At 39.1% G+C, this 288358-nt stretch overlaps 2 protein-coding genes across 8 annotated transcripts; one reads left to right on the top strand and one right to left on the bottom strand.

Moving 5' to 3' along the window:
* The first annotated feature begins 26081 nt into the window (after nt 1-26081).
* CBLB (Cbl proto-oncogene B) lies at nt 26082-151914 on the top strand. 3 transcript variants are annotated; one of them, XM_040055775.1, is made up of 19 exons: nt 26082-26224; nt 27149-27307; nt 37122-37372; nt 92333-92479; nt 103612-103768; nt 107282-107403; nt 109510-109647; nt 111177-111264; nt 113554-113685; nt 117452-117655; nt 125324-125509; nt 128017-128385; nt 130175-130269; nt 133846-133989; nt 137882-137961; nt 138062-138193; nt 139489-139635; nt 142107-142217; nt 148123-151914. In XM_040055775.1, exons 2-19 carry the CDS (start codon nt 27161-27163, stop codon nt 148383-148385), a joined length of 2913 nt encoding a protein of 970 aa, XP_039911709.1. In that variant the 5' UTR covers nt 26082-26224; nt 27149-27160; the 3' UTR covers nt 148386-151914. The 3 variants fall into 3 exon arrangements, with proteins under 3 accessions (XP_039911709.1, XP_039911710.1, XP_039911711.1); XM_040055776.1 differs by lacking the exon at nt 138062-138193 and having other exon boundaries at nt 26107-26224; XM_040055777.2 differs by lacking the exons at nt 26082-26224; nt 27149-27307 and adding an exon at nt 95190-95280 and having other exon boundaries at nt 37233-37372.
* A 23039-nt stretch (nt 151915-174953) lies between these two features.
* ALCAM (activated leukocyte cell adhesion molecule) lies at nt 174954-288071 on the bottom strand. Of its 5 annotated transcripts, XM_040056163.2 has the most exons (17): nt 287949-288070; nt 210247-210347; nt 207342-207561; nt 203335-203399; nt 202871-202958; nt 201861-202043; nt 197002-197129; nt 195261-195390; nt 189756-189868; nt 188742-188877; nt 188532-188665; nt 186927-187059; nt 186200-186238; nt 185812-185929; nt 183850-183906; nt 178898-179011; nt 174954-177276 (listed from the first exon to the last, which is right to left on the bottom strand). In XM_040056163.2, exons 1-16 carry the CDS (start codon nt 288046-288048, stop codon nt 178924-178926), a joined length of 1833 nt encoding a protein of 610 aa, XP_039912097.1. In that variant the 5' UTR covers nt 288049-288070; the 3' UTR covers nt 174954-177276; nt 178898-178923. The 5 variants fall into 5 exon arrangements, with proteins under 5 accessions (XP_039912097.1, XP_058275394.1, XP_039912095.1 ...); XM_058419411.1 differs by lacking the exon at nt 183850-183906 and having other exon boundaries at nt 186927-187055; nt 188528-188665; XM_040056161.2 differs by lacking the exon at nt 183850-183906 and having other exon boundaries at nt 287949-288069.
* Between the last annotated feature and the right edge of the window lie 287 nt (nt 288072-288358).

Here is a 288358-nt window from a genome sequence, read left to right on the forward strand (position 1 = left end):
ATTGTGTATCACATCTGACTAAACAAGGATCCCTCCCCTGGGCTCCTTCAAGAAAGGAAAGTCAGGTTTTGGCCTGAAGCAATTGTTTATAGAGACAGGCTGGGAATGAGTTCTTTTTAGCCCAGAGTCCATTTAAACGACTTTAAAGCTAAAGAAATGGTTGACTGCTCTGCTGAATCACATTCCATGAGGAAAAACCATTGTTCATATCAACATAGAAAGGATGTAAAAAATGAGTAAATAAAAACCTACAAACTTTATAATATCTCCTTTTAATGGAGAAAGGGAGTGAGAGAGCCCATGAGGCTGCAGATACATGCGCATGATAACCTCCAAAAATTCACTGAATTACTACAAAATTACTTTATATGGGGTAGTCCTGTCAAAGCAAACTGGTTTGAAACCACCACAAACTAGACATGCAGAGCTATGAAGCATGGAAGCTGTCATTTAGCATGTTTTTGCAGGCTTCTAACGTGGTGAGCCAGCCATGCTGAGAGCAGAGTTTGAGACCCAGACTGTGGCTTAGGATATGATGTGCATCACAGAACTTCTGCCCTGTAAGGTACCTTGCTTAGGAAATATGGGCTCTGTACCCACCTGACTCTTAAAGTCTCTAAGTTCCCGCCTCAACCTCTATATTGGGTTAATTTCTTTGTTTCAGAACAGACATTCCAACGCAGCCCTAGGCAACTCAACTATCACAGATTTTTGGTTGAAGCTGCCTTTTTAAATAATCAGTTTCAAGAATGAACTGGCTCCTCAGAGCAAAGGTAACTACATCAGGCATTAAAAAAGCATGTAATAAAATTAGGAGAGAAAATGCTGCTCCATGTATAAGTGGGCAAGAATCTACTTTTTTTTTCTTTTTTTTTCTTTTTTTTTTTTCTTTTTTTTTTTTTCTTTTTTTTTTCTTTTTTTCCCCAAGTCACACGGGATTCCCTACCCTGAGAAAATGTGGTATGACTCCTACTAAGTAAGACAGAATGCTTCATAGGTTGCTATTTCCTTCCTCTTACCACAAAAATTAGCCATGGTTTCTGAAAGTGCAGCAGTGTCCTTTGCAATGGACAGTATGATATGGTCCTTAGTAATTTTTAAATGGGAAAAACCAGAACTATGGAGTCACTGTCCAACAAAGGATGATTCAGGGGGATTTTTTTTAAAAAAATATTTTTAATATATTTTTTAAAATCTTTTGAGTTTGGGGCAAAGAACAAATATTACAAGGCTGGAGAGACAAAAAGGATTTCAGAACCTCCCCAGAATGAAATATATTTACAGGGATGTTGCTCAAAAACTGCTGTACTAAAGGACGGAATGGAATTTCAGTAAATAAAATCTTTAATATATTATTTTTATTACATAGATGGAACAGATTCTGACAGAAAACTTTCATTTTCAAAACATTTTTGTTATCAATACTGTTTGAAATACACTTTAAAAATAAAGTCAAACTTGAAAAACTGAAAACACTGAATTAGAATTGAAGTGGCAGTCTAACAAAATGTATCTATGCAAGTTTAGTAGAGTAAATAACTACTGATAAATAAGTGGCAATGTAAGTCACTAGGTTCTTTCACTAATTAAAACCTAACTGCTTTAGAAATGAACATTTTAAACTCTGTCTCGGCTTGACAGTTTTGTTTTATAGAGGCAATAATAAAATACTCTTGTTGTTTGATTTGCTTCCTATTCTGCTACAGTTTGATCCATAAATTTTCAAATTAAGAGCAGCCTAACATCTCTAGATACACAGAAGTGCTGTGAAAAATGTTTAAAGTTGTTAAATTTGCATGTTCCAGGAGATAGGAATAACAGTCCCTATTAGCAAAAACTTGTTGCTCAACCAGAAAGAACTCATTTCCTTATAGGGTGCTGCAAGTAGCTCCTTTTTCAAGGAGGTAAAGCTTTTCATATTGCCAAATGAAATACTCACTCCCAAGGTTAGGAATTCTGCCGGGAACAAAACAAAAATCCAGGCTCAGAGTACTAACAGCATTGTTGCTTCCTGTTCCTGTAAATGTTACAGAGGAACCAAAGCATACTCATTCACCAAAAAAAAAAATAAAGGGAATAGAAATACACATCACATGGAAATTCACCACACTGGTAGACAATTCCAAACCCTTAAAAGTTTCAGAAATTACTCAGTTGTCTACATAAATGGAAGTTTTATTTTTTATGTTCCGAATGAGTCATTAAGAGCTGGAATACATAAAAGGATACTTATGATAGACTAATATAGATAATAATGAAAGGGCTCAAGAAGGAACAGGACTACTGTAAAACCTTAATTTCTCCTTTCTTCACCTATTATCCCCAGGAGCTCTTAAATCCATAAATATTGGTAAAATGGGTTCAATTGAATTTTTTATTAAATAAATGAAACATTTGCATAGTACCATAAGCATAAATAGCTGTACACTATCTATTTAAGATCAAAATTTAAGAACCCGCGCTAAAACAAAAGTGGAATTATTAGGTCTAAAGTGTATAAAAATATGCTGATATATACACCTATATTTAAAGGTCTCCCAGTCCTCATAAGCTGCACATCTACTTACTGTAAAGGAGTTAAAGTGCTGACAGGTATGTAAGTATAGATAGGTACTTGGTAACTTGTTCATGCTCTAGCTTTACTCACAATCACTAGAGACTTGTACAGTGCACATATTTAAGAAGATTCATATATTTTTTACTTGTTTATTGCAATTCAAAAAACTAACTTAATGAGCCCAACTCCCACACTTACTCAAGAGAAACAGGCACCTAACTTCACTGTCAAAATTAAGCATGAAATTACCTTCCTAGACTGCTGCCACCAATTATATTCTAATAAAATTAGCTTTTAGATAAGTACGTCAATACTTGCATAAAAATCATTCCTACCCACAGGTCACTAGTCCCAATCTGAAAGAAAAAGCTGCTGTATGTAAAACTGGTGGTCAGTGAGTGGTGGCTGCTATGACAATGCAGCCAGGAGATTTTGCATAACCTTAGAAAACAGTTCAAGGATTGTGTCAATACTGACACCAAGTTCTTCACATTCCTCAGTAAGCGGTCCCCAAAGGTCTGGGAGAAGTATAGCTTCTGGAACACTCTCAAGAAAATGCAACTGCAGCTGTCTGTTATTTCTGCTCTGTGAATAACCAGAGGTTGAATTTCAGCAACTAAGTCTGTCCGCAGCATTAAAATTACACTGCAGCAAAACAAAAAGAAGCCCTTTGTTAGCAGCTTCATAAGAGCACTAAAGACTGAACACAGATTCCAAATCACCCTGATATTTGTCTTGTTAACATACAAAGGACATGCACGAATGCCTTAAATTCCCATTCTCTTTTTGTTGTCATTTTGATGCCAGCTACAGAGTTAAAAAAAACAAAAGGAGGGAAGAGAGGAAAGGAAGGTTCGCAGTTAATTCCATCCTTGTATACAAACTTGTACTTCTCTTCCTGCTTAAATATGGAAGTCCTTTTATACACAGAATACTTCCTTACGACATTCCCAAAGAAGAGACAAAGGGACATTTTTATTGGAAAAGGATCAGTTGTGGATTCCAGGCCCTATTATGCTTAAGATAACAGGGACAGCACGTAGTCCTTGAAAGAAGCAAAGACTTTAGCACTGAAATTACTTGCCATGTTGCAGTTTTGGGTTTGGTGGTATGGCCTGCAACACTCCTTCACTCATCTCTGTCATACAGACACGTACATGCTTTGTTTTACTGGATGACCAGGAGAGATTGGCAACATTCAATTCACTGTAAATCACGCTGACATATTAATTTTTACAAGAAAAATCTAGCAAAGTGCTAGAGCTATGTTTACCACACGTTTCCAATTTTCTTGTTTCCCCTAGATGTCAATCCTGCAAATGCATCAGTGATTTCCTGCGTCAAAGTAGCCCATTCTAAGTTTATGAACATAGTTGGAGTACATTAAAGTTGTTTTACACCTTGTTAGCTTGTAACACCCAAACATGACTTTCTATAAACAGCGTACCTGTACAGGGAACCTGGGGTCCCCTTGAGAACTTACCACAGGCATCTTTCAAAATAAGTCAAGACCCTCATGAAGCCACATTACCAGACTGGTGAATATTTTTAGAACATGAGTATACAATGACTATAATCTCTAACAAGCAATATGGACCAACATATGTGGTTAAAGAAACCCTAAGATTTCCACAGCTGTCAGATATTTTAAGGTTCTCTGAGTTTCCAAAATACCACATATATATAATTTATCAATGTTTTAAAATATGACCTACACTTATTTTCAGTAGATTACTGTTACCAACTTCTATCATTCAAGATCATAACTCACAATTACAGAGAGTAGATTTCCAAAAGCAATTAAGAGTTTTAAAATATTTTAAATATTTGTTTGCTAATTTGTAAATATCTATCCTGAAAATTATGCATTCATTATGAAATAGTTTCTAGCAGGAAGCAGTTTGACCCAAGTACTTAGTGGCTCAGTTCATGGAGAAAACTATGCACAAGCTAATTTCAAAAGCACATAAATAAATTATAGAAATCAAAATACAAACAGGAAAACATACTTGGGCATTGAAAGCATGCTTTGAATCTCTAGTAGAGTAAAAATATATTCCTACGCAGCTGCTACTATTTTCTGCTTCTGAAAAGAAATCTTCCATTCATTAATGGTCTATGTAATGTGGATTACAGATCCTGGGGGGCTTATTTGAAAGTCTACTGGCCAAAAGGCCAGGACTTCTATCTGAGGTGCTTGCCAAACTTAGTTTATGGTGGTAAATGTCCAAAAATTATAAGAGAGAGAATGGGTTATCAATCTCACTCCTGCTGCTGGTTGATGCAGACTCTCACTCAGTGTACCACAGAGGCTATGAGCTCAGGTGTAGAGACAGTCTGTTAATAATACAAACAGCAATAACATAGAAGATAAGCTATTACAAATAGGCCACTAAAGGAATTTAATCTGCTAAATTAATATATTTATAAATACTCAAGTAAAATGTATGCTTTTATACAATATACCTCCTTTTAACTGAACCATGTTTATGGGTTATGCTGCACTTAGCACACTTCTTGCAAACTCATTACTCACTTGACAGAAAAAGTTCTTTGGAAGAGTGTATAGATCATAATGATTTGATACTTGTTGGGGGTTGACCCAGGCCAGATGCCAGGTACCCATGAAAGCCACTCACTCACCCCCTCTGCAGCTGGGCAGAGGAGAAAAAAATTAACAAAGGGTCCACATGTTGAGGTAAGGACCAGGAGACATCACTTATTAAACACCATCATGGGCAAAACAGGCTCAGCTTAGAGATGTAAAGTGAATTTATCGCTAACAAAATCAGAGCAGGATAATGAGAAATAAAATAAGCCCTTAAAAACACCATCCCCTCACCCCTTCCTCCTTCCCAGCTTGGTTTCCTACCCCAGCAGGAGACATGGAGTGGGGTTATGGTCAGTTCATCACCCAAGGCTTCTCCCACTGCTCAGGGAGAGGAGTTGTTCCTCTGCTACTTCATGGAATCTCTCCCATGGGAAGACAGCTCTCCATGAACTTGTCTTCTTCCATCTCACGAGCAACAGCTCTTTGCAAACTGCTGCAGCCAGAGTCCATCCCACAGGCAACATTCCTCCCCAGACTGCTGCTGCATGGATCACTCGTCCATGGGGTCCAGTCCTTCAAGGACAGGCTGCTCCAGCATGGGAGCAGGGCTCCCTCTCTCCACGGGGGTCGCAGCCTCTCTCAGGCATCTACCTGCTCTGGCCTGGGTCTCCTCCCGGGCTGCAGGTGGATCTCTGCATCCCCGGTGGATCCCCATAGGCTGCAGGGGCACAGCTGCCTCACCATGGGCTGCACCACAGCCTACAGAGGAATCTCGGCTCTGGCACCTGGAACGCTTCTTGCCCCTGCATCTGCACTGACCTTGGTGTCTGCACAGTTGTTTGTCTCACATGTTCTCACTCTGCTCTTCTCTGTCTGGAATTAAAACCGTACCCCAACCTTTGCTTTGATTTCTTCTTAAATCTGTTATCACAGAGGCATTACCACCGTCTCTAATTGGCCCAGCCTTGGCCAGCAGCACTTTGGAGCCATTGGGAATTGCCTCTGCTGGACACAGTGAAAGCCTCCAGCAACTTCTCACAGAAGCCACCTGTGTGGCCCCCTCTCTACCAAAAACCTAGCCATCCTAACCCAAGGGAGCGCTAATGAACTTCATGTCTGTTGCCCTCAGTGTTTTCACCTGCACTTGGAGATTCTGTATGCTAGCCTTTAAATGAAACACAACTTGAAAAAAATACCCCAAAAACAAAACCCAAAAATCCACAAGATAAAAATAATGTAATGATCACTGCTGCTTCATGTGAGTTTAGTCGTCTCACACTTTTTGAGTAGTTATCCTTGCAGATTTTTACGCCTTATGGAAAAAGAAAAAACAAAAATCAAGAAAAAACAAACCAAAATGAAGCACTTTTAACTGTAGGTAAGACTAAGTGCTTAAGAAAAGATATCCTGCAAATGCTACTAGTCTCTCAGAAATGCCCATTTTGATGTAACTGGAGACACAAAAAATGCACACACATGTATAAAATAAATACAAAAGTGAGTCTCACATCCAAAAAGAGGAAATTAGACAAACATCTGGTAGAGGACTTTAACAGAGTAAAGATCAAAACTCTGCCCCAAGATGGAAATACAGCAAATTATACATAAGAGAGATTACTGACCAATGCATTTTTTTTTAGTGCAGTGCATAGATACTACACTGAAAGCCTCTTACCATTATCGAAAGTGCTGATGTTTTGTTAGCAATTAGATTAAGAGGCTTTTATGAAAGCTTTCATTAAATGTCATACAGATGTGACTTGTATCCAGCTGATAGAGCACTTAATGAGTAGACCTTCTGTTGTAGTACAGAAGCTACTTTTGCTCCAGAATTCCTAATAGCTAAACCTTTTGGTCCTTCTACCTTGAAAACCTAGTAGCTTTGCTCTGTTTCTCTTGAGTGTCTCCAGAGTGTGCCATTGGTGAATGGGCAATTACTTGCTGCAAAATTTCTTGCATGCTGCTGATGATGCCAAGTAAGCAAAGACTCTACCAACTGCTCAGGAAGGTAGGTTTTTGGAGGTGATGAGTCCTGAATGAGTACCTAATCCAGGCTGTCTCTGAACCTAAGCAGAACACCCCAAAGGACTGTTTGCTGAGCAATACTAAGATTTTCAACACACTACTAGGAGTTAAATATCTCCAAAAAAAATCGAAGTTGTGGGTTCTTTTGCTAAATGTTTGCAGAGATGCTCCAACAGATTAAAAAGATAAAGAACAGTTCTATACAGTGAGTTCATAATACTATGTGAATTTAAACAAAATCACAAATTTAAACAGGACATTTTTAAGTGCAAAAGTTAATGTGCAGTGAAACATCCACACAGGGTAAAAGCCCTGGCATGTGGGGTAAAGAAGAAATAATGACTCTGCTTATCAAATATGAATAAACCATTTAATATGAAAAACATGCCACTGATGCACTCTCTTAATCTGTATTTTCAACAACCAAACTCAGTCCTGAAACAGGACTAGAGCTGTCTCAGATCAGCCAGGGCCAAGCTCTTGGACTGTCATTTCTAGATTTTGGGTTAGATTATAAAATTAATGGGGTTTGTGTTTTTATAAACTTTCTGCTCTCTTCATCTGACTCACAATCAGATCCATAAGACATTCCTCTTTTAGTCTGGTTTCACCTCAAATTTAACTGTCTGTGTATAACTTGGAATTGAAACCATGCTGAATTCTAAGGAACCAAAACTTGCCTAGAATTCTCTGATTCTGGCCCACTATTCTCATAAAGTAAAAGGTGCTTAGCATTTTAACAGTTATTTCTTGTTCCAGCATTCCCCAGCCTGACACAGGTTGTGCTTAATAAATAGGATACCAAAAGACAATTTCTGCACAAGGTTTTCTAGTTATGTTACTTATGCTGCATTTTATTACAGAATATTTTAAATGAAAATTTAAATCTGTAAGAAGTTTCAGGAGCTGTGCTTTCGAACATTTAGTTTGACTGTCCTTGCTCAAACAAAACAGTCTTTCATATTTCCATTTTGTGAGCAGAGAAATTGCAGGACCGGAATAAACACTGGCAAAGGAGAATGATTAGCAGTGGATGTTCCTGCTGCTATTGCTTAGGGGTTGTCCCCGTCACATCTGACTAAGTCTTTGAAAACTTGATGGTTGCCCTTTTGTAGCAAAGGAAGTGATTGAATTAACCACAGACCATTTGTTTCTCCTGTTGTTAACACATTTAATTTCTTACTGATGTCTAAATATACTGCAGGGTGGACTTTTTTTTTTCACTTATTAGAGACTATTGTCTGCATGTTTAATTAGGTATTCTACCATTACAATAATCAATGCAAAGATGCAATTCTTCTGCAACTATCTCTTATCTCTTGAAATATCTCTGCAAAATAGGTAATTCAGCTCTTGTTTCAGACCCTCCAGAGGATCTAAGACAGACAACCAAAAAAGGAAAGAGTCAAAATCGTTGGCTCATTTGAAAATAATAAGCTGAGAGTCTGTGCTTTTTAGAGGGCATTAAAAATCAACAGCAAATTATGTTCTGAAAAGTAAAACTCTAATGCAACAACAGAGGCCCCATGAAGGACACAACTGTCTGTGAAATCATAAGAAAGAAACCTAATTTAAATAAACCACATTACTATCCTTCAGCAAAACAGCTTGTGTAAGAATCTCCACTGCATTTAAGAAACATCATGACCTTTGATTTTCTTCAGTCCAGTTCCTGCTTATGTAGCTTATGACCTGCTTACTTACCAGTTCAGAGAAAAAGAGAGTCCTTTTATGATTTACTGTCTACCCAAATGTTGTGCCCAAGTACAGAGGAACAGAGTAGTTTTCTGACTGGTTGCCCTCTTTTCAGAATAGCTGGGTTGGAAGAGGACAGTAAGAGACAGCTTAGTTTCACTTCCGCTGTCTGCTCACATTAAGAGAGACAAAGCAGAGGTTGAGAACAGCCGGAAAGGTTACAGGTAAAGTAAGAGGCAAATTACTATCACCGGGCTGCAGCAAGCTACAAGAATTCTGACTCACAGATGTGTCTGAGGCAGTTTTTGTTGTGACAGCAGCTAGGAGAGGTGGTAAAACTATGCATTTCCCTTTGTTTGGGCTATGATTTCAGAACACAACCAGTTGTGTTAATCAGCATTATGACATCTCTCTTCCAGCTGCAGCAGGAAAACTTGCAAGCACCAGAACTGAATTCCAAACTTTTAAATACATATAGGATAAGGGAAAAAACAACCTCCCTTCTCCAAGCTGGATAGTTATAATTTAAAATTCAGTGAAAGTAATACTTGATGTTAATAGTATTTGTGAACAATACTTTCCAATTGTATAAAGACCCATCCTATTTTCACTGCTTTTGCACCCCAAATGACTTCCCAATTATTACCTCACACCAAACATTGCTCTTAAATACTAAATTTCATTCACAAGACTGTGTGCTTCTTTCACTGAAATAATTACCACGTGCATTGCAGTGTGATTCCCTCTGAAGTCAACCATCAATGCACTTGGGAACCTGCTGAACTGCGTCATTTCCACTTTTGCTGTGCAATACATGGAGCACAGCCTTATTTTCTGGCTGTAGCTGAAAGCAGATTTTTAAATGTTACTGTGTGGGATTCTTGTAATCTCTCCTAAAGGACAGGAATGCATGAGAGAACAAAAATGTTGGGCCATTCATTACAAAGGACTTCCATCATCAAAGGAGCATGAGTCTGTCTTGAACAACAAATCCACCTTTAACTGACAGGTAGGCAAGAACACTCTCAAATACTTAGTGACAATCAAGCAGAACAATTTTGTCCTTCACCTTTTCTTCTGTACCAAACAACGTAAGTATTGTCATGCTCTCTCAAGGCAGGGAACTGCCTCTTAAAAGTTACTGGAAGAAAAGTCTTCTTTTCTCTTTTTTTTAAAGGAGAGTCACATGAACACACAGGAAGTACATCTGCATCGAATGAAAATGTCTGCTCCTGGATCTGGGCCTGATGCCAGAACAAAGCATCAGAACTTGGTCTGAGAATCTGAAACCAAAGCAGAAGAAGCAGAGATGTCCACTAACACTGGTATTGCATGTCCTGTCAAGGAACAGCACTTCACTCTTAAAAATAATGCTACTTTCATACTGAAGAATAACAGCTACCCAAAACAGTCAAGACCAATTTTTCTCTCCTATATGTCATGCAGTCTGACCAAAAAAAATTCAGAATCTCATGAACCATCCGGTACATACAGTAGCACATTAACCAGCGCTACCATAAAAATAATGAAACTAATGTGGAAAAGAATTCCATGGACAAGGAAGTAGCAAAAACTGATGAGCTGAGCTTTACCCACAAGTATTAGTGATTTATTACAAAACAGCTGCACTGGGACATTTAAACCACTTCTCCAACCCCCTCCCCCTTCACTTCTAGCTGTCTGTTACTAGTTGGAAAGATTCTCTCCATTCTACTTCCCTGCTTGGCATTTAGCACCATTCTCCACCCACACAGCCTACCCAAAATGGCACCCACACTGGAAATTTTGCACTTTTCAACTCCTATTTTCCATCTGTATCAAATTCCACAACATTATAGCTGCAATTCCAGAAGTCAGCTAAATTTATTGTCTTCATGCCTGCTCTGCTGTTCAAGCTCATTCTCTTCTTTCTTCTTTTCCCCTCCTATTAAGCAAGCTGGGCCGTTTAAACACCAGTATACCCCATGGAGGTTAAAAGTTAAACAGCATCCAAAATGCAACATTTGAAGGAACAAATAAACAGAGCAAAAACAACTGAAAAAAGGAATGCTGAGTAGTTCCTGCATTCAACTTTTACTGAAGTTCAGATTTCACAAGGCAAGTGGCCCAAAGCTTTTAAGAAACTTTATAGCTCTGGAACATACACTGCAGAATTCCTCTAATATGGGAATGTGCCTTATCCTTTATCTACAGGTATCATTAAAAACAAAAAAAGATAATTGAAATCAGAGATAGCAGTTCAGTTTGGTATGCAAACTGCAAGAAAAAGCAGCTCTCAGGAGCATCTTTTGCTCTACTCCTGCACCAACTAGGAGACACCATGCTGCTGAACTACAAAACCGAGCAGCTCTCTCATTCCCCACCGCCTGCCCGTGTATGGTGCCAACTCCTGTCAGGGATAATGTGTCCCACAAATGCCTTCCAGGAGCATCCAGCTGAAAGTACATGCATGTAATTAACTTACCAGGGGCTGCTTCCCTCCTCACAAAAGCCAGCTGCTGGTGTACCTTCTCAGCAGAGCAGCAGTGCTAAGGGCAGTAACCTGGGAGACCTCTTGCCAGCCAGCGGGAAGTGAGGAAGTTCTCTTGGAAGCGTACTTTGCCACAGCTAAGTGAATAGAAGAAGCTCATGTCTTTCAAAAGTTTAGGAACAGATATGCGGCAAACTATCAGGATGATGCTAAGTATTCAGGCTTTCTATATTTTTCTTATCAGCTGTGGTCTGTTTGAAGATCTGTCACCCATTAAATAAATGGATTAGTCTTGAAAGGAGCTGAGAAGTTTTGTTCCAAGAAATATTTAACTCATGCTGGTGGAAGACTGCAGAGTTTTAGAGGAACAGTTCTCAATGGACAGGGCTGTGTTGGCCTTAGAGGGGGCCAGAGTGAAGAACTGCAGACATAAACAGATGTAAGAGTTCTTTTTTTGTTCCTGTTTTTTAAAAAAACCACAGGGTTACAACTGAACAGATGAATGAAAGTGGCAAGTGAGAGAAAAAGACAAGCACCAGGCAACCTATTCTTTCAAAGTCATGCAGTCAGGAAATGGAGACAGACTTATTTGAAATTATCTTAGAAATAACCCAATTATACAATCCACTTTTATTAATAACTAAATGTTAATATGGTTAGACTATATGAATTTCAATAGGCCTTGACTTCAACACAAAGGAAATTTGTTTCTAACTTTATTTTCTGGACTCCAACACTCACTTTGCTGTGACAGCTTGCATTCATGTTTATAGCATTTCTCTCCAATACCTCAAGTGCCCAGTAAACAGGCTCAGTCCAGGAAAACAGTGGTACATCCAGTCTCACACAATAGCAAGGAACTGTTTTACCACCATCCACAGTGGACATGCTCCATTATCTGCTCCAGCAGAATTCTGTGGATCTGGAGGCTTCTGTGTGACACAACACCTCAGCTTTGCATATTCAGTTGTATGAAAATGTCATCCGCAAGGGTGAAAAAGGCCCTTCAGTGCCTCTGCTGCTGAAGGACTCACAGCAGCACCAGGAAATACTGAATAGAAGTATATGACCACTTTATTGTGCACAAAAAGAAACCTTTAAGTGTTGGGCATTGAGAAGGTTCTCAGGATGCTACAGTGAACACCTGAAGAGCCTGTTGCCTTATCCCAAATTCATCTGAAATAATCAGAGCCAGCAGGTTTTGCACAGTGAAGCTCTCACCCCATGGCTGACACCATTGCTTGCCACTCTGCTACTAGCATGGATTCCAGCAGCTGCAAGCCCACAGCAGTGTTGCAGCCAAGAAAGGGACTCCAGACCATTCTACAAATGCTATGTAGAAATGTGAGCTCAATTCTCCTGCCTATTCCTTTTTATTAGACACGTGGGTAGTAAATTCAAAGCCCTGTGAAAACACAGAGCCAAGCCCATCCACAGAAATGCCCTCAGTCATAGTTAAATCCCTTGTTTCCTATTCAAAATTATCAGTACAATATCTCCTATCATCAGGGGGACATTTTCATAATCTAGTTCAGAGAGCTCAGCACTTCTGCCTACAACTGACATGGGAGGCTAGACAGGAAGACAACAGACAATGTAGAAGTAAAATCCTCCTCAGAACATTTCTCCAGAAAACATCAGTTGGAATCAGGTAAGGACCATTTAAACTCTGGTTTTTGCGGGTAAAATATTTTTGTCGGCTTTGAAAAAGAAGGATCAACTGAAGCCCAGTATGGTGCAGAACTTCCTTTTCTCTCTTATTTGTCCTTCCAAGCTTTCCAGTTACCAATATGCAAGGTTAAAGGAAGAGAGCTCATGAATCTGGTGTGGGCAATAGGAGCTAAGATTACAACTGAACCACTGTATTTGCTTTTCTGTGATGCACACAATGTCACCATCACACTGTAAGCAAAGGCCTCAGGGGAGCCGAGAAGAAAAGGGCATAGAAGAAAAAAACCAACAGTGACAGAAACAAAGGGCAGACCTTACTTCTATGCCTTTCTCAATACGTCAAAGTGGATTTAGATTTTTATTGAAGTTCTCTTCCAAACAGTTTAATTCTTATTGCTGTGTCTACCATCCATTATTTTGAAAAAGTTTTCTTCAATGGGCAATTATTTCCCTCTTGTCCCTTGCATAGTCATGTAAAATAGGTTTTATTAAAAAAACGAACAAGACAAACTAAGAATGCCAGTGAGAATCTGGCAGACTCAAGATCTTAGTTAACTGTGTGGTTTAAAAGAAAAGTTTCTTCTCCTATAAGAACATGAGATGCACTTTAAACAAGGTATTTTCTGCAAAAATTAGACATGATCCTATGATTATCTGAAATCATTATGGAGAAGACTGAACATAGTCATGAGTTCTCATGCCAGTGTAACGTAGAGCAAGGATACACTATCAATGAGTTTTATAGATACATGGCTTTCATTTCATGGTTTATGACACTACTAGTCACTGTTGGTCTAGACTTGTTCCCACTTAGTTTCTTTTATTTTCCTGCCCCACTCACCCTTTTGTAATAACTGTGACTGTCAAGACTATTTAAAAAAGACCATTTCTTTCTGGTGCATCAGAGGTACATGGAAAAGATGAAACTGACTCATTTGGATGGATGGGTAAACTTCATGCAAAAAAAGAGAAATTTGACCAGTTTTATTTTTAGGCATTCCCCAGTGTCCACTTTAAAAACAAAATCCACTGAGAACTACAACCAAGTTGCATTTATGCAAGCTAATCCATGGAAAAAATTGTGAAACCAAAGGTATCCACTTTAACAGGACAAAGTTCTGCCTGTATGAATAAGATTTGAGAATTTGCCTAAATTTGCTTTTCTGGGCCTCACACACACACACACTCACACACACACCCCCCCCAACAATTTCCTGCAAAGTCATGAACATTTTGCAAACACACACTCTTACATTTGTGCTGCTAACCACTCTTGAAAAATTACCCTTATTTTAGCAAAGATAAAACTTCAGCCTATATAAAATGAGGCTCATTAAAAATGAGAGAATGAATATGGCACTAAACAGAGAAAGTGATTAAGCACAACTGAAAGATACAAATCCACAAACCCAAGTAAACGTAACTGTTTAGAAGACAATCTGGAGAGATATTTCACACTTTGGTTTAAACCAAGACAGTCCCAGTGATGCCACTTTACTCTGATTTTAAACTTCTCCTGAAAAAGGCTCAATATACTTTAAAAATAAGATTATCATTAAACAAACAAACAAACAAACAAAACCCCCACCAACTTTGAGAACATGTAAAATTCAATATCTTAGACTACATGGTGTTTAAATGCTTAATGCAATACAGTGAGACATTAGTCATAATTAGTGCCAATGGTTTTCCAGTTGACTCTACAAGCTTATTATTCTGAAAAATATAATAATCTGAGTGAAAATCAAATCTACCTAATGTTACTTGTCCTTCTACAAGCCTGTAGTAACATCACCTAAAAGAACACTACTGCATTTTTCTACTGGTTTTTGGGCTAATCTGACCTTATTATTTCCAAGATTATATTAAAATCCCACTAAAATACAGTAAAATTGCACAAGTGAGATCCAAACAAGGTTTCACATAACTGTGTGTGTGGAAACACCACTTAATAGAAGAGCTGTAACTGCAGCTAATTGATTAGATTCTAAATCATTGCCAAAATTATGACTAATTCTTATCCAGCTTCTTATTCATAAGCAGCTTATAGAGAGTTTTTTAATATTTTAAATTTTGTCTGTCAGGCCCAATTAAAAAAAAAAAAAAAAAAAAAAAAAAAGGCGCCTCCAAGTCCCATGACATTTTTGTGTTCTACTCAGTGGAAGAAGGAATTACAGTCAATTATTCAAAAAGAATATCAAAGATTTTGAGCTCAAAACTCCCTTCCCAGGCACTGCTTCCAGTATTCAGTCAAGCTTCACTATTTCAGCAAATAAGCATTCTTTCAAAGGAAGCTGCAACTTCTGCAACGCCAAGCAGAGCAGCCGATCAAATTGAAAATGCAGAAAGCTTGAGTGAGCATCAACGCACTATATCTTGTAAGGGAAGCTGAACAGACTGACAGATAAGCTATGCAAGTAATTGGGAATAGATCAAGTGCTACTTGCACAGGCAGTGAAGAACACACCTTTCTTTCTTACAAAAATAAATACCTTTGTAAACTAACACCTTAGTAAATATCGCTTAGTTTTAGCTGTGGTACCTACCAGGAAGAGTTTATAAACTCTAGAAAGTGTGATAAACAAATGTGTTTCATTTAACCATCAAGTCTGAAGTCTCAGCTCTTCCAAAATCATGAACATAAGAGCCCTTTAAATAAAATCCCAGTGTGACGTTTGCATAATGTCAGTGAAACCAAAGCATTTAACTACAGCCACAAGCCTGTATTTTTAAACAGATTTCACTCTCAATTTACTGCTTACAGAATATTTTCTCTGATTTCTCTTTCTCATTATTTTACCTCATCTTTGATTCCTTTCTTCCTCCTTCAGAGGTCATTGATACAACTATGTATGAAGATAATAGCATTCTGCTATTTCTGCCCTTATACAGTAACACAAGAGGACCTACAATTGAACACATTTACCGTTTATATAATCCCTACATTCTTTGAAGATTTTTTAAAGGTTTTATTTACTGTCCAAATTGTCTTATTTCTGAGTAGGTTACCTGCTGTGTTTCTGCTTTTTGGCTCCACCAGCTACACTCTTCACAGGCTTTGTGGCTCAGTAATCAGGTTAAAGAGAGTTAAAATCCAACTGGCATAATTTAGCCAAGTGGAAGGAAAAAATAAATATAGAAGGCCAATGAGTAAAAGGAAGTAACTCCACGAGAAAATATTTTCAGCTTTGACCAAAGGAAAAAAAAAAAATATATAGGAGACAGATGCACATTATGATTTTTTTCCTTTTAAAAAGTGTTCCACATTTTTAAAATATTTGAACTGGCATGCACTCTGTCACACACACCACAGTACCTACCATGCACTGCTTTTTAAAAGTGCAGATCTTCCTGTTTCCATAAGAGTTACAACCACCTGTAATTTCAGTGCCTGTAAGTTAAAGTAGATATTCCACATGGCCAGGAGATATTGCACTAGTACAGGAAAGACACTCCACTGAACTGTAGACTTTATTATGTCATGAGGCTGTGCAAGAATATGAAATTGGGTTGAAAAGCTCTGCAAGTGAGGTCTCTTTGAGCTTAAGAGTGGCAGAACATACCTTTATTCAGGGTCTACAAAGTGAATTACTCCTGCCATTACACTGCTCTAGCTGACCACAGAGTTAAGAAGAAGAAAGGCAGTAAGAATTCCCACACATCCCTAGAAGTTGCATAGAGACAGTACAAAAAAAAAAAAAGGGACAAAATTACTACACTTTGCTTCTGTTTGTCACCAAAAGGAAAAAGCTCTCTGAATATATTAGCTTGTCTGCTTTAAAGAACTCATCTCCTTCAGAAGATGACTTTTAAGATGAATGAAAAGATGAGTCTTTTGGATGTGCTGATTCAAGCTTCAGCCAATCCTTCCAGCATATGGACATTTTTCCCTAGAAGCAGTACAGTCTCTTCAGATGTATTAGATAGTGAGGCCAGACAGCAAAGTGGTAATTATGTCATACCCACACAAACAGTGTGTGGATAGTCTTGCTGAGGCTCTGACAGAAGAAATCTAAAGCCAATTTATATAGCAGCAAAGAACTGAGGAATTAATGAATCTATACTATGCTCCTTCAATCTGACTATATTTAAGTATGCTACACATGAAAAATACACATCCCAAGGCAGGTACTTATGGAAAAAGTGAAGTATTTGTTTAAAACCAACTTCCAAAAACCAGGCACAAGCGCAGGAGAGTATTCAAGGGTTTTAGAATTGGCAGGCAACTCTGCACCTCAATGTGTCTTCTTATCAAATATCTACCTTTTTGAGATCAGCCTGCCTTTTCAAGGACTCTTGAATAGACACTTATTCAGATCAATACTCTCCTTTCGAAATTCTGGATCCATTGCCTATAGGTAAAAGGAAAACACATTCAAAAAAATTTCCAAGGCACAGGGCTATCCTACTTCCTCCAAAATTTCTTTGCAAGTTTTGGACAAAACCACTGAATATTAAAAACTCAGTTTCTGATATTCCTTTCTATCAGGACTGAATAAAGAATTATACACTGTGCACACCACTGACATATAAGAATATTAACAATATTTCTTGTGAAAAATTGCATTTAGACTCTCTTCTCTTAAAGAGAAAGGCACAAAAAAGGGCAAACTTGAAAATTAGGGACAATATAGGTAATATTATCAACTCTGCCTTTTATTCCTATTTACACAGAAAAACGGAAGCAAATTTTTCACTTGATGTGGCAGACTGAGTACCAAGCATGTAGTGTAGCTGGTGCCAAAATTATACAGCTGCTGAGAGATACAGGGCCTTAATGATAAATATTTAATTCCTTAAAAAGTGAGCACTGTGACAGAGTCTGGCTAATTAGCAGAAAAGCACGATAAAACCTATGAGCAGCACATATTATCGTGGGTATGTAGAAAAACTGTACTGGAGTGTTCATCGCCAGTTCTGATGAAGTAAGAGTTTGAGAAGAACTGAACTACATAAGAAGACATTTTTTGATATCTCCTATAGTACTACACTATTTCAAGAAAGGCTGTAACATACCAGACCTTTTTAAAAAGCCAAGAATAACAGAAAGGAGAGAGGAAAATACTGGCACAACAGGCTTGTAAGCCAGAATAGCTGGTTTTCATTTACCAGCAAGTGAATGGTAACCGAACAAAATAAAAACCCAGGGAAATAAACCTGCAGAGTGAAAAAAACGAAACCCAAACCGAAATAAAATCACATTCCTAGTAATTAAAGCTACTTTTGTGCAACTTGATACAAGGGTCACAATGTTCTGCTGGACAACTGCTGACTGTCTAAACAATGGGGGCATCCATGTGGAACTGGATACATTGAAAACTTGATAGGAAAATGAAAGAAAATCAGCAAAAGAAGTTAATTCAAACTTCACTTCATTATTAGTTTTACATTGACCTCTTTATATTTCCTTGGACACAACATTCCTTAATCTGAAATTTAATGGAAACAAATGTTATACTCTCCCACACAACAGAATTAATAGACTAAAGTAAAAGCACATTTCAATGTAGTGTTCACTGTTGTTCAAAATAGGACTTATTGATGCAATAAAATTAATATTTTCAAAAGGCAAAAATCACTTAATGCTCTCTCCAGAAGTCTGATTCACTGGCTTTCATTTTCCTCTGGGAAAAGGGAAAAAAAAAGAAAATTAAAAAGAAAAAGAGAAAAATAGAATTGTGACAAAGTAGAAAAAAATAGTCACCAATTGCATACTGAAGATGCAAAAATCTCATCAGCTCCATCTGAGAATAACTGAATGCTCTGAAGTATACAGCAAATAATCACAAATACCAAATGCAGCTTGTGTTACAAAACGGCCCATGCAAAAGGTCAAAAATTACTCAGTTCTATTAAAATAGTGACTTGCCTTATAAAACACATGGTTCACTTTTCAGTGTGGAAAAATTAACTTATTTTAAATTAAGGTAAGTAAGCAGAGGAAAAAAAAAAATCCCCACTTGTTTATTCTACCAATCAAAGACAAAAGGTTCCTGTCCTTGCTCACAAACAAAATATCAGCAGAACTTGGAGCATACAGGAAACACAAGATAGACCATAAATTTACATTCAAGAAGTCAAGCAGATTATAGTACAAAAAGTTGTCTTGTTTTAGAAGGATGAACAAGAATATTGGAAGCAACAATGAAGAAGAAGAAATTTAAGCAAATAAATCATCGTGCTTAAGCTATGAATTACTAGCACTGCATAATTCCCATTTAAGACCATATCTTACTCAACTGAAAACACAGTTTTCTGAAGGAAAAGCCTCTATGACAGTGTCTCATCTGACTATTTCAATTAAAGCTGCTAGCAATAGGGTTCAAATCTCCACTAACTGAGCTTATTTCGACTTGCAGAAGCACAGAATAGACACAGGCTTGTTTCCCATCAAAGTGCAACTTGTATTCCAGAGAAAGATGGAAATGAAAAGTCCCTGGGAGTATTTTAAAACCTCTTATCACAAGCTGAAGATCTTCAAAATGTTGACAAAAAGAAAAAAAAAAAAAAAAAAAAAAAAAAAAAAAAAAAAAAAAAAAAAAAAAAGGAGCTATTTGAATGGAAAAGAACAAAACCTCCTAATCGTCAAGTCAAAAAAGAAAACCCAGTTGTACTTTGGCAAGACATTAAAAAAGATGTTGGAGTTAAAGATCATTTTGTCAGACCAAGATTGGGAAGAACTAAGATCATGGCACTCAAAAGTAATGGGGATAAGGAGAGGGAGGAAAAAAAAAAAAAAAAGAAAAGAAAAGAGAGAGATAGACTTTGATTTTTTTTTTTTTTTTTTTTATGCTATTGCACAGATGGAGCAAATTCAAGAGATAGTACTAAAATGACAGGACTTAGTTAAAGCCTTTGCACCTGCTCTGGCAGATGGATGCAATTAATAACAGAAAAGAAACAGAAGAACATTCCCTGAGGGGTAGGTTGTTTTAAAATTAAGTTGACACACTTTTTAAATACAATATATTAAGGCAGAGACGTGTTTTGAAGTGGGCTGTCTAGTTTACAGCAAACGAACTCATTAGTGAGGTGTGTAAACAAACACAGGCCTGGCCCTACAATTAGTTTTCAAACTCATTCTGCAAACAGAGAACACATTTTTTAATTACTCATAGTCAGGCAAATGGATGTGCTGTATTTTGCAAGGGAAACAATACCATACTTAAGTAGATTTGCTCCCAGTGTAAAGGAAAGACCTGAAAACATGAGCACAAGAGCCTCAGTTAGTTAAATCCTCGCCCTTTAAAGACTTCACTCCTCGAGCAGCCAGTTGAAAACAATCTCATTATTGGCAGCCCAACCGAAATTAACAAAGATGAAGCATCTCCTTTTACACTGTGTGTATATATTTCTGTGCATACAAACTCCCACAATATCTGTCCAGTTTCTGCAGCCACAATGACCTCTGCACACCATCAAGTGTGGTAGTAGATTATTAGGATACTGCTGAGTAGTTTTGGCCCATGTCAGCTGGTGCTTTCCCAAACAAACCCCAGGGAGATTCAGGGCCAGCACAGGTCAGGAGTCACTACTTGGATGTGGGGTGTGATGGGATGACGAGGCTGGTGTAATTTCAGGAAGGAAGGTGGTGACCACCCCTGTGTCAGCCTACCTGGCCTCAGAGCCCAAGAACAGTGCCTGGCTCCCTTTATTTACAGGTACAGAACTAAATTTAGCTTGTCTTTCCACATCAAGGATAAAAAGCGGATTTAATTACTCAGTAGAGCAACACTGTATTATCAGTTGTACTGCGACAGCCTCCTGGAGCAATTATGGATCTTTACACTGTACAGAAACTTGGAAAGGCAGTCCTTTGTGGTTTTTTTTTTTTTTTCCCCTTTCTTGCAGTACTTCAACAGCAAAGTCGGTTAAACTATTACGCTATTCGCATTTCACATGGGAAAAGAACATATTTTCGCTTCTAGAAAGCAGTAACAAAAGTTTTTAAAAATAAAGCCTGAATACTTGATGACTATGAAAAGTAAATAGAGGAAAAAGTAACAGTAGCCAAACTAAGTAGATAATAACCTGACAACAAACTGCCACTCTCATCACTAATTTTCTCTAAGTAATACCCACTAATGCAGGAAAAGCATCTATTATTATTATTATACCAGTTTAAATGATCAGTAAGAGAATATTGAGTGTCACAGGTCAGTTTTGCTTTCTGTCTCTCAGTTTGCTACAATGAAACCCAGGTAAGTACATTGCAATCTATTTTAAAATTAGATTTATAAGCTGCAAGCCATGATGCTGGCTTGCAGTTTATAAATTCTGGTTTTGTTCAGATCTAAAGATCCTAGCATTCTTGAGGGCACTACAAAAGAATAACATGGAAGCATTTTTCATTTATTCCACTTTAATGTTCTTAACAACTCTTACAGGTGATTATGCAGTAATTGGATGTGGGAGAAGAAGGACAAGACATTGTATGTATCTAGTATGGGTTAGCCAAAATGTGTTTAAGCAAATAGTCCTAGAACTTAGGAGTTATCTGTTGTTACAATAATTATCTTTTCTCTTTTCTGGTTGCTTTGTTTTTTCAGGTTGTAGTGTGGGGATTTCTTGTTTGTTGGTTTTGTTTGTTTGATGTTTTTACAGAACAGTTAAAGGTCGGGCACCAAAATAGCAGTAGGGTCCAGTGGCCCTTAAAGCTTCAGCTTCCCTGCAAAGAGGGACCAGCTGCATTTTGCTGGGGCACTGCACATGCTGAGAAGGGGATGACCTTGTCAGAGCTCAGCCATTAAACCTCTGCCTGACCCTGCACCACAGAACACTATACCCCCATGAACAGCCTTTTCATCACATCATACATATCCAGTCAAAACACCAAGAGATAAATTTGAAAGTTTAAGGATGCTGGGATACCCAGGGTATTGTTTTACAATTAGTAAGAAGTCACTTCACATTCAATTTTTGAAACTGATGACTTAAGCTTTACAAGCATTGCTACCATATCCCTTAACTCAGCATATTATGTACTATATTAACCTTATTTATGCTGTTATAAATAGAACCTACATCTGTCTTCATTTTTCTTGTTTCAGTGTATTCAGGCACAAAACCACTTGTACCACAGCAAAAAAACCCCTTACAAATGACAAAAGCTCCCAAACCACATTAATTGACCGACTTCAGAAAATCAGTAATATTTTAATAGCTGGTGAACAAAGAAAACCAAACCAAAACATCTCTCTTGTTCCAATGCTTGTCAATTGCTCTTTGATGGAATGGAATTCATTCAAGAGCACCAACATAAGTTTTCATTCATGAGGCTGTCTAATAACTCCAGAAGAATGAGAGTCATCAAGAAAGTAAAAACAAACAAACAAACAAACAAAACCAAAAACAAACAAAAAACCCCACAACACCTCCAAAAAAAACCCCCCCAAAGCTTCAACAAACCCCAAAAGTTAACAGATAGGAAAATACTACAATGGACAAACGTAACTGTTAGCTTCATCTTTTGTATCTGTTTTCTGCCTACCAAGCAGCTGGGCTTTTCAAGAAGTCATGATTTTGCTGTTCAGTAAAATGCTGAGACCTAAACCCCCTATTTTACAAAGGGACTTAAAAGAGTTCAATTCAAGGATTCTCTTACACTGTCTTGATTCCTTCATGATATCCTGACTCCCAACCACCTTCACTCCACCATTTTCACTACAGAATTTTACCAAAACCTGGATGGCATCCTACTGTTGTCATCATTACGTGACCGATAAGTACCTTGACTAGGCTGAGGATCAGTCTCGAGTAATGTACAAATCTCAACGTCTGATGCCTCAGATTTACCTTGCTTTCTTCTGTAGTATTTTCATAGAGTGATTAAATCACAGATGAAAACTGTCATATTCCTTAGTATAATAACAAGTAAAATAAACATTCAGCTGGAGAGCTTGTAAAGAGTAAGTAAAAGAGATCTGTAGAGCCATTTTAACTGTATATACAACATTTTTTGACCTTAGATATCAAACTTACATTGAGTCATTGAAAACCGATATAGTCACGGACAAAGACCCTCTAACTAATGAAAGTTAGACAGTGGTATGTTTATTCACCGGCGGGCGGCACGGGAGTCATCTCTGGAAGGTGTGGCCACCCCGAACAAGGCTCTTTGCTCTCTATTTATTTTCCAAGCTCTTACACACAATACATATGCATAAACCCAGCTCTTACACACAATACATATGCATAACCCCAGCACCTCCCATCCCCACTCTGTATTAAAATGAGGCTATCAATCCTTCACACGTGCGCAGTTCTTCTCTTGAATTGGGTCGGTGGTCTCCAATTGGGTCAGTGGTCTCAAAGGATGAAGTCAGGAGAGTCTTCATCAGGTCTCTGTGACCCTCTGGCACGATCCAAAATCCCCTGCTTCGTGATTGATTGATACGAAGTCCAGATGCTGGCCATTGTTCTTACTGGTTTCAATCTGTTCTTATGATGGTTCACTTACTCCACTTTTTCTATAAACAAGCTCATAATATAACAGTTAGCACTAGCTTGGGCATCTAGTAATCATTAACCTACCATTTACTAATCTAACTTACATCTTGATCAATATAAATTGCTTCTAACCCTTAGCTAAAATCTTAACTCTTTAAAGTCATGTCTCAACGTATGTACCTTACATATAGCCCAAACAGAAAGATGCTCTTTCCTACAGATTTAAAGTACCTGACCTAGGTATCTGCATTGAAACACCCTACGGTCTCTCAGTGAATCTACGTAGCAGTTTAGCCTATTAGAGAGCCTGAAGCTGGGCAGTAGAAATACCTGGACATTAACACGGTACTGCTGGCCTGTATTAAAATATTCCAGGTGGCCAGCGCCTTCAGCGACCACCATTAATCCTAATGGACCCCACAGATCCAGCAGGCAAGCTAAGTCCTTATGTGCTAACCGCTAACAAGACGTGCCCTGAACTTCAAACACAGCAGCTGCTTGCTCCACTCCTCTCAGCCTCACTTCTCAGCTGTCTTCTGTCAAACAGCCTTGTCACTCTGTGTGCTTGAAACCACATCAGCAGTGCCGTGTCTTCTCGTCCTTCCACAGCACAGCCCGCAGAATCCTGACCCGTCTTTAACAGCCTTGATGCTGGAGCCATGGGTATCTCTTCCACCTGCTCTCCCAGCTGGCTTGCCTCCAATGTACGCACATGACCCTCTGAGGACAGCAATTCCCAGAATATCCGTACTTACTGTACAGCACAGGCTATGAGAGAGCACTGCCTGAAACCCCTCACTTTCCCCATGGAGCTGGCTACTCCTTTAACAACGCAGCACAGATGCAGAGGGATGCAGGGAAGCAAGCCGCTGGCTCCTGCTGGCCCTGCACTCGGATGAACTGCAAGGCACCATGACTCAGCCCCAGACGCGACCAAGAGCTCACAGATCACAGCTCCTGGCAGAGTGTGGGATGTGAAGGGAATGACATAACAACAATGAAAACAAAGCAATCGAGAACAGGAACCAAGGACTTTACAAGTTCCAAAAAAGCGTAAGCTCCTCTGCTTTTTTCACAACCAAATGACAGCAACAGAGTGAGCAGTCACTATCAACTTAATCTTACGAAAGCCGAGCTCCAAAATAAAAAGGGATAGGGACATCAGCCAGAGAGAAGTTTTAAACCAAGACAGGGAAGAAGGCAATTTACAGAGACTACAATAAAAAGATAAGCTTCCAACCCACTAAAGGCAAGTAACTGCCAATTCATATTTAAAAGCTATAGAAGAACAACCTTTGAGAAAGATGTTATTGATATGATTTTATTGTTTTGTGTGTTCAAAAGAATAACATGGCACATTTGAAATCAACAGGAAGATACCTGCACTAAAAAATACCTATAAATTACAATATGAATAAAAGCAACACTGAAATACTCCATGAGTTTTTCTGTTTTTCCTGACTCCTATTTTATTAAAAGTCAAATCCAAGAAAAAGTAGGGAAAAAAAAGAAAAAAAAAAAAAAAAGCAAGCTCTTAAAAAAGAAAATCTTTGGAAAGAAAACTACTACCAAAACGACTTTTGCAGATATTTTAAAACCCAAAACTTAAAAATACTCCTCTAATACAATTGAAGGTAGAAAATAAAAACTTTGATACTAAGCGTTGCATTTTTGTTTCCTTTTCTGACAGCTCATTAGAAGATTAACCCTTGCAAAGTATAATTACTCCCTGGACAATCTTCAAAAGGATCTGAAGTCAAGCGTCTCATACCCTAGGCAGGTAAGTCTTACTCTTTGCAGCGTTCAGGCATAACATAACAATCAGTTGAGTTTTATTTACCATATCCCCAGGGGAAGTGCTCGTATCAAAATAATCGCACCTAAAAGGGCTTTTTAAACTAGAAAGTGCTTACATTTTCCCTCACCACCTTTAGAAGCTCTCCAGCCCATTCCCAGCATGGAAATACGAAAATCTCAGCACTTGTTTAACAGCAAAACTCCCCGACCCTTAAAAAAAAAAAAAAAAAAAAGCAAGAAAAGAAACCAGACAGGGAGGAAAAAAAACCCCCAATTTCTCCGTGGCCCCTAAAAAACCCCCAGCAAACTCCCAAAAGCGCAAAGGGGAAGCGCAAAGCAGCGCACTCAAAGAGGCGGCAGAGCTATCAGTCGTTAACGCACTCCAAACGCTCCAGCAGGCAGGGGTCCCACAGCCTCACCAGGGGAGGGAGGGAGGGAGGGATACCCTACCACAGCCCCTGGAGCCCACTGCCAGGGAAAACGTCAGCGTCCCCACGAACGCAACCACCACCCAGCCCCCAAAGGCCTGAGGCTGTTCCTGAGCCGGCGGGACCAGGTGGGACCGCAGCCCCACCTCCCCCAGCCCGACCCCGGCCGGCCCCGCGGCCGCTACCGCTCCCACCCCATCCCAGCCGGCCGCTCCTTCCCGGCCCCCTCCCCAGCCCGAGCCCGCTCCCGGCCGCTTCCCCGCCCCGTGCCTACGCCCACGCCTATTTGCTGGAAGCCGCGTCAGTCAAACAGTCCTGCCGCTGGATTGGCTATCGCGGGGCAGCGTTCCCGCCCCCGGGCAGAGGGCCGGGCTGGCGGCGCGGCGCGCAGGCGCGCACGGAGTGTTGTCCCGGGGGTGGGCATGTTCCGAGGAGAGGAGCGGCCGCCAGCGCGCCGCGGGGAGGGGGCGGGCGCGGCAGAAGGAGCGGGGCCGTCGCCGCCGGGGAGCCAGCCTCACTTCCTAGGAGTGCGGGGAGACCACAGCCTGCCGGGGGCTGCGAGCGGTGCCACAGACAGACCTGTGCGTGTGCATCTCTCTCTCTTTCTCTCTCTCTTTTGCATGTGCCTGTAGGACTCCCCACACACGCGCGCACGTTCCCACCCGCCCGCCGGGCGGGCTGTGCCGGGGTACGGGCGGGCGACGCGGGCGGCGGGGCAGTGGCTCTCCACGCTTCCCCGCGGGGCAGCGCTCGCTCGCTCGCCGCCAGCAGCAGCCTCACGGGGCAGAGTCCTGCGGGGCGGCCGGCGCGGAGCGGGACGGGCGCGGGCGGCGGGGCGGGATGCGCTCCGCCTGCCTCCCGCGGCACTGGAGCCGCCGCGGCCGGAGGGAGGAGAGCTTCGTCCGCAGAGACGCCTTCGCTTGCGCTCCGCTCCGCCGCCGGGGCTGAGGAGCCTCCCTGCCGCCGCCTGCTCCCGGCTCTCCCGGCGGCCGCTCTCGCCCTTGGCACACGGCCGCGCGGTGCCGGTCCGCGCGTATGCGTGCGCCGGGAGCCAGGTCCGTGTGCGTGTCGCTGCCCCCGCCTGCCCTGCGGGTTCCTGCCTGCCTGCCTGCTGCCCGCGCTGCCTTGCTCTGCTCCCTCCTCCCGCTCCTGCCCCCGCTCCGCCGCGGCCTCTTTTGTTGTGCGGTGCCGGGCATGTGCCCGCGGCCGGCGGGCGCAGGGACGGGCAGGGGCGCGGCGCGGAGCCCGGCGCGGGTGTGTTCCCCCCTCCCGACTGTCGGTGTTGACAATAAATCCGGGATCGCTTCTGCCAATGTAAACCCGGGCCGGGTGGGTTTACGCTGTTGGTCATGAAAAGTTAAGCTTGTTCCTAAACATGCCCTGATCTTGCCCTTTCCTGCCCGTGGAGAAGGAAGCGTTGCCTCGCAGGCTGCGGCGGGTTCTGTGACAAGATGTTTTCGGAGCACCTTGTGAGCCTTGTGTTTCTTCTGTGTCGTTGCGGCCAGCTTGGCTCCCAGATGGCCAATTCCCTCAACGGCCGGAACCCGCGCAAGGGACGGATCCTGGGCTTCATCGATGCCATTCAGGATGCTGTGGGCCCCCCCAAGCAGGCGGCTGCCGACCGCAGGACCGTGGAGAAGACCTGGAAGCTTATGGACAAAGTGGTGGGTGTCTCTGTGCGTCCGTGTATACGCACAGTAAAGAATGGGGCTATTTAAATAGGTACACTAGGACAAACAGCTTCTTCCTGCGGCTCTGTGTGCTGTGCTGCATGTGCCTCGGAAAGTTAGGGGACTTATGTTTTAGGTCATTTAAGCATCATTTATCTTTTCTATTTATTTTTTTTTTCCTTTCCTTTCCAGTGGCTTCTGGCTATGTTTTTCTTAATCTTGGTTTGTGGAAGGAAAACAAATGTGTGTGTTTGCCTTAGGCTATTGTTATTTTCAGATCCTTTAAAATGACTCAAAGTTGAAGAGCTGTCCTAACCAAAAGCTGCTTAACTTAGACTAGTAATCACATATTCTGCGTGTTTCTTGTTGTATCACACTGTTAGTCTGCAAACAAGACCTCTGAAGTATTAAACTTTAGTTAAGCTAATTGTCCTGTGAGATATGTTGGTGATGACAACGTAGATGTGTTTGTGCTTTTAGGAATGTGCATGGGGACTGGGGGATGTCACTCTTGTCAGTTTAGTAAACAGATTAGTATGGCATGCCTAACTTTTTAAGTATGTGTTCTGCATTTTAATGACTTATAAGTACATCTACTATTAATTTTGAAACTAGAAATACACTGTACTGAAACTCATTTTTCAGGAAGTAAGGGGATAGACTGTAGCTTTTTAGCTCTTACACTTCCCCTCACCAGCCTGATAACATTTTGTTTAGTAGTCTTTGACAAGCCAGTCTGCATCACCATAGATTATCCAGGAGAGTGCCTTACCAGTAGTAGGAAGAGTTTGATTGTGACGTGGCTTGCTGTTCAGGAGCTGCAGGCACTGCGCTTTGCACACGGGGTGATACTTAAATGCTTCCTCTTGAAACTGCTGAGCAGGGAGGATCACTACCTGTTGACCTTAGGTCTGCATGGCAATACAACTGCCACTTTTTAACTCTGTGATTTAGTGCAGCTCTTTGGTTTCCCTGTGGCTCTTGTGAAATAAGATGTTCAACGTTTCTTAACATTCATAATTAGTTTCACTGTCTGGGTGGAGACTATTTCATGTAATGTGCCTTCACAGGTGTTATTTTTTAAAGTCCTGGAAGGCTCTTTTTTGATGCTCCAAGAACAGTATCTGTATTTCCACTGTATTTGCTGGCAGCAATTATAAACTGAAACCCCAGCTTTAGTAAAAAGTGGGTATTATCACAAAGGGTTTGTTGACATTTTCCTGTCAATGGTCAGGGTGCTGTTAACAGTGAGTTACTTTTACTAAGAACTGCGAGTGTAAGTATTCAAAAGCAGGTACTCTTCTTCAGTAGGAGGAAGTTTTCAGCTTGGAAACTAGGAATCTGGTTTGTTGTTGAAACCACGTGGGGAATGCAGAGGTCTGATTTCCTTGTGTCAGGTCTTTTACAGATCTATGTGTGGTAAGGTTATACCCTGATTCATTTGTATAATCACAGTTACCAGAAAGACTTTATTCCACTGATTAGACTTCTGGATTGCTTTCACTCATCCAATACAGAGTAACTGTATTTGTCACAGCCCATCAGGACAGCCAGGAAGGCCTGTTTGGTAGAGATCACTGGAAAAGCTGGACATTGTGCTGTGCTTCCTTTTTCGTTTTACTGGATAAGTGTCCTCAATTTGGATCTTTAATGTATCCTCTTTAAGCTGCTCTCAGTTAATCAAATTTTATTTCCAAATCGTATTAAAGTATACCAGACAGGATGATGTCATAGTGTGGGAATGCTCTAGCTTGTTGGTTGAGTTTTTAGCATTTGGTACTTGTAGTGAGAGGATGTGTTTGAGCAAATTTAATATTCTGCCAAACAAATTTAAATCTCATAGCCTTGTGTGGCAGTAGGCACAGGAAGGTCATTTTTTCCTCCGCCTAGATCAAACCCAGGGATTAAAATCAGAAATAGAAACCTGCTCGATCAACTGTTGTTTTAAATCCCATTTCTGGAGTGTGTCCTGTGACTGATTTCTGTGGTGGGTCAGTGATCAAATTAATACCTACTGAGGGCAGTAGCTCTGCCAAGTCAGTGGGGTGCTGCCCATAGTAAGGTTGTGGCTTGGAGGCCTATTTTACTTGTAATAACAGTTATTATGCTCGTTTATTCTTTAACTACAGTAGCTATGATAACCATCTTATTGCTATAGTAAGGTAGCTGAAGTTTTCCCCCGTTCTAATGGTGTTAAGAAAATGAATAATGCAAACAGAGCAAAGCTTTTATCTTGACCAAACACTGAAAAAAGAGCAGCCTTAAAACTAGTGGTGGAGCTTATAATTTCTGGTTTGCATTTTTTTCCTTTTTAAAATTGCCATCTTCTACCTTTCCTTCATTTCTTTCTGTAATTTTGTCCTCTGGCAGATGAGGTTTTCTGTATGAATTACCTGTTTGCAACAATAAGGGATTAATCAATGCTACAAACATTCTTACCCTATAAGAACTGTACTATGACTATGAGGGTAGTTTTGTGGTATATGCGAAAATTCTGGCTACCTAGACACCATGCAAACTTCTTTGTGTAGAATTGGTTATGTGTCCTGCTTTCAAATCGTTCAGATTCCGTGATAATGTCCGTTTTCCATTGGCTGATACTTTAGGTTGGAATAGGCAGAATATTGCTGTTCTGTTTGGGTGCTTTCTCTTTAAACTTTTATTATCAGTCTGAAAATAATCATGGATTTTGAAAAAGAGTTCTTTAACAGGACAGAATGTTGGAATAGTGCTCTTATGAACAAGAGCTTTGTTCATGAAAGTTACCATAAGCAATATTCTCTTGCAGGGAATAAAAAAAAAAAATCTGCATGAAGATAATCAGTGGATGTAAATTGCCTTCTGTCTATATATCTTTCCTTTTTATACTTCGTACACTGGGATCTATACTTTTTGTGGTTTATTGGTATATCTTATGTGAATTTACAATACTAACTGCATTATTAAAGGGAAAGCAACTGTTAGCATCAACATCAGGTTTCTCTGCTGTTTTTCTCATGGGTAAGCAGTAGCTTTATCATTAAGAACCAAAAATACTGTAATTCCTGTGCAATGCAAAAGATAATATTTCTTTTATGGTTTAGAAGGCTAGCCTGCCTTTTCAATGCTTGCATTGTGTAAGAAAGTTGACCATGTATCTCTGGACTTGTAGGAAACAAATTACTGTTTTTAAAACACAATCTGTATTTTAGAAAGTTTGTATCCTGTAAGTAAATGAAAAATGAATATTGTTAGCAAATAACTCAGGTCTCCTGTTAAACTATGTATAAATTACATGAGGTTTTCTTTCTGAGATTGTAAACCTAATGGCTTTTAAAACCTAGACCCTAGCCATGTATTACTGTTAGAGAGTAATGGTATGTTGAAACCAACTTTTGGAGAGAATTACTACTATGTAAACATTGGAGTAGTTAGGTCTATTTACTGCTTGGGCTATTTAGAGTTGTCAGTAGTGGTTTTATCACACTTCACTCTTGTGGGATTCAAGCTGATAAAATCATGATACATTCTGAATGAGATTTTTTTAAAACAGGAATATTTCATCAACTTTCAATCACTTTTCATTCCCCCTATGCATTGGGCCTGAAAATAATTAAATTTTCTACTGTGAAGATTAACAATATTACCTAAACTGTTTGGGTGCACTGCCTACCAGTTGCTTGACTCTGTATAAATGCATGTAGCATTGATTTGCTATTTGGTAATTATTTGAGAGCAAACTGGAGTGCTTCTCCAAAGCTTATACTATCAGCGTAGTGAGTAAAAGCTGTGTTACCTCTGCAGCTTAGTATTGTGGTTTTCTTTAAATTTACATCTGTCAGCATCTGAGTATAAAGAGACTGGTAGCTGAAACTATGTGTGCGTTGGTTATCCTTTGCAAAACTTCATGTAATTGATTCTGTGGTCAAAGTTGGTAGGAAATCTTATGTCCTGTGTATGCTGCTTATGGAAAAAGAATATAAAATTAAACAGAGAAACAGAAGCTTCTCTTTTTCTAATGGGAAGAAAGTAAAATTTCCCTCCAAAGTCAACTGTCCTTGTGTGTCTGTGGCATCAGCATTCTTTTTGTTTATTCTTCCACTGTGGAAACATATGGCTCAGTTGCAGTGTGGTAGCTGTTGAACAAGCACTTACTGTATTCTCAGGCAAAAAGATTGGTGTTTGGGACACCTCTGCTTATATTCTGACGAGAGCTTTTTTTTTTCTATGGAAAGTGAAATGCATTTCAATGAAGGTAACTTCAGGCAGGAAGAAATCTGTGTCCAAGAACCATAATGTTCAAACTTGGACAATTTTCCTTATTAGCCCCTCCTGATTAAGTTTTTCAGAGTTCATTGTTGTTTGCATTGTATGCTGTGGATTGCTGGAGAATTGTTATGGTATCTTAACTGCAGAGCTACCTTTATGGTATTTGTGGTGTGTCAAGGCATTTTCTAATTATTTGTGTTTTCTAATTATTCTAATATTTTGTGCAGTATGGCAGAAGAGACTGGTTCACTTGGGCAGTTTGGGAGTGTAGTTTTGGAAGTGTGTGAGCACTAATGCTCCAGTTGTTCTGACCCATTCACTGCAGCTGAGGACAGTCTTGCTCCAGTTGTTCTGACCCATTCACTGCAGCTGAGAACAGTCTTTAGCGGATGTCCTACTCATTAGATACTTATTTTGTTTTAGATGAGTTACTTTCCTTGTATTGTCTTTGACTAGCCTTAGGTGTTTAAACTGATTTTGTTAGGGCTGCTATACTTTGCTTGAACCAGGATCCTTTTGTCAAATGAGTCAAGGGCTTTCAGCTTTGCTTTAAAAAGTAAGAAGATAGTTTTTAGTAAGAAATTAATTGTCTGTGTACAGTAGGCATCCATTACTCTCATCTCCGATGATGCTGTGAAATAATGCTTTATAATTTAGGTCAACTGTCTTCAAAAGTGTTATGAGTAGCGGCATTTATTTTGGTTAGGAGTGGGAAAGGAAGGGAGAGGAGGTTAATGTTTTTTCTGCAAAGGAACTATAGTTAACTTGTCTGGAAGTTCCAGAGGTAACTGTTTCAAAATTAGTTACTGCTAGATTAAGGTAATGCCTCAGTTTTCACAGAGTTGCACTCTTCTTCTTTCTGTTTTTCTGAATTAAGTACTTGGATTTTTCCCTGCATGTGAGCTAGTGAAAAGAGCTTAATTTTGTCTCAGTTTGCCTCAATAAGAAAGCTATTTCTTACTAACTTGCTTACTGCTTTTCATTTTTTACCACTGAGTGCTTGCTAAATATATACATGCTTACTTCCAGTCATAACAATACAAAAATCACACAGTGATATGATTCATGTCCGCTCCTAATGTGCTGGTGAGAGTTGCCTTGTAAAGGGCAATATAGAGCGCTTTATTTTAGGGGTGTTGGGGTTTTTTTGTGTTTGTTTGTTTTGAGTTCTGTTTTCTTTTGAAGAAAGGTCTTGGCAAGTCTTTTGCGTCAGCAGGTGTCATTTCTTATTGCTTACTTTTAATTGTGAACTGCTGTGGTATGTGTCAGGATATCCTGACTGGAAACCATATGGTTTACCAACCATCTCCTTACAGACTTACTTCCTTTGAAGCCTTGTGTACTCTGTGAAGTGAAGGAAACCTTATACTTCTTCAGTGGATCACTGATTTGACCATGAGTGCATTTTTCAATTACAGTGCATAAAAATAATGAAGGTGTTGCAGAATTTTTGTGTGCCTTTCTTAAAAGCTTGTTCTAAAATGGAAGGCTCTGGTAATGTGCTGCATTTATCTCTCCAACTTCAGCAGAAAGTGAAGCCTTGTAAAATATCTTGCATGTAATGATGTGAAACTGAAGAAAACTTTCTAGAACTTCTGAAAGACAAAATAGTTCTTCCTTATAACTGGATATTCTTTTTGTATAGCTGAATGGACTATTCAGCAACCAACATAAGCAAATTGCTTTTTCTTGTTTTAATATTTTAATGGTATTTCTAATATATATATATGAAATCACTTATATTCTGCTTGTTGGCACATCTGGTAAAAAAGATAGACTTCAGAAAGATTATTAATTCTTTGTTCATGAGGTTCAAATTAGGGTAAATAACTAATACAGAATGATTGCTGCCTTCTCTGCTTGTGGTCTGCTCTCATTGCTGACTTCTTTTTCCGAATAAACATTTTGATCTTTCAGACTTTTTTTTCCCTTGTGCTTGTTAACTTCAGGGAGTTGTAAGGCCTGATCAGTGACAGATTTGTGTCTCCTGTAGTTGATCTTGTGAAGAATGTACCAGTCTGGTTTTGAGTTTTCACTAAACCAGAAATCACAGTGAACTGTAGGTTCTGAGAAAAAAAAATCTGGTTTTCATAAAGATTTTCACTTCTGTATTTGGGATTCCAGTTCTTCTTACCCTTGTACTAAAAGAAATTCATGTATGTTTCTGCATGGATGATTTTTCGGTCTGGCTACACATGTAAGATTCTTTGGCTGTGTTTGTGACATCTCCTTAGAGAGGTCTATCTGTCAGCCAATTCAGTGCTATTTTTTTTGTGAGCTTGAAAGAATGCTATCAGAGCCAACCTTTATTCTTTGAGAATCCTGCTTTAGACATCTTCTAACCTACAGCATGGGCCCTGTTGTCCCTTTTTTTTTTATCCTGATGACCTTATCTTTATCACATAAAATATAAACAAGTTATTTTCAGTTTCAAAGTTCTTGCAGTTGTGGATTGCTGTTTCAGACTTCATTGCTGGTCAAGAGATGATCAAATATGCTTTACTTTTTTTTTTTTTTTTTTCCTTCCAGCTAATTCTCAGCTTTGAGTTCCTTTATAAGCCTTTAAATTATTTGAGAGCTTGCTGTGGAACTTAGCAGTTTATGTCTAGAAATACCAAACTGCTAGTGTTCAGTCTGAACCACTCTTCAGCATGTTGAACAGCTCATGTATCTCATGTATTCATATTTTCTTGCTTCTGTGGTGGTTTTTTTTTTGTTTGTTTTGTGGGGTTTTTTTTTGTTTGTTTGTTTTGTTTTGTTTTTCTACTGAGATGTAAATTTCTCTGGGATCAGGACTACAACACATCAGGAGGCTTCCTGATATTATTACTTGATCTGAAAGTTGAAGGAATAATAGAAATTACTAAAATAACAATCAGTGAAATGAGGAGAGCGATTGCAAATGTCATGTTTTGAATGGTGCTAGACTTTTAAAAAACTTCTTAGTGCTTGACTTTTGTCCACTCTATCTCTACTTTGCTAACTATGACCCCCTGTTACCTCAGAATAATTGCCTGGTTGTGTTCTTGCATTGTATGTTTCAGACACAAACTATTACCTGTTTTCTTTCCTTTTTGGGGTGCATGAAGGTCTGTTAGTGGCAGCAATCTTAAGGCAGTGAATTTCTTAATGGTGTAGATGCAGAAATTACAGGAAAGGTCAGCAATAGTGATAGAGCTTTGCTTAGTGATAGAGTTTAGAGAGGTGAGCAGGATACAGGTTTGTTCCCCTCTCACCCAGAAAAGCTCAAGGATGTGTTTTTTTTCAAGTTGATAGTAGCAGACTAGGAATCTACTTTCAGCAGTATTAAGATATTTTTATAAACTCATTAGTTACCTCAAAAGAATGTCAAAGTCACTAATATATAATGTGGCAATCTCCAAATGATGCCTATAAAATTTTTAGACCACATGGTCTTAATTTTTTCATAAGCATTTGCATATGTGCAGCTGCACACACATTTAGAATGTGTCCCTATGCAATGTTTTAGCTCTGCCTGAATAGCTCAGTGCAACAGCAGTCAAAAAGTACCTGTTAGTTTCAGTGTCTTTTCTTTCTAGAACAGAACATTACAGAGCAAACTATTAGAAAATTTAGATAGCCAGGAGATAGTTCTAATCTTGTTATGTTAAGGATGTGTAAGAAACAAAGAGTACCTTTCTCTTCCAGTAACATTTCCGGTGGAAACTAGATTCAAATAAAGGTATTCTATTAGTTTGAACTTACTCTTTGAGTAATAGGTATTCAATTAATATTTGTGCATTTGGGATCACAATAATTCCAAGTCCATTGAGATGCTTTCTTCTGTTTGGTTTAAGTGGCAAAGTTTTAGCAATGAAGGGACTACAGGGGTAGTTTTGTTGAGGCACTGCCAGAAGCATCATCCCTGTCCGATAGAGCAGCTGGCTGCAAAATGAACCTGCTGCTGGCCAAGGCTGATCCCACTGGCAACAGTGGTGCCTCTGGGGTAATGTCTTAAAGAAGAGAGGAGAAAAGCTACTGTGCAGAAGCAAATCACAGCTGAGGAAGAGGGGAGTGAGAATATGTGCGAGAAACTCTGCAGCCACGCAGTTCAGTGAAGGAGGGGAAGGTGTTCCACATGCTGGAGCAGCGATTCCCCTGCAGCCCACGGTGGCAGGTCCACAGTGGAGCTGACATTCACTGTAAGCCATGGAGCCACGTAAGCCATGGAGCCCATGCAGGCTAATGCTTGAAGGAGGCTGAGATACCAGAAGGAACCTGTGCTAGAACAGGCTCCTGGCAGGACCTGTGGTCCCATGGAGAGAGGAGCCCACACTGGAGCGTGTTTCCTGGCAGGACTTGTGACCCTTCAGAGGACCCATGCTGGAGCAGTCTGTTCCTGAAGGACTGCACCCTCCCCTATGGAGGGGATATGTTCTAGGGGAGTTCACGAAGAACTGTGGTCCATGAGAAAGACCACAGACTCACGTTGGGGAAGTCCAAAGATGACTGTCTCCTATGGGAGGGAACGCTGTCTGGGGCAAGGGAAGAGTGTGAGGAGCAAGAGGAGTTCTCCTACTGAGGAGTTCTGGAGGAGTGATGGAGACGAGGTGTGATGAACCGACCACAGCTCCCATTCACCATCTCCCTGTGCTACTGCTGGGGAGGAGGTAGACTGGAAAATAAAATTAGGCCCAGGAAGGAGGGAATGGGGGGTGGAATGTGTTTTTAAGGTTTGGTTATATTTTCTTGTTACCCTACCTACTTGATACCCTACCCTACCTATTTGACTGGTAGTTAAATGAATTAAATTCCCCAAGCCGAGGCTAAGTACCTTAATATTAAGTACCTGTGACAGTATTTGGTGAATGATCTCTCCCTGTCCTTGTCTTGACCTGTGGGTCTTTCATTATGAGTAGGGGAATGAGAAAAAAGCTTTGGTGGGCACTTCCTCATCCAGCCAGAAGCGAAGCATTGAACTTCTATTCTAGCCAGGACCTGGAAAACAATGAGTTTATGATATTTTTGTTTCCTGGTTTACAATATCTGGTTTTGAGTATCTGTCTGTTGTAGGTAATAACTTTTGAACCACTGTCACAGTTCAGACTGTTTCCTTATGTGCAGAGCTTTCAAAACTAAATTTCCCTAGGGTCTAAGAGGCTATATTGTTGGATAAAGAGAGCCAGCAGATGACAAAGCAATTTATGTCAGTTCTTAGTAGATAAACACCTGTAGCTAAGTGAACCTGCGGCAAACACATCTGTATGAAAGTACTGCTCTTGGCACTTGTTGTAGACTGTGTTTTGATGTGCTACTTAGCATACATTAGACAGGAAAAGACATACTTTAAGGGCAAACCCACAAAATATGTAGGTAAGCCTGTTTGCTCTTTTTAAGTGTGACAAGATTAGGTCAAATTTTGCCTCTTTTGACATTAGAGACTATGTTGGAATTCCACAGAATATAAATGAAGTAGGATTTAATTCTTTGGCATTGGAGGTTAGAGGAGTATGTTATACCAGATAAATTTGAAAATATCAGATCAGTTTTTGTCTCAATGGACTTCTTGTCTTTTACATTCTCTTGTTTTTGCTTATAGGTAAGATTGTGCCAAAACCCAAAGCTTCAACTTAAAAACAGCCCACCTTATATACTTGACATTCTACCTGATACTTACCAACATTTGCGACTTATACTGAGCAAGTATGATGACAACCAGAAACTCGCACAACTCAGTGAGAATGAGTATTTTAAAATCTACATTGACAGTCTTATGAAAAAATCAAAACGGGCCATAAGACTCTTTAAGGAAGGAAAGGAAAGAATGTATGAAGAGCAGTCACAGGACAGGTAAGTGAAATACTTAAATATGAAGCAGATCATCTGGTCTGTCTGCATTCTTAACACTGTTTTCTGCAGCCATTGTGTTTTAACATTCTCAATTATTCAAAGAGCAGAAATATTTATTGCTTGGATTCATTGACCCTGTCGGTCAATCAGTAATTTGCTGGATTTGTTTCACTCTATGCTCTCATCTGTCACTTTGTGACCTTTAAAATCAAGTGCATTTCCTTCATAAAACATTCATTTTGTTGTAATGACTTATTCACAGGGCTTACAGTGCGTAGTTTTTCCTATGGTAGAGAGAGTGACTGTTAACTTGGATTGAGCTTGGCCTGCCTCCCTACCCTGGATCCTTAGACTTTGGGAGCCATGATGGATATTGACTTAGAATTTTCACAAGTGATAGAATGAAGCAAAAAATATTCACACTTTTCAGACATCACGTGATTTTATGGTAAGGTAATAATAATGTTGGTTTCGTGCTGGGAAGCCTTTTCAGAAACCTAATGGATTCTTGATTTGCAATGGTTCAGTTTTAATAAAAGGAATTAACTTAATTCCTTAACTGAAGAGGTTTTTAATATTTGATTAGATATAAATCTAATACTAATATTTTAAAAATAATATTTAAAAATAATATTTCAGGAAACTCTGTGCAAGATCTGCAGTCTTGTTTTGGGAAGAGGGGGATACAACGTTGTGGCCATTAGTCTTTGCCTTGTGTGGTATTACTGTAAATCTCGACAGTGCTCTTTCTGAAGTCTCCTCTTTTTGAAGGAGATAGTGGGGAGTGAGATGTCAGATGAATGGAGGATTGAATTCCTTCTCTTCTGTCTGTCTGCACTTGAGCTCTGAGGCAGGCATGGTGGCAGTATAGCTTTACAGCTGGTGAAGTTGTTGGTAGAAGCAGTGAAATGTCTACATTCTTGTAAATGTCACTGCTGTTATGTTTGAATTATACATATGTTCCTTCCAGACCTTTGGCAATGATTATAGCTATTCAGTCTACTGTGGTAGTCTTCTGGGCTTGGTGGGGTGTCTGAAATTTGCTTGACTTTTAAGGACTCTTTTCTTAAAGAACATCAAGACTGTTGAAGCGTGAATATGCTTAGGCAAAAAAAACTCCAAGAGGAGCAAAATACACTATTTAAGGTGTTTTAGTGATCAGTAAAGATTTTGATGAATGCATGTTACTTTGTGTTTGAATTTGTGAGTGTGTAAAGGCAATGTTTTCACTGTAGATGCATTCTTACCAGAACTCCTGTGAGAGCTGTTCATCACTGAGCCTATGGCTACCTGTGTTAGGCATCCCATTTGGTGTATGGACAGAAATAATTGCGTTTCAAAGGAAATATGAATTTGTTATGACAAGGGAAATTTGACAGAAGTAGTTGGATTGTATAAGCACATTCTATTTTGATTTAGCTGTGCTGTATGAAACCCTAATCTAGTTATAGGTTTGCTTAAAGTTAACGAATATTAAGCCAAATTTCAGTGTCACTTTGTCAAAATACTTGCTAAAAGCTGTGTACAGTCATTCTGGCAGTATGTTAGTAACTCCATCTAGTTACTAGAGTTGCTTCTTTCCAGTTACCCATTTCATTTCCCGCATTAGGATAACAGTGGTGATAGAAGAACATCTTTTGTGAAGCACAGAATTTTTGAAGAAGGTGTAGTTCATATTTATTGTCTATTTGGGCCATTCTTATGAGATGGTTGGAGAGGAGGGATTTTAAAACAAATCACACTAGTGAAGCATACTGAATCACAATACCTATTTCAAGCTTTTAAAATCAGTATTTCAAAAGGTGACAGCTATCTTATTTTGCTTAGCTGATACAGTTCAGAGCTTGAGAAAAGGAGCATAATAGAAATGTTTTTCTTGTGTTCAAATTGTTAGTTGTGTTTCCTATACAAATTGCATTCTGACTCTATGTCAGAATGCTTAAATGAAAAAAATTGTAACCATTACTTCATTGACCCAGATCATGACCCATGTCATTCCTAGAAAAAGTCTCTGATTTCAGGGCATTTCTTTCATCTACTGGTGATGCTTAATCTGTATGTGTGTCCTAGTTTTAAGTTGAAAGTGTGCTTGTTTGCTGAGCCATATGATTATGTATCTGAGCACTGCTAAGCAGTGCTTCCATTTACTTGATCATTCTTATTCTTGGGAACTTAGCAAAAGAAGTTTTTAATGTTTAGCTCCTTTGCTTCCAAATATGCTTGCAATAGCCTTATTTTTTAACATTCCAATATAATTGTAGCAGTGATCATTTAAAGATTGTATTTTTGAAGATGCTTCTAAATGATTGTCAGATTGAAGTAGTCAATTTGTAGTAGAAATATTGGGAAATAGTCCCACTAAAATAATTTTAAAATAATAATTTAAAAAAAAAGATGATGGAAACATTGGCACCTTGACAGTTTCTGTGGTTTTTTTTATTCTTATTCTCTTTTGGCTTCTGGGTAAGACAGCATCATGGAAAAGAGAAATGCTTCATTCTTCATAAATTTGATTTGTGTCATTTTAACTTACTAGCATTATTGACTAAGCTTCATTTTTATAGTGTTGGTACATTTAGGAACCAGTGCTGAATGGTTCCTATGCAATACATGTGATTTTATTTGTGTGATCACACAAAAGTTGCTCTATTGTGAATAATGTATCGTAAATTTTAGTTTTCAAAGATCCTGTGAATGAATTTTAGTTTTCAAAGAGGATGAAAAAAGTTAGAGAAACAGCGCTCATGCAGTGTAAGGCTTTGTGTTAGCCATTTGTACAAAATCTGACTGTCACAGTACCTTGTTTCCATATCAAACACATATGATAGCCATTTAAGAGTAGTTGATCCTGTCATTCTGTACTCTGTTAGATAAGTCTTGCTAAAAAGGTAAGACAGGGTTTGGAAGTTTGTTTTTTGTGCTTAACTGCATCTATTTTCTGAGTATTGAGGTGCCTTCTACAAAATTATGTCCTTTCAGTCTTCTTGCTTAATGAAGCTAATGTCCAGTAAGTTCTGTAAGCTGTACTAGATATAGGCTGCATGGAAGTCTTTCTATGAACTAAGTAATTTTACCTTTTTGTCATAGATTTTACTTTTTAAAAGGTTATTAATGCAAGCTTATTAGAATTACTGGTTCAGGCTCATCTACTCTTAAAAGGCTTTCTCTGTCTTTGAGGGTTTTGGGGTTGTCATTGCTTCTTTTCATTGCTTTTCTTAGCGCCCTTTGTTTATTGGGAAGTAAACTAAAGCTGGAAAGCATCATTTCTGTGAAGTTCAAACTTCCTTCCCTTTTGCTGTATTCTAGAATTAAGCGTTTAGAAAAAACCTATAGTATGGCGGTTTTTGAGACAAATGTGTTATCCAGGTGTGGAAATCAAGCACATAAGTTATAGTACTAAGACTATAGGAGGAATAAAGTGGCAGGGGAGATTACATTTGGATTCATTCGAGGACATAGTCTTCCACTTCTTACTAATGGAGACAAGTGGGAGGTTTCCTGTGATTTTTGTTAAATCGTATCCTCAGAGGAGTGTCTTGAAATGGAACTTATTTTCTGACTTCTAATATTTCTTGCCTTCTGGTATAGGCCTTTTATATGAGGAGAGGCAGAAAAGTATAAAACCAGGGTTTCTAATCTCTTAAAATGATCCATAGTTCAGCCAAAGTTGGTTGGCTGTTTGTTTGAAAGTGGTATTCCAGAAGTGGAAGATGGATATTTCTTAAGTAGCGAATGGTACAGATGGAGATGTCAAGAGAAGACCTGTGGTGGTTTTGTGGTCTGTGTAGGAAGGTATGCATGAATGAAATGTCAGAGTCAAAGAAGTCCTTCAAGGTGATCACAAAACTACTTCTGTTTCTGTCCTAGAAAGTCTTGTTAAATTCTCTTGTGCATCTGGCCATTTGGAGTCTTGATTCAAATTACATGTTGCTATATGGTACAGCTTGTTTAAATGTTGGTGTGTAATTCTTATAGTCTCTTAAGTCTTCTAAGGAGGTCTTGTTTCGCCAATTCAAATGCTGGATCAAGTTCTCCTTTGTTACTGTTTGCGTTGGTGACTGGGTTTATGGAGTGTTCCGTTTCTCTTCCTTAAGCCCATGTTGACAACTGGGATCAGTTATGGTGCTTGCATCAAGTCGAACTGGTACATTAAAGTACACAATGTTCTTTTTGACACAGAAACTTCTCACCTATTTCTCCTTATCCTGAAAATACAGACTCGATGAGAGGTTAAAATAGTATCAGGATGGGTGTCAGATGTTCCAGCTCTAATCCAGTAGCCCTTTGTGTACTTCTGTCCTGTGGTGGGTGGTAACTTATGCTGCTTCCTTGAATTACCTCTGCTTATATCACAGCCTTGCTGGTTTATTTATAGGAATTTAGGAAATTTATAACTTAGCTAGCCTCACAACTTGTTTGTATCTCCAGGCAGAGGAAGTTTTGTTGATTGGGGGAAGGATCAGGAAGAGTAAAGTTGTAATTCAGGATGATTTTGTTTGGAGAAGTTAAGATTGTTTTGGCTGATGTTTTTTTGTTTGACAAACAGAATGTACAGATTCAGAAAAGGGATGCTAATGGCCCTTTTCATAGAGCCAGTTTTGGCTTTTGGTTGACATCACATAGATAACTTGGTAATTGTCAAATAAACGTTATGGGCTCCTTCGTATCCTGTGATTTGTTCCATTTTCCAAGCACATTGTGTAGTTTTTGGTCTCCAGTAAAATTTGAGCTAAGCTATCTATACCGTCAGTCTGTTGCTTGACATGATACGTAAACCCCTAAACTTAAACTGTCTCAACACATTTTAGAGATACAATATGTTGACTATCTTACTCTAATCTTGCTGAAGCTGAGAGAAAGGAATGTAGTATTTGTTTTTCCCCTTCGTGTATTTATTTACCTGTATTTTGAGATTATTCCTTCACTAGATTTTTTAGTAAAAATTGCTTTGCTCTGCTTGAAAGACTCCTGGAGTGTTGGCCCATTGCTCCTGTGTGTCCCTAGAAAAAGGAGGGCACTTTCTCTTTCAGTGTATAATGTATGATAACGTAATTCGGAATGGAACTTGGCTACAATAAATAACCTCTAACAAAGAGGCTTCTTCCATGGAAAAGTGAATGCATGACTGATTAGACAGGGTTGCATGGAAGGAGGAAATACAATGAATTTTTTTTTTTAAGCTTTTATGTTATGGTGAGAACTTCCACCCACTTCTCCCCTCCTGTTCTTAGATGTGATGTAAAACCAGATGTAAACCAAGCAGTTTTAATAAACCCTTTGGTGTACCTGACCTGCATGAGTAGTTGAGCTTTGGGGCAGATTTGATGGAGCACTAGCTGTTTGCTATTTTTGGTTATAGTTTAAATTAAAAGAGGAATGTTACACAAACACGCTTTTCAGACAAAGAGACTCTTGTTGCAGAGGGCAGGTGAGAATGCGTGGAAGTTACAAATGGTAGAGCAGTATTGTGACAGCTTGTTCTCAGCATAAATGCAAACAGCCCGTGTGACTGCAGTTGTTGCAAGGCAGTATTTAAATTCTAGCTTGGTTTTTTTTATCATCTTCAGTGCTTGGGGATGGGTATTGTCAAGTGAGAACAAAGGAAGTATTAGTACCAGAGTTACTTAGAGGCAGCTATTTATTCAGATTGCACAGAAAGACAAGGATTTTAAAACCACAAAAGATCCTAATGAAAAAATAATGGCTTGTAAATTCTTCTAATTGGTTTAGATCCTTGATTCATATCTAGTTGTGTAGAGGAGAGAGACGTGCACTTTGTCTTTTACTTTTTGCTCTTATAAAATAAAACAGCATTTTGTGTGTTAGTGAAAGGTCTCTTTCAAACATTATTTTACACGTAATGTGGTGTTGACAGTCACGTCTGAGTGGAGTTCGGCTGGTTGTAAGGGGATATATACACAGTTGGATATTTTCCTTGTTGTCTTTTGTATATAACTATTTATGCCTTATGAAAGTGTGCATGATGCTGTTGCCAAATTTTAAGGTGCCATACCAATTATACCCATTTTGGGCAGGTGTGAAAGCTCACAAAAAAGCACAAATAGGGAAATCAGTCTCGTAGGCTTTCCATATATTAGTTTCCTTTATGATAAAGCTAACGATAGTTCTGCTGCTAGGATTATACAAAATGACTGTGGCAATGTCTAAACTGACATAATTTTCCCTATGATTTCAATTCATCTTTTGAGCAGGACATAGGATGGCACAATGAACTGGGGGAAGTAGGTGCTTTTCTGACCATACAGTACTTTTGGTCAGAGATGTCTGGAAATACTCTATTGCAGTGGAGACACCAGCACCCATTTCTGGTCTGCAGCAGCTCTGTGTCTCAGTACTTGCCTGCAGGGTCTGTACAGGGAGCATCTGTGCTTGTGGGGGCGGACCCTGGTCACCAACTATAAACAGAGCGGTGTTATCAGGTATGATAAAGCCCAGTTAGCAACTTTGGGAACTTTCTGAGGAGTAGACAGTGCTGACTCCTGAATTTAGTATGTGGAAAGGAAGGCTCCTGTAATGGACCCGAATACATCTTTTGTCAATCACTTTTCTATGTGCATTTGACTTTTAGAAAACTTGGTCTATGCTTCTCTATCTCCAGAAGTACTCTATATTCAGTGATAAAGTATTTGTTTTAGGATGCCTTCAACTAGCCTGCATGATGGAAGCTGCTTGCCATGCAAGCAGGAACACAGAGAAAGATTATAGAAGAAAGGATCCATTTTTATGAAATCTATGCCTAAACTTATAAGCACATATAATTTTATTTTTAGGCTATAAAAAGAAATGGTTTCCTTTTTCTAATGGTCTGTGGCATGGTTTTCCATTAAAAATTAGAAACATGAAAGAATAAAAGTCTGCTTTTATTCTATAAAGAGATGAAAAAAAAGCTGGGAGTAATCACTTTCAAGTGCTACACTTGCTGTTTAGTCAATAGAAGCTCTTTGAAAGTAAAGTGAAGCCAGTTTATAAAAACAAACATGCTGTAGTGGTAATCCTTTGTCCAAGGAATGCTTGATCAAAAAATTAGCCTAGAAGACATGTTTGCTATGTATCAAACCTACGGTCGAGACAGTTTCACTAACCTCTAAAGAGTAAGAAATAACCTTCATCTGAAAAAGTGGCTGTATAGGTTTAGATTGACACAGTTGAAGTTTTAGTTCAAAACAAACGTGACAGAGTGGGATATTGATGGAAAAGCTGATGGATGGAACTGCTGTATTTCATTCATTAAAATCTGGCATGCTAGGGAGTACTTTGATAATGTCATGGAATTTTAAAAATACTTCATGATCATTTCACTTAAGTATTTTTTCTTCCTATTGTTCTTTGCTTCAGTATTAATAATTTGCTTGAATCATACTAAAAGTAACTTCATTATTATAATTATTTAGCAAGTCTTTTTATCAGTGGCTGCACATTTGCAAGCTTTGTCTTTACAGGAGGTTCAATGATACTGTGCATGCTCTAGAACAAGGCAAAACTTGAATATGGTTGATTTGTATTGGAGGAACAAGGAATTGTTTATGGTTAAAAATGTAGGTTTGCTGTTGTTTGCACAAAATGCTTGCAAGATGAATGTTGGGATGTTCCATTCTTTTATACCGAGCAATTCCAAATGATTAAAAAGTATATTCTCTTGAGATCCAGTTTAGGAATATAATTTTGCCTGATTTGAAAGAAAATGTGATATTTACACAAAAGACTGTGCATTGAATAAAACTGTTTAAAAATCCAAATAAATGGGAGGAAGTAATACATGGAAAGGACCAAGAATAAACTCATAAAAGAAGCACATCTTAACCCATAGTACAAATGGAAAAAGAAGTCAGTAAGTGAATTTATGTGAAGGATAAAACTTCCTGAGTAAGCAACCAGTGACTGTCATCAGTATCTTGTTAGTAATGTAGATGACTAAAAACATTTTTAATCTTTCTGATTTGAGTGCAGCCAAGGTGTTCATTATTGAAATGTTTTTATGTTTGTCTCTAGCATATGATAAAACATTGAGTACTTTCACCATCATTTGTTCAGATTTCATGTTGGAATTTAAGAGCTATTTTGTCTCATAATGGAAGATTTTTTCCCCCATAATCTAGTTTTTAACATTGTGTGGATTGAAATACATATTGAATATTGACTTTATTGTATTTATATCCTGCAAATATCTTGTCAGATCAGAAAATTGGTGAAGAAGTAATTGTTTGTTCATTTTAATATATTTGGTCGTAATAATGATTACTTCTTCTAGTGTATCCAATGTAGAGGTAGATTTAACTGTATTTCTTCCTACTATAAGACAATAAAGGGGAAACATAGAAGTAGCAAATGTCTAAGAAACACATTTATGGGGTATACAATGAAAGATTATAGTACATGGTAGCATATGGATTGGACTGAATTTAGTTTCTGTATGGGTAAGGTTGCTGTGATCTCTTTGTAAGAGGACTTTAAATTATAGTACTTAAATGGTCAAACAGTGGAGATGTAATTTTAGTATGGTACCTGATGCGTGGTATAGATCAGAACTCCACTGAGTACCAGGACAGCCCACCTGATAAGCTAGTCTTTCACTGTTATTAGCTGATTTCTGGCAAGCTGTGACTCTGCAGTGGGAGAAAAATTTTGGGGAAAATAATGAAATTTAATTTTTTTCTTCTATTTGTTACCACCTGTGGGAGAGTTCACAAAGCACGTCCTTGCTTTCCCCTAAGATAAAACAGTGAAACTACATGACTTTGAAATTTGAAGCAACAATAGAAGAGGAAATGATTACTATCATCCATACTAAAAATGTGTCAAGATTACTTTATTTATTCCACAACTCTTACTCAGAGGTATCACTAATAGTAGTTTGAGCCTTACTTTTTTTTTGTCTGTGATACTGAACAGATGTGTCTTTAGAAATAAAATCCACAACCGTATCTCATTTTAATTATTAGCCCCAGTTTTGCATGTACCTTGCACAATGCAAATGTATCCTGGTGGGGAGGAATACTGAATAATAAGGTATGGAAGTCTTATCAGCTCCTGGTTAGCTGCTATCTCTCTCTTGAGCTCCAATCCAAAGTGTTGAACTGTGTCTGTTTATGTTGATGTGACCAACAGTGGAGAGTATCAAGACTCAAGACAATATTGCAGGACCGGATTAGACATGGGGTACTGATGGCAGAAAGAGAAGGATCCATGCACTTGTTTAAAAGCGAGTAAAAGAAGGGTCTCTTGCAAATGCTGATTAATTATATCTGGGACTTAGTGTTCACCTTTTTTTCCTAGTATCTGTTGACTAGCTTATGTTCTTGGTTTAGGAAAGATATTCCCCAGTTTAGTGTTCCCACAAACCCCAAACCACTCGCTGCCACTCGCTCCCCTCCTTTTCTTCTCCCCCTTCCTGCTGCAGCAGGTTGGAGAGGAGAATTGGAGTCACAAAAGGCACAGATAGAACAATTTACTGGAAGCAGCAATGCAATGAGATAAGAAAAGGAGCAGGAGCAGTAACAATGCTACCAATGAAAGTTTACAGAAGGGAGAGTGCGGAGCTTGGCCTGACCACAGCCGTGTTGTTCCCTGTGGCTCAGGGCCAGCGTTCCCACCACTCTGACCATAAGGAAATCACCTGAGGTGCAATGCAATAACATCAAGGTCCCGGCCATGGCCCCTGTCCCAGCTACTGCAAAAATTTACTCTGCCCTGGCTGGAACCAGGAGATGCATTCCAAGAGGTGAAACCTATATACTTACTAGAAAATCTGTCATCATTCCCTAGCTTGTGTAGAGGATTATTGTGTGACAAATTCTAATCTTGATTACAGTAAGAATAAAGACACATTTTAATCATCTTGTTTCTTGCGTGTGTGCTAGGCCTCAGTAATGTTCTGAAGGCTTTTGCTAACTTCTTTATTTGTCCTTAAAAGGACCCAAACACCTTCATTGGCTCCATATCAGAAATCTTGCTACTTTTTAAAGTTCATTTGTTAGTTATCCCTCTTAAAATAGGACATTTTGGGCAATACAGTATTGTTTAAGAAATGACTGCATGTGAAAAAAATTTGCCTCCCGTTACATGTTAAAGGGCATTAATTAATGTAAGACAGACAAATGGATTAGCATCTGTTTTCAGATTGTTCCAATGGAAGATGGTCCTTAGCCAACAGAATATTTTGTGAACTCGTTTCAGAGTTGATTCTGAGTCATGAATGTCTGTCATGGGAAGTATGAAATGCAGGGTCAGTAATAAAACGTCTTGTACCCAAGAACATTTATTAGAACAATGTTCAGGGGTTATTTTTGAAGTAGTCATTAATTGGTGAGACCTGACAGGTGTATATCCTAGAGCAGGCCTTTAATTCTAACAGCTCTCCAGTGGGAGTATGTGAAAAAACAAAGAGAAACACCTTCAGATGTTTTTCATGTCAGCATTTTCAACATTTTATGAGGCTGTAGAGAATTAGTCATTGTGTAACTTGTAAAAAATTAAGTTATTGCGTTACCAGATTACTTTAAGGTTTAGTATCAAAATCCCTGAGCACCATTCTTATTTTTTGAGAACACAGTTTTGACAGAAGAAAAATGATTTCTTTAAAGTCAAAGTTAAAGGTTTCAGCAAATATGGTATGTAAGCCTTCCATCAGTACACTTGGGCTAGAGCTGTATAAGTTGTATTTAATACTCTATGATGTCATGCATGTTGAAGGAAGATACAATGCAACAAATAGAGCCTGAAAATATTTGTTTGTTTAGATATACAGCCTGTTGTGAAAATCCTGAAGTGGAGAACCTGTGTTCCAACTGTTGTTTGTCATTAAAAATGATGACAGTCTCTGTTAAGAACATCTGCTTGCCTAATGTGCCAGCAATAAAGGAGATGTCTATGCTGTGTTAACTTAGAACTGAAGAGACAAAACCAAGCTAAGTGTGTAGTTTTAAAATACTAGGAAAAAGCCTAATCTTTTTGTAATGAAATATTGTTCTAGCTTTCAGCTCTGTAGTAGGAAAAGCAAATACTGAGTTGGTCACAATGAATAGTTTGTGTCTGTATTTTTTGTTCTGGGTTTGAACAGCTAGGCTTTATTTCTAGTGAGGTTATTTTTTACTGGTTGTCTGAGTCATAGTAGGTCACTTAGATGTGTGTATTATGCCATTTAATTTCCAGTACAGCAGTTCCAGGTTTTTCTAGAATTAAGAGTAGTATTTACAGTTACATGCTTTTTGGTTACAGCAGCAGAGTAGTGGTGTGCTGATAAAGGCTTGTGTCTGTTCTAACTTCAGAAGAATTTTTAATCGACTTCATTAGTTCAACTTACTGACAGCTCGTTCCCAGTGGCTAATGCTCCAGTAGTTTTACAGCTTAATGATACATATGCTGTGCTGAAATTGGTAAAATACAGAAAATGTGGCATATATAGCCAGTTTTTTTTTTCTTCCTTAGAAAGTCATACATCAGCAGGCTGAAATCCTCTTCCTCCAGTGTTTTTTTTTTTTTTTTTTTTTCTTTCTTTTTTTTTTTTTTTTTCTTCCTTTAATGGGCTTCTTTAATATGGCAGACTGGAAGACTATATTGTACTATTTTGTTCAGATCTCTGCACATCTTTTTTACTCCTTAATTCGTAGCTGCAGCAAATACGCAAAGATTAAAAGCAAGAAAGCCCCAAATTCCCAACTTATGTAGCATCCTGTTCATGTGTTTCCTTTTACTGTTAATCCCTATAATTAATGCCCTGTGAGGAATGGGGCTCTAATCACTTACAGAGCACAGTCATGTCAGAAGACAGTGCTCGTCACAGGGGTGTTCAGCAGGAGGGAGCAGGGGTGACCCAGTCAGTGCCCAGCTGTTCTCCAGTCTGTGCTTATGTGGGTTCATTAACTACACCCATGTATGACTGACAGGCTTGTCATGATTGTCTGAAAGGAATCTTGCCTTATGAAGTTGTCTTAAGTGCCACTGAGAAAGACTTGCTTATTTTCTCTCATTTTCCCCCTTCCATCGGGAGGAAGAAAAGAGTGGGGGAGGGAAGCTGTTCTGTGAGGATCATGGATCTTGGCAGTCGCTTTGAAATAATCTTTAATTAATCCCAACACCCAGAAGAGACGTGTTTGAACACCACATACCATTTTTTTAGTGGCTCAAGAGGAATATGAATACAAAATGCTTTTCTGAAAGCACAAAAGGTTTTTTTCTGGGTTTTCATTTGTTTGAACTGCATGAATTTAGTGTTATTAATGCGAAACTGTCATGGGCAACCTAAAAGATAGACAAAGTTTTTTAGAATCCTCCAATATATCTTTAAATGGTCTCGGAGGACAGATTTTTGGATATTTGTTTTAAAAAATCAGTCCTTTATTTAATGATTTCTGAGAATCAGTTTGTTACTGGAGTGGATGACTGAAAGGACTTTTGATGTACCTTCTCCAAACCTATAAGCCCAGTGCACCCAGTCTACTGGAAGGGGTAATAGCTAGGGAAATATTAGCGAAATAAACTAGCTTATGTTTACTCAGTGTAAACAAAGCGACAAAAAAAGAGTAAGACCCATCTCTTAGTATCTATTTTAACATGGTAAAAGTGTTTAGTGGCTAAATCCTTTGACCATAATAGAACAGAAGAGTCCTACCTGTTACGTGAGTTTGAGGCACCTGTTGGGGAAAAAAGGACATGTGAATGTACTGTTCCATTGTTTATTTGCACTATGTTTTCGAGTGATGTAGTACTGTGCAAAAAGTGTTTCCAAGACAGTTTTTTCCTTGGGCGGTTATTTGTTCACACTTGTTTTAAGCCTGTTAAGGAGTTCTTTTTGCCTTGTGCTTGATGTCCCTAAATAAACTGGGAGGGAACAAGCAAACTTTAGAGTAAAATCAACTGAAATCTGTGAAGACATTTAAGTTGCAGATATTCATGGATATACGGTTTAAGATACCTGTCATATGCTGCTGTACCCTTGTGGAACACCAGTTCCATGAATGCCAGCCATTTGCTGTATTAACAGAAGGAAGAGTGTTTGTCACTGTAAAATTGGTGTATGGGTTAGAGTTGCCAAGAAAAGGAAAACATGTCTCAAAGGATGTTTCATGTTCTTTTTTTACCTTTATGTATACTTGTCTCTTACAGCTTCCCTGTGTGGTAGCCTTTCGTGTTTGTTTTGTTTTTAAAAGCTTAGCTAAGAATCTGGGAGTAAAAGCAAATGAAAAGGTAGTGCTGATTTTAGTACAGCTCCCATATATTCTATTCCTGGATTTTCAATTTGCTTTGTGTAACAGCAGATGGTCCATCTATTGTTTCATTATTCTTTTGGGAGTCTGACCCTCTATAGTGGGTGTGTGCTTTAGTGGAAAAAGAATAACTGAAGTAGGTCTGTTTGTAATGGATGTAACTCACTTTATTAAACTGTTGATGACCTCTGCAATTCTAACTCTTAATTCTTTTTTTTTTTTAATTTGAATGCTTGATATTGTGTGTAAATTCTGTCATCAAGGTGTTTTTTTCTTTGTTGAAATGTCAAGAGTAGTTTAGATTCAAAAGGATTGTTCACTGCCATAAGTGCTGTTTTGTGAAATGACATAATTTTACCATATGCCTTGAGTTTTGTTTGGGATACTATGAATAAGCAGTGTGAGTGCTTTCAAAGAGGCATTCCTGCTGTCCCACATCAACCATGTGGGCTTTCAGCTAAGCTTCCCAGGAAGACAGCAACATATGTGTACACAATGTGTGTATTATATTGGCGCCCACTCACAGTGTTAAAGATGTGTCAGCATTTCCAGAGTAGTTCCCTATTTTAAGAGCCTTGTTTTAGCCTGTATGTGAAAGTTGTGATGGAACTTTACACAGAGTCTCAACTATTGTAATTTTCGAGTGTGACTTTTTGCCAGGTGAATATAAGCTGAATTAAATTAATGTAGGCAAACTGAATGGAATGCATCTAGAGGCGTGGTGTCACAATAGACTCTTAACTCTAAAGCAGTACCTTAATCATTATGTGTACTGAAGCTATAGCGTATACCACTATTTTTGAAGAATTTTAAGAGATTTGTGGTGAAAGAAGATGGTCTTGGGCTTGTGGTTGTTGTCTAGGCTGAAAAGGGATTATGTTTTTCTAGTAATCATCTCTGAACGTAGGGAACTTCCAGTTTCACTGAATTTCTTTCAGCTGATTGAGGTTCTGTCATTGTAATAGTCTAGAATTAATTGGCATCTCCCTTATTTGTCAAATCAGTCTTTTTTTTTTATATACTGAAAAATAGGGTGAGTCTGTGGCATATTTTTTTGCATTTAAACTCTGTTCCCCCAAGATACAGTGTTTTCTTGCTAGAAGCCTTTGCCTAGTTAGGAAACCGCCTTGTTTCATACACGCAGCAGAGCAAACCATGGGAGAGGACATGCTGATTCTGTAGTGTGTGGGTGGCTGCGTAGGAGCGGAGTTCAGATTGGATGTTGAAACAGGCGGACTTCAAACATTTCAGTTTGTGTGAAGGAACAATAACTTGCTACTATAGTTTCAAAAGCTACATGCCGTAAACAAAATGTTGTTGTATTACCGCTTGGGATTTACTTATGTGTGGTTATATTTGCTGGACAGGAGTTCCATTTTAAATGAATGTGTTTTGAGCCCTCTTAAGCTGAATGCCATCTACAAACCTCCATATAAATGGCAAATGGTTTCATTTGAGTAACAGCAGGCCAACAAAACAAGCCTGCAGTTTGAAGATAAGCAAATCAATGCTCTTCCACATTTTGTAATCCAAATTGAGAACCGACACCCCTGGAAAGAGCTCCTCTGTGCATCCCTGATAGGAAAGGTGAGTGGGTGGGATATTGCTGTAAAAACTCTTCTCTTGTGCAGCTGTACTGATCACATTGGGACATCCAGCAGTTTCTGCAGTGGTAGATTATTCGAATTATTGTTTTATATGGAATGAATCCTGTTCGTGGTTTACTTGAACCTTTTGAGAGGGACTAGATGTGCAATACGTCAGGTAGCGTGCATAGTGACAGCAAGTACGCAAAGTGCTGGCCTTAGTTTTTGTGCCTCCCTTAGGAAATAGAAATTAATATTGATAAAATATTAATTGAATATTGAATTGACAGAAACCTGAGATTTTCTGTTTCTGTTCTGAAGCCCTGTTGGTGCACTCCAGCCAACTAGCCATAACCCCTCCCCAAACATTGAAGTATCTTCTGGAACCCGAAACTTTGACTGCAAAGGACAATGAGCCCAGATGTTGCAAGAGCTTATCCTCTGTGAGCCTGAGAGGTTAAACCCTGAAGCAAACAGTACTGTAACCTTTTGTCCCTTTTTGGGAGTGGGTGGAATTTGCAGGGCAAGGAATGATCCAGGTGATGACCTAGTCTTGGATGTAATCAGGTAGCTAGCAGGGCTCATAACACATTAATGTGTTGGGTATGCAATCCAACTGCCCTTCTGATTAGATGAATCACTGTAGTCTGAGTTCCTTTTAATGTTAGTCCAAGAGAATTGCGTGTCTATAATGAAGTCTACAGGTCACTAAGGCATTAAATCTTATGTAAAGATCTAATTCAGAGTGCAGTAAATATGCATAGATGGTCAGCCACTGCTGTGTCTTGTAGTAAATATCTTTGCAGGATGATAGCCATAATTTGTGATTAGAAGGTCTGTGTCCTGTTTTCTCCATCTTCAAAATGTGATTGTTTACTTAATTTTTTTAGGCTTCTAAGTGCTTCTGTCTTTTTAGCATCAGACTGCACTGATGCCGAGTTAAATTTCTATGGCTGATGCTTAAGCTCCTATTTACATGTTTCCTCTGAATGGTTGGTCCACAAAGACAGAAGTTGCGCAAACCTCAGACAAAATCAAAATTTCTTTAGGCCTTTGCTTTTTAAGATACTATCTAATAATACTTGAAACAGTGATGGGTGCATATGCAAGTCTGAGTGTTTGATGATATTCTGGAAGTTTGAGAGTGATTTAAGTTGCATATAGATTTGATTCTGCTTAATAAAATGTACTTGATGGCATACTAGTTCTATGTGTCCTTTTGGAGTTATTCATAAAAACCATACACTTTCTGGGTTTAATATTAAAAAAAATTAATTTTCATTTATAACAGCATACTCCTTTCAAGAGTAACTAGATGGATGATAAAATGCACACCGATCATGATAACAAAAAAAAGGTGTTTGAATAGCCTTGGATTAGTCATATTTCTTATTTTGCAACTACTTTCATTTCTGTCTAAGTCCTACATACCCTGGAGCTCCCACTGTAATGGTTCTGTCTCATTTTCATAATTAGCCTTCCCTCCCCACTGCAGTGTTGCTAAAATGTCCCCAGGGTTCCTTCTTCTGCAAGGCTTGATTCCCCTGTGAATCTAGGATGAATGTATGGCCCCCTGGGGAGAAAAAATAATATAGTCAGCAAATACAGCTGTCCATGACTGCAGTGTTATAACACAATTTTACACTGACAGCTGAGATTTTATATACTCTTTAGCTTATAATGGAGAGAACTAAGTAGTAATAATGCTGTCCCATCAAGGACTATTCAAACAATCACATGCACTTAAATAGGTGCTCTTTCATCTTTGAATAATTAGAGAACATTTCTATTTTGCCAGTCCAGCAAATGTTCACCAGACCTTCACAATGCTTTATTTTTGATGTTGTTAATACTTGAGTGGCAGTTTTATTTGTACAGTACTTTAACTCTTCAAAGTGGTGTTACAAAGGGTAGTTAGATTTTTATGTTCAGAGAGATTTGTTTTTAAAGAACCATACTTTAGCGTTTCAGCTGAGATACTTGATTACGCTGAGTTTTGCTTTACTTCACTATTCCATGTACCGTGTCTAGTATAATTTGTTTAAAGAAATCTGCAGATAAACCATTAGAGGATAAGTACTTGATATAGCCTGAGTTTGTGCTTTCCAAATTAAGTATTGCAAACCTTTTCTCACTGTTCTGTTCCCAACAAAATATTAATAAGATTTTATCTGCAAACTGATTTGAAATTTGGTTTCCAAAGTGTGGGGCAAAGCAATGCAACAGAGATGAATGTTAAAAAAAGACCAATTTACTTCTACTTCTCATTAAGGGGACTGAATTTGGTGCCATGAGAATTGGGTTATATTACACTGGGCTTTGTGTTGCTCTTGTAACAGTCTTAAAAGGTGTTAGGTATGGCCAGAGAGGGTCAGAAGAGAAAAGCTTGCAGAGGAAGAGTGGAGGAGGGGTGAGATACATGAAGTTCTGACTGACCCGTGCTCGAACCTGGTGTCTTTGTGGTCTGTGACTTTTTGGCAAATCAGTAAGCATGACATGAATAGCATTATTTTTTTTTTTCTGTTATAACTTTTAGTAGCTCATGATCAGTTGCTTAGTTCATGCGAATGACCCCTCATATTTCCTTCTCTGTGAATCTCTTTTTATGGATAGAGGCATAGTCTTAGAATAGTTAGTCAAATTTATTGAGTTCATGAGAAAAACACACAAAACGCACATGTCTTAGTTTCCCCTAGCTATATATGACCTCAGTGTTTTGTTCCTGAAAAAACATTTAGTCAGTAGCTCCCTCCAAGGAGTGCTTCAAATGTGTAATTTAATTTGATTCCATTTTGTTTATGGTACCTACTTAATCTGCGATTTGTGGCTAAATTGAAGAATGAACTAAGTTTATGTACCTCTTTTAAGTCAAAGCTAGGTGGAGGGTTTTAGTGTTCTTTGCAGTGAAGAATGAAGTAAGATTTATTAGACAGCTGAATGTCTATTCAAATCTAATTTACCCACCAGTAAGTTCTAATTTGTTGTGTGTTCATTTTAACTTAAAGTGATCTAATTAAAATGCTTTGGTTTCATTTTTTCTGTCCCATACCATAAGTTTTGAAGGAAATACTGGACAATGGCTGCTGTCCAGAAATCTTCTGAATTGTGAGACCCAAAACTGCTGATTCTGCTACTCCTGCCACCATTCCTTCCAAAAACTGCTTGTTGTTAGTGCATGGTTTTGGATGTCAGCGTGTCTTCCGGTTTGCAGGATAAAATGTGCTCGTCTTCAGGGCAAAGGCTGCCTCAGCAACATATCTGAAGAAAACAGTGCATCAGTTTGTCAATGCACGTTTTTGTTCCTGTGAAAGGTGGTATTATCCCAATGTGTTTGAGTTAGTGAAGTCATACTCTGTGTAATACTGACGGAGGGATCAAGTTAAGGATGAAAGAAGTCGAGCTTTTGCTTTTCTCATATGGATCTGCTTCGAATTGGTGTGCATGGGGATATAACCCCAGCTGACTCAAAATACATCATAACAGAGAGCTGCATTCTATGGTTTTTATTATGTTACTTATCTCACTGTTGGAGATGCAACTGCTCTAAATTTTAGTATCTGACTGAGCAACATAGTTTTATCATACTAAGGGGTTTTTTTGTCAAAGAAACCCCTTCTGTTTAAATTTTCCGTTGTTATTTTAATAAGCTTGTATGGTGAGTTAGTTTATATCAAAGTTAATATATGTTTTCATGTCTGTGTAAAACTTGACAAAAGATAAATGCAATTTAAGATTTTTTTTTAAAACATTGTTTTAAAATAATTGCTGCACCAAGTTGATTCAGAATCATATCTAGTAATGTTCAATGTGTAGATAAAGACTGGGAAGCATGATCCCCACCCTCACATGCCAGTGGTTTATATAATTTACACAGACCGACCTGTTAGTGTTATGTGTGAAATAAGTACAAATGGGATTTTGGTCGTATTCCTGACTATTATATGGTATTTAGTTCTTAATACAAAAGTGCTTTTAGATTTTTCTTTAACTAGAAATTGTGGAAATTGAGATACGGAGAGGTGTGAAAGTAATTTTCCTAGGATTATGTAGCTTGTTCAGAGCAGTGCCAAGAAGAGTGTTTCCGGCTCTTCAAGCTCTTGCTTTGATTTCTGTATTATATCATGCTGAAGACTGTTCTGTTTCCATATTTTTATTAAAAAGGGGATGATACATAAGAGGATATTTGCCTTTGTTAAACCCCTTTCTGATCTAGGGATTTGCTGTAAGACCAGGACGATCTTTCCTGCAGAAACTAGCACACTGGATGCAGAGTTATTAGGACGAATTTGCTTTTCATATGGATGGTTACCAAGCTGGATTAAAAACTCTTTAGACATTGCGTGGCATCAAGCATATATGCAGTGGATATAATGAATAATAGTAGAACCACATGGCGTAAGTAAATTTCCATGAAACATTAGATTTTTCTGATTTCGTTTATTGAGCAAAGCAGAAGTGAACTTTATCAGTTATAACCACTTCTTTTTAACTGCTTGAAAACAGGAGGGTGGACTTAGTTTCTGCTATATTAACAGGAAATAGACCATTTTGGAGTTAGTTATATGTAGTACAGGTAAGATGCAATGCAGTGGTTTGTAACAGCATGTGAAAAAAGGTGTCAAGTTGAGCAATAGGCATCAATGACTCACTCATGATTAAACCTACATTCATATCACCGCTCTTGTATCGAAGTATTCAGAAGTCTGTGAAGAGGAAGTGAAGGTTTTAAACCTAAATTGAACAGTTTTTATTTCCAAAGGTCATGCTGATTTTTGTCTTCAGCTGCACTGAATGAAGAAATGCTGTTCTCAAAAGGATCTTGTCCTTAGAACAGAAATGGTTCTCCTGGAGCTGGCTGTTGTTGCTGTGCCTGCCTTGAGTGTAGGGAATACTTCAGTGTCTTATGTCAATGGTTTCCATTTTCAGTGCAGAGATGCTCCCAGCTGAACTGCAGCTCTTGAACAGATAGTATTCCAGGACATAGCTGGGGACACACAGAAACTAGTTTTAAACTTCAATTCACACAGCTTGGGAATTGGGTCTCGTGGGAATCTTCTCTCTTACTCCTTCTTTGTGTTAATATTTATTTAGTTAGCTTTCTATAATGGACATTCAGTCTTTTTCTGAGAAAGTGATGTTGTTAGCATTCAGCAGTCAACTCCTCAATTTTACTTCTTGTCAGACTAGCATTTCCAAGTGGATGTGCTGATCTTAGGATTTGCTGAATAACTGAAGTTGGAAAGGACCTCTGGTGATCATATGGTTCAACCCCTCTGCTCAAGCAGGGCCACCTGCAGCCAGTTTCCCAGGGACAAGGCGTGGAGGGGGGAGAGAAATAATTAATTTTCTTTGCAAGTTCAAGGGAAGGTCTATGTCTTGTCTTTTACTTTGGTTCTTGCAGGGAACAGTCATAGCTATGTATAAATAACTGTCCTAAAACATTATTTATTTTAATGTAGTGGCAACTCGCATCAGATAGATTTTTTTTGTAGTAGTAGTAGACTCTGGTTTCAGTTTAACACTTACTGAGTATGTATCACATAGACTCATGTGAATGAAGTTAACAGGATGTTGTCTGTTGTTAACAGAGATTTCCTGTCCCTTTCTCCCCCTGCCACTTTTTTTTTTTTTTTTTTTTTCCCTTCTGTGGGGAGCTTGGGGGTACGGATACATCTGATGCTGCCTTTGTTGAGCTATGATCTATTGCATGTGTTTAATGGATACCAGCTGGATGACAGTAGCCCTGAAAGCAGACTCACAGAAAGGTGAAGCTCACAGAGCCACACAGAGAAATTTGGTTTTAAATGGCTGGAGAGGAGAACCCCCCTGCACACTTAATTTAGGTAAGGTGACATGAGAATGGAGCGATGGTGGCACAGAGGAGGAACGTAGTGTGAGAGGAAGTCCATTGAAAAAGATGTTCACTGGTGATGAGGAAGTGGCTAAGGCACCTTGAGTTCTATTCAGTCTTTTAGGCTGTAAAAATTGTTGAACTAACAAAATTCCATTTTGGAGGGAAGACGACAGCTAGCATGATGCAAAGTTAATTGATTTTGTTTGCTAATTTATATAAATGTTTTAAAAAGAAGAGTGTGTACAGTTGTTTTAAACAGAAGAGTGTGTACAGTTGAACCACAAGGAAGCAGATTGCAGATGGAGGACCAAAGCCTTACCAAAATTGTGTAAATAGGTAAAAAAAAATAATATAATTTTCTTTTTTTTTTTCTTTTTCAGCTGTGCAATAAGCATAGGCTGTTGGGCCTGTTTAATCTAAAATTAGCATATGACTTTCAAAATAAAAGAGCACACAGCAAGATTTTTGAGATGGAGCCACATGGCTTTCTCACTCCTAGTTTGAATAGGGAAGAACCATGGATGCAACCTGTGGTCTAGGTGTGTTTCAAAGAGAGGGCATTGTTACTGGCATTTAGATGTATGTAAGAAAAGGTGGTGTTGCAGGAAGTCTGGAGAAATCCTCTGGCACTTCATGGAAGGGTATGTCTGAAGATGGGAGACTAGTGCCTGGAAGTCCTTCGTTGAAAGTGGCCTGTCCATGTTGAAGGTGAATGTGGCCCTACTAAGGCTATACCTGAAAACTCATCAGCAGTGGAGATTTATAAGCTGCAGGGTTTAAAGTTATGCTTAGAAGAGCAGCATATTAATTTGCTAGACTGTAAATATAACACAGTGAGAGACTGTTATTTTAAAGCTCAGGATGTATTCTGATATGTAAGACATGCTTAGTTATTTCCTTGAAGAGCTGTTAATGAACTCAGATCTCCAATTCACGTGCACTTCTACTAGTTGGAAATAACCCCAAAGATATTCTTGACCAGTCCCTTGTTTTGGCTCCCTGGGGTTTAGTTTCTCCCATGGTGTTCTGAAGGGAAGTATATAATGCAAACAAGTCATCCAGGAAAGGTAACTGAGCTGCTCCGTTATGCCTGCTGACCTAAGAAGAGGTTTCAATCCACTAGATTACAAATAATGAGATTGTAGCCTCAGTGGCACAATTTACATGCACTAGTTTGTTAGTAAAATGTGTATTTGTCAGCAAAACACAGAAAGCTGTTTTTAAAATTTGACAGGCACAAAGAAATTTAAATTTCTGAGATACTTCTCTTCCACTCTGCGTATTATTTTGTGTTTCTTTTTAATATGGCAAGTATTGTAACTCCTTGGGGTTTTACTCCTCTGTTGAATCATTTCTTTGTATTTGATAGAAGGTTCATAATTTCTGGCCAACATTTGGAGATACTGCTCCTTGTGCTTAGGCAATTGCCAGATGTGTGTATAGTTAAGTTCTTTGCATGCATGCGCATTATTACCATGCCTGCCCATGGTGGGGATTCTATATGCTTAGTTGTCTGTCAAATTACCACATTTAGAATTTGAAAGCAAAAGCATTAGCTTGTCTTTGGACAAGTAATATGTGTGTAGAAGGAACTAAGTTTTCTTATAAAGAAGAATGTATAATTTTAAATCAGGTTCCTCTTCATGTATTTTTGTGTTTGGGCATTGTGAAAATGAATATAATGCTTCCGGACCACCTTAAAAGTTACTTGTAGACACCATGTGTGAAGTTTTTCTAGGACTATATAAGAATAAAATATTAGATTGCCTTCTGTTAAAATATATATATATATGCAGAACATCAGCTTTTGAAGATAGTTAAAATCTCAAATGTAAATGTTCTGTTTATTTTATATCCATAAAATATGTTTTCAGTCACATTGAATAATTTTTGCCAATGAAAAGCTCTATTATTTTGAAAATCATTATTCCTGATCTGATGCTGCTGTTAAATTAAATTTCATATTCCAATCTTTAAAATTATTTATGTCTATGTTCCTTCTTGTCATAGCACTATATTTTCTGGTTTTTACTGTAAATGTTATGTCTGTGGTATTCAAAGTAAGCTGTTCTGTAGGGTTAAATAATTTTAAATGCCCTATGATGAAACATAACTCTTCTAGAAATAGTGTGCAGTTCTAGTTTTATGCTGTTTAAGCTTGGAGACTTCAATATATGAAACTTTAATATATTGAGACTTTTCATGACTCCTTTAATACAGCTATTTCTTTTTTGAAATTTCTTGTGGTTCAGTGAGTAGAGAATTTTGTTAACACCGCACCTACCAGAACGCTTCTTTAAAATTTCAATGTATCCTTCGCTGAATTTGCTTGCTCTCAGAACCATACCACTAACCACCGTGTTTGTTGGTAAAGCAGGCTTCTGAAAGGGCTTTCCATGTGGGCTGCAGTAAGCAGAGCAGTCTTGTAAGCAGGCTGTGAGGGAATCTGTGCCTTAAAACATAAGGTAAATTAAACCGGCGATGACTGATCTGTGTGTGCCCGTGCTGTCCCCCACAGTGCGGTGAGAGGCTGGGGTGCAGCCCCTGCTCCAGCACCCCCAGCTGCAGGAAAGCTGTGCCTCCTTCAGGTGGTTTTGTGTGTCGTCCTAACACTGTCCACAGCATCTTCTCCACAACTGCTTACCTTCCGTTCACATTTTTTGCATTTTCTGTGTATTGCATTTCAGCAAACAGTTTTTCATTAACGTTCTGGGCTCTGGAAGGCGCACAGTCAGTGTACAGAATCTGGAACAGTTGTGCCCTTCAGTGCAGAGTGAAGGCCAGCTTTCATGAAACTGGGAAGTCTGCTCTCTAGGTGCCAAAGTTGTGCCAAGCAGCAGCACAGAGCACGTCAGTTCAACGTCGCCTGCTGCCAGAGAGCTCAAAGAATGACTGTCCTCCTGCTTTTGCTGAAAATAGCAGGCAGGTTTATACTTCACTGTAACAGCTGTTCATCTCTATGTATAGTGCCAGTAAAAAGAAATATTTGTCATGGTCTGCTTCCTCCCTGTGAGATGTTTGGACGAATTCTGCTAGCACAGCAGTCTGAACTACATTTCTAACACTGGTGATTAAATCTTGCCTTGACAGGGGCAGCCCCTTATTGAGCTGTTACTGACTATGTGCTGAACAGGAGCCTGTCCACAGTTCCAAACTTCCTCTCCCCTTGCCGGCCTGCAAGACAAAAGTCAATGGACTGCAGTGTAAGGGTGGATTCAGGGTACTGTTGCACTACAGAAGTCTCACACAGGGAGGAATTTTGTAGGTTTCTAACTGTTTTAAAAGAGATATTTAAGCTTAAATTAGTGAAACTTTGTAGGACTTGCGGTTTCTTTTACCCATGCCAAATGTAGGATGAAACTTTGTAAACTGTGGAAGTTTAACCTTTTGCTCCCCTTTTCGCTTTTCTGTCTGTTAAGCTGATTAGTTTTTCTCTGTGTCTATAAGGAAAGGTTATTGGAACTCTGAGACTGTATGCTGAGTACGGTTCAGTCAGAATATTTTTGTCCTTGCTTGACTACCGTGTTTTTCTGAACATCAGGCATGCAAGTAACTAGCTGAGTCTTTATAAACACCATTGGTCGCTTCCAAAAGGGATGCTTCCATTTTGTTTCAAAGTTAAGGATATGATTTGCTAAATCTGGTGGTTAAAACAAGTAACATATTCTGAAAATTGAGATACCCATCATATGACATGTACTGATGAAGACTGAGCAATTAATTTGAGTGTACTCAGGCGTGAGTTTGTTTATAATAGTAAATGACAATCAAAGTGAACTGAGGGTATTTGTTATAATTAATTTTCCATATATAAACATTGTTTAAAGTTTCCTACATGACCTTCCTTGGCTCTGGTATTCTTCTATGCTGCTGTAAAAATTACAGATTTTTACTGTAAATGAATATGTATATTTTGCAACTTCTGGGTCTTTCACAGACTGACCTGGGGATCAGGATCAAGAGAGGAAGGGTCACTGGATGGTAGCACTCATCCTAATGCAAGACAGCATGGCGTTGACCCTCTTGGCTCCAAGGGCATGTTCCTGGCTTGCATTCAACCCAGTGTCCAGCAGGACCTCACATCCTTTTCTGAAAGCTGCCTTCCAGCTGCGTGGCCCCCAGCATGTGCCGACTTCTACATGGGGTAGTGTCTTCTCAGCTGCAGGGCTTGGCATTTCTCATGTTGTCCTGAGCTTCCTGACAGCCCATTTTTGAGGTGCTCTGGATGGAAGCACAACCCTCTGGTGTATCGGCCGCTTCTGCCGGTTTTTGTGTTGTCTGCAGACTTGTGTGCTGATTTGAAAGCCTTTAGGCTTTCCTGTTCTGTTTTGTACAGTGCCTGACAAACAAAGGCCTCGGTTTTGTTTGGGGCCTCTCTGTGCTAAATTAACAGGAATAATAATGTCTTCATAAGACAGAAGCGATGATAAGCACACAAATTGATGTTCAGTGCAATCTCCTTCTAATGATTGTGCTAGTGACGGGAACTGGCCAGCGGAAGAAATTCTTTTTGCTGAAGCAGGCTAATGAAGTGAAACTTGTGGTGCTATAGAAGCAGAAGTTGAGTTGCAAAGTGGTCTGAGGTGTTTACCAAAGTATTTCCAGTTTATTCTGGGAAACTTTTGGCCATGAGATTTTTTTTTTTGCTGGGGTCCTTTGGGAGCACTCCTCTGCTGTTCTGTGCCTGCTGAGTTACTTCATGATGGGTGAAATTTTTTGTAAGCATTTGATTTTGATTCAGCTTTCTAGACTGTATTGTTGTCTTATAAATCTTTTAAGAAACATTTGTATTTGTAATAGAAAACTACAGCTACTTGCAATTTCTGTAATTTTTTGTGGCTAGTCAAACACAAACATCAGACAATTAAAATGAGAATTGTTTTTTAAACAACCAGGAAGGGATTTTTCACCCAGGGGGTGTCTGGGGAACAGGCTCCCTGGGGAAGTCCACAGCACTCGCCTGACAGAGTTCAGGAAGCATTTGGACAATGCTCTCAGACATAGGGTGTGACTCTTGGAGTGTCCTGTGCAGGACCAGAAGTTAGCCTCAATGACCCTGATGGGTCCCTCCCAACTCAGCATTTTCTACGATTCTGTATGCTAAACTAAAGGTGTACTGTTATGTGAGGAATATGAGTTACGCCCGTGACTTGAAGCACATGCACTAAACTGAAGAGCAAAGTTGGATCTCTTAAGTATAGTGGTCTGCCTCATTAGGCTTTCTTCAATATTATACTAATATTTCAAATTACTAAAGACACTAATGTTGAAAAGAGAAAAAATGTGTTATTTTTGTCTCTCTCTGTAGGAAGGACAATTTCAAGATCAATATTTATACAACCTCCTGACTGAGTTTTAAGTAAAGAAGTAGACTTGAGCTCAACACACTGAAGTGACATTCAAGGCAATGGCAGTAATTTTTTTCATTTTTGGTGCAATATTTTATCCTTTGGTTGATTATAGTATAACCAGTAATGTATTTGAAATACTTCTCTATTCTATTTATGTTCTGATTCCACAAATACAGTCCAGTAAAGTCTGTTACTGCTCTTTGCTTTTATAGACTCTGCTAGAATAATGAGAACTTTGAAAAGTGTTAGAACCACTGAAGTTGTGATACCAAGTATTTAAACTTTAAGAAAAGCAAGCATAACTACTTTAGGTGTCCTTATGAATTTGGTACAAAAGATGGGAAATATGTCCCACTTCTTTCAGGAGGTGAGACTTTTATTCCGAGGTTCTGCATGATAAAATACCTCAGGACCCCTTTTGTATACGTGCATTTGGTTACGGTTTTCATTTATATCATAATCAGGATTATATGTTAATGCACACTATTTACATAACTCAAATGTTTCCTAATAAATTCAGAATAATTAGGCATTTTTTATTTCACTTAATACGTTGTGAAATCTGAAATGTCTTTCTGCCTTCTTGCCTCGTTCATGACTGAATATTAAACTAAATTTCTACTGTGGCATTGGTGAAACCGATCACAGTGGTGTCCGAGTGCTTTGCACTAATAATTTTTATTCAGGGTATTTGCTGGAAGATAGCTCTTAGTGGGAAAAGCAAAAGAATAATGCTGAAGTTAGGTAGCCATTGATTTTGTTAGTCTGATTGAGACATCTCTCATTAACATTTCCACATTAACATCGGTTCGGTCGCGGGTTTGATCGTCACAAAGAGCTTCATGAATGCCAGGCGAGTTTCAGAGGCCACCTTTTTTGTGTCCTGAAAGAGCAGGAATCTGGTCAGATCTGCTGTGTTACACTGTTTCACAATTGAAATAGCTTTCCTTAGTCTCAGTTTTAGATTAGTAACTTCAGAAGTGGCTGAAAAATTGTGTCCTTTCTTTAGCCCATCTTTAATTTAGAGCGACTTTTTGTTTTATGATAGAGCCTTGTTAGAAAGGGAAAAATGACCTTAATTTACACAAAGCTTCTATAAAAGTCTTGTTTAACTTAAGTAGAGCACTATTGTAATCTAAATAGAGCTGGGCAGGTGCTTTTGGGAGCGTCTTTAAAGTTCATCTTGCGTTTGAAAAAGTGAAATTGTTTATCGACCTCTGAGATATAGTCCAAAGAACAGCTTTGTCTCATTAATTGGTAAGCCAAATGGCAGAAAAACGTGAGTATCAGTGTGTGTCTTTTATTTGGAGATTCCTCAGGAGTACCAGGTGAGGAAGTAGCAGAAACAGAAAGTACTCCAACTGCTAGGAGGTACATTTTTTTTAATACAGTTGTCTGCAATTGTACAGTATGTTCTGAAATGCAGTTGTTGTGATGCCTGAGCGCAGGACTGGATCTTTGGCTGCGGGGGGATGTAACGCTGGTTTTATAAAAGCTGTCTCTGCTGGAGTCCACTTTCTGTATTGCAGCTCACAGACAGCTTTGCTGCTGTTGCTGGCTGTTGAGGAGTCTTTCATTTCTCTCCCCTTTCAGGCAGTGCCTTGAAATTCAGTTTTTCAACTGATTTTTCTCCAACAGTGATTTTTTTGCTTCCGGAAGGGAAGTCTCAAGCTCCCTGAAGAGTTGAACTTTGTGGTACTTAAGATACTACTCTCTGTGTTTATACAGTCATGGACAACTGCTACGTATTATTTCTACAAGTACTACTGGGAGAGTTCTCATGAAGTATTTAATCTTTTTAACACAAAAGGGGAAGATCAATCTGCAAAATTAGTCTAAAATAGTGTGCCTAAATATGGGCAGGAAAACCTTTTCTGATATTACTGACAAATGTGGTACATTAAGAGGGCGAAAGCTTTCAGTATTTCAGAGAAGTGCATCTGCTCACATATATCATGACCATTCACTAAAAATCTTCCTACTAAATTCACTTACTACCCTCTAAAGAAATGCATTTAAAGTGTGTTTGTGTAGGAGGGTCTATTTTTATATCCTCTGGGTTTTTAATTTTCTAGGCAACGGTATCATCAGTGTATGTCTTCTGTATGTGCTTACTGGTCACAACGCAGATGATTTTAAGCTTTTAGTGGAGCAAGTAACAGATTAATAATTCTTGAAAATTCTTAGAATGAGGAGGAAAAAATATCTCATTTGGATTAATATAAAAATTAATCTAATTAACTACTAGAAAGAATCGCTTAAAAATCCCCAGATTGTCATGATTAAAAAATCAAATAACCTACCTTCCATCTTTCCACCAGATTAATACTAAAATAGGCTGCATTATATTAATCATAATCATCATAAACAAAAAGATTAGACCTATTTGTTAGACAGCCTTTGCCTTCTCTGTTTTCTGTCTTGCAAAAATTCTGAACTAGTTTATTACAAGGATGAAATTTTGAAGTACTGATAGGTGGTTTTTTAATCACAGTTAAAATCCCTTGATATTTAATTATTTTTCAAAAATGAATTGCAGCCAAAAGTGAGATGAAGCTGACATCTTTCTGTGTCTAGAGGTGTAATTTGGAATAAAAACGAAACCCCATCTCAAGGTACCAAAATGTCAAACGCCGTATTAGAAGCAGGCAAAATAGAATTCCAGACCTTGTATTTGTCCATTTGAGAAAATGCTTGCTACTGGTGCCATAAATAATGGACTTGAGAGTTTTAGGGAAAGTAAGGATTCAGAAAGAAATTCCATTTTCTTTGCATGCAGCAAATAAATTAATGAATGAAGGAACTGGTGGATGATGTTTCTGAGGGACTCCCAGGAACAGATGGGGTAGAGCAGCACTGTGAACTTCTGAGATGTATAATCATGAGCAAAAAAGGGGGGAGGGGAGCAGCAAGTTATTTGTGGGAAAGAAAATTGTATCTATTAAAATAACCCTGTGAAGTACCCAAGAAATGTCATAATGATCTTGACATATTGTGAAATAGCCATACAGTTACAAAAATGGTTTTGGATTTGTCAGACTTTCCACGTCATGGCAAAAGCTGCTGCTGTGATGTTTCTGTGGCCAACTTGCAGTACTTGTTATCATTGGAGAGATGCAGTTCAGATCCAAGGAGCATCCTATGCTTGATGTAGTGCAAAGTTCCAAATGCAAGTGGCATTGGAGATGTACAGTAGCAAAAGAAATAAAAGGATTAGTGTTAGAAACTGCTATCAGAAAAGGGTGAAAATCATTGCTTTACTTGGTATTACCTTATTATTCTGATAAATGTTTATCAGGATTTTCCTGAAAGTTTGCATATTAATCAAATTTAACCAACCTTTAGTAGGTTTCAATGCAAAGAAATACACAATTATTTTATACTTTGGATGTTGGTAGTTTTCACATACTTACTACTAGGCACTGGAGTAAGAGGTTTTCATTGTTTTCTCTGTTCGTGGATTATTATTCCTGGAGCTGTTGCCAGTAGCCTGAGGTTTTTACTGTCTCATCTTATTTGTAGAAGTACTATGATGTGAAGAAACTTACTGAAAGAAAGTATTACAATTAATGCATAAAAAAACCATTTTAAGAGTAATGGTATTCTTTTCTTATCTTCAGTGTTTAAAGCTGTCAAGTATTAGTTTTTTAAAAATTGTGTCAAGTGATGAATCTTCTGACCCTCAGAATATTGCTTCAGGAAATGTGATAGTACAGTTCAAAATCCGATTCTGAATTTGGTCTTGTCCTTCCTACAGTCATGTATCCCATACTTCTATTTATCATTTGGAAGAAAAAAAAAAAAAATGAACACGAACTTTACAAAGTATTTTTAGGAATCCCCTTGTCCAGAAAAGCTTCCTTATTAACTGAAACAAGAATTCATTCATGTCAGCCAAATTTCAGCTACTTAGTTAGGGAAAAAACCAAAACAAACAAACAAACAAAACCCCAAACAAAAACAAACAAACAAAAAACCAACAACAAAAAAGACCCAATGCTCTTACCCATATAGGAAGCTTTCTAATGCTAATAAAAAGTTTAGTGCTCTAGGTAAAAATTAATTCTCTGTTTATGGTATAATTTTAGTGTTTGGGGTGTGGTTGATTTTATGAAACAGTTTATGTGCCAACACCAAAATATGCCAAAACGGATGCAGGCAAGGCACAAGTTGTGCCAAGACACCATTTCTGAAAAGCAGTGATAGTAGTAATCAATTAAGCATTTTCAGTGGTGTGTTTAAGCCCATGACTGTGTTGACTTTTCTTCTGCCGTGCCTTTCCTCCTCTAGTCATAAAAATACCTGAACCGTGAGCTGATGTTATGTCTCAGCAAAAAGGGTAAAGTTCCATTTTGGTATTATTTGGCAGGTTTTTGCTACAGTATTTTTAACCTGTTTTTAAGCAGTTGCAGTAGTCCTTGGTAGCTTTGGTTGAGTTTTGAAAGTGACTAACCTAACTTGGATTAATTGTTTTACAGATTTAATGAGATGAGTATGCTGTGGCATTATATGCTCTGTACAGTCTTTTTAAATTTTCCGTTTAATTTAGCTAAAATGAAAGCAAAGATCTTCAACCTGAAACATTTTACATAGGAAAAAAAAAAAAAAAGTAGAAATTTTAAGGTATTTTTAACCATTTAATTTTTCCTTGGAATAAAACTGTATTTGTAGAGAGAGACATAGCTAGAAGTTAAGGTCTTAATGTTGATAAATTTACACTGGGAAAAGTAAAATTGCTTTTTAGCAGTGTTTGTAAGTATGTACTTAATGAATAGGAAACAAAAACATGCTTGAAAATTGTTCAGGCAGAAATCACTGAGGCTCAGATGTTCTGGGTAAGAACTGTGAGATTTGGATGTGGACTAATTCAGGAGATCATCTTTGATACTTTGTTAACTACAATATGTATTCAGCTCCAAAGAAATACTGTAATGTACAGTTTTAATCATGTCTAATATAGTGCAACTTCTGTGGAAGACTTTTCAAAGGCATTCTAAAACTTGGACTATGGCTAAATATTCCCTTCACTTTTTTTTTTCTCCCAAATGAATGGTCATCCTCAGAGCTCTGAAGAGCTCTTTAAAAAAAAAAAAAAGTGTATGTTTTGTACATGATTTTATTTGCTCACTCAATGAGTAGTGTGCTCTTTCTGATTACACGCTGTCTACTGTTTCACAATAGAGCTAAATGGTCATTGTTTTGAAAGCAAAACTAAGTGGTGCTCATTCATGTGTTAAGAGAGACTTTGCTGTTGTGTGACTGAAGTTGTTGACATTTCTGACAGTGAAGTCTGACTTCTTGGTCATTGCACTGGAACGAAAAAATAAACTTAGGGCAAAATAATTTGATAAAAGATTATAACTAGTTAACGAAACAGAGGCACAGAGAGACTAAAAAGACTGAGATGTTACCCTTTTGATGGCAGAGATGATGGAAAGAAATAAATAATAAAATAATTGGAAAATGTTACTTTTAAAAAAAGTCAGAACGTTGGCACAGATAGATATTGTCTCCTTACAAAGGTGTTTGAACAAAAAAAAAATTAATTCAACTGATCAGCTGGTTTTTTTTGTCTTATGAGTGCGTAACTTCTCTCAGTGCCCTTCCTGGTGTGTGTTATCGCCTCATCTGTTTGCCCAGCCTACTCTGCCAGACTGTGTAATCCTTCCACATGCCAGTGAGCGAACCTTCATTCCTGAGACATCTATGAAGTAATTCCATCATTAGCTCCTTCTTAGTTGCAGAATACAGTCCTTAATTTTTCACAATACTTTCCCTGCTTTTCTCTTTCCCCTTACTCATTGACTGTCAAGCTGCACAGCAGAGTAGCAAAAAATAACCATGTAATTTATGTGGCTTTTTAATTAATTGGCTCTTACTCTGCTAGTTTGCACTTCAGCCAAGTGGAAGGATAATTATTCTTTTGAAGGGGACCTCTGTGGTGTTTTGATTTAACTTTTTTTACATAAGGTCTGTGGTCATTGTCAATAAATGAGAAAAAAATCTGTCAGTGTATCTGCAGATGCGGTGGCTAACCTGCCTTGCTTAGGAGAGTCTGGGCACCGATCCACCACACCTGTTGTAGAGGTTATTTTTTTGCTGAGGCCACTGTAGGAGATAGAGCAGCTTGGGTATCTTATGTTCTGTCATCCCTATTGTTCAATTTTAGGGTGGTAGACATTGGGGAGGACAGAATGGTCTGGGCCTTATCTTTGGGGTCTCTGTAGGGAAACTGGGTGCACAGAGCGGCTTGAGAGCTGGTTTTGTAGCGGTCCTGACTTGAAAAGGTGGGTTTCATCGCCTTCGGATTTTCTTACTGCTTTCTGTTTGAACTCAAGCCAAGCCACAAAACCATGCTTGGGCTCTCTGCCCGTTCCAGGCTTTACCTTAATAATGTTAAATTTAAAGAAAATTTTGTAGATGCCAAACAGATTGTGCTTTTATAAGTAGAATGGGAAAATGAAAATTTATGAAACATGTTTGAAATACCTGAAATCAGAAATTAAATTTTTATCTAAAATGACAGGTGAAGATATCAAGACTGGGCTCAGCTGATTAAGCAAATAGGTGGGGAAGGATCTAAGTTATGTGAATAAAATAACTGTGCTGGTGTCAGACCAAGAGTAGTTGCTTCACTTACTGCAGGGTCTTTGGCAAATAGGTGAGCATTTACTTCTCCCATGGCAAAAATAGTTTAGATGAAGTTATGAGTTAGGAGGTGGCAAAAACCCTTTTGCAGGCTATCAGAGCTTCAGCTGCTGTTCTTAAACTGCTATTGCAAATACCAGCGCTGTGGTCTGGCTCAAACAGCAGAGCAGGTGCCTTTTTCTTTCTTAGCCAGTGATTTTTAATGTGTAGAGGAAGGGCTTGGAACCCTGGTTTTCAGCTCCATCTAGTTTCTCCTTGGACCACCTTTGGTGTACTTGCACTGACTTCCTGTTGGTCCTTTTCTTGTTTGTAAAACAGGCATCCTTGGTGGGGCAGGGCTACATTTCTTAATTCTGTGGAGGAATTCTGAAAGAAAGAACTGGCTTTTCATCCTAAGAATTTTCATTTGTTGACTATGAATATGTTATAGATAACAGTGGAACACAGCATGCAGCATGCTAATTGATTTTTATCTAGAGAGTGTGGTTTCCAGTCGCTTAATTTGCTATATGCAATTCACAATAGTGACTTATTTTTAAAGCAGTTAAATGTGATGCATCTTTTTAGGATTGGATGGAACTCGAAAGGCCTTCACAGGCTTGTTTGTACAGATCACATTCAGTAATAGTTTGCTACTGTGTTTTTATTAATGAATGAGGACCTACAAAATACACACTTCTATACGTGTTTCATCTCCTGTTGGGAACTGAAAGCACATTCGGAATTGTTTATCAGCTCCAGAGGTGAAATGTCTGCTTAGTAAAGTAAACATGAGTAGGCTGCTTTCTGTACCATGTGGTGGGGGATAACCTTCTCCTGCTTTCACAAAATGATCCTTCTCCTGATGATGATAGTTTCATTCCTGTTCGTGGATGAGGAAATCAGAAAAAGATTTGTAAACTAATGCTCAAGTGAAGGGAGTGAGCTGAAACAGTGTTGAACCTTTTGGTTTTGCTGTTCTTTTTTTTTTTTTTTTTTTTCCTAGGAGGGGGGTGTTTCCAGACAGGAAGGGAAGAGAGTGGGAAAATATATTTGGGTGGGGAATATGTATTTTCAGTACCTCTGTTCCAGTGGTAAGATAAAACTTCCAAGCAGTTTTCCATTTGTTGTGTGTTTGTATAATCAGAATTTCAGTTTGATTAATGTTCTTACTCGCTTTGTCTCCACTTTCTGTTCTTTATGAAAGGGAAAATCAGGAATTAAACCCCTCATCATTCTCATCCTATTTGCTGCTTAGTGAAGGTGAACTCTGGAGCTTTTCTATTTACTGCATAGCTACACTGGTCATTTTTGTAGAGGGAAGTGCTTTCCTTACCCAGAGTGTAACTGATCCACCTTAAGATGCACAAGAATACGTAATGTAGCATTAGAGGAACACAGTCTCGATTTGTGAAAGTTGAAAAGGCAACTAGGTATTCTTTGTTTTGATGTTAATGATCCAGAGAGGGGGAAAAAAAAGTAAAATTACAGTTTTCTACAATACAAATCTATATTTATTTGTTACAAAAGTGAATTATAGTCAAATATTATAGTGTTAGTGCAAGAGTCAGTGGGAAGTCAGGAAAGTAACCAATTTTTTTTCCACTGGAATATAAGCAAAAAGACTTTTTAACTCTCCCAAAACATTTAAAACACTAATTTTGGCACCAAAGTATCTACATAGGTCTATATATCATATGGCTTTAGGCTGATCAATTAACCCAGCAAGCCTTTTTTCTCTGTTACTTCAACTTTATATATACAAAGCTGTTGCTGCTTTCTATTTTCACTTCTCACCTTAACTTAGCAAAGTTTGACATGTACTGGATGCTAAGTAGTTAAGTGATAGACATCTGACTTTTCTTGGCCCTTAGAGAATGTATTAATTTTTCTTCCCCCTGAGAGAGAAAAAAAAATACAACCTCTGTAAGGCAAGAGCAACTCAGTGATTTTAAATTATGAGGAAAACCCATCCCAAATATAGAATTTTACAGGAAAATCATAAGTGAAAAAGTAAAATCCTTTTAAACTGAACTTGCAGAGACCAGTACTGACTAGAGTGGCTCCAGTGTGTCAGAATTTCCATTAGATAGCTCTGTTTGGAGGGATTTTGCAACTTGCTAATAAAATTGTAGAGGAAAACAATTTGCTCATATTTGTTGCTGAAAAAACATGTAAAAATGAAAAATTAATGTGGTGTTCCGAGTATTGTGCTGGAAAATAAGTACCCCAACATCAGCCACCCAAACCAGCCCCTGCTTCCCAACAGAGAAGGAGCCCCAAAGCAACCAACCTAAAATCTAGACCTTTATTCCCAGTAAGATCTGTGATTGGGCTGTTACACTGGAACAAAATCCCTTTTACATTAGCTGAGGAGCTCAATTACAGAACTGCACCCTGAAGTATAATGGCATTAAATGATTCCTGTGTGGCATGTGCAAAAAAAAAAAAAAGCTTCAGCCAGATGTAAATATTGTTTTGAAACTTTAATACCGCCTGATAAATCCTATGTGGAAGAATAGTCATATAGAGTTTTGATGCATTTTTTTTCTGGTGGCTTTGTGAAGTTTCTCCATGCAGATGAGTCTGGCAATAGTGTGCTTACTTTTAGTAGAGGATGTGTTGTTCCTTGCCCCATTGAATTCTTACCCTCTTGAATTGGGTAGAAATTGCTGTGTGTTCATTGGGGTGACTATTTATCAGTATTCATCAGTGGCTATTTATCAAATCAACTGCTGCTGATTTTGAAACAGGAAAATTTGGAACAGGCTGTTCACAAGAAAAGGGGATTCAACATAAATCTCACTTTTGGGAAGTTAAATGGTTTTGCCCTTTCTGGAGGACAGACTCTTCCCCATAATTTCATTTGAGTGAATGTCTAATCTTAGTCATGGGTGAGTTCAGCTGAACAAAATAAATGCAAAAATTCCACACTTTAAAATAGGAAGAGGATCTTCAAGCAGTCTCAACAAGTGTTGGATATCAGTAGAATAAAGAAATATTAGTTCTTCATAAGGTTATTTTCATCTTAGAGGTAATCTGAGAATATGCAGCATTGTTCTTTAGCTCTTTAGATTTGGGTTATGTTTTGTTTTAAGAATACTATGGTCCACTTCAAACAAAATTTGCAACTTTGTTTCTATATGCAAAGTAGAAATTCTTTCATGCAAACTGGTGGTTTTATATTTGACTTCTTTCCTGTAAAAAGGAATGCTGGAAGTTCCAGTGGACTTCATGCTTTACAGTTCTTCCTTTCAAGGATCTACCTCTTTTTAGAGCATAATTTAATGCCATATAAACTCTAGAATATCTCAAGCTTTATCAAAATCTGATGTTTTCCTTCTGGATTTGATAATGTCATGCATAACATCTTTACATACTTTACTTTAGATAAAAGCTACAGATGTAATTGTATTTATAGTTCTGTATATTTGTGTCATAGTTACCTTCTGAGATAATGCAGTGTTTTCAACAGATGCTGAAATGGCTTTGTGCTTTTGAGTGAATATTCAGGTTTTTACTTTGTAAAACTTCTGGTACATTTTTATTAGAAAAAGTGCATGCTTTATTGTTTCTTGCCTTCTGTTTAAAAACCTCAGTCTGTTCTTCCTTTGCTCTTTTTCTTGGGTACATATGCTGGTATTCACAATTGACAGAAATGAATGTTACAGAAGTTTGAGTTGAATTGCCATTAACTTTTTCTTGCAGGTTAACTCTGGTATTTTTAGGCTTCCTTTTTAATTGGTCAGGTGCTTGTGCATTTGCTGAGTTTCACTGTGAGCCTCAAGAGTGTTCCTGAGTTAGATCCCTGGTGACAAATTGTCTCTAGATTTGCATTCTGACTGAAACATTATTTTAAAGAGTTAAGATTTTAGCTAAGGGTTAGAAGCAATTTCTATTGATCAAGATGTAAGTTAGATTAGTAAATGGTAGGTTAATGATTATTAGATGCCCAAGCTGGAGCTAACTGTTATATTATGAGCTTGTTTATAGAAAAAGTGGAGTAAGTGAACCGTCATAAGAACAGATTGAAACCAGTAAGAACAATGGCCAGCACCTGGACTTGGTATCAATCAATCATGAAGCAGGGGACCTTGGATCGTGCCAGAGGGTCACAGAGACCTGATGAAGACTCTCCTGACTTCATCCTTTGAGACCACTGACCCAATTGGAGACCACCGACCCAATTCAAGAGAAGAACTGCGCACGTGTGAAGGACTGATAGCCTCATTTTAATACAGAGCGGGGATGGGAGGTGCTGGGGTTATGCATATGTATTGTGTGTAAGATCTTGGAAAATAAATAGAGAGCAAAGAGCCTTGTTCAGGGTGGCCACACCTTTCGGAGATGACTCCCGTGCCGCCCGCCGGTGAATAAACATACCACTGTCTAACTTTCATTAGTTAGAGGGTCTTTGTCCGTGACTGTATCGGTTTTCAATGACTCATAACACTGATGGCCATTTTTGTGTTCAGTAACAAAAAGGGCCCATGCTCCTTGTATGATCCCCAGGACTCAGGGTGTGGTATGGAGTGTGTCTAAGGCGTGCCTTCCTCTAGAGACAGGGAGAGCTGATCCACTGGGCCTGCTGGGGATGCTCTCCCGTGGGAGCTGTCACCCGAATGGTGCCTGAGTTGTGGGGCTGGGACAATCATGGCAAGGCACCTGCCTGCAGCTAGAGATGCTCATGCCCTGGCCCTGTTTTATTTCCTGTTACAAGAAAATGCACACAAGTCAGTGCAGTCAGGGCTTTTGAACTCTTGTTAAAAACTTACCTTAGCCTTCCCTTTCTCTTACAATCAGGAGAGCAAACATCGGCCACGTATTTGCTGTAGAATATAGCGAAGACTGTTCAAACTGTTCATTTTAACACGTAGTTAAAACAAATTTTTACTGTCTTGCAACATGCTGCAGCACAGAGGTTCATGAACCCCTTAGATAAGTTATTTACATAATAAAGGTATTTTGTGAAAGAAGCAGCAAAGACTGTGTGGAGTTGGGGGCTTAGCTGGAGTGGGCTGTGCTCCTCTCCTGTGAAGAGCGCTGCCCAAGCTGGGACCCTGCTTGTGGCAGGCATAGCAGCAATGGATCTGCTGCCTGGTCCTGCCTTTTCTTTGGGGTGCTTTGGTTGCCCAGAGCATGAGAATAATTTGTGGTGCAAGGGAAAGCTTTTCATTCCTGAGGGGACAAAATGTGTAATCTGATGCAAGGTATGTAAATGTATTATTGGGGTCTGATTGTGATATGTCATGCATCTAGGAAGTCTTTAATTGCAACTGAGAGTATGAAAGGAACTGTGTGGGAGCAACACTGAAAATGTGTCTGGAGTCTGAGAGTCTTAACAAATGAATATCCATTTCAGTTTGGTTTAGGGTGTTGGAGAGGAAGTGGCCTGCTGCTGTTGTCTCATAGAAACAGAATGGTTTAGGTTGCAAAAGACCTCTAAGGTCATTGAGTTCAACCTTTAACCCAGCACCATCTTTTTAAGCTAACAGCCAATTACATACAAATATAAATATATTTCCACATGTGTGTGTATCTCAATGCCCTCTGGTACCAAAAGGCATACAGGACAGAACCTAGTTTATGAGTTATATAGAAAGCTGATACTTACCTCGCTCCTACTTGTACCTGAATAATAACTTTCAAGTCAGCTGAATAAATGTTAAAATTAATGCAAGTAATCTAAAGAAAATACTAAAGGGCAGAGGTGAATGTATTAGACTAGGTAGATAATATAAAGTTAGGAATAGAAGAAAATGTTATTTTTGTTACGTAATGTGCTAATGTGACATTTACCATGCAGAAACAGCACGCTGTTTTTATGGCATGAGTTTCAGGTAAATCCCACCGTATATTGCATACATTCTTGGTATTATGGTTTGTATGAATTTTGTAATAAAAGGATCACCTTGTCCTGTGTAATGAAGGATAACTAATACCATATCTTTTGTTCTCTGTTGAAGAGATGTTTTGCCAAGCTGCACTGTATCCAGAGGGTGAACGATGACGCGCAAGGGGCGGTAAGTGCCCCAAGGGTATTCCAGAACAAACACAGTTGTTCTGAAGGGGTTTCAGGAGGCCATACCTCTCCCCTCACCACATGCTGAAACTTTTTCAGACATGGAGAAAACTATTCCCAGCAAACCTATATGAATAGGGAAGCTTTGAATGAGGAATTCTTAAATATTTTTGGTCTTGGTTTTCAGCTTTCCTGTCACTATCTTTAGAGGGACCTTGTTGTACTTTCAGTGTGTTATAATGGAAGCTAATCATTATAAAGGTCAGTAGTTAAGGATTAATAATTAGGAAAAGGATTTATTAGTTGTTGTCAGAAGACAGATAATAAATTGTGGAGTAATACTTGTTGTAACCTCTCTCTTTTTAATCCTTGTTATGCAACAGGGGCAAGATCTCAGTTGGTAATGCAGGCTGCTGCAGGCTGTAGCCCTCTGTGAAAAGAGGGTTTCTGCTTTTTGTTTGAATCTACATAGATGGCTTTGCTGTTGAGAGAAATGATGGGGGATGCTAATGAATTGATGGAAAGTTATCGTGAGATACTTGCTCACTTAAAACTCTGGTAGAGGCAGGGTACCTGAAACAAAGTTCTTTATCAGACAACATCAGCATAGCCCTTGCCTCATAGTTCAGCTCATTACAATTAGAGATCTCTGTTTGGATCAGGAATTAATAATAAAGTAACTAATGCAAATTAACTCATGGATACAGGACACATTCTCTTAATACTGAAGATGAGGTGTTTGTCCCTTTACACTTAACCTGGTGAACTTAGAGGTCTTGTGGCTCCTATTAAAGTAGTGTCACTTTAAGTTCTGGACCTGGGAGTAAATCCTTGAAGTCTGAGAAATGCTGAGTGATTGCCTTTGGACTAATACTTCAATGACACGTATTGGTGTTTGTAAGCCCTATAACAGCAAGTCATATGATGATTTATCTTCTGGGCCTTTCCATTATCTCAGGATTTTCCTGAATTTGCAGATTGAAAGGGTCTCAACTTTATGGTGTCACAGAATGTTGTCAGCTGTAAGTCAGGTTTTGTAAAAGCTTCTTTCTGGTGTTTACCTGACAAATATTTGATCCAAGGCTTTTTCAAATCTTCAATTTTTAGACAAAAATTATAAAAGAGAAGGTTGTTGAGCAAGCAGAGGGAAATTTCTGGCTTATCCTAAGTGGATATATTTGCAGTCCTGTAGGTTTGTGAGATAGTATACATCTAAGTAGTAAAAAGTGAGAGACTGTTAAAAGAATGTTCTCTGATATAGTAATTCTTGAAACAAAGCATAAATGTATATGATTTTATTATATTTTAAGTCAAGGTAAGTCTTTTTCTATGAGAATCTTATTACCTGGGGGAAAACCATAATTTTAGATGCATTTAGTGCTGGGTGGTTTTTATTTGTTGTTGTTGTTGGGTTTTTTGGTTGGTTGGTTGGTTGGTTGGTTTTTTTTAGTGTTGTTGTAGCTTCTCAGTGGGCCTTCCTTTCAGGAATTTTCAAATATAAGCACTCAAAAAGCTAGGCAGAATTTAGGCCACCTATTCTGAGTGTAGATTTGTAGTGTGATGAACACTGTTCTCAGCCAAGACTTGTTTACAGCCGGATCTGCTGAGTTCTTGTGGATTGACTGTGAAATTACTTCGGTACAGCTTGAAAGCTCGGGTTTCCCATGTACGAGTGGGGTGGATGTTTCTATTGAATGCCTCCAGGATCTCCTGCTCTGGCTCCCTCCTCGCCCAGCCTTGATAATAAAAATAATGTTGTGTTTAAATACCCATTGTAGAGGAGTTGACTGTGAGCTGTGTGAGGATGAAATGGCGTAGGATCATGGCATTGAACACGTTGGCCCTGGGCCACAGGGAAGCAGCACCCATATACTTACTTGCAGCTGTACAGAGGTGGAGTTGATGTTTTACACTTGTTGGTGGTTAATTTGCATGGACACAAGTGTGGAAAGCTAAAACAACACATGACAGGTTCAAATGCCCAGCCTGCAGCACCATGTCTGTGACCTCCCAGCACCTGCCCAGGGGGTCATGCCTGTTTCAGAGGTCCTCTGCAGTGTTAATATTCTCTATTTTGACTGATTAAACTTTGTAGTTAAGGGCTCAAGTGTGGTCTGCAGGAAAAACAATCCCCCCTCTTGAACCCATTCCTATTAATTCATTGTCATTCACATTTACCATTAAGTGAGCTGAGAGTTTAGGTAAGAAGTTATTTATTTAGCATTGCACTTTCTTCCAAAAGAAGCTGTGTTGTCCATGTAGTATTTTCTTTAAACATGCTATTAAAAACATTTAAGGGAAGCTAAAGCAGGCTCCTCAAAATTTAGTACTTTAAAAACATTTTCTTATTTCCACAACTGTGATTCTTTGTGTAATGTTACAAATTGAAACTGCCGTCTAGCACAGTCTGAATTCAAAATTATCTACATTGTTCCTACCATATACATATAACATATAAGGGCTTGCTTTTGCAAAGAAATAGCTTTCATATTCTCCTAAGAGAGTCATGTACAGCTAGTGTGAGATGTTGATGGAACTGCTCAGTGTTAGTACATTGTTGCTGTTATTACTACACTCTTTGCAGCCAGAACGTAGAAAAAGCAAGAAATGGAAAAATCAAATTGAAAGTTATTCATCACATACTTGTGCATTTTGACTGAAATAATTTTTTCAGCTATACTGAGGTGTTAGCTATTGAAATCAAAACTTACTGTGCCTTCTTAATCATGAATCTTCTGTTACTAGCAAGTGAGCCTGCTGTGAATCATATGTGCAATTAAGGTGGCTAAACCTAGAGGAAAATATGAACTATAAAGTTCTGAGGAAAGAATTAGAGACATAAATTTTGCAATTTCATTTCTACCTTTTCATCCTTTTCTCATTTTCAGCTTTTAAAAGGTTTTATTTTATCTTCCTTTAATCCCCACATTTTTTAAAAAGATATTTTTTAATGTCCTGCTCATTTCCTCCTTCTGCGGTTTTTCTCTCGATACCTTCTCTAGATCTCTTGACCTTTTAATTACCATCACTTACGGCAAAAGCAAAGTTTCTTCTGGCTAGCCGATCTTTTAATATTGTAGATTTAAGTAATGAGTCACTATGACTTACTAGCCAGGCCTTTTAATCCTCAGGCTCTCAGGAGAAGTCTTTGGGAATTTTTGTGTTCAGGATATTAACACAGAGTAAGGTTTTTTCTCTTCCTAAATGTTTACCGGCGGGCTTTAGACTGGTATGAGCGCACGAATGTGACACGCTGGATATTTCATGTTTTGCGTCAGTCTTTTCTGTGGATGCACATTCTGTAAGAGAATGCTCCATGTCAGATGCAGCTTTATCTTCTGTGCTAAGAGGGGTCTCTCCCTTGTGGGGCTGTGGAATGTGGCTGGGTGGGTGGGAAGCAAGAGGCTCCAGGATAGCTATTCGGCCTTTGCCTTCTCTGGTTCCCCTTCACTGTCTGTCTCTCACAGTCTTTCCTTTCTCTTCTCTGGGAGCCAGATGAAAAATTTACTTTTAGCCATTAGGGAATAGGAGGAGTGAAGGAGTACTGTGGGACTTCTGGTGGAAACTGGTGTACAGGACATTGCTTTTTCTGGGAAGCTGTCCAGGGACAGGGCAGGCTGTGTGGGGACTTGGGGCACGAAAGTTTTCACAAACTCTTTCTTTTTGCTAATACAGATTGAGATGTTTTTCAAGTTGGCTGCACAAACTTCTCCAGTATTCTCTCTTTTAGTTAGCTGTAATAAGTTATTTTTTTGGCAATGATCCTTTTTCAGTCACTAGAATAGAGGCTTTGTGATTTGTTTGACTGTAAGAGCCAACAATAGCTATTGATCACAAGTATCTTGTAGTCACTCCTATATGGCTTACTACAGCAATAGTGTTTTTCATCCACTTCACGTCAGATGTCTTATGTGGGATGAAAGCTGCGAATGTGGGTGGAAGGGTTTCCAACACCAAATATGCCCCACCGAGTGAAGCTCTTTGTCAAGCGTATTTCAAACGGTGCCAAACCTCAGCAGGCTACCTGCCGTGGTAGCTGGTGCTCTGAGCTTCCCAGAGATGGAAGGAATGCACTTTTATTTTTCCAGTTCTGTTTCCCTTCAGATCTAAACAGTTGTCTCATTATTCATAATATCAAAGGGTGACTAAATACATGGTATGCTTTGGTAGTTAATGTTCCTTTCCTATCCCGGGACGGCTGCTCTGAAAAAAAGAGAAGCGGGAATATGTTTCTGGCTGTTGGATATTTTAGCCCGATGGCTCTTAAGAGTATATTTATATATTTAATTTAGTTACAGCGTTCAAATAACTAGAGAAATTGAAGTGTTGGGTCCAAAACCGAAATAAAGATAGTATAATTTCATATCATCTTTATTTTCAGTGGTGAGGATATTTAGTGCAGTGATTTTAAGGATGATTCATGAAAAAAAGTGATCAGAAATTTGCAGCTGCATGCCTTAGTATCCTGAGATTTTTGTTTGCTTCCATTTCTGTCTCCTGTTCTTACTTGTTTTGGTAGCAGGAGCTGGAATACTTCAGTATTTGAGAGAAGAACAGTATTGTCTTTAGGTTTACATTCCTGTTTCAAAGCAATTAGTTTTCAGAGACTGATGGATTGTTCCAGGAATCCATAATCTCATAAAGTGTTCACTTTTGCAAGTAGCAAAGTGACCTGTCTTGCTAGGCAAAACTGCACAAGTGTTGTCTCAGGGGAATAAACTTTTAGGGTGTGACTCCTGGAACCTTCATGCCTTAAAAACTATTTTTACCAGAAGGAATTTTAGTGTAATTTGTGTCAGTTGTGATTATCTTCGTGTCTGTTGTTTTAATGGCCTGCATGTTATAAAATTTAGCTGTAAGGAAAACATACAGATTTTCACATTGGTGCTCAGAATTTGGAAGTTTCCACTGCAGCTGTGGTGTAGTAACCTTTTCTCTTTGGACACTTGCCCTTTATGAGCCTCTTCATCTAATTTTAGGAATGCTGTCTTACTTGGCTTTTGCTGTTGAAACTGATTATCTTGGAAGACATCTGTGATTCAATTTCACCACTAGCCCTCTTAACACTACTCACGTTTCCAGTGTTGGCAAGTACCCTTCTAAGTTCTTGTTGCAGCTATCATTTTAAAGCACAGAGCAGGGCTCTGCTCCTGATCTACCCTGATACATCTCTCAATCTTTGCCTCATGCAGTTCTGCTCCTCCACGTGCCCTTTCGTGCTGTCAGATATTGCCAGGCCACTCTCCTGGTGAAACCCTCATGATACAGGCTGTGATTTGGGCAACTTCAACTTTTTAACCTCAATTATGGGGGTGAAAAAGAATGGTTGTCAATAGTAGGATGCTTCCATTTACCAAGGCATCCAAAATTAATTCATGAGCGATCAGGTATTAGAAGTTCTGTGCAATCAAATCGTATGAGTGAAATAAATGAACTTAAGAGCTTTGGGAGTAACCCATGAACCATGTGCTTTAAGTTTTAAGTACTGCATCTTGTTTTTAAGACAGAATCTGATCTGAATCATTATGGTCATTCTTGTTTTCAGCAGTGAGCATAAGGAGATACCTAAGGAAGAATAAATGGGGCACACACATATAATTTAGTATGTTTCCCTAGTATTCTCTCAGCCTTTGGCCATTTTTAGCTAAGGGATTTCCTGAACCTGTTGTGCTTTGTTACTTCAGTAACCTTCAGTGAAGCAGCTCTTCCTGGTGTTTTCCCAGCTTCCCCTCAAACCTATTTAAACTTGCCTCCTCAGTATCCTTAGGCAAGAACTTCTGTGGATCAGGGATTTTTTGAGCTTGCTTCCTGTCACCGTCACTAAATGTTCCTAGTTACTGTCAGTCCTCATCCATCTTTCTTATGTCACTTGCAATTTGTAGATCTCTATCAGAGTTCCTCTGTGGTTACTCATCCAACATGAAGAATCCCACCACACTTAATTCTGCCTCAGTTTGTAGCCATTTCTTACCTTTGGTAACCTCACTTGTCTTTCAGGATATCTCTTACATCTCTATTTCTTGTATAGTTGGTTTGATAACAGGTGATTGTGTTTCGACATGGTGACATAATTATGTTTTCTGGGTTTTGTCCTCTCTTCTTTTGCTAATAATTCATAATATTTGATCTGGGTTTTTATTGCTGTTGAGCACTGAGCAAATAATTTCATGGAATTAAAATTTTGAAAATTTTGCTTCTGAGTGACAATGGACAGCTCCAGAGCCTGCTGTTTTCTATATCAAGTCAAGATTTTTTGTTCCAATACATTATTCCTTCACATATATTGAACTTTATTTGCTGTTTTTGTTGTGCAGTCACTCTGCAGCTATTTGCAGTTACCTGTCAGCCTTATAGCCTTTGAATAGCTTCATGTAGAAAAAATTAATAAGCAGATCAGGGTATAAACTTCTTCATTGGTTACTATACTTTAGACCAAAAAAAGGAAAGTAATTTTTTGCAAATAGCTTCTCAATCTTGTTCATTCTGTTCTCTTCCTTTGCTTTTCATGGGAGATAAGGAGTGAAGAAGCAAAATGCTCTGGTTTTTTTTTTTTTGTATGGACAGCTTCTGTTTGGAGATTTGACATCAGTACTTCCTGAAGGCAAATATTCTGCCTCTTTTTACATGAAAAACACACCGGTCTGTCTAGCTATATCCTTGTGGGTTTTATTGCCTGCTTTTACTGTCCAAATTACTGATGAAAATATTTCAGCCGGTTCTACTGTTTTCTAATTGGTGTGAAATCACACATCTTGCTATAAAATCTGTTAGACTTTGACCAAGGTCTGTGCTGTATCCTGTTGATGCCAGATTATTCCTAACTGTCCTGTTGGATACGCACTGGCCCGTTCCTCAAGGGCCCTAAGTATGCATAGCATCATTTCAAGTGGCATTTTGGAACCAAGAACTTGATCCTGCTATTCTGTACAGATAAAGTTCCTAATGCAATGTGGCAGCAGTGTATCTGGATTTAAATGGTTTAGATGTGCTCCTCATATGCAGGAGGACAGGCGACTGAGTGCTTCAGGGTATATGGGAAAGGGAATAGGGTAGGTTGTTTACTGTTTTGGCCAGAGATGCTGGTTTTCTTCTTTCAATGAAAGTCACTTTACAGTCTCTTGGTAAATAAAACCCCAGTGATTATTCTGAGACCCACGTACAGTTTCATATATCTTCATATATCTTATTTTTGTGTATTTTTGTGCCATATGCATTTGTGTGACACTGCTTAGCTATGGGACGCAGATCTCTGTTACCTGAATGTTGCAAACAAGCTGCATCTCAGCTCTAAGTAATGTTTAAATCATTTTCAGTGAGTGATTTCAGGTGGATTTGATTAGAGTGCATCTGAGGAAATGGAAATTTTTATTACGTTTGATAGGAATTCAATACCTTGAGATGTGTTTCGAAGGCTGATTATTATATTTTGATGGGTTATGTAGCTCTCACTTGGGTTTCCATTTCGACTAAATAACATGTTTTCATGTGGTCTTAAATGCTCTTAGAATGCTTTAGTGACAACACTTAGAATGCTGTAATGAGAGCTTCTGCCTACATGAAATCTGATTTCAGGGCTTAGGGTCAATATTCTTAGATATTTGAACATCTGTGAAAAAAAAAAAAATTTGTTGAAGTGTAGAGTTGAGGGTTTCTCTGCTCATTTAATGATGATACTTTTGACAGGAAGCTACGTGGGATCAGTTGTTTGCTGCTCAGATGGGAGGCAGACCTGCACAGGAAGAGGATTGCTCGGGGTGCTGCATGGCACACGTGCTTTGTTGGTATTAGCACCTCAGAACCACTGAGTTTCCTGAGTTTTTGCATGACAGCAAACTAGATGAAGCATGACACAGAGCTAAACTACTTTCCTTTGCTCATGTTCAATTGCTGTCAGGGGGATGATAAGGGTTTAGCCACATCAGTACCTCCTTGTGCCATCCCTGGCCGTTGGCTGCGGCAGGATTTGTGCCAAATTCAGCCTCTTATGCCTCCTGGAGCCACTTGAATTGGTCCATGTAGAAGGGTCCCTTTTTGCACACAGCTTTGCTTGGCCCGCCACAGATGTGTTCTGTCTGCAAATAGTCTTCAAACTGAGTGATCCTTACAAGAATTACGAGGAAGATGGTTATATGGGGAAATATTAACACCTTTGGTAGTATCAGTTACACTTCCAGTAGATGGACAGTATGAATGATAGCAGTGACCTCACTTTGCAGTGCAATTCAAGGTGTTTACTGGCCTAATCAGGTACTAAAAAATTATACCAACCACACCTCGGTCTTTAGGACTGCTTATTTTGGCCGAGTGTTGTTTTGAACACTCCTGCCACTTGAAGAAGGTTTTGGGAGATGGTGAAAGGATGCTAATTCGGTCTTCCATGTTTCATATTAGTTCATTCATGTTTTTAACAAGTTTTATGTATTTGTGTGTTCAGTGAATTAATTCAGCTTTTCAAAGTTTTACTACTGAGTTTACTCAGCAGTAAAAAAGCAGAAGAACTTTTCAAAGTTTTTACTGGGTTTACTGCAGTTCCTGGGGGATTCTATGACAACTTCAGTTTCATTTGTACATGCAGATATTAGGCTTTAGATTGAAGTCAGTGTTCTGTGAAATAATATTGGACCATTGTAGACAAAGATGTCTATGGGAGGAGGTTGAAGGAAGCAAACACGTTGTTACTGATGAGTGGAACCGTAGTGCAAAAGCAACGGACTGTTAAAAAATGGCAAGTAAAAATAAAGAGCCAGTGTCAAGCTCTGTTCTTATATCTCCACATGTATTAGATTAAGGATGTTAAATCATGTATTTTGTAAGGATGATCTAGTAGGTCCATTGAAAGTCTTGGTAGTAAAATCAATAAGTCTGATAGCTCTTAGTTTGTGTTGCTACTTAAAATGCTATAGGATTGACTATCCTTCGCAAAGTATTTGTACTTGTAAATATTCAGATCAATTTTGTGCAAACTTCTTTCAGAGTAGCATTCTCTAGAGGGGTTTTTTTTGTTTGTTTGTTTGTTTTTGTTTTGTTTTGTTGGTTTTTTTTGTGTAACCTCTATCCTTCTGCATAAGTAATTAAAGATAATAATTATGTGTAAAATTATTAAGTCTTCAGCTTGTCAACACACCTCTTTAGTGCTGATGACTCACATTTTGCTTTATGCAGACTGTTTCCTTTGTTACTTCTCACTCCTTCCAGCACCCCTTGGGTTTTCATTTCATGGTTGTATTTTTTACCTCATATACCAGAGGACTAGGGAGGAAGGAAATGAAAATTGTTTAGGAGTACCTTGAGACATTTATCTGTGTGGATAAATGCCCCTTGGACAGAACTGGAGGTAATGAAATTTTCAAAGCTTGGACTATAAAGCCTGAAGCCCAGCTGACAAGAGCTGTTCTTGGTTGCTGCTGTATGAAGTATTTGTTTAGCAAAAAGCAAAGATAATCCTTGGATAGAACTTTGCTTGAGAGATGTTGGTGGCACAATGGCTTGACAGTTCACAAATTAAAGAGCAGCGAGCAGACAGACTCATCAGTTTGTAGAGTGTCATAGATTGGCAAAACTCTTGGCCTTCTTCCTTCCTCTGTGTTTGTATTCCACTTTCTTTGCTAATCTGTTGTATATTAAGTTAATTCTTGGTTTTTGTATAAATTGGGCAGTAAATACCTGCTCTAAAAACAATGACAGCTGATAAGCAGTTTCACAAAATGAAATTAAATTTTGAATTCTTCAAGCATTGCCTTCTCCCATTTTAATATCTTTTTTAAAATATGAGAACAAAAAGAACCAGGCTGCTGGTGAAAGTTGGTGTATCAATGTAAAATGATTTCTAAGCAAAGGAAAAGGTGGAGGAAAATTGAAGGTGACATTGGACTCAGCTTTTTGTTTTCCCAAACATACTTGTCCAATCCTTACCCAAAGTCTGCTGTTTCCTCCTTTCAGTATCCATTGTGAATAGCACAGACTTGTACCATATTCCTTGTATCTGTCACAAAGAGGCTGATGAAGAGGCATTCGATGAAGGATGCTGCTTTCCAACCCATAATAAACCCAGCTCCTCCAAGATTCAAAGAAAATTACTACTTGTCTCCAGTTAGTTTCTTACAATTTTATGTTTGTTTTTTTATACTTAATATATGATAAATTTGGTTATTGGCTGAATCTTGCTGTCTTTAAGGCAGGTTTTTGGGTTTTGTTCGTGGGGCAGCTTACAGATAAAGAATACTAAAGCACAGCAAAGTTTGGTTGTATGTGTTCCTTCCATGAGTCAGCAGCACAAGTTGGAAACAGAGCTGATGATTATTCTTAGTCCCAGGGACATTTCATCCCAAGAACAGGCTTATATACTTTGGTCCCTGAACAATACCCTGTCCTTATGTAGCTTTTAAAAATAATCATTGTACAGAAGCAGAGTTGATCTGATTGCCAAATATGATGGTAGGTCTTTTTTTTTCTCTGCAAGCATATTGACAGGAACCTTTGGTTTCCTTTGCTTCCTCTGAAGTGTTAAGGAATGCTCCATTGTTAAGATTGTCTGACTGCATTCTACACCTGTAGATTTCTAAAAAAAGAAGTATTGGGGGGAGGACATTTTCGTTGTTTTTTTTTTTTTTTTTTGGTCTTTTTTTTTGTTTGGGTGGTTGGTTTTTGTGGGAGTATTACTGTTTTTGGGGGTGGGGGGATTTTTTGTTGTGGGTTTTTTTGGTAATTCTTTTTCCTACATTTTCTGTCTCTGAGAAGGGAAGTTCTGTAAGAGGAAGGGGGAAGAATGAGTCAGGGTTATACTGGATTATCAATAGTGAACCACTATCAGCATGCATAATTTTTAGTCTTGTTCCTATGTCTTCTGGAGATCTCCAAAAATTCACATAGTTCTTCTTTTTTTTTTTCTCTTCTGTATTTTTGTCCTAAACTTAGTGCATTCCTCTTTGAGTCACTTATTAGTAGCAAATGGCAGAAGTACTATGTATCAAGGGGTTTTATGAGCAGCTATGATTGTCCTGATGGTGGCAAAATAAAAGTGGGAAATAATTTGTAAAGAGCTTTTTTTCATACAATGGAAATCTGAGTCACAAAATGTAAATTCTGAACTCTGGGTGATTGGAGTGGACAGAGCTCAGAACATGGCTCTTCACTTCCCTCTTTTGTACCTGAATCACAAGACTCTATTCTGTTCCTTTGGATTAGTAACATGTATTTTGTAGAATCCTTGAGTTTTACCACAGTTGAGCATATGGATCAGAAATCTGTTTTGAATAGAACTAATTAAGTGAAATGAGCTCTGTACATATGCTTTGAATTTTGAGGCTTTAATATTTGGGGGGAATGGATTTTTAGAAGTCAAAATAAACAATTCACCTTATGAAATTCATACTTCAAACTTTCTTTCATCTTAGCTCATATGCAGTTATGATTTGCAGTTTTGCCAGCTAAGAGAGCTGTCTTTGTATGATTATTCTATATAATGATTATGGAGGAATTACCTGTTATTTAGGAAGTAGTTTGGTGTACTTTTGTGAAAGATGTATCTGAAAATATTCCAGCTGCCAACTCTAAAGTCTGTGTTTCTGTGCCAGGTGATTGAGTTATATATTATGAGCTTGGAAAGTTGGTGTATTGCTTATTACAGCGGGTGATTGTTTATCAAAGAGTATCTATGTGGATGCAGAGAGATTAAACATTTACTAGATGCAATGAAGAAGGAAATCCAGCAATAACCTAATTCTTGGAATGACATAAATAACTGCAGAGATATGCATTCAGACTTCTCTTCCAGACTGCTGGTTTTTTGGTGTTGTGGTTTGGTTTTTTTTTTCCCCAAGAAATATTTGTAGATGTAAAATGAAAATAATTTTTTAATGGGCATAGCAAAAAATAGGCATAAAAGTAGAAATTATATATCCATGTAGTTTGTAGGTGGGTTTAGGGGTTTTTAAGTTGTTGCAGGAGAAAGAAGTACATTTTGTTAAAATGCCTTTGTCTTGGTTATTGTCTGTGACATCCAGTAATTATGAAGGATCAGGGCGCAGATGGATGCTTTGCGTTGTGTATTTATGCACAGGCTAGATCTGCCCCGTGTTTTTGTTCTCCGAGTTTGGAGCTCTCTGAGCATTTTGCTCTGTTCATCCGTGTACACAGGTAGTAAATGCAGGACTCAGGTGTTCCTTCCACCTCATAATTCAGGTCAGTGGCAGAAAGGAACTGACACTGCCTAATTCCCTGTCCAGTCCTGTTTGCTGGACCATACTGCCTTCCAGCAAGTAAAAATAGCTTCGTACAGTGATTACAAAGTTGACACAGACAAAACCTATCTGTTTTATTGCACGCTGATCATGCTGCACTTCATTTTTCAGTAGATCCAGGAAAGTAGGACTGCTTCAGACCTCCTACTAAGCTGCTGCTGCTGTTTTGGTTTGGCTGGGATGTTGTAGTATCTCCATTATCAAGCCCTGTTTTCACATTGCATATGACTGGTATTTGAAAAGCGCTTCAGTTATTAACTCTTTGCAGTATCCTCTAGCCTGACCCCACTCCTGACGAAAGTTGAAGAGAAAATTAATTCAGAATATAGTATTTGCTGAGAAGTGAAGAAACACAAAATTCTTGTATTCAGGCTTTTCTCTCTCTAAATGACAGATTTTTTTTAAAATTAAAAAAACATGTCTTTCTGATTAACCAAAAGGTGCTTACTGATTCAGTAGATCTTCACAAGTTTATACAAAATAAAAATTCAGTTTTTAATATTTGTATCTTAGGTATAAGATTCTGGGGTTGATTCAAACCATGTTGGTTCTTCAGTAGATTTATCACGTGCTGGTAACAAATCATAGACTATGACTGACAAAATAGTACTTCAGAAATCAAGTTCTACAAGGGATTTGACCTGTATGACATTAGTTTGACTTGATGAAAGGAAAGTAGCAAAATCTAGGCTAGAATCATAGGAACAACATCAGCTAGGAGGTGTTGATGTGTTGCAAATAATATGGATGAGATCTATACTGTGTATTACATAAAATGCAGTTGATAGAACATCCTTTAGTGTTAAAATATTGTTATATTTTACCACAGTAGCTATTACATAATGGAGAATGATCATCTTGGTTCACTCTTATATAAAGCAGTGTTGTTTGATTTTAATTTCAGAAAGGTGAGGTTTTTCTCATCAGCGTGAAATCCCTTCTCTGCAGAGATAAAGATGTCTGTGCTCTTTTCCACACCTAAGGAAAGAAGTTCCACCTCTAGCTGGCCCCAGGTTGCCAGCCAAAGTATATTATGATATTAAACCCTGAAGACTGGCTGCTGAGGCATTAAAACCACTTTTTCTGTATAATTTGGATTGCAACGAGACCTAAAATATGTGCTCAGATTGAACAGTTCTTTGGCTTCCATTAGAGCTATTCACCAAATTGCCAAACCTAGATGGTTATAGTTGTTGCTTTTCAAATGATTAAGACTTAAATACCTTGTCTTAAACTTATGAATGGAAAGTAAGATGGAAAAATTTTGACACTGATCCTTGCTTTATATGGGGGTAAAGAAAGGAATCATCCTCAGTTGAAAAACACAGGTCTGATAAAGTGGCGTATGTGCTTCTTGAGGTGTCCTGGGAAAGCCCTCCCCAAGACAGGAAAAGTACATTGCTGAAATGGATAGATATCTTCAGGCAAGTGAAATGCCCAGAGAGGAAGAGTCATTTAGTTCACCCCAGTGCCATCATCCCTGCACCATAACTGTTGAAAACTGTTTCTGGAATCAGTGAGCTTTGTATCTCTGCCCAAGAAGGTACTGAGATCTGGTATCACGTAAGCATATCTGAGCAAAAATGGTGCAATATGTGCTTTGCTGTTCTAAAGAAAAAAATATGTAAGTGAAATATTGAGACATGATTTATCATGGCTTTTTGATACCAAAGAAGGACTTGAGACAATGATCTCATAGAGTAAGAATCAAAATTAAAGAGAAAAAAACCAGATATCCTGCATATAAATTGACAAGAGTTTGCCGTCTCTTGCTGTTTGTACATGCTGTGATATATGTTCAAGCACAGACAAGCTTTGCTGTCAGATAAAAAGAAGCTGTCTCAGATGTTAATATAATTTTTCACGTTTATATAAATGCAAGCAAAAAATAATTTTACTTTTTTCCTTTCCTTTTGATTTTGTATATTAGAGCAAAACTGTCGGGATGCACTTAGGTGCTGTTCTAAGAGGAAAGGGAGAGGCTTTGTCGTTTAGACAGAGCCATTTGGGTGCGTGTCTCTACCGTGCGCCTACTGCCCACATCCGAGCAGCTGCTGCTTCTGGCCGTGTCCTGTGCAGCTGTGCCCAGCGGGCAGTGCCTCTGCAGGGACAGACACACGCTGCCCTCCGGGCAAGGAGGTGCCCCAGATGGCACCTCTGTGTGACTTCATCCGTAATTCACTGCAGGGCTCAAGCCTCACGGATCCAGCAAGCTCACTAGGTGTATTTGTACCTGAAAAGAGCCCCTGCAGCACAGCACATGAATGTGGGACGCTGATTGTGCCAGGCAAGGCAGAGCTCTGCTCAAACTTGCCCTGAGTCATGTTCCCATCTGTCCCAAGTACAGAAAGCTTCTTGTTTAATCTTGGGTCTAGGGCAGACCGAGGAAGCCACATGAAAAAAGCTGTTGCTTGCTCCTCTGCATCAGGCTTGAGTTCTGAGGGGTAAAGTAATAAAGAACACATGTGTGTAATTAAAATACAAAGGAAATAGGAAGGGGGATAGCAAGGAACTATTGAGCATCATAATTATAGCCATCTGATTTTACTGAAGGAATTAGAGGACTCTGAATGACTTAGCCCCATAGCCATTCTTAATCTTGAGGGAAGGGAGAGTGTATTTATTGGGGGTTGCTTTGTTTGCTTTAAATTACCTACGTTTTCACAACAACTTTGTCATCATTTTCTTGGTAGTAAAACCTATAGTAAATCTGCAGCACAGTTTCCACAGAAATCTCTATTATGAAGTTCACAAATGTAGTTGAAGTAATTGCAACCTCAATGCTAAATTGACCGTTCTTTTAGGGAGATCCCAGGAAATATGTTCAACTAAAATAAATATCTATCTTAATATTTCCATGGGGCAAAGAAATTAGCAGTAAGTTTGAGTTTATTTAAAATACTGTCTTTAAACATTCTATAAATTATGTGATCGATAAGCATTTTAGTGTGGTTTTCGTTAAATTGCTTGATTCATTTTTAAGCAGTACCTGAGATGGTTAAAGCTGAATGGACTTGACATATGTAGGACACTTCTAACACATTAAAATACTCCGGTAGAATTCAGAAGAATACAAATCCTTTATCAGAAACTGATTGGTCTCCTCTATTTTGTATATTAGCTTGGGAAATGGCCTTTTTTTACTGCAAGGAGCATCAAGGAATCTTGAGGCATGAGCTCTTATAAAGTTCACTTTTTCTTTCTGTTCTCCTCTCCTCACCATTTCCCACAGATTTTTCCATGCCAAAGGATTATTTGCATTTAAGGATTCTTTGTTCTTTGCGCTATATTAGATGGAATTTCTGTGCCAGAAGCGAAGTAATTTTTGATTAACTGATACAAACCTGGAAAAATGTATGGAAATGAGATGATGGCAGATAAGCTTTTTATGTTTTGTTTACAATAAGTTAGGTTTTTGTTTATAACATGAAAGTAAGTTTTAACTAGAGAGCATTTGAAAGGAGAATAAGAAGTAAGTACAGTAAGAAAAAGTTTTATTCTTTTAATTCTTTTCAGCTATCATAGGAGAAAAAAGTAAATCTAGTTCTATGCCATGTTTATATTTCCAGAAACCTGGGCTGACACAGGTTTGTTGTCACATACAAAACTATAATTTTAGAATTTTGAGTGTGGGGTAGATTTTCAGTTTCCTTTGTTGGTTGGATTTTTTTTTTTTATTTTTTTTTTTTTTAATGTATAAGCTGTGTAATTAGCATAAATTCTTGCTTCTGCAATGAGTAAATGAAATAGAAACACACAAGCATAACGTACAAGAAATGTATCTGAATATGAAGTTGAGAATTCAAATTTGTTCTGTTGCCAAAAAGTGGTTTTGCCTTCATGGAGATTTATGATAAATATATCCTCAGAAATCCATGGAAACACAAACCACTGATTTGTATTTCTTTGTGTTTTCAGTTGAAAGCTCAGTGTTTTTCTTGTGTCACACAGTGATGATTACAGAAATACACAGGATATGTGAAATACTGAAAGATTGATTAAGCTTATTAAATTCGAAGGATTTTGATGCGATTTATTTTTCCTTATTATATCTGCAGGAGAAACCTTACAAAGCTGTCTCTCATCTTCAGCCACATGTTAGCAGAAATCAAGGCCATTTTTCCAAATGGACAGTTCCAGGGTGATAACTTTCGCATCACCAAAGCCGATGCTGCAGATTTCTGGAGAAAATTCTTTGGAGATAAGTAAGTAACTTTTGTAAAATCTTCCATTCTTTCTAATTATAAGCATAAAAAATTAACTTTTCACAAGTTCAAGTAAGGGTTGGTGGGTGTTTTGAAGATAATTTCTCATCTAAGTCTTTAAGTTGGAAATTGCTGAGTTCATTGTTAGCGTGGTGGTTTTGCTTTGTGGGGTTTTTTTGGTTTTTTTTGTTTTTTTTTTTTTTCCTGATGCTGTAATTTTCCAGTGCTCAAAGGTAGTTCTGTCAAGGGTTCAGTCTTATTGCAAGAAGTTTATTTGTCCCATTATAGGGTGAAGATAGTACATTGCTTTCACAAAGTGTATGGCAAATTATGTCCTTTCATATTAAAAAAATATATATATATTCTACAAATGAAAACTCTAAATTAGGAATTTGATATTAGTTTCATGGACAGTATGTTTCCTTATCTCACATTTAACTTTCTAACTCTACTACAGTATTTGACGGAATGAAGTGTGCGAAGTGTAGACATGTGATTTAATGCATATAGGAAATGAAATAGTGAAAATGTAAAAATTGGCATATGTGGGATTTTTGGTTTGTTTCTTGGAAAAAAAAAAATCCATTTTGAATACACGTGTAATCTAATAGATGTGCGGCTTGTTCACTTTCTCATGTGGAATGTTTACAAGTGTAACAGTGACATAAGAGGAATGCCAGAGGCAATAGGTTGGTGTATTTTTCATTATAACAGAGCAGTCATTGTGGTCATCAGCTCTGGTATCTTGCACAATATAGGCAGAACAATTTCTGCAACAATCTGTTGCCTCTTCTGAGCATAAACAGCTCTTTAAAATAAGTAATTTTTTATTTAGAATACCAGCGTAGTAGGTTGTCACTTTTGCAAATCAGTTCTGTTCAGTGTGAATTTACAAGTTTCACTTCCATGGTTTTTTTGTTAGTCTAAACACACTCTCTGTCAGCTTCCCTCTTTCTGGGTTCATGGTAATGTTTTCTGGTAATTTCTTTCCCATGTAAGTAATGTTAGAGTGTGACGAAGTTGCTCTATTAGTCCTTTGTTTTGTTAGAGAAGTGGAATTTAACTGTGTTCCGTGTTACCCATTTTAATGTGAATATAATTTTCAAAGTAACTTCAAAAGTTCAGCTAAAGTTTTCTGAAGGATTAACTTAAGTGACATGTAGGGTTCTCTATCAGACAAGGCTTGTAAAAAACATGTCAGTCAAGAAAAGAAAAACAGGATCTTTGATAAAATGACTAATGATTATGTTTGTTCAGTGTTGCTATTTTTTCTTCCTCTCTTTTTCCCCTTTGCTTAGGAGCTCTCGGAATTTAAATTTCCTTGTGGTACTTCTCTTTTCCTGTTGAGCTCTATCCTTGAATGACCTTTAGCAGATGTCTTGATCAGAAATTGCATTTCTGTCACTGGGATTTGCAGATCTCCTCCTCTGCAAGCTGCTGTTCCTTTCTGTCATTTCATCTGAACCAGTTTCCTCAGCTCCCCTGTTCCCTGTGCTGCTCCTCTTTGGGGTTCTCGACTGACTTCTACTCTCTGTGTGAGATTCAAGAGATTTCCTTCAAGTTTCCTTCCTGTGGTCTGGTCCTGCCAATTTCCATTGGGAGGTGACACAATAGATAGGTGTTTGAGGTGTCAGACAGTGGGACACTGTAACACATTAATAAGTTTTTATCAGAACAAGGTTGGTAAGGAGAATCTTTCAACTGCATTGCTTCGTCTGAACAACTCAGCTCTACCCTTGTCCTTTTCTTGGGCACACTTAACTCTTATCTCTTCTAACTTATCCCCTGCAGCTCTTATGTCTAAAACCTCTTCATGGCCCCAGAGCTCTTGCCTTGACTTTTCTAGGCTTTGTTTTTTTCCTGCTTATGCAAATTTCTGCATAGAATGCAGCTTTAAATATGAACCTTCAGTACAAACCCTCTGACCTTCTCTGCTCTCCCCTGTGTAGTTTGATAGGGGGTTTTTGTTTGTTTGTTTGTTTTTTTAGGGAGGGTGACTGGGTGTTCGGGTCTTGTTGGCTTCTTGCCTAAAACATCAATGCACCAAAAATGTCTAGGAATCAAGGCAGTTTGGTGACATCCAGTTAAACATACATAACTTTGGTTTTTTAGTATAGCCTGAAAAATTATTAAGAGTTATGGTCAGGTTCTTTACTTTCAGGCCAAGAAAATAAGCACTATTACTGGTGTTCCCAGCTCTGCTCCAATAAAGTGAAACTGGTTTCATTGTCTGTCTTCTAAGCAAGGAGCAGTAGATCTGTGCTTGGCAGCCTTGCCATTATCTCAGGTTTAGTTAATCGTGCTTAAGTAACTATAAAACATGTAACGGCATATATGCCAAACAAACAGACGAGCAAAAAGTTTATTTGGCATTATGTTTAATCGCTTTGTTAAACAAAATGCCTGAAGCTTTTTAAACATTAATTATTTTCTAATCCTTTTAGAAATATATGGCAGATATGCCTCTAAGCCACATCCTTTACAATGGGCCTGTTGTGACAAATTAATTTGCAAATATGCTGGTATCACTTCCCTAAAAGCAAAGCCTGCATAAAGGTTTTGCAAACAACCCTTAATAACTTTCTCTTACCTGGCCACCTAAAGGTAGGCCCCTAGGAGTTTGTAAAACCCCCAGCTCTTAGGCAGTGCAGTGAAGGAGGACAGGGAAGAACTTGATTGTGTGTTCCCTGGCTGCATCTCTGTTTTACAGGGCAAGCCTGGACCCCTCATTTGTTTCTGAACAGCAGCCCTTACTTTGGGTCACTGAATAACGCTGCTCAAGATTACAGCATAAATAAAAAGTAAGTTGTGCTGGATCTTGGATTATGATGGTAAACTGTAGTACAAAAAATGTTTCTATTGCAGTTTGATCTGATTGGAAGGAGGGCATTTGAAGTATTAGAGTAACGATTTTTTCAGCATAATATTAAAAAAACCTTCCTGTTTCTGGACATAATGAACTGGATGCTTTCTTATATAATCAACTTTTTGCACTCATTTCTTTCTGAAATAATATGGGTTTTATTTTTTAATTTGACATATTTTAAATAGCAAGAAGGTCACCAGTAGTAATTTATATTTTTAGTTGAATGTTTGGCTTTGTTTTTGAAAATGTGACCTGCACTTCCTTTTACAGAAAGCAGCATGTTACAGTTTGCTAAGGTTTGAAATCCAAAATATACAGTTTTCATGAGTCCAGTTTGTACTTAAAAAAAAAATCGAACAAAGAATGATTTTTTTCCACTGCTCTTTTCCAGTGAATGGGGAACTTTTAATTTTGTTGGTTACATTTGTCTGTCTGAACACTTGCTGCAAAATTGTGCAGCTGCAGCTGAGTTTATTTATCTTGTTACTAATAAGTGTCATAGTCTGCTGTCTTTTTTTGTGTTTAGAGCTAGTCAGGTGTAAATTCACGTGGCTTCAAACTTAGGAGAAAAATAAATGGCTAGGCTCTTTTTAGCCTTGGCTCACACACCTGGCTGTTTTTTGGGTTTCTGTTGAAAACACTGTGTAGAACTCAGTAAGCAATTTGAATGGCTCCCTCAGAGCAAAGTGCTCTGAGATAACCACTTATTCTTGGCCTTCGAATACTTTCTCAGCTTTCACATTTCTGGTACACCCCTAAAAAACTCAGTTGTTTGAGAAGCTTATCTGGGAGAGAAGGCTGCGTGAGAGCAGCAGATGTAGCAATGGTGGAAATCATCAGCTCTCGCGCAGGCAGAAAGCGTAAAAGGAGCCCACAGTCAGAGCCTTTACAATTGCCGGGGTTTTCCAGTATTGCACGTTTCAGAGGAGAATGGGAAACCTTGGAAGTTATAGCATGTTTGGGAGGGATCTGGAGACAACTAATGTGGGGTTTAGGAGTGTGTAGGGAAGATTGATAAATCAAGGTGGGAGAGAATGAGATTTTGATTGGGTGGAAGGAGAGGGGTGCTAATAGCCGTAGGAAGAAGGAAGAAGTAGAGGTATTGATTCCTCTGCAAGGATGAAGTAAAATATGTATCCAAATTAGGGGGTAGGTGAGGGGGTCAGCAGTGTTCAGTAAAAGGCCCAAGATTATTTTAGTGTATGGATTTTGTCAAGAAAGCTGAAAGAGAAAAGATATCAGGGAGATGGGGAATAGGCTGTTTGGATTTGCTTTCTGAAAAACAAAAATCAGGAATGAGGGAGAACGTTCCAAAGGCTGAATGCCTGAAATAGGTTGTCTCTGGTATTTTCACAGGCCATGTGGAAAAAGCCTCTTGAAGAATATAAAAGAGCTGACTTAAAAAGAACTGAGAAATAAATTGACACAAGCTTTACCTATACCAAGAAAGGACTTGATAATGTCAAAGGCAGGACAGTGGTGAAGTTGAGAAGATGTGATTTTTCTGAATCCATAGTGATTGCTAGAGTGCAATGATTGGAGCAAGTGGTTTTAGTGGAGGGAATCTTCACCTCTGGTTCGCTGTTATAGTTGTGCTGAAGCAAGTTGTAGCTACTTGTACAGCTAAACAGTAATGTTCAGTGAAACTGTGAAATTGTTAGTTACATTTGTTTACAGATACTTTAGTAAACCCTCCCAGCGGGTTGGAAATATGCATATCAAACACAATCTGATAGCATCTTCATTACCAACATTTTATTACTGTATAGTGCTTGATGAGAACTTCCCTTGATTTCTCGCTCATTTTAATAGCACCTTACATCTTTTACTGTTTGTGGTTTGGTTTTTTTGTTTTTTTGGTGTGGTGGGTTTTTTTTGTTGTTGTTGTTGGTTTGGTTTGGTTTTGTTTGGTTGGGTTGGGTTTTTTTGTTTTGGTTTGGCTTGGTTTTTTCTGAGTAGAAATGTGCAAAATGCCACAGGGAGTAATCCTGAACTGAGAAGGAGAGTAGACATATTGACCTAAAAGTTCTTTCAGCTTCTGATTTTGAAAACTCCTGAAGTCATGCAGGGCTTGGTAACTATTGAAATTTGCTACACAAGTTTGTGATCTGGGGCTGTCTTCATGTTGTAGAATGAGTCATCAGCAAAATGTCAATATTCTTAGATTTTCATTTTTTCCGTAGTTCTGCTATTTATTTAACTTTTAAGCTTTTTATTCTTGTGGAACTTTAAAAAAATTAAAGCATTTCTGTTATTGTTTTCAGGTAAATTGAATTCTCTCCGCCTTTTATTTGCTGAGGAAATAGAAATTCTTTCACTGTTCAGATCAAAGACATTATCATTTTAATGCTCCTGTGCTTTTTTCCATATGAGGCCTGAAATTTATTTATTTTTATTGGAATTTATGAAAAAAATGTGGCTATTGATTTCTCTGTAAGAGTTAAATCGTGCATTTCAAATTGATATTCTAAACTTTGAGTAGCTGTGGTTCTGCTGTGGTCAGTGCTTTTTGGCTCAGGATAGAGCAGACTCAGCCTCAGTGGTTTGGGTTCACAGAAGCAGCAGTAAAACAGGCAGACCACAGTGCACAACTTATCTGACAGTTAAATGTTTCCAAGTTCAAGAGACCTCAGATAAACTAAGTTTTAACACCTTGTTAATCCCCTTAATTTATTACTTGATTTTCTGTTCTTGCTGCTGATAGTGCCCAAGAGCCCTATTACTGCCTGAACAGTGTAAAAATACAGACTGAGGAGTTGGTCCTGGCCCAAAGAGCTTCAAATCTGAGTATGAACTGAAGTGTAAAGGGAAGCCAAGGACGGAGATGAAAGTTGGAGAGGCAGTGATCCAAATGCCATTGCTCCATCAATGTCACGAGAGGTGTTTTAGCAACAGGAACTTTTAAAGAGGAGATGAACAGGAACAGGGCTTTTGGAGTGTGGTTCCTTCCTCAGCTGATCAGTAGCACAGGCTTATTGATAAACTTGTTTAAACTTGAGCTAGAAACATAAGGTTCTGTTCTCTGGGTGCTAGTGAGATGGGAATCTCTCTAAACCTCTTTCCTACAAATGCAAGATGAGAAAGTTTGAATAAGGCAACAGCAATGTTGCAGAGAAGAGCAAGTCAGTAGAAAGTTGCAGGACAGGATTAGAAAATGGAAAAGAAGAGTCTTCACAGCTGTTCTGGGTAGCTAAGAATAAGGTAAAATTTCATGTGCAAAAGATAGAAGAAAGTTCTGATACTTTGCACATGAGACTGTGAGATGGGAACACATTCGCCGTGGATAGGCAGGAGAGGCAATGTTTTAAGTATAAAAGGATATGAAAAAGCATGAGTGTGCTTTCAGTTTGTTGAGTTGAAAATATAGAGAAGTGTATCCCTTTGGAGACACTTGGGGAAGTACAGAGTTCCTGTATCTCTTAAGAAGTTTGCTGTCTCTCCAGCAATGTCCAGTTACACAGCTTTGGAAGTGGCTTTTTTTGGTGGTGTATTTTCTCCTTTTCATAAGACTGATTTTACCTCTTTTACCTTCTCTGTTCTCATTAGATTCATCTGTATTTGTTTGGAATGATGTCACTGTTTAGCAGTTGTACTGGCATGGTATGACAGAATTCCTTTTTTCCCTTAGGACTGAATTTCTCGAGCCTTCTGTGTGTCAATTATTTGCTTTGCAGCTCAGAAGCAGTGGACACGTGGCCTCTCACTTAAAACTGAAGCAGCAGTCTTAAGAAAATGCTCTTTTCAGTGGTGGTAAATCAAAATCCACATTGCTCACTGCAGATTTACAAAGAATGTAGTTTCTATCTGGGTCACTATTTGCTTGAATATTTTTGAGATCGCTCTGGAAACATTAATGGCCTTTTCATGGTGTGTTTTTTGGCAACATTTGAGAGAGCTTCTTGCAGACAGAAATGTTCCCTGTGAGTGTAAGTTATACAGGTACATGTTTACCTCTCTAGACATTCTTGTGGTCTGCTCTTGATTCAAATGGAAGCAGTGTCACTTGACATTCCAGGATAGCTGCCTCTCTGCAGTTTTACACAAGTGCTGTACTCTTTGTGCTCAGGAAGTACATTCTTCATCTCCAGGTTTATTTTAATGTCTTTTGCTTTTTAATAATGAAGTAACATTTGGGGAGTTTAGAAAATCCCATGTACACGTGATCAGGGCAGGAGGGAAAAGAGGACCTAAATTCCTCTGCTAAATTGCTTGAAAATCACATGCTAGACACTAATCCTTTTCCTTTAAGCATATGGAAGTTGCGTGGATGGTGTTTAAAACGCTTTATTTGAGATTTATGGAGTCATGCTTCTCTTTGATGTGTGCCCATAATAGTAAATAGATACCATCCTATATAACAGTGTTTTTAAAATCTTATGATTCAGTTAGAACACTTTTGAATTTATGATTTTTCAAATACGCTTACTAGATTTACTATTGCAGGAGAAAGGGAGAGAAGTAGTGTTGTGTAGAGAGGCCTGTGGAGAAATGGCTTGGTTTGGGGTTTTTGACAGGACTCTTTAAGAAAACAAGCCAAGGGTAAATACTGAGATCCAGATAGTTTTGTTGATTTGAGAGATGCACAGAAAACCTCTTCAGGAAATATTTTCCAGGATCGTTTGTTTTATTTTGTTTTCTTTCCTTGAATTGGCATAAGCTCGCTTCTGCTCTAATGATGAGGAAAGGCGGTACAAGGACATGTTGTGTATAAATCCTTTCCTAAAAGATGGGCAGGTAGATATTAGGATTTCCATATAAAAGGTCCTTCTATTCTTTTACTGCTGTACATCATGGACACTGTGACTTTCTCCATATTTTTGTTTCCTTCTAATATTATCCCTCTGAAGGTTTTTGAACTCATAGGGGGTTGCAATAAATTAACGTGTAGCACAGTAACGGTATGTACGTGTAATTTAGCCAGATTTTTTTCGTTCCCCCCTCCCCAAAAATTGTATTATAAAAAAAAGAAATTGTTACCAAAGCTCTGGGTATATCTGTTTGTAATGTGTCCATATGCAGTAGTGCTGTAAACTTTGGGCATCAAACCTTTGAGGGAAGTGATTGTTTAGTAGCATCCTCTCATGTGAGAGACTCCCCAGAAGATTGTCTCAGCTGGAGTCGGTCGTGGGCACTTCTTCTACAAGGGGTAGCTTATGTAACTACCATTAAATACCTGAAATACTGAGGCCTGCTCTTCCTCAGCCTGATTGTGTAGACAACTAATGTTTCCAAGGCATCAAATCACATTTTTCTGATGAGCTGAGGCAGAGCTGACTGACTCATCTCTTAGACAAGTGTCCACAGGTTCAGCCTAATAGCATGAGGCATGTGCAGAGTATCTGCCAGCCTCTAGTGCAAGGTATCATTAGGACATGATGCAACAAATACTACAAAGACAAAGATCCCCGAAAATATTTATAGGAGATGCCTGCTTTGAATGTGGCAAGCAATGATTTCATTGCAAACAGGATTTTATTTTTTTCTTTCTATAAGGACAGGTGGTTTACATATGTAAACATATGTATATATTTAAGTAACAGTCTAAATGTGCTATTAACTAGGACAGTGCTCCGGTTCTCTTTTCCATTCCACTGCCTCTGCCACCAACCAAAATCCAGATTAAAATAACTCTTTAGACTTGAGTCATGAGCCGGTGCCTTCAAAGGCGGTGTATCCCCTAAAACACAAGAAAGCAAGAGCAGTGAAATGTTAATTCAAACAGAAACTCAACTTGCCAGCCATCTCTGAAAGCTTCTTTCGTGCTGTGTGAGCCCTTCCAGATTTCTCCCAGAGGATGTGTTTCTCAGGGTGCCTGGAAGGTCACTGGGGTTTTGGAGGTGTAGGAGCAGGAGGAGAGGACACTGCAGAAATTTTTACCTTGTGAACACTCAGTAACACCTGCATTTAGTGGGTGTGTGCTGTCTGCAAGGTCTCAAAAGAGCTCATCGTATGTGTGGATAAACTGGAGAGAGAGACTTGGGGATAAATGATCCCTGGCTGTTTCTGCTTCAAACTATTTAGGAATGAAAACTGCAAAGTAGCTGCTGAGAAATAGGAGTTAATAGGTTTCAACAACCAATTCTCACTTTTATTTAAAGAAAACAGAATATAAAAGACCTATTCCACGAAGCTGCATAGAAAAAAAAAAAAAACAACTGCTGAATATAATGTATTTTAAATTTGGGCCACTACTATTCCAAAAACGTGTTCTTGGAGAAATCCCAAAAAATAACTTCGGATGTCATTAGCTAATCACTCAATTTCCATCATCTGGTTTCTGTCTTAGGCAAAGTACTAGCCAACAGAGCTCTAAAAACATACTCTCCTGAAGACTTTTGTTTTCTGTGTTGCTGGTGGAGTTTTGGGGGGTGCAGGGTGTTAGTGAATAGGTCGCCAAAGATCCTACTTATTAATTGTATCTAGGAAACATGCCTTGTGAAAGGCATGGAAAACCAGTTGTTTAGATGTACTGTGGCTGTGATAATATCTGATAAATGCTCTTTTTTTTTTTTTTTTTGAGTTATTGTCTTAGGCTTTTAAAAACTCAAAGCAATAAAATTAATACACACACCCCCGCAAAAAAACCCCACCAAAAAACCAAAAAAACAACAACCAAACAAAAAACTCACAAAACCCACAGTCAACCCTGAAACTTTTCTAACCCCATTTCAGTATGATCACAGTGCTATAACCATTTAGGGTGGTTTATAAAGAGAAATCAGAAAACATTTTGGAGCCATGTTTACAGGAGATAAATTAGCAGCAGGCACTTGAACTAAGACATCTTTGACACCACAAAAGCACTGAGTTTTCTAGTTTTTAGGGTTTTGTTTGGTTGTTTTTTTTTGTCTGAATTTAATGCAATGTTTTATTCTCTCTTTGCCCTAATGAAAATTTGATGTGCATTCTTTTGTAAATGGCATCTGATGTGGTATCTCTCTTCAGCTCTTTGTGTTTTCCTGTTTTTCATATACAGATGAAAGTATCTGCTGAGATCTATTAAACTTCCCATTTTGTCACTTATGACTTTCTCAATATAATCCTGCATGTAACAAGTGGATTTCTTTGCACTTAGAAACATAATGAGTATCTCAGGCAATAGAAATACAGGAGTGTATCTTTAGTGTTGTACTTCAAATTACTGCTTGTTTTCATTTAGAATAACTGCATAGTATTTGTTACACAGGGCCAACTTAATACAGTTGGTTCACCACCCCTCTCCCCCCAATACTAAGTAATTTACATTTGTGCATGAGAAAATAGTTAGAAAAACTAAGGCAGTTTGAAAAAGTAAAATTTACAGGAAATATTACTGAGTTTGTGATGCCTATGTCTTTTGTTGATTTAGCAGTTATTAACAGAATATCACTATGATTGTGTGAGATCTTGTCCTGAATAATTACACATTGGCTATATTTTGGTTAATTAAAATGTTTTTAAAACATCGTATAATCTGATCTCAATGTGCAGCTGAACATCTTTAAGAGGTGTTATGGCTTGGCAAATTTTGGGTTTGACCCTAATGATGCAAGAAGAATTGCTGTCATTGAGAGTGATAAGATGGAGCACATTCAAGTGATCAGCCTCATCCCAGTTTCCAAATACAAGTATTCGGTTCGTAAAATAACCAACCTGTGTTATCTTCAACTGTGCAAAGAGAAACTGAATATGACAGATTATGGCTTTGTGTGTTAGAAAGGATAATTCTAATTTCCTGTCTGTGAAAGTTAATGTAACTGTCCTGGTTTTATGATAGGACTTGGACCACTCTTGGTGGTATCTGGTTGATTGCTGTCATGTTACTTGACCAATGTTCATGAACTTTAGCTATAGCAAAAATCACATAATTGTAGATATTAAATTGATGCTTATCATTCTGGGAAAGGGAAGCTGTGAAGAAAGGAGTTCTTTAACAAGCATAGAGCGGGTCATTTACATTATCTCTGAAAGGATGTGAGATTGTTTGCAACACCTGCTTGGTAAGGTATTTTGGTTTCTGCAGTGTTCTTTGTTGTACTCCTGAGGAAGCTTGAATATCTATTATTGTGAAATAAACAACACTTCAGCTGTGTTTAAAGGAAGGTAAGCCATTCTTGTATTTGCTTAGGCTGCTTTCAGAAAACTTAATTTGTATGGTTTTTTTCCCCTCTGCAGAGAAACAAAATTATACTTCACTCCTCTGAAAGTTCAGTTTTGATGTCTAAATGAGGTATGAAGTCTTAAATATGTTATTTCACTGAATGTATTCTTTCTACTCGTTTAACAGAACCATAGTGCCATGGAAAGTGTTCAGGCAGTGCCTTCATGAAGTTCATCAGATTAGCTCTGGTTTGGAAGCAATGGCTCTTAAATCAACTATTGACTTGACCTGCAATGACTACATTTCAATTTTTGAGTTTGATATCTTCACTAGATTATTTCAGGTAAGATTTGAAAAATTTAGAAACTCCTATGAATTTGAGAAGCCTAGTGCCCTAAGGCAAGGAAGCAGATATTTTTTAAAAACTGAAAGAACTAAATTATTATGATTTAGAAATAAATTGTTCATTTCTTTTAGTCCTTCAGAGGTGTTTGAGCCAGGAACACACACATCTGAAAAACTGAAAGTATCCAGCAACACCTGCTTCATTTCTGCACGCATCTATTGTTATTACAATAGCTTTGTGTTTGCTGCTTACTTATTTTTCACTATTTTTAAATACATTCCTAGAAATGTAGACCTCCCGATAATCAGAGTTTTAGTTGTGTTTTGGTTTGCATCCATATTAGATGTACTGTTTCTGAATTTGTCACTTTGGATATTTCTTTTGTATATAGAAACCATTGAGATATACAATCATTTATTTGATCATTTATGTTCTTTACATGTACAGTGGTAAACTAGTGCAGAGCTAAAAGTTACACTAGGGAGGGTTTAGACTGGATATTAGGAGAAATGTCTTCACTGAAAGGATTATCAAGCACTTAAGGACACGATTTAGTGGGCGACCTGGCAGTGCTGGGTTAAAAGTTGTACTCAGTGATCTTAGACGTCTTTTTTCAACCTGAATATGTCATTATTCTTTAGCCTGATGGAGATATGTTCAAAATACCAAGTTTACATCAGACCTTGGGCTGATGTTTGTTCTGTTTTCCACATTGTCCTGTGCTAATTCTTGCTTAGATGTCCTAGTTTTGCTGTTGTGGGCAAGGGTGCCATTATGAAGTTGATAGTAAAATCGGGCAGGAGGGGGATTAATGATTTTAGTATATAGAGTTTTGATTTTGATTATCTCTTCTCCATTCTGAGTCAAAACAATGTCACAGTTGCAAATGTTAGATGTGTCAGTAATCTCTTTCTAATGGAACCACAAATATTGGTCACTTATTTTCTTTGTGAGGCTGCTGCTGGTTTGATTCATTACCGTGGCTTGTGCTAGAAGAAGGGGATCAGCAGTATTGATACGTGTAAAGAGAGGTGACTGGTAAGGGTTAACTTTTAATTCAGCAAAGAAGCAGAGAGCTATGTTTTGCCAAACAGATTAGGTGCAAAAGCTGCGTAACTGTTGAACTGAACTTGCACTGAACCTGGTCTGAGAACTTCTCCCAGGAGGTTACATTTTATTTCTCTAGTTTTTAAACAGCTTCTGTAACTATGTGTGCATACACCCACAGAGAGCAAATCCCAATTAAGTAATCAAATACTGTTTTGCCAACTGTGGGTTATGTTACAGAAAAGCTGCATTTCTAATGGTGTTTATTCACAGAAGAAAGTAAGACTTGGCTTGTGGAGATCCTGTGAAAGTGAAGTTGCTCCCCCTGCCTCCCCATTGTATATATGCACAGTTTTAAGTGCTGTGTTCCCTGACCAGGGAGAAGCTTAGGACAGCAGAATATATGGATGCTTTGCAGGAGCTTCAGTCTGTTGCTGTTAACATGTCCTTTGTTGTGAAAATACTTCCACTGAAGAGAGAGGGAACAAATCTTGTCCCATTTAGCCCTTCTGCTCTGATAAGACTCTGTGTACACAAGGCAAGCTATGGGTTCTTGCCTTTGAATGGTTTGGGTTGGAAGAGACCCTAAAGATCATCTAGTTCCAACCCCCCTGCCGTGGGTAGGAACACACTTCCACTAGACCAGGTTGTTTAGAGCTCCATCCAACTTGGGCACTTTCAGGGATTGGGCATCAACTGAAATGTTGTGGATCAACTTCCCTGGGCAATCTGTTCCAGTGCCTTCATTACACTTAGACTGAAGAATTTCTTCCAAATATCCAGTCTAAATCTATAGTCTTTCACTTCAAAACTATGCCTTTTTCTATCACTCCAAGCCCTTTTAAAGTCCCTCTCCAGCTCTCTAGTAGACCCCTTTAGGTACTGGGATGCTGCTTCAGGTTTCTTTAGAGGCTTCTCTTCTCCATGCTGAATAATCCCAACTCTCTCAGCCTGTCTTTGTAGCACCTGATCACCTTGCTGTTCCTCCTCTGGACTTGCTCCAGCAGGTCTGTGTCACTCCTGTGCTGGAGACCCAAGAGCTGGGTGCAGTTCTCCAGGTGGGATCTCATGAGAGCTGAGGAGGGTGAGAATCCCCTCCCGTGCCCTGCTGGCCACACTGCTTTGGGTGCAGCCCAGGACGCATTGGGCTTTCTGGGCTGTCAGTGCAACCTTGCTGGTTGTGTCCAGCCTCTCATCCAGCAGCACCCAGGTCCTGCTCATCAGAGCTGCTCTCAATCCCTTCTCCACTCAGCCTATACTTGTGCTTGGGATTGCCCCGACCCTGTGCAGGACCTTGTACTTGGCCTTGTTGAACTTGTTGAAGGAGCTGGCAGGATGCAGAATCTAGGACTGAGATTTTTTTTTTTTTTCCCCTCCTTGCTTTTGGACAAATTTAAACACTTCAGGTTTCTTACGGTCTCTGTGCTGAAACCTGTCTTCTATTCCATGTGTCCAACTTGATGAGTTATTAATTTTAAAACAAGCAGGTGTTCATCTGTGGTAAAGTAGTGGCTAGGGTTTGCCTGGGAAATGTAACTCTCTCAATCTAGACAGGGATATCTAGAATCTCGGTTTTAGGATAATCTGCTCAAGTATGTCGCACAGGCATTTCATCTCTGCCTGATTAGCCCTTAGAAGTTCTTTTAAAGGGAGTTTGCAGGGCACATAAGAACATCACTTAACTTCACCTGCCTTGATCTTTTGAGAAAGAGATCAAAAATCTGCAAACCATTCAGAGGCAGTTTCTTGACTTCCCAAATGCTGGCAATGGACATTTATGTATATATATCTGTATTAGTCCACTACTTAAAAAAATCGTTCTTCATTTACAGTAATGGACTGTTCCGTGTTAAGTGCTAGCATATCAGGCATGTTTCACTGAGTTTGCTGAAGCATTTGCTCTTCAGGTTATCAAACACTCAGGTGAAGTGCTGTCCATATTTGTTATGTTTTCTGGCTTTAATACCACTATGGTGACTGAAGAAATCAAGAAGTAGAGAATAAAAAAAAAAGGAATGACAGCTCAAATTAGCAGCTTTATTGTGATTCATTTGTTAGTGTTACTTGTCATTTACTAAGAAAGTGCTTCAGGACCTCTCAGGTTTAATTGTGTTTTTATTAAACCATCATGGGGCCATACTTTCCAGGTTCTAACTAAATATGATGTTTAATATTTTATGTAACTATGAATAGAAGGTCTCTTCAATTCTGGGTCTTCAGAATCTTTATCCAAAATGTTGTGCTTGGTTTTCTTGGCATAATTCTTCTGAAGGAACACTTGTAGCAAAGTTGGGTGTGTTGGACAGTCCTTTGTACCATTTAGACCTAAAGAAAAAGTGTGGATTTTTCAGCTGCAGTTAAAACACTTCAGGTGTCCCTGACATACAGACTTGAGTTTTATCAGAAATACAGAATTACCTGGGTGTGGTTTCATCTCTTTACTTGTTTGTCTTCTCTTTGTAGCCGTGGGGCTCAATCTTAAGGAATTGGAACTTCTTAGCTGTGACACATCCTGGATATATGGCGTTCCTGACATATGATGAAGTGAAAGCAAGGCTGCAGAAATACAGCACTAAACCTGGGAGGTGAGAGGTTTCACTGCATATTGGTTTCCAAATAAACTTGCTGTCTCAGAACCTACATCGTTCTGCTAGGTTCATACTTCTATTTTGCATATTTTTGCATATTTATTTAAAACTCACTGAGGATGTGAAGCAAAAAAATATCATATTAGCACACTGAAGTCTAAATATGTAAAAATAAACAGAAAGAAAATGAAAATAAATTGCTTTTTCTTTCTTCTTCTGAATCAAACAATGCATTCTTGAAAAACATATTTTAAAATATAATTTGATTTTCAAAATTTACACTGAATTTTTACTTAGTAGAGCAAAAACCATCTTAACACCTTTCATGGCAACATTCAAGCTATAAATTTAGTCTGTTCTTTTGTGTTTCATGTCTTTCTTTTCTCTTTGCCTGTATCATTCTGTATCATAAACTCTTCACCTAGAAAAGCAATCAGTCAGATTAAAGATCGTGGCATGTGAAATTTTTAAATACTTTTTATGTGGTGCTCTGCATAGTAAATGATTTAAACTGAGCTTTTACCAGTATGTCACTGTTGTCCTGTTTTTTTTTTTCCTTCACTGGGAAGAAAGAAAAAATCAATAATGGAATTAATCCTTTATTACTTACCATTTATTTTACTAGTTTTATCTTACAGTTATGAAGCTGTTTCCCTAAGATCTCCTTGTTGAAACTTATGCAGAAGCACTTGTTTAACACATAATTAAGAGTGCATTGTTTTGCAACTTGTTAGTGAAGTCTACCAACAGTTATAACCATATTCTATTCTTGGTTACTTTTGATTTTTAGCAAATAGTGTACTGTATCTTAAGTTACCCTGGTAGTCGTGTGTTTATGCAAAAATCTTGTGGTTCCAAGAGAAAACTGCTGATTTTTAGCTTGATACTCATGGGCACTACTACATAAGTCAAATAACTAGGCTGATTTTGAGAGCATCTGATGTATTTAGTATTTTCTCTATTATTGATCTTGATGGTGTTATGGCGAAATTACCCCATGTAGCTTTTATATTCCTTGTAAATAGAAAGTCAGTTTTAAGATAATTTTCTATTGCATATTAGAGAATTACTTTCTGAGTTGCTTAGGAGAAATGCTGGAGTGTAAAAGAGGGGAAATTAAGTGAAATTTCTTCTTTAATCCGACTAAAACATCCTGAAAATTACAAGATTCTGTTCAGATGATAGTACTTCAATGTAATGTGGGCCCTACTGAAGTTTGTAAGAGCTCTGTCAAACTTCAGAGAGGCTTAGATTTCTCATTTTAGTTTGGAACAAAATAAAATATTGACAGGTAATTAAGAAAAGCTGCTCTATTATGCAGAATTGAGTTTGTGGTCTTGCGCTGTGAGATGCTTTTCTCAGTGAGGTTTTTGCATGTGAAGTGTTGTCTGACATGAAAGGGAGTAGAGTTTTTTGTAAGAAGCTCTATACATGCCAAATCCTGCTGCCTGTAATCTTCCTTTTCTCCTGGTTGTGCTCTCTGTCTACATAATATATACTCCCAGCTATCACCTGTAACACAGAGAGTTATTTAAATCTAAGTCCAGCTGTGTAGTTAATGTTTGATTTTTCTGAAACAGAAGGGATATTTCTTTCACTCATCTCCACAGGCTCACATGACACTGCCATTTTCTAGTAGAGCAGGTTTTATCATTCCTCTTTCCTGTTTCTGTTGCATCTAAAGATGCTTTATATTTTTCCTTCCACTTGTTCAGGTTATTGGCCTGCACGTGCACAAAAGGTGTCTGTTGCAGCTATGGAGACCAGATTATATACACTCTTCTTGAAGAGGTTTATGGACATGTCTTGAGTGAAACTGTTGATGTTGAATGTGCAGCTTTCACTCTGAGAGCTGAAACACAAGCAGGTGAAATGCAGGGGGTAGGCAGCTACTCTTACTTTATTTCTGCCCATGAGAAACCGACAGTGTAGAGGAAGCAGGCTTATTTAAGGTTATACAAAGAACGTGACAGAATTGGGAATCTGACCCAAATGTTCAGGGACCTAATTCAGTGTCTGAACCAGGGGCTGTAGTTGCTGTCTTCACTTCTTTTGCTGAACTCTGAATTACACTGACTTCTCATTCATGCTCTTTTCCTCAAGCTACATTTTCAGACTGAGTTGCACTCGCCTGGGCCAGTGGGCCATCGGCTATGTGACTGGCGACGGGAACATACTGCAGACCATACCTCACAATAAGCCTCTGTTTCAGGCTTTGATCGATGGCAGCCGGGAAGGATTGTAAGTACAAATTCTTACAGCCACCAGGGCTATGAAATCCTCATTTCCCTGTTCCCTTAATGCTTGTAGGGGTAGTTAAAGATGTTTGAAACAGAGAATCTGCATATGGTGGTTAGCATTCTTTCAGAGTTTAAGAAGCATGCGTTTAATTCATTTAAAAACCACTTGTTTCTAGTTAATTCCATTAACCAGATTTACTGAAAGTTAACCAAAGTCATATCTCATAGCAAATAAATTTCATGAGAAAATAAAATGAGACAGCTGTTGCATTGATCCCTCCTTCCCTCCACAGCCCCCGAAGAGTCCCAAATGCACTTAGACTTATTGAACAGTCACTGCTTCCAGTTACTCATGTGTCTAACTGTGGACAATGATTTGAAAGCTATGTAATTGCTTTTTTATATATTGTGCAGCCTGAACATTTTCCACATTCTAATAGTTTACTGAAAAGATTTATAATTATTAGGGAATGTAAGTTTATAGGGAGAAGTAGTACATTTTTGCTAGGTTGGCTGAAGTAACAGACAAATATTTGGTGTCAGAATCTTTTCCCTGGGACACATGTTTTAGTATACCCAATATAAATATATATAATATGAAAGAAAAAGGAATGGCAGTTGATAAATCCTCAAAAAAAAAAAAAAAACACCAAAGAAAAAGATAAATCTTTTGCAGTCTTGTAATTTTTCTCAGTCCTACACAGTCTAGTATTTTTTTTTTTTCAAGTATGATGATTTCATACCTGTAATAAAAACACACTTATATTGGTAGTGTTTCTCTCTGACAAATACTGAGCAAACAAAAACTGGAGCTGAGAATATTTTATGCATATAACTTTTTCATTATTTGACTTAAAAATATATGAACTATAAGAAACTATTTCCAAGTTGCAAGTAACATAAACCTGAATATAGAACAACTTAGGGTTGCTGTAATGTTATTTAACATATTATTAATTTCCCACATGATTGAAATGCTTCCATTGGTTCTTGCCTAACATCCAGTCTGCATCTCAGTGTAGCTTCTTGTCATAATATACACAGATATGCATGTATATAATGTTGTGACATATATATTAAATATCTCATAATACAGTTACACACAAATGTGTTACCTTCTTTTCTGCAGCTTTACTTGAAATAGCCTAAAGAGTCCTGAGCAAGATGTTCTCAGTGGGAAATCACTAGGAAGTATGAGCTCACTGTGAAACAAAGATCTGAAATAATACTCTCTTGAGCTACCCCTAGAAGGTTATCTGCTGTTCAAAGCTCAGATGCATTCTGGTGGTAGCTGTAAAGTGATGTCAAAATCTTTCCTCTTGCTTTTATAAATATGCTTGAGCATGTGTCAAAATGAATATGTTGCAATTCAGTTGCACTCAAAAGATAAAATAGATGGCCGAGGAAAGACGATTTAGTTTAGTTAATGTCTACCATAACTTATTCTGTCCCCTTCACATTTTATAACTATGATTTAGCTGATAAAGCCAAAGAAATGTGCATATTTATAACAGTCTTCTTGTCATGCAGTTATCTGTTCCCAGATGGACGAAGTTATAATCCCGATTTGACAGGATTATGTGAGCCCACACCACATGATCACATAAAAGTGACTCAGGTATGCTGGCAGAGTTTTGAGTTACTTTGTAGTCATCACTTCCCTTAGTAGCTCACCTAGCAGTAATAAGTTCTTATTAAAATGTGGGTAATAAGTTCATAAGAGTGAAAATGTGTTGTTGATAGAAGGGCTTAGGTGAAGAACAGGATAATAATCATTTAAACTGTAGAGCCGATGGTGAAGCAGACAGCATGTCTTGGAATGTTTTGTTTATTGTGAGCCTTTTCCAAGTGAGAAGTGTTTCATACAGCTATTAAAGTCTTTTCTGATATTTATGTAACAGATTTATGTAGCTTGTTTTTTCTTGCTAATAACAAAGGGGAATGCAGAAACAAAATGAGGACCAAATAATAGTTTGGATGCCTGAATAGGCATGGTACAGTTGGTTGGCAAGTCCAGGAGGAAGAGCTCATACATCACAAAAATACTGGTTCTGGGGTATCCAGTTCTCTCCTTTCTCCTTTGTCTATGGTGCAAATTGGAAGAGAGATCACAGAAAACAGCAGAAGTAATTAAATGCCTAAACAAAGTCACTTTGCAGAGATTTGCAGAGAAAATTAGAATATGTAGTTGCGTTTATAGTCTTACTAAGTGATGATGTGATTAATTGTGCAGATGTTTGATAATCAAGTAGTAGGATGTAGCCACCCCAAGAAAAATGCTTGATTAAAAATTGTGCTGAAATTAGCACTAGAAGGTTAAGGAATACTGTGTAGAACGTTTTTCCTGATGAAAACATATGGAACGCTTGAGGATATGTTGAAAGAAAGACCTCAGACTAGATCAAGCCATGCTGTTCCAGATGGTCTTCTGTTTCTTCAAATCAGACTGGATGACCTGCGGAATCTTCTGTACTTCTGGGTGCTCTGTGTGCATTCCACCTCCAGAAGTATTTTAGAAAAGAAGTATTCTTTACTATCTGTGGTATTATCAGAAATACCATTACAAATAGATCTGTTTTGTAAGAGAATTCCTAAAAACAATTACCTGAAGAAAACCTGAATACTTCTCTGACTTCCATCTTTTCCCTCCAGTCTTAAGATAATAATGAAGGAATAATGGAGATTCATCAGGTATTTGTGTTGCATGGAGACACGCTCCAGCCCATCTATTTGCTTTTTCTAAAAGAAAGGAGAAGCAGCACATGGCCAACGACCACCTTGTTCTTCACAAGCCAATCGTATATTATTTTGGATTTGAATTGAATGAATCAAGTTATTTCTGCACATGTAGTTATGAGGACATTATTAGCTAATTCTGATGCTAATTCAACAGATTCTGAATTATATGAGTCTGCCTTAAATAATATATAACTGAGGAGGTTTAAAGTTGTCACTATATCTGCTTAAACTATGAAAAGATGGTATGGAAGTGGCTGCAGGGCTAGATTGCTGCAGATGGATTCTTTGCTAGAGCTCCACTTTAAGCATCTTTAGTACACTTGACTACAGCTGCAGATACAAGCTCCCTCTTTTGTTTTCACTTTTTCTTAGCCTCATGTCCCCTCACTTTACTTAACTGTAGCTGCTTATTTTCCCATGATCTGGATTGTACTTACTTTAGGCTTTCAAAATTTGGTTTTTCAAGGCTAAAAAAGCTTATTTCAATGCAAATACATTTAACTGTCAGTCCCTCAACAATAACTAATTCTAGAAAACTGTTCTAGACTTGAGTTTTGTCTGCTATTTATTCCTTCTAACGGTAGTGTTCTACCTTCCTGTCAGTCTTGTAAGGATGCAAAGTACTGAACAATCTGTGCCTGACTGTTGCCAAGTTATCCTGCAGGGTGTTCTTGCCATGCTTCCTTTGCAAGGATTGTGTACTTGAACATACTGCTATACAACGTCCTTGCTATAGCCCTCTTGCTTTTCAGTTTTCAATCCAATAATATTCTTAGTCCTAAACTCAAACCTAGAAATGAAAATCCCAGTTTTGTCCCTATTTGTCACTTAATTTTTCACTTAGAACCTAAGTTCATTTTCTTCCTTCTGGCTGCAACCAAAGCAAAGCAGGATGTGTGCCTTGCATGGCAGTTACGTACGACAAGTCTGTACAAAATCTAATAGGCACAAATATTTCTCACACTTTTTGGCATGAATTGTAGTATATCACAAGTTGGAAGAAGCAAAAATTTAAACTGTTTCAGTGACCTTCGTGTGGGTTTTAGATCAGTAGAGTTTCCTTGATTAATAAGAAAAGCAGATTGGAAAACAGGGCATTTGGAGAAGTATATTCTTCGTGAACAGTTCATTGGAAAGGAATAATCGCTTGACTTTCTTTTGTTTACAGGAGCAGTATGAATTGTACTGTGAAATGGGTTCCACTTTTCAGCTGTGTAAAATCTGTGCAGAGAATGACAAGGACGTGAAGATAGAGCCTTGTGGACACCTTATGTGCACATCTTGTCTTACAGCGTGGCAGGTACTGTCGTGGTTTAGTTGGTGGGGAAGAGGACAGATTTCTGTTGCATTCCTGTTCGCAATGTGGATATATGTTTACTTTTCCAGGTACAAGGATGTATATGTTTAAGACTATAAACATCCTCATATTTCAAACCAGAAATCCGTGAAAAACAAAGCTCCAGGAGTCGTTGCAGTCTGGACTTGTAGTCCTGCCAAGGCCATTTGCTGACTGCTGCTGAGTGGAAACTATTTCCTGAGTGCAGTACCTACTCACACAGTACAAGCTGGGCATTTGGTGCCAATTCAGTCACTTAGGTCATTTCATGAGGTATTTAAAAGACACAGAGAGGACACGTAGCTGCTGGGAATGGATAACTGACTAGACAGCATTTTATATGGAGAAGGGATGTCTTTGAGAGAAGGATTCACTCAGTGGTAGAGGTCATGAATTGACCTGTGGAAAATGAAGATTTTAGGTTGCCTGTGTTTCACATTAGTAACATGCAAAGCACTGAAACACCTAGATGGCTTTAGATTGTTGTTGGACTAAGAGATTTGAATGGAGGGGAAACTCCCTTTTCTTAAAGTCATTTATGGAACATCAAAAAAAACCCAGAGACTTTCTGGTGACACAGCTTGGTGAGTTTTGTCCATCTTGTTCATGGATGCACCAGTCTGTGGAAAAAGGGAGAATGGGTACCTTTAATTCAGGGCAGTTGACCTAAAAAGTAGCATCTAAAGCTGAGGTCATTCCTCTTCACAATTGTGTGTTATCCCTGCCCCTTCTTTTGCATCTATATTTTAAGGGGAGAAGTAAGGTTCATCCAGTTTTCAGACAGGACTTTGATTCACGTTTAATAATCAGTCTTTGCTTATAAATGTAGCGTGAAGAGTAAAAAGAATCCTTGAGTCTATTCCATTTTGGGCCTGTTTTTAAATTAATTCACCTCCTTCAGTGTGTCTTCACTCTTATATTTGTGGCATGTCTTCAAGTACTATCATTTTCCTTTTCTAGTTAGGACATTTTCTACCTAATTAAGAAAGCCTCAGTGGCAAATCAACATGAAACGTCAGAAGTATCATTTGAGTTTTTCTTCCATTAGCAGTAAAGGTTTCTTGAAAAAGAAGTACTCTCTGTTTCCAATTTTGTGAAATTCAAGTTTGATGTTCCAAACAGAAATCTTTCTAATTGGCCCTGGATCAGAAATTCTGAGGAAATTCCATTTGAGGCATACCCACGAAAGGATATTTATTTTACTACTAAGCAGCTGCTGAGCTGGAACAATGTTTCTCATTTCAGGAGTACCCTTTCTGTGTTCATTCAAGTTTCATTCTGAATGACAGATATAGGGGTCTGATTACATTGTCTTAAAAAAATCTGAAAAATACTGAGAGGTCGGTAGTTTTGTTGGTTCTGTTGGCCTGTTCATTTCTTTTTTTTGGCTCAGCTGACAGGGCTAAGTAGCAGGACTGAAATCTTTGTACTTCTGATTGTGTGGTAGAAGCATTTTGCAGTCTTGGGCCAGTGATGTGCTCTGATTCTGGAGACTTTAGAAGCTGAGGTCTCCAGTACTTGGCTATGGGATAGGGACTCAGGAAGACAATGACAAAATATTTTAGGCTCAGAAAACCAACATGTTGAATGCACCAGGTTTCATCAGAACACAGCTACCAGCTGTAATTGGTCAGGTACATTTCAGACTTCATTACAAATTTAACTTTTGTATAATTAGTGAGGCAATGAAGAAATATTACGCTGCAACAGCATCAGCTGTTGTGAGCTGCTGGTGGGTTGTTTAATTGGCAGCATAATGGCTCGTTAGGCATGCCTCAAGAGATCCAATACAGATGTTTTCACTAAGCAAAAAAAAATTGAGTAAGCAGCATCAGGTCTGCATAGAATACTAAGGATGATTGAGCTGTTCAGCTTTACGAGGCTCAGTCTCAAACAGGACTTTGGTTTACTTGTTTCCTTTTTGTATTATGCAACAGGAGTAAAATATCATTTTATACCACAGACATCTATTGTCTGAAAAGTACATGTTTTCTAAATGCATATGGGCATATAGGCTGTATTGTAAGGTTGATGATGTTCTAAATGACCTTTCTGAGGGCAGGGACAAGTATGTGTATTAATAAAGACATCCCAGATATGTATTCATACTATTGAATTCGAGTCTGCTGATGTGTTTGGTTACTAAGGCTTTTTAAAAGAAGGGATGGAAATTGCTAGTGCAGAGCACAGGTACAAGAAAGCCTTGAAAACGAAAAGCTCTGTGCCTCATTGATAAGGTATTTTTTAGAAAATGAAGCTGTAAGGAGTTGTATAGAGTGAGGGAGGACTCCCGTTCACTTGACCGTGGCTGCTTCAGTAGGACCATATAATTTGAAGAGGTTTTTTGAGGTAGTAAAGTTGACCAGCTAGTTGTACTTATGGTGCTGAAAGTAGAGTGGATGTGTCTTTCTATACAAAATGAAAGTCCGGTACTAATCCTGCAATTGATGTCAGAAGGGACCATTTATGCTTATCTGACCTTGTGATACAGCTCATCCCAAAACTGTAAAATCATCTGTCAGTTTAGTAAGACTGGCAAATGTCAAGATAAAAATAATGCTAGAAAAAAGTTAAAGTTGTTTTTTCATCTGAGTAATCAAAAACCTGTGCTTGCTTAGTTATATTTCAGTATAAGTAGGTTGTTTAGAATTAATTTTGGTGTTCATATCTCTTTAGCTGTCTGTCTGCCTGCCTGGCTGCAAATATAACACATATATTTCTGATTTCACTTGGAATTATCTTGAACTCTCATGAGTTCTTCTGGGTGTAGGTTTGTGGTTTTATTTGTTTTGTGGTGGTGTGGGTTTTTTGGTGGGGTTTTTTTTGTTTTTGTTTTTGTTTTGGTTTTTTGTTTGTTTTTTGGGTTTTTTTTAATAATTCAAATCTATGTTGTGCTTCTTGATGGAAATATAAGTGCTTGAAAGACTTCTCTGATTTTTTTTTGTTCATTAGTAGTCTGAATCTAAAGGCTTTTTGTTTAGTTCTGATAAGAAAAAATACATTTCTGAAATAAGTAAAAGGAATGGAATATGACTGCTTGAAAATCATCGAACAGATACAACTTAAAAATTTAAATTCAAGTCATTCTTGTTTCAAATAATATGTGAAAATAACTCCTTGTCCTATATAATTTATTGAAAATGTAGTTAAGTCCTGATTTTTTTATGTAAATGTGAAGAAAGCTGTTTCTAACTTCAGGTGTTCTGAATGCTGGTAAGGCTGTGATGGACTGAATATGTTTTTCCAAGAAGAGCTGCATGCCATAAAGCTTGCCTGCATTTCCTAATGTCAAACGAAAAATAAATACTTTTATGGTTAATATAAAAGGTATATAATAAAATGCATTATCTCTGTGTACACACCTCACCTTCTTTCTCCTGAAGAAATAGCAAAATTGCAAGCCTTAAAGGAAATGTGTTGCATCCTGACCTGTAATACTAAGCCTGTTTAATGCTTTGTAGACATAATAGTTACATTTTGATTAGTAATTCTTAAGTGAAGCTTAATCTGTTAAAGAGAGACAGCTTTAAATGTGCAGTCATTTTAAGATTTACTAGTTAAACCTTTGTTGATCTATTTCCTGTTTACTCCAGTCCTTCTTTACAAGCTTTTAGAGACCAGTTGAGGGTGTTTCTGTGTAAAAGGTGTAAGTCCTACTTTAAAAATTATTGCTGGCTTTATTTGTTTATTTATTTATTTTTAATTTATCTACCTTTTTGTCTTGCTGTAGGAATCAGATGGCCAAGGCTGCCCTTTCTGCCGCTGTGAAATCAAAGGAACAGAACCAATCATTGTGGATCCCTTTGATCCCAGGGATGAGAGCTCCAGGTGCTGCAGTATTATGGATAGCTTTAGTATGCCCATGTTGGACTTGGATGACGATGACGATAGAGAGGAGTCTCTAGTGATGAATCGTTTGGCTTCAGTCCGAAAGGTAACTTTTCCAAACACTGCTCAACGCCTAAAACCAGCCATTTGTAAACAAAGCTGCCTGTAACTCCAAACAGTGAGATGTTGCACTTCATGCTTTAGCTCACAGCATCTCACTGAACATTTTTTGGGTTGAAAAAAAAAAAAGTCTCAATACAAAGGCATTAAAACTCGAGTTGGAAAAAAAAAATACTCCAGTTTCTCAGCGGATGTGAACTGAGATAATTTAGTTTATAATGGACAAAGCATGAGTTTGCACCAGCTGAAACTCTTATCCAGACTATGCTGTATGGACAATTCCCTGAGCTTTTATTTGGGAAGAACAAAAAATTTCCTGTATGTATTTGTTTTCTGCACGTGTGTGTACATGTGCACAGAATGTGGACATGTGCATTTAGGATTAAAGTTGAGTTTCTAAACCATTTTCAATATTACTACTTTATAAAAGTGACTTGATGCCTAGTTCATATTGCACACAAGTAGCTTTTAGTTATGTTTCATGTGAGTTGTCTATGATTTTTTTTTTCTGTAATTTTTAGTATTAGTTATTCTTAGTGGGAAAAGTAATTTTGAGATTATTCATAGTGACTTTGTGTTTTGGGATGTTTTCTGTCCTGAAAGTGCTCTATGTTAAATTCTGAGATCTTTGTTGTAGATTTTCATTACTGATATATTTATATATAGCAGTATCATTGAAAAAGTTTATTTTATGATGATAGTTTTTGCTACTGTATTTTAGCCTGGAATAGATATTGTCAGAGGCCAGGCAACACTGATTTTTCAGAGCATTTACTAGATTTTACCTTATACTAAGGTCATTTAGATTGAATTGTTGCCTTGGAATTAATTTCGCAGCATCTTACTTTTCCATTTCCTTATCATTGCATTTATTAAAAAAAAAAGTGTTCTTCACCCTCATATCTGAGAGTATCTGTCAGTTAATATACAAGCTTCTGATATCCTTCCTGACCTCTTAAGGCTTATGAATCAATCTTCTGTTGTGTACGTAATACAACATGCTCTTCCCTTGGGAACAGTTTATCCTTCCTGCCTGGACTTAAATTGCAGTCTGCAGCATGACCTCTGTGAGATAGCCTTGAATTGATGGGCTTTTATAACACTATCACTTCCATGATAAGGCAAAAATGCATTATGCCTTTATCAAAAGAAGGAACAATAGGTTTACTATAGGAAGTCTTCTTTTAGGTGTCCACCTAGTGCTTGAGTGCTTTGGTGCCTTGCTACTTTTTTTCATTGATTTCATTGTTCAGTGAAAGAAATCGTCACTCTGCCAGCCTCTTGAAGTCTATTTAAAATTGTTGAATTATTGCATCATTTGGTGATTTTTAGACGCTATTTTCTTAAAATTGTTACCCTTGGTTGTGCAGTGATGGTCTTAACCATACCACCTGTGTGTGATATAGCGTGATTTATATACACTTTTTGTTACCAATGTCTTCATCAGACTTGCCTGTTTCTTTAGCCATTGTTTATTTTTCCTGCTAATCAGTGTATCTTTGGAGCCTGCTGAGTGAAATTATATTTTTCTCTGTGATGTTATGTGGAACTTTACTCTTTGTGAAATTTTCTCTCTTTTTTTTGTCATTAATGCTGTTCATATGGACAGGGTGCTGTGTAATGACTGTGTAACATAATCTGTTGAAATGATGGAAGTTAGGTGGCAAAGACAATAATTTAGCTCTTGCAGCCAACCTGTGGGTACTTTGTAATCTCAGTGAACAAATTTTTTAATTCTTACTTTATTGGACTGTGGTAAGCTTCCTCAACATAAATCTGTTAATCTTTGAAAATCGAATGGGCTGTATTTGTGTCAAATCACCTGGGTGACCCTTCTAATATCTGGCGAGTAGTGAGCTGGGATGTGAAACTCATTAGAAGAGGAGAGTTTCAGACACATGAAGTTCTGAAGGTGACTGTAGGGCTTCACAATATGTTGTGCAAATAATCAGATATCAGAAAAATACCAGTTCTGCAGTTTGTCACTCTTACCCCTGAACTGTACTCGGAAACTCTTAAGAGGTGTCGGAATTAAGTCTCTGAAAATTGCTTTAAGGAAAAGAACAGTTGTGAAGCTCCTTAGTCATTCTTTAAAGGAATTAGTGCACACACATTAAGAAAAATGAATAATTCTTGCTAGCTGTTGTGTATGAGTCAGCATTAGCAGCAGATCAGCTCTAACAGAGGCTTTGGAGAAATCCACTGCAGTTAGGCAGTTTATCTGCTTCATCAGCAGCTTATTTTTTTTATTTCCAAATTGTCTTCAGATATTTTTTTAATGAAGGAAAGAGAAAGAATGGTGCCAAAAGCCTCTGTTAATTGTTTCCTCTCTGAGAAATTTCCAGCCCCATGGTATCAGATTAGCTAATGCAGTTATTGCCCAAAATGTTCCTCTTCTCAGATTTTGTTCTAGCAAAGCACAACATTATGAAATGCACAATAAAAAAAGTGAAGATTACAGGATATTACAGTAAATATTGAACATAGCTGCTTTTTTTTTTAGTTTTTAAAGAGGGCATTTGAATCTCTAGTAGAGTATGTTACTTATTCTATAATGTTTAATATTTAATTGTACTAATGAATGAGGAGTTCTCTGTCACTTTACCTTGGTAGAAGACATAATTTGATACACTTCTTTTAAAAAGAAAGAGGGAAAATAAGGAGAACGGATAGTGCAGGGGTTCTTGCTATGAGCAAATAACTTTTAATTCATAAGTGCTTAAGGTAATTCTTGGATCCAAATAATATCCCATGAAAACATAGAGGAGAGCTCTACCAGTATAGGAGACTATGAGGTTTTCAGTACTTTAAAGTGAATTTACACTTTTGTCTAAAAGTAGATGAAGTTACCCTGTCTGGGGTGTTACTGTCTTTTCTGAAATTAATTTCCTAGATATTTGAATGCACAAAACCCTGATTGATTGATTCAAGCTGTACATTAAAATGATCATAGGGAATTGTCAAGGCTGAAAGACAGTTTGCCATGACTAGGCTTCTTCCAGCAGGTGAGTTAGGTCAAATTTGGTAAATCATGATGAAAGACCTTGGCTCTCAAAAGGGGAGGAGGCTGTTTTCACTTATTTCCATATTATTAAGCTGACTATTTTCTGGTAATGGTAGAAGATGTGTTACATAGTAATAATGTTTTTAATTTCATTATATAAATTATAAAAACATGTAGAATAAGACTTGAATTATATATCTGGATATTCCCTTCGTCAGTGCCTCAGCTCATATATGCACATCACTTCCTACGTAGTGGTACACCTGGTTGGTGGGAATGTATTTAGATCATGTTACTCAGCAGGAGTGACTTACTTAACTGATTACTTACTAGTATTTGAAGGGTATAAATACTGGGAGGCAGTGTACCTCCCCTAATTCCTGATTCCCTTGGCAGTGTGCTGCTCACTCTCAGACCTAACTCCCTCTCCCTCCTTCACATGCGTTTTCTTGGGTCAGCAAACATAAAGGGAATAAATCTGTCTTCTTAAAAACATGTTAACAGTCATCAGTGTTAAATGATGTAAATTTATATCCTCATGTAAGTTTTTAAGCCTAGATAATACAGCTCTGCCTAGGTCACAGCTTATCTTAAGAAGAAATAACAAATATGTGAGTTACTCTTACCTGATTATAAATAAAGAAGCTTCAGAGAACTACTTCTGGTGTAGGTCTGCTTGGACCCTCTTAGGTGTCTCCTGCAGGTTGAGTTTGCACCAAGGAGATGAACAGGCAGGATAGTATTCCTCAGTGAGTCAATCATTAGCATTTATGTTCAGCATGCTTTTCATATGTGCCTATCTGGCATAAAAGTATTTGAAAACTCTTGATTCAATAGCATGGCTGTTATTATCTCCATCAGAAGAGAAATCTTGACTAGAAATTGTAATCAGCATTGGAAGCAGGCTTTTTCTTAAATTCACAACTGCTAGGGGCAAACTGAGCCGAGTACATCCCAGTGACAAATGCATCTGATGGAATCACACAAGTGTGGTCCCTTCTGCAGCACAACTGCAAAGTAAGTCACAGCTGCTTTCCCCTTGGCAGCAGTCACGCCAACCAGATGAAGTCCATGTTGTTACAAAGGAGTCTGTGTTCTTCTCCTTAATTACATCTTTATTGCACAGGTCTCTGTGTGGTGCAGCAGAACCCCTTTGTACACTGAAGGTCTGTCTTCTGTCACTGCCAGTTCATTTGAGTTCGTTTGTGTCTTAATCACTCGCTTGTTTTAGTTGTTTGTCACTCTTCTCTCTCGCTGCAAATTTTTTTTCCCGGCGTATAGAAAACACACAGAAATCTCCAGCAGGTGACAAACAGAGAAATTTTAGGAGAGTGTGCCCAAAAGAGCAGATATTAGTACATTTGTTAATGCCTTGGTATCCACACGAGATGCAGCCATCTTGTTGGCCTAGCTGTCAGCACACATCAAATGATGCAGCTAGACAAATTGGATGAGGGTGGACTGAAAAATACGGGATTTTCATAATGAGGATATGATGGAAATCTGATACTGAATGCTGAAGAAAACCTGTTTGTTGCTGTGGAATATTTGCCTTTGTTTTATTTTTAGTATTGGTGGATCCAAACAAGAAATTTTAAGTTTTTCCCAGCAAAGCTTTTGCTCTTACTTCAGCACCAAGTGGTGATATGGATTAAGCTTCCTTGTAGGGAGAGAAAAGCTGCTTTTGCTCGCTGCTATTTAACTTCTTTTATTTTTTAATTGTGCCTGATAAGTTACTCTTTAACTTGTTGGCCATAATAATTCCCTTTTTGAAATCTCTGGGGTCAGCATGTTCTGTTAGCATTGTGGCTGTAGTATAGCATAGTAGTCCAAGGGAATGAAAAATTATTTTGCTGTTTTGAAACATGACATAACAAGGCACAGATGTGCCTAAATTCAGCTCCTCTCACACACTTACTACTTCAAAAATTTTCCATTTCATTTTGTTAGTTGTGCTTTACTGTCCATGGAATGTGATTGAGGTAGCCAAATACCGAGCATATATGGAACTAGAAGTCTATCACAAAAATGTAATTGCTTGCTTCATTGGGTGTAAAAGCATGTCAGGGTTTAAGAATCTTGAACTTTTAAATGAATGGGTTTTAAATGGGAATATTCTTTGATTTTTGTCTCTGCAAAAGCTAGGCTCTTACTGCAGTAGGAGAAGTCTGACATGGAACCAGTAAGCACACTGAGGGAAGATGGCATAATTTTGCCTAATGATTCTTTAGAGTAGAACTGTGTAAGAAACATTTGCCAGATAGAAACAGGGATGGATATTCTTAAAATGGTATCACTACAGTGCTGTTCACTTAGCTGGGTTTTGTACAACTCCATATAGTCTCCCATTTGAGACTCTCAGATTGATCTCTCAGGAAATTGTGTTAATTAGTTTGATGATGTGACAGTTAGAACATTCTAAATTCCAAACAAATGTTTCCTGTCCAATAATTGGTTTTCAGGTATTTCCTAAATTTCTTACTCTTTGTTTCCCACTCCTATCACGTATGTGATTGCTCTTCTGGAACAGTTCCCTGCTGACTGAAATGCATTATGTTGTGCAACGCCATAAAATGCTGTGACTTAACTACATTGCTTTCATTTATTATAAATAATTGAATCTTTTTGGAGGTGTGACCTGCTTATTTGGTTCTGTTTCAGATAATTTGGGAAATAAATTCATTTTGTGTCTGCTGAAGTCAATCCTTTGAGTATATTGTATTGCATGGTTCTTGGCTTTCAGGAATGCTTTATGGAGTTCTAACTAAACTTTGAAAACTAATGCTATTAAATGATACAGTGTTTATTATGCTGTTTAACTGATAGATGCCTTCTGATAAGGAAAATGAATTGACATTCGGTTTATAGTAATTCTATAATTACTGTTGCTCAGGCATGCTTGCAAGATACCTATCTTGCTTAGTTATTCAGCTTTCCTTAATGTTGAGAGGCTAAATGCTTTGGTAATTCATGTGCTTATCTTTATGGTCTTCCAGTCAAGGACAGGGTCATTCACCAATTAAAGGAAACAAAGAAAATTTAAAGACTTTATTCAAGGAATTTAATATGAATATTGAGACCACCTCTTCATTGAAGAAAGAAACTGAGAAACTTCTGGTAGCCATGAAGACCACAAATCTTAAACTGCTCTGTCTCTTGAATTTGAATGTTTAGTTGTGAAATGGAGCTTGCACATGCAGACAAAGTGGGGAAGACTCTAAATAGCAACAAAAAAACATCCTGATGATGGAGTTGCACATTACCCTTCTAGCTTTCAACATCTTCTCACTCCTTTCGTGCATTTTTGTGCACTGTTGACAGCAATACTGTGGTGGCTCCTATTTTTGAAGGAAATATGGTAGCAATCCCTGTTGTATAGAACAGGATATTAAACTAAGCTGTAGTACAGAGCGTTGATAAGGAGTCAGTGGTCTAGATCCTTTTCTGCAATCTACTTTTGAATTTATGAAGTTTCCAGTTTCTTTAATATAATGATTGAGTGTAAAGAAAGGTAATGTTGCTTGCTCATTTACCTTGTTAAAGAACTTTCTGCTCTCATCCCAGTTATCACTATGGGATGCTCAGCATTCATGAGAAAAAGGTTATGAAGACAAGGGGAAGGTTTTATCAAAGGGGTTTAGCCTAAAGATGGGTGCATTTTTGCATCTCTAGGCAAGCTGTGATATGAGAGCAGTGGAGTGCCTCAGTGCAAAGGTGGCCCAAAGCCGATCCTTGGTGGGAATGTCTTCCAGCTACTTGTGTCTACTCTCAGGGAAGGCACAGACATTCAGGTTTATACAGTACGCTGAAACTCATACAGTGAGTTCATAGAAATAACTTGAACTGATCTATGCAAACACCTGAGCTGTGTTTGTTAAAAGTGAGCCAGATGAGGGGTGGGGACTGGTTGCAAAATTGGGTGGGGCCCTGTATTGAGAGTTGAAATGTTTGATTCTGATGAATTTGAAAGGATAGGTCAAGGAAAAAAGAAATCATAGTTTGAGGGAATGTTAAATGTTTGTGTTATTTGTTCAGTATTTGCTTAAATGATAAAATTATTGTAAAATTATTTTTGTAATCACTTCATTTTTTGCTGTTTTCACCTCTTTCCCTAATGTCTTTCCCTAATGTCACCACCTAATACTGGTGATTTTGATTGGTAAATTTTCACGAGACATACATTCTATTTTGTATGGAAGTAAGATTTGAAAATGGGCGGTCGGCAATAATAGGCAATATCATGGATGTTCAGCTTTAATTTCTAGAATTAAAGTGATTTGTAGAACTTAGATTGAGTACTCTCTATTAATAAAAAGGCTATCAAGGATATCAGTGCTATGGTAGAATTTATGAATTTTTTTCCCTCATTTTTGCCGTGATCATTAGGTTTTTATACAAATTGCTAGAATATGTATTTTTTATTTTCATCACAAGTTAACACGGGTCTTAATTTTGAGGTAGAATGACTTACAGACTTCTTTTTCAGTAACTGTAAGATGAGCTCTACTATCCAGATGTCCATTATGAAAAATGAGTATTATAATTGACTCTTAGTAAGTATCTGATAAATTTCAAGCGTGTTAATTGTGGAATGGAAGTTGTATACTTGATCATCAGGTAAAAGGTAATTTCATTTTTTCTCTCCTGAAGTGCAACGAGAGGCAGAATTCACCAGTGACTTCCCCAGGATCTTCCCCTCTTGCTCAAAGAAGAAAACCACTTCCAGACCCCCTGCAAATCCCACACCTTAGCCTTCCACCTGTACCTCCCCGTCTGGATCTGATTCAGAAGGGAGTAGCACGGTCACCGTGTGCCAGCCCAACCGGGTCGCCAAAGGTAAGTGTTACTGAACCATTATTTCTGAATATAAGAATTGTGAGAAATTGCATTTGCAATTTTCTGAGGTGAGCTTCTTGTTTGTTTTGTATAGTGGACTGTTTCAAACCTTCCCATGGATTTTGCCTTTTCAGGATTTTGCTTTGCCCCAAAGAGTCTTAATTACTTGTAGCTTAAAGAAACTTTAGATTAGATCCATACAGATGAAGTCTCCTGTTTCCACAGTACCTTATGTAGTTAAATGTTTCTGGCTGCTTGTGTTGCTCAAATATGACTTCAGTTTGCCTGATGATTATATTGTATTTGGTTATGGACAAAATTTTAAAGATGTTGCAGTAATGGATCAGTTCTGTAACAAACTCTGATTAATGAAAATAAATAGAAGCTAAAGTTTCCTGAAAATAGATTTAAAGGTCATTATCTCATTAAAATTATATGTTTTCCTTTCATGATGATTTATGTTCAATTTCCACAGTGTCCTTACAAGAAAAAAATGTGCAGATACACTGCTTTCAAAACCTTAAATGGGATATAATGGGACTTAGTTTTCAAGGGAAATAATAACAACTCTATAGCTAATATGATTGTATGCTATGTTTTGTAAAACTAGTGATGCTAAAGATTCAATGATTTTTTTGAGTGGATAAGCATGAAAGAGAACAAATACTGTTCGTTGCTCTCTATAACAAGTTGCTTGTTTTATTGTAATTGCTGTATAAAGAGAGGGAGTTAGATTAAAATTTTTCATTTTGAAATGATAAATTCAAGTTCAGGACATGACTTGAAACCTGTGTGCTCATAATAATCCAGTTTGAAGTACCTTGTTTCTTTTGTCAGGTTTTTACCTTACGGTTGAAAATAAATATAAGATTTAAATGGTTTATAATTTAGAAGAAAAAATAGAAGTTTGAATAGTTTCTTTAATTTTCTTTCTGAACTTCCTATATTATGCAAAGGAATTTATAACACATTGAGGATATACACAAAACTTAATGCTACATCCATTAAAAATTAGTTTTACAGTAGGGTTTTTTGCAGAGTTCATGACTTAAAAAAAAAGGTAAACCAGGAATAGTTTTAATGCTGCTTTAATTTTTTGAAAATGCTTCTTTTATGTGCAACTTGTCCTAGAAAAAAAAAAAAATTTGTGGGGTGCAAGGGAAACGGGATGGGGGCAAAAAAGAATAATCTAATACATTAAAAAAAACTATATTAAAAAGAAAAATATTATATAGTCCTGCCAAAACTACTCTTTCAGGAAAAAAGCCCACAACTTTTCTGTTTTGCTCAAGTTGAAAACTATAATTTATAACTATCAGGTATAACAAAAAGTCTGGATTGGAGTATTATTTTCCTGTGTTGACAGTGAAAATAACTATTTTACTTGACTAGCAAGTGAGTTAAACACTTCTTTTTTTAGTTTACTTCCTTCTAGTATGCATAGGCCTGTAGATAGAATAATTTTATTTTTAATTCCAGTCACATGTTGAGGTACTGCTTGAAGAATAGTACTGGGCTAGCTGGTGAAGTGAGAGCAAATGCTGTTCTTACTGTAAAAGTTCAATGACCTCCATTTCTTTCCATTTAAGTGGTAATAATATGCAGGCTAAGCAAAGTCCAAGAAAATTATACATTCCCAGGGAAATAATCTTACCTGTATTTCTTATGGTAGATAAAACATTTGTAAAGACCTGGTCGTACTGTTACTTCGTAGATTTCCATTAGTAATTCAGTCATAGTGCAAATGTTTTGGTTTTGTCATATTTGTGCAGCTATGCGTTTTTTTCCCTGATAACCTGGATTTCAGCTTTTTAGTACTAGCATACATAGTTTTAGACCACGTTTAACCATTTATGATATAATTCGACTCTTAGAAAACAAGGATTCTGACAAATGTTGCTTGCAGATAAGCTAATTGCAAGTAAAACTACCAACTAATTAGGTTGCTACCTGAAAAACTGAACTGCAATTCAAACAGATTTGGCACTCTAATGCAGTGCATGTCATGTAAAGATTGGAATCATTCCTAGGTATATCATTAAAAATGAAATAATGGTTCTTTCTTCCCCTTGCTCTCTAATCATTTCTTTTTGTGCTCGTTTGCTGTCAGTGAGTTACTCCTCTGGTTTTTTGGGGGGTTTTTTTTGTGTAGGATTTTGGGTTTCTTTTCCACATCAGGAAGCCTGTTTTTTTCAAACACTCCACAGAATTCATTTCAGCAGATGAATAAGTGGTTCAAATGATCAAAGCAAAGGATACTGGAAAAAAACATGGGTCAAATAAATCTGCCTGAATTAGTTGTCCTTTCTGCTCCTTGCTTGGGTTACTCATGCAACATCAGCAATGCTTTCTGAAGAAGGGCCGGGTTGTCTGCCGAATGTCGGCAAGACCTGCATTGAACCTCCTGGCAAGTACTGCCATGGTGCCAAGAAAATACCTCAGTCAGAAATGATAAAACGATATGTTTTTCTCTCTTTTTTTTTTTTGTAACCTCCTGTGCTGTCCAGTCTTCTCCCTGCATGGCGAGGAAACAGGACAAACCCTTGCCGGCACCGCCGCCTCCCCTGCGAGACCCTCCGCCGCCGCCGCCGGAGCGGCCTCCGCCCATGCTGCCGGAGAGCAGGGCGGGCAGGCACCCGCACCACCCCGAGAGCCTGCCCGCCAGGGAGCAGCCGCTGCCCCTCGAGGCCTGGGCGCCCAGGGACCTCTTCGGGACGGGCCAGCAGCTGGTGGGCTGCCGAGGCGGGGGCGACGCTTCCCCCAAGGCGGGACTGACCGCCGTCGCCAACGTGAACGGGAGGCACAGCCGTGTCGGTTCCGAGCAGGGGTTTATGAGGAAACACAGACGCCACGAGCTGCCCGCAGAAGGCGCCAAGGTATTTCTGCTGAGCTGGGCGCGGAATCCTAAATTCGCGGCCTACTGCAGCGTCGTCGTGCGCCGGCTAAACGCGCCGTTTATATTGGCCAGCGTTGATTTGGGGTTTCTGAATCGTTTGCGTTGAGAGTTAATAGTAAGCTGCTCATAAAGAAATAATTTCGTTAAATGCTGTAATTTGTGGAGCAATAGTACGTGAGAGTCTGAGTTACGATTTCCACATAAAACTTTCGGGAAATTTCTTTGAGAGAATATTCTAGAACTCCTATATTCTTCTAGCGAATTATCCGTGATAACTATCAGTTATCCCTATATGCTGTAATAATGTAGCATCTCAAGTCCACTTTGAAACGGTGCTAAAACTGTGTACGCATTTTCTGATGGAATAGTAGATGTTCCAGTTAGCTCTCTTGTAGGTGACTTGAATTCTGGCATTTAGCAGCTTCAAGCACTTGCAAAGCCATTTAAAGCTGGTCAGGCTTAACTTTGAAAAGAGATCAAATGCTAATGTCTTAAGAAAAAATTCCTAGTTCTGCTCTAATCAGTTTTATCAAAGCAGCTCTAGTTTATTCATAGAGGTTATTAACTCAAAGCTGCTCTCTTTGTTCGCTTGAAGACTCTGTAGCTTGGGCAAGACTACGTAGCTCTTGCTTAGATGGATGGATTTGTGGTTAAGTCATGGTAGTTAGAAATAATTTTTTTCATCTATTTGCTTTTCCCAAGACCACAAGCTATTTAACCTTTCTGTCTCCAGTTAATTTTTTGTGTGTGTGTGTATATAGCAAGTATATGCCATATATATAAATATATGAGGGTTTTGGTTATTTTGAAAGTACATTACTGAAATTAAATTAGTATTGATAAGGGTTGTTGACATATGTGATGAAAGGTACTTAAGTAATCTATGATGTTATATATCATTAAATTACTATTATATAATGCTTTTCTCATTTTGAGGCAAAGCACCAAAATTTTACTTAGAACTAGGCTGTTTAAAATGCAGCACGTTTTCTTCTGATTCTAAAAGGATAGATACTGGGTATATATCTTCAACTGTACCTTCGTGTAGCATTCTTATTGTGGTCTGGCACAGTACTGAAGCTGATGGAATAAATACTTCTCAGAATGCCAAGTCAGAGTGGAAGTGTAAATCTGGAGAAGTTACATATACACCCCTTTAACCAAGTACTGCTTGAGCTGTCATTTTCAGGTTGTAGATCTAAACCATTTGATTAGAGGAAGAAATGCTGAATTACCATTTCTGCCTGTATTTACATTCATGAAGGAAACATGAATTTCCTTCCCTGATTCATATATCAATTTTAATATAAACTTCTTGCTATTGGTAGAAGCCAAGGATTGGGAAGACAATCTTGTGGGTAGAGGATGGATTCTGGCAGGCGCTGTATCAGAGTTTTAATAATTAATATGTTCAGCATGATGTACCCGTTGCTTTGCCATTACACTTCATCTCTCTCACTCTGCAATCTTGAAATTTTGCCCCAAGCAGTTCAGCTGTAACTGAGTGTCTGTCTAGTGAGTGTCATATGAAAGTTCTTCTCCTGGTGAAGTTTTAAACTAACATGATCTACAGCTCCAAAATGGGGTGAGCTGAAACAGGTCACTTCAGAGACAGGTTTTTGGTGTTAACTCCTGGGAAAGCCTTTACCCACAGGCTTCTCAAGGCCTGTTGTGTAATACCTAGTTGATGAATACCCATATTCATTCATTCATTCATCATTCTCCATGATAGAAGGCGATACCCATTGTAACACTTGTGTGATTTTTAGGTTTTTTCAAATGGTCATCTGATAAATGAGGAATATGATGTCCCTCCACGGCTTTCACCCCCTCTTCCAGCTGGCTCCGTCATCCCTAGTATAAAGTAAGTTTATCTGCAAAAGAAAAGTGCTGGTTAATGTTAGATGACAGCACCGACTCTCTGGTGGTAAAAGGAAAAAATGGGAAAAAGAAAGAAGTTAGCTAATATAAGTTGATATGCTTTCCATGAATTTTAATGTGCCTTTACAAAGGAAACATAAATGATATTGATTAAGTGGGAGCTGTCCTAATGTTAATTGAACACAGCTTGTTTGTATAGGGAGATAGGATAAATTGTGGCAGATCTTGCTCACAGGCATTTGGCAGTGAGAGCAGATACTGTCTGGTTTGGCTTCTATTACTACAGGAGAAGTGTGGTCAGAGCTGTTTATCACAGGAGATGACAGATTCTATGGGAAGTGCTAGGGCTAAAAAATGTGTTCTGTCACTGTTCTTGCCCCTAATCTAGTCAGGCTTTCTGGGTTTTCAGTATGTGGAGTTATATCCAGGGTTCACACTATCATCTCATATTTGTTGTGGCTAAAAAACAAGCAACCAAAACATTTTTATATAATTTTAAATGTGATCAACTTTCCTGAGTTCCAGGATATGGGAAGATTTGTCTTTTCAAGTGTAGACTACTGTTAGTCCTCCAATAAAACGACTGTGGTTTGTTTTCTAAATAAAGATGTTGCTGTCATAATAAGTATCTTCAGACTCTGGATGACACAAGATTTTGTACAGAACAAGATATATTTAAAGTTGAAAGCTTGGAGGTCCTGTAATATCCTTTTCTGTGTTTCTGTAAGGAAATTGGAGCATATCACAATAATGCTATCCTACAGCTTGTTTCCAATGTTCTGCTTGTGATTCTTGCTGTTAAATAATATAATTGGACAGTCAGTTCATATTAGTCATGAGAACTTTCTCATTCCATTTTTGTATTCAGTTAGCTTTAATACAGAAGACAAATATATTTCAGCATTTTATTAATATGCTGGGTTTTTTCTTCCTGAGCACTACAATAAAGGTGCAGTGGAGCATTGACTTTTTTACATAGAAGCCTGTTTTTAGGTGGAGCAATTGGCTGAGGTGAAGTTTTCCATGCATACTTTCAGTTCAGAAGAAAATTTCAGAATATTATCCAGACATACCTGTAATTAAATGTCGGGGTGTAACCTGATGGAGGTAGGGTCTCAGAAGAGTCCCAGTGGGAATACCTCACGTAATCAGTGCCCTTCTAGTCTACTTATTTCATAACACAATGCAAATGTAGATAGGGGAATGTTCTTGTTTTTGTGTTTCATAGCATGGAGAAAACCTTCTGCTTGACGAGAATCCCATTTTTTAACTCAGATATTTGCAGATGAGGCCTAGAACCAAGATACAGTGTATACACAGAGCATTGGAAAAGCCACACAATATTGTAACAATTTGTACAGCTACAAAATCCATGTCAGGCCAACCCAAAGCTAGAATGTGAGAATTCAGCTTTGTCAAAAGAAATTCTTTCATTAACCGAAGACTTCTGAATAGAAAACTGATGAATTCCAGGAAGAAGGAGAAACCTTCATTCATGAAAACCAAACTTCATTGATTTTTGAGGAAGAAATTAACTTTCATTTCTGTTTTGGCTTTGTACTTGCACCTTTTAAAAATTACACAGGGAATTTTAGATTTTGATTTTTAAAATGTAAAATTATCAATACATAATGTTAGGAGTAAGAAGTTAAAATTATCTAATTACTAAAATTTCACATGAAATGAGCGTTAAAAATTGGTCATTGTATGTTCTTTCTTTAAACACTAATATGTCTGGTTTATGGGGGGAATTTTGTTGGTTTTTTTTTTTTTTTTAAATTGAGTTTTTGTCAACACTAGGAAATATGCCAGTAATCTATAATATTGTGTGACAATATGTAGGTGGAAAAACTGGGGAGGAAGGGAAAAAAATACTAAAACCAGCAATTTCCATCAACCACGGTGATTGCTTTTACAAAAAGTAACTCAAATAATATATATCATGATTTATTTGGAAATGTCAGAGAGAATATTTTTGCAGTCTGTTTTTCCTCCTATTGAATTGACTGTGCTTAGCACTCATAAATGTTGAGCTGTACTTGGTTCAAAATACTCTGCTTTTCACAACTGTGCTGTTCCAATTAATCTCAGCAAGTTGCTCATTTTTTTTGTGCTCTCCAATCTGTGCCGTGTGGTGGATTGAGAGCTGGTTTGCTTCATATAGCTCCAAGGCATTCTGTTCTTTCTAGTTGTTATAATCAGTCTGTAATTCCAAACAGTTGACTGAAGGATACATTGATGATACATATGAAATGTCTTATTCTAAATAACAAGGAGGCAAAATGACTCTTACTTCAAACTTCACAATTCTGAAATGTTCCTACTTAAATTGTTTGATCAGCTTTTACTGAATATATTGTTAAAAATATTGCTTTTTTTTTTCCCCTTAAAAAGTTACATTAATAGAAGAGTGCTGGAGGTTTTTTTTTTCTTTTTTTTCCTGGAAACAGTGCTGATTTATTTTTGTTTTACTAAAGCAATTATTATAAAATGTACTTCAATAATGAAATATTGGACTCTTGCTAGCTGAACATCTGATTTTTATTTTCCACTCAGCCCCTATGTTTTTGACTGGACATGTGAAAATAGTTACTTTTAATTGGACTTCTGTAATTATGTCAGACTTTTTTAGCAGTTTTGATCAAATTGCTGGTTTATTATTGAAAAGATACCTAAAACTCTTATGTCAGAGCTACAGAGTGATTCTTCCCCAAAACGTCAAAATTTTCAAATTGAATTGTGTTTGTTTCATTCTGGTGAGTAGCTCCCATTTTGCTACATCAGTAACAGACTTTTTATCTCAAAAGTCCTATAAGCCACGGCGATATTTTGCATGAGAGAGCACCTGTTTCTCAGTACGTAATGAAGCATCCGATTCCAAGCGCCTTTTGTAGTCTGTAAAGAAATTAGGAGTATTTACTTGCCTTGAGGTAGCTGAGGCAAAAGTAGCACCAAAAAAAGGTGTTTCTCCTCTTGCTGTCTGTCCCATCTTGCTAACAAAATTTTGAGGGTGAAATCTTAGTTCCGTTAGGGCAAGCTGTGGCTTGGAACTCCTGTCTCCCTTGAGATCAGCCTTTGGCACGGCACTAATCGGTGACAGAAGGAGCAGGGCTGATGTGCATGTTCCAGACACGTGAGAGGACACAGCGTGTCCTCGCTCACAGCTTGACAGGCCAGTGAAAGGGTGAATGCCCTCTGCATCACTAAGCCCTGCTAAACACCCTTTGTCCTGAATTAACTTTTATTTAGTGCTTTTGATAAGTGCAAACAGGCTGTCCTGCGAGTGCCTGTTTAGTTCTGATTCCTCGCAATTCTCTGCTATGTTGTGCTTGCTTAAAGTAGCTGTTTAACTCTTAGAAGGGCAGCTGCCCTTTGCCCTATGCGTTCTCAGGGACAAAAGGTCAGTAACTTTACACGTTTGTTTGTCATGGTGCTTTTGTCTCCCGATATGTAGCAGATGTATTCAGCATCTTGGGGCTAAAGAAGAGTATTTTTGGAATTGTGTGAGGTCAGGTACCTAACAGCCCAAGATAAACCAATGTTTTTCTCATCTCCTTAGGTGCCCTGGTCCTTCAGCAAATTCCTTATCTGATAAATCAAGGGAACACCCGGATGATGATGATGAATACAAAATTCCTTCTTCACATCCTGTAATACTTAGCTCACAACCACCTCACGGTCATAATATCAAACCTCTTGCTCGGTAAGGTAATTCAGCAGCCTTGAAAAAATTTTTTTACAAAACCTCTGCTTATTCCAAAGTTAACTGGATTCAATGTCTGTAATGATGGTTAAGCTTGCCTGCCTTCTAAGCTTCTATGCTTCTGTTACACTTGGCCACCACCACAGATATAAACCTATGAAGTTTACGTCATTGTATCTCTCTTGTGTCAGAACTGGGTATTTTTTGCCTTTGGATACCATTTCTGCAGTTGGGGTCTATTTTTTTTTCATCTTGCATTGAGGTTTTCAAAACTGACCGGGAGATTTCACCCCTAAAACACTTTCAAATTTAATTTTAAGGCAAATTGTGTGACTGAAATTCCCAGTCAGCTTTGAAATTCTTAGCCTTTCACATTTTATATAATTCAATTTAAAAGCAATGCAGTACTGAAAAGTTTGTGAACTGTCAGCTGTATGTACATACTTTGATTCCCTTTTTGTCCAATGTATAGTGTGCCTTTTTAGCTTTCTGAGCCTGTTTGGCAGTATATTTTCTTTGTGCTTCTCAGGAACAGAACCTTTTTTAAAATACAGATGGAATATGTCTCCTTAGCTTTAAATATGTTCTGAAACAATGCCTCCAAACTTTCACTGTTCAGAATTACTGATGGATTATGACAAGGAGACTTGGAGCAAGGGACGTGGCAACTGAAGGCTGTGACATTCCTCTTGAACTTTGCTCCTTAAAAAGATATGAATGGTTGGAATTAAGACAAGAAGTCTGGAGTCAGAGGCGGGGAAAGAGCAAATTTTTACTGGTCTTGTAGGTCACAAGTATGATATTAAAATCAAGTATTGATCTAAAAAATTTAGACCTTCCTGTGATTAAGAAAATTCGGTGACATATTGCCATTTTTCACTCTCTGTCAGAATGTGATGTTGAGGGCCCACCATCAATAAAGCTCAATGTGTCCCTCACCCCAAAATTAGCCAGTAATAATTTTTAGACCTTTTAAGTCAGAATTTAAAACATGTAGAGAAAAAGCTCATAATATGATCATTCTTTGCATGCAGGCTAAAAATTCTGTCTTAGAAATCCTGATCCAGTCTTCACAGCAAAGATATGAATATTGTGCAGTTGCCAAAGCTTAATGAACTTAAGTACTTAAATTTTTATCTACTATATGAGACTTAAAAAAAAAAAAAAAATCAATGATAAATGAAACTGTTGGCTGAGCAAAAAGATGGGAAGTAAGAAGAAAAAAATTCCAAGGTCCTAGTCCTTTTTACCTATCCAATTTTTATGGGATTGTGTTGTGCTTCTGTTTGGGAATGAGGCAAATAGATTCAAACTGAAAGGTTCTTGAGAAAATAAGCAGCTGGAGAAGTGGAATCTTACAATTTTTATTTTATAGAAAAAAACAATTGAGTGCCTTCAGTTGGCTGGTACAGTATTTTACCAGATCCTTAGAATTATTAATAGAGGCTACAGATATACAGAAAGATGATTTCCAAGTTTTCTCCGGTTTTTACTGTGCATATGGTGGGATTTTTTACATGAATTCAGGACTTGCTACAGATAAAATACCTCAGTTTGGTATTCGGGTTGCTCCATGATTAAAGCCACCAACTCTTCTTAGGCATTCTCATAAAAAAATTAACTCAAACCATTCTCCTAGACATTAAAGAAAAAAAAAAATAGTCTGGTGTTCCACATACTTCAAATGTCTTCTTTTAGCTAATGTCACTGCTTAGATGTGAAAGCAGCGATAAAGTTTTCAAGAAAGAATCTGCCTCCTGGTTGATGTGTTCTCTTAATGCATTTCATTGAGTAACATGAGAGGGATGTTTTGTTTCAATGAAACTTAACTTCTCATTATTGCTATCAACTTTTTTTTTTTAATGTTAGAAATTTTTAGCACATTTCAGCTCTTTCCCCCAGTGTCACTTTCTCTTTCCAAAGTGTTAGTCCCTCACTTCTTGTATCATACTTGGAGTTTTCAAGAGGCTTAAAAATTTTGTCAGAACGTTTTGTCGTTTAGAATTATGTCATTGTTCCATCCTGCTCCCAAATTTGTGTTGCCTTTTCTTTCTTTTACCTGTAGACGTGACAGCACTAAAAACAATTTCAAGAATAATACAAAAAATGATTCACATTCTTACTTTCTGGCAGATTATTTGTCTGGTTTGTTACTGCAGAACATGAGTTCTGGAATAAGAAATAAAAGGAAAGCATTTCAGCATTACTAATGAGGCTATTATTAGAACGTTACATTATTACCTTAGCTGTCTTTTCCTAATAAAGCTTTTTCCAAAAGGGGAAAGGACAGAAGGCTTGCTTGTTAGTACTCTTTGGGTGCCCTTTTTTTGTGGTGTTTACTGTTAATGTAAAGAGGTATTTCAGCATTGTTCGTAAACTGAACGCTTAGCTGGGCTCATCATGGACTGTATACTTCTGAAGTGGTGCCATGTTAAGTTACCTTGCCGCCTCTGGCTGGTTACATTATTGAAAATGAAGAACTGATTACAACTAGAGTAGAAAATTATTCTTAATTACTTAGTGTATATGGTGAGGAGTCAAAGGAAGTGTGGCATCCACTGCATTTGAAAGATTGAATCAATCTAATGTCAAAGAAAGAAACAACACTTCCTCTACCACTTCTCTAGGGGAATTAATTTATAGTAAAAGATCTCTCTACCATTAGGGGCTTTTGTTTGTTTGTTTGATTTTAAATCTTGCAATTATTCCTATATTTATTTCATTACTCCAAGTTGTAACTCTTGGGACCACAAATGCAATTCACTTCCTCTTTCCTGTTTATATATTTTAAATGATTCCAGACCTTTATTCATTCCTTCTTTCCATTTGGTCAAAGCTGATAGGTTTATTAATACTGTTGGTAAAAACCCCAAATCTGAAATTTTAGCTGTATATAACTCTAGTAAATTTCCCACTGTTTAATCATAGTGGTGCATGGTGAAATGGGATTTTTATCTTTAAGCTGGAATTGCTTAGCATGGTGGCCTTTTTCCAAGGAAAGTCTCTGGTTCTTTCTGAATATACAGGGTCCACAGTTCCAGTGACAGGAGAATTTTCCTGGTTCTTTCATATTTTTTAACAATATTTAATATATTTAAAAGGCTTGTTCAGTATTTTTCCCTGCCATATTTGAACAAAGTCTTCTTACAAAAATAATCTCAAATATTTTCATCAAGATTGTAGGCACTCTTCACTGTTTGTTTGGGTGCTTTTCATGTGAATTTGGTACTGTTGTTAAGTTTTGAGGGCAGAATATGCTTCCATTTAAGAAAAAAAAATCAGTAAACTGTGGTGGAAGTATCAGCAAGGCTCAGTTTTTTGATAAAGAAATGAATAGGTTCCTACAAAACTCCTTTGACTAGTTTAATTTTAGGGTTTTCACTGGGGTTTTTTAATGCTTGGCAAAGTTGAGTTGAAATTTGTTATTAGTGTGTATTGTGGTGTTTTGTTTGGATTTTTTTGTTGTTCATGATGGTTTTTCTGTGTGCTTTGGTGTGGATAATTACCAAAATCCACATTTCCCTTTTTTTCATGATTCTTCTAGAGAAAATTCAGCATCTGGGAAGGTGAATAAAATTGAGCCTGTGATGTAACTGTGTGAATTAAGTAATGACTTGAGCTCTAAAGTGAGGACTGTGTTTAATCTTAGTTCTTCCTCCAACTTGTATTGCAGCCTGTGTCATTTTAAGCCATATCAGTACATCACCAAGAAAGCAGCGTAATCCTTCAAAGCAGTTTTAATGAGGGTTAACCGGGATCTGCTCTCAATATCTAAAAATGTACATTTTAAAATTGATTTGTTTCCACATAGTGAACTGCCTGGTACTGCTCATTCAGGGAATCAGTGCTTGGCTAAATGGTTGATTGTTTCCTGCTTGATGTCTGTCTGCAGGGTGTGTGAGAATGGTCAGTGTGCGAATGGAACGCACGGTGCCACTTCCGAGATAAAGAAATCTAAACATCCAGAGCCGGGTACGTTTCTGCCGTTTCGTTGTTTGCCAAGAAGATTTACTCTGTGCTGCCCTAGGGGTGCAGCAGGAAAACATTCACTTCTTGTGGTTGTGTCATTCAGGAGATGTCTATGATGCACCTACTGTTCCGGTACCTTTGCCTCCTGCACGGCCTCCTGCCAGAGACAGCCCCAAACACAGCTCTTTGCTCAACAGGACACCCTCCGATTATGATCTTCTGGTGCCCCCTTTAGGTTGCAGACTTTTTGCTGATTACACGTAATGGTTAACGCTGCCCAGATGAACTAAATGCCGTGTTTACCGAAAAACAGCCAGTGTTGAGTATGTTAGGGGTACTAAGCAGTCTATGAGCTAGATACTACAGCTGTCAGGCAATATTTGTGTCATTTGGAGTCTGTGAAACCTCACTTGGGACAGGCAAAAAGGTATACTAAATCTGTATCCCAGCTATACAGAAAAGGAAAAAAAAACATTTTCCCTAAAATAAATTTTAATTGTCCCTTACTGAGAAGTTTGAGCATTGCAACTGAATGCACTAGTGGAGCATTTTTCCTACTGTAGCTTAAATAATTCCATTTGTTTTATTAAATACAAAGAAGAATGCCAAAAAGATGGTATTTGAGTAAAAAAACCCAAACCACTAAATTAAATTAATAAGTTAATTTCTGGGATTTTTTTTCCCCCATCAGGGGACAGTTCAAAAGTCGCTGCTGTCTACAGTCACCAAAAGCTCTTTTTTCCAACCCTGATTTCTGTTATGTTCTCCTACCCAAAAAAATCAGTGATCTCTGCATATATATTGGTGCTGTGCTTGGGGCCCACCCACACCTTCATTGACAAACTCAGCTGCATGGTTGTGTCTGTGTGTATGTGTCAGCATCCAAATTTCTGATTCCATAAAACCTTTTGAACGTTTGCCTTATTCCTGCACTATGCTCCCTCTGGCCCCTGAGGTGTTCCTGAGATGCAGGAGAAACGAAGGGAAAAGAACACGTAGAAATCACAGTGCTTGGTAACTCTAGTCCTGCTTGCACCACCTTTGTATAAGAGGTGCATTCTTCTGCCAAGCTCTAGAAAATTCAGTTTATATCTGGAGTCAGAGCTTCTGAACAGCAGATAGCAATAATACACAGTATAAATGTAGCAGATTCAGTGCAGTCAGCATTGTTGTTTGTATATAAATACACTTGCTTAGCCACTGAAATGCAGCTGTTATTCTACTGTGATACTCAGTGAAGCTTTCACTGTAGTTCACTCTTGGCAATTGAGTCACTAAAAGCAATCTCTCCTTCCATCCCAGAAAAGAAACTGAGCACTGCCAAAGGTCATTCAGAGCATTTTTTAGAAGGGGGTTGTGGATATTAACAGTCAGGTTTACAGTTTCATTACTGGAGTCACTGTGCTGCTTAGATGAACCATAAGAGTAAAAGACTCAGCAGCCAGAGAAAAATAAGTTTTAAGCTTTTTTCTTTATTCTGCAGTTCTTAATGAAGTTTTGCCCATCTAATAATTCATTTCTAAACTGCAGGTGAAGATGTATTTGATAATTCGCCCCCCTCGCTCCCACCACCACCACCACCACCACCCCCTGCTCGGCACAGCATGATTGAGCACACAAAACCTGCTGGCTCAGGGAGCCGACCCTCTTCAGGACATGAACTGTTCCTTCATTCTGGTAAGAATACAGAGGAAACAGCATATTTTATTTTATTTTCCCTTACTTCAGAAGCTTATCTGTTCAGTGATAAAGTTGTCACTAGGACTCAGAACTTATTATACAAAATATTAAAAGATCAAATTTTTAAATGGTGGAGGTGAAGTACTCAGAAGATAGAAAGACTTCACTTCTCATTATCACAAAGTAATAAAATTAGGTCAATATTTCGATACCAGGCTAGAAATTTTGTAAATTGTAGTTTTCTGTTGTATTCTGTAACATTAGTCTGTATCCTTTTGCCAACTCCATTGTTTTCAATAGTAAAGCATAATTCATAGGGGTTATTTTCAAGTTGAAACTTTGAAAAGTTGTAAAATAAGGGAAAAGAGTATTCTGCTGTGTTAGAACTGTTGCAAAATTTTGCTACAAAACTATATTTTTAATAGAGTTGCTAGGTTCTGGGGTTTGTAACTTTTTTGCTAAAGTCAGTTTCTCACCTATCTCTCCCTGTTAATCACTGTGGTATATTCAGTCTGATATTTTGCTTATAAAAGGTATGAAAACTGTTTTTACAATTAATGGTTTTTGTCTTTGAGTTGAAAGGAGTTTGATTTTCAGGTTAATGAGGTTGAATACATTTGCTGATTATGATACAGATTACAGCAGGATTTTTGTCGGTTATAGAGCACATCTGTTGAGTGATTTCTTTTATTGTTGTTGTTTTTCTCTGTGAAAGCTCTCGAAGGATGTTAGTGTCTTAAGTTTACCTTTTCTGTGAATATTTTCAGGGCTGATCTGCCTTGTGGGGGGGTTAGATGTTGTCTTCCCCTTCTCGGTTTTTCTTAGAAGCTCTGTGGAGAGGGAGAAAATGAAACGCTTCGGTGATAGTTTCACAGGAAGGCCAGAATGTGGATGACAAGCAGTCATGTGCAGCTGCATGATGGCCTGACAGGTTCTCTGGTGTTTGGCTGACCTGTGTGAGTGGAACTCGCTGTGGAGTGAAAGGGACCTACTTTAGGTCGAAGTGCGGTGACCTTTTATGGAATGTTTTTTATTATGTACGTTTTGCTATCAGTCAAGGCCTGACATTGAGTAATTTGCGAAAGCTTTGTGTATTTTGTGATGCAAATTCAACTCAGTGTGTTACTTTCTCGTCTAAGTTGCTAAATGCATCCAGGTGAAAAGACTTGGCACGTTACAGAATTTAAAGGCTGATGTACGTAAATACAGAGTAGTTTTATCTTCTACACTTCAAAATAAAAAGAATGTAATGTTCAGAAGTCTGGTCTGAATGGGTGCCTCACTTGTATCATCTGATGCAGAAATACACCTACACTGTTCAGTTCTGATGGGAATGGAGAGGAAAAATAGGAGCCCTCACGCACAGGTGCACACAAGCTCCATCTGCCTGTGCCCAGTTCCCAGAAACATGCAGAGTTTTAAATGTTTAAGTGTAATTTCCAAATAATCTAAGAACGTCACTGATAGTGTTAAAAAACATTTAATGGCTTTAAAATAAATATCTGGGATATGTATCTACAGCCATGTATTGTTCTTCATATTTGCATAAGGAATACAATCGTACAGCAGCAGTTCTCATTAATCTTAGCAGTGTATTGCATCTACTTAGGCATGCATGGTTGTGTGAATTGGTCTTTTTTTATTCATATGGTATTTCTAAAGCCGTATTACTCACTTTGCATCTTGTCACATAATCTGTTGTAGAAGATTTATGATGAGTTTTTGATGATTGGTTTCCATACAAGTCTTGAGGGTGATTTCTCAGCTATCCATCAGAGCCTGTCAGATTAGAATAATAATCTCATCATCAACACCAGCCAAAAGTTGCACTCACGTACAAAACAAACACTCTGCAAGCACTGAGTCTAGAACAGAAGCCAGATGTAGGATGATGTTGCACTTGCTCAGCAGCATCTTTGGTAGCCATAGAAAAAAGAAAAGGAGGGGACAATGCACCGAGATGGTTTATTTCTCTCATTTTTTAAATTCTGTCCCTGTAATATTTGCCCATAGCTGGGACTGTATGACTGGGAAATCAGCCCTGCAGTCTGTGTGAACTGCAAAGCATAGAAGTGTAATGAAGCTTTAAGTAAACTGAAAAGCTGGGATGTTTCTAATTGTGCTGCTTTAGGCACTGCAACCTCTTCCATGCTTTGCCAGGCACAATTCCAGCAGTGTCAGCGTTGGGTGGTTGAAAAGCACCTTGTGGATATGAAGAGACCACAGTCAGTGCAGGACAGACCACCTTTAAGCTGTATTCCTGTGTTTCACTTCAAATCATACTTACATGTGTACTATGAGCACTGAATGTGGAGGTTTATGTGCATATGCTGTCGGGGGACGCCTCTGGTTTCATGGCTCCTCTGCATGATGAGAGGCTATTTTAATCCTACCTTCTATGCATCAGCCCTCCCTCACATAGTAATCCTGATTATTCTAAGACTCTTTTTTTTATTCTGGTATCACAGATCCCCATTTTGACCCAATAACTGGTCACGTTCCTTTGCCACCTGCTCGGAGAGCACCTGGAGAAAATGTCAAAACATCTCAAGACTACGATCAACTCCCTCCATCTTCAGGTAAGGCAGAAAACTGTTCTTGTAGAAAATTACAATTGAATGAAGAAAATTACTTGCATCCATAAGGTCCAATGAGTTTTTTGTCATTCTGAGCAACAAATGGCAATGGTAATAACTGCTTTACGAAAGTATTAAATCATCAAAGGATAACAGAGACTGAAGTTGTGCAATCGAGGCTACTTGTTTTTGTGCATAGGTGTGTATACTATGGCATCTATTTTACTAGCTGCCAAACCGAATGCTTATGTGAGTTACAGTGTTCCTTATGTTTTGAGAAAAACACATTTCTTGACACATTTCAAGCTCATGAGAGATCAGAAGTACGGAATGGCGCACAAGCATTTGATTTCTATCTTTATTTCAATTCTCCTAAACAAAAAAATAGTAGCTTAACTCTCTAAAGTGTTCTTACTTTCTGTCTTTTTTGCTAATATGTTTGTCTGAATTTCTAAGAAACTTTTAAGATATTTCTTAATAAAACAGCAAGAATCAAAACCACCTAAAATTTAATCTTCCTTTTCAATGGAACAGGTAGAGTAGAAACAATTCCTCTGCCAAAGAAATTTTGGTTATAGTTTTCAGGCAAAAATTGTAAACTTAAAGGAAATCTACTGAGTGAATAAAAATAATAACATTATTGCATGTATTTCGAAGTACCTGCACCAGTTTTCAGAAAAATTTTCTTTCCCATGGTACTTGGGAAGGGGGAGGATTGGCCCAACCACATTATTTTGCTATGTGAAGAAACCACACAAAGAAAAAGCCAAGTGATATTTTGTACCATTAATCATTCTCCAGATAAAGTTGTGTGTAAAGACTTCTTATGCATAAAGTAAAGGACTTTAATCTTTCAGTTGTAGTAGTCACCATTGTTCAATTGCAGCATTCCAAAGTGGAAAAAAAAAAACCCAACATATTTTTTTAGTAAGCACTCCTCAGAGTTTCATGCTGCTGGGGTATAGGTGAAAAAAAAAAAAAAAATTCCAACATAAATGATGGGAAATTTCTATAGCTCTCTTCAGGCTTACTTATTTTTTAATGTATAGCATAATTGTGAATTGATGTGATGCCTTTGGTAAATATATTCTCTTTTGGGAGGGTATCTTTAATATAGCTGTTTCTCTTTTAGTTTCCAATTGTTCGAAGGAAATAGTTTATAACACATGTTTTATATGTGGCATTGGTTGGGGTCAATTTGTCATAAAATGCTCACTCAATTTATTCAGGGTGTTTTGAGCTCTCTTATAATGCAAATTATGACAATGGTGTAACTACTTTTAAACCTGTGACGTTTTCCTGCAATTCTTGTACTTCTGGCATTGAACAATTCTTAATTTCTTAAATTACTGCAAGATACTTGGTAGTTAAGAACTTGGAGCTTTCTGGTGGTACTTAATACTTTTTGATCTGTGTTTCTCACAGCCATCTTCTAAAACACTCACGTGTCTGCTTTTGCTATAAATATCATTCTAAATCAGCATGATATGCAGCAAGATATTCCATTTAATTTCAATTAGATGAAAACCATGTGATAGATCATGTCATCCTCTTAATTGGAAAGTTGTTTTTACAGTGGCAGTAATTCCGAAGGACAGAACTGATGAGCTGCAGGATGAACTGGTTCACCTTCATCTATGGTGTTAAAAGACAATGTAGAGAGTGTAACTGTATTCAGAACTTTGGTTTTGCATTTATTCTGAGTTAATCAGCTCACTTAAGAAATTCTTCATTTCAGTGCTTTTGTGAGGTGGTTCTTTGAACTAGCTGAAAAAGAAATGGAGTTCACTCTAAAATCTAATTATAATTTAGCCATGGGGTTCCTAGAGTAGCATGGGCAGTGCTTTATAACTTCTCTGCTTCACTTTCACTGTTTTTAAGATTGCTGTCGTGGTGTTTAACTGAATCCTTAGCATCTACCAAGTAATTAATTCAGGTATCCAGTATTGGGCCCTTCAGAAATAGTACTCAGCCATGCAACCCACTCCCCCAAAGGCATGGCTTCTCAAACTTCTTATAAACAACTGTGTAAAGTTATTACAAAAAGAGCAAGAAAAGGAGATGGGACTTGGGGGTGCTGTGGGTGAGAGGCTGGACACGAGCAGGCAGCGTGTGCTCAGAGGCCAGAAAAGCAAACAAGTCCTGGGCTGCATCCAAAGCAGTGTGCCAGCAGGGCAAAGGAGGGAATTCAGCACCTCTGCTCTGTCACGGGACCCCATCTGGAGAAATGCATCCAGCATAAGAACGACACGGACCTGCTGGAGTCAGCCCAGAGGAGACCACCAAGCTGATTAGAGGGATGGAGCACCTCTCCTGTGAGAAAAGCCTGAGACAGTTTGGATTGATCATCCTGGAGAAGGGAAGGCTTTGGCGTGACCTAATTGTGGCCTTCCAGTACATGAAGGGGGCCTAAAACAAAGCAGGAGAGGGACTTTTTACAAGAGCAGGTAGGGACGGGACAAGGGAGAGCTGAAAGAGATTAGATGAGGTATCAGGAAGAAGTCCTTTACTGTGAGGATGGTGAGGCCCTGGCACAGGCTGTCCAGAGAAGCTGTGGATGCCTCATCCCTGGGAGTGTTCAAGGTCAGTTTGGATGGAGCTCGGAGCAATCTGATCTAGTGGCAGGTGTCACTGACGAAGGCAGGGGGGTTGGAATTAAATTATCTTTAAGGTCCTTTTCAACCCAACCCATTCTGTTATTCTATGATATTGCTAATAATTAGAATATTTTACCTAAGCACAGCCAATAATAAGAGGGAAAGGAAGAAGAAAATTAAGCTTCTAATAGATTTCCACTCTATCTTGCTGAACCTAGCTATTCTGAAAGATATACATTCAAGTGATTGGTTAACTGTATTTGCCTGCTGCCTGTTCATTCACTCAGCTGGCCTTATGAAAACGTTTGCTTGCAAATTTGGGTTCCTTTTACAAAAATATTATTCCAGGGTGTATTTCAGTTAACACTAGAGGAGATAATATAATCCACAGTGTAGCAAAATACAAAGATAGTGCCTAATGCTTGATCAAGCAGTGTGTGCAGTGGGTCCTTCCCTCACCTTCTCCCTGCTGCCTGAGTTCCTTAGAGCACGTGTGCCCTGGGTGTGCTTTGTTCCTGTACCCCTGTAGGTGAGGTGGAGCTGCTTGCCACTGTTCCACAGAGGGCCTTGCACAGCAAGCCTTTGTCACCTGCTCCTCAGTCTGTCTTGGTGAAAGACTGAGGAATCCAGGAGAAGCAGCGAGGGAAGAAAAGAAGGGCATTTCACAGCAGCGAGGAACAGACAGTTGGCATCATTACAAGCAGCCTCTCCCACTGTGCCATAGAGCTCTCACCACTTTTCCTGTGCTTTTTAAACACTTATTAAATGAGCCTGTGTCTGCCTTTGTACTAACCCCTTACCTAAGGGTTCAATCTAGTGCTGAATTACAGAAATGTGAGCGGTGGTGGAAGCTGCACGTGGTAGAAACTGTTAATTGAATTGCACAGTTAGAAAGCCTGTTTGAATTTTTAGTTAGACATTTATGGTGGCTGAAACATCAGAGGATGGGAGGTAAGGAAGGAAAGTCCTGCTTAATACCTCTATCTCAGTGTCCAGATGGACATGCAGCTTAGGCTTAGTATCTTTAAGCTCAGGATCCAGTATGATACCCAGCTTTAGCTGAAATTTTATATGGATGTGAAGATATTGAAGGAGATGTCAGCGTTTAAAAAAATAATAATGGGAATTGAGAGAGAGAGCTGAAGATCTCAGAGTATCTGTGCTATAGAGCAATGTCACTGTAGTGAGAATAAAATGCCAAATCTGCTGACAGAATTAAAAATGACCTTTCTAAATTATGTGATTGCTTAACAAAGCTTGTTTGAAAGCTTTAGCGAAGTGAAGGTTTTAAACAAGAAATAACTTCAGTTTTAAGCCTGTATTAGGCTGAGTCAAGCAAAAATATTCTTGTAACACAAGCACTGGAAAGGATCTGATTTATGCATAAGGAATTTTTTCTGTACTTCAAGCCCAGGGGAAAATGTAAAGTTTGTAAATTAATTTTGTTTCATACTGTATAGAAAGGAAGTCCATAATGGAATGTACATATTAGAACAGTTTGAATGTTTGTGAAAGAAAAATTATTGGTTTTAAATGATGTGCCATTATTATAAAGCTAAAGAATATTATTCTTTTGCAGTCTTGAGTTTCTTAAAATAAGTGAAGTGGGAAATTTGGACTTGTTTCTGATTCAGTTTTTAGTGAATAAATGCATTTCCTGAGCTGTAGTTAATTTCTCAGACAAGTGTTTCATGGATCTTCCACACCTTCATAGCAGGTTTGGATCTGCTACAGAATGTTTATCATCTACATCATTCTTTTTATCTTCAGACAGAAAAAAATTGAAACAGATATGAAATAGTCTTTAGTACCTGTGGGTCTTAGCCCCTTACCCTAAATCTTTATCAGATTTCTTTCATCCACATGTTATATGAATATCACCATCTTGCTAATGCTGCTATTAACTCTCTGAATTAAGAAGTAGGATTAAATTTTGTAGCAACACGCATCCAAATTGATGGAAAAACTAACTTGAAAGAAATGTGCACCTACATTAGACGTGCTCTTGTGTGAACTGCTTTCATTTATCTGAGGTGTTTAATGCACTTGGTTGAATTATAGTTCTCTCTATCCAGTGTTGTGATAAGGTTACAATAAGAATACTGGGAATATAACGTTTCTACCATGCCTAAAGAACTATCTCTGAAGTACTTAACACTGGAAAATGCCATTTCTCTCAGTGTAAGTAAACAGGAAGTATCAGCCAGAAATTCCTCTAATTTATCTATCAAAGTCACTGTTGATAGGACTTGTTAAAACCCTTTTTGAGGGATTAAAGACTTTTTAATTTTTTAAATACTTTGCTCTTGAAAGTGTTTTCTGCGCTGTGCCTGCTTGTATTTAAGCTTCTTATTGTAGAATCAGTAAGGATAAAGGCGTTTCAGTAAAGTACCAAGTTTACTTGAGTACAAAACTCTTGACTCTGAGAAGATTAGTAAGTTTGAATATTAGCTTTTTTTCACCAGCACATCATGATTCTTAGTCACCAGCATTGACTGTGAAGGTAACCTTTCTGTAGAAGATAAGGGACGGGGAGATGTGTCCAAAGGGGGACTGGAGAGGAAGTGTTCTGTTCTCATCATGGGAGTAATTGGGCTGGAGGCGTTTTTGAGAAACCACTTATTTAGGTCCTTATGTGTAGCTGCTGTGCATGAGATGAATAGCAATTGAATGAACAGAATTGAATCTTGCCAACAGAATTGGCAAGATGGACCAATAATTTAAGGATTTTTCTCCTTTACGTGTATTTGTCTGGATTCCTCTTCTACAGAACTTACAGCCCTCAATAAAATTGTGATCAAATTTGTGTTTGGGTTTTGCTTATTTGTTTATTTCTCTAGGGTTTTTTTTGTTGTTGTTTGTTTGTTTGGTGGGTTTTTTTTTTTTTTTTTTTTTTTTTTTTTTTTTTTTGGTGGGTTTTTTGTTAGTTTGTTTTGTTGTTTTGAGTTTTTTTAACTCAGAAGTTTTCAAACTGTGGATTGAAAGCCTTTAAGAGTTTGACTGGCTATTTTCACTGTCTTTGCTGTTCCAGCGTAATTTATTTTTCTTTCAAGTTTAGATAATCCAGATTGTAAATTGCATGTTCCTACCGTATTATTAAAGTAGTATATTGCTACATTATTCCCATTTAGGATGTTCTTGAGGACTTCAGTTTCTATCAGATTTATAAAATGAGCTTTATTGGTTGACTAAAATATTTCTTCATGTTCCTTTAGAATTTTACTTTTAGAACAGCTTCATGGGGTTTGACCAACCTATAACACGGTCTTAGGCTAATTTATAATGATTTTTATCTCTTTTATTTGAAACAGATGGTTCACAAGCACCAGCCAGGCCCCCTAAACCGCTTCCTCGGAGAACTGCACCAGAAATACATCACAGGAAAGCATACAGCTCTGACAGTTCCATGGAAAATGTGGATGCAAAAATTGCAAAACTTATGGGAGAGGGCTATTCCTTTGAAGAAGTCAAGAGGGCACTTGAAATTGCCCAGAATAACGTTGACGTGGCCCGTAGTATTTTAAGAGAGTTTGTCTGTTTTCCTCCACCAGTCTCCCCACGTCTCAATCTATAGCAGCATCAAGATTTTCTTGGAGCGTATGAATTCTACAGATACACGTGTGGATTGGGGAATGAGAGGAAGAACAGAATGGAATATTTTTCTTCCATCCTTAGCAGAAGGGTGTTTGTTTCCAGCCGTTTATCAAAGGCTCCTGGCTGCTCTGATCAAGACTTATAAATATGCTGAGGCTTATGTATTTTTGCTAGCCATACTTTTTTAAATCAGGGTTGAACTTACAAAGTAATTTAAAAAAAAGTTTACTTCCCTAGAACTTTTAATCTGTGAAATGCTTTTTTCTTGTTTACAAGTTACAGTTTTCTAGTTTGTGCCTGTACTATGTCCTGTTCATATTCCCTTGTACTTGTGGTCAGTTCTGCTGTAGCATTCCCAACAGTTTCCATGCTGACCACTCCATCAACTAAATCATCACTTTTCAGAAGTTCAGAAGTTCTGTGTTTCTTTTGGTCTTTTTTTTTTCCTTTACAAGATGCTTTAATTGTTTTTTTGCATTTCAGCTCATAAAATGCAAAAAGTATGTGGCCTTCACTACTGATTTTTTTTTCTTCTGAGATTCCTTTGCTTTTGAAAGAGGAAGTATCTGAATGTAAAACACATTATTCTGTGAACTGCCTTGTTAAAGGTATTTTGACATTAATGTTGGGCAGCTTTCTGTCAAACAAGAATTCCATGACCTGTAGTCTCAAGGTCTTTTATATAGTCTCAAAAATAGAAAATCCCAACAAATAAAACACTTCATGCAGCAGTGATAGTGAGTTCTCACATGTAAAATCTCTTTCAAATTTGAGTATCTGATTGCAGATGTTCAAAAAAGCCAAATGCATGTGATAATACTGTGTTTCAATTCCACACTAATGGCGCCACTTCTTCATGGCAAGACTAAAAGGAATCTTTTTCAATTTTATTAAAGGTATTCAGGTAAATTCCAGTTCTAGAATCAGTAAATTAGAATGCAGTTAATGTTTTGTTTGAGTGATTATCCTGTGGTTCATTGTGGCTTGGATCAGTTTGTATTAACTTGGAAACTTTAAATCGTTGATGCACTGTTAATTCCTAATGCTACTGTAGCAAAATTTTTTGCAAAGTTCTTCAGTAACCTACTCCCTCCCCTGTACAGTTTATAATCCTCAAGGATGTGTTTAACACCCAAATTCCTTCACTCACTTTCCAGATGCTTAGTTGGAAATATATTTTTGCTTTGCTTTGCTTAGTTAGTGATACTCCAAACTTTGACATTTTATTTTTGAGCCCAAATTGATGCAAGCCAATTTAAAAATCTTCCTGATTTAAAAAAAAAGAGAGAGGAGACAACTTTATGCTGAGTACTTTCAAAGTTGAGTCCAAATACTTTCAGAACAATTCTTAAGAATGCTGCTTTCTTGGGTTTTTTTTAAGAAACTTGGAATTTTTTTTTGAAAAAAAAACAAACCATGTGGTAGTTAGAATATTTTTCTCATTTTGAGATGTGACGAGTATATGAAAATTTTCAGTGTGCCAGGCTGGGTGTGAAGTATATATTCATTATTCCCTTTCAGCTGTTAGTGTTCTCTTTCACTCTGAGCAAGTGCTAGAATTTATATCAGTTACAGGATCACATCTCGTCAACCAGTGTGTTTGTTGTAAAGATGTTTTTAAAGGCAGCACATGGCTGAACTGCAGGATTTGAGGTAACTGAGAACACCCACTGGAAATTACTGTGCTATCTCTAAATCCCGTTGTTTCATCAAAAAACTGATTCTTAAAACTAAAATTATTTTGTGGCATCACGAAGCATAGTATGGATATCATTAATCTGCTTCAGTGATAAAAGCTGATCAGGAGAAAACAGGGTATAGGGGAGAGCTGCTGATCCATTTGGATTTGAGCAAATGCTTCTGAGTTTATGTTCCAGGAAAAGACATTTGCATCTTCCTGTAATTGTTCATTCCTCAAGTATAGTTTAGGAAAAGTTTTGGTGTAAGTTACATTCTGTGCTTTTGTCTCAAGTTAATCTCTTTCCTCTCTTACGGGAGAATGTTTTGTATAGTATTGAACCCTCTCGTTCATTTGGTTTGTTTGCACCGTCACTGCAGCATTTTAGCTAGCTATGAATTGAAAATGATTCATGCTCTTAAATGATACACTCTGGTTGTACTGGAATTACTGAGATGAGGTTCTAGCATAACTGCCAGCATAGCAATGATGACAGTGAAAAAAAGCGCACTTTACAAGGATGAACAAACAATCCGCAGAACGAGTTTTGAAATTTTGAATTGTAATGAGGAATTCATTTTCTCTTTTTTATGCAGCAGCTTAGTAGAAATTACATCCTTATATTTCAATTAGAGGCTGGAACTGCTGCCTGATAGATTATGGTTTTTAAAGTTTTCCTTCTTTCTGGTTGTGACCACCAGTGACACTTTTTTTTTTTTACTGTGTGTTAAAAAACCAAACTTGATGAGTAATATTCTGAAAGGTAACTTGAAAAGAGTTCCATTAATCTTTAAATGAGTGTGAGAATAACACTTCTAAGTAGTGGAATGTGCAAACTGTTTCAAACCTGTTTTGGTTAGCAGTTTTAAAATCAAACAGAAAAATTGCTTTGCTGGAGTGTTGATGTTTACTCTGCAGGAATTAATAGGCTTAAAATAAATTAATCTGGCTGCACTCTAGTTCTCTAAACATATTTTTAACCTTTGAAGGACTTAAGGGTTTGAGCCTGGCAGTGTGTTGTGCACTTACATAACTTTAGGGTAGACTGACTTGAATGAAAGAGGGCTCGGATGAACAAAGTTGGTTAAATTCAGAAACATTTGCAGTCTTTAGACCATCCTTGTGTTGTCTGTTGACGTCACCTTTTCTCTCCTTTTGGCTAAGTTACTGCATTTTGAGCAAGTTGGCTGAATCAGAAGTTGAGCAGAGCAAGTGGACATCAGCAGCAAAGATCTTTTCCAAAGGCTATGCATAGGAAAAATAATTTAATCATGTTAAAGGAAGCTAATATAATTAGTCATGTTAATGGCTTGTCTGGAACCCTAAAATGGCCACTGGTAAAATTTGTTAATGTCCAGTATCTCAAGAGTGCATCTGGCACAGCTTTTTTATAATGTGAATTTAGGAAGTTTTGTACCAGGATCATTTCTTCTGTTGTATTTCTCTCATTTTCAGCTTGAAGCTTTACTTTGCACTGACAACTCTGACCTGAAAGCATTTAAATTTGTGTCTTAAATATTGACAAATTTTGAAGCAAATGAACACCGTATTCAAAACAAATTCAGGTGCTACCTGATGACCTGGAATTGAGCGCTTTTAGGAGTGACTTCTTGAAAAAGGACTTCAGCAGTTTCCATTTTGAAGGATTTTCTTTCAAATAACTATTTTATCTGAAAATGCCTTTTATAAACTTGTCTAACGTGGCAAATTTAGTGATGTGTTCAATTAATTTATATTTTATTCAACATTCTTTTTAAATTTTTGTTATTATGTATGCTCAAGTTCTTTATCTGTTCATGTAAGGTATTTTATAAAATTAATGTTAAGAGAATGTTGGGTTGGTCCATGATTTTTCAAGACTCTGTCTCTGTTGTTGAATATTATCACTTTCCATATGATACTTTAGCAACGTAGCCTGTCCTATGTAGGGGCCTTAAAAAACTTCTTTTTTTGAAGCCACAAAAATGAGGCCTTGCTCTAAAAGAAGCTGAGTCATTGCATTGAGACATGTGTTTTATATCCCCATACATTATCTCATTTCTAAATTTCAGTAGTAAAAGTTAATAAATTGGCAGTAATTTTGGAATGTGCATGTAATAGTTGTATGGCAGAAAGATGCTAACCATTAAATACTTGAATCCAAAGTGGTGAGCACATAGTCCGACTGTATATTAATTTGCAGGGTTTTTTTTTCCTGAAGAAAATTACAATTAGCTGACACTGATACTATTTTTAATATCCTGTGTGTTTACATTCTCAAGCATTGTACTCTTAATGTCAAAAATATTTTAGCTAAAACTTTTTTTTTTTTTTCTGTTGTTGTATCCCAGCATTCTGGAAAAAGTTTAGAAAATCAAACTCCTCTACTATGCATGACAATACAACTGATGCTACTTAAACCCCAGTGCTGTTCCCTGCAGTTGGATTAGACCTTCCATGCTGAGATTTTCATGGTACTTCCTTCAGCATGTTAAATCCTTTTCCACTGTGTATGTCACTGGTCATATTGCTAATTAGAGAATTTACCTATTTGAGATACTTGTCTTTAGTACTATAGGTGCCTATTTCTGTCATTTTTACTCTTCTTATGTGAAAGTTAGGTGCTACTTTATTGCATTACAATCAAATTTTTTGAGCTGGGTGCTCTAGGAATGTTTCAGGAATTTTTATTTGATAGACTCAGTCATTATTCTGTACAAGATACCTCCCTCTTTTTATCAATTTCAGTAAGTTTCCATCAGGAAGTTGTTTAGATTTTAAAACACTGTGTGTTACTGTGATGTCTGAACATTCCATTTGGCCTTAGATGATTTCATGTCTAGCAGTGGAATTTCTTATTCAGAATAAATGCTAATTCCCAAATCTTAATCTTAAATCACAAATACATCTTAAATTTGTGAAACTTAATTGCATAAACATCCTGAACATTGTAAGGAACTTAGAAGACTCAGAATAATGTGAACTTGTGACAGGATTCTTGCTTCATAGACCTGCCAGAAGTAAAAGTGTAAACCCATTGAACAGTGATCATCTCACTGTGAAGGTGCTTGCATTTGTCTGGATCAGTGAAGGAATCAGCCAATCCAACTACAACAGAAGTGCTTGGAAAACAGCATTTTTTATGGCAGTAAGTGCCACAGTAGCCAGCAGGGTTCAGAGGAGCAGATAACAAGGCAGAAGGAGATAATTTTGTAGTAACAATCCAAGCTCCTTTCTCCTGTTGCCATGTAAGATTTAGCTAGTGTGAATTGCTGGGAGTTCTAGTGGACATGGAGGAGTGTTAGTTATGATTTTTCCCGTTTTCAGTTACTGTATTTCTCTCCTTAAATGTCCTTCTCTGAGACCAGTGTCTTACTTAGAGCACTGTTTAGGAACAGAATGGCAGGGGTTTAGCAGCAGACGGAAGCATGAAATTTCTGCTCAGAAAGTGTTCACATGCTAGCAAAACAACCAAAAGCTTTGTAAGGATTCCAGTGGAAACACCTCTGTTTTCAAGCTCATCATCTTGGCTTTTGAAGGATGTGTGTACGTGCTGGTCTGGTGGAGCGTGGCGGAGAGAGGGCGCTACGTGCTGCCAGCCTGGGGAGTTTGTTCCTAGGCTATGGTAATCATGTTACAAAATACCTGCTCCTTTTGGGTAGCTGAATCTGCATTGTAGCCAAGCTACCACAGTCATCCGTGTTTTACAAGGCAAGTTTCTGTCCGTGTGTAGCTGGGGAGGTGCATACATTTACTCCAAAATAGAGAGCTTGGCTTCTGTGCTCCTCTGTCGTGATCAGGGCACTGAAAGTAATAGCTGCTCCCTAGTTCTCATTAGACCATAATGCAGGAAAGTGCCCTTGGAGAATTCTTTTTAGTTTGCTAATGGAGTGTCTTTGAATTTCAAATTCTTTACAGACATAAGTGAATTCACATCATTAGCCTTTCAGAAATACCTGAAGGTTGTGGCTGGTAGTTTTCTGAAGCTCTTAATTTGCTTGAACATGTGACTCAAGTGTTTCTTCTTGTTTACATTTTTGTTACCAATTTATTATGGTCTATGTGAAATGGGCCTTAATTTAAAAGCTTTTATTCTCTTTTCACTATGGCCATTGTCAGTAGTACCTTTATTACCTAGGCTTATGCTCTAAAATTCAGATTATCCTGCTCTACATCCCAGTTTGGGCCGTGTTCAGCCTGACCTTTGTCCCACAGCAGATGCATCCCTGTGCATCCTCATCTGTTCCCTGCTTTTAATCTTCTCCCACCCCTTCAATCTCTTCAGTGGCATCAATCACCAGCGCATCCTTCCTCTCCATGATGACAGACACTTTACAGTTTCCCATCTCAGCTTGCAAGCACATCTGTATTTTTTTCAGAGATCCCTCATAAAGTGTTCTGCTGTCCTTGTCTGTGTCAGTGATCATGCAGATTCCCTGCACTGTATCCAAGTGGCCCCTGTGACCATGGTCATCCAAAATGGATTGAGAATTCTGTGAGAAAGCCTGTTTTCTTTATTATCACTGGCTTTTTTTCCTGTTCCCTTCTTGACCTAGAAGAGCACTCGTGTTTCCTGATTTATTTGTCAGGGATGAAGATAAAATCCACTTTTTATTTCAGCAGATCCCTATTTTGCTTATGAGATGTGAAAAGAAACCAACACAGATGACATCTGCTAGTAACAGTCCTACTTAAGATGAATTGTGTCTAAAGATATGGGAGTTAAGAAGTTTGTCCAATGAATTGGGTTTGTATCTTGAAAAGTCACAAATACATTTGCTTGCTTTTAGTACTAATTGAGGAGCAGGTGGAAGGGATGAATTTTATAAGATGTGTCAGTGAAACTGGGAACTTACTTGCACGTAAAGGTAATTGATTGCCATGAGCAGCCAGGATAAAAGATTGACCTTTGAAATCAAAGAAATAAGTATCATTAGCTTGAAAATTCTCACGCAGAGAAGGTAAAAGCACTGCATCTGATTCCACCAGTGGCCTCCAAAAGACTTCTGTTCCTCATTAGTCAGGTAACCTTGCGCGTATGTTGGCCGTGTTGATGACAGTTTTGTAGCTTTTTGGGTGAACCAGTGAACCAGAGCATGACCAGAGAGAGAAGGTTTTTGGGTTTACGTGCTGCTGCCTGGGGGAGGGATATGCATGACGGTTTTCCCAGATTCTAAGAGAAATGGGTGAGTTTCATTGGGTCTCACACAAGTATAGATTGACCATCTGGACAAGATCCTCCAGAGACAGGATGGCTGGATGGTGAGGGAAGGGTTGAGAATGTACAACCTGGCTGAGCAAGGAGGTGCTAGAATTGTGATTATCTTGGGGGGAGCAGAGATGTTGCGTAATGGAAACTGGAGGCAAGGAAATTGGATGAGAAAAGATGGGTGGACATTTGGTGCAAACTTTAGGGAAGTGTTACAGAGTGTGTGTGGAGGGGGAAATTTGAGTTGTAGTGTACAAGGGTGCACTTTAGCAGGGGAAATCTTACTTGCCATGCTTGGGGCAGAACACAGTTACATGAAAACATGCTCCTGCATGTATCATTCCAGAGTGATCTGTGCCATAGTTGATGTCCTTATTTTCGTGTTTGACCTCACACCACTACTCTTCACATATACACGTGCCACCCCCATCCTTGCTGTGGTCTCTGGCACAGTTCTGAAATTCTTTGTGGCAATCTGCTCAATCACTTCTTATAGAGACATTTTTTAATTTCAACCTGTGATTTGAAGTGAGGTTTCCAGGCCCTTCAAGGATTTTCTATGTGTTTTGAGGTTTAGCTTAAGCAGGAAGACTATTAGCAATAAACAAACCTAGCTTGGATTTACACAGGCTTGTCTTCATGCATTGGCATTCTTTCTTTTGATGTGTTGGGGTTGCTGGGTAAACCGTCCCCAAGATTACTAGGGTAGAGGCAGAGCCTTGTCTGTATCTGTGCTTTGTTTTTAGGATACCTGACCAGGGCATTGCTGCAGGCTGTGAACCTGCCATCAGATTGGCTCTTGGTTGCCTTTTTATCCACATTCCATAACAATTTATAAAGGCCTGAGACAGAATTAACTGTGGCTCTGTGCAAAGATACTCTGGGTATGCTTTGCACTTTTTGTAGCTGTGCAACTTGCTGTGTTCATTTATGGTGTCACGAGCATAATGCTGTAAAACTCCACCTATCCTGAGCCCCGTGTCATTTCCGTGCTTGCCCAGTGGTTGCTGCACGCTGCCTTGTGAAGTGCACTCCTCTCCTCTGATGGGGTGCACAGGACAAAGGTCAGTTTCTTGCTAGGGATGAGCACAGCAGTGTGGAATACAGCAGCTTGTGCACAGAGACTCCTCTTGATGTACAAACTACCTTAGCAATGTGGGTTGATTTTCCTTGATTAGTGGAGCTGAAATTTATTTTTCAGTGATCTGCCCTATGGGCCCTTGTATTATTGATGCTGTATCATCGTTGTGTTTGAGCTTTCTCCATTACAGGGATATCATGCCTCTTGAGGCTGCCTGGTCTCCCTTACAAGACAGTAGCAAAGTCTGTCAGGAGAACTCTATGAGATGTATGGAGTGAGTCTAGTTGCCTGATTTTTAATTGCATGTTTGTGGGAGAAAAGGGACTTCAGGGAAAGCATTTTTTTTAATCTATTTATTTATTTAGAGAATAGGTTTTGTTGTGAAGAAGTTTTTATATTCAGTTTTTGGAAGCTGCCGCATGTGCCTTTAAAAACATAAAGGTACTAGCACTCAGCAGTAGCTTTGAGGGAGCTGCATATCCTCCAACTATTCTTTTATTTGTTTCTTGGTTGATAAACAAGTATGAAAACTTCTGCTCCCTATACTTTCTGACATGGTGCCAGCTTACTGGTGCTTGTTCAGCAGTTACGCTGTTTGAACAAGACTTTGCTGTTAATCTTTTGTTGGCACGCCAGTGACAACAGGATAAAAAGGTTTCTCAGAGGAAATGGGAAGGAGCGTTGTGACAAAGGTATCTCCAAAGGAAGAAAAGGGGGGAGAAAAAGGTGAAGAAAATCCCCTTATATGGAGAAAAAAACCCACCCCAAAACAAACAAACAAACAAAACCAAAAAACCCCAACCAAACAAAAAAACAGCCAAACAAAAACACACACACACAAAAAAAGCAACACCCGAAAAGGAGACAGAAGAGGGTTCATTTGATGAAAAACTTTCTCCAGAATTAAATTAAGAAGTGTAAATACCATCATCAGCTAAAGCACAAATTGCGGCCAGTAATACATCTTAATAATTCAATTTAATGCTACTTTAAATTAACAAGTCTCAGAAAGAATGGGGCTTTCTTTTGGTCTTTATATTCTAATGAAAATATGTTTAGTTAACGTCTAAGTTTAGAAAAGATTCACAAGATTAGGTCGTTTGAAATTGTTAGAAAGTTCACTAGGTCTTACAAATGAATGATTAAGCAAAGAAAATTTTGTCCTTTGGCAGTTTTGTATCTGAGCCCAATTTGGAACCTGTTAAATCTAGAAAGTATTGAGACTTTGAAGGTTACTTTGAAATCAGAGATTGAGGATTTTTTTTTTCTCAGAATTGAAATCTGGGTTTCACTTTTCAGTGTAGTTGTGGAAATATTTTTTCCAGTTACAGAGCAGCCATGCTGTGACTATGCTTTATGCTCATGCCTGGCAGTGAATCATACAGCCATCAGGCATGTTGAAAACTGTTACTGCCCAAATATAATGAAATCATCTTGGGGGCAATTGTGATAGCTCAGTTTCAGGTGGTCCAGTTTCAAAAGCAACTTCTTTGTCATCCAACATATTTTAAGATTTCTCAGTGCACTTAAAACTACCTGTGCACCCAAAATCCACAGCTGCTTTTTAAACCTGTTTGTCCAGAGAAACGCTGTAATATGCCCTTGGTAGGTGTTCAGTGTGTAGAAGGGAGAGAGAATGGAGGGAGGTGCCCTCTTTCTAGTTCTGTGTCTTTATAATTAATCTCTCAAAAGTGCAAAGGTTTCTTTGAAATCTCTTTGCAAAGGTTTTATTTTTTGTGGTACTAGTAAAGCTTGTTTGAGTTTTGATGCTCCGGGAATACAGCTTATGTGTATTTCACTCCATTTAAATATAAAAACACATCTAGAGACTGCAGAAATTTGTGAGCCAGGGCAGTTTAGGAGAGTAGAAAGGAAAGCACTGCTTCTGCATTTCTATAAGAAACTCGGGAACAAATTGGACAATACCTCATTTGCATGTCTGCTGAATAACATGTAGAGAGGGAGACTCCCAGAAAACCAGCCTATAATAAGCTAGGAAATGCTTGCCTGATCTCTGGGCTGCATGTCAGCTACTTTGAAGCTGCAGCAACAGTGGGCTTTCTTGGGTTGGAGAATAAGAAGGGGAAAGTCCTTAAGAGTTTGGCACTTCTTTCATTCTACACTTACATCAATGAATTGAGCCTTATTCAAACCAAGGGATCCGTTTTACAAAGCCGTATCCTGACAAGAGGAAATGTTGCTAGGACTGGCCTTTGAGTTTAGAGAGGAGCTGGACTTTGAGACTGAACCTAAAAATACCAGATAAAGACAATGACAGGATATTTGATTGTCTGGGTTTGAGGGGAAGGGGGCTGACAATTATTTTCAAATATTTTAAGATAAGTTCTCCTTTGTTGTTTATTCTCCCCCTCCAAGTGTTGACTAAAATCCATGGTTTCTGAGGTATGTCGCTGTTCCCCATTGTGAAGGAGAGACTGTGTTTATTTATGAAAGCTCTGTCAGATTAATTCAGGGGGAAGAGGGAGGCAGGGGGGAGAAGGGGGAAAGAGATTCCATAAGAGTAGTTTTAAAAATGCTTTGAAAGCTATTTTAGGGATGGTGATGCTGGAATTCACAGACATAGAGAGAGGCATCCTTTGGATGTAAAGCAATATCCTTGTGGCAAGCAGTAAGAAGTGAAAATGGTTTATGTCTCTAAGAAACAATCTGAGTAATTTTGCTGATGTTGTGTTTATGCTGTGAGAGCATATTGTTTTTCGAGAAGAGTAGTTGTAGCTTAATTGTATAATTGGAATTTAAATACACATCATAAATGTAGCTCATTTATTTGCGCTCTTGAATGTTGGTGCAATGCTGGAGACGGCAGAGTGGAAGCTGCGAAACACCTACTCCTCATTTGTAGAGTAAGAAACTTCCCCTTTCTACAACTGGGCTGGGAGCACTGGCAGATAAGCCAGTCTGTAAGTGAGGGAGAAAAGCATTGCAGGCTCTGTGTTGTTTTTCCAAGCTCTGTTATGCGGTGATTTTTTTGTCACTTTGCAAAGACAAGAACTTGATCAGTTCAGTTTAAAGGGAGAGTCAAACCATCATGGGTTCAGCAGGAGATGTCATGAAAAGTTCAGAGAGTAGGTGAAAATATTGACATTTGCCTCCCTGTGCTGGGAAAACAAAATTCATGTGGGCCAAAGGACAGAATTTCTCATCATGTCAGTGTCTGCAGTTTCTTTCCTTTTTCCCTTAACTATTCTTTCTCTTCTCCTTTAATAGTTCTCTTCTGTTTATCCAGACTTTCTGTGTGTGATGCAAGTAGCAGTGTTGCCTATGTGAGGAAAAGTTTTTAACAGGGTCTGTTGAGACAGAGTAACGTTTGGAACTGAAGGATTGATTTAGATTAGATTGAAGGGTAAAATATTTTTTACAGTGAGGGGGGTGAGACACTGGAACAGGTTGCTGTGAGAGGTGGTGGTTTCCCCATTCCTGGAAACATTCAGGGCCAGGTTGGATGGGCTCTGAAGATCCTGCTGTAGTGGAAGGTATCCCTGCTCATTGCTGGAGGGACTGAACCAGGTGGCCTTTAAAGGTCTCTTTCAACTCACAGCTATTCTATGATTCTGTGACTGAGGCCATATAAGGGAGGAAAGTTTGATGTAAAAGCAGTTCCAAAGAAGTCTGTATTATTGTTAAAGAGCGCTGTTCAAGCAGTTTGGACTCCAGCTCTTGCTGTGTGTTCCTGTTTCTTAGGCTTCTGTCAAAATATTGAAGTCAGTACAGGCTGACTTCTCTGTGACTCACTTACATAGATTTAAAAATGAAATCGATAGAAATGAAGTACATATGCCAAAAACCTTCATGATTTGAAATGAAAGTCAATTAAAAGATGATGATCTGGGCTAAAGTCATTAGAAGAGATTTATGCTCTAATTAATCTACATATCTTGTTTCTATTAAGCTTTTTCCTAATACAATAAAACCAACTTTGTTATTCCTCTCTGACCTTTCCTCAACCAAATTTCTACTGCCTCAAAGCCAAGGAATCTAACTGCTGAGAGTTTTTTTCTTTTTGTCCACCTCAGGACACATGGAGCTCCATGAAGAAGAAACTATTAGGATGTTGACATTAAATGCAATGCTTTTGGTGTGACTTTTTTCCCCATACTTGGGAGAAAAGAGAAAGCATGGAAATGAAAGACATATGCTGTCATTCTTGCTATTTATCTGATCCTGGACAAAAATCTTGTTAGATTAGTGAGACCCCAGCAAACTAGATGCTGGAAGAGTGGAAAACACAGAATAGAAGAGCAAATCTTCTACCAATAATTTTGTCGCTAATGTGAGGCAGAAACATAAAATAAATAAATAAATTGTTTTCCTATTGAAATACGAAAAGCAAGGGAGAACTTGAGGAAATGGCCCTGTAAGTCAGTGCAAGCAAACACCTGTCTTGTCAAGGTACCATTTCTTTTATACTGGCATCTGTGAAAGGTAGCATAGGAACTTTAACCTAGCAAAATTATGTATAATGTTGAGATACCTTTGTAGGTATTTGTAAAATGCAATTGATTTTAATTCACAAATACCTGAAATACGGCAGTGAGGAAAGTCTGCATACCTTTTTAAACCTAATTAGAACATCCCTTTTCTCTTCCTGTCTCGTTTTCATTAAAAGCAGATGCACGTTTTTGAATTATGTTTTTAACAGCTGTCTTACAGTGTTTGGTAGTCTCACTTGAACTTCTTCAGTCTCAGGTTTTGTATCTTTCTCTTGCTTCATCTCATAATCTTCCCTCATCCCTTCTATTTGCTTTTTATGATATGATTTCTCTGTTATTAAAATTTTCCTCAGAAATTTTGAAATCCTATCTTCCCACCCTTGCTGGCTATTGCAGCCTAAGTACCACAGCTGCCAAGAGACTGTGCCCGTCTCTTCAAGATCCTGACGTGTCACACTGTGAACTGTCTCCTCCTTTACAATTCCTGTTGCCCTGGGACATTCGGTGACAGTAACACTCTGCTTCTTTCTTGCCCCTTCTGTCTTCCACAGTGAGCAAATGTCTCATTATCAGCTGTTCATTAGCTGTTCCCCGGCTGTTTGTGCCAGCCTGAAGTACCTGGCCAGCTCTCTAAGTGGCTTTAAGTGCAGTCATCCAAGCATCGACGCTGTGTTGAGACCATTAAGCTTTTAACAGTGTCAGTGGTTTGTCGTTTTTCTTGGCTGCAATGGTACTTGTCTGTATGTTTGCGTGGTTCTGCCACCTTTGGTGTGATGCTGGATGGTGACTCCTAATCCGCAGTCAAAGTGAACGTGTGGGATCTCTGAAGGTAAAGCTCCTGGGGGAGGAAGGCGTGCAGCGTGGGCAGTGGTGCAGCGTGGGCAGTGGTGCAGCTGCCGAGGGCTCGGGCTCTGCCATCAGTGCATCAGGCCATGGCTGCTCTGTGCTGACTCCAGAGGATTTGGTGGCTGATGTTTGAGACTGCGCTAATGGGACTGCTGCTGTCAGCCTGATGTGCCCTGGTTCCCTGTTACCTTTATTTTCTCTTTGTTTGTTTAGTGAAAATGCAGAAACTAGCATCTCCTGCGGGTTCTGGTAAAGTGTGCTAGCCAGGAAAGCTGTGCTTGGTGCTAGCTGTCTTCATGAGGTGAGTCTGAAGGTGCAAATGATAGAAACTCATCTGCTTTCCTCAGCCATCTCTGTTAACAACATGTAGTAGCACACTGAACTGGGCGTATAATAACCGGCTCAAACGTGTAAGGGCTTGCAGATTGCCGCACTGAAGAGAAAGGATGTTGAAGAGAACGGGATTGATTTTATAGATGGGGAGAGCAATGGATTTTCTACCTTTTTTTTTTTTAACCCTAGTTTTTTAAACCACTTTTTTTAGCAAATCTCAAGTTTTATAATGAAATGAGGCATGTTTGTGTGCTTTGAAATGATCCTGTTTCTGCTTTGTGCTTTGTACCAGCTAGTTCCAGAGGGGAGTACTTAAGCTGGTCAAGGCTGTTTGGAAAGATTCTTTAATGATGTGCCACCTCTTTCATGGGATATCTGCAGGTTTTTTGTTTGTTTGTTTTGTTTTGTTTTTGTTTTTTTAAACATTCTTGTGTATTGTTTGGGTATAGGAGGTTGGTACTTGACTCTGCCCTGGAAATGAAGAATTTACTGTAAATGTGCTTTGATTGAAGCTCTGCAGCTGCTCTGGTGCAGAAAGTGCAGTGTGACAGACCCCAGGTCTGCCAGTCCTGAGCACACTGTTCATGTTATCTGCACATTCATTTGCTGGCGTTTTTAGAGAGCGTATGGGTCAAGCAAAAACTTGGATACTTTCCTTCTCCTTCTGTTTAATTACCTATGCCAATCACATGCTTAAGACTGGAGGTCACATCTCTAACAATCCATGACCATGAGATCAAACCCAAACGGGAGACCAAAGACCAAATAAAGCAAAGTTGAAGATGGAAAGGAGGTAGAAATGCAGTAGCAGTGAAGACAGAGGATAAAATTATGGTAAATGTATTAAGCCATCAGGATAGATTGATAGCAATTGAGATGTTTGAAGGAATTTAATGACAGGAAAAAAAGGACTTGTGCAGGAAAAGTGATTTGGGGTTTTTTGCTTCACTTTGTATCAGGTGGAAAAACTAGCTGCAGGGAGCTTTCCAGGATGGAGATCAGACAAAAGATAAACAGGTAGGAGGCAGAGGAAGGGGGAGAGTAGAAAGAATCTTTCTGCTTGTGATTGGTTTTGGTTGTAAAAGAAGAAACAAGAGGAGTCCAGGAACTGCTTGGCAGGGGATGCACAGCTCTTTTGAAAATGTTTTGGGTAATGGAGTATGGACTGTCTAGTGTACTGAACCTATCCAGAGGCATGCTCCTTCCAAACTTTTCCTGCCTGCCTTAGTTGCTGACTCAATACTGAGGAAGCGTCTGTAATGCTTGTTTGCAAACCTGTGGGCTCTTGCTTCAGCACTGCCTTCATTCCATTTTTTCACCTTCCTCTCTGTGAAGACTTTCTCATTAGAATTTAGAATTAGTTCGGTATGTGGGTAGTGATTTCTCCCCTTCACTTCAGTGCTGTTTGACCGAAGTCTTACTGAAAGTCTGTGCCCTATAAAACAAAGGGGCCTAACTGTGTCATCTGCTGAAGGAGCTGGCTGATAAGCTGAGTTGATCAGATCTGCACAGCTCTGTGTGCACACAGCCCTGCCCAGGGCTTTTCTGGAACACCCTCTTCCCTGCACGTTCAGTCCATCCCTCTGTGCACAGGAGAACACGAAGGACCGACACATCCTCCTGATGTGAAGAAGATGTAATATCAGGGTGGTAAAGCCTGAAATGATACTCTTGCTGTGCATGCAATCTCGTGCAGCAAACACAGGAAAAACGGACTTGGTGCAGGGTTGCTTGCCTGCACAAGGCATCCACTCCATGCCTCTGCCATGGCTGCAGCAGAGGGCAGGGAAGGGGAGCAGTGGGGACAGGGAGAGCACAGCCACAGGAGGAGGAGGAGCTGCTCTGGAGCAGTGCTGCTGGGTGAATGTTGACTGTGGCCTTGTGGCTCATACTCACATCACCCGTGTTCTAGTGCTGCTCAATTGCAGGAGGACCCTGGAGGGGTAGAAACGATGCAATACGAGGTTTTAATCTGAGACACTGCAGGCTTGCCTTCCAGAGCTGCCAGCCTCTCTTATCTCCTCTTCTGGAGCCTGAGTTGTGGCATTACAGGCTCATTTATAAAAGGGTGTCACATTACAGGGGAAAGTTTGAGTCATCATAAACGGCAGCCCTGTGCTTCAGCAGATGTTTTGTGAGTCTAGTGAGCCTAAATCAAGGCAGTGTGGATTAAACTGTCCCTCTGATTTCCTAGCTCACTTTTGGAGGATGTTTGTCAATCTAAAGCCCTTTTACGGCCTGGAAAATACTGACTTTTAATAAAACTCCTTTGAAGTCCTTATCCATTATCTTGGCATCCTGTGGAAGGTACAATTATGTCCCAAAGTTTGGTTGACCAAGCCTTGTTCAATGGATGACAGCTTCCAGTCCTCTTCAGTAAATAATGGTTCCATTTCTGTAAGGCTTTTTTCCCCCCCTCTTTCTATTTGATATCTCAGGCCAGGGAGCAGTGTATATTCCTACCAATCTGAGTTTAAATGAAGCAGACAGCTAACTTTGATTTGCTTCTGTTCCTTCTCATCAGACAAACTGGCTTGCATTAATCATATTAATAAAAATGGCATTAAAATTATCAAGTTTTAAAAAGGCATATGACCCACCAAGTTACAAGTCATCCTGTATGCATATTAATTACAAGTTGTCTAAATTTTAGTGAAAGCTCAAAGGAATCACATTTTTCTCTGCATGTTGGCTTTAATAGGGAAAGCTCCCTTGTAACGCAAAATGTGTCCCATCACAATGTGGTTCTCTAATCACAGTAAGCTTTAATTTTGATGGATGACCCCCAAATGCTTTAAATCAACTAAGATTTGCAGTAATTAGAATTCCTTTAAATACCTTGTTTCCTGAACTATGCATGGTGACATCCACCTATCATCACATGGATTTCTCATGTGATTACTCATTCTCCTTGGAAAAAGACAAACAAACAATAACAAAACAAACAAAAAACCCCCAACACAAGTAATTTGTGTTGAGAGCTTACCTTTGCTGCTATGTGGTGGAGGAAGCATGTTATCATTTATCTCTTTTTAGTCACTGCTCCCTTTTTGAGTGATTGTGCTCTAAAGAGGAGCACATTTTTCAGAAATGCTGGAAACCCTTCCCCTCCTTCCCTCCCTCCCCAGTCTCCAAGTAGTAGCATTATCCCAACAGGAGAGCCAGAAAGTCACTCCATCCATTCTGAGTGCTTGCCAATGGAAACAGAAGCACAAAGTAGAATTCTAGAATTCACCAGGGATTTTTTTTTTCCTCTGTTTCATGCTTCCCTGTTATTTTCTTTTTATTGTAATGTTTCACCTTACAATGTTTGTGATATATAATGCTTGCGTATACAAATCTAGTTTATATTTTCAGTGCAGAATATTTATTTATTTAGTGGTTGTATAAAACGGGACGAAGTGTTGGGATGTTAATCTCCTGTCATCTCCCCGTCTCCAAGCAAGGTTTTTCTCTCCTCCTGAGTTATCATTCCTTGCCTGACCTTTGCAGAGCAGCATATCCTTTCTCAGTGGTGTTTCACAGCGATGCTGATGGTTTGCTGCTGTTTGCTCAGCTGCTTGTGCTGTCCTGAACCGTTTCCTCTGCCACCACGCTATTTCATTCCTAGTCAGAATTTGCATATTTACTTTGCTCTTTGCTTTCTGAGATCTCTCTCCCGTCGTTTCCTGCTTTGGCGGTTTCAGATCTCTCCTTTTTCTTCCTAAAGCTCATTTCCCCCTTCTTTGCTCTTTGTCACCTGCATCCCTTGGCTCGCTGATGTGCCTGATGAGGCGTTCCCTCCCATCTTCCCATCAGAGCCTCTCCGTACAAGGTTTCTGTGATCACGGCACCAAAGCAATCACACGGAGACAAGAGATTTGCAGGGCAAAGTTGCTCCTCAGAGAGAGCCCAAGACTGAGCCCCCAGCCTGTTTATTTCTTACTTTTTATACATCTGTGGGTCTGGTTGTGGATTGGCTTCTGGGGCTATCACCTCTCAGCCCAGTGGTCAGACCAGCTGTCAGTTACAATTATTTTCAGGTTAGAAATACGCAAACAAAGGACAGGGAATGAAAAAAAAAAAAAAAAAAAAAAGGCTTGTTTATGTTCCCATGTGTGAGAAAAGTGAAAAGTGCTCCTAATATTGTGCAGAAACTAAAGAAACTGACTCCATCTTACGAACAAGTAGAAGGCTTTAAACATCTCAGAAAAACCATGGTGACAGGTTTCCTCCTTGTCCCTGCCCCCGGCCGTCTCCTGGGAGCCAGGGCAGTGCCGAAGGGCAGGATGCTCCCGTGCTGCTGAGCAAAGCCACGGGCTGCCTGCCCTCCCTCCAGCGCACCGCAGGGACGGGCAGGGAAAGCACATCTGGCACTCGGGAACAGCTGCCAGACGCAGGGGGAGCAGCGACAGGCCTGTCTCACGGCAGAGGGTGGCTGGAGGAGCAGGCTGTGATCCAGCACACCCCTCTTTCTGACAGGGACGGGTGAGGGAAGCCTGGAGCTCCATCAGACGTGGGGACTGATGTGGGAGATGCTCAGAGTGCCGCCTATGGAAGTGACCTTGCCTTTCCACAAGCATGGTGTTTTGCTGGGCTTTTCCCTCATTCGTGGCTGGCTTTACCCTTTACTTCAGAAAGCCCCAGCCCAGCAAAACAAGGTGGTAGGTCTGTACCACCACTGCCCAGTGTCTGGGCTTAGGCAGTGAGCCCAGGAGGGTCCTGGCTTGAATAACCAGGGGAGAAAGATGTTTCCTTTCTGGGCCAGTTAATAATCAGGTCATATTAACAAGTAAAATTTGATTAGGCTTCTGATTAGGAAAGAGTAAGCCGGGAGTTTGAAGCTTGTTGTGTCAACAGAGCAGATTAGCTTGAGTCTGAGGTTCTGCTTTCAATAAGGAACTGTTAATAGAATTATGGTGTCTGACTTCCTCATGAGGTTCTGACCAGGATGCAGGGCTTTGAGCAGTTGCAGAGTATCACAGGATATGCACTGGGACTTTGTAAACAGCCAGGCAGAAGACTACCAAAGCACTTAGTTACAATAAACAATGATAATAAGGGAGTAGGGAAATCTGTCTTTAATGAATGAGGTAAAATTTGCACGTTGGGAGAATCCCGGTAGGTTGCTGTCGTTTGCCTGAGGGTGAAGGGCAGATGTCCTGTTGGGGGACCCTGAACTCGCTGTTGTGCAAGGCTTTTTTTGCAGAGTAGTCCAGTTCAATGCTGAAAATGTTCTGAACAATTCTGAAAATTGACCCTTTTTGCTGGAAAGCATTGAGATAATGTCACCCACACCTTGTGAGTGGGCTCATTGCACGCAAGGAGAAACTTCCAGTGTGATGTGACCTGGAATGGTAATGGTGTTTGGGTTCTTACTGAGAACGGATTTTAGAAGGAGAAGATACTTCTTGTAAACTTTTTATTGTAATTTTTTACTGAGCCTGGCTACTTTCAGCCAGCTCTGCAAAGTGATCCCCCAGCAGATCTTCACATACTAAACCATTGCTGTTTTGAAATACAAAGCAGTGTCACAGAAAATCAGGGTATTGACTGTTAAAACCATATTGTAAATGCCTAACATTTAGAAATATAATGATTAGCCTACTTTTCTCATCAGGATAGGTTCCAGTGACAGTGTGATTAATCATAGGCTGTTCAGCATCAGTAGGGGGAAATGAAACCTATTAATGCTGCTGTGTTCTCCAGGCACCGAGGCTGTACTGGGAGGAAATGATCTCTGACGTGAGGGAAGACAGACTCCTGATTCAACACAAAAAATTCCACCTGCTGTCAAGGATGATTAGGGATCAGAACGGTATCTGCGGTGATTGCTTGCTCTTTGTGGCTAATGAAGTTAACTGTCTATAGTCAGACCCCCATTAAGGTTCAGTGTGGTGTTTTACGTTGTGCCTAAAATGCTCCCCTGCCCCAGACATGTAGGAGCAGGACTATTGCTCCCTTGGAGAATGCTCACTCTCTCCACCTCAGGCACCAGCAGTGACGGGGGCTGCACATTGCTCTCAGCCCAGAACTGCAAGATTTCCTTCTGCTTGTTACTTCAGGCACTGGGGACAATTTTTGGATGCTGTCTCTAAGCTCTCAGTGCTTTGCTCTGCTGCCATCATCACCACCATCATTTACAATGCTCTTCAACTTTATTTGGGGGCAAGGGGATGGGAACAAAGCAATGTTTCTGGTACATCTTTGAACTTCAGCAGCACTGTGCATTTAAATAAAGACATCTTCTCTTCTACCCTATAGCCAGGCTACCTCTGTCTCTACACAAATGATTCCTTTCGGCATAACCTCTATGGATTTTGTCCTCCCTCAGATCACTTGGAGTTAACCTGGGGGGTGGAACAGATGTCCTGCTGGAATGCCAGGTCTCGGATTCTAATGTGTCTGCTGGAAAGCTGTAGATTGCCTGAAGGACACACCAAGGGCAATGCACTGCAATGCATCAGCTAAGAGAGAGCAGGATGGTGATGGTGTGAACAGAAACAGAGTGACAAGTTGCTGTCACATGCACACTCCTCATGTAGATGACAGGGAAATGCTCATACTTAGCTGGATCTAAGTAGTGGCATCAAGGCTCCTGTATGAATGATTTGTCTTAGAGGGCAGGTAAGCTAAAAATAATCAGGCAGCTGTAGGGGAGTTTGTCTTGCCAGGTCCCCCCCAGTTAGGGAACTGTATTAGTAAAGCTGAGATTGCATCATTACTGTTCCCGAACTGAATTTGAGTATAGGTGTAGCAGCATTGGGACCAGTGGAGAAGCAGTAATCAGAAACACATTAATTTGGGAGGGGAGTGGCTAGAGCAAAGGAGGGGAACAAAAAATGGTTCAGAAGTAGAGAAATAGTAAGATAGAAATCAGGTAAAAACCAAAGGAGGGCAGATTTTCCAGCAGCAAGAGTATGAGCTTTTACAGATGTTTGTGTAGCCGCCAGGATGCCAGAGGGAACCCTTGGGACAACTCACTTGTTGTCAGGCCTGCTTTGGAAAGGACTGGTGTAGGGGGGGCAGAGCCAAGAGGGATAACTTTCACCTTAATGTTAAATGCTATGGAGAGGGAAGGGTCACTTGTATTTCAGCAGCAGGCATGTGTAATTAATAGGATTTAGCATCGATAAATAGCTGTGTGTAATAGCAAGCCAAGTTAAGTAAATTGGAAACAGTTGCCTGTTTATTAGCTAATTAAACTGTTTTATTATTTATTAGTAATATGTTGATTAATCAATAAGAGTTATAGTCCCTATCAGTTCTATCTCAAGCCTGCAATGCAAAGGAAGAGAGTCAGACCCTGAGGCAACAACCCAGCATGTGATTCTTCTGAAACTGGACTTGCATGGCTGTGTCACCGTGGAAGCCAAAGTGGTAAGAAGGTGTTGTAAACATGTTAAACATCAGTCTGGTTACTCTTCCACTTAGATTGTCTTCCATAGTAATCTGCAATCCGTAAGGTGATGTATTGAATGTAAAGGTTCTTTCATTCTGATTTTTAGCTCATTAGTCCCTACGTGGTCAAATTGTCTTGATCTCTCAGCTTTTCAAATCTCTCTGGGTATTTAGTAGCTGCCATTGCAGACAAGATGGTTTGGTCCATTTTTTTTTTTTTTCCCTAAGGAGCCTTTTATTTCTTCTTCCTGTGAAGTATTATTTAGTTTCTTTTGGGGAAAAATCTTGTTCCTGATTTAATTTCCTTTGACTGTTTTCTAATGAATTTGGGTCAGCTTTAATGCCTTATGAGTAATTTCATTATTTGTTCCGTCTTGGTTCCTTGATGCCTGACAGTTTCTCTCTCACTGCTTCTGGCCTGATGCACAAGTTTCTGCATTAGCCAGAATTTAGGGTTTTCCCCATGTAGATGAGCATCAGTAATACACAATGGGGGGTGGTATTTGTGATACCTTCACACCACAATTCTTTTCAGGATGGTGGAAGCAGAAGCTGTTTTCTCCCTTAGAAATTCTGCCACTTTTGCTGTTTAGCACAGCCACGATTACTGTTTCTTTGGGCATGTCTCTGCCCTGTGCCCTGCCAGCAACAAATGGCCATGCCTCATATTTCAAGTGGATTTGTTAGGAATGCTGAGTAATGAATTTTTATGCTGGATTACTTATTACACTCATATTTTGTGTCAAGATCTCGTTGGATGAAAGAACTGAGTGCCTTAAAACACCATTTGAGAGGGTTATTGGTTAATACCTTGAGACGCAGCTGAATGCTTTTCCTCATGTAAATTTATGCAAATGTTTTTGCACTGAAATGGAATTATTATAATAAAGGCAGCATTATGTATATTGAGGAAGCTGAGCTTTTTGGGTTTACTCTGTCTCTTAGAGTTGAAAATGCTCATTCTGTCCAGCCTAATTATTTCCACAGAAGTTTTTTTCCTTTCCTCTCAGTTAATCTCTGAGCTGAATTTTACTGATTGAAGAAATGCAGATGTTTAAAAAGTTCTCTTGGTACCTGCTGCTATGTTGAAGCTGGATTAGTGCTTCAGCCAGTCCTGCTCAAGCTGCTACTGCTGGCAGGAGACCTTCCTTAAATCTCCATGAGCAAATTCCAACTCTCCGCACACCTTCTGTAATGGTTGAAGTTCTTTTCAGCATTTCCATCCTGCTGCAACTGGAATTAGAGGGATTGGTAAATTTTTGCATTTACCTCTGCCCAGTACTGTAGGCTGCTCCCTCTCTGGAGCTACATGGAGAGATTTGGTGGCTTCCTCTGTTAGAGCTAAAGATGACCACTAAGGGTAGCAGCTTTGTAAAGGATTGCTCTGACTGCCTTGAGCCCCAGATCTCCCCTTGGTGATCGCTATTAGCACCTTTTAGCTCATGTGAGTGCACAGAAATATATACATAATGAGGAGAGAGCAAATGTTTGAGTAAGTGCTCCAGGGAGAGCAGTAGAGAGAGCATTAGGATGGAGCAGTGCTCCTGTCTAAGGGCTGCATCCTTGGACGATGCTGCTGACCACAGCAACATTCCCACCTCAGATTCTTTTTTTGCCTTTTTTGTTTTTTTAAGATTTGCATGTGGAAAAGTATTTAGCTTTCATTTAAGGTAACTTTTAGTGAGCTGTGCTCCTATTTGCTGGTGGTTTCACTCTTCCCTTCTCTCCACACCCCTCTTTGAAGGACCAAATGATTTTTCAGTCAGAGGCAGGGTGAGAGGAGTTGGTCCAGAAATACAACTTTCTCAAGAGCTTTTGACTATGGATGACTTTTGTTGCCAAGCTTGTACTTCTTATCCCTGCCTTGAATATGTGTAAAAGTTTCAGTGAAAAAACTCTGCTTTTCTACTGTTGTTTCTGATGGTTCGGATTAGGGAAATCTGGGATGCAGTGCTGTGCAGGAGAGAAACAGCAAACCTGGACTTCACTGCACAGTGGATTATTTCAAGTACAGTGAGTGGGGGTAGAAAGACACTGGAGTAGACACTGCACTTGACAAGAGACAGAAGCCTCAGTATTCCACACACTGCTAATCTTGCTAGCTTTAATTTTATCAGAAAGTCTGTCTGAGCTGATTTCCACATCCTGCTTCTTTCTGTTTAGTAAGTGCACAACTTTGGGCAGTTGTGTTTGTTGTGTGTATTTACTTCCCTAAATTCATGGAAATGAGCGTTATCTTTCTATATTTGGAGTAATAAAGTCAGAGAAAGCTTTTATATCAATGTGAACAAAATCTAATTTGTGAAAATATTTTGTCTATATGAGGGTTTTATTTCAGTCTTTAATTAATTTCATTTCCTGAATTTAGATTCAATTATATGTTCTTTCTTTTAAATGTATTCTGTTGCCCATACTAGAACGGCTCTTCTTGTGGCTGATGCAGATAGTAATGAAAACTCTTGTTTTCATTAAACAAGAGTGTGTGTAGACATTATTGAACACTTACAACACAACCTGAATTTGTAGTTGCTTTCTGGCCCTGCAGAAAACAAACTGACATCAGAGATGTGCCCATTCAGTCACTTAACTGATCTGGTGAGAATCCCAAGGGGCAGGGGGGAGAATGGATAAAGATGATGTGAGTTTGATCTGAGGGAAGCATTGTTCTGGATTTGCAGTTGCTCTCTTTTAATATAAGCTTTATTATATAACTTATTATATAATTATTTGTCTATTACGATATTCTATATCATTCTATAATTATTATATTCTTATATTGTCGAATATATCTGAGTGAAATTGAACATAGGTCTGTGTTGAAAGAGGGACTTCTTTTTACTAGATAAACCTAGTGGCTGGAAGTCACTATATTTAAATATGATATAGTTTGTTACTTTTTAGAGTAACAAATTAAATCATATTTAAATATAGTGACTTTCCTCTGCTCTCTCAAGTCTAGGGCTGGGTCTCATGCTATAAATCCTTGCATCACACCTATGGGAAAAAAGATCATACTCTTAAACCTAAGACTTGTGCTGGCATTCCAGAACCTAATGATATTTATTTAACATTATTGCTAAAGCTGTGAGTGACAGGAAAAGGGCTAGATGAGAAAAAAAGGCACAAGGGTGTGCGTGGATATATGTTAGGGTATTACAGTTGGTCCTTTGCAGCGTGGGTTAGATTTTTGTGCAATTTTCCCAAAACCGGGCAACTCCAGGGGACTCCAGAGCTATGGATGATATGAAGGCACAGAAGCCCAAGCACAGGAAGCTTGGTTATGTTTTTACCTTTTTTCCTGTTTCACAGTCTATTTCATGTCTATAGTTGTGTTAAATTGCTGGTATTTACTGGGTGTCCTGCAAATGAAGAACGGATGGTGAGGGCAGCGGAGAATCAATCTGTGCTGAACAAGAGATGTGGAAATGAGCACAGGAACAGACTCTGGCAGAGGCCTTGGCTGAAACACCAGGTGAGGCATGAGAAGAGGCAGAACATCTTCGGGGAAACAGGGAGGGTGAGTGATGACAGAGCTACATTACTGTTTTCTCACTAAGAAACAAAATTTCCCGATAATTTGTCAGACTCTACCTTTTCGAGCTGAAATTCATTACTACATCAAAGTGAATGCCTTGCTACTAACAGAGTAAATGTCTCTATTTAGAATGTAAATGAGAAAACTGTATGAATTACAAGACATTTTAACGCTTGTGAGTGGCTGGGTGGATGGAGTTAGTCTTATTTTAGAAATTGGCTTTGACATAATTTGATAATAAGTAATAGGCTTAGTTTCTGATTCTCTAATAACTTGAAATGCAGCAAATCTTTACTGAGCGTGCGAGCTGCATTATACATGAAGTGTACACAGGCAAGGGCTGTATGTGGGGGGTTGTTTGCAGCCTGCCTCCCTCTCTTCCTCCAATGCCCCCCGTCCCTGGCAGACCCCCAGGAGAGAGGGTTGAAGTGAGCCTCGCTCCGCACTGAATTATGCCAGCTTGAGGATGTTATCCTTTTCCAGAAGTGCTTGGGAGCCCTTCAGGGGTTAGAAGTACATGGCTGGAAGTTATGTACCTCCTGTGTTCCTATGGCTCCTTCTGCCTGGAGGAGAAACCTGCCTGAAAATGCTGTATCGGGCAATTCTTGGAAGCAGACACCAGAATGCAGATGAATTCTTGTCAAAAGGAAACCCAGAAAACATTTGCACAGATGTGGCTGACACAGGAGGTCATGATCTCATTTCATATGTCACTGCTTAATCTTAACTGAGATAATTACAGACATATGGCTGTCTAAATATGAAGTCAACAGGAAGGTATCCAGCTACATGTGGTACTACAAGTAAATCAGATTTCACTGCAACAGCCAGCAGCTGAGGCTATTAGGTGAATATTGGATGTTCCCTGATAAAATTTATAATTAAAAAAAAAACCAAAAAACCAACAAATTTAGATTTACTCATTCTTTGTATGTCTTTGCGGGCTGGTACCAATATGGATAAAACTCATATTAGTATTTCATAACATTCAAATAATGACCTATATAGAATTTAGAGTTACTTATTTGTGTGTTTTTCCCAAAACATGACAGGATGAAAGCTCTGTTTCCAGGAAAAGGTGTAACATATTGCCTAAACCATTTCAGTTGATGCTGGCAAATCCTGGCAAACAGCCAGACAATGAGGTGTGGCCGGTTTGTTTCCTGGCTCAGCACTGTCCCTTCTCTCGGGCTCTGACCAGCTGCTGGCCCCAGCAGCACAGCAGCTGGAGATGCAGTAAAGCCCTCAAGCAGAGGCTGCTCTGTAGTACTCAGAACCAGAACAAATGTCCCTGATGCTTTTCCTTTGATAGTGTTGACCCCAAGTACTCTTTTTTTCCCCTTCCTTCCAGAAGACCTCACCTTATGACCACACCGTTATCACGTTTCTGTGGCCCATATCCACTGCAGCACAGCTACAGCTTCGATATTATTGCTTCAGAGGACTCCTAGGGTTGCTTGGGAAGCACACGGGTGTTTTTGCAGGATACTGCCATTGCTGCATGCAGGGAAGCCCACTGCTTTGTTCCAAGCTCAGTGGCAGTTTCCTGCACAGCCATGAACAAACACCACTAATTACATTATTTCCTGACTGTAAAGCAAGAGGATGGGCTCTCCTCTACTGCCTCCTGTCATGCTTTTAAACCATTTGTGAGCAGAGATTTTTCTTCCTGTGTGTAGTAAACTGAGGTTAAACTCTTGTGGTGTCCCCAGTCAGATTTGAACTCTCCCCCCCTCACCCCCCCCCCCCCCCCCCCCCCCCAAATTCACTGCTAGGGTAATTATTTGTCCAGCTCACAGGCAGAGACCTGCATGACAAACTTTGTGTGCCAGCTTGTGCTTTTCTCTGAGCAAGTGCTTGTGGTCCCCAGGTGCTGTGGGCCAGGAGAAGCTCCACAAACCCACACCCATCACCCCATGACTTTTCCTGCCAGCCAGGCTCTACGGGGGTGTATTTGCAGGACCACAGGCAGCGGCAGCAGCAGCTCGAGCTCTGGGTAAGCGACTTCCCTCGGGCTCACACGTGTTCTTGTAAACTGAGATTTCACACAAGCCAGTGAAGACATACTTCAGTTTTATTGTTGTTTAGGCATGGATAGAAACATTAATTCTTTTGCACTCTTGGTTCTTGAAACTTGCCTATAGTGAACCTGGAGCAGTGAAAAACTCAGCTCCTCGGACTGACGATTTAAAGTGCATAGGAGATCAAGCAGAATCCCAAAAGGCGAGGAGTTGTTTATATTCCTTTTTCTGTAGCTGTGAAAGTTGAAGGACTTTTTTTTTTCTTCTCGTTTGCCCTATATTCCCCTGACAATGGTATGAAAATTTTCAGCCCTTCCCTATGCTTTCCCTTTGGAGTTTTCTCTATCTTTGGAAGATTCCTCTCCGTATTTAAGAATTATTTGTAGTGTTATAAACAAAGAGAGGCGATAGATGCACACTTCTTGACAGGACTCTGGCACAACTTTTCCCATTCAGAGTCAAGCCCACTGAATTTGTTTTTCCTTTTAAAAAACATGTATCGCTTGGCAGTGTTCTTGCACCAAAAGAAAAAGATATATTTATATATAAAGTAACTTTTTTGTGTGTTCACGTTTTATTTTGGAAAAACAGGTGTTTAAAAATTTTAGAATTTTTTTAACAAAATTCTAAAAAGAAAAAAAAATCACAATATTTACAGAGATAACAGAATGGCTTAGCCATGCAAAACAAATTACTTTGGTCTGTCCCCCATTTTACTTTGGTTTAAATATTGACCAAGGTTATATTTTTTTTTTCTTTTTGCCAAATAAAACAGTAACAAATTAAAATTTAGAGGCATATAACAGGATTTCCCTCTAATATTTTATACAGCATAGAGTTTATAGGACATCTTATGTATTTAATCCATGCCAATGCACTACAGGAAGCTTTTATTAAGACATCAGTCACTACTGCCCAGACATTTAACATTTTACAAATTTACAAGTAACAGTGTTTTCTGCCCCCTAAATAATGCAAAAGTGGCAAAATACATTTCCTAACGTCCATCTTTTACTTTTATTTATTTATTTATTTTTGCCTACCAGTCTATAAAAACTTACTTTTTCCCTGGATATTTGTAAATGGAAACCTGATGTTCTGCTTACTTCTACAGTTCCTCTCCATCAAAGCTGCCAGGTACCTTCTTCCAGAAACTAACTTTCTAGATAAGACAAAACTTATCTCCCTTAAGTACAGCTTTCTATTGGCCATTCACCCTAAAACTTTTTCTTATCAAGTACCATTCTAAAAATTCCCTCAAGCAAAAAACATGTTTATAAAGTTACAAACTTGAATGTAACTAAAGATACATAGACATTTCATTGTTACAATTATATGTACTGTTTGATAAATTAGGTACCAGTTAAAAACACTAAAATTATCTCAAGGTGCATTCAATATCTGTAGCATAGTTAACAAAAACACACAAAAAATATATATATATATTCTATTTTTGTGGGAAAAAAATGCAGCTTTGATATGAGCACTTTTTAAAAAAGTTTCCAATTCTGACTGGTATCTCTCTGAAAAGAAGAAAAGGTACAGTACTTTAAGGCAGCGAATAACATAAAGGAATCAAAATTTATCCAGAATTCCAGTTCCTTATCCTAATGCTAACATGAAAGATGACTGATAACCATCAATAAAATGCGTGTCTTGCTTTAGAAGAAAATGATTTTTTAGCCACCAGCTGTATGTAGGCTTGGATTTTTTCCTAGTGTTCCTTACTCAATACCCAGACTTCATCAGGGAAACTTTATTCCCTTTCTAGCTTGTTTAGCTTTACATGTTTTTTTTAAATGTTCACTTTCATTAACAATTTTGTTCATTCTTGTTCACAGCTGTCACCCTTCTGCTTTACCATGATTTCAAAGAATGAAAAAGGAGTTTGACATATTCCTTTAAGACAATCTTATACTCTAGGTACTTGCTACAAAGCAGAGGCTTCACCGATAACAGCCAGAATCAGACATATACCTGTTCAAAGGGTGTAATAAAAACAATTGAAATAAAACCATTACACTATACATCAGATTAACAGCAACTCCCAGAACAAAGCCTTACAGTGTATAAAAATAGCTACGTAAAAAATTTACATAAAGGCAAACAAAAAGAAATCTTCAGTGCAGACATTTACAAAAAAATATTTCAAACAGAACACAACATGGTGACCTATTATCATGGCTGTTGCCAAAATTAGTTTGTGGGGTTTTTTTAGCTTGAGATAATTGTGTCTAAAATCCTTTGAAAACCTGGTAGTATGATCGGCTTAATACTTGAACCATGAATAGCTGTCACTTCTTTGTATATGTTTAAATACAATCCACGTTCATGCTTCAATTGGTCTATATGTATTCTCTGAAAATATGAAAGATAAAGCCAGTTAAATATTTCAAAATACGCTAACCATCATAACTACTCAGTACCTAAGCTTTAAATGAACAGCTACATGAACAGTACTTCTTTCTGCAGCTCAATAATGTAAACGCTTTCTTTCACGACAAGAATCGCTGTTGCAATATTGTTCCTGGTAAATCCAGTTAAGTTTATCTGGTAAGTAATGGATTTAAGTTCATTTAATTTATCTACTGTCTACTATCAGATCTACTGATCAGAAGGAATACAGAGTAAAAGATTGCACTGAGGGCACACAATGTGTTTATGCTGCAATTTTTTCAAAATCCGAATTGACTTGTTTTCCACCTTTAAATCCTTCCTATGATGTAATTTCGGTATTCCCAATTCCCCTTTCCAAACTAGTAAAACAGTGATATTGCTGGGAAAACACCTACAATAATGCTGCATCTCTTTATATGCTATGTAATTACTCTATATCGTTTATATATATAAATTCTAAACATTTATTGCAAAACTTGTGGTTTGTATTTGAAAATTTCAGACAATACTGACATACTGAAATTATTGACAGTTGCATTCATTTAAATAAGGAGCCTTGTTGTATAAATATGAACTATCATAATTCCATGTAATTCCATATGCTTTAAACCCCTGCTACCTCAAGAAGGTATCCAGTGCTGTTTACTTAAGATCACTGAAAATCAGGGCTGTCCACAGCTTTCCTGTGGAGGTGCTTACAGCACAAGTACCCCTGAACATGTAATGCTCTCAATTTTAAGAACACATGATGACTAACTCAACAAACCTCTCTATGGTTAGCTGGTTTCCAGACTCTTGTGTTATCACGGTGTTAATTTTAAATGGCCTAAACTGGCCAGAAGAATGTTCTCACCCTCTCCTTTGGGTACGAGGAGAGGTGCAGCAGTGGTATATACGTGTGAGCACAGAGTGGTGCTCTGCAGTGCTCCTGCAATTCCCAACAGAACTTTGGCATCTGCCAGATCATTTGTAAACAGTTTGCTTCATACAGATCCCAGCAGAGGAAACTTTCAAACCTGTTACTAATGTAAAACACAGTGGCTCCTTCCAGGATAAAACTGATCACAGGACAGGTGTGTAAAATCTAGACTAAGAGAACTGTTTAGTTCTAAGGGAAGGAAGTTTTATGACCTTTGCATTAATGATGAAAAAGGTGACCAAGCACTTGGAAACTGTTGCTTTCAGGAAGGGAAGAAGTTCTCATAAACATTTTAAATCAGAACTTGAAACCTTCTGAAGTCTGCCTAAACATAATCTTCATATAAACACATATAGATACACATGCACATGTACTGTAGCGGTACATTATACAAATTTGTATTTTCATTTCCTCAAGCACATGCATTAACATAAAGCCAAGTAATAAGTTCCATCTGAATGTCAGGCTTCTTCTTCTATTTGTAGGTGCAGCTCTGAATTCTTAACTGGCCAAGAGCTTCAGTCTGTCTGTCCTAAAACTACACCACAGAATGACCCCAGTGCCTCGCTTCTGGAAGGTGAGCACCAGAGCAAGCTAGAGCTTTGATCACCAGAGAAAAATGGTAGACAAAGAGATTTTAATGCTGTAACACGAAACACTTACCTGGAATGATGACTGACACATTTCTCTTAAGTCTCAGATTTATGATTGTTTTCCTCTAGTTTTTTGTTTTCTTCTATATTTCCAAGATCTTTGTCTACATGTTTTGATGCTGTCCTATAATGTAAAGGAAGGTCATTTTCGCATGTCTTCAGCATTTTGTTCCATACTCATATCAATGACACTGCCTCCTCCCCTCACAGTGAACAGAAAATTTTGACAGTTCTGTTCTGAGCAGAGCAACAGGTTTGCAAATGTCTGTACATAGGGCAGTGACACCAGATCCCCCAGTGCTGTGAGTATCACAGGAAGTACTGCAGCAGGGCTCTGCGTGTTTGATCTACCTCTTGAGGAATTCAGAATTATTCTGAGCTTGCAGACATTCAGTAAGGTTAAACCAGTTGTGGAGATCCGTGTTTCTTGACAAAGTGACTGTGCAGCTTGTTTCAATAAACACAAGTCTGCTTTAAGGTGTACTAAAATGTTACAAGTGTGGCTAAGATATCTTGATTAACACAGCAATCTTTTGTGTACTTGTAGAAAACGGAAGTTCTTTAAATGTGGAGAAATTCAAGAAAAATTCTGGCAACACTGAAAAAAAAAAAAATCTCACTCTGGCTTGTAGGTTTGTGTTAGCTATGACTGACAAGGTTTGGGTAAATGTTTGGGGCAGGGGGTGGGGGGAGGAAAGAGGTATGCCTCATTTAAAATAGCAGGTTTTCCTTAATGCAAGTGATGGTGATGAATTAATGAGTTAAGTGCTTAGTTTAGTTTAGCACAATAAAACCACCATGCCATTCATTTAATCTGTGAGAAGCCTCACTGTCTGCCAAGGTGAAAGATTCCTGCAGTGCTGTGATAACATTTTGAAGGCCCCAATTTTTAAAACGTAAACGGGCAAACGTGTCTGAGTGGGACAAAGGAAAGCCCTCGTGTCAAAGCAGATTCTCGTAGCCGCATTTTCTCTACAGATAATTTGTTCCCCCCACAGAAAGGTACGGTCTGCTGCGACGGAGCGATGCATGCGCCCACCCTTGCTCCGGGGTGCTGACCCGCAGAGTGGGGTGAGGACGCGGGTTAGGGAGTGGGACGCGTCCGCTGACACCACGCAGCAACACACCGCCCGGACCGGCTGTGGCTGCTGGGTGTTCCTGTGCGCATCCTCCATCTGAGCAGAGGCCGGCAGCGTGGCTGCACGCCATCTGTGCCCTGGGCCAGCTACCCAGGCAGGAAAAGTTTAGTGCTTGTCTCTGAAGAGCTCCTGAGGGAGTGCAAATGCACCTGACCCTCCCCACCCGTGCTGAAATGCTGCTCTGCGGCTTGAGGTGGAGCGCCAGGGGAGCATGGGATTCTGGATCCACTAATCCCACAGGCTACGCTGAAAGGGACCACTCTAAAATCGTTTCGGTTTTAGAGGAGGTAATTTCCTGAGGGGTCATAAGTTTTAATGTTTTAAAGCTGCATTTACTTTTTGCTATTGGGTTAGAGGGCCTCTTATATTTGTATGACTGACAGGAAGGTGTCATGCTGAAAACCCAATTACTGCAAAGATCTGAGCTCCTTTTTATTACCGGGAAATTTAATTTTAAAAGTGCTGAGATAGTATTACAAAGTAACTTGTTCTACAGTGGCAAATGTCTATTGTGCGGTAACAATCTATCTTTTTCTGGTATTCAGAACCTGAAACACGTGACATGAACAAAAGGAAAGGATGTGAGATGCAGTGAAGAAGAAAAGTCTATGCTTTGGTAGAGACTGACCTTCTGTGAGCTTAATAACCTTTCACAAATCTCTTTAATCCTAGCAAAAAAGAAGCAACCCCTTGGAAAAAAAAAAAATCAAAAAACACCTTGAAAATTAAAAAAAGTTTATAATTTAAATTTAAAACATGTTTGGTTTCAGTTGAGCACATAATTTGGCTTGTCATGTGCTAATGAGATTTTTCCATAAATAAGTTTCACAAAATTAAGAGACAATAGGGGAAGAGATGAAAAGCTGAAAGGATCTGGACTAAGGCAATTACCTGAGCTGAAGTGAGAAAGCAGTATCATGCACATCTGTCCTCATATAACTAACTGCTAATGTCTGCTCTTGGAGATAATGTTTGCTCTTGGATAGACTACTGGCATGGCTCACTGGAATTTTTTTTTTTTTTTTTTGCCTCTTATCATCAATTTTACAGTGCCCAAATCGGACTGAATCTCCTATCACCTGACACTTAACAGCAGAGGGAACTGTCTGGTCTTTGATGAGGTTAAAAGTATTCGATGACTAACGTCAGGAGCTTCTGCAATGCAATCAGGTTTTGATTTTTAAAAGTAATCTATTTTAGATTTCCATTTTATCTATTTTCTATTTAATCTAATTTAGTAATCTACATTCAAACTAAATGTCACCTTTATTTTCTTAAACCACACTGGGCAAAAACGGACACTTAAAGAGCAACACTAACTTTGAAAGGGGCAGAAGCGCCAGAACTCTTTTGGAGGATGCTACAAACCACTTGCTTGAAATGAGAGCAGCAGCAGTTTTTCATGACTGACAATCAGATGGATTTTGATTCTCAGTGCTTGAGAATGAAATGCAGCCGTTTATTTATGATGGTTTGGTGATCCTGCTGACCTGTTTTTTTTTGTTCCCCAAATACCATTATCCAGGCAGACTCACCACCTCAGCACAAACAACGCTGCTTCCTTTTTTAGTGCTATCTAAATAGTGTCATTAAGAGAGCCAGGAGTTATTTTGCAGGGAGATGTTCCCCACAGACTGTGCTCCACCAGCAGCAGAGGAACAGCCACACCACCAATCCCCAGGGATCGACAGACGTGGGCTGGGTTTGCAACAGAAACGTCTCAAAACGTGGGTTCCATCCTTACTGAGGTGACTTCAGGCACAAGACAAATGGTCCTTCTCCAGCTAAACATTCAGCAAGAGTTGCTCCTTCCATTTTTTGTGCATTAACTCCTGTCAGCTTGCTCCATTTGCAACTCAAGATCGACTTCCTCATAATATCTGAATAGCTGGGCAATGGAGTCTGAATGGACAGAAATGTTCCCAAGGATTTACCCAAAAGGGAAGACAGCCCACTTTGCCCAGACCTGGAGTAAGTACACTTTTCATGGTGGTGTTCTGAAGAGTGACAAGTTGGTTGTATAAATATGAGTTTACTCACTCAACTCTTTTTTTTTTTTTCTTTTTCTTCTTTAAATTAATTTGTAAATCATGGATCAGTCTGTACTCTCACTAAAATTATGACTCATATTTAATATTTATCTATGCTTGCTCTTCAGGAAAATAATTATCCTCAGGGAATCCTAATCAAAATCTCTCTGTAAGTAGTACCAAAGTGAGTTTCTAGCATTCTTTGGAGTGTGTGCAGTGTGGCACCACTATTTTCATGGATCTTCTTCAGGTACTGTTCACAGCACGGTTTGTAATATGAAGATCATTTTCCATGATAATTGTTTTGCCTGCTGTACTGTAAATACAGACTACATATAGTCAAAATTTCTGTACACCTTTAATTTTTGTTTTCTTTTAGTCTCACAAGTCTAGGCCTTGCCCTCAACAGTATTTAAGGAGGAAACTGTGTATTTGCTATTTGTCCTTGTTACCCAACCTTGTGATAATGACAAGTAAGACGATACACATATGTGTAGTTCTTGCTTGCAGAAGCAAGAAGTGCCATGAATTTCATTAAAGCTACACTCAACTGCACTCTTGCAGATGATTTTCTAGGAGCTAATGGTTCTTATACATCCCAATCTGGACTAGCTGCAGCCTTTTTATTTACTCCATTCTTGCCTTCAACCTCCTCCAGTTATCTTCAAATGTCCACCAGTAGGAAAAACCACAGAGATATTAGACAAATGTTCCAGTCAGCAAGAAATGGGTGACCATTTTTAATTTACGTCACTTTTAAATTAGGTTTGTGTCATGAGCTGACACTTTCAGAGATGTCTGGTAACTGTCTTTTCTCTGAAAGGGAAATGAGTGAAAACCCATACAAATGTTGAGTCTTGCTGAAAACATAGTGAGTTTCTTACATATTTGGCCTACCACATCTGACTTATATGCTTTTTTGCTTTAAGAATCCGAAAAGCAGAATTGCTATGCCCCAAGTGTTCAGTTTCAGAGATGCCCAGTAACCTCTATCATTACTGTGACCTAAGAAACATTTCATGAGTTTGATGTGCTTTGAGCGTGAACAACTTTAAGACTGCTGCTGTGATTCAGCTGGCCCAGCTGAAGTTTCCTTGAGCCACTTTAACCTTTAACCTTGATCTAGCCTTATGTGACTTGAGATCTGAGCACCTCCAAACTCCAGGGACAAAAATGGGGCCCAGATCCAGCTACATGAAAACTTCCGTGACTAGAGAGCAGGGGACAGGGTGCTGAGTGCCCTATTTCCTTTCTGAATCTTTAATTTCTGCTGTACCCTCAGCTGTTTCTGGCAAGATGAGAATTTCTTATATGAAGCATTTACCTAAGATGGGTGTCCTGCAATCTCTCAACTGAGGCCTGACACAAAAATTTTAGAAAGATTCTGAAGTGCTGAGTTCTGTTCTGTTCAGTGCAGATTGGTTTACAACATCCTTTTTGGAAAAAGGAGAAATCTGCAGAGAACAGGTGTTTGGCCTTCTGCTCAGATGAAGGAGAAACAAGGCATGCTGGGGTGAGTAGCCTCAACTCTTTATTCAACAGGAGGCTGGTTGCAGGATGTGGCATACAGATGAGTCTCTGATTTATGGGATAATATTCACACTGAAAATAATATGTGGCAATAATCAGCTTTTCCGTCAAGTGGAGCTGAGGCAGTGAGTAACTGTACAAGTGATTTATTGTGAATATATTCCAAGGCTACAAGTATAATTCCTATTTAGTGTGGATGACAAGACAATAGGAGATTATACAAACCACAACACCAATAACAAAAAAAGTAATGTTTTTCTTGCCTCGGCAGACTTGGAAAGTTCTGTGCTGCTGCCTTCTCAGACTTTCCTTTGGCGTCACTTTGGGGATAGAGATTAGGTGAGTTACTGGTCAAGGGTGGGTTCAAAAAATAACTACTATCTGCTGGCTTGGATGGAGATGGGGGGGTTGTTTCCAGAGGTGTAAGTTGCTTTTTGCAAGGTCTACTTTGATTTCTAGGCTATGATTCATAATGAAAACTTTGTCAGAATAGGTACTGACATTCTGCTTGCTCCTGCAAATATGGCTTGCAGAAAGCAGGCAGGATAACAACAGATCAATTTAAAAAATATAGCGAGACCAGGAGATTGTCAATGATGATATATCAATTAAGGGGGTTAGAAGCCAGCAACCATGCGTCAGACACAGACACTATTATTTAACTATAGAGACATTTTTGTTTCCAGTGAACCTGTCTTAATCAATTCTAGCTCTAACTTTTCCTTTAAGCTCTAGGAAGAGAAACTGAGCATGAGGAAAAGAAGAGGTGTCCATTTAGATTATGCTATAGCCTATCTTGAAAGCAGAAAAAATTGTTGTAATTCATAAATTCATCTCATGCTATATTCTACAAGCCCTGTCAGCTCTCCCCACACTACTCAATGGTGCAATAAGAGATATTTTACCTTCTCTGCTGTTGTATACCCAAACCACCTCATCCAGTATACCAGTTTCCTGACTCCACATTCACACATTAGAAAAGGAATGACAGAGTTATCCTAGACATTATTGCAACAGTAGCAAAGTGTGGGAGGAGAAGCACTATGTTGCTACTTTTAATTTTTTTTACCCAAAAAAGCATAAGCTTTGGAAAACAAAACAAAACAAAACAAAAACCCCTCTAGAGTATCTGAGTGTGGCTCTGTGCATGGGTAATTTATAACAATCCTATATTTGAAAAACTTCAAAAACCTAATCAGTTACAGTTGAGCCAAAGTCTTTATGTATTATCCAAAAAAAAGAGCATTTCTCAGCAGATGGAGAATTCCTTGTGCTCTCACATCAGCGAAAACAATTTTGTTCATAGCAAAATCCCACTGGTATATTTTAGATTTCCTTTGATTCAATTTTAAACCCAATTGAACTTTCAGACTGCTTTCACACCTGTACTGATTGGAGCACGTTATGCACAGCCACTTCACCTCCCCTGCTCAGAAGCAGCTGTAAGAAGTGGCAGAAAGTCTGCTTCTGGGTACCCTCAGCTCTCCCTGAGGACAAAAGTGTGGGGTAAGACCAAATGGGGCACACAGTAATAGCCAGCTTCAAAAGGATGGAGCAACATGGTCACTTCTTGACACCTTCCCATTTATTTTTTGAAGTGAGCCTCTGTGACAAGGAAGAAACTTGAAAGCAGGCAGGCCTCACTGGAAAATGCTGCTTTATGCCTGTGATGGTTAAAACCTGGATTGGGTTGAGAGCTCCTAGCTTTTTCAGCAACTGAAGCTCTATTTTTACCAATTTTATTTCAGAAATCTCAAAGTACAAGCGAACAAAACAATTAAAGATCTCTCTTCTCCCTGAGATTGTTGAGTCCTGTTCTGTATGTTATTCCATTTTTAAAGGAAACAAGCTAGCCAATTTCTAAATGAAGGCAGTTTCTAGCACCAGTACATCCACACAGACTTCCACACATCAAGTTCCACAATTAAGTACTATATTAAAATGAAAGAGTCAGCACAGACTTGGCTGTCAGGAAACAGGACCTCATTACTACTATGATCTATGAAATCTCGGAACCCCACCTCCAGAAGATGAGTCCCATTAAGCGTTAGGAGAAGCCAATCAGAGGTACCAAGTTTCCTTTCACTATCAAGTGCACCTACTGTAACAGCTTTTACCCACTCCAGAAAACTGGAATGCTGTAGAGGAAGGAAAACAGGTAAACATAATCTCTGCTTATGACTGTTTTTTTCCAGCTTAGCATAAAGTTCAAAAAAAATTCTTACTTTGATTTCTTCACATAGAGCCAGTAGACAACACCTGCAATCAGAGCAACCAGTAGAAGACCGACCACAATCCCTACTATTAGCTTTGCCTGGTCATTAACCTTTTCACTATTGTCATCTGAAGGAAAGAAGAAAAGTTAAACATTACGACATTTCTAAAGAATTTTTACCAGAAACAGAAAAAAGGGATTAGAAAGAAAAAAAAAAAAAAGGCATTGTTCTCTAAATGCATTTTTAAACCTCAAGAAAGTCACACCTTGTTCAATTACAGCACCAGCTATTTCAAATCAAATCAAATTGGCTTTAAGGGACTTGTGCAGTGAACTAAAAAGGTCTTGAACTGAGACAATCAAAAATAAGGGTTACAGAGAGAGGAAACCATACGTACCACTTCTGTCCTCTGGTTCATCATATTCTGGAATACTTACTGAAATGAAAAATGTTAAAATTAAATTAAAAACAACACATATTAGACCTGAACATCACCTTTAATTACCTATTTACAGCAATGACAGAAACTAGAACAGTGTTTGCCAAAGAAGATATTTAATCCCGTCTGTAAACAGAAGTCTTTCCTTTGTAACTATACTATATCCATTAGAAGAATCTTACTCTAAACCTGTAATATTCAAGTCAGAAATATTTCTGACCGAGTATTTTTACACTACCTTTCATCGTGACATATGATTAAAGCCCAGTGCAGCTGATTTCTGTTGTGAGTCAAATCATGCCAGTAATAATAAACTGGAATTTAGGGACTAAGAGATATTGTTAATTTTGTAATAAATAAAGATTTCTGTCTAGCAAAAGAAGCATTACTTTGCAGTATTTTGTACAATTATGTTGTACTATGATTTTGTAGTATTGTTTACTTCTGTAAATAGAGGTAGCTGGCCAAGAAGTTCATGACGATTAAGTGACACTGTAAAAAGCTATCAAAAGATTTTATGTACTACCGATCCAGAGTGGATTTACAAATGCTTGACTTAAAACAAAAAGGTTAAATATCTTAGTATCAACATTACTATGCAGACCTACTCTTTATTTGAGTGTGATGTATGGGTACTTTATGAGAAACTGTAACTTTAAGGAAATTATCTTTAGAGGACACTCACTAGCAGAGACGTTCATGGAGGTCACAGTCCTTTCTAGCTCATTTTCTGCAATGCAAGTTAAAGTTACATTTTCCTCAGGAGCAATTACAATTTTACTGGAAAATTTCCCATTAACATATTTTGTCTCCTCTGTCTGAAAAGGTGAAAAATGAAGATTAGTATCCTTTAAAAACACAAAGAACAATACTTGCATCATTTGTATTACACATTGAAAATGTTTAGAGGGAAGTAACTTTCAACTAATATTTCAGTTTTCCAAATAATAGTAAGAGAAATACTACATTGTTTTACTAACTGATGTGAATATTTGAAAGAAAAAGTTGGCCAAAACATTCAGTTACAGATACTATAGAGTGTACTGTAACACCAATGATAAAAAGGGTTTTTTCTGAAAAAGTTAACAACATTCTGTATTTGCTTTTAATTAAAGTATTTAAAAAAATATTGCAAGTGAAAAAATTCTTAATGAAAATTTCAAAGATATGTATATATATATATATAGAGAGAGAGAGAGAGAGTATAATTTTTTTTCCATCTTGCTGTTTTTCATTTATGTCATTATAAAGAGAAGAATTGCTCCAAGTTTTCCAAGCTATTTCCACACAAAGCATTATTTTGCCAGGCTACATGTATCTAGTAGCACCTGTAGTATCTGTACTGTAATACTGATGTGTTGTTCCTTAGATTTGCTGTACATCAGTCTTGAAATAATGCAACCCCCAGAGAAAATTATTTTCAGTCATAGATATAGCTTCAAGACAATTTCTGTCCTACACCTATATGACTAAATGGACAAATTTTGTGAGCTACACAATTTCTGTAGGCTTAAAGCAAAACCTTATGAAATGTAATGGAATCTACAGGAGTGCTGTACATTGTACTTCCAGCCACTGACTGTAGTGAAGTCTCAGTTATTTTTCCTGCTAAGGCAAAATGTGGCAATGCTTTGCATGGGATTTGGTAATCCATGTAAAAATACTTCAATTTGCATATTTTCCAGGTATTTTTCTTGTTATATATGAGTTCTTCTTATTTATCCCTTAGGATGAATACATAATCGTTCTCTTTCCAGTGAGAAACAACAGGTATAACCATACAAAAATAACTATAAATATTAGGATAAAAGCTGCAAAGCTCATAAGGAACTATACTGAATGTAACTTCTGATTCAGACATGCCAAATTTCATTACATTTCACTCAGTTAATGCCTACATCAAGTACCCATTTGCTTTCTAATGTATGTTCTACAATTCCATCATTATTTGCAAATTCTTTATGCAATGGCAAAATCAGCACATTACCCAGATAAAACTACTAAGTACCTTCATTTAAAAATTGCATATTTCATTTGTAACCTTTTCTTTTGCCTTCCAGCTTCAGCTTGTAGCCAGTGGATCTCTTTTGCCTTCCCCTGCTCTAGTCAGAAAGGCTTTATCATAAAAAAATCATCCATGTAAATACCATGTAGCTACTACTTAACCTTCTCTTAGATAAATGAGAAAGACTTTTCTTCAACCTCACTATCTCAAAAATGTTCCTTGATTTTAATTTGCACTTGCTATACACTAGTTTTTGGTGGATAAAGTAATAAGAAAGATACTTGCTTTATTTACGATGCTTCCGCTGCCCGTAACCGTCCACTGCACTGCTGGCTTGGGGAAACCTTCCACGTGGCAGATAATTGTTTTTGACATTTTATTTGTGTTGGTTTTCTTGGTCATTTTGATTTGAGGTTTTCCTACAAGAACAATATTACAGTGACTCTTTTTATTTTACAAGAACAATTAATAATCGTTAACCATCTGCTTGCTTACCTTCCACAATAAGTTTAAGTGTCTGTCTTTTCCTCAGTCCTTCCACCTCCTGGAGAGTAGTTTCACAGACATAGTTTCCAGCATCTTGATACTGAAGACTTGAAAATGATGGACTTGTTTGCATTCTGGTATTGTCCTGATAAAGTCAGAAGTTAGAAGTGACAGAGACGGACTCACAATACATTAACCCCTTAATGACAAATGTGACTGCTATCAACAGAAGTTTTCACATGCTTTGGAAAATTAGAGCCTCACTTTTTTAAGCTACTTCCCCATTAATAAGAACATTTGAGTATACAGCATGAGAAGTGGAAACTGCTGGAGATTTACAGAAGCCATCTCCTTTCTTCTTGAACAATTTTGCTTTCAAATCAAGAGCATAGATGGGATCAGTTATTGGCTCCAAGTTTTTCTAGTAGGTTGGCCAAGATTATGAGTGATGTAACACATTTGAGACACAAGCAACTCTCCTCTAGGCCAGGCTTACAAGATCAACACATGCTCATAACCAACCATTAGGCATCATTATTGTAAGTCTCCAGCACTTCAGGTTTCATGTATAAAGCCACCTTCTTCAATAGATATATTTTTCACCATCTGACCTCTCAATCCTTGCCCTTTTGTTATGTCTATCAGAACCAAGACCAAACACACCTCTGACAAAATGCACCAAAATTCCTCCAAATGGACTTTTTTTTTTCCTCAGAAGAACCTTATTCTCAAAGGGCCTTGTACAGATTTTCAAAATCTCAAAATTTCAAGAAAGTTGTATTTGTGTTACAATATGCCTTAATTCTCTCTATTTGGAAGCTGAGCTGATAATTACAGCTGATTTTCAGCCATCAATGTGAGTAGATCTCATTTTAACCACATGCGTAAGACCCACTTTAACAATATTCTTTAAAAAGCCCAATGAGCATCTTCCTTCCTTCCTCCTTCCAAAACACTGACATAGCAGCAGTAATACAAAGAGGTGAACACTCAGATGGAGTGTGAAATAGATGAATTACTGACCTTTATCCAAAAAACAGTTGCATTTCTACTAGAAGAAATCGTGCATGACACAGGCAGCGCCTCTCCAATCTGTTTTGTGACTTCTCCGCTCGGAGTAAGCTGCAAATCCAAATCTGGGATAGAAAGAATATTTGTAAAAAGTAAATCTCGGAAAGCCTGCCCCATTTCAGAGGCTTACCAAGAAAAGAAAATGTGACTAATTGCACTCATTAAATTCAAGATTTCATTTCTTCAATAAAATCTAAGTCAATTTTACAAGGAAGGGAGATGAGAGAATTATCCTAAAACAGGCATTGCAGAACATTCACATTTTTTCTGTAATTATAGGCTAAAAGGAAAAGCAAAAGCTCACTAATCACTAGACAAATAGATACTTTTTTTCCACCTTATTCTGCTGAAAGGATGACAGAGTAGGCACAAGAAGCTGAAGAAGTGCTTCACACAACCGTGTGTGCAGCTTGGAAAGGGAAGCACAGAATGCTGTGAGGGTACCTTACTATGGGCCAGGCAAAAAAGCATCTTCAGGGGAGGACTAAGGTGAGTGGGGACATGTTATCCCAAATAGTAATTGTGGAGAGAAAGGCAGGTCAAGGTGTACCTTTCTTTTGTGTGATAAAACTAAAGGATTTTTATCCTCAGAATCTGAAGGGGAAGAAGAGTCAAAGAGGGTGTACGAGACACAATACTGACTGAAGGGGTGAGAAGTCTAAATTACAGGGTTGGGGAAGTGCACATGTAGCCCTTTATTTGTTCTCATTTGTAACTTAAAATGCCACTTTTGTGTACCTCGAGAAAGAGTCCAAGCTCTTCCTGACATATTTAAGCTCCAGGGGAATTGCAGTCAGTGACAGACAGCTGTGTTTGACACAAGGCAGGGGGAGAGCCACTAACAGAAACATCAGGAAACATTACTCTAGATTTTTCTTAGTATAAGGATTTGGTGGGGTGGTCATTTTTTTTAATTTTATTCCTACAGTGAAAGAAAAGCAGAGTTTGCCAGTCTCTGTTTTGCTTCCCCTCTGACAGTGCCTTGCTTGTAAGCCAAATTGCCTGGTTGAATGACTATCACAGATGTGTGCACAGACACAGACACATGCAGTCAAAAGCACACGACTTCATCTCAAATATTTCCAGTACTTGCTGGAAAAGGACTGCAAAGCCTCCTTTTGGCTTTTAAGCTGAGATTAAAAAAAAGCTTGAGACAAAATATCACAGTAGAGGAAAGTGAGTTTTCCTTAACAAAACACTGAACTTCACTACTGGCTTCATTCAGTGGTTGCCCTGGGAACACTACTGTAATTAAATGTAGAAGTTCAGGGAACAACTAGGGTTCAGCCTGTACTACTGGTCTGCAGCATTATTATCTGTGTTACAAGCCCAATGTCTTGTCTGAGAGGTCACAAGAACTGTACTTTCATCTGTGAATGGGTCAAAAAATCTTGATGAGATAAAATACATCTTGTTTCTGTATTCCTATTGGGATTTCCTATCCTCCCTCCTGAAACCAGTAAACAGAACCGAACTACTCTCCGTGGCTTCCAGAAGAAAAAAACGACTCCTCCACTGAGCAGTATAAGATTTGGGATACTGTATGGGATGTGTTTCTTCTTGCTTTGTGTTACCCTTAAGCACATTCCATCAGGGCAGAAGGGCAGCTGAAGAAAAAGCTAGGATTCTTTTTTATTTCCCACCACCCCCCTCAAGAATTTCATTCTGCATGTACTTAAACCTTTTGTCCTTTGAAGAAAGATAGAGCCTCAAACTCAAGAGATCATGAAAGACCATTCAGAAGGCATTACTCTCACATTTGCCATAGGAAGCAAAAATTCATGAAAGCTTTTGCTTTCATCTCAGGCAAGACTGACACTGAGCCCAGAGCAGTTTTTCAGCCCGGTCTTTGTGCAGTGTAACAGACTACAATCCCTCCCACACCGTGGCCTTGGCTGCTATAGCAGCTCAGGAAAATGTAGTGTATGAGATGAGCTACATAAGTCATACAAATACTGCTCTGAGTTATGAGGCAAGACAGAATTAAGCAATTGTTTAACATAGGATCCCCTCTAGGAGCTCTACATGAACGACGTGATTTAGCTTAATTTTCTGCCAGTTTATCTGTAGGGTCCACAAAGAAATGTGACGTAGTTACCTTTACCTCTCTACTTAGTAAACAATCTCTCTTTGGTACAGAAGTATGAGGAGAAAACACTTCTTGCATATAGAAGACTGTTAAAATTAAATTTTTGCCTCCAATGAAAGAAAAACTTTTCTGTATATTTCATGTTTGGCTTTGAAATGTTCTTCAGAAACAAGCTCCTCATCAGGCACCATTTTCAATATATGCTAGCTCTTAATGTGGTCTCATTTGAAGTCTCGCATTGATTTCAGTGCTGTCTTTGCATACCAAGTAGGGCAGGGAAGAGACAAGCAGTGCATTCTGCACTTATCACCACATCATGTGAGGGAGGTATGGAATTAATGTGGGCAAGACTGGAGCACACATTTCAGTTTGGAAGCTGTGGCACATCTAGGACAGGCTCCCAGCATTTAAAGGAGGCCTCTGACAGAATATTGGGAAAACTGTGCAGGCATTTTGTTGTCTGAACTCCATAAATAAACTCGTAGACAACTAAAAACTTCTAGTATCTTGAGAATATATTCTTTCATGCATCATTCAAAAGTCGATTTCCCTTGTATTTTCAATGGCTTTACTGAAAGACAAGACAAATCAAGACAAGGCTATAAAAATATCTATAGAGAAATACAAATGCTATACTCCTCAGACCTTTAAGTTACTGGATGCTTCGTAGAATGCATTTTAGCAGAAAGGAAAGTACCACAAAGAGGAAGTTCCACAGACCTACTTATTCCACATCAGGTTTTATGTGCAGAAACAATTACAGAATCATAGAGTGTTTGGGCTGGAAGAGACTAAAAGATCATCTGCTTCCAACCTCCCTGCATTGGGCAGGAACACCAACAGTGGACCAAGCTGCTCAAATCCCTACAGCAGCAGATAATAGAAGGGCACTTTGGGTTGAAGGAGTTGCTCCTTTATAGCTGAAGGAAGATACACCTGCCCTCAACTGCTGGGTGCTTTCCTTGCCTCAGTCAGGGTGTGCTCCTACATCTCTGGAAGTGGTTGTAAACAGCTTTTGCTCTGCTCTCCTCCCTGCCAGTTTTGCTCATCTGACCCTGGTCAAACTCACTGAAGGAACAGAGCTAGCAGAGAATTTACAACCTAGTGCAAAAAAACCCCAAACCCACAACACCAATCCTGCTCTGCTGCTCCCTCTGTAGAGGGACAAATCATGGCAGCCACGAGCACTCAGGTCTGGACTTTAAACTGGGACCTGGCTGCAGAGATCCTGCTCTGAAGGGCAAGAGCTCAGGTTGCACAGTTTGTCCTTTATGTTCCATGGGTAAGGCAGGGAATCTTTCATCCCCCCCTCAATTTCCTTCATAAATAATTTCCCTAAGCATTATGGGTAGCTCAGGTGCTTTTATGTCAATTTTCCGCTTTCTGTAAGTCTCATAATTTACAATCAACTTGGAAAAAGGGAGCTTGGTAATCTCTGCAAAAAATATTTGAGGATTATGGCATGATAATGTTTTTTCTTACCTGCAAGAACCTTTCCCTACCTAGACGCCGAAAGAAATCAGTGCCATTATAATGCTCAATAAAATTGGTTTGGGAAAAGCACTACAGGTGAAATTTAACAAATTACTATAAATAGTTTCCCAGATTTTAAATAATATTATTATAGTGCCTGCTTTTTGTTGTGTCTGAGGTTGGGTTTTTGAAAAAGAAAATAAAAAAATCTAAAATTATGAGATTGGATGTGAAGAAATGAAAAGCCCTGACTCCTAATCAAGATTTTTTTAGTGTAACAGCACAGAGAGGAATAATCACCCATATAAAAGGTGAACAATAAAGCAAAAGAAGGGGAAAAACTAGGATTTGATAGGCATTAGTAAGTATTATCTGAAAAGCAAACTACATGCTGCAGAAATGCTTTAGACCAGCATCAGACAAGACACTGAAGTACCTTAAAGGTAGGGAATGGTCTGGACATTCAGCAATCACAGAACTATTCCAGGCCACTGCACCTCATTTTAAAAAAAGGCTGTATTTCAGACAGAGGTGTTTTGGAAAAACAAAACAAACCCTCAGTAAAGTGAAGCAGTAGGGTACTGGAGTGCAGCTCTGAGTTCTGAGTAGCTGCATTAGCTGCCAGCACTGGGAAGACTCGTGGCTGGAAACTACATGTTTCTCTGGCATAGTAAAGCTCTTGGAATGTGCAGACAAAATAGAAGAGATAGGAAAACTGGCTTAAAAATAGCTTGGAGCTGAGGAAGCCATTTTTTAGAGTAATTATTTATGAAAGTACAAGTAGACATGCAATCCACTTGGAGAAAAAATTAAAGGGTCAGTTACACCAGAGCAAAGCTACCTTTGCTATCCAGCAGTTAAGAGGCAGTAGCACAGGGCCCTTTTCAGGTTTTACATGCCCAGCTCTTGGCAAACAGAATGGGTGGGCAGGGTAACAACAGGTAACTTTATGAAAGGCAAAATATTCATTAAATATAATAGTACAATTAATCATGTGCCGATATATTCTGCGTGTACTGCACCTCTTCCAAGAAAAAAGGATTCAAATCCAAGTATAGAAACATTAAGTTTGTTTTCATGTAAAGTATAATTACAGTGGAAACATTTAAACTTCATTATCCTTCAGATAGATCCCTCTGAACCTGTCACTGTTGATGCTACTGTGAAGACTACAGACCATCAATGTTTTTAGGGGAAAACTACTACCCTTGGCTTGAGTTTTATTTCACAGCCTGTGATAGTATAGCACAGTTTGAAAGAGTTCCTGCTCTTGTCTTCTGCATAAAGAGATTAAAAGCAACTATTGCTTCAGTGGTTCAACTAGTTCAATGGCTCCTTTTGAAGTGTTGCTGATTAGTTACTAAATAGTATCCAGATAAAGAAAATTTACTGAGCTCTGCAGCTCCCACGATCCTGGGAAAAGTGAAAAACCCCAGCTTTTCCTACATGAACACAACGACTTCCTGAATTTCTTTTCTACTGAACTCGTTACACGCTCATTGAGGGAATGGGAACTTGACAATGAAGAATGACCTTCAGTGATATCCATGTTTGTGTACATTCTAAGACATAGCTGGAAGAGAGCAATTTGCCCTATATATGTTAACATGAGTGAAAGATAAAATAACAAAATTCTTACTCTGTGTGACAGTGCAATGGAACCATATACTATCCAAAGTTTCATGAAGTGAAACTATCTAGCCAATGAACGGAGAAAGTCAAGATTTTCAAACAGAAATACATTAGAACAGACAGAAATGACTGGGCACTCCTTCAAACCAGTGCTTCACCTGTAGCTGACTGCACTAAGCTGCATACACAAAGCAGAGGAGCGATCCCAGGAGGTCCAAGATCAGTTTGTGTCCTACCCAGGAGAGCAAAATGCAATGACTTACAGTGCACAGTGATGGTGGTCGAGTCCATCATGCTTTTGTCAGTCAGAGAGCACTTGTATTCTCCTGTTGCATTTCGTCTCACATCTGTCATTACGTAAGTATCTGAGCTTCTTATACCTTCTGCTTCTCCCTGTGGGTGGAAAACAAGACATTTACCGTACATGGGCCTGCTAAACCCAATAATTTTTGTTGAGGATTTTTTAATTATAAGCCTGGTGAAATACTCCAAAGTACGTACAAACGTGGCATCATTGAAGTGTAATTACCTATTAATTAAACTCATATTTATGGCCTGCATGACAATGTAATTAAAAAAACCAAAACCCTACAATCAAGAGTTTACAACTAAATCATTTTAAGAGGATGTTAAAATACAAAATTTGAAAGTTTAGCAGAAAAAAATAGCCTACTGATAAGTATTGCAGAAATCAAAAGAACAAAACAAATTGTGTTTCTAAATCTGATTCTGATATACTCAGCTTAGGACAAATCATGAACTGAATTGTACTGCATTGCACATTTTTGAACCGCACAAGCATGCTGCTGTTTTGAATTAGCCAGTAAATGTTGCTTTATTGCTCTCCAGTTCCCCAGTTTCCCCCTGATTACTGACTTAGATCAGCTTTGGAACAAGCATAGAATGATACTCTAATTCCTGTCTCTGAATCCAGAAAGAGATTTATTATACCTGTGAGCCTTTCAAAGAGATCACCCACTGCAGCTCTCCTTGAGAGAAAGGACCAGTATCAGGTAGCAGGGAGCCCAAAGATAAGACAGACTTGGGTGTTTAACTCACTCCCTGTGATGGTGGAGCAAGGAGAGATACCAGACACTTTTTCACTGGCATTTTAGTGAGTTTCTAGGATGACTCACTGAATCTAAATGGCTGTTCTGAGATAAGGACTTCAGCTCCTAGCTCCCCTTGCTCTCTCCAGCAATTGAAACATGCCAGGAGTTCAGAGTAGATGACGATTATGGTCAGAGGGTGACACGCTGGGTTTGAAATATCTGAAAGGACACCACTTATTCTGGCTTCTCGCAAGAGCAGCTCCGCTGAGGGCTGCAGCGGGAACAAATAAGCTTATAAAATAGGAGAGGGAAGCAGGACATGGGAACAAGGACCAGGAGTCTTAGAATATAAAGCCACATCTGTCTGTGGATTTCACCAGTACTAAGATGATTAATGGTAACAAAGCCTTTATTTTTGTCAGCCTGTGTCTTACGCATTTTAAAGATTTGTTCTCCTGTGCTGTCACACGCATTATTTTTTGTGTTGTTATGCCACTAAACAATTAATTAACTGAAGAAAAGAAATTGCACGAAGATTAATCTGTGAAAGTCCAAGAAATCGCTGAATTAATTTGCTGTACTTTCACTGCTGGATCTGTGTTATGACAACAGATGAGATGGTTTTCTTCAAGATGCTAAACTGCTGTAATCAAAACTGTTTATTAAAATACCTGATGATGGGAAATGAAGCCTTGTCATTTTTAGTAGGTCTAAACTCCTGAAAAATTTGGGTGGGCTGGGGGGAAGGAAAGGTTTTTTCAAAAATATTTTGCCAACTGAGGTGAGGCATTCTCAGAGCATGATATAAAGGTCAATGTCTATCTTCAGTGTTTGTCCCACTGAATTCCTTTAATTTGTTACAAAACCACGTAGACACTGACATGTAGCAATGTCTGCAGGAAGGAATGATACAGAATATTTCACTAGGCAGGGACAGCAAGGCAGGACTTACTGGAATGTAAAACAGGAACTCCTGTGGAGGAGGGTTGCCATTTCCTGAGCACTTCAGAGTGATGTTATCACCCTCTTTAATGGTACTACTTTGTGGCAGCACTTGAATAGTCACCTTCTCTGTTGGGTCTGTGAAAATAATGTGCATATTTTATAGCACCATCATAATCCACACAGCAACACTATGCATACAATATTCACGGCCCAAGAAAATGCAATTTTATCATCCTGCAGCTGAAAATATTTGCATGTGTAGATCTTTTTATAAAAGAACTTGAAGCTAATCACACTTTCTATATTTTTGTCAATTAAGCGCAAAGAACTCATATGACATAAAATTCATTTTTCTTTTCCAAAATACCTGTAACTGAAACAGCAATGATTACAACTATGTCATGTTCTTTAAAGCAAAAGAAATCCTGATAAGTATGAACCATTTCATGGTGTGATTTCATTATGAGGGATTAACTTGTCCTGTGTGAAATTCCCTGTTTGGAGGACTGCAGCAATCAGAAAAACAACTGAAGCTCTCAGTGCCATGTATTAGTATTAGATAAGAGCCTTCTGGCATTAAAAAGAAATAAATATGAACTAAGCGACTATGTTCAGCCTATCCTATATGCTGATCACTACAGGCTTTCAGAAAGATAAATCTGGTGAATGTAATAGGACCCTTAACATCGCCAACAGAACGGTAAATGTAACATACTTCTGTCATGTTCACGGAAGTTGAACTACAACTTACATTTTGCTTTCATAATCTTTTTAAAGCAGAGTATTCTTTAGCAGACGCTATTCTTTCTAAGGAGAGGCCTAAATACAATTTTTTTAAAAAAACAAAGGTAAAACGAACAAAATTCAAATAATACAGGCAGATAATACTCTCCCCATTTTAATTTCAACGGATAAATAAAATTCCATCCGAGATGCCAGTCTTGCATCAAGACACAGCGCAGCGCACCTTATTAGGCACTAAAAAATCTCCTGAGCAGAGAAGCCCTGGCTGACAGGTGATTCTGTGTGTTTAGTGAAGCGTGTGCTCTACAGCCCTGCCGGCCCTTCAGGCATTTATCACCTCTGACTCCCGCCGTGGCATTTCTCAGTACCGGGAGCTCTCGAGCAGCGAGAGCCCAGCGCCTCGCCCCTCCCCAGGGCAGCACGGCCGCTGGATTCCCACCACGGCCTCGGCTCCCTTCCACGGCCAGACAAGCTTCCACCTCAGCACCTTCAGAGCTGAAGCACAACTCTGCCTGCGTGGGAGAAGGAAGCCCAGCATCACAGGTGGTATGGAGTACAACAGATGCAATGGGATTGCTGGCCAGGAATGACATGCGTGCCCTTCTTGGTAGCCGCTGGGGTAAAAAACTCAAGTTTCACGGGCTGCTGCAAAATATCTTTCCTTCTGTCAAGTTTATATTAAGGTAAAGTTATCATAAAGAATGTCTAGATATACCCTGGAATTGCGTCGGCTTTGTCTCGAGGCTGAAATGGGAGGAATTAATAAAGAGTAAGACTTTAGGACTTTAGTTTAGAACAGATTTGCCCCCACAGAGATAAACAGAACTGGATTAAAAATGGACACAGTTAAACAAAACTTACATTCTTGAAAACCACCAGGCTTTTCTGTAGAAATATCCTACCCTTCCATCTACTGTAATCAACCAGGAGCAAATTTTAATTTAATTTGCTAAACTAGAAAAAAAACCCCCACAAACATACAGAAGTAAGCAACAAAAAGCTACTTTAACTGTTGTCTAAGATGAAGAGGTCATTCTCCTGAGGAAGATGCAGCCTGAGAAGAGGAAGATGGTGTCCAGTGCCATGCAGAGTGGCGCTTGGTATGAATAATGTACTCCCCCGCTTTCACCGGGAAACAGGAGCTGCCTGGTGAAGGCACATCTTGCCTCTCAGTGGCACACAGGCCAGACTTGGCCCATCTTACTCGGTGCTTTTGCAAATCTGAGATTCTGCTTTCTACAACGGCAAAATTCCAGGAGCCAGCACCAAAAGGCAGCCACTTAGTAAAGGAATGCTGCTACCCCAGAGCTGCCCCAGCCACTGTGCCATTTCAAGGAAAACACCAAGGCTGGAAGCAGCTTGAGTGTGAGGTGTCTTTGACTCGAATCTGTTATGTAAAGCAGTTGATCCATAACAAGACAGACACCTAACAACAGGCATGACTGGGAAGTCTGCCTGACAAACATTATCTTTTTACACTGATTAATGCTGAGCAGAACCCCACTAAACTGGAGCCTAGATAATTAAGTATCTGTGATACTATCTAAGTGTCCAGCTCCAACATTTCTCTCCTAGTACTCCCTGCTTTCAAGTAGCTTCCTTGCTTGCAGCTGCAAAACCAAGCACGTAACTGCTGCTAGCTGAGCTAAATCACCCTAATCCTAGAAACATCCATCACAGCAAGACCTAATTCACTCTTCTTCTCATACTAGGTTACAGTGGCTGGCTCCTTCCAGGATGTGAACTAGCTACTAAACGCTTGACTACTGAAGACTGCGCTAACTCCATGCATAATATAAAATTAATAAAAAAAAACCCCACAAAAAACCCCAATAAAACATTTCTTAGATCCTGACTGAATAGATATATCTTTAAAAAAATCTTCCGAAGGCATAATTTTTTTTAGGAGAAATGGATAAGTTGCAAGGAATGAGCAGTAGGTCTTGATGATTTTGTTCTACTGTTTTAGAGATGCAAAATATCATAGTTTTGACAATCAATCTAAAATTAAAAAGGCTGAAAGACTTTCATTTCTTAAGACTTGGAGTCTGACATTTTTTAAATCTGTGTTATATTTGACTCTTTAAAAGAAAATCACATTAATTGAGAAACTAATTAGGAAGACTGAACTAAACTAAAGCAAAACCAAATCAGGTCATTATCATCAACTAACAGCATGAAAGTCATGAAATGCATCTGTTGAAGCTTGGACATCTATTAACAAAGAATTTCACAAATTCATTTGGAGATGCAATTATGCAGAGTAAGGAACTGAAGTTACAGCAGATGAAAATACTCAGAAGGAAAATTGGGTAACTCCACACTCTAAAGCCAAAGTTCACACCTAAGGCCTCTCCAGTACTGAAGGGTGTGCCTGCCTCCCAGTATTTGCTAATTAGCAGCACACTGCTGGAATTAGGTTCTGTGCTGCTAGACCTGGACTAGAAGAGCTAGGTTATCAAACATTAAATCTTCATACAGAGGGCACACTACATGTGGCCAGTGACCATCCCAGAGCCATGCAGCCCTCTTTTCCCTTCATATTGGGCAGTTCTTACTTGCAAGTGCATGTAGGACAGAAATCTGGAACAGCCTCACCCTCAAGAGGTGAAGTGGTCCTAGTGCATGAAAGCAGAGGGGAAATGAGGACAGCACAGCATCTCTTGGCAAGTAATAGCAACAAATGCTTTCTGGTCATTGCGTTTCTTTCCTAGGAACTTCTGCCATGCACAGCAGGAGTGACATTCATGGTCATGGGGCTCCACAAATGACAGGAAAAAAACCACAGTGAAATTTGATACCCAGCTTTCTAAAGCAAAACCAAAAAAATAAGAAATGCCTCTAGCTTTAAAGTGATGGGATAGGTGTCTCCAGGCTTGAAGCACCTATGGTATTCCCATGGGTAACAGCTGTCCCAGAGGTTTTCTCCATTAATTCGGCTGGTTGCCATTCTGGAGAAACAGCTGGTAAAAAGACAGCTCTAACTTAAGATGAAACCAAGGACTGGGTGATCCAAGGTTTGGTTTTATTTGATCAAGGTCAAAGCTGATCCCCTACACGGTGGCTCAACAAACTTTACCTGTAGAGGAAAAGCAACTACTGTCTAGGCAGAGCACACATGGCACTTCCAGCCTATGGCTTTTGTTTTCAAGGCAATGGTGCACTCACACTACCTGGAGAAATCCAGTGCCTTATTTTCTGTGTTTTCAGCTGGATTACACAGTTGTCATACAGCACATTGCTAAGGCACAGATGCTGGACCATATACTTAGACCTATCATTCCAAAAACAGGGGGTCATCTTCTATAGGATGAGGTATTAGTTGAAGTGTGCAGAGAGGTAACACTTGACTGGACATATTGCTTGTCTCCTATTCATCTACCTCCTGCTGTGACCTACTGCCTTCAGAAGTGTCATTTTACTAGACTTTGAAATGTTTCTTCCCTAGTCTCTAAATGCCGCCACCTCCTCTGATCCTTCCTTGCCAACAGCCTGTTTTGTTTATTCAGAGGAACATTATGATTTCCACATCCGTCAGTAACACAGTAAGGAAGCTGCTTTAGAATTCAGTCCAGTTAGAAGCAATTATTTACACAAATTCTCTACTTAAAAGTCTACCGATATTCAAATTATACATTTTAAATGTAAAACACATCATCTTACAGCTGTAGAGATGCATTTTGTGCAAGGCAGACAGCCAGCATTAACTGCTTGGTGCTGACTCTGAAAAGATGGAAAACATTTGAGTTTACTAAAAACTGTATTGTGTATTTACCACCTATTTCAGGGGGTACAGAGAGTCACTTTTATCAACCGCTATAACTTCTCTTAAAATTCTCAAAAGCCTACTTCATTGTAGTTTCTCATGGCTATCTCTTTTCTCTTGTCAATGAAATCTCAACATTGAATATTCTATTGCTGGGAAAAATGAAATTGCAGGTAAATCTGAAGACAATAAAAATTACCTTGGCAATTAACTCAGACCTTCTTGATGCAAATCAGTTTTGAAGAAAGCATTTCAATAGCCAAGCAACCTCTAATTTTGTAAACTGTTCCTGATTTAGCTTTCCCCTGACCCAGAGGTAGACTGTGTACAGTACAAGATGCATTTCGATAACTTACAGTGAACATCGAAGACAACTGGTTCAGACTGCATTGTTTTCTGCCCAGATGGTCCATAGTAAGTCACAACGCAAGAGAACTTGGCATTTACATCTTCCTTTGTTGGCATGTACTGAAGGGACGATGTCATGGTGAAGAGTCCAGTTGTTCTGTCCACAATCTTTTGCAAATTTATGACCACAACTGAAAAAGAAATAATGTTTCGGTGTCACACGGACAGAATTTGAAACCTTTTTCCTGTATGTTGTTGCCTGTTCTGCATTTGAGATCAGGCTGCAAGCATACAAAAAACATTACATGTTACCCAAGAGATTGTATAGTTTTCCTCTAGTACTGCCACTGAACTATACCAGGAACATTTTACCAACAACATGCTCCTAATCTACCAAATATTTTAAACCAAATCCAAACAAAAAACTAGTTGCAAACTGGGGAAGGTTTAATACCAGTCTAATTTCTAACTCAGAAAGAAAGCCTCAAAAATGATGGCAAAAAAATTAGGATCAAATTTATTTTTTCAACATTCTCTAATTTATGGAAGGAAACATACTGTAGCCTTATCGGTGTGCCAAAGTTGAAAAGAAAAAAAAAAAAAAAAAGTTGTTCTTACATATCCAGGAAAATAAATAGTTGTATAAGATGATGTTCTGTGTGGTCCGAAGCACAATATTGGATGGGTGTGAAACTAAGACAGTTAACACCTTAAAAAAAATTGGGAATTAGATACAGGTTTCTATTAGTTATATAGGCTCAAAAGTAGCTTTGTGATAGCATTAGTAAAGGCAATTCTCCTCCCCGTGGTGTGTATTTAAAACTAGAACTAAAGAGAATGATTACGAGGGGTAGCTTGAGTACTCTGAATGTCTCCTTCTAGCTGTATCTTTCCATATGAGCAGTTTTCCTCAAAGGAAGAACACATGAGAGCGAGGCAGAGCAGCCCCTGTAAGCACAGCCCCCCCTGCATACACCCATGCGTGGCTCCAGGGACACCGGCCACCAGCACAACGCACCATCGTCCACGGGCTGCAGGACTCTCCCGTTTCTGTACCACGTCACATTGCCCTCGGGATAGCTGTCCCTTGAAACGCACTCCCCAAGCTGCAAAACAGACAGGAATCGGTCACTTGTTTGCCCCACCGCGTTTTACCGCAATTCTGCTTTTACTTACACCGTTTTGAGTCAAAAGTTCGAGAAAGTTCAAGTGCTTAACCTCAACCGCTTTTCTTAAATAGGGCAAGTCAAATCGGTGAGGTACAATTTGGAAGAGGGCGGTGGGTCTAAGATCAGGGCGGCCCTTGTTTGCAGATCAGGCAGGAATAAACATAGTGGCAAGGCAACTGCTCTGTGCTCAGCCTGGCTCTAGACTGGCAGGCAGGTGCTCATTCACCTCTCTGAGCCATCACCCTTGTCTGGACTGTAAAGGGACTTCGGCAGCTGTTGGGAACATAACTGTGACGGAGAATGCTGCTCTTACCATTTGTAGCTTCTCTGTTTCTAAGAGGTTTGCTTGATGTAAGATTTCTGGTTGAGAGGGTTGTTCTAAAACATAAACAGGATAAAAGTACTGGTGAAGGGAGCACAAACAGCTGTTTGAAAAACAAACAAAAAAACCACTAAAAATGTGTGGACTTTTGAAATGAAACAAAATAATCTAGTTTGATACAGTCTTGCCTACATTTTCCCATTACAAGAAGAAAAGGTAAGGCACTCCTATTTCAATATTAGGAAAAGAACAAGAGCAAACTCTCGCTTTAAATGTGTCATGCCTTCCACAGTGCGCTCTGACAATATATCCTTTAGCCAGACAGACTAGTTCACCACCCAGGAGGAGAGAAACTGATCTGATCTATCGATTTATAGGATACACATGCTGGAGAAGGAGCCAGAAGTACAGAACCTGTAGCAACAAAAAAAACAGTTTTCCTTGCAGATATTACTGTAGCTAAGCTGTCAGCATTATAAAGGAACAAATACAACCTAATCATTCTTCTAATGTTTCTTTTTCCTAACTGGGATTATTACACATAAGAAATTCAGATGATAGAGGAAAGTGTAATTATTTTAACCGATTCTGTGTTAGTTATGACTCTCTCAAAAAAAACCCCAAACTTTTTCTTCAGTGCCAGTTAGTCTTCTTATTTACTTTTATTATGGTAGATGGACCTCTTAGCTTGCCAAAGTGGAGGATCTCTCAGTGTTTCCATCATAAAAGACTACTTTCTAGGGACTATATAACTTGTCTGTTAAAACAGTTTGGCCTGAAGCCTGGAATGCAAATTTTTATCTCCAAAAGAGACAGTTTTGCCCACACTTTTAAAAGACGAGGGGAAGAGTGAAAGAAAAAAAATAAGTCAACGTCTATATAGTCAAGGAAAGGCTCTACACCCTATCTGTACTGCTTAAACAAACATACTTTTACAGAGTGAAACACTCTTAACCACATCAGCCTACAGAGCCGTTTCCCCAAATCAAGCTTCCTACGAAACACTGCATGCACAGCCCTAAGGGGACTTCACCACTGCCTTGCCCAAGTCTCTGCACACACTGATGAAGTTATTGATGTGCAGATGCACTGCTCCTGTTGTCACAGAGGCAGCAAGCCTGTGTGTTTTCCCAATAATCCATTTTATTTGTGTGCATGTTTACGTGCAAGTGCACAAATACTCTTCACTTGAATGACTACCCCAGGACGGAACAAAATCAGGTCAAAAGGGAGATGAAAGTGAATAAAAGAAGCTATTCATCTGACATTTTTCAAGTAACTTTGCTTGTGGCAAAAAAACCAAAACAAAACAAAAGATACAGTCAAACTAAGACCGTCATATTCTTTTCAAAGGACTAATAAGGATTTTTATTTTTAGGAGATATACATATATTTATTTCTCTTTTGTTAGCTTTAAAGGAAAAAAAGGTTGATCTTTTCCATATAAGAACCTGTCAAGGACAAAATATTTTCATGTCAATTCAAGAAAACTTGGTTTTACAAGACCATTAACAGGCCTTCTGGGTCAGATTTTTGGGTCCCATAAACAGGGATAATTGCCTGGCTGTCCCAGTCACCATCCGATCAAGCCACGACACCTTCCCCCACTTCAGCTTTGCTTCGTTCTGTCTCTCATCTCCCCCAGGACAGGTTAGAGATGACCCTGGCTTTGGCGTGTTGAGGGAAAGGGGGGCCCCCTGGCTCTGTGGCTGCTGTGTGGGGCTCTCCCCACTCTGAGTGCTCTGTGACTGAGCAGATGTTCCCTCTGGGAGGCTGCCACCTGCTCTCTGCGAGCAGCCTGCGAGAGGAAACGCCTGCTGCCAGATCCCCGCAGCCGCTGCACGTGCACCAAGGTAATTCGCTGTAAAAACACTTACTCGGCGTTTACCAGCTCAGCGTCTGAAGCGAGAAAAAAATTTTAAACTTGGCAGCAAAACCCACTTTGGTGGGTTTGCAACTTCAGCACACTGCTTATCTCTCAGCTTAAGAGCCTGCCAGAGTACTTTGCAACTCTATATAGGCCTCATAATAGAGGGGAAAAGAATTCACTGCCTACAAAAGCCAAGCGCCAGTGCAGCAGGAGAGCAGCTCCTGTCCGCTGGGCTGCTCTGCTTTGGAAACTGGCCATTTAATTCCACAAAAAAGTTGCTGACAGGATCCATCTGGAGAGCTGGGAGTGATTGTTTGAGTAGTCAGTGAGAGAGACTAGCAGGTGGTACCTGTGCAGTGAGCCATTTTCAGCTCCTTAGTCCTGAGATAATCAGGTAGCACAGCTGAGGACGGAACAAGCCCCAGCAAACCCAGAATCAGTCGTGACTTCTGGGATGCAGCCGAGTTTCAGGTGCATGAGATTCTGGTTTATGATGGTCACGTTGCAGCAGCCTAGCTCTGTACCTGGAGCTCAACGAGTTAGAAACTCCCCTCGTTAAATAAATGAGGCTTGCCAGCTACTCTTAATTCTTCTGCAATTACAGCAAGCAAGCAACTAAAAATGAGAACTTAAAAACCAGACTCAAGAAAATGAAATGCGAAGAAAAGTTAAGGGAACCGTAAAAAAAGTTGTGAACGCAAAGTGAGAAAACACAAAGGTAATTCTTCTTTGGCAGTGCTAAGTTGGCCATATTACATGCGTGGCATCCTCCCTTCTTATCTTCCTTAGTAAATAGAAGCTTCCTCTATTAGAATTAATGCACAGAATAAACAAGACAGGCTGTGCTCCATGGCTGAGTTAGCATTGTGTTAATGCTTAGTAGAGTACACAGTAATTCAAGCAGTTACCGTTTCATTTTACCATATACCATTGCCTTATCTACATATTTACTACTGTGCAATAAGTAAACATGATAACTCTTTATCATTTATTGTGTTCACTATGTGTGCTCTGAGCACACTCCTCCCTGTTGTCATTAATTCAATTGTTCTTGCAGTCAAATTGAAAGTGAAACGAGGGAATTACTATTGGCTCCTAATCTCATTTATGTGACTGACAGCATAGATTTCATTGAGGACTCCCTGACACCTTCTATCTGACAGAAACAAAAGGCTGCCCTTCCAAAACATGAATTTGTGCTTTTCAAGCAGAGTGTGATCTCTTTGAAAGCGCCCATACCCGCAGTCAGTGTGTTCTCACAACATACTCTGACTGGATAAATCTGCACCTGAAGAGCAACAAAGGCCAGAGGCCATATAAAAACACGAAGTTAAGGAAGATAAGACACTGCAGTCACAGCCTTGTGTCCCTAAAAAGCCACGATGGATGCCTCCCCAGGCTGACTCAAGGTTTGATGGATTATACCTCTGCTCTGAATCAGCACCAGGAAGGGACCAGGCTTGTCCCTGCTCCTGTGTGAGCTCTGAGCTGGGCTGTGCCTCTCAGGGCTGGGGTTTGCACTGCAGACCAGCCTTGCCATCGAGCTGTAGTGACAGCAAACAATAATGAACCTCGGCATGCTCTAGGAGAGAAGGGCAGACTGGTACTTCTCCTTCCTACCATTCAGCAGGGGACAAAACAAGCATTTGGGGCTGGTGGCTCATTTTCCAGCCTCTTGCTCTCTCCCTCACAGTTTGTGGTGGTGCACAGTAGCTGCTCAGAGCCGCTTCAAACCTCCCCCCATGAAATAATCCTGCAGACCGCACACGGTTAATGTTTCCCTCCTGCAGAAAAATTTGCTCTGAGAACAAATGGAAAATAATCAATGCTAATTTTACATTTTTCATTTCCAAGGCCAAATGACATCACATAAGTGAGTCATTATCAAAGCCTAAAATTCTCTTTGAGCCAGCACTTATCATGAATAAACTGCAAGTGCAGGCAGTCCTGTTACATAAATGCCACCAGTAGATTACATTTTTGAAAGCTGCAGAAATTTGCTAGTCTTAGTAATTTACTGAGCCAAACTTACTTTCTTGGCTTTAATCCTGCCTTAAACAAAAGTTCCTGTAATTTATGATTCAGATGCTGATGAATGTTAATGGTAGTAACAACTAGATTTACTTACTGAAAACTTTGACTATCGTCGGCTCTTCGGAAACATCATCTTCTGTAACTAGCATACATACAAATCTCTTTTCATCACTGATTCTTGCGTTCTTGATGGATAACGTATAGTTTTCTGAGAGACTCAACCTGTCTTTGTAGTCTGGTACATCATCATACTGTACATTTTTTTTTGTTGATGATCTGAAGGCAATAAATACTGGAGATCCGTTTGGCATTTCCTATAATAAAAGGATAAACATCTCTACTACGCATAAACACTCATTTAAAAGTTTCTGAAGATTTGCAATTGGTACAAACATTTCATTTAAGAAAAAAAAAAAAATCTGCAAACTGTATCAGATGGCTGTTTTTTCCCTGATTAATTTCTGTTGTACATAGAAGAAATTCAGCGTAAAAAGGGCTAGTTTAAGACCGCCATTGAGAATATCATCAGTAGGAATTATTTCAATCCTTTGGCTCGATCTCAGCATAGCAAAGGGCTTTCTCTGATAAAAGCTGGTGTTTTTGGCAGCACTTGCCACTGTCTGTATGAAAAAATATTTGAAATAGAAGCATGTGTGAGCTAGTCTCAAGAGCTCCAATTTCCTTTTTTCTCATTGTTCTACATATTCATATTGTTTATTTGGGATACTTAGATTTTATTTCAAATGCAGGATTTAATCAGGCATAACTGCCTATTTTATTCTAAATTAGTTGTTAGGTTTGTGGTTTTGTTTTTGGTTTTTTTTTCCCTTTGTCTTTAAAGGAACCAAGTGCTTGTAGCATGGGAACATACATACAAACAATATTGTTAATCAGCCAAGTACTGTTTTCTAGACATCCTCCTTATGCAGTTACCATCCCAAGAAAGAACACAAAGATTACAGCCTTGCACAAATCTCTCACATTAAACAAACAAACAACCACAAGAATTTTATGAGGGACACAGCTACAGGGACAGTTCTACAGGATTTGATCCCTTCGTCCTTACACAAACACACACGCACAGAGCAGGGACAGACAGCGTCTGCCTTTATTTAAAGAGAGGTGAAACACCGATTCTATCTTCATGCTCAGTATTGTGCCAGGTGCTGGAAAAGGTTTTAATTCTCTTTTATCCCTTATACCCTGCAGCACTGATGTTAGTAGTGTTCCCAGCACAATACCTCTGCAGAGCCCACAGAAGCGTGGTGATGCTGTGATGAGATGAGTGGTGTCAGAACTGTGCAGGGAGCAGGAGGCATCAGCTGGTTGTGAAGTTTAAATTCCTTTACAGTCTTTCTCCCTCTCCTACTTTTATCTCTTGGGCTTGTCTAATGTTTGTCACACAGGAAACACTGTCCTGACTCGATACTCTTGACAAGAAGTTGGCTGTCAAGTGCAAATGAGCTCCTAACTCCCGTAGCCCACCCAGGCGCAGGCACACACAGGTAGTCAAGCACACTCAGGTTTCCACCAGGAAGCCAAATTGCTCCTCACAAGGCAGTAGAGAAGAAAATACAGTTTATCCTTCTTCCAATAAAATAATCGCCTTACAAAAGAAACCTAATCCAACCCTTTCTGTTTCCATGCCTGGGAGAAAAGGTATCACTTTCCCTTTGTTGTGTGGGCTGTCAACAATTTCGTACAACAGCAACTTAGGCTTCCTTATACGTTAGGTTTCATGTCCCTTTCCATTTAGAAGAAGCTGAAACATCTCCCCTTGCTGCTTGGTACTTGTCCAACACAGACAATCCAAATGCAATGGAAAGAGATAATGCGTTTCTTTTTTCAGAATGTCCTTGTGTCTTCAGAGAGATGGACTTGTGTCTTCCCAAGAAAAGTCAGCAGACTGAAAAAGATACTGCAAAATGTAGACATTCCATCTTCTGAATGCTCACATGAAACAGTTTTACTGTCCCTTTTTGTGGAAACCTTCTTCCCAGACTTCTGACAATTTCCTGAAAAGTGTTTGCAGGAAAAGAACTATTGAGTGGATGTGGGCTGCAAAAGCTGCAAAACTGCATATATAAACGAAGGAGCAAATAGGGGAAAATGAAACTCCCCCCACCACTGGCAGATCATTCTCCTGCAAAAATAGGCTGGTGGATGCCATTTGCAAAAAGAGAGAGAGAACTACTTAATTTTAAATCCACTAGAAACTATCTATTATTGCAAGTACATTTTGTTTGAGAAGAGGAAATTTAGATGAACTTCACAGAGGCATGAAAACCATTTGTCTCAGTACAGTCTGAGAAGCAAAAGGGGTTTGGAATCCCAGTGTTTTTATCCACACATGTTTCCAGGTTTCCTTTAACTTGGATATGCCAACTGTCCTTGTGACCTGGGACAGAGATCATATACAGGAGAAGCTCATCCTGTGGTGTTCCTACTGCAGGCTGGGCAGCACACCTAGAGAGTACCCATGCTTTGGCCTCTGCTCCCTGCCAGAAATGGCAGAGTGAAACCGCCAGCAACGCTCCCAAGGTCAGCTCTGCTCTCTTCTCCGCTGTGCATCGAGCACAAGGAAGCCTGAAACAGATCTGAGTGACTGTCAAATCAACCAAAGATGGGTACAGCGCTTTTTCCCAGGGATGAAGCACGTTCTGCTTCAGGCAGCCGACTTCAAAAGTGTTCAAATGTACGACAATGGCTCTGTCAAGTGAGCGAGACACCATGGGATAACACGCTAGATCTCTAATACAGGTTGGCAGAGAACTCCTGAATAATTATTTCTCTTGAACAATGAGATTAATTCCCCAAACCTCTAATCTGCACTTGGCAGAAACTATACAGCTTGGAATCTTGCAGTCTTCAAACTGGACAAATACAAGAATAAATGGCTTCACATGTGAGGCAGAAATCCTATCATTTGGAATCTTAAAATCTCAGACACACATAAATACATCATCTTGTAACAGCTCTAATAAATAAGATATACTTACATATTTCCATTTTCCAAACATAAGACCATCTGGTACTTCTAGAGGACAAGGCATAGTAATAGTGTCTCCATATATTGCATTTACTGTGTACAATCCCAGAGCTAGAGAACAAACAGAAAGAGAGGAAACAATTTTAAGTATTTTCTTGAATTCCTACACACTGACTAGTATTTGGTTCACACCTATTGCAACAGCAGCTCCTTTACAAATGGTTATCTCCCAGCACGTAGGATTTACAGGATCCTTGAACCTATAACAAAACAGAACTTCTATCACTATATTTGTTAAGTGAATGTTATAACCTTTTTGGACCCATGTTTCCCACTAGAGTCAATGGGAGCCAAGTGGATTTCCAAACAGGACTGCACCTGCTCTATCAGATGAATATCTACACTACAATCAGGATTGCTCAAACTTAAAATGTACAAAGGGAAAATCCCTAACCTGTATTTTCTCCATCTGAAAAAAAGCCTGGAGAGGTTACATTGCAACACAATATTGTGAGGAGGCCAACAAAGAATTGATACTCTGACTGCTGCATAACATTAAAAACAGAGGAAATGATGACAGAAAAGGGAACGATGATATTTAAAATGTCTTCCCTAAAACCCGGGGGGAAAAAAACCCCAACAAAACAAAAAAACTCAAACAAACAAAAAACCCCAACAAACTAGTCTGCACATTTACATTTTGGAAAAATGAAGTGAAATGCTTCTATGAATTATTTAAGAACAGCTTTTTTGGAAATCTCAGCACAATGTTATTGTGCAAATGCATATCAATTCACAGAATAAAACCGACCCACTCGTTTTTATTGTCCAAAACATGTGAATTGAACAAAGCCAACAGACACTGAAGTGGTGAAGTGCAGAAATTCAAGGAAGCTTAAAGGAGAAGATGTTACAACTTTGTGCATTTGCAACAATTCAGCTTTGGTCCTCCTTTCCTTAGCTGCCTCTTGTTTGCTGCTCCTTGTGCTGGGGAGAGAGTTTGCCCCTAGTGCTTGCCAAGAGAGCGTGTTGGCAGCCTGCTCTCAGCCACACATCTGCAACTTCTGTCAGATTCTGTGCCTAGAGACTCAGGATCTCCCCCCTTCCTGCAGCTTTAGTTGCAACGGCAGCTTAAGGGCTTGCTTCCAAAGGAACTGCATGTCAGAGAGTGAAGATGCTGGTGAGGTAGCCAGGTGTTTTTGAGGAGAATCATCCATTCACTCCTTCTAGAAACAATAATTTTTCTGGAGAGTCAACCCTTCCCCTCTATATCTGGAAAAAGAAGCATGCATGCCCAAAGACCTGAGCAACAGACCCCTTTGCTTTTCTCAAGTCCTAAGGCGGTTGCCTGGAGGACCTGACAATTCCATGGAGTGCATACATAGATGCACTCAACAGGAAGGTTTTTCCAAAGGATTGTTTTTTGTTTTAAAGAAAACAACGCCTTTTCAAAGAGCCAAACACTGAATTCCTCGCCTGCAATTTAAACTAGAAAGACTCCAGGGAATTCTTCTCGGGTGAGAACTTCAGAGCTCACTGTAAACGTCAGCTTGTATTTATCACTTGTATCAGAGTGACAAATGAGGCTGTGGGGCTTTGTGCTGTGTGATATTGCACAAAGAAACAGTATTCCAAAATCTTTCCTTAGAGAAGCTATAACCTGATGGCACCACATCATTAAGGCAGAAAAGCGGGCTGGAGCTTAATGGATTAAAGGAAGGCAGGAGATAAAAGGCACCACTACCTGCCTTTATCTTCAACTTTCTTCCCTCCACTCGGCTCCTTTTCAACTAAAGCACTGGTTATCTTTCTGATTCTGTTACTTAACCAGTCACGAACAGGCTTTAGATGCATTATTCACACTATAAGGACTGGATGCTCTAATTTTCTATACGGTTCACGGAGACTAGCTGTTTCCTGAATGACAAGAGCGGTCATTCCACTAGGTGGTGCTGAGTAAGAGCAATCTTTTAAAATGAAACAAGTTTTTTTTTTTTTTTTTTAAAGAGATCAGATAACTTCAATTTCATGGAAACAGAAGCAATGTTTTATAATATTAAGCTATAAATGGAAGTAAAATTCAAAGCTGGAAGAAATTTTTCCCTTGGCCCTTTCTTGCACTCATCCTCATTCTCATCACCCAGGAGAGGGGCAATGCAACTTTGCCTTTGCAGGCTGATTCCTAATTTTCACTTTTTTTTTGCTACAGCTAAAAATAGCTGTTCTTCTTTGTCCTTTTTTGATTCTCTCCCATGGCAGCAAAATTACAACAGACTTGCAAATATATATTCAATTAGTAAACCGGTTAGGACCTGTGCAAATTCCAGCTAAGCGTCATTTAGTAATTGGAAATCTGTAATGATATTTGGCATAACATGGAAAACCAAAATCTGCTTCTCTGATGCGAGATACTCTTTGGTATTAGGGGAAATACTCTCTGTCATTAGAGAAAAACAAAATGCTGCTCTCTTCTAGACACCCATTAAGCCCCTGCAAAATACACAGGTAGCAGGTATACGCTACTGAAGACTCAACAAACAGCCTCACGAGGGTGAATGAAAATATTTCTGGAGAAAACTACAGCATTTAGAGTAGGTAACTGATGAATGGCCTGATAAAGGGAAAGACTGACCTCTGATTTTAGAGCTCTTTCAGCTGAAAGGTATTTCTTAAATTGGACCAAATGATGACTTGCCATAAAACCTGCCTATACTAAAATCACAGAGTTTTCTATGAATTTCTTAACACAGAACCAGAAAGACACAGGTTTTACTTTGAATACAGAGAAGTAGTCCTTGCAAGACTATAAAAGGTCCTCCTGCAAAATATTCTCATGCCCCTTCTGTAGCAACAGATCTAGCACATTGAAGGAGTGCAAATTTACTGAATAACTGCAAACTTTCAGTGGAGCAGCTGCAGTAATCTCCACAAAATGGCCCTACTAACCTATATATTTAAGAAAAAACCCCAAAAACCAAAAAAAACCCCACTGCAACAGAATTGGAAATTTCTCTCTCTGTTGCTATTAGACATATTTGTAAAATGGTAGGATGAAGAAGAGAAGGAAATTTTTGCTTAATGATATGACAGTGCTTACCATCAACCATCATGTTGTGAGGCCTCTTTACATTATTTCCAGCTCATTCTAAGAAAAGGAAAATGAAAGCAAGATCTACAAATCCATAACAAATTGTTCCATGCCCTAACACGGTGCAGGGTCAATGTCAGGGCCCTCATTTCTCATTAACTCTGCAGGAGGGCGCAAAGGCGACCGCAGGGAATAGCACTGCGTCACCAGACATCATGTCCTGCCTTGCTCTATTTCTGGTGCACCTTTCTGTAGCTAATTAAGAGCTCAGCCAGCTTCCTTATTTGATTTTCAGATGTTGTCTCCTAAAACCGAGCTAGTGCTGTCAATAACGCCACTAATTCAGAGGCAGGATCTTGTCCCATGTACGCCTGGTCTGAACTGCACCCGTATCACTTTCCTTCCATTTCTTTACATATATAAGAGGCTTGAGCAGGCTGAGATTTACTTCATTTCCCTCTCTTTGATCCAGTGCTGAAGAAGCTCTGAGCCAGATGAGACCGGTCCACACAGGTTAGAACATGGGAAGAAAGCGGCAGCTTCAGGAGGCATATGGCTCAGATCCCAGCAGGGCACTGGTAAACTGAGATGACACAGCTATTGATGCTTTCAACTGGAGTACTTTCCATGTCCCCATGGCAGCACTAACTGCAATCTTCTTTGTGAAACACTGCTCTCTCCCTGTGTTTCACAAGGGAAGAACCAAACAGTGATCACATCTTCAAGGGACAAAACAAAAAATCTTGAACAGAGAAGGTGTTGATGTTATTTTAGATCCTCACCAAAAGTATGAGGCAGGTCATATTTTAGACCAATTATTTTTAAATCAACAGGATCATATAGGAAGAATGCATAGAAGGTGAGTTAAAAAAAAAAAAAAAAAAAAAAGAAATTAGGAAGCTGATGTTTCTCCAGGGAATAACAAAAGCTGCAGGAAGTGTGTGGAAAGCAGCCATGTTCGCCACCTCTACCTTCCGTTCACAATACTAAAAAAACTTCTTGTCACAAACACATCTTCTAAGTGCTGTGTCTGAAAGCTGACTAGCACAGGTACTGCCCAAGACTACCCTGCACTGGCTTGCATAGCAGGGCTTACTTCCAGAGCAGTGGAAACCTGGGGAGCCGAACCTCCCTCAGTACCTTGGTGTCCACCGATTTAAATTATTAAATTTAAATTATTACATCTACAAAGATGTCCTGTATTTTCCTTTGCACTTAATTTTTTACTGTTAATCCTTCTGCTCTGGCAGGTTCAGCAATGCTGCTTTTTATTACACTTTCTGGACCCAAGGAGCAAAGTCTCATTACTGGAGAACAGCAGGACATGTTGGCTGCTGTGGCTCTTAGCAGCAATCAGCAGCATGAAGCAGGGGAGGTCAATTAGCAGCTTCTGCAATGGCAGTGTCCGAACTCAAGAGCTATTATGTCTATTTAGCACCTACCTCAGAAACTGCAGTTAACTACTTTGGAAACTCTAACACTCCACGTTTTAAGGCATTAGCCCTCCCATCTTTTTTCCCAGGTAGCCCAGACTAGTCTGTACTAAATATAATCTGGGAGGTTATGAAGCTTTGTCCCATGAAATAAATATTTTATTGTTTGCTATTTTTCTTTCTGTCCTCCACTTCCTAAAGGGATTTCAGCTATATAGGCATACACACAGGTCCTCCTGGGCACCCACTTAGGTACCAGCATAAATGGCTGGTACTGACCTAAATGAATTTTTTAGGCAGTATCAGTGTTTCTCAAAACTATTACATGTTCTTAAGATTGGGAAGGCACCTTTTAGAATTACAGAACCATTTAGGTTGGAAAAGACCCTTTAGATCATTGAGTCCAACTGTAAACCTAATGCTGCCAAGCCCACCACTCAATTATGTCCCTAAGTCTTTTAAAGACCTCCAGGGATGGTGACTCAATCACTTTCCTGGGCAGCCTGTTACAAGGCATGACAGTCCTTTTGCTTAAGATATTTTTCCTAACAGCCAATCTAAATGTCCCCTGCTGCAACTTAAGGCCATTTCTTGACTCCCATCTCACTCGAATCTCCTTTTAGGTAGCTATAGAGAGTGATAAGCCTCCTAGTTTCCTAGCTGACTAAACAGCTCAGCTCCCTCAGCCACTCATCACAGGACTCATTCTCTACACCCTTCACCATCCCAGTCTCTCCTCCTTGAACACGCATTTACTAAAAGTAATTTGTTTGTGTTTTTTAAAGACAAATCAGTATATGAATGACAGCTGTTGGTACAATACAAAAATGTATTAGAAAAAACTCTCCTGCTTTGGATGTGACAAGTCTTGACAATATGTGTTTACTGTCCCAACTGTTGATACTTGATAATGCCTTAAAGCAGGTTTTAACACAAAAAAGTATTTTTCATTTAACCAAAAGCACTCTTTGGAGGAAAAAAAAAAAAAAAAATTAGGAGAGTTTACAAAATCACAGACTGATTGAGGTTGGAAAAGACATATGTAGGCAACTGGTCCAAGCATCCTGCTCAAGCAGGATAATCTACAGCTCTGATCTACAGTTGTCGAGGTCCCCATCCAGATGGCTTTTGATCAAGGAAGAAGACACTACAGCCTCTCTGGGCAACCTGTGCCAGTGCTCAGTCACCCTCACAGGAAAAAAGTGTTTCCTGATGTTCACAGTCACAACCTGTGCTTCAGATTCTGCCCACTGTATCTTGTCTTGTCACTGGGCATCACCGAGAAGATCCTGTCTTCCTTTTCTTTGTACCTTCCCTTCAGGTATTTGTACACACTGGAGAGATTCCCTCTGAGCCTTCCCCTCTCCAGGCTGAGCAGTCCCAGCTCTCTCAGCTTTTTCCTATAGGGGAGGTGGCCCAGTGGCCCTTCCCTGGACTCCCTCCAGTATGCCCACGTCTCACACTGGAGGGCTCAGAAAGAGACATCCTGCTCCAGGTGTGGCCCCACCAGCACTGGGCAGACGGGAAGGATCATCTCCCACAGCCTGCTTGCAGTACTTTCCCTAAGCCAGCTCAGACTCTCATCAGCCATCTTCCTGCAAAGACACATCACTGACTCCTCTTCAGCTCTGTGTCTGCCAAATGATCTTCTCTCCAGAGCTGCTTTCCATGCTGCACGGACTCCTCAGGTAGGGCCCAACTTTTAACTACTCCTTCTCCCCCTCTTTTCATTGCTTGGCAAAGTTGCTTTTTTCAGTAAGTCATTTGTAGGCTTTCAAGATTTTCACAATAGCAGAAGAAGACCGTATGCAGCAAACACGTCTCGCACCTTTTATTTTGCCACCTGTGCCTGATAAAATCGGCTGAAAAACACAACAAAACCTATATCGATATAATGGGCCTTTAAAAGATCTTTTTTTGCTGAGCCACAACAGCCAGGGAGTCAAACATCACACAGCCTTGAGTCTGCACATCTCTACAACAGTGGTCCAGCTGCCGTTTTCTCAACAAGCTCGTCCTTGTCACCCAGCTTGCTCTACTGAGAACAAGCCTCTCACATGAGCTACAACAGGCAGCCTGTGCACAGCTCACACAGTGCTCATTAATTTTCTGACATGGCACAGAAAACACTTCAGGATGTCAAAATACTGGTTAAAGCAAGCAAAAAAAAAAAAAAAAAAAGGTCTTATGTTATCAAAACTCGCTCATAAGACATCCCTTATTTCAGCCAGGTGGGTATGATCATTTGTATGCTGGGCATGAAAACAGGGAAGCAGGCCAAACACTTCCAAGAAAATTCGAACAGTGATTGTCCTCACCACACAAATATGATTAAGAACAAAGGTGTTTATCGATATGTTATCTGATACAGGTTATATAAACAGTATATTGCTTCTTATCTCTAGCTGTTTAACGAGTGAGACAAATACACACAAGACCAACTAGGTCATCAAAAAGACCATTAGGTACAAAAAATCATCAAAAGTATCCAAGAGGGAAACTAATTGTAGATAAACATATACATCAGTATTTAATGCACCAAACACTTTCAAAACTGCATAAAAAAACTTGCTAAAGGGTTTCTCATACTTTATCACAGTATTCCTTCCTAATATTAGATCCCAGGCAATTTTAACACCAAAGGAAAAAAAAAAAGAAAAAAAATCCTTCAACATCTTATAAGCACTGATGGAACTGACAGCAATTACCCTCCAGAAAACACACTGCTAACTTGAGCTCTTCGAAGATGTGAAGTAACTTGCACATTTGGGACTGTCTGTGGTTTGTTTTGGGTTTTTTAGTGAGGGGGAGGTGGGGGCAGGGAGAAGATCCAGCTAAAAATGTGGTTGTGACTCTGGAAGATGTTGAGATGCTTTTGACAAGCTTATCAGATAAACACTTACTTAATTCCAATGACACAAGTACCCAAACCCACACATACAGGAGCACTTATGTAATTAACACTGATTTTGGCAAGTACTCAAGCAGGCTAGAGAAATGGGGCTTGGCACCCAACAGCATTAAGGCACTGGACAGTAAACATCAGGAAACAGGCAGGGTATTTAAAGCTAAAGAGATACTGAAAGCATCAGAGAGTAGGCATTATATGCTAACAGGATCCAGCTATCATTACCCTACACAAGTATTAAGTGTGTTTAAATCACAGTTTTTCTTCATGAATGAGGAAAAAATCCTGAAGAAAACATGTCAGCCCTTCAAAAGTCATCTATCTTATGAATACTACCAATTATGCTTTTCCAATACCATAGAAAACAAGTGTTTTCCTTATCAGTACAAAGAAAAGAGCTATAACTAGAAACTAGCTGAGATAAGGCTGACCAAGGCTACACGGGCTCTATCACCTAAATCAACGAAGATGTCCTCAGCCCAGTCCTTCAAGAGGACTCAGGTCAATGCATGCTTCTCACTGCCTCTTTCCTCTACAGCTCATCCAGTCTTGATTGGCAGAATGGACAGTTTTCCTACACATGCATATAGTTTGGCTTTCTGTGGAACCTTAAGTGTGAGCTCCAGGCTGAGCCTCCATGAGTTTAGGTCCAAAATCTCACAGAGCTCCTCAACCAGCATTTTCAAAGTCCTAAATGATGACCAAACGGAGCTCTGCTTGCTGTGTGCCTATCCACAAACCAGACTACTCAACTGTTGCTTATTTCACAGAGGGCTACTTCTGTTCCAAGATCTCAAAATATCCAGCTGTTTCAGTATTTTGGTCATTATTTTTCCCACTTCCTGAACCAGAAAACAGCTTTCAATCTCTATGCTCCTTTTCTGTATGACTTGCATATATAGCCTGATTTGAAACTACTTCAGCAGAAGCTTTTGGAAAAATTTCTCTGCAAGGTAGAGGTCTGAGGAAGTTACGTCCTTCCAAGACCAGATGGTTTTCTCGTGAATACCACACTGCATCGTTTACAAGGATTATAATCACTGCAAGCTTTACCCTAGGGAGGTCCACACAGAGTATTTCTCTGAACATCTTCTATCATCATCATCATCATTGCTAAAGTACTATGCTGGAGAACATACAGGAAAAAAGCTTTTCATTTTGAATGTACCCAAACACCTAGATTGCATCTAAATAACGATGACTAATAATCTTTTGTCAGCTTAGTAACTTCAAATATTATATATAAAGCAATAACCATGACATTTTCCAGATCATAATCACCAAAAGTTTCTAGAATTTTTGATAGGTATGCAAAAGAAATCTGCACATAGTCATACTCCTTTAAAACTTGAATGGCCATCATTAAATGCATTATCATTGTCATTTAAAGTAAAACAGATACTGCTTTCAAGTCAGCAAAGCTTTCAAATGACATAAAAGAGCTGTTCCTAGCATTACCCTGTGCAAAGCTGGAGACTAAATGAGCAGTTCAAAGCTCAGTAACTGATGCAAAATGCCACTGCAAAATGAACTACTTGTGTCAGCACATCAACCTTCCTACCTCAGCCTCGCTCCAATGCCCTGCTCCATGAAGACAAAGGAAACTGCTAAGTCCAACAGCTCTGAAATGGAACCAGAAAAGCTCCACTTTTTAATCCACTCCCTTTTAAGTCAGGAAGGCTACAAAATCTGATAAAGAACTGCAAGGAAAACCCATGAAAGCCACTAGTGCCTTTGTAGCACATGGGCTTTGTCATAGCAAGATTTTCCTTCCAAAGGGAAAGACCTAAGCTTCTTTTCCCAAACCACCACACCAAAACATCACCTGTGATTTCAGTGGCCTGCTAATCACACTATTTTATGGAAGCCCTAGCTTTTGGCTCAGAATTATCTGTTTCTGGATTCAGTGCTAATCATAAACCAGTCATATTTGCGGATTTAAATTTTCAAGTCCTTTGAGTAAATCTTACAGGTTTAAAAGCAGCTACATATATAGCAATGTTGCTGTAAATCGAAAAAAAAAGCAGAGTAATTCCAAGCAAATATTTACAGATTAGACTTAAGGGACAGAGAACTACGTACTTGAAAATGCTTGAACTGGTATAACAATAACAAGGACAGCATCTCCACAAGATTCAGATGGAACCGCATCAGAACACATGGCCAACATTGGCAAACTGTGGTCAGCACCAGAAAACCCAGCCATGACTTTTATGAGCACCATAGAGTAGGAAAAAAGTTCTTTCCCACAGCTGATGCTGCAGCTGAAAGACCATGCTTAATGATTTACTTTTGTGCAATTTTTTACAAAGCACTGCTTAGGACAGTTCTCATAATTCAGAGGAAGAGACAAAACAGCTAACGTATCTTCTTAACAAATATTTCTGTTCGAGATGTAGCCATGACTAAAGGAACCACGATATTTATTTTTTTTTTAACACACTAAAAATTTGAGAATAGTTTATTAAAATAGTTACCAACATATGGTGTGATTTTTTACAAGTGGTGAGGCACATCTGCCAGGGAAGTGAGCTATAGCTTACTAAAGTCTGATGATACAAGCTATCTGCCAGGAGATGAGAAGCAAATGTGACTCAGAGAACGGTTTCTGAGTCAATATTGCAAAGAATTTTTACTTTAAAGGGTATATCTAATTAGGCAAAATGGGATAGACAAAGCCTTTGTGGCTTGGTGAAACTTCTCACTGTTTCTGAGGTTAGCCCCTGGCTGCTCCTGAAGCATACTTCTGATATGCTTCTCACCAGCACTTCTTAAGCACTTCTCCGTTTGTTAAAACTACTCAAATTGGTTTTTATTTTCTCATTATGCTAGTCAGCAATGCTGGTGTGTATCCAGTAACTTGAAGTGACTTAGAAGTTTCTACTAAGTCCAATAAATTGAAAACAGTTACTTAAAAATCCCCATTATATTCTTCCATTAATCCCTTTTTCCCCATTAAAAAAGTCAATAGATAGCATACTAAAAAAAGATCTTGTACCTCGTTTCTTCATGACTTGATATTGACAGTATAGAGTATACTGAATTTCTTGCTAGTGAAAGCTTAGTTAACAATTTATATTTAAAAAAATACGAACTTGTGAAAACATGTATATATTTTGTATACTTATTTAAGCTTGAATAAGTCTCAGGAGCAAAATCAAAGTACAATAAAGCAAATAATATTGCAAAGTATGAGGGAAGAAAAATATCACACATCACTCTGGTTAAAAGTAAATAAATGCAAAAGATTAAAAATTAGGGGAAAAAAAGGCAAATAACACAAAACATTAGAAAAAAAGTGATGTAGTTAAATTACTGACACCAGAGAACTCCCACGCAAAAAATACTCAACAGCAAACAACTTTCCTCCTCTTCCAACCACTTTCCTCCTGTGAGTTGTGTCCTTTCTGCTCACAGTCAGAAGGAACAAGCACTTCCCTGCCACCTGTCTAAAGTCTCCCCAAGTTGAAAATTAGTGCCTGACAGGTTCCAGCAATGTAATTTTTTTAAAAAAGGGCCTGTTGCCCCTCTACTTCAAATCATGATCTGCTCTGTCAAGGAATCCTAAAACACAGGAAAAGGCCAGCTCTCTCCTATCGACTGTCCAATCAGCACGTGTATTTTCTTCATTATCGGCACATCCACTTGAGCCTTTGTTTACTCGTGCAAAACTGTCTAAGGTATCCCCAGCTTCTGCCACAGGCTTGCTATCTGCTGTCCATATTCACCTCTGCAACAGTGTTTCCAGCAAGCAGAGAAGACCCCGTGGGGAGAAGCCATCATTTCTTGTTTCTCTTTTTCAGCGGTCTGAAAAACTTGCAAAAAGAGTCAGCTGCATTCCTGTAATAACCCCATACACTCCAATAAATAAGAAATTTGGTGAATGTAAGTTTGATAGGTGACTCACAGAAGGGCACAAGGCACTGACACTCTGCCAAGATGGGCATCCAAAATTGCACATCCAGTACCGTGCGTCGCAGAAAAGTGTTCTTCCTCCTTGACCTTCATCAAGGCTGTAGGGTCCACCACTAATTAACAATGTCTTGCCACGCTTGCCTTACTGCAGTCACACTTACCAGCCCTGCTGCTTGCTGGCTTTAGTTGTTCCCAAAGAAATCAGCTAGGCTTCAATGATAGAGCAAATAATAATCTGTGACTGTAATGTGTATAATGTGTACAGAATAATTTTTTCAATGAATGAGCTTCATTTACTTGTGGTGAAAAACATGCGCTAATCGCCTCAAAACAAAACAAAACCACAACCAACCAACCAACGAGGCCAAAGCCTTACAGAAGATACAACTTCAGAGAGGCCAGATGAAGGGCAAAATTATCCTTCTATGACACTGAATGGGTGAAAAAAGCTGTAAATGCTCTGGAGAGAACCCTCTGGACAGACAGAGGGTTCTCTCCAAACAGCTGACAGCAGGCTTTTGGCTGCTCTTCTTTCTAGCTGCTTTCCCTACTAAAAAGGAAGAGGATGGAGCAAAGGCAGATGAGATGAATGCAGCCTCACCAAATTATCCAGAGGTCTGTGTTACCTGGAAACGAGACCTATCATTCCACTGACAGCACAACAACATAGGTGTGGAAGGGGAAAAGCTCATTAAAAGTATAATGCTAAAAATCCTTATGGTTTATACTAAAACAAGTGACTGAGAGCTCATCTGTGGCTCTCTTTAAATTTAATGGCCTCTCACAGAGAGGGTTTTTTTAAATTTCACGGATGCCTGTAGCCAGCCTTGGCACTGGCAACAGCCTCCTGCCTTAGGAGGATGAGCTGAAGCAGACGCGCACTTTCACCGATGGTAGAAATCAACACCACGTTAATTTCTGAAAGTTTGTCTTTGCCTGCCTTTCTAAACCAATACACCGAAAACTCAAGGGTATGCCAAGAGCAAAAACTGCAAGCAATATATATAAAAATATATATAAAAACAAAGGTAATACAGACTCATATTCAGTGGTGAAAAGTGGATATGGACGTATTTAAGGCTGGTGTGACTTCAGTGCCCATCACGTCGACTTGTGGATATTACTGACATGTGTGAAGGGAGGAAATGCTGCCAAGTATCATGTTCTGCTTCCACCTCATATGAATTTATATTTCTATGTGTATATACAAACTAGCATCTGATGTGCTGTCTATCACTTTTCTGCTTGCCATGCATTGGTTTTGTCTTTACAAAAAGTCCCCCAAACTATTGCCTAATATAATGCTGCATACAGAAAACAATCCTGGAGAGGAGCACAAAAACAGCAGCTCAAATCTGGTGGATGCAGTCACAGCTTACAGTGATTTTTCAATGTAATATAACATTGGAACATATAGAATTATTGAAGAAATTGCTCTAAGTCTCAGCTGCCCTCTGGAGAAAACCATCAAAGGTTAGAAAAGGCAAAGCATGATTCCTATTATTGCTTTAAGTTAATATACGAGTTACTTTCTGTATTTTTAATATGTAGTCATTGCCTTCTGCAAATGCAGCGCTGCTAAAAACTTTAAAAGCAGCAGGATACATTGCAAGGCTTGTATGTAGGCCCCAGACAGGAGTTATTCTCAGTGTGTGAAAACAGAAGCCATAAAGAAGTTTAATCTTTCAAATATTTATGCACATATTTGCCCTCAAGAACAAGTAGTGCCACAGCATGAGGATGAAGGCATCAGCATAACTACTAGAAAACTGTTGTGTTGACTAGGCTTCCCCCCATTATCATAAATTTTGTGGTGGCATCGTGAAAGTCCAGGGCCCCATTTGGAAGATAAAACAGAGACAAGGTCAAATGATTTCTCAGGGATCCAGCCCAGACCAACCTGATGTAGAGCACTTTAGGACCCCAATGGAGTCACTGCTGCTTCCAGAGAACAATCCCAGCTCAATGGAACCCCCCAGCTCCAGGGTTTTGCCTATGCCTATGCCACCATAAAACCTGCAGGAAGAGAGAAACTTTGACTGCCTGGGTTAATCACTAAGCTGCCTTTAGTCAAATATGTTTTCTGCACACAAGTCACATCAACACAGTCCTGAACAGCAGTATCCAAAATGATAGCAACTGCACAGGCTCTGGTGCTTGTAATTTCAGATTTTGATCTGAATGGCCAAGTAACAACAATTACTGCAGAGCAGCCCACCTCAGATGCACGGCTTCCAGTGCACAGTGGCTACACTTACGCTGTCACCGAAGCTCTCTGTAAACACCAGTCTTGGTGTGAAAGTCACTGCTTCCTCTATACACCTGTCAGAAACCCTGCAGAGAAGGCAGCCGTGGTTTAGTCAGCATGACAGCTGCTACAGCGCATCACGCTCCTGTAAACTGCCTTAATGCCCAGCTGCACTTTTAAGGTACATTTGAACATCTTGCTTTTACCTACACATTTGGGCCATAATTACCAATTTCCCTATCTAGCTACTGCTGCTCGTGTCACCACTTGGCCCTGAGCAGGAACATAAAGGAGAGGTCTCCTGCGTTGTTATTTTGATTTGTGGCAGGAGCTTTTTACCTGTACAGTGCCAGTTATCCATTTTTTGACACTAATTATGTACTCAGAGAATGATCATTTTGCAGCCACTGAAGACAAGGTTCTTGCTTGGTAGGTCACACATGGGCAAAGCACACAAGCTACTGCAATGCTGAAGCAGATCCCATCCTGAAGAGCAGAGCCTCCATGAGCACTCATTTGTGAGAGGTACCTTACTCCTCTCCTGAGAGCACGCTCATGCTTCCTGCACAGAAACACCATTCACACGGGGTCTGCTTCAGCTCTTGCTCAGTTGAAAGCATCCCTGTGCCAGTCAGTCAGACAGCAAGCTGTCCTGCTGCGCTGTGGTGATAAAGCCATCATGCCTGAGGGGACTCCCAAAATACCCACTACCTACAGCCCCTCCAAGCCACCACTCTGTACCAAGAGAACCATAACCATGCTGGGAACCTGGCAGAGAACATTCCTGGTAGGCAAAAACAATCCTACAGTTACTCCAAGCCATCTCTGACCATCTGGAGGGGTGCTAGGATGGCTCAGTGGGTCAAAGAATCTGACTCCCCCCAAAAAATTTGCTCTGTCTTTTGTGAGGACGCAGAACATCTTTAATCATCTGCAGCTTCTGTAAAAACATGCACTAATGCACTGATTAGCATAAATATTCTAAAAAATACTCCTATACATAATAATTCTAAAGACAATCTGAAAACTAATTAATAGTTCTGTAATCCTTTTGTTTTGTTTTTTTTTTTTCCCCTCCTCTCTCTGGAGCACCATCTGGTGCCCTTCCTAAAATACCAAGGCTAAAGAATTATTTATGTGAGCTTTGACCAGGTCTGAACAGCTCACAGAATGATGTATGTTTTTAACGCCCTGATACTGACAACAAGCCTTTTTTCCCTAAATTAATGGGAAAAAAAGTGTCTCACAGTGAAGATAAAAGTGACTTTGTGAAGTTTTATTCTTTAGAAGCTGCCTTTTGTAACAGATGAGGGTCTTTGCAGAAATGTCAGTGTCAGCTTGTCTGACCAAAGGGAGGGATGCCATGGCACATGTGGTGCAGGTTATGTGTGCACAGTGAAAAACAACCAACCTACCCCAAACCAGCCCCCACCACATACACACAAAAGCCTAGATCAACCCATGCCACCCTCCAGCAAAAGAGTAGCTGCCTTTAGCTTCTCACAGGTACAAACAGCTTCTTAGGCTGATTAGTTTAACTTTTTTAAATATATTTTTCTTTTTCATAAATGCATTTGATATGCAAATTCACACTGAAAACCAGATGCTCACAGCCCAAACCAAACCACAGAACTACAGAATGGCTTGGGATGGAAGGGACCCTCAAGACCTTCAGGTTCCAACCCCCATGCCATGGGCAGGGTGACCTTCCCCCAGGCCAGGTAGCTCAAAGCCCTGTCTGGCCTGGCTTTGAACACTTCCAGGGATGGGGCAAAGAAGAGTGAAAGGCTGGGTTTGAGACCCAATACAGGTGTTGGGTGTACCAGACCCCATGGAGCAGGGCTGCAGCGCACCTTCTGCTCACCAGCTGGTCCCCAGGCATTCCCCCTCCTGGAAAGCACCGTGGGGACCTTTGAACAGGTACCCACAGCTTTTGCACCAAAGGGCTGCCAACCTGGACCTTTGGAAACAGGGCTCAAAAAGCACCTGTTAAAAAGAAGTCAACTAGAAAACCTAAACTCTCCATTTTCAGATCTTGGTACTCACCAGCAAATCTCAAAGCACTTACTCCTGGACATAAGTGCTTTTATCCTTGTTTTAAAACAGCACAGAAAATGTCCCAGACATGCAGTGCCTTGAACACCACGGTGTGGAGGGCTGGCAGCTGTGGCAGAGCTGGGATGGGGAGAAACAGTGACAAACAGTTGGCACAAACTTTACACTAGGTGACAGACCACCAGGCTGCAGAGTTGTGTTTCATTTTATACCCTTGGCATTATCCTGAAGTACTGTTTAGTAAGCATCATGCCTCTGCTTTGAGGATGAAATACCAGAAAGTCTCTAGGAGTAGCTTCACACCTGAACCTGCCTTCTGTGCACCAATAGCTGCTGCAAGAATTATTTTTCCTCTCTAGACAGTCCATATAAGTACCTGAAACTGGATCCTACAGTATTGAAATGAGTCCAACATAAGATAAATATCCATCATAGCCACTTTAAAAGGCCCCTCAATATATTAAGTGCTCTAAAATCAAAACAAGGCACCTTAAATCAAGCTGAATGCATCTGAATAGGTTTTCATTATCTAGATTTATCTTAGGTACATGTCATTTCTTTCTCATTAAAATGCAATATAAATTGTATGCATAAAAATATTAAAACATATTTTCTTCTCAAAATGACTAAAATGTGATAAAAGCCCACACAGTACTTTCTTGCCTTGATGTTTGCAAGAGAATACCATATGGCTTGTCTGAATCCCGCAACGAGTTTTCCTGAATTCAAAACTAATTTGATTTGGCAGCTTCTTCTTTAGAAAAATGTAAATTCCCATAACATGTTTTAAATTATATTCTAGCTAACAAAACATTACTTCCTTGTTCTAAGTACGAGCAAGATTTTACACATTTTTCTCTTTCATTATAAAGGTAAATTCTTCAGCTTTCAGAACTGGCAGTGGAATTTTTTCTAAACAATCTCCTCTGCACATCACCAATAAAGTAATATTTCATAGTTGTCTCCAAGCCTCCTCTGTATCTCAACATACTAGGGCACTCCAAAGATCCAGAGTGTATGGTAATCCTTTTCTTAAACAATTGTGCGGTCTAAGAAAGAAAATCAAAGGAGAAGAGCCTTATTGAAACCCATTTTCTCCTGTGAAGAAGAAGGTGCAGCACAAAGTTCTCATGACTGGCAAAGGAAAGGCAGGCAGTGTTTGACAGGCAGAATACTCAGGGTTGGTCTTCCAAGGCTGTGCTACAGAAGACCATCCTTCCTATGACTTGTCTTCCAGAACTACCAAAGTAAGTAAATCAACAGCTAAGGGCTTTTCTGAAGAGATCTGCTTATAGGACATGCAGCGTAGTAGTCTGGTTTTGTCCTGGATTTCATATCAGGATGAAATCCCTTCTTTATTTTTCAGGATTGATGCAATAGCTACAAGCAGAAATTGCTATTTAGTTACACTTCAGAGTACAAAGTAATTTATCACAGGTTGCTTCTGCGGGCCTAAAGAACCCTGGGCTACAGGTTTTAGTACGATAAACCTTCCTTACAGCTGTGTTACAGGCTTTTTTTACAGCAAAGGAAAATGAAGCTTGTGTGACTGTTGCTCACAGGTACAGGTACACAGCAAGACAATAAGTTAAGAAGCTGACAATTTCCACCCAAGTTTCACAGGAATGTAATAAGAACTTCACATCAGAAGTGTCATGAAGACCGGGAAGAGGGGAAAATCAATCAATCAATAAATAAAAGACTGTGGTCAGCTGAGAAGAAGACTGCAAAACAAGCTTAAACTGACAGGTTACCAGATCATCCACCCTGTGGAGAAGTTTGCACAGGGGAGACAAACTCCCACAGGATCTTCCACCAACTTTGTTTGTGGACACACTGATGGGCATGAAGCCATGGGAAAAACAGCCATTACTAGGTCTTGTACCCCTAATTTCCTTTATATTCAGTCATTTCTGTGGTTGAGGGTCACTTGCACCAGGCTGAAGAGACAAGGCTCTGCGGGAGGCAGGCACCTGGCAACATCAGTCCCAGAATAATGGAGAGATGGCAGGAGGACACAAGTGAGCATCAGCCCCTTTCCTGCTCTCTGAACAAGTCATCAGCCCAAATGATCCTTAACAAGGTGAGCTGTGGTTGTAAGCCTGGTTTTCTATCTCCAGCCATTAAAGGATAGAGGTATACTGTTCTAGGAGTGATCTCACTTCATTAAAACTATTATTTGAAAAGCAGAAAAACAAAGAGGAAAAAAAAGTCTTCATCCCTCAAAACCAAAATGCAGGCAATTCAGAGGGTGCAGCAGATTTTCTCTATCAAAGCACAGGCCTAACTAATCTTACAGAAGCAATTCTAATTAGGCAGGAAATGAAGAACAGTTCATTTCAGACAGGCTGAAAGAACAGTGGATTGATTTAAATCAAATCACTGATTTTAATCACGGATTTAAATCAACCAAGCAGGACACCTTGATTTAGCTCATCAACTTTAATCTTGTACTTTTTACTTTTTTCCTAATGAAAGTTCATTCATTTTGTTAAGATAATGTGGGGAATTGTGAAAAGAACACACTTCATGTTAAAATGGCTTAAAATCTTTATTCTCACTTAACATTAATGACTTGTGAAATCAAAGCTTGAGCTGACTATTTTTTTAACAGTTAAAAAGCATAGCTTTTCAAATTCATTCACTTTTTAAAGCTCATAAAACAATAAAAAATTATTTTGGAGATTGTAATAAATCTAAGTCTTAATAAATGTAAAGATTTCTGCTTAGGTATCTTCTAAAACTGAGTAAAACAACTCCAGTTCGAGATACCACAGACTTTCATCCATTTCTGTGAAAGTACATTAGAGCCCACTAGAAGAGAACACATTATGTAATTTAGGTACACCTATTGAAAGTATAAAACCTGACATTGCGCAACATTCTCTTAAAAAAAAAGAAAAAAAGCTGTCAAGATACTTTTGCAACTGTGTTAATACAAAAAATATGACGAAAACGGTGCTGAGATCACAGTCACGATGAACTGTTCAGAGTACTTTGAGTATGAGATAGAAATCCTGATTAAATGCTATGCTAGGGAAAAAGAAAAAAAAAAAAAGCTTCATAATTTATGGGGGAAAAAATTCTGAAGCGAGTGTAAGCAAAAAAGGAAGAGGACACGTAGGGACAACCTTGTGCTGGAAAAGGCCCGGAGGTGACAGAAGAGCAGAACAGATTTCACACGTAGGTACGTGTAATACAACGTGGCAGCAGCATAGAGAACAACAAAGTGCATTAATAAGAATGAAGAGAGACATTAAAATGAATGAAGGGATGTTTCAGGAGAGTGGACTGAGAGACACATTATTTCTAGCACACCTAAGCGTTACCACAGTACAGCATCGGTGTTTCATTCAGTACTGTTTCCTTTTTTCCCTTTAGAGCCTTGACAGAGAGAAAAGTTGTAAGAAAACACTAATTTTGTACCAATGCACATCTAGACATACCTCTTCATACAAACCCCAGCAAACCAAATACAGAGTTACATCAGCTAATAAACGCAAGACAAAAGCGCAGGGAGCTGTAGGCGAGCGGTATCTCATTTTAATTGTCGATACAATTCTGACTGTTTTTGTTAGGGAAAAGTTACAGATGAAAAATATCAACTCCTAATTTTTATGAGGTGCTATTTAAATCTCCACCAGGGTGCTGGGGCTCTGCTAAAAATGAGAAATGAAGAAATGGTGATGCTTTATTAATTCAGTAGGCATTCAAAGCTGCAGACTCAGAGCTGCCTCTTTTCCATGTCAATGTCCTAAGTGCCTTTGCTTTCTCCCCTTAGCTCTGCAAAGCTTTGACACTAAGATGGGGATGGAGCCCATCTCAAACCATTCTGAGCCAAAGCAGACCTAAACAAAACTTACAATCCCTTCCAAAAAAGATTAAGCATATTTGATTTGCCCATATTCTACCTCAGAATTCTCTGAGGATAATTTTTCCACTCTTACTGACAAACGTTCATGAGTAAGAAAAGATTTACATTTGAATTTGAAGTGTTAAGGTACTTTTCCTTAAAAACTACAGGAACCTGAAGCACAAAGCATCAATCTGCTAGCAGAAGCAGATGCAGTGATTCTGCTTTTATTTTTCTTTGACAAGGCAAAGAAATGAAGGACTTTCTAAATGCCACTTGAGAGCACACAAGTGATAAGAACAGTCAACCCAGAAGAAACATTCAGGAGCAAACCAGACAAAACCAAGCTACTGTGGGCAAATGATGAAGATTTAACAGAAACTCCAGACTGCTGGCCTTTGGCGTACACCTCAGATAAATTAAAGTACAGCTTAAACTGCAATGCAGAATTTCTCCTGCTTTATTATTAGGAGCTTAATTTTGTTTATTTGCTTTGGAGGCAATATTCCAAGTCCCAAGCTAGATAACCTGTGCACTCTTGGTAATTGAAGTTATCTACCTGCAGCTGCAAGAAATTAAAAGAAGAACAGTGCTGTAGGTGTATTTGCTGGAGGGTTGACCACTACCAATACATGCAACAGAACAGTTTACAACATCTTGAATAGTTACATCCTTCACCTAGCAGCACCCAACTGCTCCAAAAGCAACACTCTGCAAAAGCATGGACGTGATGCCAGTTGAGAGTGGAAGTGGTGGCACCAGGAAATAAAATCAGCTGCATTAACTACCAACAGCCCTAGCACATGTAAGCACCTTTTGCACGTTGCCTTCTCTCCCCTCCATCCCAGTAGGATTACCTAGTGCAGATTACACCACGGACCAGACATGTTTCTGAAAGCTGTATTTGTTAACGTCACCTCACCCTCCAATGTTATAAACCAAGTTTATGCAAAAATTGGATTGTTCAACCTTGGCCTCCCTTTCCAGCAGAGGGGAGGGAGAGAGAGAGGACAAAAACGCTCTCTCAGTGTCAGCACTTAACTTTCTCCTCTCAGGTCTTCACACCTGCATCTTCTAAAATTATCTTTTAAAATTACAGGTTTTAAGTGAAAGTCATTCTCAATGCCTTCAAAATTATTTAAAACAAAAACCTCGTACTTTCTATGCTTAGAGAGCTTCCATAAATCACACTATTAGAGCTGGACAATAAACTGGTTCAAATGCTATTTCAGGGCACTGAAAATGCCTCATGAGGTTTTCACCTTAAATATAAATTTAGCACACAAACAAAAAATAGTATCAGAATATACACCTACACTGTTTATAAACCTCAGCCTGTGCAAGCCCCTTTAACAGGAGGAAAGCTGCAGTGCCTTACAGACAATGAGTGCATCTTTGATTTCATGTGTTTATTTTACAAAAAACACTAAGCTTGTAAAAGTTAATTATTAAAGAAAAAACCATCAAATCTTCTGGAAATCAATAGCCCACCCCCTCAAAGACAGAGAGCATCTGTTTAGTAAAAGAATAGCTATTGCAGTTGGTTTTGGCACACCTAGCTGGATACACCTATGCCAGCTGCTGCAGTCAGATGCAAATCAAGGGCAGACTTTTCCCTGTTTTCCATCACAGCCAGAATTGCTACGCTTAGTCACTTATCATAACAGAAACACACGCTTAGGAATAATTACTAAAAAACACCTTAGTCTGTACTTTTCACCAGATTTCACTGTGGAGATTAATCAAAGCATAAAACCTAATGAAAGGTTAAACCCTGGACTTAGCTATTTTCAGAAGGACACTTGCTATGTGCTGACACACCTCCTTTCTTGCCTCTTCTGTATTTTTTCTATTCATCTATCAAAGAAACAATCCTATTCCTGCCTTGTGGAAACAGCCACTGGAGAGAAGTGAATCATATTTTAACAAGCAGTCTTTTGGCTCTGTTCTATTCAAAGGAGCCACACATTCAGGGTAACACTTCGACAATTTTCTTTTCTACCTGACTTCACATTGTAATTTTTGTGAAGAACACATTTAAGCAGGCACCTTCAGACCTATAGCTTTTCGATCCTGGGTAAAATCTTGGGTCTTTTAAAATGTCTACATATTTATGCATTAGTATTTTCCACTAAGGAAAAAAGACAGTCTTATGAATAATTCTTTCCTCAGAATTATGGTCCATCACCATAACTTGTGGTTTGTCTTCCACTGAATGCAGAATTTCTTATTTTCATTGTTTACACAGGACATGCCACCTTAAACAGTTTACATTTTTCTGTGATAGCAGTTGCTTTTCAACCAGTGTATAAGATTATATTCATGAACACTTGTTTTTCTGGTTAAAACAAACAAACAAACAAAAAAACAAAACCAAAAACCATTAAATAAGTTGTATAAACATGAAATTTTGTTAAAACACTCATTATTCCTAGGGAAAAAAAAAAAAAAAAACAAACAAACAAAAAAAAAAAAAAAAAAAAAACACAAACACACAAAACAACCACAAAAACACCACCCCCCCCCCAAAAAAAACACCACAAAACAAACCAAACCTGAAAGAAAGTTCAACTAGAGCTTATTAGAATTACAATGGGTATTTCAGGCCAAATAATAACACTTTGATAGCTGATAGTTAAATAAAAAATATTTCTGATTATAAGATTGACACCTGCAGTTTAAAAAGAAGTGCACGTACAATCTTTTTGAGAAATTGATGTTCTAGCTATCAATTTTTCTGAGGGATTACTTTAAAGTTTATATCTGATATTAGCTGAAGCTAACACATCTGGTTTTAAAGGTATATTTCAAATAATAAGTTCAACATTTGAGAGATATATATGATATATTCCTAGATTTTGAATTATTTAAATACAAACAGAGATTTTCTTCTATAGTTACAAAATTACAGACAATCACTTTCCTGTTAAAAAAAACAACCCCAAATCCAAAAACTTTCAAACTTTAAATTTTGGCACGCTTCAGTGCTTATGGGCTGGAAACCTAACAGCACTTAAGTGTATTCTGTAACTTGCTTTTGCTACTGTTGAAAAAACACATTTGTGACCAGATTGTGACTTTTACTCTCCCTGTTGCCAGTCTAAAGCAAGAGAAGTGATCCAGTTCAGGTCTTCCAATGCAACCAGTCCGGCAAGTGGAGATTCTGATTTACACAGTTCTGCAGAACCCTACAAATAGCAAAGCAGAAGCCTACAAAGATGTTAAAACCTTCATCTATTAGGATTCAATCTCTGCATTATTCTTTCACCTACATATTCCTGGAAGGTATCACTGAAGGGCGAATAAAATAATATGAAACATTCCAGTTAGCAGATGAAGATGGGAGTGTTCAAAATATAAAGAAATTGTTATATGCACGCAACTGAAAAATATATTAGATAGAGATTTTACATTTCAGGTTTCTGAAAAGAGGAAGTGGGTTAAATGTAGGGTATGTATGTACCTACACACCTGTTCATGCCTATGTTTATTCACACTATAAATATGGACAGATTTCATAACATCTTCTTTTCAATCTCACACTCATATATTACTGAAACATTAAATAAAAAAAAGAGCCACCATGCCACACCGCGCCCCCCCAAGTTAGTGCAGTCATTACAATTTTCTGAGATTTCAGCCTTCAAATTCCCTTTAAGTGCATGAAGAGAAGATGAAACACAATAGCTGTGGCTTCAGTTCTGATTTCAGCTGCAGCAGCATAAATCACTGAAATTTAAAAGTTATTCTAGACTCATACTAGAAGAACTAAGATCTGGCTCTACATTTTTAATATCATCATGCACATTTTTTAAATCACAGTGGAAAATTTTGTTATGGCCACCAGAACAAAACACTGAAAGCTGATTATTTCCAATCTCTATGTCCTTGCTTCCCTCCCTGCTCAAGCCAGTCAACCAATACAGCATTATCTTTCATGCCAAATCTAAATTTATTCTTTTGAACACACCAGTCAGTTTTCATGTAAAGCAGGGTGCAAGACTTTATGTAAACCAAATACCTTAATTTGAATAATTTACTGCTAGAAAAATTATATGTTCTATATCTAGAGTAACAAGCAAAGTATCAATAGAAAGCCACAACCAACCTATGAGTATCAGAGAAAGGAAGGACTTTTGGCTAAAGCGCTGAATAAAGAACAAGGACACAACAAAAGAAACAACTTTGTGCATCAGGTAAATTGCTTTCAAACCTTTAAATCAGCTCTATATTATTTTGTGATGAAATAATAATACATTGTGTAAAAAAAAAAAAAAAAAAGATTTTGTGAGTACAGTTAAATGATCTAACACCTGACTACTCATATGCAGTTCAGCTTTTCATGAAATATGTGGTTTTAAACTCAGCTAGGTTAAGCGCTGAAGGTGCACAACAAATGATGACAAACTGTTCTGACACAAAGGCAAACACTTTTATCTCATTAACACCAAGCCATTACTGTAGTTTCTGTATCATTAGAGTTCAGCACACAAGGCACCATAAAGCCTAAATAGGGCGGCAATTCAAAGCGATAACGCTGCTTTCCTGTGGGTTGTTGGTCACCTTTTTTGATTTCAGCATACTCATATCTAACCCAGGAGGGCAGATGGAAGTTGGACAGCAGTTCTCTTATCTGATGCTTTCGTCTGATCTATACAGTGCACGTAGACAACTGGTTAATGAATGTTGGCTTTATCTACGGATCGTGAAACAGCCTGAACCTGTCCTGTAACACCCCTGAACATCCAGATGAGCTCTAAAACAGGCTGGGTCTCAAACATAATGCCTGCACTTACACTGTAAACAACTTGCTGATGTCCAGATCCTTTGGGAACAGAAGAAACCTTGACAAAAGCCCCACGACTTTGCCCAAAGGTTTCTCCTGCGTTCAGTCTTATCCAAGCAACTCACGGGACTCTCTCTGTTGAGTCTCTTCCAGGCTAATGAATTCTTTGTGTCACAACAAACTCAAAGAGATCGAAGTGATTTTGCTGACTTTTGCCCAAAGAGGCCAACACAATCAGGTTTAAGGCAGAACAGCTCAGGAAGCAATGTCAGAGGCCCAGGCCCACCAGGGCACATGGAGTTTTACCTAACACTTTGTAACTGGATTACAGCACACGTGCTCCCTTGGCTGACCTGCCTTTCCACTCCAGGGATGGGTGCTACAGGAGTAGTACCATGCTGCCTTTGAAGCAACCACCAAACCTGCTCCTTAATCCAGCTTCCATGGACATTGCAAAATAACCCCTCTCAATGCACAGCTAGCATAAAAATTCACCAATTTCCACAGAAAACTCTGAAATTGGTCTGATACTGAAACCTTTGTGGGGTTTTATGACACACCAGCCTTATATATCTGGGGAATAAATAAATCAAACAAACACAGCAATAATTTTTCAAGTGATTCTTTAAGATATTCTATATGTACTGTAAATTGGAATACGAACTTCTGAGATTCTAACCTCTGGGTTTAATTGCATGAATAATAAAAAAAAATTGTTATCATTTGGCACCCAACCGTGAAAACAAAACCACCATTTTCTGTTTCAGAAAAACAAAACAGATTTTGCATTTAGCTTGTTTTTCATGAAATGTAATGTGGGAAGAAGCAGCTTTAAACTGCTGCTTTAAGTGTCACTCGGAGGCATGGCTACTTAGAAAATTAAACCCATAATACATTGTTTTACAAATGCAACTCCAGGTCTCTTGGGTATTAACCTCATGCTCTTAACACAATTTAATTTGGCTTTGCTGCCTGTCAGAAAACTGAGAAGAGAAAGCAAGACTTTGTAACTTCCACTACAGCATAGCAATCAGTCCTTCTAAGAACTTGCTATCCCACTATGCTTAAAATCACCGTGTGCAAACACCACAATTACTCCTTTTCACCTTCTTTTATATTTTCTGTTCAAAAATCACGTGATAGCAAAAAGCAGTCAGCACAGAAAGTATTAAAACGCACACCTAATCGACTTGATTTTAGAGATGTCAGCCTATTTTCACCTGCTACTACAGATGTGCAATCTTCCATACTGCTCAGATACCACAATTTCTCTCTGCATTTCAAATGCTGGCATTGTTAGGGCCTCTGTTAGTGTGGCGTGAAGCAACCTGAAGACAGCCTGCACCGTACCAGGCACTGCCCGTCTCTGGAGGCAGACTGCCGCAAACCCTTGCAAAGCAAGCAAGGCAGAGGGGCAAAATGAAAGCCAAAGCATTTCTTCTTCCACTTCTCCCCACTTCCCTGCCCACAAAGAAGCTGTGGGAAGTAGGATCTGGTGAGTAGACACCGATGTGCTTTGGAGGTGAGAGGCTGGACCGTGGAGCTGGGAATGTCTGCGGAACAGGTCACATCTGCTGCTCACCAGCAGCCTCACCTGCACACAGAAACCTGGAAACCTCACTCTTTAGGATGATCTTTATCAAATCCCGGCCTGAAATTGCAGAAGGGGGCAGACCCATTTCTAACAAAGGGCCAGAGACTGAAATCACCTTCTCCAGTAAGATTAATCCAGGATTTCAATTGTAAATATGCCATTGTCATGGCACCTTGGTTGGCTTGTTTTAACTGGTGACAAGGTGATAGCTCATATGGGAGATGAGAGGGGCTAAGAGGCAAGGACAGCTTTCTTCCCAAGGACAGCACATCTCACAGATTCAAGAGATCTTAAAACCTGTTAAGTCCTGGGCTTGCAGCCACAAGCTCTGCGAGCGCACAAAGACCAGCTCTGGAGTAGTCCACACAAAACAGACACTAAAAGCAACAGCTATTTCATGCTGTTCCAGGTCTGGCTTACAAAAATGACATCTCCCTGCGAGCTCTCCCGTTAGCAAATCCCCACGGATGCAGCTACCAAGGGCTGATGAGAAATGAAGCATGAGGAAGGAAGCAGAGACTGCATCCGTTGGTGGAGGATGATCAGCCATAAGCAAGAGAGGCACGGTTTGCTCGACAGGTCTGAACGCTCACCACCTACCACATAACCTCATGTTTCTCATCAGAAAAGTGTACACCTGGTAAAGCTGCTCCTGGACAGTAACCTTACTATTTTTAATAGGGAGGAAGAAATAAAAAGTAGCAGGAACCACAGAACAATAAGCTTTAACAAGCAACGGGTATTTTACTTCAGTTAAAAATTAATGAAGAACGTTTTTAAGTGGGGTCCTTCTCAAAAATGTTAACTCAATCAGAGATATACTGCTGTATGAGCAAGAGAGCACAGACATTAACATGGATTTAGAGAGTCAATATTGCTTTTTGGGTGATCAAAGTGACACATAATGGAGAAATCAGATTTCCTGAATTGTCCCTTAGTCACACACTGAGAAGATATCCAGCTTGGTATCCCAAGGCTAAGCACACCGATTGCACTGCTTTTTAAGATTATTACGTCTCCCCACAATATAAGATTCCCCCCAAATTCTGTTACGGTAAGTGAAATTCTACAGTCTAGTACAAGCCTACAAAATGCTCTATTCATCATATCAGAATTAATATATCTGGATATTAAAAAACCTGACAAATGAAACACCTAATATCCCAAACCTATCCCAACTCAGCAATCAGAGCTGCAAGTTGTAAAAGAACCAATTTTTTCTCATTATTTGGAGAGATCTTTGAAGATATCATAAGAGGAAAGCAAAAAAAAAAAAATCCTTCTACAACTTTTTTTTTTTTTAATTAAAACTTTTGAACAAGGATTTATAACAAGGTTATTTAAAATTTAGTTTAACCTTGTCTGTGGATTTCTTCCATTTGCTTCAGGAATTTAGACCCCTCATCTTGGAAAACAAGCCAAACAGAGCCAGTTGAAGAGCACAGGCCCTTAGATACATGTCAAACAGACATATGTGCTGTAAATTAAGAAGCATGTTCCCCAGCTTTTATAAGGTATCATCAGGAAAATCCCCAGTTATAACAGGATCCACTACACAAGTTTTTGACAGCTGTAATCCCCACACTTCCCTCCCCCTTCTCTTCTTTCCTGCCCAACTGCAAAAAAGCGTAGAGCACCAAGTGTTCCCTCTTTGTGTATATAAAATAAAAGTTCAGGATGTAACTCAGCCCACATTTCCCCAGCTAGAAACTAACCTGACTTGGACTCATCTCCATCTGGAAGAAACATGTGACAGGACATAATGGGGGGGAAAAAAACTGCACATCAGAGACCCAACCCAGGTGCTTTTTCACTAATGCCAGTTCTTCCCACGTAATCTCATGGCACTCTAAAAACTGAGTGCTACAAAGGTGAGCTGTGTAAATACATTTAGTGGTTTTTTTGCTGTTAAACATATGTGAAATCCTCCATGTCACATTAAAAGGACCAGCAAACAGTTTTTCAAAGGAAGAAAGTAGTAAATGACTTCTTTACTCTGCTTAGCAGGATACCCTGTCACATCTCCAGGACTTCCATTAATGCTCCCAGTCCTCCTTCAGTTTTCCACTCATTACTCGCAGGCCTAAAATGCAAACAGCACTGTGCTCTAAAAAGCTTGCTCTTGCCAAGTACAGAAGCAGAACTCCCAGTTCTTCTGGTGTTCATCGCTTATAGCTTTGTTTTATATGGTGTTTTTAGAGCAGGTGAGAATACAGATCAGCACAGCAGAAAGTTAGCCAAAGAGACATCTTTAGGATTAACCAGCTCTGGGTAGATGCATGCCCCTGAACATCCTGCAGAATCACAGACTCATAACAAAGTCTGGGTTGAAGGGGGTTTAGAAATCATCCAGTGCAACTTTCTGTTTGTAGGAGAGCCCAGATCGGGTTATGCATGGCCCTGTCAAGCCAATTCTTAACTATTTCACTGTAATAGTGAAATACTACGTTTTTATCTAATCCTCTTCAAATTAGGTAACAAGGGTAAGAAGAACACTCAAATACCAAATGGGTGTTGACTTTAATGAAGGCCTTTAATTTGACGGATTTTTATATATTAAGTTTTTCCTTCAAGGAATGACTTCTAATACAGTTTCATTGCAGAAAGCAAATGCAAGGTTAAAAAGTTGCTCCAAAATCACCCAGTATCCTCTAGCTCCAATATTCAAATCACCCAATATCCTCTAGAGTTTTGTAGCAACATGGAGATAACAAACAATACAAATGCAATTCCAGAGACTTTACCAAAGCATCCTAGAGACCTTGTATTCCAGCCATTCCAGCCATTTGGTGTAAAACCCAAATAACAATACTGTTTTCCAGCTAGAGACAGAAAAAAGCTGATGAGCTGTTTTGTAATTATTGTGTGACAGTACTAGAATACCTCATTTGTGTTGGACTTGGGTCTGTCTAAACCTTGCTGATATCAATCAGCTTCAGTGAGTACTGGATCAGATCCAGACCTGAGAATTTAAGTGATTTAATTAAGGCTTTGACAATCCCAAGGTTTGCTCAAGAAGCATCCTGTCATTAACTGAAGAGGACAGGTTGCTCTTTTAAGTTTGCAAGGCTCTCCCTTGAGGACCACAGCAAACATTTTAGGTCCATAATCTACAGCTAAGGTTAATCTGTTTTAACAATGTCCTAATCAGCTAAGATGTGCCGGATATTGATGAGAAAGGAAGCAGAACAGAGCCTTGATTAACTGAAGGGCAAATTAAGTTTTCATCTGAATCCTGGGACATTGGAAAGAGAACAGGTGGAAGAAGGAGGAAAATTTGTCTCCTGAAGAATAAGGAAAGATCTGAAACTCTAACTCTCTGTGCAGAACAGGGAGAGGCATTTGGACGAAGAAGAATTACAACCAATCAAAACTGGAAGGCTCAAAGGGTGCTTCCATTAAGCAACTCAATATCAGATTAAGACCACAGGGAAGAAACAGCCTCTGAATGTGAGTTTTATTAAAAGGAGTACTCCAAGAAAAAAAGAAGAAAAAGCATGATGACTTCCAGCTGTGAAAGATGGTTTCCTGCCTGCCCTGAACTCTGCACTTGATTGCTAAAATAGGTGCTATTTGCACTTTCAGTAGTCACCTCTGTGGATTTGATCAAAGACTTTTGGTGGGAAACCAGGATCACCACCTGCTTGCTAGGAAGAATTACACCAGTATTGTTAGATATGCCTGGACCGCCACTCTCCAAAACACCTCTGCAGCTGCTGAGAGGGGACTTCATCTCTTGAGGCTGTGATTAACTATTCTGAACCTGATGATGGGAAGCAAAAGATGTAAGACCTTTGCAGCCAGAATATGAAGTCAAGAACTTAACAGCTTATCATCAAAGAAATCATTCTCTAGAACATATGCAGACAGGACATGATCTGTACCATTACATATGTATGGAGAAATGTTAAGGTGTAACATTTCTTGTAACATAAACTGCAACAAATCAAGGGAAACACATCACCAAAAGAATTATGAGGGAAAAAGTTGCTGATTTACTATTTAAGTAATGTCACTCTACACAGATCTGAAATTTGTTGTTCTTGTTAGTCAAGGTTCCGCTCATAAGTATCACTGAAAGAAGCATAACATTGAGGAAAAAAACCCCAAAAACAAACAAACAAACAAAACCCACAAAAGAAAAAAAAAAACAAAAACAAAGGTGAGGAAGCAGAAACAACTGTATAACAAGAGGTTTAACATCAAAAAGTTGTAAATGATTAATTTTTAGCTGAATTACAAGTGATTCAATACCAAACACTGGCAAAATTAGCATGACCCCTCAAAACTTTTTTACATGACATAAAAAAAAAAAAAAAATTCAAAGAACATTGAAAAAAATTAAGAAATCTAATTTCTTCTGACTCTATTAATCACTAAATACTTTGTGGATCTTAAGCTTCCTAATCTGTAAAGAGACTTTTGGTAATATAAGCTATTAAAAAATTCTTTGTTGAGTTTTCTTAGAAAATTATCAAGACCAGTATCTTTTGTACATCTCTCATACTGTGGTTTAGTAAGTAAGGCTTTCCGAATGTTGTTCCCATATGTCTTATTTATGTCAAAATCATCTTTGATTTTTAGCATACAGATTAATTTTGATTCACGAACAGTCCTTGAGCTGAGTAAAAAGTTGCTTTTACCAGTATGTGAAGCATACAGAAAGCCTAAAAAAAAAAAAAAAAAAAAAAAAAAAAAAAAAAAAAAAGCAGCTGAATACACTAACACTCCTGACTTATCTATTCATCTATTCATGCTGTAAAATTTCCATTTCAACACCTCAGCAACTCCCACTTCTCTCCCTTTAAAGGTAAGTATTATCAGGGATAACTATGCTTTTCAAAAATTTGACTGATTTTTTTGTATGCTGGCATAAAGCTTACCAAGCATTTGTTATTAAAACACAGTCCTAAAGTCATAACTCAGGATATTTATTTCACTGTATTTGTTACCCCCAACAGAATCATCTACAGCCATTCTCTAAGAAAAATTAATAAAGCAGTAAACGCAGGTAAAATTGATTCCATCTAAATGCAATTATGTTCAGTGTGGGTTTTTATGCCACTTAAGCATCACCTTTATCCTCAGACGAGGGAAAATGGCATTTCTAGGGAACTAACGAAGAATAGTCTTCCCCACAGTGAATCACGCCCTCTTGACTGTGAGCAGATGCTGTTTAGACAGCTGACTCAGATATACACCTGCCCAAGTGGTCAGATAAACTCCTGTGATTACTGTACTCAAAATATTTGGGAAAAAAACCCTCCGAACAGTCAACAGTATTTTTAAGGAAGTAATCAACAGCACCTGACAGTTAAATATTCTGCACATAAGCCTGAAACTGTCCTAGCTGGGCATTGGACAGGAACATTTACAAACTCAAAGCTACCAGAAGTCCTCCTTAGAGAGCAGGGATACCCAGCAAATCCAGCTGGCCACTGCTGCAGGTCTACACATGTGGCAGATCTTCTCCCTTAGGTAAGTGCCTCTGGGCACCTAAGGAAGACCCAACACACAAAATAACTATATAGCATAATGGAGCCTCAAGGACTGTTCAGATATTTATTAAGATATGATTCATATGGTTGCAAAAAAAAAACCCAAAACAAACCATCCTCATTTCTATCATGCTGGTACAAATACTCATGCTGATTTTGTAGTCACCAGTTTGCATGATGAAATGCTGAATAAGCAGTTTCAGTATTTTACAATTTTTGCAGACAAAAAGTAAAGGTTTTCTAGTAGAAATGCTGACATTAACTTGCTCCAAGCATGACCAATATTTTTAATGCTATAGAACTAGAGGAAAAAACAATATTTGCAACATCATATAATACATCACTGTTGATAGCATTACTTTTCACAGAGTGAAAAGTGATGGATTTCTTTCCCCAAAGATTGGAAGATATTTCCCAGACTCTGCAAACAGAGATGCTCTGCATGCTCTGCACAGGCATTTAATCTAGTCTGTGGTAATAAAACATTCAAAATGTTTAGAGGATGTAACTGACATCAATGTAGAAAACTTCATTTCACAGAGACACTGATATTGAGCAAACTACATATAAAGATTCTCTGGATATCTCAATTAAAAACCTACAGAATTTTATAAGATATCACCATTACCATAAATCACCAAGATTTAAAAAAAGCACACAATGGTTTATGTTACTTCAAGTTAACTAATAGCCTCAACTAATAATAACTAGAATTTGAAACATTTTTCTAGTTAGCAACTACCAAACTAGTTCCCTAGAAAACTTTTTTTGACCCTTAAAATAAATGTATACGAGGAAAAAAAGCTGTTTATAGTCTTAAGACTGCAACAATTAAGAACTTGTGAGCTGATTTTTCAAGTTTGTTCCTGTAAGAAAGATAGGATTAACAAAAAAAAGTCCGAAAGTTTTTTCATCTACTGTGCTCTCCAAGAAAAGGAAAAAACAGCGGTAGAAAGACACAATAATTCACAGGAAGGACACAGAGTTTCTGTTTCAAGGGAAGAAACCAAAATTTTTCCCATTTGTTTTCAGAGAAAATTTATCTAGGAATATTTTGTCAAGACTAGCAAGTTTAGCAACATAGTTTGATATTTATCTATTTATTTCAAGCTACCATCCCAAGCAGTATAGTGATCCTCCCCATGCTCTCCCCTAAGTACTTTAAGTTGCTACACCTTATCTTTTACAGAGCTGTTGGCTCTTTCTGATTTCATCATGATCTTCTCTTGATGATCTAAACTCACTTTCTGATATACATAATTTTTAAAATTTCCTGCCATTTCTTCAAGGAAGTCTTCAGTCAGAATCACTTGGGATGAGCTGATCTCCCACAATAACGAAGAGCTGAGGGAACTTGCTTTGAGACACGGCCAATAAACTTCAAAGTTTAAACACACCATCGCTGATTGTAACAAGCCCCCTTTCTCAGACACACCTGAGCACGTTTGTTTTGCTAGTGAGTCAGTATTACGTGAATCCTTTGCTCTTTGGGGAGAGATGATGGGGGAAAAGATCCACATTTTTGACTACCCAGCTACTCTGCCTCCTCAGGATATTGATATTAGATATTTGGATGGATATCTATCCGCTCCACTGAACAGGGAAATTAGCTGGTATCTACTGATCTGGAGGACATGTGCAGGGATTTCATTTTCTCACGTATCTGCACAGACTGACTGACTGCTGTCACTTATCAGTAAATACAGACTTCATTAACCAGTATGTGGCCCTTCACAGGGAAGGATAAATGCTGCCATTCTTTTTCTTTGTGAGATCACAAAAGTAGCAAATATAAACTATTATCGTGTCCCCTCTACAACCATGGATAACTTACGCGGCACCATGTGTCGCTGATTCTGAGGGTAGAGAATATTGATGACATGCAAATGGATTTAACACATCCTGACCTATGTCTGCATTTTCTTCCTACAGAGGAAAAAAAAAAAAGTAGGATAATTTCTAGCATAATCTGTACTACCATGCAAGAATTGGGGCTGGAAGAGAGCCGAGTTGGTGCAAATTCTATCAGCATACTGTATTAAAGTTCTCTGGCGTGTACCACCTCCAGAGTCTTATTTCGTTCTTCCCTAAATCTTTGTGGTCATTTTGTGAGAATTGTGTGTAAGCCAAGAGCAAACAAATCCTTGTTACAACCCATGTTTTACATTCCCTTCTGCAGTCAGTATGAAAGCTGTCTTTGTAATGTACACGACAACAGACTGTAAAGGTTTAGTGGTGTGACTTTACCCCGGATTGCTTCCATTGCCACATTCAGATTCTAAATTCAGGAGATGAGGTGCAGCAATAAGAACGGTGTCTCCCAGAAGGGTTAGATGCACAAAGAGGAGCTGGCTTTTTCTTTTATGCTTTGGGCAAATCTCTTGAGTACAAGAACAGAAGATCATCACAAAGGCTGACAGACTGGGATACAGTGGGTTTGAATAGGGTTTTATTTTTTGTTGTATAGATAACTGTTTTAACTCAATTCTTTATGGTCATTAAAATGAAACATTTTATTTCAAACTCGAGATGAGATGCTTTTAAATATAAAATGAGAGCCAACACACCAGAGGCTACCTCTGCCACTCCCTGCACTTCAATTCCAGTACCAGGGAACATGCTAAAGGAAATCAGAGGAGAGAAGAGAGTACTCTGCAGAGACTTGGGATACAGATGTCTACTCATGTAATAAGAACTCTGGACTAAAAGTCATTTAAATTTATGGAGCAACTTAAAAAGATATTTTGGGGGCACTTTTAAGTGTATTGGTTGCGCCCTCACAGATGCCAAAAAGTAAATTAAGAGTGCATACTTACAGGCTCACCACCAGGAATTACTTTTCTCAGGCAAGACAACCTGAATGATCAATGCTCCAAGAGCAGCTGTCAGAAAGCCCTGAAGGTCTCCTGCTGGTGAACTTCAAAAGCACAGCTAATCCTGCCTGTTTCTGGTAGGAAGTATTCACCCTCCCAGCTCTACCGGGGAGGAGATAAAGGGAAAGCATTAGGTCACAGATGCATCAAGTGCTTCAGCAGGGAGTGCTGTGTTTCCTGTCTCGTTCTCCAGCTCTTAATAGCATACTGATATACCTGCTATCTCTTCTTTTCAGAGGCTCCCAGGCCATACTTCCTCGTCATAAAGTTTCCAAGATTAGAGTGGGAAAGGCAAGAAAAATCCAAACAGCTCATCTGGCCGCATTCCCTCCTTCTCCTGCACTTTGCCCTCTGCAAGCAACAAACTTGACACTCTGAACAAAATGAAAGCCACTGAGTATCCTGTGGATGTCTCTGCTCTACCCACCAAAAGCATATACACTCATTCAAAGCAAAGGACAAGGCCAGAGGTTTTACCTGATCTAGAAACTGGCTCTGGAGAGATTCATCTTAATTAATTACATCCTGCTTTATAAAACCAGCAGACAACGTAACATATGTGCTACACTGGTTTCAACAATGCTGGAGAAAACGAAATAGCTGACAGAGGGGGAAAAAAAATTGCCTTTTCAACCTTTTTCCATTTGAAATTAATTGCAAAACATGTATCAGTGTGCTGTAAAAAAGCTGAAGTCAATATAAAAAACTGCAAACATAAGGACCCTCGTGTATTTGATATATACTTAATAAGGATTTTATTTTTAAATAACCAAGATTTAAAAAAAAAAAAAAAAATTAACAAGTTTACAGGCATTTTTGCTACGTCTACATAAGCTACCTAGAAAAAGCAGCATTACCATTTCTGTTTTTCAAGCACAAAAGCTGAACAAAATAAAAAGAAAAAAATCAGCTGTTTAACAGAGATTTGAGCTTAGAGAGCCTGGAGCTCATATTAGGCAGAGTAATGAACTCGACAGCCTAACATGGCACACTAAAAGGTCGCATCAGCCCTCATTTCAAGGTGGCTACGTGCAGGGTCAGCAGCCTGACAGACACCTCAGGTCACTGAGCTGACATCAGTGGGAAGAGCAAGCACGAAGGGAGCTCCAGCCGAAGGACCTTGTGAGTGCCAGGCTCTGCACCAAAAGGACACAGCAGCTCCTCCCATTTCCACAGCAGCTGGAAGAGGAATGCAAATCGTGGCTCTCTAAGTAATTAGCAAAAACTAAGTGCTAAGGAAGTTAGCTCACAGACCGACATTTTTAAGGTGAAGATAATGGGACCTGACCACTCTGCATTGGTTTCAGCAGTTATCAGGTTCTTTTAACTTCATGCTCTGTTTCAAAGAGAGTAAGTCATTCATTGCTTTCTAAACGGGCCGAATTAGTCAGCTCACAGTGTGTGAAACTTCATTTCAAAATGAAAAAATGACATCTCAGGATACTTAGTTAAACTAAGTTAACTCATCACATACTGCGTAGATTAAAGGCCGGGAACTTGAGAAAACAGCTTCCATAGTCATGATAAACCACAGACCTTTGAAAGCAAGGCTGGTGGAAGACTCTGGACAATATAAGCCCATGTGGTAATAAATCCATTTATGGTGCCAAATTAGTTTTCCAATTTACACTGCAGAGTTCTCAGAAAATCTGCTCCAGTTGTTCAAAATCATCACAATCCAGCTTGAGCAGATGTTTAGCAACGAAGCAAAACACTTGGTACCTTATTTTAATGTTGAATTCAGATAAGAAGACTAAGATAAAGCAACTGAAATACAGAATTTCCTCAAATATCCCTGAACAATAAGGTAAAAATAATGGCATATTTAGAGAATGCTGACTACTATTTTCTTTAGTGATTTTATTTCTAATTGCCATTGTCATCAGCCGCTCAGGAAGATCCTAAAATAACAAAAGTTTCAGGAGTGGAAACCGAACAATTGAAAAAACCCCTACAAATTTGTAAATAAAATTTGTAAAGCTTTCTAGCAGACATTTTTAAACTATGCCCCCTAAATAATTGTTACCACAAGACAAGGTCCAAGAACAGAAGTCTCTGTTCATGAACCCACCAAAAAAAACCCCCAAAACCCCAAACAAACAAACAAACAAACAAAACCAGCAAAGAAACAGGCACTTCAGCACACTTTTTTTTTCCTCCTTAGAAGGCCAAAGTACATAACACCTGCCAATATAATCACTTGTTTCAATAAAAAACCTCAGATGATCTGTTTTTCAGTGAAAGTAAAGGTTTTTAAAGACCTCTGCATACCAAAATTATCAAAAGGCATATATGACTTTCCTTACATTGATGTTCTCATACAATGTTGAGATACAAAGAACTCATTGCTGACTAGGAGCGACATCACAACCACACATTCACATATAAAATAGAGGCCACAATGAGCAAAGACCGACAATTTAGAGCATTCTCCTGATGAAACACAAATGTCTTAGCAAAGTATACACAGCATGCATGAGTTCTCCACCTTGTCTGCTTTAAATGATTCAAGTGACCTGGCCTGAGTCACTGCTTCTCTGAAAAACTCACAATTGAGAAATGGTTCTTAGTAAACGGGGCGGGGGAACGCTCAATGGGAAGTTTTAGTGCTCTGTGTCATTCATACTAAACTGCCTTTTTATGAAAGTGGATTTGTCTGTATTTGAGAATTCAAGAGTCACATTACAGGTCTGCACAGAGACCCCTGGAGGTTTGGTTACAAAAGCCAGACATGGTATTGTGTGTTCCCCGAGGACAAGAAGTCAGCAGAGCCTATTACATCACTTCAAAGTGGTAAAGCAAATGCAGGAAAACCCCTGAAGTGATCTGATAAATCATTTTGGTTTTTAGTTTGGCACCAGCGTGTCTGGTATCTATTACTTATGATGCACAGCCTACCAAGTACATGGTATCAGATTCCTGCTATTTTGTGTCAACAAGAAATGAATGTTGTGACAAAGGACTTTGTAGTAAAGAATGGGAGGAGAGAAGTCAGAGGGGAACACAATACATTTCCCAAATAAGTAAGGAAATCAATGAATTGTGCTAGGATTGACTATTGCTAACAAGCTACCATTAGGGAGAGCTACCATTACAATTCAAACCAGCTCCAAGCATATCACATTTCATTTCTAATACCTAGTTTTCAAACACAATTCTCTATTGGACAGGCCCCCTAAGCAGGGTATCAAAAGATATTTTTCTTCTCTTATTATACACTTCAAGAAATCTTCAGGTATATCCAGTACCAAGACTATGAACGAAGAAGGTAAGCAAAGGCAAGATAATAATCCAGAGAATGATCTATTTCACAGAATCATCACAGAGTAATTCAAGTTAAACAGGATCCCAGGAGGTCGCTAATCCAGCTTCTCTGCTCAAACCAGAGATTGTATGAGGCTCCTCAAGGTCTTATGTGGGCAGCTCATAAAATCATAAAATGCCCTCCTCTATGGCAGGCTCCTCACCATAACTGATCCAGTTTATCCACATCTGTCTTTTACCTACAGGCCCCAAATCGGGTGCAGTATTCCCAATGTGATCTAGGAATACCAGTGCAAGGGAGTAGCTGCTTCACTTGACCTGGTGCTATTCTCCTGGCAATGCAGCTCCTGACAGCATCAAGCAAGTCTGCTTCAAGGGCACGCTGCCAGCTTGTGGGCAGTTCATCTGTTGAGACCTCTGGGAGACCCCAGTGAAAACTCAGGAAAAGAACGTTCTGCAGACTTGGTCTGCCTGAGGACTTCCTATCTGTGCGTGCTGTCACTCAATCTGTCCTGTTCAGCAATAGGCCAGCACTTTCCTTGCTTATTCTTTTACTGCCCATCCTATGGCAGAAGATTGCCTTGTCATCCTCAAGGTCCCTTTCCACTTTCAGCTCCAGGTGAGCTTTGGCTTTCTAATGCAATCACTGGGTGCCATGGCAACAATTGTGAACCCCTCATTTGCAGGGGGTCCCTGCTGCTGCTCCCACCTCCCAAGTACTGCCCGCTCAAAATGAAACTCAGTTATGATCTACCTACATTTTTTTTTTTTTTTTTTGGCTGACTAACAGGCAGAATTCTCAAAGGACGGAAGGAAAATTGTCGCAGTGTCCCACACCACCACAGAAAATATTAGCATGAACAACTTGCCAGGTAACTTGAAATCCTCTCACAATCCTGAGCGCCGTCATTTCCTGGTTGCTTCAGTAATTTATTACACCATCATTTTCTACTTGTTCATGAGCTACATATCAGGAAAATATTACCTGGTCCATTAGTGTAAGTGTTAACAAAAAAAAGTAATTCTAAGTCCACTTCAATATCAATTTTATAATTTTAAGGTATTAAGTCTGGTGTAAATAATGGATTTTGTGAAAAAAAATGCATTTAAACTGCCCCTAGACTTTGAAGTCTCTTAGTACTCGAATGATTTGGTTTACCTACTTTGCTCAGTCATAAACTTGGTACAATAAGAATTCAGATACAGAGTTGCATTTGATAGCAGTGGTCACTGTACCCAGACTTATGGCAGTAATAAGCCTTTCAGTGTCTGGAGATTATTCTTACTATTAGAAAGATAATGTAATATGAACTTCCAGGCTAAGAAATAGTTCGGTATTGAAGCTTATGACAAAGCACAGGAAAATAAAGCCTGAGCTGAAAAATACTCTCATCAGTACATTAGCACTTTTTACTTGGTTTATCTAAAGCAACCAGATGCATGCAATGAATAAAAATGTCCACTTTGCAGCATTTCAGCCAGTATTAGAAAAATATACACTTGAAGACACAAATAATGGCAGAGGGAATCCTCTGTGTGAATTTGGATATATGGTATTTGTGTAGGTCATGCTAAACTTCAAAGAACAAATATAAAAAATTCCCAATTCTTCTTTTTAATAAACAGCATTTTTTGAACAAGAAAGGCTAAAGAAGACTATTTATTTCACAGTTAAAGTACTCTACAACCATTTTTACTATTAGCAAAAGGCTTTCTCCCACCCCCACGTCTAGACAGCAGTTTTTTGTGTGACAGAAACCAAGCAGCCCAGCTTAACTGTCAGGCAGAAGAAGTAACATCAGTCTTTTTCAGCAGTGTCATCCTTGGTACTTTTTTTGGATGAGGCTTTCATTTAACACATTCAGCTGTATCTGATGTAGATGACTGTCGGCTGGGAGAAGACAGATGACCCCTCTGTATTATCCTATACGGGAGTTGCATTGATTTTGCAATACCACCTATTCACTGCTTCAGTTCACGGTCTGGCATTTTTGTCAGTACTGGCAGTTATTTCTCATTCTCCTTCTGTGAAGAATCCCCATCTATCATCCTGCTGGATGAAAGCCACAAGGGGTTTTGCTCATCTACAATAAACACTGTCATATACGGAGCCTGGTGTCCTATCGAAACAGAGCTTATGTAAACACGGTGAGCTGTGTACGTGTCCATCCATCAGCTGAGCTCTAATTACTTTGGCCTGAAAATATCTTGGGAGTTGATACACAGCCACCACCCTCAAGGTTCTTAGTACTTACAATTTTCTCATTTAACAGAGATAAGGACTATACAAAGCCCCTACTTAATTTCTTCCCCTTTGGAGAAATTAATTCATCTGTCTGATTCTCCCGGGATGTGGGTCAGGGTTATCACGGATATGACCTCAAGGTTTCAGGAGTCTGAGAAGGCAGAAAGGAGGTATGAGATAGGCAATACAATGCTGTTTGAAAAGATACTTTCTTCTGTGTGCAGATGAACACGTTGACTTGGCTATACATGTTAAACCAGTATATTCTAACCATCAAAACCAAGATGAACAGTAGCAGGTCCTGAGTACTTCCCGGGAAAGACTTCCCTTGACCAATATAATCAGAATTTTTTTTGCAAGAGAGCTCTATGGATAGGGGATGTGATATTTTTTTAGCATATCTCTAAGTTAATTCAACCTGAGCCATTTTCTCAAAGATTTCATTGACCCACACTCTTGCAACCCCACACAAGCCTGTGCGTCCAAGTGGTCTGGCCAACATACTTTGTGTGCAACACTGATTTCAATGCAACAGCCTGTATTATCATTCTCCTGTAAACAGCTGAGGTAACACTTCTTATGGCACTGTCCTTTGCTTCAAAGTGTTGCTTACTTCAGACTTCATAAATCTCGGGACAGGTTGCTGTTTGCTGGCCATTTCTCCTTGCTTATTTGAAATATGTTTTTGAACAAATCTCCCTGTTTATTTGAATTTTGTTTTTCCCTCATGAGATCACAGGAAGAAAAAAAATCATATAGATGAGATCCTGCAGCTTTGTTGTCATTGTCCTGTTGCCAGCAGAAGACACTGTGTTCTGAGTATTCATCTAAGTTGAGGTCTTAGCAGAGGACAAGCCTTCTGGTCTCGACATAAACCATATGCTCTTGAATGTTACTACTAGGAATGGTGTCCTGAGAGTAGTTGTGTCTCAAGCTACACAAACTGTGTCTGCTGTTAGCAAGACAGGCTGTTCTTACAGTCCTCATCTTTCTCTTTCTTTTGGTGCTCTCACAAAAACACAAACATTAAACATCTCTTCCGCTGGTCGTCATTCGGGCAATCCTCATAAATGTAACTAAATTCAAAGATTAAGACTGAAATGTATCATCTTCCTTCCAAGTTCACATAACTGTTACAAATAACCAAGACTTGCCACTGTTAAAATCAGTGTTTGTTACATTCATGTTATTTTGAGTGCCTGAATATCACTCTAGGCGGGCCAAGGCTTAACTTTGACAAATAGCTTCTTTGTAAAATCCCCAAACTAGAACCTGCCTCTTCATGCTCTCCTGAACACCTGCAGAAGAACTTCAGAATCTCCTTCCATCCCTGGAAGTGTTTAAGGGATGATTCTTTGAGCAGCGTGTCTCCTGGAAGGTGTCCTGGAAGTGTCTCCTGGAAGGAGTCCCTGCCCACAGCAAGGGGTTGGAATGAGGTATCTTTGAGGTCCCTTCAAACCCAAACCATTCTGAGCCTACTGATCCAATAGCCAAAATTCATCAGGACCTGTGTTTATGCAATTATCTGCAGTGCCACAATGAAACCCCTCCATGCTTACTTGATCGGCAGGTAGCTTTTCTGTGTTTAGAAAAGGCAAAAAAACCAGCCCTCCCATTGTCCTTCTTAATGAAATACACAACTATTATAACATATCAGTACGGGTACTTAAACATGTCATTATCAGTACACTTGTAAAGACTTACGATAATTGTTAAGGCACAAAAACTTTGCAGCATTTCCATGACACATGGCTTCCATGTTTCTTGTCCAGTGTTTACAATTTCCTATAGAACTTGTACCTAGACCCTGAAAAGCTGATTAGTTCAATTAAGCTAATAAAGAAAAAAAAAAAAAAAAAGGAGCATATCTCAACCTTCACTTGACATTAACAAAAGTGTTTACATGGCACAGTTCCTGGCTTTCCAAGCCAGCAAAGCCTCTGCAACACAACTGATTAATTAGAGAGAGCTGAGAAGTTAACACTGAAGGTTACTGATTAATTGTATGTTAGAGCAGCCTAATCAAGTACCCAAGGCAATAAACAAATACAAAGATATATTACACACTGATTAACGCAATTATTTATAGTTCTACTTTTAACTGGTTGCCTGCCATACAGCTGTCTTTAACCTGAAAAAAACGAAAAACACTGGGGAGAGTGATCAGGATCACTTACGGTATTTCCCAGATTGCTATTTGGGCTGTTTTCCATGGAAGTGAAACGTATGATTATAAATCCTGCTTCATGCATGGTCATCATATAGGCATACACGCTGAATGAGCAGCCACACCACAATCGTTTATCATGTATTTCTGAGTGCTCCTGGTTGCTATGCATGTCTCCAAGGGCTGAAATCCAGCATTGCAAACAGCTGCTAACCATCATTAACAGAAAGCAAGCAAGCTACTTTAAATACTACAGCCCTATTCGAGGACAAGTTTTACATCTCGACATGATCAACAGCTCCTTCTCTCATTCACATTTCTCAGATCTAATGGCAAATTTCTCATTTCAGAGATCTTTGCTTCCGTGTATGAATTTCCAATCCCAGACAGCAATACTTCTTCGTCTCGTAAGGCCATTTTCATGGCCTCCTCTAAATCTATCATGTAACTCATTTCTCCATATCAAGAGATGAATACAAAAATGTGTCCTCACTCCATAGTTCCTGTGTTATCCACATATAACAAAAAACAAAACATTTCCTTGCAAGCACTGGGACAGGTTTATTTGCCGTTAGGGAGGTCTTTTGAAGGAAAAGCCGCAGGAACGGTTCTGAAAGAAGGAAACTCTGGAACAATTCTTCCCCCCTGCCCCCCAAGTCAATGAAAACAACTTTGCCTCCTGCAGAAATGCCATCAGTTCTCCTCCCAGATATGCCAATTCTGTCTGATTTATGAACCAAGAAGTCAATGAACAGACTTTGCCTCTTTTGCATTCACCATCCACCTCTTTCCTCCTCCTCTGAAGAAAAAAATAATAAAAATGATAAAAATGAAAGAAAAAAGCTGTGATTCCCAGAAGGCAAAAATTACTGAGCAAGTCATTACCTGGTACTTCCCCCCAGAACGTCCACCGCACCGTATAAAGTTTTACACTTTATAAAGGTTACACCTTAATGGGCAGAGCCCTTTGTAAGCCTCTTCTTAATACAGTCAGCACAGCAGTCCAAGTACAAATGTTTATTTTTGTCCCGTACTACACTTTTGTTATAAGCTCCTTATAGCTGTCCAATGTGACCACAATCAAATCTGCCGTTAAATTACTTCTCAGCTATGATGGAGACAGTTCAAACTCTCCTTCTGTATCTAAACAGCCCCAATTCCCATCTACATTGCACTAGTTTTAAAGGACTTTCTACCACAACACCGGCGTAAGGTAAGAGGCTCGAGCACATTGTGCCAGCTAATCCCGGCTAACTACACACATTTGACTGCTTGCAACAAGATCCACAGCCAATCATGAATTTCCCTTTCTCCATCCAGCTGGGGTGCATGAGATCTTACAGCTTCAGCGCACTCATCTTCCTCCATCCTCAGATAACTACTCTTTGAAGCTGCTCAGGGGAGATGAAAATATAATAGCCTCCGAAAGGGTCGATCAGCATGACACAAAAGAGAAGGCCAAAAGCTGATTAATGCCACCACTGAATATTGTAATATTAAGATTCAGCCAATTTACATTGTTAAAAGTCACGATTTTCATACTAGTACTATCTATTTTTTCTGTGTTAAAATTACCATTAGAATTTCTTTTTAACATTTTTATGGTTTTTTTTGAAATCTGGTTGCAATTACAATCAATCAAGAACAAACAAACCCATCACTTATCTCCTGAATTATGGATTCTGTGATATAAGTGTAAATTATACATTCAAAAATCTGTCTGTCCTTGCTTCCAAAAGTGATTAATTATATAACATTTGAGAGTTGTCTTTTGGAAGGCCAATTTCCCTAAAATCTTTAAATGTACAATAGGTTGTGGTGGTTTTTTTTTCCCCTTCAGAAACAATTTCCACCCAGCAGAAAAGAACAGTGGGAACATCTTAAAAATACTGAGTTTTGTTCATGTGTTTACCAACCCTGTAAATATTAACCTCATGCTCATGTACCAAGCACATTTCTCCAACCAGGAACTCTCAAACTCACTGGTCGACCCCTGTAAACAAACATCTCTTCAGCACCCTGGGCTTCCAAATGTTAAATGACATTTAACGTGACATGTGTGTCCCTTCATGAAGTTTTGGATCAGACTTGAATCCGAAGCACCTGGTCTATGTGTGCTACACATACAAGTAACATACTAAAGCAGGCACTGGACTTTCAGGAACTGTTATCCTTCACTGAATAAAACATATTTAATTAACCAACAGGCAGGCAACAGCTGCTTGTGAAAGCTGTTAAGTGGCCATCGTTCTTACAACAGAAATATATCAATCCTCAGCCACTAAAAAAAAAAAAAAATCTCACTGTATGTTTGCTAAAACTACAGATCCTGAGATTATATGGGGGGTAGTCCTCATTTTCTCTCATAGATTGGTACTTACTCTCTACTGTATTACAAGTTTAAATGGTTTTCTCAATTTTGACACAGAAAGGTAAGCTAATTCCATAGTAAGCAAATACACTTACTTCTTCCTTTAATCACATAGCAATTTTTATTCCAGTTCACTGTTAATTATCTTCCAGATTTCTGTGACTAATAAAACTCTCTACCACCTTCTTCCACCTTTTCAATGACAATGTGTTGCAACAAAAATCCCCTCACATAGCTTTCCACCTACTTTGTCATAGAGTATTTCCAAAAACTATAAGTAACTGGAGGCAAACATTCCAACTACTCACACAACCAAAGGCCTTTAGAAAGCCTCTATGACTACACCCTGTAGCTGACAGAAGCTCTCCTAGCATACATGCCAAATCAATAACATCCCAAAACACTGGGGTAAGAGTTCACAGCTTCAGCAAATTACACTGAGGGACTGCTGAAGGGTACACCTGCAGTCAGGAGACTAAGTTAAGAAAAGAGCTCTTTCCTCTGCAGTACAACCTTGGAAAATGTGTCAGATAGGGCTCATTTCTATTTCAAATGCCTAGTGACACTCAGTGGTTTCAAAGCACCTTTTAAGGGCTTGTTTCCTAGAGGCCATTGCACTTCCAGGAAAAAATATAGTGAAACAACTGAATGAGTGAAACAATTGAATGAGTACATTTCATACAGACAACTGCAAGTCTCCATATATTTTTACTGTTCTGGGGTAGACGATGACCCTGGGCTCTTGAACTGACCTATTTATCCCAACCTGACACAAGTTTCCCCAGCAAACCTGCCTGGACAAGCCCTTAACAAAACACAAATTTGGTGCTCACCTTAAGATGCATGAGAGTGCATGAGAGAGAGAGCTGTTGCACTAAGTGTTAAGCTGCTCTGCACATAATATCTGAAAAGTTTATTATCCCTGTACCATATAATCAGGGAAAAAAAAAAAAAAAAAAAAAAAAAAAAGAGAGAGTAAGAAAAGTAGGCAAAATAATCCCCTGCTTAGGGGTTTCTGTTAAGAAGATAGAAGATGGCAATGGTATTTAAGCATTAACACAAGCCACACCGCATAAGTAATCTCAACAATCTTAACAGTACACACAGGCTCCCCACAATCCTCACTTGAGAAACAGCAATGAAGTTGTCACTGCTCTTCAACAAAGCCATACCTTCTTAACAGCCTCCAACAGCAAAGCCCAAATATTACATCTGGGAAACATTCATGATGACATTCACGTGGATCAGAAGAAGGAATTTTGTGGAAGGCTGTTTATGCTAAAGTATTTAAGTTTTGACATTTCCATGCTGAAATTTCAAAAGAGCACGTCTGTGGGTGTTTTTGATGAATTATGTATCATAAAGACAGGAGAGTTAATAAGGAAAAAGATACTGGTGAGCATAAGATTTTTGTTTTTCATTAACCACAAATGACCTGAAATGTAAAACTATTGAATTCAGTGTACTGTAACCTAGAAACTAACCCCATAACCTTCATCCTGCAACAAAAGATCTAATTATACACCTTGCTATGAAATTGAGTTAAAATACCCTTTGAACACAGAATTAACTACAGAGTTATCCTTACTGTTGTCATCACTACATCGCACCTGTGCAAGTGCTCAAGGTTCTAATTACAGGTTTATAGGATGTATGCCTCAGAAAGCAACCATCTGAACTCCATATAGATGATCAGGACAATTACTCTTGTGCAAAAGTGTTTAACACAATGCTAAAAAACCAGAGCATTTGAGTATTTAAGTACACCGTTTCAGCTGTCTTCTGTCCAAGCAGTGGGGCAACTGTCAGGGCAAACAGAAAAGTCTTTGAGCTTCTTCAGCTTTTTTGCTCCCCTCCCATTCTTCTAATGCTGGTGTTAGACTCCCACCACAAGCTGGAAGACATTTGCAATTCGTAAAATAACTTGTAAACAAACAAGAAGCGCAGAAAAATCCAAACAACGTGGCATCTCCTGCAATGGAGGACTGAAATCATGACAAAAATCCTCCTGCTGCCAATAGAATTAATTTCATGTTCAATTTTGAACCGAGTATTAGTGAGTGAGAAACTCCTGTTGACCAAGGAAACTTTCGCAAACTTCCTAAGCGCCCTAGATAAGAGACGTGTTTGTGAGCTCCACCAGCCAGGCTTTGCTCCTAGCAGGATGTTCGGCTGGTGGATGTACACTCCATGCTCCACCACCTGCCCTTTTCCCTGGCTGATATGGATGTGGACACGGAATGGAGTCAGGGAGAACACGGATTACAGCAGTAACCCTAATGGGGATCAGGTGGGAAAAGCAGGAACGCAGTAGGAAACACTACATCCCTAGCAAAAGGAGGTGAATAAAAAAGATGAGGAAATACTGGATAACAGAGCTCAAATATTTAGTCTTTGAGACTAAAAATCATTAAAAGCCTTCCCCCCTTCTCCATGTCTATGCATTAATGCTTTAATCCCATTTGCAGGAAAAAAAAAAATCTTACAGATTTTTTACTCATAAAAATATGATCCACCTGGGTTTTTGAGTTTTATGTGAATAAGAATTAGCTCCAGCTTTGGTTGGTTCAGATTTGGGATGGGAAGAGTTAATAAGGCAAAAAAAAAGGGAATTGTAGATGCATTGAATTTTTTTTTTTATTTTATTTTATTTTATTTTTTTTTTTTTTTTGGTAAAAAACCATAAAAATAAACCTGCACAATTTCTTTGCAATTTAAATTGCTGCTTTGTCAGTGTAGCAGTGAACATCTTAGCAGGACCACTTTATCCTTTGCGTATTCCCATAAATAGGGCTTATCAAACTTCTAGACTTGGCATATGTTAACATGGAGCAGATTTACAGGCTTAAGAGACTTTTCCTTCCCAAATTTTTAAAGACTTGATAGTAACTGTACTGCACATGACATTTTAGGGGTTTTTTACATCACAATTAAAAAAAAAAAAAAAATGCAAAATCTTCTGTGGACTGAGATTGAAAACTCCTAAGCATCAAAAGAGCTAAGCAATCCAAAATTTAATCTGTGACCCCACATTTTTAGAATTAGACAGAATTGGTAGCATGTTCATTCAGTTCATGTATTATTGCCTTTACATGTTTAATGCTTCCAGTTCAATGTTATCTTGCTTGAGTGCTTCTCTTGGTAGTTCTACTAATTGCTGTACACTTTTTAACAAGGGAATCACAAAAACAGATTCACAGCTTTATCAAACAGTAAGAACTCTCAGGCATACTTTAATTTGAACCATATGGGGAAAAAACCCCCCAAATCTTACCTGTCTTTCTGAACAAACCACATGATTTCACATACTTGTCATTTGCCAACTGCTATCACACACAAAATTATAGTGACTAAACACAGAAATGTGAAAATTTCGAATGAGGAGAGTTCCCTCCCAGTGCTTGGAATAGCCAATTACGCAATAATTCTCATTTCTATTACATAGACAAGAACTCAGAATCTGTTCAAAGCAGTAACATGAATATACATTTAAAGTTTCATCATGATAACTTACATGAACTCAATCATTAAGACGCTGACAAGAATTTCCTGAGCAAGTTTTGCATCACAAAACATACTGCTGGCTAGGAACTTTAGTTTTGCTCTGATCTTAAGATTATAATAAACAAAAGGCTTAGCCACTTAAAGTTCTATGCCAGGCTTCTTGTGAAGTCAAGTAAAGCTGAATAGCATTTCACTATGGTTACTATGAAAGAGAAAAGATCTATTGTTAGAAACACACAACCAGTTCAAACAGATGGCTACTCACAGCCATTTGTAGCTACAGTAAAAACTCAGAGCTCCTTTTCAGCGAGTCAGACCCTGTTTAAATGGTGGGTTTGCTTCTGTTTTTGCAGGGGGTTCTCAACATGTGGCAGTATCCTAAACTTATTTACAGCTCACAAAATTATTCTGAAAAACTGCTTGGGATAGAAAAGTCAGTGGGGAAAAAGAGTAGCACTATATTGTGTTGGAAGCCCAGTAACAGTATTTGAGAGTTTGCTTCCCTATTTCTTTGTCACAAGTGACATCCCCCACTAGGCATATTTTGCTCCAGCCCTCATGATTTGAGCCAATAGAGGACATAAAAGCTGCCAGGTTTTTGTGCCAGAAAAGCTGCTTCGAAGTAAGAGGAAGCGTTTATCTCTTGGTCTCCGCCACAAAATTTGCCAGATTCTAGACACACTTGTGTTCAGAGATGGGGGAAAAAAATAATAATAATAAAAAATCCCTGTTATTTAACTGCTACACTGCCCCTCAGAAGGGCTAATGAGTTCTGCAGTCACCATCAGCCACACAGCTGTACATGCTGCCAGGCAGGCAACAATGATGACTACTAAATGAAGACTGATGACATTTTAAGGGGAACATTTCCAAGAAAAATTTCCCTAACCAAATTAAGCATTGTGCACATAGATGAGATTTTATTCTTAATCACTCGTAACTGCTTGCATGCTAAACTCCATATTGTTGCATAGACTTAGAGAAGTGGAGCAAGTTGTAGTTACTTGGATACACTAGAAAAGTACACGGGGTAAAGCGTGTTAGGTTACAAATGTTCTTCAAGGTTGTCAGAACCACTGTTTGCATTACCTGTCCCCTTTTTTGGAGAAAAAAAAAGAAAAACAACAAAACCAACCCCAACAACAACAATAATCCCAAAAAACAAACAAAAAGACCCAATGAAAAAGCAAAACGTCAAAGAAATACAACACAATTGTTGTGGCTTTCAGCACATTCTGTCCAAGAAAGCCATCAGGCTCTTTTAATATTGTCAGTCCCAGTTTCACTTGTTTATCTTGTAAATACATGTGCTAAGAAAAATACTGGAAATCATGGCAAATGTAACTAGAATCAGACTGACGTTTCACTGGTATGTAGCCAAAAGAAAAACAACCCAACCCCTCCCTTTTGTTCATTACTTAAATAAAAAGCTTAGGTGACGCAAGTCAGAATTCCTTTTCTTTGTCCAAGGTCATAAGTTCATGCTTAGGTGAATCTCCCTGCAAGAACGCACAAAGGTGTAACATTCTCAGACCGAAAACACGCAAGGAACTGCAGAGATACTCAAGTACCTCCTTGTTAGCTAGATGTTATGTGACTTTTTTCAACTCTTGATAATTCTAAAGTCATTCACCACACAGAACTGGCCAATGCAATCCCTGCCCAGTCTGATAGAGATGCTGAGAGATCACACCACAAGTCTGCCCAATGCCTGTAATCTTCTCCTCCCTCGTCATTTTTCATTGACCTAACTTTTAAGGCTTAAAGTGCTTTCACTCATAGTAACACAGTATGCTTACCATATCCACACACCAGTGGCCACTTCCTCTATTAAAAAAAATAAAAATATGTTCTCCTTTTGTAATAAAAGAGGAGAAACTGTCTATTGAGAAAAAGAAATACATTTCACTGTTTTGGTCATTGGTCAGAAAAGATCCATTCCGATTTTACCACGCTAAGATGGTACAAGAGAATTCAAAATGCATTTATAACCTGAGCATACACCATTTTTAGCAAGCTATAAAACCTAACCTTTGTAGAATATGAATAGTGCTTCACAATAGCTTTTAAAAAGGCTATTAAAGCTTCACACTTCGGATAAAAAACAGTCTAATGCTCTTGATCCTGACATTGCCTTTATACAACGTATTTCTGCTGCTTCTCAACTGTGTGAAAAAAATCCAACCTATATTCTGAAGATTACCTCTTTGGACCTTCAAGAAGTAATCTATAAACTTCCTGAATTTGAAGCCTGCAAAAAAATAGGAGAAAAAACATCTTCAACGGTAAGAAAATAATTTTATCCAATTCCTGCCTTCTCTGCTCACTAATAGGGATGGATGTCAAGTAATTAAGACTTTAGTGAGGTTTCTGATTTTACGAAAAAGTGGGTTTTTGCAACTTTCAGATGGCAGAGAAAGAAATATCCTCCCATTACTTCATTGGTTCGTAACAGCATCCAAAAATTAGTTTTTGCATAACCACTGAGAATAGGAGAAATTAGCAGGCATTTCTTCTGATACAACTGTACTCTAGACTTCCAAAAACTCATTGTTTATAAAGCAAAGCAAAAAAAAAAAAAAAAAAAATTAACTGACACTGAACCAACAGATCAGAAAACCACAGCAGTCTGCTAATATAACACTGGCTACAATGAACCGTTTATTTTTCAGGTCAAAACACATTCCTTTATGGGAACACACAGAGTCCTTGGGCTCTCCCAGGGGCAATAAAGCCTCCACATTGTATCATCAGTGTAGTAAGTGATCACCCTTTCCTCTTCACAGAGAAAAGAAACTTAAAAAAAAAAAAAAAAAAGAGAAGAAAAAAAAAAGTAAAGGACTCATGCCCCAGCAGAAATCTCCTTTCTCGTGCCATATTCATGCAAGCATGGTGCACACTATGGCCATAATCCACAATTCAGCAACAAGAACAGGATGTGTGTTGGCACAAACAGAAAGTTTGAAAGAGGAGCTAGGGCCAGGCAGTAACTGCTTCATGCTTTAATAATTCTTCATGCAGAAGCCAGTTCTAGGAGTAAAGACTCCCCAAACAAAATTTACTAAATGAAAGAAGAGAAACCAACATACACACACACAAAAGAAAACAACAACAAAACAAACCAAGGAAAACCACCGCCACCAAAAAAGCCATGACAAAACAAAATAAACAAACAACACACAATGCTCACCAACTTTTTTATAGGCTCATTATGAAGAATACTAACCAGAATACAGGTACATACATGCATTGTTTATTTCTCCCACAACTCTTGGGTTCAGCTTCTTTGGCTGGCTGCAGCAATGGCAGCACATCACAGCAGCAAGCCCAGCTGGGAGACCAGAAAATCACAGCAAGCCATGACCCCACCCAGTCTTTCTTGTTGACAATGCTTCTTTGTTATGAAAATTATTTCTTTTGGAGGCTGAGGTACTTCCTAGGAGTTGACACATGCAAGCTCCACTTTCCCTACAGCGAACACCTATGAATATACACGGAACGGTTGTCCAGATCTTCCTCCCTCTCCTGCAAGTTGGGTACTGGGGAGAATTAGAGTCGCCTCTCCAACTCCTCAACAACTCACTCCACTGCAAAGAGCAATCATGCTGACTCTGATCTGAGCATCTTTATCTGCTTGGAGAAATCACTTATTTCGTGTTTGTTCACATTTTGTGTCTCATTTCTAATTTATTAGCTTTCATTTTCAAGAGTCTAATTTTTTTGAGTTTCTGGGTTAGACGGCTGAAGTCCAAAAACCCTCATCCACATAGGTACCACACAGATATATTCCTTTTAGCAGGCTAATCTCTAACCTCTTAGTGTTACATATGGTCTCTGCCAGTTTGACCACTATGTCTCCGTCCTTTCCTTTCCATGTTCCTCCCACACGAGGTGGGAGCAGGAAAATGCAGTAAGACAGCTCTTTACACTTGTAACAGCCTCTTCCCACACAACCATAACAACACCATTAATAATCTCAGTATTCGAGTAAGACTTCTCAAAAAACTCTTGCCATCATATTAAGCACGAAAGATGTCCAGTATCAACCCTTCATGTTCAAGCTCCATTTCAGAGACTTTTTTAAGCCCTGTGATCAGTGGGCTGGAGCACCTCTCCTACCAAGACAGGCTGAGAGAGCTGGGCCTGCTCAGCTTGGAGGAGAGAAGGCTCTGGGGAGTCCTTACAGCAGCCCCACGGTACTCTACAAGAGAGCTGAGAGGGACCTTTTACAAGGACACGTAGAGATGGGACAAGGGAGAACGGCTTCAGACTGAAACAGGGGAGGTTTGGGCTCTTTACTGTGATGGTGGTGAGGCCCTGGCACAGGTGCCTGGAGAAGCTCTGGATGACCCATCCCTGGAAGTGACCAGGCAAGCAGGACGAGGCTCTGAGCAGCCTGGTGTAGTGGAAGATGTCCTGCCCATGGCAGGGGGGGTGGGAATAGATGCCCTTTCCAACCTATACAATTCTATGATTTTAGGATCTTAACATTGTTTTGGAAGTTTGGCACGTTAACATTACATTTGTTTTACAGCCAGATATGATTTCATTATATATCCTGCCTTTCCATTATCCCTTGAATATTTACTGCAGTGTAAGAAAAATATATTGTAACTGAATTTATCAGCTAGCTCCAAAAACTGAAAAGTCATATAGCTTAGAGTATAGCCTAATGCCTGAATGTAAAATATAGAGATTTAAAGATTATTTTTCTTGATAGCCTAATCTGATATTTTTCTTAAACTGTTAGTAGGAAAAACAAAAACATCAACCCTACTGTATAATTTTTACTCATGAAAAGTGTATTTGTCACTTCCCAGGAAAGCCAATATATAAATTTAAAAAATATTTTTACATTTTTTCAGATTTATCTTCAGATTTGTCTTTATTATGTAAAAAAAAGCAAACCATACTAAGCCAGCGAAACCCACTAAAGTGAATAAACAAGGTACAATAAACCAGTTTTGCACTTCAAGACCACACGTCCTCTACTTTAAGAGAAACACTGCATGCATAGAGTGTCACTGTCTGCCATTGCAGGAAACTACCTTTCATAACTACCTCAGACAGCGGATGAGATTTCAGCAGGACCAATCATCTTTGGCTGCTTTGTATTTTATCATCTCTCCACCAATTTCCTTCAGCTGGTGAGAAATGAATACAAAAAGCAAGACATTCTACTTGTTTTATCTTCCACAGTGCTACAGCTTATGAAAAAGACAAGAGTTTTGATTGCTAACTCTGAAGTCAAACATTAAACTCCAGAGCAGGAAGCCTTACAGCCACCCTATTACAGCATTGCTTGGGCTTAGGTTAGCTTGGGTTTATTTCTTGAGGGGTTGTGGCTTGGGTTTTTTGTTGTAACTTTAAAAGAAATAACTTCCTCTGTAATTTATTATGTCAGTAAAACAGCCAGAGTCAGTTAGTAGAAATAATACATGATAACAAATATTTTGCCCTAAGTTACAGGCAGGCAAACTTAAAGCTAGCATGAGTCTCATTACAATGCCAGTTTTGGAAGCTAAGTCCAGCTGTGTGTCATTCCAAAGAACTATGCATATTCCTTATTAAAATCCATTAGTGGGCAGGATATTTATTTTCCTCCCTTCATTTTAATTTTATCACTGCATTTACACTGTGTAGACAGCGGCAAAAAAAGATACATGTTAAGAAATAGAAAACCATTCATTCTGATTTCCTAATTACAAGGGAGTGGACCCTGGCTGTTTTGAACTCTCTCTTTGTTTTGGTTCACATGTGCATAAAATGAGCAACCCTTCCTGCAGTTAAGTGAGAAATAGCTGCTTTCCCAGCACTCTGAAAAATGACTGCTTGCTTTCAGTAATACCAAGGACAAAGTAACTGGTGAATATACAGAATATCACAGCAAAACCATTCAGGACCATTCTTCTCCCAAGATGCTGGTTGAGAACCAATATTCCTATTCTTACAGTGTCTTTTTCTGTCTTTCACTGTCTCAAATATTTCCCCTCTTTAAAAGATAAGCAGCTATTGCAATACTTGTATCCTTACATTTGTGGGAAAAAAAAAACAAAAACAAAACAAAAAAACCAACCAACCAACCAAAAAAACCCAACACAACAAAGAAAAAAAAAACAACAACAAAAAGGAGAAACAATAGGAGATGTCTGTTTAAAAGAGCACAGTGCATGAACCAAAGCCATAGCCAAAACCAGGCAGCCTCTCAGATGGCCTGACAGATCAACAGAAACAAAACCCTAAATTATACCTGAGGACAACACATAAATGTCACTATACAACAACCACAGTGAAGCCTCAGCTCAACAGTTCGTGCTTTTAAAAGTATTTTCAAGACACTATTTCTTCTTGGAAGTATACAATATTTTTACTTGTTCCAAGTTAAATCACATGAGGGAAGATTAAGACTTCTTTATTATCTAAACATACTAGAAGTGTTTAAGCTATGGTTCAAATACTGGCACATGCATTATTACTGCATTCTGACAAGCTGAGGTTTTCTTCCCTTCTGAATGGAAGAAACAATGACAGAAAACATAATTTTTAAAGGGAGTCAGTCAATTCAAATGTGGAATTTATATAAGCATTTGCAACTATGTGGGCGCCGACTCAGTGACCCAAGATGCCCCTTCCAGTCTTAAAAGTGCACCCATGTCCTAGTAACATCACTATAAATTTCCAAAGGAAATTGCAGTGTGGGCTTAAACCACTTTTTTCATCCAAATGTGCCATGCCCTTTAGCCTGAAATTAGCAGTTAACACCTGAACTGGAAATGCAAGGCTCCTCTGAGTCTACTCAATTTTCCAGTCTGCTGAAATGTTAAACAAATTCCCCTATAATGAGATTCTAGCTGCCTAATGCCTTATACATTCAATACAGATCTACCAAAGATTTCCTCTTATCTTCTCTGCTCTCCTGTGTTTTTACCATTTTCTTGTTTAAAATACCCATTTGTCCTTGCTGAAGTTGCTGGGCCTGTAACAACATGCTGTAAGGCCAGTATTTGAGGCAGAAGCCTGAGAGGCTTGCAGGAGCGCCAGATGTGCCTGGAACCCTCATACAGCACCGGGGACGGTGCAGCATCATCCTCACCACCAGCCTGGGGAGGCACAGATTCATCTTTGGTTATACTTCATACTCTGCCGTCTCCTCCCCCTCTCCTGTCCTTCCTTCTTCACCCTGCAGTACATTTCTTTCAGAAATGTTTCTGAAGCGATGCTTTAGAAGTGACGCGCCGCAGCTTTTTCAGCATTTAATAAGCTGGTTTAATAGCAAGTACTTATTTGCCTGCATCTCCCACCTGCAATTTCTTAGCACTAATGCTGGTGTTGCCAGGCTCTAATGTTCCTCCCCATAAAAAGTGGTATTAAACGAACTTCTAAATTACAGACCTTCTCCTACATGTTCTAAATACATTGAGAAATATTTCTTTTGCTCAGTTGGAGTAAATTTAAACTAATTTGATTCTGCAGATTGGGGCTTGTCAGTGCATCAACTCTGCTTAAATGACATCCCCTACCAGATGCTACTGTTTTTTCAAGACCACCAGCATGTAAAATATCAAACCTGTTACTCTTCTTTGCAAAGAGTACTGGGCATCTCCAACACTCTTGAAACAAAGTCCTAATTAAAGTCTCTTAATTCTGGATTTGATTTTGGCGCAGAAAAGAACTAACAAACCCCAACAATATTTTTTTAAATTCAGGCCTATTTTTTTTTTAATAAGAAACCTAGAGCTTGGACTTTTAAATGTGTCTGGAGGCTACAGCAAGGAAGAATGTACCTGCATACCTACCATTTTCTAATTGAACATCCAATTCAAAGTTTCTACTTACTCATTCAAATGCAAATTAAACTAGCTAAAGCACTAGCTGAGACACAAATTCAATTATAACAAGTCAGTCAATGAATTCTTAATATGGATGCTTTTCTTTACTTGTATTTACATTTTAATCTAGACAGAAGAAAGAAAAACGACCCTGATGAGGTATATGCAGATTAAACTTCATGGTTCTTATGTATATGACAAATTAAAACAAGCCAAACAAAACAGACAAATAGAAGCTCTGGGATTTTTTTTTTTCCACCTTTAAGAGACAGATATGACCTTTTTTATAATTTTTTGTGAAGACTTTTCTACTCAGTGAAAGAACAGTAACCACAGACATCAGCCCAGAGATATGATCTCACACTGGTATTCCTGGCATGACCACAGGTGGATTAAAGGACAGAAGACATTGTCCATCTGAACCATGAAACCTTTCACTTGATTTAAAAGCACTTCATGCCTCTAGCTTCTACAAACCTTTCAAACTTCAACTAATTAAGAGTTGAGGCTCTTTGAATGATTACTCCTCCATGGGCTGCAGAGGCACAGCTGTCACACCGTGGGTGCAGGGGAACCTCAGCTCCAGTGTCTGGAGCAGCTCCTGCCTCTCCTGCTCTGCCCTTGGTGTCTGCAGAGCTGTTCCTGTCACATATTCTCAGCTCTTCTCTGCTGCTCAATCTCTGCTGTGCGGATTCTTCCCCCTCCTTAAATGCATTATTCCAGAGGTACTGCCACCATCGCTGATGTGCTCCGTGACTGTATGGGGACATGGGGGAGGTTTCTGGCATCTTCTCAGAGAAGCCACCCCTTTAGCTCCACCAACACCAAAACCCGGCCCTGCAAAGCCAACATACTGGTTCAGAGAAAGCCAGCCTCCTCCAGGGAATACTTCTCATGCTCCTCAAACCACATCTTACAGATGTGTGCATCAGCACTACGGATCCAATCTGTTCGTAAACCCAGTGGCTAACAGCAGAGCCAGGATTGTGTGCCTTAACAGTAACAAGCCTTGTTATTCCAGTAGCTTAAGTAATCCATTCTTGCTCTCATAAAAAACTGTGAATCTTGTTCAGCGCCATGTGCTCAGAGGTCAGTATGTTTCATTAGATCCCCAAAAAGATGCTTAGATCCTGTGTTGGAAGCATACAAATATCAGGTCATTTTGTTTCAGAAAGACCACTCAAATCAGTAACAAAATAGATACACCTCTTCCCATAACACACACACGCTCATCTTACTCCAGTTTAGTGTTACCCAAACGCTGAACTTAAAAGGACTTTGTGGTCTCAGCTGACCTGTAGCCTAATGTTACAGTTTGGCAGAATTTCAGGGTCAAAAGTTACACCTAAAACAGAAAAGCAAAGATAAGATTTCATTACAGAATTGAAATGGGTCATATCTGATGATCCACCATGAGCCTAAATTTAGCATTACATCATCTAAAAAACTTTCCATAGACCTGAGTAAAGATTAAACAGGTAAGCGCAGCCTTCCACTTAGCCCATCAACTCCAAACTGAATACAAATAAACTCTATACTAAATACAAGTTTTTAATAAATTGTACTCTGATGGAAGAGTTTTATATGATCCAGATTTCTTGTTGAACAGTTAGATATACTTTATCCTGTAAATTTTCATTTATGTAAATAGCATTTTCAAGAATGCACTTTCTTTTTAGGTATCTTCTCCTGCTCTCCATACGTCATTTATTTGCATCAACATCCTCCTCCTTACTTCTGTCATTTAATCACAACTCTAACTGTAAAAGAATTCGCAATTTTCTCATAGCTCCATGATCTGCTCACATCTTTTTGGCATTAAAAAGCAGCAGAAACAATTGCAGAGCTGTAACATGTGAAATTTGAAGAAGAGAGGAGAAAGATTTAGTTTGTCGCATTGTGTCTTTCGCTTGGGTGCTTTCTGGAGAATTAAAGTGTGCATTAAACTAAGCATAACACTTCTGAAAGCATACAATTATTCATAAAGGTCTCTTGTGCTTAGCTTTATATTTTTTTCCCCAACAATACTTAGTGCAACTTGCAAACAGCAATAAAAAACGTGGCACCTAAGACTATCTAACACGTCCACTTTAAGGCACAATTCTGGCGCTTACAAACTATCCTAGTAAAACTTCTGAAGGGCAAAACTAAAACAGGAACTCAAAAGTGAAGTATAGCAATCAATCTCAGACAAAGACACCGAGCTTTCACAGCCACTAAGTCATGTTCTTGCATGTATTAGAGCAGGCAGGCTATTCCGCTTTCTGCCCTAAGCACTGAAAATCCTAGAGGGGAGATTTCATGCCAGACTAGAAGAGAGAGAAAGAAGCATTAAAATGTATACTCTAAAGTGATTTTGTGTTTAAAATACACCATTACAGAACTTCGCTACTTTAATGTTTTAATAAAGAAGTTACGTACACACACAGCGGATACTGGGACACAGGGATCTCAGTGGCAGAGCTGCCACCGTGTAACTGCACAGAATTAGTTTGTCAGCATTAGAAATAAACAGGGCCTTCCCTGTTTTTTTTTAGCACATTTAACAATAGTAAAAACAAAGCTATTTGCAATGGTGAAACTTGACCAACCCATATGTAAGAGTTATTCCACTTTGAAAACTCACACCGCTGAAAAAAATTTCACACTTTCGAAGATCAGCAAATGAAATTAAGACAAAACAAGCAAAACCTCAGCAGGAGAGGTGATTTGATTTCAGCCAACAGAAGGTACACATCACTTAGCTTCCACTAAAAACACCACTGCTACACTAAACAAGCCCAGCAACCTGACATTAAAGGAGTTTTGAAAGAATAGTACATTACATGCTGAAATCACTGTTTTTCTTCACTTCCTGACATTTTACAGCAACTGCCCAAGGGACATGAGAGACTTCAGTGTTAGTCAAATAAAAATCTGAAGGGAAAAAAAAAAAATCTGTTTTACTAATACAGACAACTTAATTGGAAGACTTGCTAAAGTGACCTTCCAAGTGATGAGGTGTAATCAGGATGCTCCACTTTCACAGCATGTAAATGAATTAAAGCCAGAGAAGGTACTGGACAGCTGCCTTAGTGCTTCTAACACCCAAAGGTGTTTTTGAAACTGGCTACAAAGGGACACATACTCGATCTTGGAAATAATTCTCTCAAGAGGACAATTCAAGAGCACACAATTAGCTAGAAACTGCATCCTGAGAACAGTCTGGTGTGCCTCTTCATTACCTTGGCTGATGAGGCAAGGGAATATGAGAGCTGTGCTGAAGTGGGAATAAAACAGCCAAGACTGTCAGGGACTGGGGACAGGAGAAAAAGAGGGAAGGAGAGGAAAATAAAAATAATAAAAAATAGGCACCAGTTTCCTCAAACTGTGGAAAAGAGCTAAAAAGTCTGAAGTACAGATCTGCTGTTAAAGAGCCTTCAAAGCAGCAGCTCCAGCTTCAGAAACAAGTCACTCGGTAGGAGGAAAAATGTTCAGGATGTTGAGAAACAGCCCATGCTGGCGCAGAAACCATTGCTGTACAACACAGTATGCTCTCCTTCATAAAGTTTCAACTCACAACATTATCTAACTTGTATTTTTTAATATTAAATTGCAGGCACTAGCATCAAATAGTAGTGTCTTTGTTTCTTTATTTTAAGGGAATCAGTCACATTACATGAAAATACAGTGATCCACTCACAACACTATGTTTTTTCTTTTTGTAGGATGTTTCTACAGTGCAATAACAGGACATAAAACACAAGAAAAAAAGGCAACTGCAGAAGCACATGTTAATCTGCAGGCACCACCTTATGAAAACCTCTGATACAGGTTTTTTTTCCTTGCATTTGAACTCCCACAACTTTTGAGGAATAAAGCAAAACCAAGAATCAGAATGTAGAAACAGAGAATTTAACACACATTCAGTCAGCTCTGCCCATGGCCCATATTAAAGGCTGAAAAAGAAAATTATTTCATGGTTTCCTGGTGAGCCCAAAAAAAGGGAGATGGTGGTGTTTGGATCATCATCTCTGTTATATTGCTCTCTTCTACTCCGTGTTCACAAAGAAAAAAAAAGAGAAAAGAATTGCCAACTAAATGCTTTATGTCCTTTATTTTAAAATTAAAAAATACCACTTTAATAACTGATCAACAGGAGAAATTTATAATGAAAAATAAGCTTTAATAATATTCACTACACACAGAATCACAAGGGTTTATTGGTAATAAAAACCTTAATTACAGACTCAATTATTGATAGACATAAATGAAGTACAGTTATATCATTTTTATAAGCTATGAAAAATATAAAATAGAAAGCAAAAAACCCCATTCCTGTGCTTTATTACTTCATGTCAGTAAGAGGGTTTTTGTTGGTTTTTTAATTCACAAAATAATTCTGCAACAGCCCTCATTCCCTCTGCTTCTCTTTACCTTTACTTAGCTTTTCTATCTCCATCCAATTTCTCCTTTCATGAAGTAACAGAGTCCTTGTCAGGCTACTTAAATTATTTCATTCTGTCATTGTAGATGATGTCAGGAATGAGTTCCACTGACCACTCCCAGCCAGAAGCAAGCCAGGCAGCTACTGCTCCCCCAGGTACCGTGCAGCAGCGGTGCAGCAGCAGCATTCGCTGGAGGGACAACCCCACCTGGCCAGGACGAGCTGGTGATGGCAACAAACCACAGTTTCACCCAAACAGCCTCCTCTCATCTCTGCAAAGGGCAGAGCTCACCCTTAGGTCCTTCTCCTGTCCACACAGGACTTTGAGAAGGAGTCTTGCAGTTCTCCAACCCCTTTTGTACAGCTCAGGTACCTCTGAGTTGATGTCTCACAAGGTAGCAACAAAAACTAGAAGGAAAATTGCATTGGTGACAAGGCAACTGAGCAGCACCTCCACAAATTAACTCCTAGCTACATCCTTGCACACCAGAGTGCTGTGCTTATTCCAGGATCCTTGCACAGCCCCAGGCACACTTAGCACCCCAGAAAACCACTGCCACAAGACACCTGCCCTGCAGTCAAGCCCCTGCTCATGGAGGAGCTGGTTAAGCCATCTGTGTGATCCGGATTCCCTGACTAATTTGTGCAGAAAGTTGGGGCAACTTGAGAAGACGTGCATGATCCTGGAGAACAGAAAAATAGCCCCACTAAACACTGATACCAAGGCCTGAAGGAGAATTGTGCCAGTCAGGCCAGAGGAGGTTGCTATTCTTAGCATTGCTCCCAGTTAAATAAAGATTTCTGAGTTAAATAAAGATATCAAGTGTACCTAAGAAATGCTTTCATTTTCACTGCTGCTGCAATCTGCAGCTGGCAGTTGAGTTTCTCAGTGAGGCCCTGGGAAGAAGAAAATAAGAAAATTCTACAAACTTCAAATGACTGGACATTGCCAGAGATTCAAATGCTATCTACCACTTTTAAAAACAGAGGTGCAGTCAGGACACTAAGTCAATTAACAAAAAGATAATACTGAAACAGAAAATGCAGTTAATGAGAGCCTGACTAATGCCAGCTAAATGCTCTTTGAAAAAAAGAGGATGCCTGTGATACAGTATGATTCAGAAATGAACTGGTCTACAAAAGCTAGCCTCGAACAAGAAATAACAATTTTATACTTATTTAACACAACCATTTAACACAGAGAAAGAATGTTTTTCCTTAAATTAAAAATGATCAAAAACTCAATGTTAGCAGTTTCAGTAGATTTTACTGTGCTTATGGAGAAACAAACAAAGAAAAGGTACAAGACACCCAGTTTCACCAAAATTAATTTAATCTTGAGCAAAATAACCAAGAAATACACATAAATCAAATATCCTACTGGGCATCATCTGGCTAGGGGGAGCAGCTTGATCCAACCATTTCTGATCGATGCAGGGAAAAAAAAGAAAAAAACAAACAAAAAAACGCCCACAAGGATTCTATTGGACAAAAGATTTTTTTTTAAAATATTTCAGTGAAGTTAGCTATGCAGAAGTATGCAACTCTGACAGGATATGCTGCCATCCAGCAGAAAACCACAAACAAAGCATGCATGAGCCTCCAGAAATACCATCATGGAAGAGTCAATAGTCAAACATTGATTATAGAACATTTGAACAAAAATCAAGGAGGTACCTCAAACATGAAAGGTTGCATATAAACAGCAAACACTGGCCTAGCAGGACTGAAAGACTGATTTTATGGCACAATGCACTCAGCCTGTCACCAGCAACAAATAACTTCTGCACACAAAGAATTTTGGATCCTTATTGAGAACATTGAAGGAAAATAAAATAACGAAAAAAGAGTAAAGTTATCCTTTGTTACACTCCCACTTATCTGTAAATTCTGAACAACGATGAGGTTGAACTAACCACACAGGGATGCAAGCAATCATTAAACTCACAAAGCTGAGAGTAAAGCAACCTATGCTTACAAGTGAAAAAAGGGTGTTTGACTAATGAGAAAGCACACACCATCATCTTTGTTGTGGGATGAATGTAAACTGAGCTCAGAAATTGAAGGGCTTGACCCTCATCTTTTGGAAGACAGTTTGAAAGACTTCAGGAAAGAAACATTTCTCCCTCATCTCTCTCAAATGCAGCATGTAGAAATACATTGAGATAATGTGTAGGCATTCAATGAAAATTATTACAGCTCCTAACCTTTGCTAACAAGTTTCAGGGCTAGGTAATTGATTATAGAAATGAAACTGCATTTACTATTTGCTAACTTCTGATAAGCAGCAGCTATATAATTGATTCTCCCTTTCAGTATGCATCCAATTGCACGGGTATGAAAGCCTGTATCTGAAACACTGTTATTTTATTTAACAGTTTGTCTCACTGCCTACTTTCTCGTCTATGAATAAAGACCAAACTCAAATTGCCATTAAAAAAATGATGTGGACTACTTCAGTGTATTTAGTGTTATTACTGGGTATATGGCCTGAGACAAAATGAGATGCAAGGTTATCTTAAGTTACTACTTTTCTGGAAGAAAATCTAGGAGTCAGAAGCAATCATTAGTCTTGTTCCACAAGTCTCCCATGAAGATCTGTCACAGAAATCTGGCAAATCTCATAATACTGTGTTTCTGTATCTCCAAGGCATAGTTTGGTAGACAAATTCTGATTAATTAGCTGTATCAGAATAGGCTGCTAATATAAACATAGCTCTAATCAGCATGTGTATTCCTGGCAGCATAACAATTCTCCCTTCCTTCTCTCCCCTGCTATACTTTTGACAGTGCAGTCTGCTCACGTAAGCACATCTATACTTGCACCAGGGCTGGTGGAGAAGCATCAGGGAAACGTGCATTATATTCTTGAGCAAAGTCTGTTGGACAGTTAGCCCTGAGAATTCTACCTAATACTTATCTGATGTGTTTCCTCTCTAGATCATACCAAAACCCCTACAGCTTGTGTTTCATGAGCCACAGGGAAAAAAGAGCAGTGTTCTTTAGTCCTTTGCATAATCCCCTGCTGGCCTAGAGCACAAGCCACTCCTCATGGTCACTCACACAAATAGGTCAAGGCAAAGGACTTTCTATCTTCATCACATTCACTTCTGATGGAATGATTCCTACACTGAGAAATTCTGCACAGAACTTCTAAGTGTTATTTCAGATGACAGATGAGCCAGTGAATAAAAGATTCATGTTGCCAGGCTATCACAGGCATGGTTAAAGAAAGACAAAAAAAAAGTATTTGTTTAAGCCCATTCTTTCTTTAGACTGAGAACAAGTTCAAGTAGAAAGCACCATGCCTAGAGATCCATCTTCCACTGACGTGCCTGACCACCGCAAAGGGAACAGAGCACACGCTGGTCCTCAATAAATCCCACTTTATTTCAGTAAATTTTCTATAGGTCTTGCTTCCCATCACAGCTGTATGCATTGAGAGCCAAGATTTTACAGGATTTTATTTATGTATAGACAACATTTTAAGGATTTAAGTCTCTTGCAGCTAGTCACAGAGATCCTTCCTTCACTCACATTTTACAGTCTTCCAGCATCATGAAAATGGATGTCCAGGAGCTGGAGCAACCTAAATGATCATTATTCACAACAATCTAATAAAATATGCTTCACTGAAACTTAATATTTAAAAAAAAAAATACAAGCTGAAATTAAAACTGCGCTGGGAGTTTATTTTAAATAGCAATAACAATAAAGCACTACAATATCTCGTTGAAAAGTGGGACACAAAACAACACATGAATGGGACCATAACTGATTTAGTCTACACTGCAAAATAAACAAGTAATCATCACAGGATTTGATAGCAATGCATTTAAACATATCCTAATCCCGAAACTAATAAGAAGGCATAACTATAAAAATAGATCTCTCACGTTAAGTCTCATAAAAGTCACAAAACTGCAAATCTGCTCTAAAGGATTTTCTCACATTTTAATTAACTATCATAAAAATATTGTGATGAGATAATCTCAGTTTATATAGAAGCATTTTCTCCATTTAAAATTACGCTCAAGAAAGCTTAGTAAGCTGCCTATTCCCTGCTGACAGGCACAAATACATATATATATATCCATTCTCATATATTATATTTTATAGATGGGAAAACCAAGTGTGTGCAATTTAAAAACGGAGGCTTGAAAAAGTCAGCCAAAGAGATGAACTTGCATTAGAGTTGGGAAGATGGAACTAGATTAATCCCCTACCTAAACTACTTCACTGTAAGTCATGACAGCTCAACATGCTGTGCAAGGAGCAGAAAGATACTTTGATTCACAGACAGTATCCAGCACCTTAACAGCCTCTACACCACCACTTATGGTTTACTGTATCCTCCCGCGCCCGCTCTGCCTGGGCCCTGATGTCTCTATTTTAAAAAGCAGGTCCTTAAGAGTCTGTTGAAATACTCTAATAATTTCAAAGCTGGGTGTCCAAGCACATGCTGCGCCACAGCCCAAAACTATTGTGTTGGCTTAATTGCCGGATTTTGCGACTAAGCCTAGGTTCTGTTATAGTTTTACAGCACCTGTCAGCTACCGCAGGCTGATTCTCCTGATTCGCCCCACCCTCAGTCCAGACACAGCACGAACAGGCTTAGACCAGAAAAACGGCTGACTGTTGCAATTTCAGCAGCAGCAGGTCGCACATCTATGTTTATTACAATCTCCTTATTAAACACCTAACGTTACATCTCTTCAGAATTGGTAACGACGCCCTGTGAGAACGTGGGCTGCTTCCTCGCAGGAGTGAGAGTTTTCTGACTGGAATGCCCACAGTGGAAGGTGTGCGTCACTCCACAGAACATCTGACGGCCCAACAGGACACACGCAGACATTCAGGTCACCCTTTCCCTGGCAGCTCGTACACCAAGTCTCTTACCACGCCTAGAAGAAAACATTCAGGGCTTTTCTTCCCCTCAAAAAGACTGCCAGCATGAAGTTTATCTGTCCTGACCCCTAGGTGGAGAAGGGAGACTGTCTAGAAAGGGTGCAGTAGTCCAGGTGGTTGCCCTATGAGCACAAGCCACATATGCGGAGTGCAAAAATGTGTCAGCTTGGCAAAGTCCCCGCGGGGAAGTGGCTTCCTGAGACCATTACACTGAACTGTGTGGCTGACGAAAGAGGAACAACCGCGTGACATGGCGGTAATGTGATCTTTACCAAGAGGGAAATTCTGCTGAATTACGGCGGGTGAAAGAAAATGGTGTGACTGTCAAACCCAGGGGAGCACGTGGAGATACAGACAGGGGAAGGCAGGCGCTGCCTATCCTGAAATCGGGTTCTCCCCTGCTCCTCTCCCTCAAGTATTCTGATCAGAGGCTCTCCTCAACCTCACCACTTTCCAGAATGCTTTCTGCTCTCCCGTCACAACTTGTTTCACTCGCAAGCCCAAATCCAGCTGCCCTCTCTGTGCAGAGGGCTTGCCTCTCCCACCCACGCAAAGGGAAGAGGCATCACACCTTGGCTCTGTGCAGCTGTGCCAGGGCCCTCGGCTTCCTTCCTCCTGGCACGGCCTGCCTGCTCTCCCACCCCAGGCTCTCCACCACCAGCACCCCTTCCCACTGTCTCTGCAGCAGCAGGGGATGTGGCCAGATCCAAAAGCTGGGCTCCTCTCAGACTCAGCCACCGCTCTCCAGAAACTCACAAAGACACGCCAGCCCCACACGCACCGGCTACAGCTCCTCCTGTCCCCACGCTCTCTGTCTCAGCTTCCCAAACGACATTGGATCCTCCCCGGTCTCTGCTGCAAAGAGCCCTTTCCATGACTTTCCCATAATATTTCTTCTCACAGGCTTTAGGGATTTACCTGCTGGAACATGCTGAAGTAAGTTCTTTGCCTTTAATTTGGGCCTGCCACTCTGCAGAGATGCTGATACGTGTCTTTGGCCCAATCACCACTACCGACAGCAAACTTCCCTCTCCTGTCTGTAAAGGCTCCACTCATAAATATTTGCTTACCCAACACTGGCAGAAAAGTGAAGTTTTAAGTATGCACATTAATACACCCTGTCAAAGACCCAAAGTGCTGCTGTTGCAATCCTAGATACTCCAGCTTTAATTGTTCTCACCTCTAAAGGCTTCACTCTCCAAAGCCTACAGAACATAGAGGCATACAATGACACAGTGAAGTTAAGCAAACAATATGCTAGCAAAAAAGTATTTTCTAGTTCTGAAATATTCTCAAATATCTTTTGATGTTCAAGTGGTATTTATAAATCAAAACCACCTCCATTATGTTATTTTGCTTTCTTTAAACCAGAAATTGGACCTTTTCTCTGAAGTTTCAGCTGCCAAAAGAACAGAAATTGGTGGGTAAGAATTGAAGTAATTTTTGCATCTTTTCCCTTTCCTAAGATTTGGAGAAGTCAGATTCAGACTCCCCTCCGAATAAAATGGCAGTAAAGAACAGCTTTAGATTCCCACTCACTATACAAAATTTTAGACCTCCACATGTGTGCCATCAGGGGGAGAGTTCACGTGTGGCAATATACAAAACACAGCCCCTAGAAGGCCTGGTTGAAGCCCACACAAGGGCTCAATCCAAGGCTAAATCACAGACACGGATGCCCCTCAGCTGCAGCAGCAGCTGGTGGTACAGGCTGACACTCTCAGGCTCTCTCCAGAGTCACAAAACACTCAGCCCAGTCCTTTCCTGCAACAGAGGGAAGAACCAGTGTCTCACAGGAACTGCAGCTCCTGGACCTGGACATGTGCTGCTCCAGTTCTGATCACAAGACAATCTCCCCGTTCCCAAGCCTTGTGTGCCAAAGGTCAGCCGCCCTGACACTGGGAGAGCCCTTCAATATGCAATTCACCTGGTATATCTGCAAATATAATTTGCACAAGATTAAGCATTCCAGACTCACCGACAGCTTGTTGGCGATAGAAATTAACAATGATGTGCATACATTGCAGCAGTAGACCACACAAAATTATTCAGCCTTGCAGCTGCAACTAAAGCATTACCAAGCAGCCAAGGGCCATGAAGTGTCCATTCTGTTCAAAGTACAGATCAAGCAAATGCCACAAGAAACATAAATTTTTTTTCCACCACTTAAGTACCAGAGAACACTCAAATCCCTTCAGATGAAATGTATGCTGCGGTACTTCCACCCTGACTTAACAGCCCAAGAGCAGTGTATGTGCAAAGGGAAAGCGGTTCTCCTAAGCCACTGTCAGCTCCAGTTCACAACTGCTTCTACAAGTATCACTATTTGAAAAGCCTGGCATACAGTGCCACTTTCTTCAGAGAACACTCATCAATTTACTCTTCCATTAAATTATATTTAAAGCAAAAAAAACCCCAGAAAACAAAACAAACAAAAAAAACCCCCAACACACACACACACAAAAAAAAAATCAACAAAAAAAAAAATCCCATCCAATCCCAAATTCACATCCAGTCCTCAGTGTTCCCTGACCACTGGGAATTAAAGAAACTCTGGATCGTGGGGGTTTTTTTTGTTTGTTGGTTTTGTTTGTTTGTGTGTGTGTGTGGTTTTTTGGTTTGTTTGCTTTTATTTATTTATTTTTTCTTTAACTTTCAAGTTGCTGTTGAGGAAAATAATGGAAAATGGCAAAGCCTAGCATTTTATTAGCAGATGGAAGATTTAGGTCATAACCTCACACCTGGAATTAAGCCCCAATAAAACTTGTGGTTTTGTAATAGACATCCCTCCCTAAAGACAGAGGAACAGTTCAGCTCTGAAGAAAGAATAGAAAATGCAAAAAACATAACCAGAAGTGACTTAAAAGCCAGCTAAAAAAAACCCCACTTTCAAACATAATGAAAAGTTGTAGCAAGAAAATAAAGGTTTTCATTGAAATATTCCCTTTAAAGTTTCTGTTTTTAATTAACAGGGTTCCTCAAGTTTTATGCAGAGTTTATCACACTGTCACAGAACTTGCATTCTGTGAGCCACCAACCTCCTTCTGTGGTTATGAAAAAAAAAAAAAAAAAAAAAAATCTGTACTGTAGAGTATGTCCAAAAAAGTAACAAGCATTGACTCTATTGCACGGAGAGAGGCTCCTCAAAAGGAGTCAAGATCCCCACATGCCCAGCACTCTGCTCCCTCACACTTAGATGAAAAGCCTTCCAGAACAATTGTTGTTATTTACAGATGATGACGCCTCACAGGAAGACTGGAAATCAGTTGAAACACAAGTAAAAGCAAGCTATGGGTGTTACTTCTGTGAATTAGAATCCCCACCTAAAACAAGGCACCCCACCATACCAACAGGGCTAAGTTCTTATACACACTCACACAAAAAAACTTCCAGTGTGAAGCTCATATGTGGCCTTCAGGAGTAACCATTAATAAAACTAAGAATAAATCATTTTGAGAAACAGTTCAAATGCATTACTTCTGCCCAGAAAAATGAACAACCTCTCAGATTGAACCATCAACCTGAGTCTTCAAAACTACTCCTGCATCTAAAAAAACCTGGGTTGAGCTTCCCAGCTAGAAATGATTCACCTGCCTCTCCTCCTCTGGGTGCAAATATCGCTCCTCCCAACACCCCACTTCTTTCTGCAAAAAGCTGCTGGCAGCTCACACTCAGCCATTCAGCATTCACTACAGAAACACACTGTGTTATTCATTCCTCTGTGCCCTGTGCTGCTGATGCAATGGAAAGAGAGCCAGAGATTGTGAGCATACTGGGTGTGCTGAAGCCCATCTTTCCTTATCACTGCTGTACTTGCAGATGGACACAATGATTAAAAAGTGACCCACGGAGGGCTTCACGTACCATTCAGAGCAGAAGAAAAATGTTTCTAAAGTAAGCAGACATCTCTGCGGTAGCTCAGAGAGTAAGCACGTCCCAAGCAAAAGGCTTGGGAGAAATCGAGATTTTTCCCCTCTTACACAGCAGAAATGAAACAGCCCCCATGGACCTACAGGTGACCACCAATACAGGGAGTTCCTGCCTCCTGGCTCTTGAGCTGCATGCTGTCCAGGAGGAACTCCCAAGCTCCCCACGCTGAGCTGTGCTGCGCTGGTGGCTGCAGCAGCCCTCCAAGAGCTTCCTTTGCAGGAAGAAGACAGCCAGCAGGCTCTGCAGAGCCTAACACTGACAGCATGTCCTAATAGCCAGATACATCCCCACTCCCACAAGACGTCCAAAAAACCCCACAATTCTCACTTCCCTGCTCTTAACCCTTTGGCTCTCAGGCAGACACAAAGGCATCTCATTCGCCCCTCTGGTACACCAATAGTTTTACACGCAGGCCAGGAAGTTTGCCTTCCTTCTGGCTGCAGATGCCAAGGGCTTAAAGCTCTTTTGAGATAAGGAAAGAACTTCCTTACAGAGCTGGCAATACATTATGTCAGGATGCATAGAAGATGCCACAATATTCCGTGAATCTCCTAAGAAATGGTTAACCTGCCTCTACATCCATGGTAGTCACCTTTGCATCATACCACTTATTTCCCATTATCTCAAAAGTTTTACACTCCTCTCCCTGCTGCCCCCAGAAGCTGTGCAGAAGTTTTGGATTTAACACCCCAGGGTACTTAAAGTGACAAGCAATGACCCAAAGACACACGGGAGTCTGGATGAAATACCAGAACCTGTTCCTTATCAAGTCCGCAGGTGAACTTCCAGAAAGTGCACTCCGAGATTCAGGTAGACACTTCAGAATTTGCTTCTCTGGGGCACCTCACATTAACTGGGGTAAAATCTTGAGGGTAAAGGACAAACTTCAAAGCTAAAAAGAACATGTTGCATCATTCAACAGCGGTGTGACGTGTCAGGTCAAACTGAACCACAGAACAGTCATCCCTCCAAAAGTCCTTTCACAGAAACCACATCAAGAGCTAAACTACTGGAGCAAACCATTTTCTGAAAGTTTTAAATATTTAACAAAACAAAAAATATCAAGGGAAAAAAGTGCAAAATACAAATTTATGGAATGCAAAGTAGCTGTCATTATTCACTCATACATTGCTGACTGTTTCAAACCACAGGACTCCATCACTGACCATAATTACTAGAATTACTTCACTAACCATAAAGCTCTGCATTACTAAGTTCTTGTCTGTGTAGAAACAACAGTAAGAAACATAATTCTCTCAAACTGGAAGCTGCTGGGACATTCATAACACTGATTTTCTTATTGCTTCTGTGTGTAGGCCAGGTTCAAGATTAGTAGCAAGCTGTGCAGCAGTTTGAAAACTGAAGAGTAATATTAAAAATACTCTCAGTCATGAAATAAATTTGGAAAAATTATCCCCTCACTAACCCTTAAAGCTGTTGAGCGTAAGATGCAAATGTTCTCTAGACTTACATCACCAGTTGTCAGGGTACTACTTTGCTGTCAAGTGTCAGAAATTTTCATGTTCCCCAGTTTTAGAAAGCAAATCCCATACTGGGGTGTCAGTGTGTGCATTTTTAAAATAATACATGCCCTATCATCCTCTCCATATTCAAGCATTTGATGTGCTGTATCAAGAATGAGGAAATTGATTCAGCATTCTTCTCTCTTCTGCAGTTACATGGCTACATTGCAGTTTCCCAAATTCTGCCTGAATATTCTATTTGTCCTTCCCCTGTTCCATGTGTGGTTTTGTAGGTAAAGGCCACTGAGTTCATCTCTATTCTCCAGAACAACAGAATAAGCCATCAAACTATGATATTATCTGGATGAGTCACATAATTCACTTTGCTAAACACATGCTGCTTTGTATGTTTCACAAAATAAAATCCCACGCCAAAAGGGAAAAAATCCATAGATTAATACTCTAGCTATCTCATAAACAGAAAAATAATTCAGAAGCTGCAATTAAAAGAAACAGCATCTCACAAACAATTTTGAGATCTTGTAGGTGCCTTCAATTGCCCATTTTTAAGTCCATTTCAACCCATGTATTCTCTGTAATGTATCCAGTTACAGACACTTAAGTGAACATTTACCATTCCATCCCAGAGATAAACTGTGCCAACCCTCTAAAAGAGGAGCCATAGGAATTCTTCCTGGTCAGCGTGAAAAACTTACTCAGCTCAACAGTGAGTTCTCAAAAAATAAATTGTCACACTTTCTAACAATAACAAACAAATAAAACAAAAAAACCAAACAAACAAAAAACCAAAAAAAACCCCACCCAAAACCCACTCCACCAAAAAGTCACATTAAAAAGCCAAAATATCAGAACCATGAAATAAGTCAGTTGTATATAAAATGCCACACTTAAACTGCACACAAGCTACATCTATTTTGTTCTTCAATATCTATGGTGATTTTCTTTAGTTAAATTGGAGAAAAATGGATTAAAAATGCAACTTCTGCAGCAAGCAAAATGATAAAGGACATTTGTCCGGGATTCATCTCATTGAAGATTAATACTGAGTTCATTACAAGCTTACTTGAAGGTGACTCAAAGAATATTTTTTAGAAGTCCTGTTCTTGATTGGGACTTCATAATTAGTTTCAAAACCATCTGATAAGAAATACTATTTAAAAAATGGAGGTATTCAAGAAAAATATGAAGTCCTAAGTTTACAGAGCAGTTATCAGCTTTCTGTATGAGTGCTTTTCTGGAATCGGTTAAAAGCATACACCTAAGCTGGCTTCTTTCACAATGGCCATGTTTACAGAATGGCATATATATTCCGCTTTTCCTTAAATAAAAGCCCCAAAAAACCAAACCAAAACAAACAAAAATCCTAGAAGAACTTACTGACAAAACTTTTTAGAAACAAATGTCTTTTTTAAACAAATGTCCTACCTAACATTTTGCTGGAAGTCTTCTAGCTTCCTCTCAACCCAGCAGTAAGTTTGGTACAATCATTTCCTTATCCTGTTTGTACCCTATTTCATGCCACACCACTCTTGGCCCATTCAATCCCTGGAAATACCCTCTATTTATTCTAATTCTTATTAGGCTTCTCCATGAATCCCACCACCTGCCTCTCCAGACAAGAAAGTGTCACTTAAAAAACTGATGCTGTAGTGTATACATTTAAAACACCCAAAGCCATGCAGCAAAAGAGAACTATCCCTAATTAAGTCATCTTTTTGGGTTTGCCTAGTACGTGATTTAGATTAGCCCTTCCTTCCCCTTCACGCAACAGGAAGCCTGTGACGAACGGAAGATGCTTTCAGTAACAAAGCCTAGCACTACAAAACACTGTGAAGAAAAAAAGACTTTTAATATACCTTTCTGGCTGAAGCCAGAGGTCTGGGAAAAGCTGAGATACGCTGCTTTAACAGTAAGGTAGCGGAGCTCCCTCTATTGAATTAGCTGCCAATATCTCTTCAAAGTTTAAAAGATGCCAACTATGGTCAGAGTCGATGTTCTAACAAAAACCCAAAACCTTCCAACCTGGGCAGCTGGGACCTGTCACATGCACTGTATGCAAGAGAGAGCTAAGGGAAGGGGACAGCCACCACACAGAGCCCATGAAACATGCCAAAATGTCACTGCCTGCCAGGGCTCTGGCCCCAGGGACTTCTGCTATCCTTGGCTGCTGTTTGAGAGTTTTCCCTCAGGTCCAAAACTGCTGTGACCAACACCCATGATTAACGATTCCAGGACATACTGCAGATGGTGCTACCACAGCACAAAATACATGAATGTAGTTTGAGCTTCTAAAGTTTTTCTTCACAACAGGGGTTAGCTGTACGGAATACAACCTAAACAAAATATATGGATATACAGACTGCTGAAACACTCATTAAATCACCGACTGCACTTTTTACTTCTTATCAAGGGAACAGCTTAGTATTTCCATTGCTGTTGAAAGCACTTCAAATGCTTTCTACCCAAACGTTATAGAACTGTTCTAACCCCTGATAACCTCTAAAAATCATACCCTGAAGCTGCAGGTGCTCTGTTTTGCTCTCTACACTATTTTATCACTTTCTTCCATTTTTTACCTCCCAAAAGAAGAGCATTTCTTATCAACAATAAAAATATTAGTTCAGTAGAAGCAACACTGTTTTAATAGGCAAATATTTATTTGCCTTTCTGGAGATACGTATGATAACAAATGCAATTTGATCTTAAGCTAGGCAGAAATTCCTCAAAAGAGTCAACACTTTGGAGCAGTAGATTAACATCCACTGGTGCAGGAATGCTTGTGATTCAAGTCATCCTCAATAAAACACACTGGGGAAAAAGAAAAAGGAAACAAAACCAGAGAAGAAAAAAAGAAGAATAAACCTGATCACTGCCCAGAATATAAGGTGTATTGCAATCTCCTCTCTAAATGATGAGATTCATTTTCTAGTGTATTAAAGGCAGAAAAGTACAGCCTCCTTTAATATTCATCTTGTTCCCATTAAAGAAAATATACCGAGATAAAGAACATGTAGGTCAAAACCTTGTCTTCTGGGAAGATAACACTCAACCCTTTCACATCAAGGGGAGTTGTTAATATTCAGATTTTCCTGGAAAAGTCACGTTCTGCTTGAGTTGTTTCTAATTATAACCCTACAGCATTTACAGTTCTTTAAGAGTCTCTCATTTGAGCATCAGTGCATGGAAGCGTAACTATTTTTTTTTTAAGACAGAGGAACTTGAGAGAAATCAGAATACTGCAACAGGTCCTCAATTCTCTTACAAATCTGGCCTTGCAGTTTACATTTTTTTTTTAAATAAAAAAATAAAATATTGTATTACCAGAGGAAGAAGCCACACACCAGCCAACGAGAGGAACCTTGAGTAGCACTGGAGAGAGAGCCTGGAGATTATGGCATTTTAGATATGGGAAAAATCAATATATAAAGTCTAGCCTCCTATCAGAGCTGGTAGAACTAACCAAGACCATGCTACGACACCATATTGTTAGACATGTGGAAGAAGAGTTTCAACAATCAGCATGGTAGTGTTAAAAAGCCACAAAACTCCCACATGTGAAACAGCAGTGGAACAACCACTGGAGATAAGAGCTCAAGCCAGGTCTTCTGTGATGGTCATGTTATGGTCATGGAATACAGACCACGAGAAGGGAAGACTGAATATTGATAATCTAGTGTTAGGAGATACAATTACAATTTACAGCTCCTAGATAATAAGCACATTCAGTCTCTCCAGTGTTACTAGGCTCAAAGCGCATACAGAGAGGTGGGGCACCTGCGCAGTTGGCTTCCTACTAGCAACCTGCTCTTACTACACCCAAGAAGTTCAAAACCACTTTGACCAGAAAACACTCCCCAGAAAGTTCCCTGGTAGGAACCTAAAAAAGTCCACGATGCTGTGATATGGTATGAGCAGCCAATATATTAAAGCTCCTGCTGCTACAGAAATGCTTGTTTTCACATGGCTTAGAAGGATCTCATATGGAATCAGGTATTACACCATAGAAATCTGCAGTGAGCACTCCTACTTCTTAAGACTATAAACTCCACTGCATAAGTAAGATACTTGCAAGAAAATAGAGAACAGTTTTAGCCTGATCACACAGATGTAACTTGCAATACGTAAAACACTTATGCTGTTTTGTTCTCCCCTTTATGTATCATCTTGCAATAAATATTTAGAGATTCTGTTCCCCAAAAATTTCTGCTGAAGGTAAGTCAACAAACTAATTCTACTACAAAGAAGATAATACATAAACTCAATGTAAATAATTTTAACAACCCAGGTTACTTTTAGGAAGGAGAATGTATGGTACTGCAAGAAAGAGGATTACTCTTACACAGGTTGGAAGGTGAAAATAAAATATCTTGAAATTAAATATGACTTGTGACAGAGATATTTATTCAATGAACATAACATATTTTCCTCAATAAAGATCACCTGGTTGAAATTTCAAGGAAATTTCAAGGAAATTTCTGAAATTTACAGACCTGGATAATTTCTGTTGTTGCCCTCTGCCTTCTCAGTGCTCAAACCCAGCAGCAGAGGGAAGAGCACAAGAAAAAAAAATAGTTTATGTTGGAAGACTTTCAGACCAAAAAAGAAAAAAAAAAAAAAATCCTAAATATATCAAATGCTTCCCAAAGCAATCAATCTAACAATTAAAACTCACTTAGGAATGAGTCTGGTTTGTTACCTGGATATTGGACCACAAATAAATGGCACACTGAAGCATATACACGTGGTGCAGATGTTTTCTGAGTTCAGTTTCAGAAAACCCATGTGAACTCCAGCTCCTAGTATAGAAATCCAGTTTCCCTAGCTCAAAGTCGTAACAGATAAACCAGGGGAAAAACGCAGTCAGGAGTGAGAACACAATAAGCATTCTGAATAAGACTGCATGTTTCAGTCTCACTGGGCTTCAGCAATATGTAACAAGTCTAGTACTAAAACGACAGACTAAGAGCTTCGTTGTTATAATCCACCAGAAAGCAGGGGGAAGGGGAAAGGTCATGATTAGCTCCTGATTAAGAGCTGACTTTCTTTTCACATACAGCCATCTCCTCTAGAGATGTATGAGATTATAACTGGTGTTCATGCTTAGTCTGACCTAGAGTCAGTCTCTTAGAGTCAAATGTGTACTTGGACCCCCTCTCTCTTTTTAAGATGGATATTTCCCTAGGCAGTTTATTCTGTGAAGAAACAAAATCAAGTTTTCTCACAAGGATCTCCAGTCCATCTTGAATATTGCCAGTGATATTTACATTTGAGGCACATAAACTTTTAATATGCTTTTAATAGCTTATCTATTGCTTTCCACATCCAAAGCTCAAATGGAACTCCCAAAAGCTGAGCACCATGATAGAGTAATACATCCACGATTTGTTTAGATGATAGCAAACTAGCTATCATCTAAAATAGCTGAGACGGCAAGGGGAAAGAACCAGTAAAACTACAGCAATATCAAGTCCCTTTTATACATATTTTTGTATCTAAGTATCTTTTATATTCCTCAGAATAAACAGAGAACTAGGGGCTTCAATTTACTACTGGGCTTTCCAGGCATTTTCAGCACTGCAGGGAAAGTTTCTAAGCTGAGGTGGGGCTGTTTTCTCCCCACACGTATTTCCTTACAGTTAGCCTGAGCTTCTCCTTGAGGGGGCAAGGAAGAAGTGAAGAGCAGAAAGAACAAGTTAAATGGTTTTGCTGACAACCTATTAAGATCATAGGAAGTCAGGTGCCATCTTTTTATACAGCTCCATCAACACGACCTTTGAGATAAAATATTTTATGGTTTCACATTTTCTTCAAATGGAAAATGTAGACAGTCACACAATCACCAAGATAGTTTTGTATTTACTGGGCTAAATCTCCCCACAGGGACCAAGTCTTGCTTCTCAGAAGCTGAGGTGCTTATCCCTCTGATAATCCACATGCCTTCAAGATTTCCTAAAATGAACAATCTTTCCCGAAGACTTGCTCTGCACCACAGCAACCAGTATTCTTTGTAAGCTCTGCCACCGGGACTGGTATTTATTATGTCTGACAGTGATTATACCCTGTATTTGCCAAAGCAAAAGCCTAGCAGCACAGCCTGACACGCTGCTTAAGCTTCCAATATTGCTGTTGATTCTGTCTGGAGCTTTTTTTACTGTTCTATTTGAAATTACAGATTCAGCAGCCTTGCTTTACTGTTGCAGCTAATTTCTTACTTGGAGCTCGTAAAACACAAGTATAAATGCATCAGGTGAAACAGGTCTCTCTTCTCTTCCATTTCGTCAACACCATGCTGGCCGTAAATGGTTAACTGGAGAACGCGTAACAACCAGGCAGAGGCCAGGAATGAAAAACCACCACCACCTCCAACACTTCTGCAAATCCCCCGTCGTTGCAAAGGCACATAGAGGCAAAGCCATTTCTTAAAGCAATACAAAATTTTACCACAGGCTGACGCTCTTTCTACAAGAATAATGAGACGGTCCCCGCGCTGAATGCAGAACTCCTCACTTCACAGCTTTTCCCTCAGACTTCACTTTCACGCTCAATATTTACAAAACAAAGCCTACAAACACCTCATAGCCAAAATATTCCCAGAACAATTAGGATATTTAGCACTCTTTGCGCCTTCCTACTCCCCTAGCGCCTCACTCAGGAGCGCTTTTCCGGAGCGGGGAGGGGAAGCGAAGTTACCCACGCGACCCCGATCCGCCGGGGCAGCCTCGGGCACGCAGCGCTGCCCGAGCAGGGGGCACCGGCAGCGGGGCTGCCCCCGCCGCGCTCCCCGGGCTCCCACGGGCAGCGGAAAGCGGCGGGAGGCCGCCGGTCCCGCGGGCTGCCGGCACGGCCACGGCCGGCGCTGAAGGTGCGGAGGGGAGAAGCGGCTGAAGCGCCGAAGTTGCGGGCGGCTCGCCGCGCAGACGTGCCGCTCAGCCTGGAAGTGAAAGCGGCACCGCACCGGGGCTCGGCTGTCGCTCCCGCGGGGGCAGCGCTGCCCGGCGGCCGCTGACAACGCCCCGGAGGGACCTCGCCGCCGCTTCCCACGCGGAAAGAAGAGACCAGCACCCCTCGGTCCCCCTCACCGCTGGGGCAGCTCCAGCCTTTCCCGCAGGAGAGACGGCATCAGCCAGCGCACCCTCGGAGGGCAGGAGAGGACCGCTCTCCTCCAGAAGCGCAGCGGGATGCGGCGGGCACCGCCGGCCGGGAGCGACCCCCGGCGCGCAGGGAGCCCGCGGTAGGTGCCGGGGCGCTCCGGGAGCGGCGGGCGGACACCGCCACCCGCGCCCCGGCCTCCCCTCCGCCAAGTTACGCGCGGCCGGGACGGGCGGGCGCTCACCTGGGGGCAGGCAGAGTGCTGCGAGCACGAAGCAGAGCAGGGGCGGCAGCGGGCGGCGGCGGCAGGAGGCGCAGGCGGCGGCGGCGGGGGGCTCCATCATCCCGCCTGCCCGCGGCGGGACCGGGAGGCGGCGGCGGAGCGGGGCGGCGCGCCCGCGGGGGCTCCTTCCTCTCGCACCGGAGCGCGGCGGCGACTTCTCCCTAGTCGAGGTCGGGAAGAAGGCAGCGGCGGCTTTCCCCCGGCGGCGGGAGCAGCGGTGACTTCGCGGGCGGCTGCTCTCCCTCTCGGCGCGCAGCGAGGAGCGACTCCGCACCGGAGCAGGTGGCGGCTCCCTTCTGGCAGCCGAGCGGCGCTCCAGGACTGAGCGCTGCGGAGGGAGAGGCGGAGCCGGGCGGCGGCGGCGGCGGCGG

Source organism: Hirundo rustica, chromosome 2 (genome assembly GCF_015227805.2).
Source record: "Hirundo rustica isolate bHirRus1 chromosome 2, bHirRus1.pri.v3, whole genome shotgun sequence".
Classification (NCBI taxonomy): Eukaryota; Metazoa; Chordata; class Aves; order Passeriformes; family Hirundinidae; genus Hirundo; species Hirundo rustica.

Excerpts from the sequence above, each read along its gene's own strand:
- ALCAM (XM_040056163.2), bottom strand. The coding sequence starts at position 288,048 with ATGATGGAGCCCCCCGCCGCCGCCGCCTGCGCCTCCTGCCGCCGCCGC. Across the intron at positions 207,562-210,246 it reads TGTTTGGAAAATGGAAATAT|GAAATGCCAAACGGATCTCC; the intron begins GTAAGTATATCT and ends CTTTTATTATAG. Across the intron at positions 188,666-188,741 it reads ACTTAAACTTATTGTGGAAG|GAAAACCTCAAATCAAAATG; the intron begins GTAAGCAAGCAG and ends TTGTTCTTGTAG.
- CBLB (XM_040055775.1), top strand. The coding sequence starts at position 27,161 with ATGGCCAATTCCCTCAACGGCCGGAACCCGCGCAAGGGACGGATCCTG. Across the intron at positions 27,308-37,121 it reads GGAAGCTTATGGACAAAGTG|GTAAGATTGTGCCAAAACCC; the intron begins GTGGGTGTCTCT and ends TTTTGCTTATAG. Across the intron at positions 139,636-142,106 it reads TGAACTGTTCCTTCATTCTG|ATCCCCATTTTGACCCAATA; the intron begins GTAAGAATACAG and ends CTGGTATCACAG.